The following is a 288358-nucleotide window of genomic DNA, read 5'->3' as shown; positions in this document are numbered from 1 at the left end:
CCTCAAACCTGTCTGTTTTTTAATAACCTGTGGTTATTTTTTGCAGTTATGACAATTGTACCAGTGAACTGTTAAGCTGAAAAGCTGAATATTTTAAAATTAAAAACAAGCTGTGTTTAAATCTTCTCTTACTCAGTATTTCTTGTATATGAGATATTTTCTGGTCACATTAAAAAGCTGTCTCTACTGACACAGAGGAAGAAATGGTCAACTAAGAACAAATAATAAGCCTTAGTTAAAAGGGTTATAGCAATAATAAAAAACTATAAAGGCTGTGCCAGTTTAGTGCTGGTGCTTACTTGGAAGAAAAGTGGTTTATTGATTGGAAATTTGCTGTAGGATTATTATTGTAGCTTTACTTTTATTGTTTTCTTGAAACATGGCTTTGCACACCCATGGTCATTTTATCGTCAATTAATTTAGGAAAAAGAAAAATGTTTGAAACAATGCTAAAGAAAAGAATTTCTATATAGTTCATTAATCCATAAAATGTTATAAATATGAGATAAGCTGGATAGACACCTGGAAACTAAAACGAAACTGGAATGCAGGGATGGTCTCAAGACATGGGCAGATTTAATTTTCTAGACCTGTATATAATATTAGTCTATGATTATAATTTCAAAGATTTCAAAGCAGTGCATGAAAACTCCATTTTCTGGCTAGCATGACAAGTCTTGGCTCATTAATAGAAACATGGAGAGTGAGAATTGAAGATGGGTATAAAAATGAGGATCCAGTAGTGCAGTCCATACTTACAGGGAGAATTATTGATTTCTTTGGCTTATCTGAGAGGTCCAGAAACAATTTTTTCAGATATATTATTTTTTATGACATATAAGGCCAGATTTACAGTAATTAAAATTTTAGGGATGTCTCTGAAATTTATAATGAGGGAAAATGTAAATAAGAAGTCTTAAGAAGTAAAACTTATGGAAGAACTAAAATGGGTTAATTTGAGTTTCTTTTTTAATCAGAGGAAAAAGGTGTTTCTTCTGTTCTGACAGGTGGGGAGAACTGCGCAAACAGAGTCTTTCTGCTGAAAACCTGAATTCTGGCCAGGTAGCTTAAACTGTACATTTTATATTGATTATTAGAGTTAGGAAAAATGAACATCACTGTTTCAGTACATGTGGTTTTGGTGATATGCTGAATTTAAAGTTAATTTAGGATGGGATTTTCTGCAAATTTTCTTTGTGAAAATATCTTGACTTCATCCTAGGAATGAATAAGATTAGTTTTTTAAACTGCGAAAATATATGAAGAACAAGTAAAACATAATTAGACCAATTTATAACAAATTTGAACATTATACATTTAAAACACTTTGTGTATATAGCTAGATTACATGCCATTTACAAGTAAAATTATATTTTATCAGTCATATTCTTTGTTTTGCAACAGCAGACTGCCAGTCACATTCATTTTCTGTTTATTCTCTTCGTCTAGTGTAATTTTGTTGTTTCCCATTTAGAATAATTCATTAGACAAATTGCTTTTAAGTTGGGAAGTCAAAGGCAGCTCTTTGTTCACGGCGGCGTAGCCGGTTGTCCTTCCTGTAAGTGGCCCTTCTGGAAACCACAGTGCTTGAACAGTTGCTGATAGCACTGCAAAAGCACCTCATGTAAAATGAAACTCGCTGTGTTCTTATTGATTTTACTACAAATGCCACTTATCCACAGGAGAGTCAAGCTCCACTTTGTTATGATGATGGTCTGTTCAGAGCAATTCACGCGTCACTACTCCAAAAGTTCAATTGTGATCTAGTGGAACCCGAGGCCTCACAGCTTCATTCACACCTGGCAGTAAAACTCGGCTGATTTTGCAAATTCAGGTTCGTGCCTTCCCAATAAAGTCCATCTTTGTTTCACTTCGACACTCAGAAGCTGAATCACAGAATTGCTGGGGTTGGAAAGGATCTCTGGAGATCATCCAGCCCAACCCTGTTGCCAAGACAGGGTCACCTCAAGCGAGAATGTGTCCAAGTGGGTTTGAATGTCTGCAGAGAGGGAGAACCCATGACTTCCCTGGGCAGCTGTTCCAGTGCTCTGTAACTCTCATTATAAAGAAGTTCTTCCTCATGTTGATGTGAAACATTTTGAGTTCTGTTTTATGTCTGTTGCCCCCTGTCCTGTCACTGGGCACCACTGAGAAGTCTCACTCCATCCTTTTGGCCCCTGCCATTGAGATATTCTTGTGCTTGGATGAGATTTCCTCTAAGGCTTCTCTTCTCCAGACTGAACAGGCCCAGCTCCCACAGTCTCTCCTCTTAAGAGAGGTGCTCCAGTCCTTTAATAATTTTTTGGCCTCTCCTGGACCCACTCCAGTAGCTCCTTGTCTTTCTTGAACTGTGAAAACTGGAATTGAACACAATATTTGAGGTGTGACCTCACTAGGGCTGAGTAGAGGGGGAGAATCAGCTCCCTGAATCTCCCTTCAGTACCACAATAAACATTTCTGCTTTCTCTGTGCATATCACTAAGAGATTTAATTGAAAAATAACCCAGCTATTTGGGAATCTCTAATTATATTATAGTAGAGAGTACATAACTTCTATATCATAAAATAAATACAATTGTATAGAAGAAGACTGTGTTTGTACAAATATACATATACTTATGCATGAAAGTGCAAATGAGTGTGATATTTTCATCTATTTGCATTTTCTTGTTTGGACTATTGCATATGTAAAAATTAGATATTAATAGATTTCTTAAAATGTTTTTAATGCGATTTAAGGGACTTCAGACATACATCTCAATGGAAGGGAAATAAATGCAACTAAATCTCCTCAGCAGCTATGAAAATCTTAATCATGACTGATAAATTGTGCAATATCTAATTCCTGAATCAGTGAAAGTATATGAGAAGCTAAACTGCAGGGTGTCAATATATTTCAATAGAAGAAAATGCTATTGTGTGTGAATCTAATTGCCCAACTGAATATATTTTTGTACTTCTATGAAATTACATACCTCTAGTAGATTTAACTTGTAAGGATAAAGAAAAAAACTTAGTTTGAAAATGTAATCTATCATGACAGCACTACCTAGTGTGTCTGAGACACTTGAGGGTTTACATTTTCATCCTGTGACTCCTTATGAAATTCAGCAAGACAATTTTCAAGTGAGACTGTAAACACAGAAAGAACAGTTGAAGTCTTCAGAGGTGCATCCAGGTTCCCTCTTTGTTAATTTCCTGCTATTGAATGACTGAAACTCTTTGCAAATAAATTTAAACTTTGCTTTGAAATAAAATATTCCCATTTGTGACTACTTTAACAGATAATGAATTGTTGCTAAATTAATTTTAATTTTCTTACTTTCTTTTTACCTTGGCATTGTCTCATTTCATCTATCTCCTGTAGTACATTGAACAAGTGAAAATGTTTAACTAGAAAGGAAAGTAATGGAAGGACTAGCATGTGCACCTGAAATTCAGGTTCCAAGTTTTATATCAACTATTTCTAAAACCATAACTAACAAAAGAAATAAAGTTTATATATGCTTTCAATAAAATGCCTCTACTGCATAGATAAAATACAATGTACTACTAAAATACATTTATATTTTGTAACTCAAGATACAGGGAATAAACATTGCACTGACAAAACAATATAAAACAAGCTATATTTCTGTGTAGTGATACATATAAATACTAAATAATATTAACGTGTTAATGAAGGGCTATAATGGCTGTTTATTGTGCTTACAGTTACAGGAAAGATAAGTCTAGTTGCTTCAAACAATTCAGTTTCTACTTTTCATCTTCTTGTTCCTAGAAATAGAGTACACCAAACTGTTTTGCTGATTGTTAAGTAAAGAATTTTAAACTAGATTTATTGTGACTGATGCCTACAGATACAGGGATAGGAACCACATCCATAACTTTTCTCATTAACTTTTACTTATTACTAACAGGCTTTCTCCAAGATCTACCCCTTATTAACTGCTAGTGATATCATTCACTCACAAGAGATTTAAATGTCATTGGTTACAAACTTATTAATCATAAATTCTAGCATGCAAAACTTTTCCTTTGCTGTTACTGAAGGCAAAAGTATCTTAGTCATTAAAGCACATTTGTTTCTAATGATTTTTTTAGACCTTTTAACACCCAACCAGCAACCACAAAAAAACCCTCTAAACTGAAAATTGCATTTTTAGCTCCCTTCAGTAAAACATGATCTCTTTTAACTAATGTTTGATTTGAACCAGAGTCCCAATTCAGTAAGATATTATGCAGATTCCATACTACAAATCTTCAATTGGATAGGAAATAGTACTCCACTGGAAGAAGTAATGAGGTCTGAAGTATAAAATTCTGAACTAGAATGGTTATGTTTGATTGTTCCTCCTCCCAGGCTATGGGAGATGTTTTCTATATCCTTCCTATGCCATCCCACACTTTTCTCACTTCTAGAAAGGCAATGATGTTCTGAACTCTGTGAGTGAAACCCAGGGCATATTCATTAGGTATTTCAGAATAATTTTTTTAAAACATCCAAATATTGAAAAGATTTACAAATTTGAATTCAGGAAATGCAAACATATGCTATTTGATGTTTCCTCAAAATTATTTCATCTGATTTAGAACTTGTAATTGGGTCCTTTGCAAGCAATTATTTCACTGTGATAGTCTTGCAAAGATGTGGAAAAGAAGCAAACCACATTATCAATATTTGATATGTTATTTATTAATTATAATTATTAAAAATAGTTGTTTATTAATCTGATACTAATTTAACAGCAATTAATGATTAATAAAGGAATTATAGTGCTAATATTTACAACCTACACTTTAGAAATGCAGGAGCTCTTAATGTCATTGTTGTAGAGATTGAATTTTTCCCAAGTTCTTTTCTCAGATGTTACTCATATATATATATGTATACGTATATGTTTTTCATATACAATTGTTTATACATTTATAAAACAGTTTAAAAAGAGAAAAAGAAAAAAAATGTGTAACTGTTTCATAATTATAAAGCCCCTCTAAAACTGATAGTTCTGCATCCTGATAACATAAGCAGTTGCATGAGGCTGTGTCAGGGGAGGTTTAGGTGGGATATCAGGAAAAGGCTCTTCATCCAGGGGGTGGCTGGGCACTGGAACAGCTCCCCAGGGCAGTGGTCACAGCAGCAGCCTGACAGAGTTCAAGAAGTGTTTGGACACTGCTCTCAGGCACATGGTGTGACTCCTGGGGTGTCCAGTGCAGGGCCAGCACCTGGAGTCAATGATCCTCAGCAGTTCCTTCCAACTCAGGATAATCTATTCATCAAATGTGTTGGTCAATCAAAGGCCACTGAAAAGGCAGCTTATATGTAACAGGCTGTTAATTTTACTGTTTGATTTAAATACAAGGACCCTCTGTAAAAAAATTGACTAATGCAAAACTGTTAAATGCAGTTTGTTGGCTAAATTTTTATTGAAAAGAAACAGTTTTCCTGTTTTTTTTTCCTAGACAGCCTTGTATGTGATCTGTTCCTGTTCTTCAATCTCCTCAAAAGCATCTTATGAGAGGATGACTTCTCTTAGCTTTAATTCTCCTAGCCTGAGGATTGCTTACAGAAATGGTATGAATTAATATGTTATGACCTCAAATGACATGGTGGAGGAAGTGTGTTGTTGTCAGAATATATTTAAACTCTTTAATGAGAGTAAGCAATGGTTTAACAATGATTCAGCAAGATAGTTATAAAAACTTAAGTTACTATATTTCTTGTAGTTTTAGAGCAGACTCTGTAAGGAGGATGATGTGGCTACATATTTTTATTGTTGCATAGTCTTTTTAATGAGATAAAATTATTTAATTTAATGTCTATGTTTTCACGAGAAATGAATCTGTGTTTGTGTTTAATATATCTGTCTTACAGAAATGTCTGTCAAGTTGTGATGAGCTCCAAGTTAGGTACATACTATTTGCTCCCTCTAATACTTTAATTTTTTGCTAGTCAATGTCTGTTGGTATGAAATTTGAGATTTTATTTTGAGATTATATTTTTTAAATTTTTTGCTAAATATAAGCCGGTGTTGATGATTCAGAAGATAATTATGATCAAAGGATATTTTTATGGGGTAAAAACTTGTGATACTGCTTCTTCACTGACTTCAATTTTGTAACCCTGTAGTGACTTTTGTATTATTTTTAACATTTGTGCTGCTTTTCAAGGGGGCCAGAAATGTTTCATTTTGACAAAATTTATAAATACAAATTACCAGACAGTAGTTAGCAGGTGTCTTTGGGATATTCTCACTACAGAAGAGTGAGACTTCCTCCTCATCTTGGATTATTTGACCTGTGTCTGCTTTCTCCACACCCCAGTATATTTCTTCCTAGGCTATCTCTTTTTCTTGGAGCTCTGGCATGTTGCCCCTAAAGGGCTGAAGAGCTTTTAGATGTAGAACTGTTTGCCCCCAGTGCTGTGGAACAAGCTGTGCTGCAAGCACACAGCACAGGCTGTACTGCTCTGAAATACTATTGTCTGTCTTTTCCCATCTGCTGCTAAAATCATCATCACTTCCCTTCAGCCACATTAGAAAGACCTACTATTTAAAATAAAAAAGGAACAATGTCTACCAGTATTCTTACATCTATAACAACTTTATTTTTTCATAGCTCCTTCCATTTGAAAATTTCAGAGTGTCATAAACATGAGTTAATTCTAGTTTTCCCATTTATGAGTAATTTTATTTTTTCCCACCTATAAGTACAAAGGGTTGGTCCTAAACCTAGACAGCTATCAGTGACAAAATAAAGGATTCTTACTCAGAAAATCTTGCTCTGTTGTGAGCACAAGCATCTTTTATAGCCTAATTACAGGTTACACAAGAATTAACTTTTGGACACTCTTCATGAAAGGAGTTGTCTATTTCAATAACTGCCTTCAAGTCAAACCAAGCTGATGGAATGAAGTGTTAAAGTTTAACAGATCTTTTTTGTTTTATTAGTTATGTCATTGCTTACAATCAAAAAATAATACCCTTCAAATGCCCAAAACCCAAAAGTTTTACTTTTTACATTTCTTTAGTGTATTATGTGTACATATAATGCTGGTACTGACATAAAGTAATTCACAGTGTATATTAAATAAAGTAAGAAAATGAATTAATGATATTGAAAATATCTCACTTTGAGAATTATAAAATTGAAGAATATTTTTCTTTCTGAATGCTACAAATTATTATGAATTAAATATTAATAATGAAGTGTTTCTACACTATATGCAGATCCTTTAACCTTATTAGATTTGAGAGTCAAATAGTAGCAAGCTGAGGAGAAAATCTGCAAGGACAACTGTGCTCAAAGAGGCTTAGTATTTTAAGGAAAAATATAGATAACTCAAATGGAATTTCACAGGTGTAACTATCTTACTACAGAGTAATTTTCAATCAAACCAGAAATCAAGTATCTGGACTAGAATTCTGCCATTTGGAAAATGTGTTTTCCATGTGATGCTAAGAAGGTAATATGAGAATAAAAAAAGTAAAAACCCCACTTGTTTTTTTAAAGATAAATTTCATAACTGCTATTTTAATTTAAGCAACATAACTCTTAGGTCAATGCCATAATATTTCTCATACATAGTAATTTTGTGCTTTGCAAATATATTTTGTGCAAAACGCAAATTTTGTGCATTTGAAATCATAATACGTTTGGTTGCAGACTTGTATTTTAAAAAAAAAAAACAACAAAAGAAATCTCAATAGTGCAATTTTGAGTATTGCTTTGTCTTATCGTTGGATAGTGCTGTGACCGATGTCATTTATTCCAGAATTATGTCTGAAGAGGTGTGTGTTTTCAGAATATGTTTTTGAGAATTATGGAAGATATTCTAGAATATTTGTGTCTATACAGTCATCTAAAACAGTCACTGACTACTTCAATGAAAAGTAAAGGATGCAGAGAACTGAATGCAGGATCCTAGAACAAAAAGGAATTGTGAAAACAAGCAGGACAAAGAGTTTTTTCAGTTTCCTCCACATGTATGAAAAAAGCCTGACTTTGTTAAATACAGTGAGTACAACATAGAAATAGTTTGCTTATTTTTGATGAGTTGAATAGGAAGGTTGACTGTCTGTCCAGTCTGAAGCTCTAGAAGAAAACCTTAAAGGAAACCTCTTCTGCTTTAGCTCAGTGTCACCCTTCTCTGACTGCAGCTTGTTTGCCACAAACCACATTCTGGGACAAAACACATCATGGATGAGCTGCAACCACTCCATCAGTCTTTAATTCCAAACTGTTAAAATCCTATGCAAGCCTTAGGCAATGTTTAGGAATTAATCCCTTGTCAGCCTCATGGTTTAACAGCTTGGGTTTTTGTAATGATATTCTCTATCCCCATGATTCGTAGTAGGCAGATTGTTTACTAAACAGATTAAAAACCAAGACAGGAAAAAAATGAGCCAAACCTCTAGTCTTTGAGATTACACATAATTTTCTAAAAGGTAATGCTAAATGTTTTCATGGATTCAAAAAGAACTTGGACAAATATGGGTGAAAAAAAAAAATCAAATTAAGCATGCTAAGTACAAAGGGACCACCTTAGCATTGGAAATCCTTTGTAGTGTAGGAGGTTGTAAAAGTACCCTGGAAAAATATCACTCTGGTTTTGGCCTTTTATTCTGGAGGAAAACACTGCTGTAGAGAGAAATCTGGGCAGGATGGTCTGTTTTCTTTTTATTCCTACAATTTCTCTAATATTTGTTCTCACACAAATTCTAAAATGATTCAGAGTAATCTCTCCAATTCCACATCACTGTCAGGTCAGAAACTTTGAGTCAATATATAGATTTTTAGTTGCTTTAATGTTGTGAGAATTCTGAACACTGGTTTCCAGTACTAATGTTGTTCTTAAAAGAAAATTACATTAATGCTGAATTGAAAGATCCTGTTCATTAAATAATCCCAATGTTCAAACTCATTAGTAGGCTTAGATTTTCAAATAATTTGAACCACAGTAAAAGACAATATATAAAATACATAAATATATTTTAAATTGTTGTGAAGAGGACATGTCCTGTATTAATAATGTTAAAAGTGTTTGATTAGTCTATGTTGATGATACCAGATAATGTTAATGTGAGAAAAATGAAGAATATACTAATTTGTTAAGATGCACCTGGTTTTAGCACATTTCAGTGAGAAGTTCAGACATAGGGGAAGAGTAATTGCCCATCTAAAAGTGAATTCCATTTGGTGGCTGAAGGCAGAATGAATCATTAAATACATTCTCAAAAATCACTGTGATGAACTTTCAAATCCAGTGTTGAGTATTTTTAAAGATGACTTCACAAAAGAATGTGATGCTACGAATATCTTTGGTAAAGAATAGCTTTGAGATTTGGAAACTCCCAAATTTGTATGACTCTAAAAGCCACCTGAACAATCTGGAAAAGTAAACAAAATCTTTAAAAAAGGCACTTTGCACACAGCACTGTGCAGGGTGGCACTCATGTATGAATCAAACAAATAATTTTTTTTAAGTTTTTTTTTTATGTAAACTGAAGAGAACACCTGTAAATGACATTATGTCTAGTTCTAGTTTTGCCCTTACATTGAAATTAAGCAGTTTTATGTTACAAAGCATGTCGTAAACCATATCAAAGTCAATAACGTGAACAGGTATATCTGGACACTTTTCTTTAAATGTCTTGGATCTAGAATTCCCATTTACACTTCACTGCATCCTATGCTCAGCCATTAGACCACCAAATTGCAGATGAGGAGTGTTGAGCATTGGTGTACAGCTGAGAAAAACCTGGGTAACTCAGAACAAGGTTTCTCAGCACAGGTGTTTGTGTAATTATGATGTATTGGAAAAGCCCTTTGTTCAATAGCCTTCCAGCTGCCTAGAGAGTCAATTCCAGAAGTTTTTTGCAGAGCTGAATACCACTGAGCAAGGCTGCAGCAATCACCTTTTAGAGGGAACATGGATAGCTTACTTTCACAGGTCAAGGCACCACTCCCTTGAAAATGGTACTTGCATGCCAAGTAATAGACACAATAACTTCTTTCTCCACCTCCTTCATTAGCAGGCAAGTTAAAAAGAACTCACCAGGGAGGTATTTGAGCAAATTCTGCAAAAAGAGGAAAAATGCTGCAGCTGAGTGTTTTAGGATCCCCCACCTCTGTGCTAAGGACAGGGCAAACAGGAGTCTGAAAAAAACTTGAATTAAAGTGTCCTGGGAATAGCAGAATAGCTTGCCATTTGTTTATACCAAAATGCAATCTAATTGTGATTTTATAGATTTCTGCATATGTAGGCAGAGGCTGGCCCAAAGAGAACATTAACAGCCCTCACCTCAATAAACACAAATGATGGAGTGTAGAATGAGCATGCCAATACAATTTCTGTTCAAAGTCATTTCTCCTTAGAAGTCACTATAACTAGTTGAAGCTGTCTCCAAGCTATTTAGAAGACGTTTAAAATCATTTAATCACAAGCAAATGTCAGAGTATTTTTGCAATCAAATAAAATCTACCACTTCTGTACCTTATGCACTTTAAAGGACATCACAGAAAATCTCAAACCTTAACATGCTTCCAAAGTAAGAGTAGTATGTATTTTTAGCCCCATTTCACAGACAGGAAGCAGACATGATGTAATTAGAAAGAAATCACCCAAGATAATAAAACCACTTTGATTGAAATTTTCATCTGGCCAATCTTCTTGCTTCTGATGGATGAGGAAGGACAGAGTGGGACCTCTCCAGATATTTCTTGTGCCTTTCCTCACCCTGCATTTGAGCTGGAGGCTGTAATTGTAAGAATAGCCTGCCAGGGCCCCTTTTCCATAATGCAGATTTTAAGCCCATTGCAGATCCAAAGCATTACAAAAAAATGGCAACTAACTCCACAATTATACTGAAAAAGTATTTTGGTATTAATGCTTCTGTCTAACTTTGGCTTTCTTAATTTTGACGTGAAAAAATATAAATAATCATTCTTTGTTCATGATTTTAAATATCTAAGAGCTCACTTTGCCAAACCGGTATGCCAATGTTTATTTAGTACTGAGAGCAATCCATACTTTTGGGTTTTTTTAGCCCTGCTTTTAGACATATATATATATACAAATATTCCGTTTATTTTATTTGAACTATATATTTTGCAGGAAAATGCATAGAAAAACAAGAAAACTGAAATCTTTAGCTTCTACTTCATTGACAGTCCTGGCTTTTAGCTGAGGAGACTGAAATGAATCTGTAATTCAGGATATGACTGTGCTATGACTGTACATGATGCCATAATGGTGGTCTCTTTTACTCTCTGCTCTTTCCCTTAGCTGATTTTTTTTCTTATTCTTCTTAGCCTTTGCCTGTCACTGAGTGTCAGGCTATTAATGTTTTCCTAGGATTATGGCCAATGACAATTAAATATCTCTTCAGAATGATAACGGCTTGGCTAGTGACCATCACTCTTATTTATAATAAAGAGATTTGCTTTCTTTCATGTACATTATCTTACTCCTATCCACAGTGATGCTCTTTGTCCCACAGTTGATTGATACCTTGAAATCCACTGCAACTCCTGACAGTCACTTTTCATCACTATTATCTTAAAGAATTTAATATCACCAGAACACTTAGTCACCTCATTATTACCTTTTTTTCTAGATCATTTCTGTTGAGCAGTAGATATCCCAGCAGAGCTCCCTGAGGGACTCTGCTGTTAAACCTCTACTTTTGTTGAAGCTGATCACTTAATCCTACTATTTAAGCTATTTATTAATTCATGAGAAGACTTCCCCTCTTGTCCCATGATAGCTGAATTTCCCATGAGTTAAGATATTATCCTAGGCCATAGTGTTTTTAAATTCTTTACAGCAACTCTGACAAAACAATTTAGTACTTATTTTCAAAATTCTCAGTCTATATATTGCAATATTAACGTAAAAATAAAAGCCAACCGCTTCCCTCCCCAAAACTCCAGCTGGTAACACCAGAAAAACATTTATAATGTAAATTTTGAAAGAGTTAGCATTTTAAATTATGTGGCAAAGGTTCAAAATGGAATTTAAGTTAGTTACCTGTATCATGAAGGGTGTTCTTGCATGTACTCCTTGGTTATTTTTAGTTTACCAATGGGATATTTTTCTGTAAATTAGAGATGAATTAAAGTAAGACAGGAAGTTACCAGGCTGCAATATTAATGGTTGGTTCTGTGGTACTGAGTTCATTTTGGAAAACACAATTTACAGATCATAAAAGCTAGTAATAAGATAATTGATGCAAAGCTGTAATATCATTTGGTCCCACTTGAGAGACAAAACTTAATATTAAAATATTTTTGACTGACAACATTGCCATTTATCTTCCTAGCAGGAGTCAAGTGAGAACAATAAAGTGAGAAAAGGTCTCTGTGCTCCATTCGTATCAGCTGCCATCATACTTAAAACAAATTATGTGAACAACCCCAATAAAAATCTGTTTCTCAGATTTTTTTGATTTCAATACCTGTCATGGAACTTCAATACACTGATAGGATTTGAGAAGTTCTGTGGGTATGACACTTTGTGGACTTTTAGAAAGAAAAACCCAATAGTTTAGCAATCCCAGGTGTCATCAATTCAGTCACCAAAATTAGATGGCTGTTATGTAAATTATGCAAATAGGAGACTCAACCTCTTCTTTCATATTTGAGAAACGAAATATTTAATGATGTTGACATTTTTAATTATCATCAGGCCTCTGAGTTAACTCCTAAGTGGGATCAATGTTATTACAGGATCTCGGCAGACTCTGGTGGACATTTCTGCATCACATCAGACTTTATTGAACAGGTATGTGCTAGCTGTGTTTGAAAATCTGAAACAATGGACAATAAAGAAATTCATTTTCAGAGTCACCAAACAGATAAATTAATAGTGAACTTTTAAAATGGTCTGTTCTTTGGTAGTAGTCAGAATCTGACCATATTATGATGAACGTTTTTCCTATATCCTTTCCCACACCCCAACATTACTTTAGATATAAGTTTAAAAAAAAAAAATTACAAAAGTGCACTCTTGGGATGGAAATTTTATGAGAAAAGAAATATCATAACTCTAAATTTTTAATTTAAATTTATTTATCTGTCTCACATCACTAAACTATATTGTTCCTTACATTTATTTAGCAGGCAGAAAATAAGAGTCAACTGGTAGGCCAATCCAAAAATTTAATTTCAGCTCTCTCATTGGCATGCCTCACAGAAATTTCCTGATAGCTAAACCTCAGCTTTTCCATCAGCAAGAGAGGGATAACAGTGCTTAACTGAATCACAATGCCAGTGATATTATTGCTGTTGTTTGTCCTATTTTGTAAGTAGATGTAATCATCTGTGTTACACAGAACTTTCTGAGAGGAATCTACCTATCTAAATAGAGATCTTAAAATCCTGAGGATTAATTAATTTATGTTTGCATAGTTCTTTGAAGCTGTGTAACACTATATAAATGTTAAATATTATCTATTCCTAGCCATTGACTATGACTTTTGATAGGTACTGCATATCTCAGTGCACATTATCACTACAGCCCAAGTCCTCTAAAACTCATAAAATTACTAGTTTTCCTATTAATATTCTTTCTGTCCTCTAACCTTCATACTCTTTTCCTAGCCTGCTGAAAGAACTAGGTAACCACTCATAAAATCATTTCAGCCATTTTAGTCTGTTGCTTTTACTGCATAGAAACTCTCCATCTCACTTCAAAGTTCAAAAAACCCCAAACCAGCACAGAAGGACCTGCATGCTGACTTGGTGGGCAAGGGACACAGTGTGTGGCAGTGAGCTCCTGTGGGGAACAAGAAGTGATTCATATGGGATAATAATGTGCTCCTGCATCTTTTAGGGAGAATCAACAGGGTGGCATTGGATTCTTGGAATTGAGAAGGATAATATTGTGATTTTAATATATACACTCTGGCTAGGTGTCAACTCTCTGTCCTACATTTCCTCATCAACAGAAAGAAGGAAGAGCTACCTTTGATACATATTCGTATATATATATATATATATATATATATATATATATATACATATACACAAATATTCAGTTTGTCTTATTCAAACTACATACTTTTGCAGGAAAGTGCATAGCAAAATAAGACCATTGAAATTTTTAGTTTCCTCTTCATTAGTAGCAATAGTTAATTTCACAAACTCTCCAATATATTTTTAAAACATTGTAATTTCCAGTTGTACTAAGCATGGAGAATTGACAGAAAGAACATTTATGATCTATTAATATATGACTATGAAAAGATCACATATTTATCCTATTTTTAAGGATTAAGTGATTTACAATGCTCAGGTCACTATCCTATCCTATATATTACACTATCCTATCCTATATCTTAGCTGTCCACTTTTACATTTTTGAGCCTCCAGGTCCAACCTCATGCCCTAACTAAATCCTGACTCCTTCATGAAGTGGATCTGCAAAAGCTTTAGCCTTTTCCTCTCCTGATCAGCAGTTCCTTTTCTGGAAGGAATTTTGGGCACAGTTGGAACTTGGGCACATTTCCAACAGTGCCAGTTGGCTGATTAGGAATGAGGGGGCTTTCTGTCACACACACCTGTAACTGGGGATGCATTTGGTAACACTTCCATGGTGTTACCTGCTTAAAAACAAGGGGTAAGAATGATTGCCCACTGCATGGCAGTGACAGAAGAAGCCAAGTGACCTAGTGACCTTGAAACAGAAATAATTCTGTTACCTGCCAGAAAGCTCAGGCTGGGATTGAATTTTTTTTTTTTGCAAGATTTCCAAGGAAAGTAGAATCCAAGAGTCCTTTTTATTTTCAGTGGAAAGAAGGTGCACACAAGTGTGGTTCCCTTTGCTGCAACTTGAGCAATTCACAGAAACTTTGCTGCTAATTGTGACATGAGTTTTTGACTCAGGTTTCTTCACAGGAGTATGAAATTGTCCTCTAGCAATTCTACTTGTATATATCTATGAAACTAAGAGCTCCTTTTTCTACTAATACTTTTCCCCCTTGGGATCACCCTCTGACACATTGCAAAGACAGATTTCTTGGTTCATCATTTTCTTCCTCTGACAGGGAAAAAATGTCTGTTTAAAGCTTTACTCTATATAAGTCTAAAATACCAGTGCCTCATACCCTGGTTGTACAGTGTGTTTCTATCACATCCTTTAAGAAATATCCTAAAGTGTGGTTTAATCTCATGAAAACAGGTAATTTGGCCATTGGTGATACAGTGTGAAGGGTATCCTGAAAATTTTGATTGCTCCCCTTTTTATTTATCTTGGTGGGGCAGATTAGAGGTTTCACAGATGGCAATCATTCCTCACATTAGTTGTCTAGCAAGGAAGGAATGAAATCTGCTCTATAAATTTGAAGGCTTCCTTATCTGTTGCTGTAACTCAACATTCTTTTCCTTCTACAAAGTTAAGGGGATCCTAGTGAAATTCCTGAAAGTGAAAGCCAAGTAAAAGAGGAAGGACCTTGTTGTGTTCTGTAATAATTCTCAGGGAAATACTTATCACATGTATTGCACAACTCCACTAATGTTTTCAGCACTAGGGATTAGTTTAACAACATAAAATTCTTGAATGAGCCTGTTTAAGTAGCTACTGATAAACACAGACTCAGACACAAAAAAAATAACCATTTTCTAAAATTTATTGCCTTTATTTAAAAGCAGCATTTTTCTTTTAATTAGGGATTGCATTACTTGCTAAATTTAGTAATTTAGTTAATGAATACATAAAGGAATATTAATGAACAATAACTATGAAAAAATATTAATGTCTTTTTCTAGTAAACTGGAGGGAGAGTGTGACAAATCAGTAAAAGGCAAGTAGATGTCTGTTCCTTCATTGATATTTGTCCTCTTATAGCCATAACTAGATAATCTATTTATTTATTGAAATTAAGGACAGATTTATTAGTATTAATTTATTTATTTACTAATTTATTTATTAGTGATTAGATCCTATTAGTATACCTTTTTCAAAATAAAGCACTGACATTTACCAAATCTACTGTCATTTTACATAAATCTAGCTAGTAAATCCTAGTGTAGTGGTAATGTCAACAAACACCAATGTAATAAAAAAAATGTGGTCCATAGATTACTTCTCTATTTAAATCCTTTTGACTCTTTCTTAGTTATATGGTTTTGCAAGTGAACATCTTATCTACCTTTCTTGTTTTCCTAATATCAATTGTTGTGAAAGCGAATACTTGCAGATTTCAGTTTTGAACAACAATTTTAACGCAGCTTTTATCTGTCCTTCTGAATTTTTTCCTTTCATTTCTTTTTGAATCTGTATTGCACTGTTAAAAAAAAAAAATCATCTTTTTCAGAAAGAACAGTACTGAGTTGATATATCTGCACTCTTATAACATTCATAGCTTATAAAATACTGGCCTTGTGATTCCTAACTCCTTGAATAACCACACTCAAGTCCAAGGCATTGGAAAGAAACATGAATCACATATATCTGACTATAGCATTTCAGTGAAAGGCTGACTGGTTTATGCCCTGAAGCCCATGGATTCAATAGATGTCTTTCATTTAAATGAGTTTTAGGTCAGATCTACTATGGCTGCACAAACACTGAAAAATCAACAGCATTTTTTTACTGGAGTGAGTAGCCTGCTTAACATGATGAATATCATATACTACGTAACTAAATCCGTAAGAAATGCCTGAGTCCTGTTGCCCATTTAAACAAAATCAAAGGTACTTTGACAGAACTCAAGTGGACAGAAAGCTGCCTCAAAATGAGTATGTTAACTAGAAAACTGAAAACATCAGTGTCACTTTTATCACTGAAGCAGAAATTGCCGGGTTTGGGAAGAGATTTTTAACACTTTATATCTGAAGAACATAAACATCATTGAAGGACTTTTCTGCTTGGTCACGGATATTCTTTATGAAAGATTCATGTGTATTTTGTTACCACGTTCTATTTTGTAGCATTAAAGAAAAGCATGGGTGGGAGGTGCAGGGATAAAATCTTTCCAAAAATATCCCTTCTTTTACTTCACCCCCTGCTTTATCTGCAGGCCTTGACTGTTTTGGACATAATTTTTTTTTCCCAGCAATTCCTTTCTCCTTGTTCCTTAGCAATGCCTCTGTCCTTGACTGCATTTTTGTCTTGGGATCTGTACTTTTTTATTTTTTGTGGACTAAATGTCCGCTTTGTTCATATTACTTGCAGGTTTAAAATTTTTCTGGGTCAGCAAACCTAGAAGAAATGATAAAACTTTGTCTTTGGGGACAGCTCTGAGTTCTTAGATCTGACCCTACAATGAGAATATCAAAGTCAGTGACAGACCAAAGGAGTAAAGAAGATATTGTGAGATTGACTTGCTTTGATGGTATAATATAAAAAAAGAAAATAGACACTGAACCAAGCACAAAACACTTGCCAAAAACTTAGAAAAATCCAGAACTCAATTCTATGGAACATTACTGAACTCATCTTTCATATTACTTTATACTTCTGTAAACTTTCCAATTTTTGCTGCCAATTTTCAAGAATGATGTGGTCTGGAATATTCCTCTGTGGTGCCTAACAGGATTAGGTATGACCCCATGGGAAATCAGTTTAATTTTATGACTGTTGGTGTTATTTTCTACACTTAAAATTTCTAAGTCTATGGACAACACTGAACAAAATCTGGAGATGAAAGGGACTCTAAAACCTTTTGAGTGCTCTAGAAAGATGATGTCAGAGACTACAGAATAGCCCAAAGAGCAATAGCTCACAGTTCTTTGCAAAAATTATCATGAAAAGCCCATCTCTGCAGGGTGAGAAATATAGGATAAATGCACCCAAGATAAAAAAGAAGACTAAAGAATAATCTGTCAGGAAGAGAAACCTGTTTTCCCAACAGAGTGGCCATCCTTACCCAAATCCTTCCAGAAGCAGCAGGGCCCTTTCTCTCCCCTCAGGCAGCAGCAGTGAGGCTCCAGGTCAGCTTGCAGAGGCAGAAATGAAGGAGAATAATGGTCAGATCATTAAAGAAATTAATTAAATGCCAGAAACCTGGCAGCATGGAAGTGAGACAATGGGGCTGCCCTTTCTGCAGTAGTGGATTCCAGCTCCCCAGACCAAATTACAACCTCAGATCCCAACATGACCCATGGAAACAGCAGCTGGGAAAAGCTCACTGAAGAAGCAAAGCACTTAGCAGCAAAAGGGAAGGATCAAGAGAAAATATGTTCAGATTAAAACCACACTTTTGCTGGAGCAAAGGCAACCAGGACTGACATGATCTCCCCATCAGTGATGGAAAAAAAGAAAAAAAACTGGCTGGGTTAGGGTTAGGGTTAGGGTTAGGGTTAGGGTTAGGGTTAGGGAAAAGAAGCACCTCCAAGCCCTGCTGTGAGAGAAAAGGAGCTTGTAAAGTCCTGCAGACAGAACTGCCAGCCAGATCAGGTGTGTTGCTCATAAATTGTTGAGTTATATTTTTTGAGGGAATTGTTGAAGGATTGGATAACAGATTGAGGAATTGTTTAAATATTGTAATTGCTAATGGGAAAACAGCACAGCTCAGTGTTTCAACTCATGGTGTGAGAAGTGAGAAAACTTCTCCAGGTTGACTCCAGCCTCTTCCAAAAATTTCTTGTATGCCCTATTTTAATCCTCCTTGCTATCTAGGAAATGGGGACAGGTAATAGCTTGACACATGTCCTTTAGGTATAATAAACTCTATAAACTCTATAAATAAACTTTAGGCATAATAAACTCTATAAACTCTATAAATAAAAAAAATGTCCTTTAGGTATAATAAACTCATCAGAAAATAGGGCAGAGATAAAAGTCATGAACTGCATTTTATGAGAGTTTTTGTAATATGGTGTAAGAAACATTCATATCCAAATCCTAAAGAGTGAACATCATGGTTTTTTTTCTGAAAAAAAGCAGATTTTCTTAACACAGGGATTTAAAATTTTCTCTCTAGTATATCTGGGATCATATACAGAATCTTTTAGGGAATGAACATCCAATAATGGGTATAAAAAGGCCCAAAAACATTATTCTGAGTCATCTCTCTATTTTTTTTTCTTCTCTTAAAGCTGTGAAAGGGAGATATACTTAGGACTGTGTGCCTTTTACATCCCATCTATATTTTTCCAATTAAAGGAAAGCAAATCTGCTTTAAAGCTATCACAGGGAAAATAATTTCCCTCCACAAGATGGCTCCCACAGTGAGAAACTCCAGGCTCTGAAGATTTCCTTTTTTAGTTCTTTAGAAACTAATCCCAAATCATATGATTTAATCTGTCTGCTTCTAGCTCCTGAGGATTGATGTTTATTAAATATTAAAAAAAAAAAAAGTTTTGTTTTCTTTTATGCTGCAATTATTCCATGATGCAGGATAGATAACTTTGTTATTACAATTGCTCACAATATGGGGAAAATTTCTTGATGCCTGTTTCGATTATTTTTGCTAACTGTGTATTTTTTTTCTAAAAAATCTAATACAAGTGGCCATTTCATGCCAGGGATGCCTAATAAGAACTCCCCACTGAAATCAGTGAGAAACTGTGACTAAAAATCAATGGTTACATATGATCCAAGTTGTTTTATTCTAAAATATTCTATGACAGTCTTTGGGGAAGCAGTAGCAAAAACCAAATCTGGGTATTAGCTTCACAGACACAGTGTTTTCATGATTTTTCAGTGACAGAGTTTCATGGAGCTTAGCAGATTAAAGGGAAAAGAGACATCTAAGAAAATATATATAACCAAATCTGTAGAATGAAAGAGTTTTATGACTGTAAGAGTGTTTACAAGCATCCTACCTGGAAAGTTAATACCCCTTGCTCCTGATGCTACAAAAGAGTTATGCACATACATTAAAACATATCTACAAGCTTGAAAGTGTGAGAGAAGATTGAGCCATGTGGTTTTGTCTTGTTTTGCTGTTGGTAAAGAGCACATACAAAGGAAACAGAAATGTACCTTGATACAAGTGAGCCCTGACATTCTGGTTTTGAGCCTTGAGCAGACAAACAGATACAACCAAGCTTTGTGTGCTTGTAGCTAATTAGGTTTTTTTTTTTGCATACCAGCAGTACCTGGGGCTTTCCATCACTGTACACAGAAATTGTACTTGCAATTGTGTCAACATCTGTCTCCAAAGGAGCTGAGAGGCTGAGGATGAAATGCTTGCTTTGTTTACCTGCATCTCACTAAGCTAAAAGTACATTGAAGTGCCCAGTGCTGCTGCATTTGCACATCAGCCAAGGAACTACGTGGTAAGCAGTTATTTTGTTTTTAATCTCAGGAGAGTGTTTTATTTTTCCCTCTCATACTTCATTAATGGTAACTGTGCAAAATAATTTCTTCCTTTGAGCTTATTGAGAGTTGATACACAGGATTCTGGAAAAGTCCCATGTAAAACAAAAAAAAATATTTATTTTTTTGCTTTGGTTTTGAAAAAAATGAATATACAGGTATTTGTACCTTTCAAGAGGCAGATATTGAAAAGGATGAAGGTCATTTATAAGCTCAGAAGGATTTATGGTAAAATGTGTGCCGATATTTCCTCTGACTCAAGTTACCTTCTATTTAAGTGGCATATAAATGAGCTTTAATTAACCTGTTTGAAAATGATAGAGAAATAGAGAAAGACCCAGTGCCAATTTAATAACTAATGTTCCTATTATGCATGCCTGCAGAAAAGCCTGTGGGAGAAAGAAAAAATCACTGGGCATTTTGTAATGTTCACCTTGCAAAGCTCTGTTCTCCCAAGCCTTATGTATTCAAAAATCTGTCATGCAAAAATGATGCAAATCTGTAGTTTACATAGGATGTATAACCATGGTGTTTGGTAGAGCTTGGGGAACTTCCAGCAAAACACAGTTTAATTGGAAAATGCCATTTCATTGAACCTACAATCTTTTGCTCCAGATTTCTACAGCTGAACAAATATCCAGTGCTCTTAACAATTAATCTGACAAGGACATTCGTTTTACTGAAAACTGGAAGGTTTTGGAAGGTTTGTGAAAAATAATCAACTTTTTTTGTTATTTTATTTTGTATTTTTATTTTTCTGTGAGTAGGAATTGTGCATTTTCTTAGTTTGGACATTGGCAGAGGGATCATGTATCACCTGCCTAGCATGGGCCCACATTTGTAAGTGTACTGTGTTTCCCACACAGTAGGGGAAAGTCACAAAAACCCAAATAACTGGAGTGATATATAATTAATGGGGGGCTGGATGGAGTGGAGGAAAAGACATATTCTATTCTTTCACTTTTGTATGTGTCAGAGACATATCAGTTTTTTAGTGTCCCAAAAGCTGAGGATGTACAGGGCAACAAAGAAATGGGCTCAATGTCCTGAATGAGACTCTGATTATCAGAAATATTGATTAGATGGAGCAGGTAAGGAAAGAAACTTTTAGTAAGATTTTGTTCAAGGAGTGTCACTGAAGAAAAACCCTTTCATAATTTTTTCCCTAGTATCTAATGATGCTGTCAATTAGAAGCCTTTACAAAGCTTAATCTGAAAGGTGTGAAAATTTACTTTCTGTACTAATGGATCTGTCCATCTATTGGATTCAAATCTAGAGGGAAATTATATTAGGGTTATACTCTGAGGTGAAAGTGCTATGGAGGAATGAGAGGAAAAAGCTATGGCAAGGAAAAAAAAAAAAGAAAGAAAAAAAAAAGAGGCAGCAAGAGTTAAAGTATAAAGTATATACCTATTATGTCATTATGTCATAAAGCACTGTATTATGTTAAGCAGTTTATATTTTTTTCCTGAATCTGTGATATTATTTCAAACTATAAAAACCTCAGGAAAAAAAACCCTTTTTTTAGTTATAAAACAGTTTGATATTAAAAAAGAATAATGGAAATTGTAATTCATACACAAATAAAGAAAACAGAGCATGACAGTTGAGAGAGATACAACTGAAAAATTAATTGTAGTTTATGTTTTTTGCCAACACCTTCTTGGACACCTCAGGCTTTATTACACTCAGACTCCAGGGAAAAGAATTTCCTGGGTATTCTAGAAAGCACTTAATGAAAAATAGAGGTCTGGTCCAAGTGTAAAGGCAGGGTTAAAAAAAAAACCATCAGTATCTCAGTGATCTGTGTTTTGCTAGGGAATATGAATCTGAGGTCTTCCAGCTCCTTTGAATCAGTCATCTCAAATATCTAATCCTCCCATAAAGGAAATCTACTGATATGTAGGAAGAGTTTACTGAACTGTAGTTGCATATATTTCTAAATGAAACAGTTTTGTTCACTCAGTTGGGATTATAGTTCTTCTACTAATATTTTTAGAGATGGATTAAACACTTATATGAGATATTGTGCTGGTTTTGGGTGAGGTAGAGCTAATTTTCTTCACAGTAGCTGATAACTGGCTGTATTTTGGATTTGTGCTGGAAACAATGTTGGTAATTCAGGGATGCTTTCATTGCTGCTGAGCAGCAATTGCACATTGCCAAGTCCTTTGCTTCCTTCCACTTCATCAGCAAGCGGGCTCAGGGAGGGGCACAAAGAGATGGGAGAGAACACAGCCAGGACAGGTGACCTCAGGGGATATCCCAGACCATGCTCAGCATACAAATCTGGGGGAAGAAGAAGGAGCAGGGTGACCTTCAGAGTGATTTGTGACTCGAAGTCACCACTAGGCACAAAGGAACCCTTCTCTCCTTGGGAGGGCTGAACCCCTGCCTGCCTGTGGGAAGTGGGGAGTGAATTCCTTGCTTTGCTTTGCTTGTGTGCAAAACTTTTGCTTTCCCTATTAAACTGTTTTTATCCCAAGCCATGATTTTTCCAGCTCTTTCCCTTCTGACTCTCCCCACCCTGCTGATGGGGCCAGGCTGAGCTGCTGACTGGGGTTAAACCACGAGAGCACTTTTGAGCTCCCAGTGTGGGACAAAAGGCTCAAGGCAATGACAGATCTGATTGGGATGTGCTGGATAGAATCCATAGCTGGTTTTGCTGCTCAGCTCTTAATGGACAGCTCCTGTGCCTGCCATGGGGCTCATTGCCTGACTGTGAGAATCTGTTGCTTGTGAGGGGCTGATTTTCCTTTCACTGCTTGCTGCAGTGCTGTGCTGCTGAGCATCCCACTCTGCTGGGACTGGGAATGTTTTGTGACAGCAGTGGGGGCACTGTGCTTGCTGTACTGGGCAGGCAGGAACTCCAGTGTGGGCTCCAAATGTGTGTCCTTTAACAGGAATTTTATAGACTAGCGTTGAGTTAGTAACCTATGCAGAGTACAGGAGATGCCAGCAGTATCTGCTGCAGATTGAGTTCATCAGTTAATTGAGACATGCTGTCTGTACAAACAGCTTCTGATGATGCCCTGAGAAGAGTGAGCAGTTGGAGAGATTCAAAGGTCCTTTTTCTGTGCTGGTGGCGCTTTGAGACAAGTAACCGAGTGTGAGAGAGGAAAAGTGTTTTCTCTCAATTTGTGCTCAATTAGAAGAAGTTGAAATATACAGGAAGTATAAAACAATTTACTCTGTATCCTCCTGAGATCAATTAGCTAGAAATCCTGAAAACTTTTATTAAAAATAAGTATAACAAATTATTCTTCTTTTATTAAAAAGAAGTATATCCTCTCACACCACTCTTTCCTTTTCATGTGTATCCTCTGTACCAAAGCTTTAATATGTCCATTATTCCTTCATGAGTCTAATGATCTTTTTCATCACAGAGAATGTTACCACATCATACATTGTTGTTATTGGCCCAGTGTGTGCAGCTTTATTTATATAGCTGTACACATATATGCATGTCTATTGCATTTATATAATTACACACAAATGTCTTCTTTCCTCAGAATACCTCCCACATTGCATTTTTTATAGCTGGATTTATGTGGAAGGAAAAATATTCACCATCAAATTAAAATACCTTCATTTTGACTTTTAAGTCTCAGCTAGATCTACAGAAAGACTTCTATTTACCTGAAAATATTCTGTTTACCGTGTGTTTAACATTGCCATTGTTCTTATGGAATGCATAAAAGAATTTGAGAGATATTAAGGTTAAAATTTTACAAGCCTCTTATTATAGTTGGTTGCTTCCATTTGAGAATAATTATTCAAAATATATCAAGCTTTGAAGACAAATAATTCAACACCCAAAATTAGAAAATAATTTAGAAGATTCATCAGTGGATCTGTGCAAAAATATCCAATTATTTTGTTGTTTGTTGTAAACTAGCACCCTTTTAGTCCAATGTAATAAACCTTCATAGTTAACAGGTGATTAAGATAATACTAACAATACACAGTTCCAATTTATAAATTTTTCTATTTCTTTATCTTTTATTCCATATTTATTCAGCATTAAAGTTTCAAAAATGGAAAACATTTCAAAAATAATTTCAGAAAAAAAACCCTGCAATTTCCCCTTGCCCAACTTCTTTATTTACAATTTTGATGTACAGCAGAAAAAGCTAATAGAAGACAATTGCTGGCAAAGCAAAGTCTAGGTAAATAGAGTTCAGAGTTGTAATAATTTGCCAAAGCCACCCCATATTGTATTGCCAACAAAGAAAAAAATTGTATCTGAAGACAACTGGGGAAAAAAATCAAAAATTTTGAAATTGATTTTGTTTTGTTTAGTTGTTTATTTACATATTAATTTACAGCAACCTAAGACATAAACACATATTTTCACAGAATAAAAGGACCTCAAGAATTTCTTGTCCAACCTTGTGCTTTGCATCCTTGTCCAACCCTGAGCAGCTTTGTGGTCATTTTATGCTGCTCAGGGTTTGATTCAAACATTTTCAGAATTTGAAAACCTCCAGTGAAGCTGCCTCCAGCATCTCAGGGCAGTTGCTCCAACATTTTATTATCCTTAGAGGGAGGAAGAAAAAAATTGTCCTCATATATGATTGGAAAAAAAATATTTTCAAATTTTATATAGTTTTCCATGTTTCAGAACACATTGCTATTTTCCACTGATTGATCACAAAAGCAATGAACATGCAAGCTGACTCTGTATCAGAACACTTATTTTGACTATATAAATTTTTAATTGTTTGTTTGTGGTTGTACCTGTGTACCCACCATTCTATGCTTAATTTCTTAATTTTTGAGAAAGCACATCTAGAAATGGCCATAAAATTGTATTTTTCTTACTCCATATCAATAACAATTGAAGAACAGAAGGAAATAGATAACTCCTGAGGACACCTTTTCTTGGAGTACAGCTTAAGACTATACAGCATCAGGAGTACAAAGTCATTATTATTTATTTATTTATCCTGAGAAATAGATTGCAGTAATTAAAAGCTACTCCAGTAACTTTAGAACTCCTAATGAAGGATGACAACCTGGGCAAGTTCAAGCAGTTTTTCTCTCAAGGAATTTGCTGTTAATAGGAAGAAAAACATTCAGAAGGCTGTTATTTATTACATTGGCTGTTTTTGAAGAATTTGAATTTTTCTTGAATTTGAAGAATTTTTCAGGGAAGCCAGGCAGAGATGATTGCTGATGAAATAGTTGCAAAGGAGCACTGGGAACTCTGAGTTGTGCTAAATTCCACATAGAGATGAAACATACAAGCAATTTGGCATTAATTGAAAATTTGGAAACTGAAAAACTTTCAATCCATCTCAGGAATCAAAGTCAGGGTTTGACAATTTTTGTGGGGAAGGTGACACGAGCAGCACCTCTGTTGGGTTATTGCAGACAAAGAGTTCATATGGCTTTGTCCAAGACCAACTACCAAGGGAAGTCTGTAGGAACAAGACACCCCTATAGCATTAAACCTAAGAACTTTTTCTCAGCCTCCTAAAATTTTTGACTCTGGAACTTTCTTAGCCAGTATCCTGGTTGGACCTTTCTTCTTTTCATTTGTTTTAACATCCTATGTTGAGTACTCAGCATTCAAGACATCAAATGCCAAGGGACATTTCTTCGCATATCATGGGAAAACCTGACATCTAGTTTGACTTTTAGTGGTCTATGGAAGGATCACTGTGGTTTTCCAAAGGCAATTGGGCCTTGGGTTTGAGAAAATCTCCTCCCAAAAGCCAAATGGAATTGCTGTACTTGAAGCAAACAGCACTGTGGGGTTTTTGTTACATTTTAATGATGCATTTTTAGCTTGGGGTATAGAATGTATATTTATCTTGCTCAAAAGTGCCATGTAACTGATTACTATGCTGTCATGATTTTGGCTTTAAAGATCAATTTGCTCTACCATCATCTTAGAAATTGGCCAAAAGACTTTCAATAGGATTTGTATGTGTCTTATTTCTATCTGTATCTGATCTTAACAAATTACAAATAAATCCTCGACTTGGAATATATTGTTGTAAAGAGGAGCTGAGATTACCCTGACGTGTTTTCTGTTCAGAAGTGTAAATCAAATCAGCTACTCAGCACTAGGAATTTCAGAAATTGACACACTGTCATCTCCAGGGAAATACATTTTATGGCAGGTTCTCTGACACATGTAAACGTTTTGGCTTAATGCCATTATCTAAATAAAGGCATCTTCTGCTGTATTAGATCCCCTGTGATATCTAAGAAATCCACAGGCAGCTGGCAAATATCCACATTGGAACTGCAGAGGCTCTTTAGGAGAGGAAAATCTTGAGCCCAGAGACCACACCAAAGGGCATCCCAAAGACACTAAGTCCCTATGCTTTGGCAAATAGGGATATTCATTAGGAGATCACAATAAACCACATTTTTGAGTATCTGTCCTTTAAGCAATGGCATTGAGATTCCTGTCCTAGGAGGATGTGGAGGCGGACAGCATCATCAAGTCAAAAAATGAATAATAGAAATTTGAAGGATTATACTGAACATTATTTTACCTCTAGAAACTTTGATTTACACATTTTTTAAGATCCAGATTTCCCCTTCTGTTTTTTTCCCCCATTCCACATCTTTTCTTCTGTGGGCTCTCTGAGCTGTTCCATACAATCTTTCATTTTAAAACAGATTACCTGCAGTCTTACAGCAAAAAAAATTTCTCCTGTTACTAAAGCTCCTCCCTGTTCAGTTAGCTCACATAGGATGTGGACATATTATTGGCATATAAGTGAAAAATCTGTTTAAAAAAAGTATATTCATTCCATGATGCTCAGTGGTTAAGTTAGCCAAATGATTCCAATTAATTTTCCCCTTAATTTGCAATGAAATTCTATAAATAAAGAGCTATGCACATAGACAGAAGAAATACTTCCCACTTTCATTCAATATGAAGAAGAAAAGTATTAAAAATATATGACAAAATTGATGTTAACTTAAGCATGGTTAAACAATTTGTGCTGGCCAAACCACAGCTTTAAAAGAAAGGAATTGCTGAGAACCACTAGGCAGCAGCATAATTGACTTTTGGTGGCTTCAAAAGACCATGAACACCCCTAATAGTTTTTGGCAGTTCCAAAGGCATTTATCATGATCAATGTGCAATATTAAATAAGTCTCCTTCAAAATGAATATAAATTCAAACTCTATTTCCATCTCAGCCTTCTGGTGACATGAGGAAACCACTTGAGTTTCGCTCTCATGGTTTATGACATCCCTGGAAGGCTTTGATGGAATTATAGCCTTATTAAGTACAGTTGGGGTACATTATTCCTTAAATTATTGCAACTACAAGTCATTATTCCCCCTAGAAATTAGAACTTGCTGTACTTTCATCAACCATGTAATCTTGAAGTAAGTTGGGGGGAATTTCAACGTGGGAGGACATCTGCTTTTTAATTTCTGTCACTACTATACGTTCACAGCTTGGAAGAGTTGTTAGCATCTAATATTAACAGCCCTCAAACTTTTTTGTTTTGCTTTAAGGAACACTATTCACAACAATTTATTTGAGCAATCACTGATGTTTATACATATTTTAATGGAGATTGAAAATCAATTTTTTAACCTTTTTTTAAAAATTTATATTTATATCAGTTTCAGGACTAGTGCATGTATTGCAAGTAGAATATTTCTGTCATGAGCAAGTCTGACTAGGAGGAAGAACAAGGAGCATGTACTATTTTCTAGTTAAAAGAAACGAACCCATCTGGAAAAAAAAATGCATGGTGTTTATAAAGCATGCTACTTTTCCTCTCTATTGATATTTTCAGTCATCACAGCCTTATCAGCTTAGTTAGCTTTGTGTATTTTCTTCTTTCAACAGTTTTCACACTGCTTAGGCTTTTAAATAGTGGAAAGTATTATTCAGTGCTGCATACTGAAAAGAAAACATGTTAAAGAAAACATTTTAAATAAAAGTCCTTAGCGTAGCACATATATCATTAAGCCTGACAGAGTTGAAGGCTTTTGTTGTCTCTCTCTTACTGTTTTTTTGGGGTTTTTTTTGTTATTTTATATGCAGCTTTGAGAACTATAGCAGGTAGGAAAAATTCTGCACCCTGTTCTCCCATAATGTTTTATACTGTAAAAAATATCTAATTATAACAAATAAAAAATAAAATTTGTCACTACATTGAATGACTAATATAAAATTTTGTGGGATTATGGAAGAGATGGAGTCCCTCTTTTAAGTGAGTTTTAGAGAAAGAAGAATCCTTGGTTACTCAGAAAAGCAAAAAAACATTTATTTGCATCTCCAGTAATGGGTTAGAGAGGGTACTAAAAAAACAGTTTGAAGGACATATTTAAATTCTAATATGCTATAAGTATTTTGGGAGAGGTTATATTTTTATCAGTATAGCAATCTTGTTACATCCATGTGAATAGTTCTGTCTTAAAAGCATATATGCTATATTTTATTAATCAATGCTACTATTTCCAATGATTTTGGTAATATATTTTAAATTAAAAAATTTACAAGATGGGCACAAATCTCTGAAGGATTATAGTAAAAATGATCATATTTATCAAAGATGAGATCTTAAAAATGTAGCATATTGGTTTAACTTAGCTAGATTAAATATTATTTAAAATTCAAGTGCTTACGAGTAATGCATAGTGTCAGTGGAGGGGGGGGTTGAGTTTGAATTCTTTTTTAAATGAAATAATATTTTAATTCACCTTGAGGGCTTGTTCTTAAATAAATGGTGGCATTAAATATTATGAAGCAATACACACAAATGGGCTGCTGTTTAAAATCCATGAATGGCTTGCTGATGTTTCCACACTGGAGATGGCTGGCTCAATAGAAATGATGTGTTGTGCCTGATATTAGAATCATATTGAAAGACAAATAAGTACAGTACAGAAATTAATGCATTGCTATGGTGATGTAAAACTTTGTCTTCTTCTATGAAGGTAAGACAAATGTGATGGAAAGAATTTTTCTAATACGTACAACTCAAACATACTTTACACCAAGAAGCACTGGGGTAATGTCCATAACCATAGCTAATGTATAAAATACAGAGAAATTAATGATCCATATTAAATTCCATGTGCCATCTACAAATATCAACAACAACACAGAAAGTCGATGTGTTTTTATCAGTTGCATTCTTTAAATCTAATTATGCACTACTTAGTGTTATGAATGCACATAAATTTGCCTTTCAAGACTTACACATTTTAGATCTAAAGCCCACTACAAAAGCATGCTGAGAGTCATGGGGAAAGATGAGAGATAACAGGAAGTATTTAAAAGGAACCTTTCTGGTTATGGTAGACTTTTTATTTTTAATGCAATTAATATGTTAGAAAAATTAGACATATAAATACCACCAGATGCTCATAACATATCTTCAATAACAACACATAAATTAATTATATGTGGCCAGGCAGAAAACATGCTGAAAGCAATACTTACAGGGCTGTCATGATGAGAGCTGTAATGGATAAAATTTTTGGGATAGAGTACTATGATTTTATGTTTTCCACAGCTCTATTTGTCAGTATAAGTTTAGCCTCTCTGAAATTCCATTGAACTAACTGGTAAGGTTGGGTAACATATATTTGCAATTTAAAAAAAAAAAAAAACAACCAAACAACCAAACAAAAAAAAACCAAAAAACCCAGCTAAAAGAGATTTCACTTTTTGAAGCTAATTGTGGAAAGTCAGCAAAAGAGGGAGACAAAGGTCACCATGACGTGAATATTACCAGAGATGTCAAGGTCCCAAGTCCAAGACCTTTTTTCCATAACTCAACACAAAAAATGAACCTTGGTCTTAAATATGTGACCAAACTATGATATTATCTGCTTTTCAAACTCTTTCTCTTACTCTCCCATGGTACTTGAGAGCATTTAATTAAAGGAGTCTTCATTAATAGGTTTCCTGCGCATGCCAGATGCTAAACATGGAATTTTTTGTAAGGTACAATCTCAGAGAAGTGTTTCCTTTGCTTATTGGGGAGCTGTAGTAAGACATCAGTAGTCTAGCAGAATTTATGAGATTTTTGCTAAGTAACTTGCTTAGGGAGGGGATTTAAAGGATGGATGGATGGTTGGATGGTGGGTTGGATGGATGGATGGATGGATGGATGGATGGATAGGTTTGAGTAACAGAAATTCTCCAGGGCTGCCGTGCCAACTTTCCCCGTTATCTAAATGTTCAGCTTTCACTAAAACCTCTCACTTTGTGATTCTGAAATACAGGTAACTTCTATCGTTGGCAATTTCCTTCTGCCAGGCACCAATGTGAAAGCTCTTGCAGGCTTTTTAGTTCCTGCCCATGCTCTTGAAGGCTTTTTACTTCCTTTTGTGCCATTAACAGTAAAGAGATTTGCTGGCTTTTAATTACTGAGAATTGCATATTTTGGCAATGCGGAGGAAGAGGTCCCTTGGTTTTATGTTCCTGGAGTGTTATAGGGTTCCTAAAGAGCTACAACTTTCCAGGAGTACTTATAATATGATTCATACATTTACAGGGAGAAATTACATCTTTCATCATTAAAGTTTCATCACAGTCCTGTATTCTCCAACTGAACTAATTTTGCAAAGTAAGCACACAAAAAAAATCCCACCTTTGATTTCAAGCTGTGGTTTGTTTGCATATGTGGGTAAGGCATTGCAGGATTTCTCCTATCGCTTTGTGCTAAGGTATGAATATGAAAATAATGTATTTAAACATTTCAGTGTTGATGTACCGGGTATGAGTTTAAACTCCTGCACATTAAAAAAGTGAATTTGAAACATTTGGTGAATTTCAGACATAGTGATGCAATTATACATTTTATTTCTTTTTTAGTTTAGCATATGGTTCCACTGTTAGTAGTTTTCAGCTTTCTTCACTAAATTAAAATAAAATAAACCCCATAGAAACTGCATCCGTAGAGTTTAAATTGCCTCTTGATCAAGGAAAAAACTATATTTTACAATAGTACAATTCTAAAAGCTTCTCTGGTGGTCTCCTGTTTCTGCCCTTGGCTGTGTGAGGGGTCCTCAGCACAGGAGCTGAACAGAAACCCAGCTCTTGTCCACTGTGACCAGGAATGTGCTCAGCCACACATGAGTTACCCTGTTTGAAGCAAAGAATCTGATTGCTCTGGAAATTGATTTCAAGTATTTTCCAGTCTAAGTACATATTGATATTCTTAAAAATGTGTGCTAATGATTAGTTTAGGCTACTATATCATTAATATCTATAGCATCAGTGGGCCTGCTGTAAGATATTATAAATGTAGTACACGTATATGTGGGTAAATACAGAAGTATCACTTCACTATTTAGAATTTAGTTTTCAGCTGCCAATTTTGAGCCATGTCTGTATCTATTCAGCAGGTTGTGACAATGCTAAAGAAAACTGTAGATTAGAAATTAAAAATATTTGTAGAAACCTACAATCTTTTAGAGTTTAGGAATTTTTCAAGGTGATGAACTAATGTCAATATTGATATGATGTTAACATTTTCATTTAATTATAATATTATTATTTTTATATCTATACTATTATTATATTTTTATTTATTTAATTTTGTAACTCAGTTCTGTTTAGCATTATCCTATATTAGACACATAATTGAAATAGGGTTCACAAAAATAACTCTCAACATTGGTGCATCACCATTTGCTTTAAGATGCATTTAGGCACTTAGACTATGTACATTTAAGCCATAGAATCCTCTGGATTTGTAAGCCAATTATGAGCATATGGTGAATAAAGGTTCACTTTATATGGGCTTTTTTGTTCTGTGCAGATCTACCTCTTATCTACCTTCTTACAGAAAACTGAGGGTAAAAACCAGGCACAGAAGTCTAGTGGGTTGAATGTAAGAAAAATTAAATACTTAAACAGTGGCTACCTACAAAACTCCTGACAGTTTTTATTTTTAAATTACCTGTTATATTTTTAAAACCTTATGATGCTGAAAAGAAAGAACAAAAGTGCTAAATCCAAGTTAGCAGAGAAAAAAATAAAAGATGCAACTAATACCATAGGTAAAGAGAGAATAAAATCTATGCAAAAACATCCATATTAATGAATTAATGTGAAGAACTAGCAGCATGGGAGAAATCTTTATGTGGTTATATGCCACAAAAAGATGTGGTTCCTTCCAAATCTGTAGATCTTGGCAAATTTTCATTGAAGTGAAACTACTGTAGATGGGCTGATCCATCTTCTGAAAATCTCTCCACAGTATCTTTTTGATTTAAAAAACATTACAAGGACTGTTCTACTTATGGCATCACTTTGGTGGCTGACATAATTAAATTAGGTTTTGCAGAGAAGAGGGTTTGCTTTTTGGTTGCTTGGGGTTTTTTTTTTTATGCGAGTTCTAGTTCTGACCTACTTCCCACAGGTGTTTGGAATCTGTCATCAAGTTTTGTGCTGAGTTGGCATTGTTGACTTCAGTGAAAATATAACTCCTAAAAGATCTGGAAATCACAGCTGTGCAGTGCTTTGGAAGGGCATCATGGGCCTCCTTGTGCATGAATAATGCAAAGTCTAGTCCTGGAAGTAGGATTGTTTTCCTAATGCCATAATAATGCATTAATTTCTTTTTTTATTTATGTAAAATCAGGGAGGGGGAGAAATAGAGTTTAAAAAAACAGAAAAATTGGTAATGGGTTAGAAGACTGCACCTTTCAGTAGTCTGTTTTTCCCCCCAATTGCAAATTTTCCTTTGCCAAATTAATGCTGAACTCTTTCTTCTCTTATTAGGCTGAAATTCCTACATTACAAAGAGAAAAATTAAGCTGAGAATTCCACTCAGTATATTTGAGAAAAGAGTTATGTGTGATTGTTTTGGAAATTAAAATAGGGAAAACTGTGAATTTTACATAATGGGAATGATTGAGCATGGCTATTTCCTGGCATAACATCATGTTACATATCTCATGTCTCAAACATCGAAAGTTCTATTTTATGGATCTGGTCAGCAGGGAATATAATGTTAAGCAATATGTTTTAATGGAGTTGCTGTTGTGCTTCTCTAATGGGGAGATTATGAAACTATAATTAGTGTAATCCTGCTTGTGTTACATAAAATGACAAAACTGCCATTTACTTCAGTAGGAACTATATTAATTATGCTGTTGTAATTAACCTTCTCCATCCCTCTTTTAAACTTGCTATTCTCAAATAACCATGGAACACTTTACAGCTGGCAACAGAGACTGGGGACAGATTAAACCAAGTACAAGAAGCAGACAAAGATGATATCAGTTAAGAGAGGAACTCTGGTAGAGGATCCTTGGGAAGGGAAGTAGGAAAAGAGGCTAAAGTGAAGGGAACATGAAGGGGGCGTGTCCCCTTTCTCACAGCCTTTGCAACATCTCCTAGGGACTGTTCTGATGAATTGTGCACAAATGTGCGTCTTGCTAGAGTCAGCAAACAGTTTTTGTGAAAAGTGTAATGGATGGGGAGTGACACTGCTGAATGATAATAAAAAAAAGGAATAAAAAGGAGAAACCATTATTGATCAATGTGGCAATGTTACTGACCCTGCTGCTAAAGTTAACTTGCTATTCAGAAATCGCTATTCTGACAAAAGTAAAAGCAAAGTTGTAGCTTTGTAGCTTGCTTTCTTTTTTTTTTTTCTGTATAGGGGGAAATGGTTTATAAAATTAACAAAAAGTTAGGAATATTTACTTCAATTTTTATTCACGTAAAACCAGATTTTTTTCTTGCAATTTGCAAAATGAACTCTGTACTATGGAAAATAGATGAAATGCAACATATACTTGGTGACTGTGAACATTCAGATTTGGTCTTCATCTCACTCACAGGAATATATTTTCTCTGATGTGCCTTCTTTTCCTTCATGTGGATCTCTCTTAAAATTTGATCCATACATTTAAATGCCCAAAGTACCCTATTTCCAACAGGGTATTGGAAATACAATATCCTTCTAGGATGGAATAGCTAAAGACATATTAAGGAAGAGGGTACATGTAAATCTGTGTGCATTTTCTCTTTTGACAAAGCCCAATTTAAATGAGCAGTGAACTGAAGAGTTGCCAAAGCACTGACCTGTCCCACCTCATCACCAGAGAAACCATGAGGTCAAATCAAACACTGACAGGAAAATCGAGCATGGCTTTCACCTGAGCATGAGAACACTCATCTGCAGGGAGAGAGAGTCTCAACCCTATGAATATTTATGCGTTTTGTACAATTATTGTTGAATATAGAACATGAACAGTCATTAGTGCAGGAACCCCACTTTTCCTCATCCTGAGTAACTGCACAAGTCATTAGACTCCAAGGTTACATCCAGCCCTCAGTGAAATATTTGTTTCACTATACCATCCTCATTTTGAATGGCATAGTGAAATGAATATTTTACTATACCATTCAAAATGTAACAACATCTGTAAGAGCAAAAAGGATCCTGCACTATTTTGAATCTAAAATCATTAAAATTCATGCATTTATTGGGGTTTTTTCAGTTTTTTTTTCAAAAACATTTGACCATATCTATTTTATGCTCTTAAATTGATTATTGTAAAACTTAAGTGCTTCAATTACCTGTAGATATTATATTTTCTTTAATTATCGGTGTCATTATTTAAATCTGAAAATGTACCACCACCCATCCGTATCAAGCATTTATCTATAATGTCTGATTTTATATATACATATATAAGCACAATATATAGTCTTATGCACAATATATATTCTTGGCAACACAACTCCATTAGGACTGCAAATTCATAAAAAAGTAAATTAGTTGACTCAGCAGCTGCATTCTTTCTGAATAAAAAGTTCAGGCCAAACAGACTTGATTACGGGACCATTGAAGTTGCACATTGAATCTTGTCTATTCACAAAAATTAGCTGTAACCTTATGCATATCACCACTACTTTTCATTAACCTTGGCTTCCTTTGAAATATTTTATGACTATATTTCAAGATGTGAACTTGATGTTACTCAAAATATTCCATATTTTGGGGGATTTGGTTAACATTTCAGCTTTAGTATATTTAAAAGAAGAAATAATCATGCAATACATCCCTTCCATTTAATAACCATGTGTTAACAATGGATTAAATATGCAAATAGAGACTAAATTTCTCTTATAACTTTGTCTGTTCCTTTTACAAACAGTTTAGGAATCCCTGTTTTTTATTGCTTCATTCTAAAATCAATTGTCCATATTATTTTTAGACATTGTAATGATACTTGAGAAAAAATAACCACCAAAAGTACATTTAAGAAAATATATACACACTGCTCCATTCATGTATATTTGAATCAATGCTTCTATTTAGAAATTAATTTAAAGTAGAATAAAGTTAGTGAATAGATTTCAGTTTCCCATCTGCAAGCATAAAACTTCATATTAATACTTCTTCTGAGTCACAGTTTGATAAAGGTTATATAGGGATGAAACCTTTTTGATACAAGAATAATTTGAGAAACTTCTAACCATGGTTCCTTCTCTCATTTGTAAGGAGCTTAGATAATTTAAAATGCCAAGTGTACATGCACCTTCTCTTTTACTACTATCTGAAATACAGTGAAAAGTTTTTGTTTCATTATTTCTAACCTAGGAGAACTGGAATTTTTTGTCTTTCATTAAATTAATCTCTCTTTTCTATTATAACCCAAAGGTTTGCTTTTCAGATCTGGCACCTAATATCATTTATTCCAAAACTGATGAGTGTTGTCCAATTACCTATTCTTCCACTTGAGCAGTAATTGAGTTCTGTAAGAACTCTTATGCATTGTTTGAATAAGCCTGATGGAGCTCTAAAACATTCCTCAAGGACAGTAACAAGGCCCTGTGTTTGTGAGACCAACGCACAGGTAAAAAGAGAATTATGAGCTACATTTTATCTAAGTACCAGGGACAGCTGGAAAGTAAGGATTTGATTCTCCTTAAACATATTTTGCATCAGTGGAGGTACTTGCAACTTATATATCTAAAGAGAATCAGGGCCTTTGTGTTTGGGAGAGAAAACTCTTCAGAAATTTTCAGGTGAAATCAAATCCCTTCACACCAAACCCATAGCAAGTGAGGTAAAGTGGGACAGGGTATGGTTCATTATGATACTGTGCTGCTAACATTTCTTCCTTTCCCTTCCAGATGGTCAATGTAAACTGCTCTGACAGCCACAGATTTTCTTCTTGCCTGTCAATAGCTACACTGAAAGCTGCAGGACTAAACTGTAGAGAAAGCAACCCTGTCCATTTTCTCTGAAAGGGTTATTGACACAGTTAATTACAAGGGGTTTATAAATAGGAGTTATAAATATGTGATTAAATGTTTCAGGGGCCGTTTTTCATGAAAGCTGGACACGACTTTACTTTGCTCTTGGCTCTAAAATCTAAAATAAAGCTAAAACTGCTTTACTGTCCACTGGTCTTCTGACACCATACACGATGTCCAACAGCATCTGTGCTGTCAGTCAGTCTTACACAGAAATTGTCATCTTTCTTCCACAGTGGATCACTGACCTTTCACTGCATGAAGGGGACTAACATGACAACATACCTTCTATAATTTCTCACAATATATACTTTCTTGCTGCTACAGACATATTGACCTTCTAATCACACAGGCTTGACACTGCTGGCAGTGTGACATAGTCACTACTTTTGTTTCCTATTGCTCCTTTTAAAAACACATTCCTTTCAGGCTTCACATATATATATTTAATCATCCAATTTTTTGATAGGTGGCTCTACATTTATTTCATAAAATAACATATAATCATTTAAACATTAATATTAATAACATTAATATTTATTAATTAATAAAATTGTGATTCTTTCCACCCTTCCCAGATTAGGGGGGGGGGGTGTCTCTGCAGCTGCCCACTGTTTTATGCTGAAAACTGGTGCTGGTGTTGAGATGATGGTTCTTCAGCCTAGGAAAAGGGCAACCTTAAAGGCAAGGTGCATGGAAGAAAAAGCAGTGCTCTCTGCACAAAGCTCTCTCCTGCAAATTTTTTATCTGTATCCCACAAAACATAAGAGAGGAAAAAAATGTATCTTCTGTAACATATAACAGGATGATTAAAAAGGAAAACTACAGAAAAGCTTTCTATCACTTTGAAATTGTATGGATTTTCAGAGTTCCTATTTTGTTCCTTTTTAAAATCTGCAGACTCTTACCAGAAGACTTTCTGAGAAAGGGAATGAGATCATTTGATCTATTTGGCAAAGACATATTATTAAATTATTATGCTCTAGCCATTTACATTATCTCATCTAATGTTTGTTGATTTCTTTCTAGTCCTATTTATTATCTTTAGTGAGACCCTGATTCAGGAGTTTTCATAAACAAATATCAAAATTCCAGCTGCCAGCTGGGCAGCTCATGACCATGACAACCACCGAGGTGCCCCAAAACTTTAACTGGATAATCCTGATACCTGTTTTTCACTTGCCTGAGGAATTTTTTTTTTTCATCTGAAGCCTTTGAAGCCATTCATATTTATGCCAAGTTTTGCTAGAGCCAGCAAAGTTTCCGGATGCCATTGTTTCCATCCAAGCTGCCGCATTCCGAGATAAACAGGAAATGCACGTACGTGTTCTCAAGGATCTGTCATATGTGAGATGTAAGCTGTGTCCTCTTTTCTGGTGTGTAAACATCCCTTATGAAATATAACACTTTATCAGGTTTTATTTTGTTTGAATGGGTTTTCAGAGAAGTTGGAGAGGAAAGCATCTTCCCTGCATTTTCTCAGTCATCAGCTTTTTCTTAAAAAGCTTTATCCTTATTAGAACTAAAGCTTCTTTATTCCTTCACAGCTCTACAGAGGTTTCTTAACATAAGAGACAGTCCTATTTTCAATTTATTATTGTTCCTCTGCTATCTGGGATTGATTTTTCTCTTTTTATAAAGTTTTTTTTCCCATGCAAAGTAATTTTTCAGCATCAGGGGAGCAGTATAGCCAAACATTTTGCTGGTGGGTAATTCCAAGCACAGCAGAAGGCCTTTTTGCTGAACTTGTACACACCATTTTAAAAATGTGCCTTTATTTCTTCCACAATCTTCTTATTGAGTTATTTCAGTACACCTTGTACTTCCTTTTAAGAATACTTATTTGGCTAATAATGACTTCTTTCTAGAGCTATTTATTATCCTTAATGAGACCCTGATTCAGGAGTTTTCATAAATGAATATCAAACTTAAACTAAAATATACTCTAAATTATTTTGAATTCACAGACTAGATATTTATGACTCAAGTCTGCAGTTTTATAATTTCTCATTTAGAAGCTGCCTTTGGTCATTTTATTTTTCACAATCTTCTACCCAGCTGCTAATGTGGATATCAAATTTTGTTGCCTTTTCTTTCCTCTATGCTTCTTTCCTTTGTGCTTTCTTTTACTCCCTCTTCCAACATTAAAAAAAAAAAAAATCTTGGATACATTTAAAAATGTTTTGGATTATTTTATTAGCACCATACCTAGTATTATGAATGTTCCAGTCCTATTGAATAATAATTCCACTTGCTGTTGAATAATAGCAAATACTTGCCTTTGTTCTATTTCCTTCAGCTGTGGATATTTGCACAATAAGATTATTCTGTATCTAACATACTCTGATTTTATTGTATTCTTTTTTTTCCCCTCTGTGTTTTAAAAGATGGAGTCTTTGAGGCATATATGATCTATCCACTTCTAGTTGTCTTTAATAGCATAATTATAGACCTATGATTCATCTAGTTTTGGCACATTAATGAAGTGAACTGCCACATTAAGAAGAGTAGATATTGTTGGGTTATGTTCATTGTAGGCATCCTCCTACTAGAAATAATCTCTATGAGTTTTGATTAGAATTAAAAGGTGGTTCGATTCAGAATTATTCATATTTTTTTGTAACTGTAGAAAAACTATAGCATTACTTCCAATAAATGTACAGAATATTCATAAATATTGATAGTATCTCAAAGTCTGTAAAATATATATGCATGTGTGTGAATGAAACACCTGAAATAAAAAAAGCTGAGTTTTGAATTGCTTGGTTGTTTAGCTCCAACATATTTCTTTACAGATGCAATATAAAATTTTCTAAATTTAGAAGTAAGCCTCACAAAGCTCCTCCTTCACATGTAAAATGCTCTATCATTTGGCTCAAAACCAGTAAGATGTTTTTTTTCAGTGCTGGGGTTTCAGCTCTACTTTCATTACAGACTTCTGAGAGGCAATCCTACATAATTGTCTATGAAGAGACTAAGTAGAAGCAATTAATTCACTAATAATGTCAGCAGTCAGGGTCTTTTAAAATAGATCCCAAACCACCAGAGGAATGAATGCCGAAATCTAATACCCCTTCATCCTAGACTCATAAATTTTCTGTAACAAAAAGTGGAGGACTATTGAATTACTCTGTGGGTCAAACCCAGACCAGCAAGCTAATGCAAATCTGTCATTAAGCACATGACTACCAGCTCTCAGGACTGGGACACTGTAATAGTTTCATTTGGGATGGTAGGTTTGAATAACTTTTTTCAGTTATAAGTTTTTTGTCATCCAATTCTGTGAATAATCTACTTTCTCCTGTAATAGGGCCTTGGTAACTTTCCCACTAAATGTGTGTAAAAACCCAAAAGTAAAAAGATTCATTTTTTGAATACTTCTTCTAAGCTCCACCGTGAAATAACACTATTTACACGTGTAAATTATTATCCAGTGACTAAAAAAACAGGGCTTTACTATGACCTGTATATAGCTTGGAAAGGTTAAAACCTTTCAGGCAGAGTTGTACTACAGTGTACAAATATCTGTTACTGCAAAAGTTATATACACTGCTTGTATATAAGTTTACAATAGAAATTAATTCCACAGAACAGAATTTTTAATAAAAGAGAAATGAGCAAAGAAATATTTTTATAGGACTTGAACGACTAATAAATTACTCTATTAGTATATTCAGAATATTTAGATTGGTTTAGGATTCTGTTAATTTATGGGGGAAAGGGAAAGGGAAAGGGAAAGGGAAAGGGAAAGGGAAAGGGAAAGGGAAAGGGAAAGGGAAAGTCCCGTGAGATAAAGACCAAGGTAAGAAATGAAACCATGGGGGTTTAGGGGTAAATATTATTATCTCAAAGGGAGAGCTAATGATTATTCAGGTAAAGAAGATTTCAAAATTAACAAAATCCTCTGGATGGGATGATAAGGAACCATATGATGGATTATTTAGTATCTAGGGAGACAATTAACCACTCTATCCTCCCTAAATGCACATATGAGGAATTGAGGCATAGAGGGTAAAAGGGTCTATTACCCTTCCTCACACATCAGCTGTCATTTTGGGCTGCCACTGCATCCATCTACCATATTTCACTTTAATGAGTGCACAAAGATGACTGGCACTAACAACTGAACTGAAGCTACAGTGTTCTTGGTAAACAATAAGTGTACTGGAACTGGGCAATATTTGTTTCTGTTTCTAAATAAATATATAGTACTAGCTCTGAGTGTGTTGGTTTTGGTCTGGGTTTTTTTTTCCTCCGTTTTCAGCTCAGTCACCATTTCCTCTGCAAAACAGGTGAAGAAACTCTACTTAATAGGTGGGGAAAGTGATTGACACTGGTGACTAAACCAGTGCAATATGATGTGAGCTGTATTGTAGCAAGAGACAACCTCAAATGCAATGCATCAGAAAGCTGCTTTGTTGGGTTTAGATGCTAAAAGGAATTTAAAAGCTACTAGGAAAAAGCAGCCTAGGGGGCTTTTGTGGCTTTTGCTGCTCCTTTTCCTGTTCATGTCTTTGAAGAGAATTTCACCACCACACACCTGAAGCCATTTCCAGTCTTGTTTCCCTGCTCCCAGAGCTGTGTGTGAGGCAGCTGGGCAGGCAGGGGAAGGGAGGAGCACTTCTCCCACCAGCAGCTCCCTGTCATCTGGAGCCTTGCTACACATCCCTTTTGTGCATCTCAGGAGCTGGATTATGGAAAGGTAAGAGTGATAAAGGGTTGCTTACTTTTGCAAAATATTGGCCATGAATGTTTATAAAGACTCATTTCTACATTCTAAGGTATTTCAGTTCTGAAATGATTGTATGTTTAGTGTTTCCCTCTATTGCTTCAGACCCAGAGCAGATTTATTATTTGAGGTTAAAGTAGCTTAGAAGCAGATAGGATTTGCAAAATGCCACTGGAACAGATTCCTTGGCCATTCAGTATTGAGAGGCTGAAGCACTGATGCTCCTATCTGTCTTCTGAGCGATGAGCTCTTCTTTCTATCCAATGTCTGTTAGAGCTTTTGTACCACCTCCTGCTGTAGTTTGGGATACAAAAGCTTCAGCTGAAACAAAATTAGTCTGAAAATAAAAAAGGAAGAACCGAAATAAAACAGGACAGAAGATTTTTATTCCGCTCTAGGTGGCATCAAATGTTTAAGCTTGAACAATGTACTTAAAGAAGGGTTCGTAGAGACTGGTTAGAAATATTTATTATTCTCATTAGAAATAAAATACTCAGATACTGAACAAGGACAACCACCAGCTACCTTGAATGGACTGCAAATACCTGCCTAAATAATTCTTCAAATCCAGCTAATATAAAAATACCCATTCTGTAGCAGGAGAAAATGCTTACACCTGCTTATTTGACACCTACAAGTGTCTGAGAATTTCATTTCTAGTTCTTGGTCTCTCTGGCTGCAAGTTAAAAACAGCCCAGCAAACAAGGACATGACAAAATAGGAGCATTCAGCCTGTGTGGTGTAGAATAATGAAAGTAATTTAGATACATCTGAGATAAGACTACATTAACTGCATTAGTGAAGCCTTTTCTCCCATAACATAATCTGCTAATGGGTGCTCTGTAACTGACAGAATAAAACTTCTTGTCAATTTTATTTTTGCACATACATATTTTCTCTAACAATATGTTCTTTTCTTTGTGAATTTATGTATTACATCACAGCCTGCACTCTTAATGCTCCCTTATGAAAATTCAGACTATTCACATGCATTTTATCTGTGCTCTTTTACCATGCATATTCAGAGAGCTCTTGCATACATAGTTCTACAACCTGCTTTGCGACAATCGGTGTTCCTCTGGCAGGAGAAAACCTGAGATTTGTAGATGTAAATTATGAGGATATCTGACTATTGGAAGGAGATGAAACAATGCCATAGCTTTGCCTGCCTTGGACCTAGGTTGGCTGAAAGGCCAGGAACCTATATCATGTCCAATGTGTTAAACCTCTGGCTACACTCTAAAGCAATGTCTGAAAAGAGTAATGGCTGTAAATCTGCTTGGAATCAGGGAGTCAAGATCCCCTGAGTTAAAGCAAGAAACTGTATTTGCAGCAAAGAAAGATGGGGAGAAGAGTCAATCTGGGAACAGGCTGAGGGGTGCTACCTCTTTACAATCACTGAAGATCTGCCCTCAAGCTCCTCAAATACTATGAATTCTTTGACAGAAATCATTGAAGACCAGCTCCTCACATTCCCCACTGTGCTTCATCTTAGGGCTTTGGAAAAGACTGGCAGATGATTATAAAAATAGCAGGCTGGATAATTCTTAAAAGTTCTTCTGCCTCTATCAATGATACTTCACTGTAAAGGCAGCATTGGCAATTCCAGTAAATCACTTTAACAGGAATTATCTGTAATACCCTTCTCATACCTCTTCTTGACCCTTAGGACATGTATGCCCATTGTAATAAAAAAGAGTGATGCAACCAGCAAAGTCTTAGAAATATTAGCCAAAATTGGGATGTGCCAATTAGCTCTTCCTATAACATGTTTGCAACACAACTGGTGTGAGGCATGCCCTAAAAAACAGCCTAAGATGCTGTGCATCAAGGAAATGCCTTTGGGAAAGATCTGCAGCTGTGAGCAGTAATTGGTAAAGTGCTATCATCAAAGCCCACATGGTCACATATGCAGAGGGAGATTCATGGCACATCAAGTGTAAAATGAAAGCTGTGATATAGCAAACATGAAGCCAAAGAAATATTGGTCAATATGCTGAGGCTGCTGGCTGAAGCAGTCCCCAAACTGTGTGTAACTTTGAAAATAACAGGAGAAAACTGGAAACACAACCCCCAAACAGTTGTTCTAGTTAGTGGAAAAAGCTGATGTACAGAAATATCCCACAGAAATGAGGTGCAGATGCTGGATCATTATCAGTGAGTAATATCACAGTGTCAGTGCTCTCACAAGCATGAAAGTGATATACATCATCACTAATCCCTATGGATTTAGTATGTCACATGGTCAGACTACATTCCTCCATCTCCATCAGGCAAAGGCTGTGGACACTAAACAATAAAACTGATGTCCTTCAGTCACAGTGAATGGATGAATGAGGAACACAGATCAGTACCATCATGGAGTATAATGGTGGATTAGTAGGCTAAGACACATGAAATATGTCCTGGTATAAAATATTAAACTAATTATGAAGAGTGGTTCTGCACAGCCAACACCAGATGCTTTGATTCTGGCTACTAATCTGTTTGAAACACAAGGCTATGTCACATATAAGTGTGGTCCTGCACACTGGCAAGGTGCCCAGAGACTGTGAACCTGTGATAGAGTGGCGAGAGTGAGAATTTCTCACTCTTTTTTTTTTATCTTGCTTTAAATGGTAGCAAGATAGCTCCCTCCCTCTTAATTTATTCTGCTACATGTTGAACAAAATTAAGGGTGTGTCCCTAAAAGAAAAGAGTTCTTTAGATTTTTGGAAAGAAAGAAAAATATAATCCAATCAGCCTGTCCACTGGCATTTCAAGCACCTTTCTCTCCATCAGCAGAGAGGGAGATAAATTGGGAACATGGGTGGAGATCCCAGAGTGGCTACAGGTAGGACACCTTTTTCCTTTGTAGTTCCTTTGCTAAGGTAAGGAATGAGGAATAACTGTCCTGAAAATTTCTGCTTCAGTGATACTGAGTGGAGTTTTCCAGCCTGTGTATTCTCTTGGTCAGGGAATGAATACTTGGTAATTTTTGTATTTAGGAATAAATCAGCATGATGTGACTTTTGGAAACAACCCAGAGAGAACAAAAGAATCCAGTTACTTCAAAGTTCAGAAGCTTTGATTCATAATGGTTACCCTTGGTGATATATGATATCATGCATATTTAAGGTTGCCTGGTCAAATCAGCAAATTTGCATGGTTTTGTAGGCAAAAGCTGGAATATCATTATTAATATCACTTAAATGATTTTAGATGCTCAGCTGTAGTGATAAGAGGTGAAAACTTCTCAAGTGATTTATTCTTTTCACCTCTTGTTCCAAGACTACACTCTGCAGGAAATCATCCACCACTGCCCAGAAATAAAGCAATAGTTTTATCTTCATAGATTCAAGTGAAAGCACAGTGAGAGCAATACTGGATCATATTCCAGGAAGGCTCATGCTTTGATAAGATCTAGCTTCCAGAATGATTAAAAAAATATTGCATTGGTATTAGAATGCATCATCTTTCTTTCTTTTTATCCCTTTTCCTTAGCTACTTCTCCAATTTTTATATTTTAGTTTTCTTGTCTCCTGGATTATATACAGATAGAACTAAGACAGAAGACTGAATTTCTGCCTGTGATATATTAACAGATGAAGTGGTGCATTTTAGTGCATTTAATGTGTTGGAATGCCTGGGGTTCACCCTTTTGCAGGTGACAGAACGGAGATTATACATTATGTTTTGATGATTTACTTGAAAAGCAGCTTGGCTTTGTATTTGGGTGAATGTCAACCTTTCTATGTCACCTTGATAGTTCTTTATGCTTGTGTGGTATGCAACCAGAGGAACAAAGAAATGGAGAGATTTGACCTATATCTCTGAAAAGTGACTGAACCTACAACCTTATGACTCTGTCCTAGAGGATTTCTTCCACTAACTAGCTTCAATCCAATTAAAAACAAAAACAAAAAAAAAAAAAAAAAAAAAAGAGGACTCTACAATTTGTTTGAATTAAGCTCATTGTCTGATTAGAAGCTCTGACTAAGCAGTTGTAGGAATACAGTGTGTATTTAAGTGAGAAAGCTCTCTCTGGTTGATTAATCAAGGGAAAGTTTCATGGTTCAACTACTCTGCACTGGTTTTGCTGTGATTTGCAAAGAGAGGAAATCACAGAAGAGTTGTTTTTTTCAGAAGGGTTGTGTTTTTTTTTTTTCATCTAAAGAACATGCCCACTACATTGTACTGCAATTTTATTTAATTTTTATTTGACCACCATTCATCACCTTTTACTCTCAGGTCACACCACGACAAGAGTTGTAATTCCAACAGCACATTTCCTGTTAAGTTTGCTGTGATGCATTGATGAGGCCTATCTTTCTTTTGGAGGAGTGCAACTGTATGGGATCTTCTCTATGTTATCTATCAGCACTTTGGTTTCATTTTAAGGTGTGAGGGGTATTAAAGTTTTCAGAGTAAATTTTGATAGAGGCTTCTAGTCTCCATTTTTCATTCCCTTTTTGTAATTTCATGACGCTCCAAATTTTTCTCCAGTGCTTTAATATAACTGTGTGATAGCCTCAACCATTTCTCTTGATATTCCCCAAACTACAAGGAAGGCTTCCCTACATTTGTTTCACTTCCACACATTTTATTTTTCTTCTCTTTGAATGCTATTATTTATTGCCAGCCATAACATTTAAAATGTGTAATCCCTTTAAAACTACTGTATTTTACACAACCTCTCTGGTGATCTGAGTGGTCTGGTACTCACCAGTTTTTTCAGGTTTAGGTTGCAGGGTTTGTTGGAAGAGCAGGAAGTCTGTGTGTGTCTGAGATGGAAAAGGCAAGACAGCAGGCCAGGTGAGTTGTTTTAGAGGAGCAGATTCTTGATTTATTCCTTGTGCCTAGGTATGACAACCCTGGCAAAAGTCAATGATCACATCCAGCTTTTTTCCTCAGGATCTCATCCCAGCCAGTGCTCAGGGTAGAACTGTTTTTCGGGTTAATCAGGGTGAGAAGGACATTTTGCATCCTGGGACCTGTGCTGAGATCTTACTGGGGAATTTTGTAATGAGGCAAGAGATTGCAGTGAAGGGAAGGACGATCTGACAATGAAAGCAGCTGGATCTTTTTGAGAAACTGGAGTTTATTCCTATCTATGACATGGAATGCTATTTTGTGCTATAAAATAATTCTGACCTGACTTTTCTCACTTGTAAACAAGGTTCTTTATTTCCCTGGTGTCTTATTTGCAAAAGTGTTGTCATATTTTAGAAACTGTATTCTCCAATTAAGTATTCCCACTAAAGCCATGAGCCACTCACCCCTCCTGGGCTGAGATGAGGACAGGTTGCTGAAAACAGCAGTGAGATAAGAAAATGAACATGAACAACAAGCAACTTTAGTAACAAAAGTGTACAAAATGGTGCACAGGCCAAAATGTTCACCATGGAGCCCATGACCCAGCTGCAGCCTCTCCAACAGCAAGAGAATTTCCTTTGGAAAGACTCCCTTCCCCACACCCCTGGCAGTGATGTGAGCTGGTATAGAATGACCTCCAGGTCCTACCTGGCCTGGGACAAGTGTTTATAAATCAGAATTAAAACTGTAGTCAATAAATCCATAAACATAAAAAGTGCTGTCTAACATTAGGAATGCTGAAAAATCCGTTTCTAACCACCTCTCAGACTTCACATGCAAAATCACTTGATGCTTTTGACCTTAAACTCCCTGTGATGCAGAAACCCTCTTTAAAATTTATATAATAATGAATACATCCCCATCATTTTAGAGGGGTGAAAGGTTGGGAAATAAATTGGTATTTGGGAAGCTGTCATATAGTAGAAATATGTGAATTAAGTTTCTGTTTTTAGAACAGTGTTTTAAGAGTGTTCCTCTAATAATATCTGGAACTGCACATAAAAAATCAAGAGGAATAACAAATGGAGAAGCTTTTCATAAATTAATTCCATCCAAGCTGTGCATTGCACGAGGAGTTAGGGGATTCATCAGCTTTTCATGCTTGTGATATTATGTATAAAGAGTACCATAAGCAGGAGGACTAAATTTCAATGGCTCACATGTGGTTGTCAAATAATTTGCAGTGTAAGCCAATAATACTTTTAACATTGTTCTATGGGTGTGTATATATGCATTCATGCCTATGTATATATATTGACAGATGCCGTTACAAATCATATTCATTGATCAGTTAATAAATTTTTTGGACTCTAAAACACTGTTACATGTTTCAGAGACATCTTGATATTTTCAAGCTTTCGCTTTTGCTGCATTTGGATCTTTCTTCCTATTTATTTTTGGCTTTAATCACATAGTTGATAGTAGAGTTTCATCTGTAATGTAATTTACATCAATTGTGCAAAATTGTTGTCAAATGACCTTGCTAATATGGCAAATCACATATAAGAGAGGGTATTTAAATGAGATCTAAATGTTTAAATAGCTTAAAATCTTCGGATTAATAACATTCAAAATGTTGACTGTGCTACTTGAGCCTTATAACCTTTCTCAAATGGATCCCTAGTTAATTATCTCCAAACCCAGCCTTTTAAAACATTATTCTGTGTCTAGAGATTGATATTTAACTTTTTTCTATTAATCATATTTAGTTTTAAGATTTGGAAAGGTAGTCCTCTAAGGTTCAGCTGACATTTAGACAATTATGTTGAGACTTAGCATTGATATATTTTGGTTGCTTAACCCTTCTTGTCAGCAGTTTTGTATTTTATGCAGACCTTGCTGGTGTGACACTGGCATTTATAGAAGAGTGAATTAATTTTAATAAAACAATTCCTGTCCATGTAGTTATAGCTGTTATGACTATTATCCAAAAACAAAGCAGTATGAAGCTATAATCAATCTATAGGAAACAGTTTCATATTAAGATATATTATTATCCCTGGTGAAAGCTGATGCTGATACTTTTTAAACTGTAGGCCTTTTTTTACAGGCCTTTTATTTTAACCATTATATGTGCTTCCCAATAAAAAAAAAAAAAAACAAAACAAAAAAGGAGAAAAAATCCAACACCACCAAAAGAAAACCATAAAAACCAACCCAATCCTAAGTCAAAACCTTATTTTTCAGTGGTTAAAACTTGATAGGTTTTTATGAAAACTGTATAGGTTACTCCATGATTCTGTCTGTTGAAGGCTACAGGGGAAAAAAATCTTCATGCTATGGATTAAGGAAACTAAGGGTGTTTAATCTATAGCAAGGTCTCTGTCTTTCTGCTGTTTATTACTTCTTCCAGAATTGAAGAGCTCTTATTCTAGCTGCATCCTAACTGACTGTTTCTCAAAGGAATACCTTTTAGGGATTGTGGGAAGATAATGTCAAATATGACCAGCAATATGGTATCTGGATTTTGGTATCCCTAATCAAGCTGGTATTTGATTGTAAGGCTGGAGTGTTGAGTCTGTCAATGTGTCACTGCCATTTAGACAGCAATCCATGTCCCTTCTCTATTTCTAGGCAGTAGAAGAAATATTTCATGGATGTGTCATGCACTACAACTAAACTGGCATAAAATAAAGTAGAAATAGTAAAATGAAAGTTGTCAATAACATGGTGATAGTGAATTACTTGCTTGGTGTAAACACAAATTTCAATTCATCAATTCTACTTTTTTTTTTTTAAGAGGTCAGAAATTAACTGAAAAATGCTTGTTTACATTTAAAGCTATTCTAAGATTACTTAACATTTTAATGCCTCTGAAGTTTTGAAAATAATAATCAGTAGATAACATACAGAACATGTTAATTATCTTCCTAAAGTTACTTACTTTTCCAAACATAGTCCTCTGAATTTTTGAATTATGGCATCTGAAGGTCATTTATGAACAATTCATATGACAATTCAGAGCTAGTAAATAGCCCAGTGTACTATGAATTACCACCTGCTCCCTTTTTGTAAGAAAGCATCTTTCAATATCCATCTCACACTACTGTTTATCCCATTTCAGACTGATGTCTACTTTGGGCAGGAAAACCTTAAAAAGAGGGTTTGATAATTAGTATCTAATTTGTGTTCTGCTCTCAGAAGTTTTTTCCTCAATGCTCTTGATGTCTAATCTGCTTTTTTCATAAACATTTCTGTAAGTACCATCCCCAGGTACCATCTTCGTCTAGGGCAGAGGGCAGAACAATCTATTTCAGTCATAGTATCCTGATTTTGGTGGGATAGAGTTAATTTTCTCCAGGGTAGCTGGTGAGTGCTGAGTTTTGGATTTAATATTAGACCAATGTTGGAAACACAGGGATCTTTTGGTGCTGAACAGTATTTACCTTCAGTCAAGGACTGTTCAGTGTTTCATGCTCCTCCTGTGAGAAGGGGCACAAGAACCTGGGAGGGAGCATGGCCAGGACAGCTGACCTGAACTGGCCAAAGGAAAATTCCATAAAATATCATGCCCAGTATGCAAACTGGATGGAGTTGGCTGGAAGGTGTGATTGCCCAGGGATGTAGCATCAGTCATTGGGTGGTGAAGAGGTTGAGCATCACTTCTCTCTTGAGTGTTATCTCTGATTCCCTTTATTTTTATTCCCTATTATTTTTATACCTTATTTTGTTTCAATTTTGAAACAGTTCTTATCTCAATGCAAAAGGTTTGCTTTTTTCCTTCAGTTCTCTTCCCGGCTGGTGGGGTGAGGGGGCTGTTTGAACAAGTGGCCATGTGGGGCTTAGCTAATGGCTAGGGTTAAACCATGACAGAAAGGAAGGACCAGATGAAATCCTGTCCTCCTCCTAGAGGACTTGTGTGAGAGCACAGGTTGATATAAAGCTCAGTGGGCCCAGAGGGAAACCCTACAATGCATCCAACAGAGTGAAATGTGTGCATGAATGTTGGAACTCAAAATGTCCCTCAAACATTTTTGGAGGTTCTGGGTCCAGGTCAGAAGCATTTGAGACCCTGGCAGGCAGCTGGAAACAGCTGTGATTTTGGATTTGAACCATGGAATGATTTACTAACCTTGCAGGAAGAACAAGAAGTCACAAAATTTTAGATATTATAGTAGAAGTAGTTACAAAGTAAAGGGAAGGATTTTTAAGTCCTGTAGAGGGGGGTTTTAGTTTTCTACATGGGGATCAGAAGTTTTAAGATGGAGGGATGTGGGCCTGTCCTGTCCTCCTTCTTTCTTCTTCCTTACCTCCATGTTCTTGGTGATGTTGGCACTCACAGATTGGTTTAGAGAAGAAAGGCGCCATTTAATATAGGTAGTAGGTATTGGGGAAAAACTGTAAACATGTAACATGTAATGTACCATATAAAAGACAGCAGCAGCCCTGGGTGGGGAGAAAAGAAGCAGTGGGGAGTCAGAGAGGATGTCAGGGTGTGTGTGTGCCTCTGCCTGATCTGAGAGCAAACCACAGCAGCCCCAGAAGAAAATCTTTTAGATAACTTGCAATAAACTACCTTGAGACTGCACAACAGAGACTGCTGAGCCTTTCTTTGGAAGCACGGGTTGGAGGAGAGACTTTTCCACCACACGGAGCCACCCCTGACCTAGGGTGGGCTCTGGCATATAAAGAGTGGGGGGTTTGCTGCAGCTGCTACTGCTGGTGGGAAGCCTGAGCTGGGCTGAGTAGGACATGCTCATCTCAGTGATAACGTTGTCTTTCACTCAGCCTAGAACCTTCCACTCCTGACAGAAGAACACTATTTATACTGCCAGTTCTTTTCCCTGCTGGTGCCCAGCACAGCAGCCAGACTCAGCTGTGCCTGTCCTCTCCTCCTTCACCTCTTCTCCAGGTGGGCAGGGAGAGGATAAAGTGAAAGGGTGGGTGGGTGTGTGAAGGGAGGCTGCTCCACGGATGGGACTGCTGCCCCCATGGAGAGAACACGTGTGTGTGTGCAGGCTGCAGCCTCCCACAAGGACAGGAGGGGGGATGCTGAAATCTTTATTCAGTTCCTACAGGCACTGCTCCCAGGCTGTCTTTTTTAGGGGAAATATTTAGAATAGCTGATGCTTCTGTGACTTAAAGTCTGATGTGAGTTGGGATTCAGAGTTGTGAGAGTACGCCGGGTTGTGTTCAGGGGCACCAGAGAAGAACCTGGCCTTTTGTTTATGTTGCTCACACAATTCAGTAGTTAGTATGTACTGTGCTATATATATTGTGTTGATATATACTTTTGAAAATAGTAAATTCCTGAATTTATGCAACAGCTAGTCAAACAATAAAGGATGTAGAGAGCTGAAATATAGAATAGGTGCCAGGATTACTCATCCTCCTCCCACTCTCTGTTGGTAATACTTTCCCTTAAAAGTAGAAGGCAATGGTAAATTTTAATGACTTTTTCCTTCCAAGTTTCTATTTTTAGATTTATAGGTAGAAGGGGCTAGCAAATATTTTTAAGTTTTATTGCTCACAGAAAGTTCCAAATGAACAGTCCTTGAGAATAAAACCTCTATCTCTGGCAGGACACAGGAAAGGCAGAGTGTGTATAAGCTTTAGGCCTCTGTGACATGCTTCGGCGCTGGAAGTGTTCCCGTTGTGTGACCTTTCAGCTGAGACTGCCCATCACAGTATCAATTAATGTTAACAGTTTTATGGTGTGGGTTCTTGCACTTTGAGAACTATGCTAAGACCATTTATTAACCTTATCTGATGTTCAGAATAGTCAAATGAACTGGTTTTTGTTGCTTTTAGTGCTCACTAATCCACTCAATCACTCAGTCCTTCAGCATCAAAAATGACCTTTATTTCTACAGACTGAGAACTAATTCTTGTGCTGTATTAATGCATTTTTATTCACCATATTCAAATAATATGTACAAGATTGATAGATGGTCATGTTTGTGAGATTCTACATTTCTAAATTTCCAGATTGTTTGATTCTCCCTTTCTGTACCACTCTGAACTGCATGACGCATGTACTTTGTTTGTACATGGTGAAATGCAAAGAAGGTTGGCTGCAGCTACTCAAACAATTCCATCTGAGCTTGTTTTAAGTCAGTGATTACTATTTTAATGGAAATTTGGTGAGGAAAAAAAAAATCTTCTGCTTTCACCTGAGCTGAGTGAATATTTTGTGAGAAAAGGTTTCTATCAAAATCTGATTTTATTTTTTTTAAGTTTTACTTTGATTTCTTTGTATGAATTTTCAGATGACCTTTACTGAGAATGGTTTTTGCTTTTACTTTCATTTCCTTCAACCTTTTGTGCTATGCAAACCAAATTTATAGGTAGTGACCCACCTGCCCAGTCAGCATTAGAAATTCCTCATGGGACATGCTGTACAATCATGTAGGGAAAACCTATTACAGCTAGCAAGGACTGGTACTCAAAGATAAAACAAGTCTACAAGTGTGACAAACTATGAGAGGGAAAGCATGGAAAGCCATAGTGAAAACGTAGTGTTACAAGCTCAGATTAATAGCTTTGAATAATTTAAATGTATTGGGTTTGTTCATGTGTCTGACTTTGTTGTGATTAATGCTCAGGTCTAGAGCTACAAATAACATTCCCCTGTGCTCCACAGGAGGCTTCTTCATCTTCAGTTTTGGAGGGCATGTGCTAACCACTGCATAATTTCTAAGGGGGTGCTGCTTGATCTAGTGACTTGGCCACACTTGTGGCATTGAGGTCCATCTGCTATGCAGGGAGCACAGGAAAGGAGGCAGGGGCCAGATGTCACCTGCTAAAGACCTTGTCTCACTGTGGATGGCAGCTCTGGAATGCAGAGCTGAGAACACTCTTTGCATCACTAAAGGGTAACAGGAGAACAGTGTGATCTTCCTATAGCTCATATTGCATCCTGACTTTTGGGAGGATGCTGAGCAGGTCACAGTGTTAACAGCTTTCCTTTCTTTTTCTTTTTTTTTTTTTTTTTCCCTTGGTTTTTTTTTTTTTCTTTTTTTCTCAAGTGGTTTATTTCAAAATCATAAAGGAAACAGTGAAAGTTACCAATTATGCATGTTGTTTAACAAGTATCTGAATCAGTTTCTAAGTCCTTGGCCTTGGAGATGATGTATACCTTTGTAAGTACATAATTTGAATAACAGGTATGAATTGCTTCTAGATTTGCTAGAAATAGAAATAATTTCCTCAGGTTCTGAGCTCCATATAATTTGTAATAATTAACCTTATAACCATAACATGTTAAGTAAGAGTACATTCATAACTGAGAAACTTTTCTTCATGGTGTCCAAGTTCTTTACACAATCTAGGCTAAACTTGTGACATGCTCAGATAAAAGGATGAAAAAAACTACCAGCCCCAAACAAAAACAACCCTCTTATCCTGATCAACAGCTCACAAGAACAGATGTCTTTCCTGTTACATTTTTCATGCTGTTTTGCCATAGCCAGAAACAGTGTCTCTGCCTTCTTTAGAGGTTTATATTTCTCCTGAGTCTGAGTTACTCAATCAGAAAGGTGAATATCCATTTTCTAAATCCTGTGAGCCAAAAACATGCTGTGCACCTTTATGCTTTGTGCTCTAGCCATAAGAATTTCCCAAAGGCAAGTCAAATGGTGGGAAAAATTAGAGAAGAGAATGGACAGCAGTTTTCTTCCCTAAGCTACAGCCTGTTGGATGTCTCACAGCCAGAAGCTTGGCACTACTGCAATGTATTGCTAACAGCTGGATTTTAGATTGTTATTTTGGAAATTATCTTCATAATTAATTTTCCATCCTAAACACATTTGGTTTAATCATTATGGGGCAGGTTCATTATTCAATAATCCAGATTGCTAGACCAAGAAGATGAGGCAACTATGCAAAGCTTTAGGCAGTAATATGGTATTTTTAAATAGTGTAAATCTTTGGAAATACTGTTCATGGTAGACAAAACTATTAAAGTCTTAAGCACAACTCTTCCTATAAACAGTTAAAAATTAAAAAAAGAATCTACATCCAAAAATCCAGCAGTCCTATGTGATTAATTTTATAGCACTTTTTAAAATTAGGTCTTCTAGCTAACCAAGCATTTTAGTGTAAGAGCTGAGTCTTTAAAAAAATAATATAATTTATATGACTTCACTTTCTGATTTTCAAACTCTATGTCAAAGTGCAACTAACTGTGCTTGTCCTTTGGTAACTGCTCCTATTTTGCTGGTACCATGATACATATAAATTTTTTTAATACCTGAGATGGCTTCTCCATTCTCTGAATATTTTTGGTCAAGTAATTATTCTATTTACTTTAGGAATGAGGGAAGGAGTAGAGAAAAGAGGATCAAGTTGCCAACTCTTTAGCTACTTTTGCTGCCACTCATATATTTTATATATATTTTAGGTAATTTAATACTTTGTTGATTGTTTGGTTGGTTGTTGGTTTTTTGTTTAATACTGCTGACATATACTGAGTGTTTTACTGTTCTATGCCAGCATGGTCCTTTCTTAAAATGATGGCAGGTTGATAAGAGATTTTGATAATTCTGCCTACTCCTAAATATCTATATCCCCTTCTTTTAGAATTGCACATATTTTATTTGGATTCAATGCTTTTAGGAAAGTTTCAAATTAGAAATAAATGATAAAAATGCTCTCTGTATAATTACCCAACCTTATTATAATTGCAAAACACAAAATAAGTGCAAGTTATTTAAAACCCTTGCTAGTTATAGACTATAAAATGTGGAGTTAGTCTGAAATTAAATGGAAAACTATGTTAGCTCTAGTAAAATGTTGTTCTGTGTGTTTTATGTGATACGCATTTCTATTGGGAAAACAGACTGCCCTTTACTCCTCTAGTGCTTATAGGACATGTGATTCCACACTATGGTGGATTATCTCTCCCTCTGCTTTGCTTGTTCTCATAGAAAAAGTATCATACAGCATTGGCATTAGAACAAAATTCATTATTACAAAAAAGAAAAATACTGAAGTTCTACATGCCTGAACTCTGTTGAAATTGGTGAAAATACCAAGGTATAAATTTAGCTTGGGTGATATGTAGAAGAAACATTAATTATGAGGAAACCAAGAGAAAAATGTCTTGATCACTGTTATTTTTTTCAAACGTGTTTAACAAATTAACATAGACTGGCTTTTGCAACCATTATTGCAAAGTACCAGATTTATGTCTATTATGGATGAGTCAACAATAGAAATAAATTGCTAATGGATTATGCTTCAGTTCTGTTTGTCATAATCTTTTAACCTTACTCAAAAATACTTGCACTCAGAATGGCTGTTCTTCATTTTAACATGATTTAATCAAAAAAGTAAATTGTAGTGAAAGGCTGAGAACGAGATAGTCATATTTGGGTGATCACACATAGCTCATTTGCATTTTCTAGTTATGCTACTTCAGTGCTACTCTTAGAATTTTTTTCTGTGTGATTATGGGAATATAAAAAAACCCCAATCATTTCTTCTTTGAACATTTTCATTGCTGTTAACAGTAATTAATCCTTTAGTGTCTTTAGATGTCACTAAACATCTGTATTTGGCAAGTCTTCTGTTTAAGTAGAACCACTCTATAAAATATATAATTCATCCACCATTTCAGCTACTGTTGACTTCCTAATCAAGTCACTCAAAATAATTATTTTCATTTGTCTCTTTCTCTAAAGTTCTGCTGTTTGACTTCTTGGTCAAAACTAGGTTTTAGCCTTGAAAATAGAAAAGGCTACACTGCTTTATATAGTTTTTTCTTGAATCCCTCCCTAGGAACACTCAAGGCAGATAAAGGTAGATGTTCATATTTCTTAATATCAGACCAGACGTGTTTCATCCAGTTTTGTTGATTAACATTTTCCCCAAAACAGTCCTTATGGAAAATGATGATTTAGCAAAAGTAAAAAAATTCAAAGAAATATACACATTTTGGAAGAGTTTTTGTCATATATTTTTAACAAAATTAAGGGCAAAACACTCAATTTTAACTTTTTCAGAATGGATTTTTTTTTTCATGAAAGAACACTTGTTTGTAATTACTTTCATTCTACAACAGTTTTAAAATGCTCTACAAATATCTGTGAAGTCTGTATCACAAAAAAAATGTGCTGTTGGTTTTATGAGAAGTATAACATCAGAATTAAGCACTGAACTAATCTTATTCTTACTTTTTAAATAAGATGGTTTTATTTTTCTTCTGAGTGGGTAGTAAACATCCCAAAGTCGAACATTTGTCAAACTGATAATTGGATTCCAAGACAGCATGGTAAAATTTACTTTTATGAAGATAGCTGACTTAGAGCAATTCCAAATTGGAGGATTCTGCCTGCAAAATTGATGGTATCTGTCAAGGGCAAGCATTTTGCCATTTGTGGAAAGCAGTTGTCCAGGTCACTTCATAGTTCAAGAGGGCAAAGCAAAAATGCAAGCCAGTGGGAGTAAAAGGATATTGAGGATCAGGAAAAATACTGTCCCAAGCATATTGAGTAATTTTCTAACAAGAATCTCCCCACACGTAAACATTTCAGTGAGGGACATGGCTTGTTTTATGTAGAGCTTAGCACTTGTTTGCTAAATGCCACTTGATTGCTAAATGCTGTGGACAAATTAGTAGCATGCTTGAGAGAAGAAAATAATTAGGATTCCCATTGCTGTGTTCATGGAGGTCTTAAAGTGAAGCATGCAAGTCCTTATAATCATAGCACACTTTTCTGCACTCATTTCTGCTTTGGCATTTTCTTGTATCCCAGTGTTCTACGCAATCATCTACACTTTCAGCTCATTCTTTTCAGGGATACAGCTTCCTCTTTTACATCTCTGATTTCCATATAAGTTAAGAGAACTTAGCATCTGTCAGGATGAAGACATGATAGTTTTCCTGCTTTTTATGCAGACAACAAATGCTGACATCCAGTGGGGTAATTCTGTGTTGTTCTTTCACTGAATGCTGGGATGGAGCCCTGTGGGATCCCCTTAATTTGGAGGTGAGATACTGACTAAGAGAAATTACATCTTCTGGAAGATTTTGGTTGCTAAGTTATTTTAAGCATAAAAGTTCCTTCTCCTTTTCCAGTAGGAAAAGTACATAATGGTTAATTAGGCCCTCAGGGATCAATTTTCAAAACAGTGTGCAGGAAGTGTGAGCACAAATCTTATTTGTTAATGGGCTTTGTGAACATACCTCCTGTGATTTTTCAAAATTTAGAATGACAAAACAGCAACCTCATTGGAGAAGCAGGTTTAAATATATAGCATATGATGTCTTTTTCTTGGGGGCATTAGGCAGATGACATACATTAAGGCCACAGAGTGTTTTTGTGGTCATTATGCTTTATTTCCTCAAACCTTCACACAGAACAAAATACTCAATCTCTGCAGGTCCATTGATGAAATCAATCCCAAAGTTCTTAGCTACCTCCTCTTTACTTAAAGGAGGAAAAGCAACAGAGGACTAATTTTGGTGAGGAAAAACAATATTAAAAAATAAAATAAACCTTATTAAACACTTAGTTGTAAAGATTATGCAGGAATGAAATAACAAGACAGCTTATGGAAAGACTCCATAGTAATATTGCATCTAATTCTCTATTTAAACTGTTGGGAAAAGGTTCCTTTCTCTTGCACAGGAAAATGTAATAAATGCATATTATTTTTTTAATAACATCAAACAGAAGGGGATAAATGTGATTCATGAAGTATGTGAATATTATGGTATGATAATGGAATTGATTATTATCATTTACAGTAATACTGAATGTTATGACTACAAGAAAGAATTTAGAGGTAGGTGGATGTGTTTGGAGACAGGGTGAAGTTGACTCAGGGGACACACAGCTGTAAACTGAACACATTTGTTCAGTTTGGGTAATTTGTTCGGGTGTGCTCAGGCAGTTTTCTGCTGTGGTACCTCATTTCTGGCCTGGTCCGTAGGCAGATCACCTCAGGTTTATTAGCACCTTCACATTTTATAAGGTTTTAAAAGTTAAGTGAGGATCTGGATCCATGTGACTGGATACTGACAACACACCTGTGCATCGAGATTAGACACATCAAAACCTGTAAGTGTTGCATATCCAGCCTATATCTTTATTAACTAAACACTATATACATATATCTGTCCTAACAAGTGTAGAAATCAAAAAGGTAAAAAGACTCAAAGTAAAAAATTACATTTAAAATACTTAAGATTGCATTGTGTCCAAAAGACAGTACATACACTAAAGTTCTTACAATTTAAATAGGGAATAGAAAGGGTGTGACATCCTCTTCTAGTTTTCTAAACAAAAATCAAACAGCAAATGTAAATGGAACTTGGACTTCAGTAGGTCAATCAATTTGCCATTGATTTCAGTGGTCAGGATTCTGCCCTAAATTTTTTTTTTTTTCATGAATGCAAAAGAAAATTGTAACAGAACACACAAGTTAAGCTTACCAAACACCAAGCTGGTGTCTTATCAGCATAAGTTCTTCATTCAGTTTTAGGCAGTTTTTCTGATTATAAGACAATCTAATGAAATCAGTTCCTTCTGTGTTTTTCCAACTCCAAATGTATAATTGTGAAATTCACAAATAATGAACAAGCACAAAATTCCAACCCACACTTGTTAATAAAAGTTTTTGATTTCAAATACTTGAAGCTTCTCTACATGGCAACAGTTTCTGTCCTGAGCAGAAAAGCATTTATCGTCTTAAATATTTCATTGCTGAAGTGGCATATTATCTAAAAAACATTAGATTTCCCAGAGAAAATAAAATATATTTTGAAATATGCGTGCACCAATCACAGATTGGTGATTTTATGTCTTAATTTTACTGGACAGTAGCCTAAAGTGGCAAGTTCTATTCCACTAGACATTGTTTTGACCTAAGTGTAATTTTTTCTTTCAGTGCACATTTCATGGAATAGTACAATAGTGTGAGAATATTTATGTTGTGGTACATGATTTAAAAGCTCAGAATGTGTATTTGTTACAGTTCCCCTTTTTTACTACTGAATATCTAAATTCTGCCTTTCAGAACAAAATTTTTAATGTTTTGTTATATATGTTTGCATTTGGCATAACAGACTACAAAAGTGAAAGGCTCATTAGAATGCAAACTAGAAATTATGTGGTTAAGTGTTTAAGTTTAAATCATTTGCTTTCAAAGACAAATCTGTACTTCACAGATCTCCTGTATTTCCAACAAAGGCTAGCTAGGATGTTAGTTATGATACTGACACACTCAAATCATCCTGTAAATCAGTACTCCAGTTTGAGGGAGATTCTAATATAAGGAATGATTACTGAAACTTTGAAATCATCTGGCATCTGATAAATACATTTAATTTTTAGCTATATGTTTTTATACTTCAACAAAATTAATATATAATTTTTAAATTAATCTTTTTTTAGGTCTTTTCTGCTTTGACATCTTGACTGCCAGGACTGAAAAACAATCGCCCCTCTTAGGTACTGCATGCACAGACTATAATTGTTGATCTATGTATAATTATGGAAACAGTCTACATGGAATAATTATTCAATAATATGTCTTCCATGTGGATATTCCTATTCCAGGATGGGAGTATTTTTTCCCTACCAGATTTGTAAGCATATTAAGTCTAGCTAGTCTCCTTCATGAAAATTCTTATGGAGTCACTGTTGCAGCAAAGGTACTGCAATTTATGAGTTTTTCATATCTTTTTTGGCAAGAGTTGCACCACAGATAAACTCTGAGAGTCCTTCCCCCTCCTACCTGGGTTTCTCTTAGACAGAGGTGCCACCAAAGTTTCTGTTTTTTTCACACAAATCATTATAGCCTGCAAATATATACTTACATTTAATAGAAACAAAAATATTTCAAGGTCTGGAGCACTTTGTCAGTAGATTATATGGTTTTAGTTTCCATCACTGCAAAATTGAGGTGATTGTTTTTTCTGCATGTCACCCATATTCTATGCATATTTTTTGCTCTCTTACCAACTGTTTACAGGGCCTAAAAATATCACCCCTTCATGTTCCTGGTGACTTGCAATAATCCTTTTCTGTAGTCTATAGATTTTTAAAATTTCATTTAGCCAAGAGCTGGATGGATAAAATATCTCAACTTTCCAAAATATCCCAGCTCGTTCCCTTATGAGTTCTTAAGACATTTTAAGCATCCTGTCATAGATCCACAGAATCGTTGAAGTTAGAAAAGGCCTCTTAAGATCCTGCAGTACAACCATTAAGCCAGCAGTGCCAAGTCCACCACTAAACCATGACCCTAAGCACCACATCTACATGAATTTCGAATACCTCTAGGGTTGGTGATTCAATCATTTACTTAGGCACCTGTTCCACTGCTTGACCACGCTTGGCATGGAGAATTGTTTCCTAATATTGAATCTGAGCCTTCCCTGGCACAACTTGAGGCCATTTCCTCTCATCCTATCACTTGCTCCCTGGGAGAAAAGGCTGACCTCCAGCTTGTTACAACCAGAGTTATTGAGAAGGATAAGGTCTCTCCCGAGTCTCATTTTTTCCAAACTCCAGCTTCCTCAGCAATTTGTGCTCCAGACCCTTCCCAGCTCCATTGCCCTCCTCTGGACACGCTCCAGCACCTCAATGTCTGTGTTGAAGTGTTGTACCAGTGCTGAGACAGGGGAACAATCCCTGCCCTGCTCCTGCTGGCCACAAAATTCCTGATCCAGGCCAGGTGCCACTGGCCTTCTTGGCCACCTGGGCACACTCTGGCTCTTGTTCAGCTGCTGCCCACCAGCACCACCAGGCTTTTTTCCACTGAGCATCTTTCCAGCCACTCTGGAGCACTGCATGGGGCTGTTGTCACTCAGGTGCAGGACCTGGCACTTCACTTTGTTGAACCTCATACAGTTGACCTTGACCCATCAATCCAGGCTGCCCACATCCCTCTGAAGAGCCTTCCTACCCTCCAGCAGATGAGCGCTCCCACCCAACTTGGTGTTATCTCCAAAGTGAGATAACATGCTTGCTCCCCTTGTTCAGAGCATTGGTAAAGCTATTGAACATGACTGACCCCTAAACTGAGCCCTGGGGGCATCACTTACATCCAGCAGCCAGCTGGATCTAAGTTGATTTTCCACAACTCTGCCCTGGCCATCCAGACAGTGTTTTAGACAAGGAGCAGTGCACTTATCCAAGTCATAAAAAGCCAGTTTCTTCAGAGAATGTTGTAGGAAATGGTGTCAAAAGCTTTACTGAAGTCCAGAGAGGTGACATCCACAGCTATTCTGCCATCTGCTAAGTGTGTTTTACTACATCTACCTTGTCACCTTGTTGGTCTTACTCTGCATGGGAGACATTGTCTGTATTTTTTGGTCTGTGTCTGACCATCCCACAAAATATCTTTCCAAGATAATGGTTATTTTCTTTTCTAACAATTAAAAACACAATTTGTGTTCTTCTTCATTGAGTCAGTACTACTTTACGTCTAAACTTCTGAAAGTTAGCTGCCAATTCTACTACTTTACTGAGACCTTCCACCACTGAGAGTTTTTTGCCCTCCTGCTGTTCCCCTGAGCATATTCTAGTTTTATAACACTTATCTCTGACAGTTTATCTGCTTTTTATCTTGCCTAAGGTGCCCAAATCTCCTCTACTACCTTTCCCAAAAGTTTTTTTCTACCTCACCCTGTATGCCAGAAAGGCCCTTCAGCAAAACTCTTTTCCTACCACCTTGCCATCTGCCAGAGCTGAGCTGGGTTTTGTACTGTGCTTGTTAAGAACTAACTGATTAGTATTAATGCAGGATAACCAGGTTTTTAAAGACATTTGCTAGCCTTGAAGAATTTCTTACTGCGTATTCTAAAGATATCATAATTTCCTAAAGTGACAATTGAGCTTCCTGTACCTCTTTGAAGCACCCTTTACAGTGATTCTTCAAGTTCCTACTTTGTCTTAAAAACATAAGTGCCTTAGGAAATGCTGATAAGTGCACTCAGGTATTTGCCTAAAGGCACCAGTGTATAAATGCTGTGACCCTGTGTGACAAGAACAGCTCCAGGGAGTGGCTTCCTGGGCTGTTGCTATCACTGGAACCTCACAATCTGTCAAGGGAATAACTGCAATAAAACTAACATTAGGACATAACAAATGCTAGTTGGGGCCATGAATTTTGACAGGGTGAACAGTTGAAAGTCAGATTCGAATTTATCCTCCTAAATAATGTTTGCTTATTATAAGCACATTGTAAGTTTGCCCTAATATTTATGCATTGATGAAGTTTGGGACAAATGGAACCCAGAAGCATTAATTTGTAATGTATTGTAGTGAATACAACACCTTGGTGCTGAAGTGTATTGATTATTTTGCCTTTCTAGGAAAATATCTTTGATCAATTAATTACCTTGCTTAGATATTACTCCATAAATTACAATTACATTTAAATGAAACCTGGTGCTTACCATAGATGAAAACTGATTTTTTTTTTCTTATGACTTTAGATATCCAATTTCTAGGAATAATACTAGTGAATTTCTCCCATTAGAGGCTTCTACAATATTTAAAACCAACAATAAATTCAAGAAAATATGAATAAAAAGAAGTGAAAATTAGATTAAAAACTTTCCTATGTCAATCTCGCAGGTTTATCAGACAACAGATTGTGGATTCTGAATCTCAGTCTTCTTTCTCCAATTACATTTACCAGAAATAAAATTATTACTTAGCTGATAAACTGGAGAGTGTACTTGGAAATAAATCTTAGGTTTTATATCTTTGGAAGTAGGGGCAGTATTGGGACTTGAATGTAGAAGTTTCTGGATCTTTCAGAATTTTTTAAACTATTCTTATGCAACCAGTGTATTTTTCTTTCAGTATATCTGCTAGTAGTTATATTTGACACTGAAACACTGTGTGATTCTTAAAGAGCCACTTACTATTAGAGATCAGTATATATAAAGAAAGAGTGGAGTAGAGATTACATTCTGATCTTTCAGGGAAATAAACTCCTAAAAATATTATCCTCTAAATTTATTTTAAAGCAGCCTCAAGGAAGAAAATGTATATTGCATTTGTCATATCACAAGATGTCTAAGGCATAGTTTGCACCCAAGCTGTGCAAAATGTGAAGTGGATCACCTTAGTCACTGCTCTTCTAAAGTTTAAGCTCTCTCTCTTAAGATAATATCAGGATATTTTAAATTACAAAACATAAACAATGCACAGACTTTTTAAGCAATTCTCTGTTTAAAATCCTATAAATATATCATTAAGTACATGGTAAGATATCTTTTACCAGCTGTTTTTAATGCAGTGGTTAAAACCTTACCATCCTGAAGAATTATTTTAAATAAGTAGTGAGTGCAACTGAAATTTGGGCCATTAGGGTTTATTGATTCAGCTCTTTCATATGTCAGCTTCTGTTAACATATCCCAAGGCACAAGAGTTCTGGTATCATCAACATCAGAGGAAAGATTTGAAGAAAGTTGTCTTCACAAAATATGCTGTCTCATTCTCCACTTATTTGATTTTGAGCAGGAGTGTCTGCTCCTCAGATTATTTTTGCCTCCTGGAGGCTGCCTTGAGGGAAATACAGCAAAAGAACAAAGGTGTTTTTCAGAGGAAGAAGTTCCATCTTCATTTGTGTACTCTTTAAGTAAAGGTGAAAGTGCTATGGAGCTGCATGACTTGGGCCAAATGTGCACAGATCAAAACTTAGGTCGTTCTGGCTCATGTCTAAAGCAAGTCATGGTATAAAAAGATTAGTCCATTTTCTAAAAGTTCATCTCTAAGAGGGCAAATTTTTCTTGATGCAGTACACCAGCTGCCATATTGGTTGCCAGAGGGGTGGGAAGTTTAATAGACATTTAAAATTTTAGATTGCACTGGCTCCACATAGAAGTTTGAGCTGTAAAATAGTGAAATGACAAAAATGGCATAAAGTCCTGATGTCTCCACCTGGAAGGATGCAGATAATTGAGTTGGACTGAGTTGCTGGAAGCTTATCATTTCAGTGCACTTTACAGCAAAATTAATATGCAGCCAGAAATCCTTGCATCCTAACAAAACTGTGCACTTTTATAATACAATGAATCTCAGCATTTCCAAGGAAGCTTTCAAGCAGGATGTAACTTTTATGTAAGAAAGACATTCTGTGGGCTGGAACGCCATACAACACTTTCCAGGTACACGCAAACACACACACACACACACACACATATATATATATATATATATATACACATACATTTGTTCAGAGATAAGAAGTGTGCAAATTATTATAAATTTTAAGCTGGTGTAAAATATTTCAGGAAGTCTGTGACTGAATAAAAGCTCTCGGTGTGGGAGCAGGAGTATGCCAATTGTGCTGAGGAGGTTCTCACCCCACAGTCAGATCCTGAAACAACACAGCATTACAGGTCCAAATGGATGCTTCACAATGTGGTTCACAACTGGCCACTGATCCCAAAAGATAAAGAGAGGCAGGCAACATAAAGTTACGGAGGTATGGAGTTGCTTAACCCGATAGGCAAGAATTAATTTATAAAATAGGAAAGACAAAGTGTCTTGGATTTAGTTTTAGAAAATTCATTTAAAACAAACATTCTGACTACTTTGGAATAAAATAAGCATGAGACCAGACTCAGATCTTGATACCAACTACCTTTTGTAGAAACTACTCCTTTGATTAATATGAGTACTTGAATTTTTTTTTTTTTTTGCTTTCTTGTAGGATAAAGCAAAACATACTTACAAGAGTGTTGTAGCTGTTTCTGTGGTTTCTGGGATGATTAATCTGTGGCTAAAGACTTGGAGAACACAGAGAAGTCTCTCTTTTCTCACATTTGGAAGAGCAAGGCATTGTCAAACGCCTTCAGACTGCGTAGGGGATAAAAGGCGCTGGTGGTTTGAAGCGATGTCATGCCCAGCAAACACCCACAGGATGGTGTATGAGAGATATCCTACACAGAGCTCTGGAACCTTGGGAAGATTTTAGCAGCTCCTGCAGCTCTGTATGTGACAAAATCAAAACCTGGGAACCTGTCTCAAGGTGTACCTACACTGCAGTGACTGAATACAGTGAGGAGTCACCTTTAAACCCTGTTCACCCTTAGAGGAAACAGTTTAGGACAGAGCAGCAAAAGGAAATTTTGCATTAAGCACTTTATCATGAATTTTAAGGCAGAGACACATCCTTGCTACAGCAATATTTTTAATAATTATATCAAATTATATAATTTAATTCAGATGTCTTTCATTGCACCAGGCATAACCAAGTGATATGCGTTTCTTAAAAAATAAACCCTTACCAGAAATAAGGACATTCCCATCAGCACCTAAGGAAGGGTTTGAAAGAAAGATTGACTTCCAGACACATGATGAAAAGCTCCATTGATTTTAGTGGAGTTCCTCTAAAACCTTCTATCTCAAACCACATTAGAATCCAGCCCTTTTTTCAGCTATACATTCAACAGAAAAATAGAGGCAAAAATTTCACAGCAGTGATTGAAGGTGGGATGTTGGTTACTGAGGAAAAAACTTATCTGGGAAAGCTACAAAAAAGGAAACTGTTTTCATACTGCCCATAGTTGAAAAATCATTCCTAAAAATTTAATATCTTGCAGTATTTTTACTAAGATTTGCCATGTAGGAAAAATCCTCTCTGAGGAATTCCTTATGACTTTGCAATCCACATCAGCATATAATTTCCTTTTCAATCTATTTAGTGATGCATTTATCAAAGATTTAGGTGTTGAGATTTTGTGCAGCCTGGAGAACTCTGAAAAAACTGTTGATATATATATATATATATATCATAATACATGTGGAGGAAGAGGTGTGGGGAAAAAGCATAAACCACTGTGTTTCAGCACAACAAAATTCTACTTAAGCAAGTATGAAAATATTGTCGTTTGAAAAAATATAGCAGAGAGAAAGTAATATCACATGATGGATTTGCATTTGATATGCAGCTTGCAATGCCAGATCATCCTTTGATTTTTCTATAAAAGAAAAATTTAGACACAATTAAGTATATGCATGGTGCCAGCATTAATTTAAGAATGAGTTAAATGGTTCTGGATCAGGAAATTAGATTATAATGAACTCAATGTGATTTCATTGAGGTAAGAGAAATTTAAACTTGATAACTATTTGAAAGAAGAATAGGTTACAAGTTAGCATTCTGTTTCCCTGGAGGCAAAAGAGCCTTGACAGGACTGTTTCTCTCATTAAAAGCTGACATGTATTTGTCCTAGATTATTTGCTGGCTTCACTAGAGAATTTGCGCTTATCTGACACACATGTTCTTCATATTCCTAATGGATGAGAAGTCTAATTAAGTATATACGTATGCAATTCAATCTCTCCATGCCTCCATTGGAGCAGAAGTTTACTAAACTGTTTTTAAACCAGATTTAATTCAGACCTTTTTGGCATAGGACCTTATAATTCAAGCTACCTATTTTGTAAAGGAAAGTGTCAAAATACCTCATCAGTTTGGAAAGGGACAAGCTATAGGATAATCACATGCTTTGGGCCAGATCTGAATTCAATATAATCCTAACAAGTCCCTTTTTTAATTTCAAGTTCTAAATTTTTTGATGAAGCTGTTGAAATTGGATGCTAGACTTGAAAGTTAAATACATTTCTAATTATTTAATTCATTTTTACTCATATTTTCAATGAAATAAGACCCATATTAACCTTAAAAACTGAGGTAGTAAAATATGGATTGGATTCGCACTTAGACCTGTGGACAACTATTACTGTATTGACAATTAATTAATTTGGAGTGCTGATCAGTAAGATGAATGTTGGAGTTTAAAATCAACTATCAGAACATTTGATTTTAGTTCGTCTCTATGCACAAAATTCTTTGGACCTTAAAGTATATGTTAAAAATCAATATTTGAGTAAATATAAAGTCCAGTAATTTCCTTACTAATTTATATTTCCCATAGATGACCTTTCCATGACTCAAAGCAATTTCTTGGGAGGATGTTGTCTGAAATTCACAACATGAAAAATGCTTTCTAGATTATTATCTATTCTAAACAAACAAGCAAGGAAAAAAAAGTTGCAAGCATTTTGACAGAAGATTTGAGGAACATTTGGAGACAATATATAATTAGAAGGATCTGACCTTCCACAAACTGTGAACACCTTCCAAGTATGGAACTGTTATGAAGTCTTATAAAGTCAGATTTATTTAGAATTTTCCACTATTATTAATCATCCATCAAAGCCCCAAGGGCATGATAGAAGAGTTGCTGAGTTTTTGGCTTGGAGGCTTTTCCAGGGCCTCTTCTTTGCACCCTTTTCCCTGTGTTCCCACACTCCTTGCTCTTGCTGTTTTTCTGGCCTGGGATTCCCAAGGAAATGCACCAAGCTGGCTGCAGGGGAAAGAGATGCAGGCATTTGTAAGGCACTACCCAATCTGACAGTACCATGAGCTGTCTTCAAATATAGATACAGCACAGGGTGAATTTTGTCTCTAGAACCTTACAGCCTGAACTGAACATAGACTTATCTTTTGATTTGATTCCACAAATACACAGTACAAGGAGCACTGCATATTTGCAGTTTACATAATTATATAACCAAGTCTCTGACAGATAGCTATAATCTTCCTAAACATTAATACTTATACAGTGCTCTCAGTTACCATAGAATTTGGATGAGGCAAACAATCCCAGAAGCTATAGGGGAGAACAGATTTTCTAAGTGTTGTTTAAGAATTGAATCTATTTTTGATTTATCCTCTCCTGCCTCTTCTCTTCTTAATGTTAATGTTATTTAGCACTTCTGTGGAAAACTGACTTCAAAGCACTAACTCCTGACCTTCTCACAGTTTCCTTTTCTTCATCTCTTCTTCTGTTTTTATTGTTTTTCTTCAATTCTGCCTTAATTAGAAAGACATTTTACTACCTGGGTGTACTTGCGTTAGCGGTGCTTATGACAATGTATTCTTTTGGACATCTCTAAGGAATAGCTCAAATGCTTTTCTCTAGTGATGGCTAAAGGTTCAGTCCAGTTCATGGAAGTAATTGGTTCTTTTTCTCATTACTATCAGTCCACTTAAGTCATTTGTCTCCCAGAAGATGATGTAGAACTTCAATTCAGGGAGAAAAGAACACAGGAAAGAAAATGGAATTTGCTGCTTTTGATTTTTTGAATCCTTTTCAGTGCTTCCCTGAATGTGGCAGAAAGCTTGTGTTTCCTCTGAGGAATCTTGAGGAACTACAAGATCACATTGCATTTTATAGTATGAAAATTCACCTGTTAGAGGAGATGCACTCCATGCTTTAAGGAAGGCAGAAGATAAATACATTATCCAGAAATTTAGGTCATTTTAGGTCATGCTTAGACCTAATCCATAACAAACTAATAATTTTATGTACTTTGCTTAGACTTAATTGATTATGTGGGTGTCCTTTGTTGGTTGACTTTTGCTTTTGTTTGGTTGGGGTATTTTTTATTTTGTTTTTTAGTCCAAGGGGCACTGGTATATAAATTCCCTCTAGAAAGCTATTCAGAAACTTCTAAGTAATTTATTAATTAACAGCTAGGTACTGTATTGCTCTAAACTTATGTAAGACATAAAACCTATTTTATTGTAGGTTGAAAGAAACTAAATTTTCTGTTTAAGATTAATATTTTCAGAAATATCATTTTGAGTATGCTTTCCAAACTGTCTTGACAAAAACACAACTAACAAAAGACAAGTTAAGTTTGCAATTAATGCTGAATACAATATTTGCAAGACCACTATACTTTGAAAGTTAATTTTATAATCCTTTGACATTTTTGAGCATGTTTCCTCCTAAGGGCAGCAAGAAAGCCAACTGCACTCGACCATATTTATCTGGGCAAATCCTTCCTGCCAAGAGAAACATTAGTCTACATACACTCATGCAATTCAAATTATAATTTAAATTATTCATTAATGAATTTGCTATTTTCAGGGCAACTACTACATTTATTTTTTTCCTTTATTAATAGAATTTTAGGCCTTTCACATGTACTTCAAGATAAATGAAGATTTTGTGCAGTAGCACGTAGGTCAAACTGGTGCTTAATCCATGACTATGTTTCCACTGGGGCTCTCATGTCAAACTTCAAACAAGTCTGAAGAAGAGAATCAATTAAAGGAAGGTAGAACACAATAATTTAGAAGCTAACCTCTCATTTTTTAATATTTCTTATGTAAAACTTACCCTTTTGATGTCTTTCCAAACTAGATCTGAGGCCTCTAATAAAAGAAGAAACATGTTCTCCTCATTAACATTCATTAAGCATGAGTTATTAAAAAAAAAACAAGCATTAGTTATTAAAAAAATAGCTTGATAATAATTCCTGGCAAGTGACAGTACTTGCGCAAAATCTTTCATTTATGGAGTTTCACTGTAGCAGACTCAGATTCTGTGGCCTGTATATTCTCTCAGTATCCTTGCAGAGACTTCTAGAGGAAGAGCATAAATTATTTCCTTACAGTCATTTTATATATCTTTTTTTTTTTTAGTAAGAAATGACAGAGCTATATCCTAAAGGATGCTTAAGTCCCTACTGGTTTTATTAGATACTCAGGGAGCTACACTGCTTCCAAGATGGAATATGTATGTACCCTACCTTCAAACCATGGGGTTCCTATCTTCCAGGATGATGAATGTAAGCCATAAAGTACACAAAAAAAAAAAAAAAAAAAAAACCACCAAAAAACCAAACCCAAAAAAAAGAAAAAAAAAACCCAACCCAAAAGGACAGTATCACAAATTAGAATTTGCAGCAGGTTCCTTGGAAGTGCCATGGAACTAAATGAATTATCAAGGAGTTTCTACTAAATTTGTGACCTCTTAGATGGCTAAGGACAAGGAACGTGGTGAACTCTAAAAGTATCAATGTCACTGTACCCTGGCACAGCACAAGGACTGGAGAATTCCTGACTTTTTCTCTTTTTTCCTTTTTTTTTTCTTTTTCTTTTTTTTTTTTTTTTTTTTTTTTGGCATATCTGTCCTGGATAGAATGGTCAATCCATCTTCACACTTTTGCCTGACAGCCTTGATGCTGCTGCATCTTTTGTGTGCCTGCTCTGATCTCCAAGCTTCTGCCTCCTAATGTCTCATGATAGGCCTGAGCCCTTGCATAAGGAAAGGGATTTTCTAGAGAAAAACGGGTTTAAAGCTGTCCCTCCTTATAAAACTGTACATGTCTGTACAGCCTGGAGGCTACTGCAGACCTGATTCAGCTCTCAAAGCCAGGAAAAGTCCTTGTTGTGACTTTAGCAGGAGTGGAGGAAGTATCTACAGATGATAAATGTATTATTGCATAATAACGGTGTCAGCTACTCTACTTTGACTTCCTTTGTACACAAACTGGTGGTGCACAGGTTGTGCCCTTCACAGCAGGAAAATGGGCAGTGGGATGCACCCAGGAGCTGGGCTTTGGGAGCATAGCAGAAAAAATTATATTGGGAACAAGCTGTTAGAGTACTTGCCACTAATAGGGTTCTTTGGCTGTGAAGTGGCAATTTTAATCATTTTGAAATTTGCACATAAATACACTTGTCTGTTAGAGGCAACATTTAAAATGTGGAAAAGAAATATCATTTCTAAAAATGCAGAAATGTAGGGGGGGAAAAAAAATATCTATTTCCAGAAATGTTTTCAGCATAATGGGCCTGTTGGAATCTTTCAACCATAACGTGTTATCCATTTAATAATCATGTCTGGTTATACCAACTTCCTGTATAATAGTGACTATGATTTTCAAACTATTAAAATTATGCATTTTATAGGTTTTTAGCTCACTGATTTTAAATTAAGTATATTCATATTGAGGACTTCTTGAATATCTGTCACTAAGGAAGTCATCAAAATAGATTGTCAGGTAAATTAAAGCAGCAGTAAAGCATCTCACCAAGGAGATATTTCTCTTTTATGACTGGATGCTTTTGAAGTATGTTGAGGGGAGAGTTCTGAGAGTGTCTTGTCTTATGTGTTCTTTAAATTAGAATATATTTGGAGTCAGCTGTCCTGGTGTTCTGCTAAGGAAGAGATGATGGCCATGTACAAAGACTTCAGGGCAGTCTGGGGCTGAGAGAAATGAGGAACTTCACCTCCTTCACTTTGTTCAGTCAACAAAAAACACTGCATATCACATTTTATATATATTGCTTGCTCTCATACACAAAGAAGGGATTCATACATGCAAAAAAAAAAGATATATATATATATATACACACACACACACACATATGTACATTCATATATAAACAAGGTGTGTGGGTGCCTATAGAAAAGGAGACCCCATGTGTGTACATATGCTTTCTGTACATTTTGAGTGCTATTTCTTTTAAGTGCAGGTCATGCATAGTTAAACATATGACAACTCTGAACATAGGAAACACCCTACATATATTATTTACAATTTGTGATATGAAAAATGCTGGTTTTCTATATTGCTGAGAGACAAACATTTTTGACATTAACAATTTGAAACAGGGAAAAAAAATCTAAATTTAGATTCTGCATACCTGTACATTTTTTTTAGAGGATGCGAGAACAGAAGATTTTTATGGAATTTAGTGTTTTTTCTGAAGAGTTGAAATATTTTAAATTAGAACTAGTCTTTCAATAATGATAAGTTGTTTGATTTTTATGCTGTGCTTCTTAACACAGAACTTTTCTGCAGCAAAAGGTTAATTAGTTGGGAAATGAAATACAGAAAACTATCATGAATGAGACATTGTTAAGTCTTCCTTTTTCTGCCTGTCTCCCAATCTTTTTCTAGAACAGACACTCAAAGAGGGTAAAGGCTCCTGTGTAATTGGACATTCCTTAGTGAACTGTATCATCTTGATTCATACACAAAGAGGGCAATAAATGAATTTCATTTTCCTATAGAATATTACTGGCTTAATTAGTCTTTAGTTTAGGTTTTGTTGTTTTGGGGTTTTTTTAAAGAGAAAAGTCCAGTTGCTCTCTTGGTAAACTTTCCTAAAGTTGTTTGGTAGGAAGGTGTGCCAACAAATAATGGAATTTTATATTATATATAAAGGTATATATATTTTTTCAGGAGATGTTTATATATATTCTCAAGTGGTATTACTGAGCAGGTACTTTCTCACTGCACAAACTCCATCACAGGAACTGGTGAAAGAGAAGCAGCTAATCCATGTGCCACTAACCTGGGACACATCTGTGTCAAGCAAAATCAAAATATGAGTGTTTAGAGCCTCAAAGCACTTATAAAACAGTAAAAAAAAATTACCTTAAAGACTACAGAGCTAATATTTGACCAAATTTATGTCTTCAGCTATGTGTTTTATGTAAAGATTTGTACAAACATAAATATGTAAAGCAGACAAACTTGCACACACACCACTCCATGTATTTGATTTTTGGTCTTTAAATCTCTCACCTCCACCTGCACTCCTTATGCAACTCTTTTCAGTTCTTTCCAAGTTTCTAAAGTTTTTGCCCTCTGCCAGTAATATTTCTTAGCTGTAAAAAGATGTTAAACAAGAAAGTGAACTTTAGGTAAATATTAGGCATTTTCACACTTTTTAAGTGTTAAACATGTATTTTTAATACTCTGAAATCACTCATTCCAAGTGTTATTTTCATCCAGCAAAGCAGAAATAGGACTACATTTAATCACAATTCAGCTTTAATTTTGAATATTAAATGTTCATAATTAAAGCTTCTAAACAATTTACAGAACTCGTAATAATTACAGGAATCAATTTGTAAATTAATTAAAAATAATTTTGGCAAATTATAACTTGCTCCTGAGGAGTTTAAGAATAGAATTTGAAGCAAGATTTCAAGGTTTTGTACAACTTTGTTCAGTGCCTCAAACCCTCCATTTTCTTTGGGGTATACATGACAGCTAAATTTTAATTGTAGTAAGATAATTTTTAGTTCAACACATGTCTATTTTGTACTTCATATATATTTAAATTTAAGGGGAGATGGGCAGAACTACTAAGACATGTCTTATAATCTCTTTGTGATGTGTTTGAAGCAAAGCAGTCTAATAGCAGCTTTGGAAAAGGGTTTTTTAATTTGCATGTTTGCTAGGCAGGAATACATATGCTGAAGGAAATGTTCAAACCATGGTATTTATGTGTTACATCTTGGACTAGCCAAGGCTCATGGCATTCTTGTTAGGAAGGAAATATAACCCCTAATTTGACATTATTTCCATCTATTTTGCAAGAAAAGACCTTTAAGTCTGGAACATAATGAATTTGAAAAATTAGCCCAAACCCATTTAAACCCTCTGCAGTGTAATTCTGATATGTATGTGTACAGGAAAGCAGGAACTGTTCTTGAGCTTGTTATCAAGTGAGACAAGGTTAATTAGTGACTAGAATAGCTTCAGCATTTATTTTGCTCCATTATATTTTACCACCTGTCCTTCTTACTTCCAGTACAAAATCTCCCAGTTTTAATATGAGAAAGGAGTCACTGTTGCTCTTCACATTTGAAGTAACTAATGAATGTATATTTAATATGCAGAGTGGTTGTTCTGTGGGTTTTGGTGTCTGTTTTTGGTTTTTTGGTTGGTTATTTTTTGGTTGGTGTTTAGATTATTTAGATCTATATTTCTGGAAAGGAACATGGATTGATTTTTCAGAGGTTCAGTACACAAAATTACAGCTGGATTTTCAAGGGTTCTGTGTTTCTGCTGAGCAGCCTTGCTGAGTATAGCAAGGATTTCCAAAGGTCTCAGAATACAGTGTGTCAATACTTTGAAAATAAACTTGTTTCTTTGATGAGAAGTATACAGTGCTGCTTGAACAAGAACTTGCTTGAAGGTGGAGTGTATAGAAACACTGCTGTCCATACAGGACAAAGGAAAAAACAGAATTGCTAATTAATATCCAGCTGAGAGCTAAATTTGAACATATCAGGTATACACAAGACTATGTGAGTTTCATATTCTTCATTATTGCTTTGTAGTCCAGAATAATGTAATTACATTTAATTTTTTTTTTTTTTTTTTTATAACCCAACTTTATGTGTAGGGAACTGAACTCCACTTGCCACTGGGGTTCCCACACAAGTTCAGATTCTCTCTTTGGCTTCTGTCACTATTACATATTCAGGAAATACTCTATTTATAGATTGTAAAGGACTATTTATGACTAAATCTTAAAGATTAAAGTCTTTAAAATTCAAGCTAAATTGCAGATTTCAGCTAAAAGCAGGAGTGCAAAATGCTTGAAGTGAGTTAATATTTCAATATTCCTTTCTATGTTTTCTACTTGGTATTTATATATAATACTGTTACTTCATGCTCTTCAAAATTATAAATGAACAATTTTTTTTTCAAAATTTCAAATTTTTTTCATAAAATACAGTACAGCTTGAATTACTTGACAAGGTCAAAAACATTAGGATGGATACACACAGATCAAAATGCTATCATATGACAAAAAATAGTATAAGAGACAAGCTTGTGAAAAATAGTGTGTGTTTTCCTTTTGCTTTTCTTCACTCTCCTTCTGCTCTGAAGAAGAGGGATTTCACATTGCTTTTGCAAGAAATTTGTTTTCTTTTGGTTTTGGACACTGAATCCTATGGATTGGTGTACACTGGAAACCATCAGAGCAGACTGTCCTGCCCAAACTGAACAGAAAACTCCCAGTTAGGGAGGGAAGGGGAGCTCAGCAGCAGAACAGAGGGAATGTTTGGTAGTCCAGTGAACATTGCTGTATTTTCAATTATCATGTCAACACAAAGAAACAACCTTAGCTCTCTAATGAGCTGCATTCCATCTTTGTTCATGTTCTATTGTCCTAAGGAAGATCTATTAATCTAAACTTCTGTGGTTACCTGCTGTCATTTAGCAAAATCCAACCTTCAGGGAGAAGTTTAGGGTATTTCATTTTTTGGTGACTCATTGGATAACCATGGACATCCTGTCTATTGGAGCAGAGGCAGGCTGATGTTTCCAGCAGTGCTGTTTCACACATTCTTTGTTCCTTCAAGGTTCTTGGCTGATGGACACTTCTTTACAAGGGAACACTCTTGCTCAGTTGGTCAATTAAGAGATGTGTAATGATTAAGAGATGTCTCCCTACCATCTTCTGTAGTTCAGTGAAAAATCAGTGAGATTTCGAGACTTCAACTCTCATTTTATTTTGATTTGGTTTGAGGGAAAGAAGACTCTAAATCTCATATGAGGAATGTATGGGATATGTAAATGTAAACTGTTCTCTTGAAGCCTTTTATCTTTGTCACAGTGGTCTGATATGAACTTATAGAGTTTTCTGTCCTTATTTTTCATAGGAAAGGAAAACTTAATCCCTCCCATATAATATTTGAGCAAATCCAGTTTTCTATACAAAATTTGGAGAAAATTTGGACTCCCAAATGCAGAATTTATTTTGAAATTAAAATCTCCCTCTGTATTGTAATTTGAATTTTCAGTATTTCAAAATCTAAAGCAAGTAACTGTATAATATTGTGTCTACATCTATGAGTACACTTTCCCAGGCTAGCTAGTGTTAAATATCTTATTTAATGCCTGAAGAATGTCTTATTTACTACTACTACTACTACTACTACTACTACTACTACTACTACTACTACTACTACTACTACTAATAATAATAATAAAGGTTGGAAGGGGTCTCAAGGTCATGTAATTGTCCAACTTCCAGCGTTACATGAATCCAGCTTCTTGTTTTGACTCAGAAGAATTCTTAGATTAATACTTGAGTTTATGGTTTGCTGCAATTGATAGTTGTCCTCCATCCACGCTGGAACAGATTTTCTAACCAAAATCCAGAAAAGGATTGCTTTATCTCAATTTAGAACTTGTTCTGTTCTACAATCTCTTAAAAAAAAATCAAATCTAAACCAAGATGTATATGAAGAAACCTCATTTAGATATTTTCAAATAAAAGCAACTTATTTGAGACTCCTGAGGTCATTAACTAACTTACATTGTATTTTGCAGCTCAGCTTCTCTGTTTTTTTCCAGTCTGATTTCCTTCTTCTGGTACATTCTTAGTAAATATTACATGTCCTATTCAACAATTCAGGTAAGTGCCTTTCCTTGTAAATAAAATAAATAAATAAAAACAAAACTGCAGTATTCAATCTTTCATAGGCTGTCCTTTCCAAGTTGGAATCAGCAACAGTTCTGTCCACACTTTCCTCACAGCCTGATCCACTAAGAACTGTTACCACAACATTCCTCAAAATTCAATCCAAAGTAGAAAATTGCAGTCAAACTCTGTTATGAAGATTTCCACACATTAAATTACTACAGAAAGGTCAGAGTATGCAACAGTTTATGTCACTCATTTCCTGTCTGTTGACAGTCATGAAGTGTCACCAAGAGAGAGATGCTGAACTGAGCCTGCAGAGTTGAGGCAGTGGATCCTGAGGTAGTGTTGATGCTTTGTTTATGCCTGGCATTTAAGCAGCTCTGTTACTCCTCATCAGTGAAAGGAGAGATCAGCTGCAGCCCTGGCACTGTCAGCTCATCTCATTGCTACGGATGACAACTGCAAATTACTAATACTCTTTTTCCATTTCATCTCCTACACAGTTCTGTCTTCCAACTAGTCTTTTCTTCTTCAGTCAATCAAAAGATAAACCCAAAGATCTTTTTGCAGCTTGGGGTCCCCTATGAGGTCTCACATGAGTTCTCACAAGGACAAGAAATACCCTAGGAGCATTCCCATTCATGTTTTGGATGCTGTAGCATGTGTGACAGTAACTAGAAACTGCCTGAAACAGTTCATGCAGCCACAGAGTCACATAATGGTATTATCTATTTCTATAATTGTTTTAACCTCCTCCCCAGACTTCAGTACCTGGTCAGGAATACCTATGGCAGATGATAAATTCATTAAGCTTAAAACACTGCCAGGTAAGGTTTGGAATATTCACCTCATACTGAAAGACTTCAGTAGTTTCTGCTTTGTGCAGAGAGGTTAAGGCAGGATTTGATCGTGGATTGTAGATATCCACCATGGAATAACATATTGACCAGTGGAAGCTACATAAACTGACAGAGTAAAAACACAGACACAGAGTTGAAAAACTTATGTTTCAAAACAATCAAATTTGAGATAATATTAAGGTACATAAAACGAGGGTTATATTCCACTGAAGCAACTTACTAAGGGAGTAATTAATCTGTTGGTTTACAATTAAAATCTCATACCTGTAAGTTACTGAAATTTGTGTCATCATTACATGGGGAGAAGAACCATTAGTTCTCAGAAAGATCTTTTGAAAAAGTCTGTGGCCTGCTTTATGGTCACTCTTGACTTTAAAATCATTGTGGTGCCAAGTAGCCAAGAGTAACTAAATATATATTAAAAAAAATTAGAAAATGCCTAAGCCACATTCATTTTGCCTGGACAATGCTTTAAGTTGTCATAGAATCATGGAAGAGTTTGGGTCAGATGAGTCCAACTCAGAATATTCCGTGCATCTGAGTTCTTAAATATCAGCTAATTCCATCCTCTCTGCCATGGGCAGGGACACCTTTCCACCTTCCACTAAAACAAGTTGCTCAGAGCCCCATCCAGTCTGGCCCTGAACACCTCCATATGTCATATGGCAGTGTCAGAATAATCCTTGTTCAGAAGAATTTTGAGCCACAGGCTTAGAGAGGGAGATGAAACCTACCATGAGAATAAAATGTATCCACCAGTTCATTGCTTCTTTGTTACTTGGTAATATCTTTATACATGGCATTATTTAATTTGCTTTCCTAAAATATATAGATTACAATGAAATATTTGAATGCTACCCACAACTTTAAAATGAGGTTCCAATTCTTGCATTTTGTATTGATTCTGTATTTCATTATTACAGGGTACTCATTTCATTACAATGAATTATCTTTGTGCTATAATGAAAACCATTAATTTTTAAAAATCAGTATGAGTATAAACAAAAAGAAAAAAAAAAAGTCATGCCACTCAAATTTGATTGCTTCTTTGATAGACTTACAAAATTAGTGGATGAAGGATAGGAAGCAGATATATTTGCATTTTAGTAAAATATAATCATGCCTTTGAAAATCCTACCAAAAAAATCCACATTCACGTGAATATGATTGCTATTACATGGAGGAAAATCTAGATGGATGACAATGAACAAAGTGAACTTTAATGTGGGGTGATGTGTAGATGGATACTCAAACCATAGGCATTAAAATTCAATTTATTCAATACATTCTGGCCTGATCTGGAAGATGGAGTAAATAGCATTAAAAAAATTTGAAAATCATGGTGTGCTGAAAAGCCAATTTTAATAAGCATGGGGTGGATCAATAGGGAAGTCTGCCTCTTGCCTCTTGTGTCTTCCCTTTACAGTGACATCCCAAACAAAATCCAGTAAATACGCTTTGGCTGAACAAGTATTAGAAAATTTGCTTGCTCACTTTTTCTTTTTTAAATGTCTAAATGATTCCATGTTTTCTCTCTTGAAATAAGTAGGTCTAATGTGTGTTTTCCTTCCCTTTTGGAGAAACTGCCAGTATGGACATGGTATTCCTTCTAGTAAGGACCTCTGGATGCTGCTGATACACTGTTCTGTGTCCCTGCCTTCCCAGTGTCATTGAGCAAGACTGAAGCTTTTCCAAAGAAAATCAGGTTTAGCACCAAAAAAAAAAAAAAAAAAAAAGGGTAAATATGAGGAAAATTCACATGCCAGTTTTATTACCAAAGAGGTTTTTTAAAAATATTACTTAATTATTTGGACCGTTAGACTGTTAAAATGTTAAATGGAATAACAATAAATCATTATTGACACATATGCTCTATCTTTTGTCCAAAAAAGATTTTGAGTAGAACCCTTTTTGCAATGTTTGGCAGTTATGAAAGGGAGTTTATTCATAGATTAAAAAAAAAAAAAAGTAATGTAATATGTTTTACTTAATGTTAAATTTATATTAATCACTTATGAAAGAATGTTTAAAGCATTATATAACTGATTCTTAGGCAAACTCATAAATTTAGAAACCAAATAATAGATACAGAACTATTTATTTTATGTCTAAATCCTTTCAGAAACACTTTTCTCTGTCAGTTTTAGCCTGGCATAATTTTGAAAGTATTACCTCAATTTCTTGGAAAAGTCTTATCACAAAAAAAAAAAAAAAAAGCCAACCAAAACCCCCAAAACAAATAAAACAAATAATCTAGCAATAGGAAATTGTTGGGGTTTCTTTTCCTCCAGTTTTTGGGTATTTATGCTTATAATCCTTTGAACTGTGAAGCTTTACATGTGACAATCTCTTAAGAAATGCAAAGATACTGACAATAAATAATACAGATATAGGCGTGCAGCTTGATAGTGGGATCTTGCCCCATTCCTTCAATATATTAGTGAAAAAATAAATCCAAATAAACCATATTTGTTATTATTTTCATCATCACTATCATGAGTAACCCAATGAAAATTATACAACTTTTCTCAAAGTATGATACTCTCTGATTAGAAATGTTTGATAAACATATCTACATATCTGATATTGTGATTTTCCTTCTGATATGTTTAAGAGATGTATTCAGTTTCAGGATTGTGTTAAGGTAAGATTCACTGCTCTGATTCCCACTGAGTGTCTTATTCCCTAGGTTATTCACAGATAACTGCATTTTCTCAGTATGATTACACGACATGGGCTCTACCCTCCTTTACTTTTTCTTTATCCAGAAATTCCTGAGAAAAGGCTGTGCTGGTGTTTCCGCAGGGCTGAAGAGTGTGCGGAAATGAATCACTCAGTCTGAGTGACTCAGCTTGAAATGCTATCTCTTTCCCAAACTCCAGTTTTGCCTCTTGCTTGCTATTGCCTACATGCTCCAAGTGCTCCAAGGCATTCAGTTTTGGTTTTCTCCACCTAAGAACTTCCAGCCTAGACTCACTAATGACTGTCAGGCAGCAGGCTCTCTCAGCTATCTCAAGTTAAGTGGAGCCCATTAATTTTGCCATCTTGCAGTGACTTGCATTTTCCATCTAAAGATAGTTAAAAATTTACTTCCCATCTTTATTTTTCCCTGCTACCCCCTAATGCATATTGCTATTTTTATTGCAACATGCAGTTGTTTTAGAAACACGCATTTTCCTAAGTGATTTACATTGTCACAGGAAAATTCACAAAGTACTGAACTTTATGGCAAAAGAAAAAGGATAACCTACTGACAAGTACTCCTTTCATTTTCACTTTATTTCTAAATTGTAGGACTAATGGACCAAAAACATTTTTCATGTTTTTTATGCCCTCAAGTTTTGTCTGCATAGGAAAAGGGAAATATATGCTAACTTTGTGTGACCTATAGAATCTTTCTGACTGCAGTGACCTGGTGGGGCCACCTCCTACTACTCTGCTAACGAGACCTACTGATTCCAAACATCTCAAAGTCTTCACAAATAATTTCTGCCTGTGAAATATAAGACAAAAGTTCACCAGCCATATTAGTGCAACCCTGACAAAGCTTTCACTCAGTTAATGCTATGGCAAAATTAAAAAGCCAGGAGGGGCGGGGGAGAAGACCTGCCATACGGAGAGAGAAAATAATTGCAGCACTGTTCACTAAGGAATAATAGATCACCTTTTTACACTACTAATTTGCCTTGCTGCCTGTACTAACAGCCTCTGGATCCCACCTAATTGTACCCCTCTGTTCCTCTGCCAGAGCACATTGTCACGTCTGCCGCTTTGGCTGTCTTCTGCTCTCTCCTCATTGTGTTCATTGACAAATGATGAGACACTGAAGTATGAAGAAATGCAAACTACATTATAGGAACTCTTCAGATCACTTGAATTAGGCAATTGGCTGTGGAAACCTTTCATTCTAAGTGTTTTTTTCATCACTGAGAAAAAAAAGGGCCTGTACAGAGCAGGTCAAACTTTGAATTTTTGACTAATATTTTTTGCCTCCATTAGTTTTTACACGTGGAAACACTGATTTTTTTTTTTTTTTTCCCTAAGTCTGTTATTTCAAAATCTCTTTTTCAAGCAAGAAAAAATGAATTATAGGTATGAAATTCTTTGGGTACATAATTTTGGATACATAATTCCTTTTCCAGATTTTAATTTATCAAGCACTGTGTACTTTCTTTGTTTGGACCCTTAGATATGAACTTTGGGGAGGTAAAATTCTCCCTCTAGATAAAGTTCTCAGTTCTTAAGATCCAGTCACTTATATTATTTTGTACATTAACTTGTCCTCTGCAGCCTGGATATCTGGGAATGACCAAAACCTAGGGGTAGCATTTACTCTGGTGTTTTCAGCAGATTATTAATGGAGTTATTTCCCATTGTCTTTCTTACACTATGAAAAAAAAAATCAATGTAATAGAAAAGTTTAATAATGACAGAACAGGAAAACTATTTTCCTTCCACCTCTGCCTTTTGGGAGCCTTGTGTATACCCTATGCATGATGTTTTTTAGTATTAATAACTGATCTGTTCATCATGCTATCAGCATTTTCAACAAACAATTCTTTATTTGCTTATTGTCTTCCAACACAGTCTGTATTTCAGCATATTAGCAGATCCAAGCTATAAGAGATAACAAACATTCACACAGGATTTTCTCAGATCTATATTTTGTGATAACTACTTATCAGGTATCTGAATCAAGGTTATCACACATTTTTATACAACTTGATCTATATAGTAGGAATAAAATAAATATTCTCTGCACAAATTATTCTGTACTCTGAAACAAGAATCTGCATATAATTCAGTAAGCCTAGAATGTAGCTTATTTTCCATTGGTATGTACATAAATATTTATGTTGATTCTCTGCCCAAAAGTTTTCAGTTTGCTTGTTGTGAATTGCCTATCATTTATTTGTCATCAATATAATGTTTGAGGGATTGATTTCCAATTCCTTAGCTGAAGCTGGATGGTAATTTGGAGTTAAAGTGTAGCACAAAGGAAGTACTTTTATGCTGAAATGAGCATGGACAAAAACCAATATGATAAAAATAGAGTGGCAAAATTATTTTATAATTTTTCATAGTAGCAGGAAACTGTCTAATTTGATGACATTCAACTACTCTATTAAAAACCTGAAAGTTAAGGCTCAGAGTGCTGTGTATTCAAGGACTGTAGATTGAAATGCTTTCTGTGCCTCAAACACACAGGGCTCCAGAGCCACTCCAGGGCACAGCTGAGTCCTGCAGCCACAACAGTGGGGCAAAGTCACCCAGGCAGGGCAAATGGTGAGGAAGGACAGAGTGCTGCCATCAGTGAGAACTGAGGGGAAAGTGAGAAACAGCTCTGAGCTCTGTGGTGAGAGAATGAGCAGGGCCAGGAGGTGCTGCAGGTGTCCATGCAGCCTTTGAGAAACTCATGACAGAGCAGTTACTCCCTGCAACCAGTGGACAGTAGATGAGAGCCCATGGAGGACCAGCAAATTCCTGACAGAAGAGGAGCCCCCAGAGGATCTGGTTTCCTGGCAGGAACTGCAGCCTGTGGAGGAGCCATGCTGGAGGTGTCTCTGCAGGAAGGACTTTACCCCTTGGAGAGGATCCGTGCTGAAGCAGCTCTTGAAGAGCTGCAGCCTGCGGGAAGGACTCACCTTGGAGCAGGCTGTGAAAGTCTGGTTCTGGGAGGGACCCAATGCTGGAGCATGGGAACTGTATGAGGAAAAAGGAGCAGTAGAGTCAAAATGTTATGAACTAACCACAGGTCCCCTTGTCCCATCTCCCTGCATCACTCAGGGAGAGGAGGAGAAGATAGACGATTCCACAAAGGAATGAAGCTGAGCCAAGGAAGAAGGAAGGGAGATCGGTAAGGTGATGTGGTTTTGAGTTTATTTCTGCTACTTCATTTGTAATCCCATAAGTGATACGTTAAATCTATTTCCTCCAAATGAAGTCTGTTTTGCTCATGGTGATAACTCATAAGCAATATCCCTGTTTTTATCTTCACCTATGAGCTTTTCCATATTTTCTCCTCCTGTGCTGTTGAGGAATGGGAGTGAGAGAGTGGCTGAGTGGGCATCTGCCAGCCAGACAAGGTCAGCTCACCACACTCTCCAAGTCAAAATTTACTGTTACTGAGAATCTGCTCTCTCCTTCTGAGGCCATAAACTCAATGTTGTTTTCATGAAATTAACATAAAGTACACCTTCACTTTCCAAAACTGGCAATATTATTGAAGTTGGATTTGAATCTTCTCTGTGCATACTAAATGTTTATATGTGCAGCTAAATGTTTATATGCATGACAACATTGGATTTTGAGGAGTGTTTACAACACTTGGATATCAGAATATTCATGACTGATTTATGTAGAAGCTTTATTTCAGGTGTAAGAATAAGATTACAATATTTTACCAAATTTTTCTAACAATGAAGCCAGAAGAGTAACTAAACTTAATTTTGTTAAAAGTTGAGTTTTAAATTTGTTTCTTCCTTAAGGAAGATGTTTATGAACTATCCTGCTCATTTTAATTCAGTGGTTTTTAAGTATATTTTTTGTGGTTAGGAATACAAGTTCCTACATTTTCAGATATATTATTAAGATGGTGAGTTAGAAATAAGCTTTAAAGAAGTTATATTTTTTATAAAAGATATTAGTTAAAAAATTTAAAAGTAATGGCAGGTTATGCTCAAATTAGTAGTGCTATAAACTTCAAGGTTTTTCACATTATTATTAAAAGAACTGACAACGATGACTCAGTATTTTTGTATTTTATTTATTACACACTACAACACTTTGTGATTAAAGTTTAAATGAAGAAAATGTTTTTGATTGATTTACAGTAAATTTAATATTTGATTAACATTTCAGAAGGGGGAAAAACAAATGAACATGCTATAAAACACGCTAATGATGATCATGATAATTGAGAATGTTCTTAGAATAGATAGTGCCTTAATGAAGACATCAAGATTTCATGTAGATATTTCCCCCTGCAGGTTTTATAACAGGCAGAAGAATCTTTGAAAGAATCAACAATTTTTGAAAAACTGTATTGAATTTAAACCCTTTCTGCCATAAAAAAAAAAAAGAAAAATATTTTATTGCCATGTTTTAATTATTATGCTCACCTCTTTCTATATGTATTCTTTCATTTCCTGTCTACTAGGTTTTGCATTTACTAATATTAAATTTCCCCTGTTAGCTGAAAATGTTGCAGACCAAACCATTCTTTTTCATTTTACTTTGGCCTCTGTTATTTTATTTCTTACTGCTTTGTAAGTTGTGGTCAAAGCTGAATAATCACTCTAAAGTTACCAGCAACAGATGTGGAGCTGCTATTCTAAGCACAGGAAAAAAAAATAAAAAACTGTACAGGGATTTCAGATTAATTGGTCATGAAATCACCTAAAAACTTCTAAAAGTCATTATGAAGTATGACTCCTAAAAAACCTCACTATGTACAGAACAATGATTTCCTTAAAAAAACAAAGAACTACTCTCTGTGCCTCCAGTGATCTGCGAATGAAAGCTTGAGAACTACATCCTAAAGGAAATGGACAGGATGTAGATAAACCTTTCATTTCTAGATCATTGATAGGAATATGAGAATATAAAATGGTGAGTAATGGTTCATTATGAGATGAATATCAGACATAATAAAGTAATTCCAATTCAGATTGTTCATCTGGGCCCAATCACAATTTGGCCAGAAGATCTGTTCTGAGGTAGGAAAGGAAAAAAAAGGACATAAGGGAGTTAGGCACTTAACATCAGGATTTTAAGAGTATTTAGCTTCTGTCAGTCATGACAGTTTGTATGACTGAGCCATCTAGCAACCCATGAAAAAACCCAATTTCCACTGTATTTCACAGAGCCATCACTTCTTTCTTCAAAAGCTGAAACCTACTCTCATTTTTTTTTTCTCTTGGATCACCTGCCACATACCAAAGTCTATTCGCTATCAGCTATTCTTTATCAGCACCCACTGTTCTTGTTCTGAAACTTCAAATGTAACAACCCCCCCTAAATTCATCCTTGAGCACCTACTGTTTTGTTTAATGTTCAGGTCTATGTATCCTAGAGGCCTTACCAGGTTTCCACATGTAAAGTCTTTTTTTTTTTTAACTTACCACGTCCCCTCTTTTCTTAACATCCCTGCATGAGCCTTCCCTGCTTGCAGTTTGAGTTTCTTATGTTCAATTAATTTTAACTCATTTAGCCTTGAAAGGGCAGCTGCTCCCCACTAGGCCATGTAGTCCTCAGCTTCTGGTACAGTTGTATTAATCAGAGTGTGAATTAAAACTCAGGGGAAGGGTGGAGCACTTTCACAGGCAGCTTTCTCCAGAAAAGTCTCTGTCTCCATCTCGCTGGGATTGGTTAATGGGCATGTGCTATAGAGCAAAGGCTGGAGGTTGAGCTTTATCTCTCTTTACTTGGTGTTCTTGCTGGGATTAAAGCATGTAGAGTTCTGCTGCTAGTGGCTTGCAGCACTGCTTCCTCCTGATGTAAGTGTTTATGTCCTTTCTAACTGCATAGAATCTCTGGCTTGCTGACAGAATAGGATTCTCTTCTTGCTTTCAGAACAGTTTTTAAAGGAGTGTTGCTGTGGGTTCTTTTTATCTGCAGGTTTCTTATGTGAAACACTTCATCCAAGAGATGGGATAACTAGCCTCAAGCTTGGAGTGTGATTTGGGTTTATGGCTCTCACTGTGTAGGTGCCTATGTTAAGCATAAAACTGTACACTCACTTGAGGGAAAAGAGAACAGTTATTCCTTTTATATGTTTTCTTTCTCTTATCCTCTTCCAATGCCTTAAGAAGTTCTATGAGGTTTGGATTTGCAGGTGGTGAGGATGGACTGTATGTCCTTTGAAGTGAGAAAAGTAATGAGTTTTCACCTTTCATTTTGGGAGTATTTGTGCTTTTGACTAATGACTGAGGACTGGCCTTTAGGGGTGGTCACAATAGCTTTTAAGGTGAGGCAGTGACTTCACTCCTGTAAGTGTTTAATATTTAGCATCACCCTGTCCTAGCTGAATTGCACTTCCTGTCCTTGCAGTTTTTGTCCATCTCTCTGTGTATCTGTACCTTTTATACTTGATATAAAGTGACAACTGATATCAAGTGATATTGACAAGCTTTTATTGAACTTAATTACTCTTCAGAGACTGGCATGAATCAATCCTCATAAAAGTCACCTGTCAGTTTGTGATGTGCCAGCTTTAACATGGAGGAGATGAAGGGAAAACTCTCTGAGAAAGGAGCCTATTTTAACAGCAAGTTACTTCTTCTTTAATTATTGATGAACTCTGTTCAAGTGAAAATTGTCATGAACATTTATCATTTAACATAGTGAAAATAAAGATGAGAAAATTCAGCTGTGACATTCACTTTGGTTGTTTTCTGCAGTGTAGTAAATACCATGAACTTCCATTAAAATTAGTAAATTCCTTGAAAATGCACTTACCACTATGGCAGACAAATATTTTTTTTACCAGTATGACGTTCAGCACTTAGTGATCTATCTTATACTATTTTGTGTGGCTTTCCTTGTTGCTTTGTGTGTTTTGTTTTGTTGTAGCTGTTTGTTTACTACAAAGCTATGGTACACAAAGCTATGGGATTATACTTTTATATCAGAAATATCATGTTTGAATCTGAAAATGTTAAGTTATGAGCTTCACTGAAAAAAAAGTTAACATGTTCTATGCTAATGACAAACTAACCATTTTTAAGAGGTGTCTGGTTTGTAATGTTTCTTACAAATGCAACCAAAAATTTTCCCGTACCTTAGGGAAAACAGTATGGTTATAAGCCATTGGTAACTTCAGCCATAGTTAGAATAGTTAGAATCTATTCAGATTGCTTAGTATAAATCAGTGTTTCTCAAGCTGAGGATGTTAATTGAAGGCAGATTCTTATTTTTCTTCTTAGTTTAATGTAATGTTATCTCCATCTGGAGTGGTGATATTTCTCAAAACTTTCTTTTCCCATCTTTATCACCACATCTTTCTGTAATAGAGGAGTTAAACCACTGGTTCTCAATATGAAGGGAGGTAGGAGTAAGACTGGAATTAAAAGTTATTTGTTTAAGCCAATCTGTTTTATTTTTCTGATACTAAAATAATGGGAGTTCTATACAGATCTTAGGGAGTGTGGCCACTCCAGTTTCAATTACCCTGCAGGGCTTTCAGCCTATGTTTTCTATGAAGTAGGTGGAAGGTTGCTCAAAATTGCATCTAAGAATTCAAGGAATAGTCAAGAAAAAAATAATCATTTTTTTGAATCATTACTGCTTGGCCTAGCCAAGTAAAGGTGTCTGCTGGTATGTAGTCAGCATTAAACCTATTATTTTGGAGTAGTCCTCTAAAATGACTAATGTTTTTGTCTGCTCCCCTCCATTCTTACTGAAAGACTGTTCTAATTTTCATTCCAGTCTTCTAAATACAGTTAAACTTGTGACTTTTTCACAGGCAATGTGCTCTCAGGTTTTCCTTTTGTCTGTCCTCTTCTTTTGTCTTCTGTAAGGTGGTTGTGTTGGTGGGGTTTTTTTTGCAATTAGTCCTCCTACAACTTCCATGCTAAAGAGAAATATCCTCTCTTGTTTGCTGTTGCTAGGCTACATGACTCATGTTCATTTAAGACACATTTCTTGTACCATGTAGAAATGCCCAGGTTTGATTGCTGTGAGGTATTTTGGGGTATTGGAAGCACTGTTTGCCACAACACTGTAATGTTTTATCCATGCTGAATTACCCCGAGTAACAATTTCTTTTGGCTAATGTAACTACCTTTATGAGTCATAACGGTTCATATCTTAAGATATCCTTGTTGGTCTGTATCAGTAGATACTCTGCACGTCTTTGAGTTGACCGTCTTGTAACTTGTTCTAATTTGGTAGCTTTTTTTCTTGAACTTAATTAACAACTTTCAGTATACTGGGAGCTACTTCTTAGTCTATTACCCTGCTAGAGATTAAAGCTCCAGACATTCTTTCAACCAGAGGTCGAAGCACTTAAACTTTTTATGTGTTTGGCTTCCTCGAGGTGAGGCTCCTTTTCAGAGTTAGTCCTTTTTATGAAAATACTAGTGCAATTTCCTCTAATGTGCCAGCAGCTCTCTGGCTACAGACAGTAGGCACAACTTCCCCAGGCATTGTGAGAAGATCAGGGAAAAGAATTATAAACAATTCTCATCTTCACTTGCTGCACCTGTTGTTGTGAACATGTCGGATGTGTTATGGAGATTTGTTTACCAGAGGGTGATTTCTTAATTGGACACTGGTGATGGTGTTTAGATGGAAGGACCAATTGGGTTCACTTGTATCATGACTGTTGGTAAAGGCGATAGGTTTCTTAATAAGTATAATATAATAAAATGATTGATTCTGAGAATCATGGAGTCAATGCTAATTATTACCCGGCTGGGGGCCTGTGGTGACACTCCAAGATTTCTTTTTTTCAGAAATCTTGAGTATACGTGGATGGATTAGTCCCTTTTGAGTCTTTTCATGATTAGTAATGCATCCAATAGAATTCAAAATTGTAGCCAGGATCTTAAAAAATTGTTTACGTTCCCCAGCCTGATTAGCTACTATCTATTACTGCTTTTTCAAGCAATGAATTAAGCAGCACAAGTATTTGGAGTTGTGTAATTTGGCCATTCACTTCACAGCTGGAAAAGATGAAAAGTGTCTCTTCAGTACTATTTTAGGTTATTACTTTTTAAAATGTATTAATACTGATTTATGTACTTAATTACAAAGTGAGGAGATGAAGTTTGCACTTGAAGAACAGTGGGATTTGTGACGTTCTGTTTTCAAATTTGCTCCTGAGAAAATTGTCTACTAGTTCAGGCAATGAAGAACTATGAAAATAAAAACAGGTTTTGAAATAATTCTAGATTTTCTGTGCATAATACCTATGAGAAGATAATAATAGTAGTAAGGAATGTTACGCAAGCCATAACTGAGCTCTGTTTGTGATCCAGTGTGGCACAATGTTACTTTCATATGTGATGCAATTACTTCCATCTATATGATTACAAACAAACAAAATCCCATCCAGCTGAGTATATGGAACATATATTACTAATATAAAGTTGATTTGAGTTAAATTGCTATGTAAATGAGGATTAGTGGCCTGAAATGGGCCTTATGTGCTTTGACAAAAAAAAAGCACATTCAAGTGCTGTAAACACAGCAAGTCCACATCTACAATTGGACAATGCTGTCCATAAATTCAAGCTTTTAAATCTTGTACTACTGCAGAACTCTCAAAGGATTTTTCCACTAATAGTGCTGACTTGCCAGCAAACCTCTGGAATCTCAGCATGGCAGGACCTGAGTCAATTGCTAGTTTCTCATCTGGATAACAGCAAAAACCTGTCGTGCATTCAAGCAGGGAGCTTGCTGGGGTCTGAGAAGGCCAGATAGCAAATAATCTTAGCAGAAATCCTGTAAAATAAGCTTGGAAGAAATTTTGAAGAGGTCATTTTTCACTTTCAGCCCCAAGGTGGAATTGGATCTTCCTATGTTATTCCTGATGCATATTTATCTAGTTTGTTCTAAATATAATAATGGAAATTTGGCTGCCTCCCTAGGCACTCTCTTCCAGTACTTAGCCATCTGTAGTGCTATGCACTTCACCTGAAAGTCTCTTGCTGCTATTAAACCCACTACTGCTTTCCTTATCTTCATCAGATGTGAAGAAATGCTTATCCTCCACTAATTAATAATTTAAAGTGTAAAAGATAAAAAAGTTGTTACACACATCTTCCTTTAGTCTTTGTTAGACCAAGTAATATAATTTCTTTTCAACCTTGATCATGCTTGTTACTCATCTTAAAATTCTTTCCCACTCCAATCCCAACTGTTTTGTATTTTCCTTGGCTAATGGTGCCCAAAACCAGAATGGTGATTGCTTTGGAGCTTTACCAGCAAGTAATGCCACTAAAAAAATTTTTTCATGTATCTTACAGCCTATAACTGTACTTTGTATTTTGCAGCATAACAATTGAAAAGAGGAGAGAGAGACTTAATTACCTTGGACTACTAAGTAGTAAAGTTTCCCCTTTGTTTTTTGGGACATCATTCAGACAATATTAAAGGGAAGATTTTACTTCCAATTAACTTGGGGCAATGCTTTCTGAAAAACAGGTTATTCCAGATTGTGGCTAAATTTAGACTAAATTTTTGGACACTTGTGGTGGACAGAATGTATCTGTTTAATTTATGACCCTGCTGATATGATGCTTGATTCATCTTGAGCACAAGTACTTTAAAAGAAATCCCGGACCACAATCTTAGATTTTTTTTTTTTTTTCCTTAAGGGGTTTTCAGGTTAGTCTAATTTGCTGTATCTCTGAAAGGCACAGATGATGTTTGGAAAAATGGGTTCCCCTATAACTACTTCGGTAGTACAGATGGCCTATAAAAATTCCCAAAGCAGTGTCATATTAGCTTCATGATTAGCTTCACCACATGATAAGTTATACTGTGCGTTATCATAATGAAATAGCTAAATTCCACAGAACCTGCAGTATTCCAGGTTGAAAAACTGAGGCACTTCACAAACTGACAGCTTGACTGAGCCCTTCATGTGCCCTCTTTCTCGTTGCATTAGTCTTTTGAGTTGGTCATTAACAAGATGTAGGGAGGAAAAAACCCAATAGTATGAAGGTAGCAAAAACTCCATGGTAATTCACTTTCAAGATGCTTTGTGCTGGAAACAAAATTCTGCTTCTGTAAACAGTGTCTCAAAGTAAAAGCCTACATTACTCTCCCCTTCCCTTTAGCCCTCCTCACCCCTTCCAGTGGAATAACAGAAATAATGACTTGATGTTTGGCTTTGGTGAATCATGGCCTTGGTAGCAGAAGTGCTATAATTATCTCATTGCTACTATCACAGCATTGTAAATATTAAATGCAAAAAACAATGTTTCAATAGCTTTGAGGTTTTGACACTTATTGAGAAAAGCCATGGAGTTCACAGCTAATATTGCCTCTCTTTCAGTTAATCTCTTGAGTATTTTTAGTACAGTCCTGCTTTACAAGCCACAGATCGTCATTATTAGTAGAACAAGCTTCTTGAAGTCCATCTCTGTGCTGCTGATTTCACTCTATTGTCAACCATGAGGCAGGATTCACTTAGCAGAAAGGATCCTCTGATTAGCTTTCCCTGCATGACACCTTTGTAATCAGGCTTCCAAGAACTGGAATAAGCCTCCCCATCTGCTTGGGTAATGAGATAAGGTACACATACCCCTCAGCTTGAGCAGCAATGGGAGGAGAGATGACATTTTGGTTGAGCCCCTATTATCTGTTTCTTGGAAACGTGGATCTCCATGGCTGTATTAATACAAGGAAATTAGAAAATGAAATGAGAAGTCAAGAAAAGAGGAAACTTTCAGACTTATCTGAATTTATTCTATGGATGTTTGGAAAGAAAGGTTATATTCATAATCATCTTAGAAGAGCTTTGTGGTAGCACTAATTTGATGCTTGGCTTTTGTTCTGTGCTTACTTAAGAAACCTTTTTTCTTGCCTACTCTGAAAAAACCCTACCTTATCTGTGACACTTTAATCACTTTTTCCTCCCAATTTAAGTGGCTTCAGAACTTGTTCCCTCTAAACATGATTATTTTCATTCAGAAATATTCATTGTGATGACTAAAGTCATGGAGACATCTGTGGTGGTATATTAGGAACAACTTTTGGCACCTAGGGTTTTTAGGGCACACATCTCTGCTTCCTCTGTTTTTAAGATGAAGAATGGGGGCTACTCCCTGGTATGTTTTTAGCAAAAACAGCTTGGAATAGGATGCGTCTTTGAGTCTAAACTAAATTTTTACAAACCTGCTAAATAATACCCTAAGGCAAGGAAAATGAGCTGACAAAGAGCTACTCCTTTTTTACTGAGTACTTGTATTTGATCTGAAGGTTAATTCTGAAGGATTATGTTGTCTTTGTGTGTTTATTTAGAATAAGATTAGGACAAATGTTTAGTATATTATTAAAATGTTCTACACAGAATTTTCCAAAGAACACTTCATACTTGACCTCCTAAATATTTGTAAACCAAGTGCTGCTTCTGACTGAGGCAAAATTGCTAAAATTAACCACAGCATAAGGTCCTAAATGTGTTTATTGGTCTATCAAAATGTTTTCATTTGTGGTGTTCTGACATTTGCAGTTAGTCTTAGTCCTAAACTACATTTTCTATTCAAGACTAACCAGATGATTCATATTTTGCCGTTCAGCATAGTGGAAGTAAGCTGAGGTTTTTTATGAATGTTCCTCCTTCCTTTTATATTGTGCATATTTATTTAGTTTTTGCTATTACTCTGGTCTTTAAAATTCAGCAGGAACATAATCAGACATTCCCCCTTTAATACATGCAGCAGAATGGGAGTTTGATTGAAGAATCTAGCTGACAAAATGACAGTGATGTATCATGTTGCCTACCCATATCTGCAGGACATCTTTTAAAACATTAATTAAAAAGGAGATGTATATTTGTGAAAGCTTTTTACAAACATCCCCGCCAAAAATTATTTAGTAATGACTTTATAGAATCCAAAAATTCACAGGTCTCAGAGGAAAAATATCTTTATTCCTCTTTTCATGGCCTGTTCAGTAATCTGTATTAAAGATTTTTTTTCCCCCTATATTTCCTTAGTTGCAGCTTAATAGACTTGCTTTCGCTCTGTAGCCTAAGAAAAGGACAAATGTCAGAGCACGGGCAGAGGGAGTGCAGGGAAACACCAAACTGAACACATCAAACACTTATTTAGCACTTAATGACAGAGCTGTGGTTTCAGAGGGGCTCAGGCTATTAAAGAGCTGAAAGCAGCAGGCAGGTAAGAATATCAAAGTTCTAACAATATTTGAAATGTATGAAACTTCTGTTTAGAGCTAAGTTAAGGATGGTTGTTCATGAAAAAGCTAGGAATAAATCTGTTAGGCTTGTAGAATCAAGAGGTAGCATATTTTGAAAATCAATGTTCATAACATACGGATTAATTTCTTAGTTCTTTCAGAATAATTCTGCAAAATAACAGAGGAATAAGCCATTAAATATAAAGAAGAGGACAAATGTGGAAGCCATTTCAGGTTGCTGGGTTTGGGAATGTCTAATTTGAAGTGGGGCTTCTATACATCTTGAAAAATTAAGGAGTACCATACTATTCCTGTTTGGTGTGAATCTGTATGGCTGTATTATTTATTAAAAAAAATGTAATTGACATTCAAAATTAATGCATAATATTTAACAAAAAAAAAAAAAATCTTTAACTGACTGCTAAAGAATATCAGAACTGACCAGGTGGGATTTAAGGGAATCTTCCTTCCAGTGCCTTTAGTGTGGCAGTAGCAGGTAGTGGAGGAAAACTCCTTGCCAGGCTGAGAACTGCATGGATGAGGCTGCAGCACGGAGCTCTAGCAGCTGCCAGGGTTGGATTTCCTTGGCAATAGTCACATAAGAACTTCAGAGAATTGTAAATGTTGTGCTCAGAGACATGGTTCAATGGTGGGCATGGCACTGTTAGGTTAATGGCTGGTCTCAATGACCTTATAGGTCTTTTCCAACATTAATGATTTTTTGATTCCTGACCTGGAAGTGTGAATGTGGGTGTGTTACTTCTCTGCAGTTAAGAGGTAAATCAAGTGGGAGCTCATAATTTGGAGAGTGGGCCTGCAAGACTCATGCACCTCAATGGCCAAAAAGTTCCTGCCTAAATTTCCCTGCCCTGCTGCTCCCTGCTTCCCCATTCTCCACCAGCTGCTTCTTCAAAGGACTTGGATAGAATTGCTAATGTGGAAACTTCATTTTTTCTGGCCTTGGATACAACCTATTTCTGTCACGACTGAGGAATTGCCCAAAGTTATATAACATGATGTTTGAAGGGGAAACAACAGAAAAATTATGGGAGATGCCAGAGAAGAAGTGCATGTTCCTCTTTATTCTCCACAGGTTCAATGTAAGAGAAATCGTCATCTAACCTGCATTATCAGTTTAGTTTCTCTAAAAATGGAATCTTGTTTCATATTTGGTCTGTTTTTTCTCTTTGGCAAATCAATATGCTTAAGTCCATTTGTGTTTTCCTCCCACTTACTTCCTTTGCATACACACTACAAAAATAGCATGCAGAAATCATCCTTCTGTTGCTTTAGTAGCCCATGAAGATTGTAATTCTGCTTTAGAAGACCCTCCATGGCCAGAACTGCTACACTACTGACTTAAAAAGATTTGTGAGAGCTTCTCTTGTGCATGCAATTTATAAAAATCATGCCTAGTTTGATATTCATTTTCTACTTTGTTTAGATATGACACTACAAAGGTACATGATAGATTTAATAGGATTTTGCAAGAAAAAGATCATTTGGATAAAGCGCTCCTAGCTCCTCTTAGACTTACACAGCTGTAATTCCTAGTTACTGCTATTTAAATTTACACAAATTATCCTTTGCTTTGTAGCATAGGATATCCTAGTCTCAGATTCTTTACTGGAATAAAGACTCTACCTCTAGAATCTAATCCTCTAGAATTTTATTTATGTGAGTGTTTATTCAATGAGTCCAAGAAGATCAGAATACACGAAAATTCTATTTAAACTAAAGTCCTCTAGAACTGAATGAGATAATTTTTTTTTGCAATACCCTTATAGCTACTTTGTAGAGTTCTTAGCTTAATTTTAGTATTCTAAAATAAGTATTAACAACCCATCTGATTAAAAATAATTCTTATTTATTCCTTCCTATTTTTATCTGCTCTGATGAAGCTCAGTACTTTACCTCATTTCCAAGAGAAAAACTGGATCATTTCAGAGCTAGGTTTTTTTAACTCTATTGCTATAAAACAAATAATTTTCTACAAGATGATAGCAGTCTGTCCTGCAATCCCTTATGTCTCACTCTGATTTACTGCAGGTAGTAAAGGGGGGAATTTAGAGATACACCAAGAGCCTGGACAGGTGGTGTGGTTTAACCCCAGCCAGCAGCCAAGTCCCAGGCAGCAGCTCACTCATTCCCACACCAATAGGAACAAGGAGAAAATTGAAAGGCTAAAAACTGCAAAACTGGTGATTTGAGATAGCTGAATAGGGAAAGCAAAAGTCATGCACACAAGCACAGCAGGGAGTGAATTCTCTGCTTCCCATGGGCATCTCCAGGAGAGCAGGGCCCTATCACATGTAATGGTTACTTGGGAAGGCAAATGCCATCGCTCAAACCTCCCCCTATTCCCCCCCTCTTTATATTCTGTCCATGATATCATATGGTCTGGAATATCCCTTTGGTCAGTTTGGGTCATCTGTCCTGGCTTTGTCTCCTCCCAGGCATCCCAAGGCGCCTCCCAAAGTGGCAGTGTGGAAAACAGAAAAGGGCTCTGTGCAAGCCCTGCTCAGAAATAACATAAACATCTCTATATTATCAAACCTGTGTTCAGCACAAATCCAAAATACAGCCCCATGGCAGACACCCTGAAGAAAATTAACTCAACCTCAGCCCAAACCAGCAAAACAGGTGTCAAGTCAATAACAGAGAAAGTGAGATTACTATATTGGATGCTGAAAACAGCTTCCAAAATCAAAGCAAATATGTATTACTTATGCCACAGTGATTTCCTAATTTTCACATTGATATCCTTGGCCTAATTCTATCAGTAAATGGCCTATTTACAACTAGTTTTATTTTCCATTTGCAAGTTTGACTTTGGCAGCCCTACCATGGTTTCTTTGCTCTGTGGTTTTATTCTCTGTCCCTAAGACAGTGGCACCCTTCTGGCATGAGCTGGTAGAGTGCTTGAGGCAGGAGCTGGTGTGCCCTGGTCTTTCAAATTCACTTTCACACAATGGAGCCACTGGGAGCAGAGAGAGTGAGCCAGGAGCTACAACAAGCTATAGGTTCTAAGTGAGGCACTTATCAACTCAGCCAGAGTTAATCAAACCATCATTTTCTGCAGTAAAAGGTCAATTTTAGGTGAATTGGATGCTTCTCTCTGCTTGCAGGAAAATGTGAGATGACTGTAGGAAATTGAGGCTTGTGGTTAAATGTGCAAAATTTTTGGCTTTGATGTTTCACTCTGTAGCTATGTTTTTTTGCTGATTTTATTGTTTTGTGGAAACTTGTCCCTGAGTCATGTTTTTTTCTGTTACTCAGCACTAGCTTATTTATGTTGCTTATCCTTTCTGTTGCAGAAGATTTCTTGCAAGTTATAAAAAAATGGGGCAGGGAAAAGTCTCTGCACAAATGTAACATATTGCTTTCCATTCTCTCTAGTTCCTCTGCAGTAGTGCACAATAAAACTCATATCTGAAGTATGTTTTTGTAAGCTGAGGGTGATTTAGTCTTCATGTTTAAAAAATAAAAAAATCAATAAATCTCCTTAGTAGGAGAGCAAGAAAAATTAATAGAGAAGCAAGAATTATATACTGAAAGAACGTGGGACAACTGATGGCTTTCAAGCAAAGGCAGATGACAAAGACCCTATAGGACTAAAATAGGGCTCTGATCACTCACCCATCTAATATTAAAAAAAATTTGTAGGTACTCATCTGAAGAGTTTAGATTGGACATATAACAATGTTAAAAATACTCCATTCACTGACTAACAAGCAGAGAGCCTTGACATTTACATTAATTTAAAAATTACAGCTCAGGATTTATCTTGTGTATACTTTAAACATTAGCAAACCAAATTTATCCAGACCTGGTAAAGAAATTGGGAAACTGGGGAAAGGGTTTTCACATTTTATATTTGATTAATTGTGCATCTGACAATGTAAGGCAAATCCATCTTTAAGAATAAAATTAAATATGTACCAGAAGTCATTTTCTGACAATCAGAAAATCAGATTTTATGTCATCACAACTAATATTAGCAAAATGTCCTTTAATATGATAGTATTCAGAGAATGTTTCACCTCTTACATTTCATACCATCTAAAATCATTCCCTTACCCATTGCACCTTTTAATCTTTTTTTCTTTATTTTACCTACAAAAGCATCTTTATTAATAGTACTATAGAAGTTGAGCCAGCAGGATTTCTTAGATCTTTTAATAACCCTCTGAATTTAAGCTTTCCTTACCTTCCTTTTATGATGTACCAAGTCTAAAAACTTTAAGGTTGGTCCAACTTTTCTAAAGGCCTTCCTTTTTTACTTTGACCACCACATAGGAATGAATATTTCATAAGAAGAAAAGGTGTTTCTTACCTACCTGATGAAGCTGTGCTCAAAATCTGTATTTGTCACTAGCAATAATGTCCAAATGAGATAGACCTGCTGACCAGCAGGCTTGTTCCTCTTTTGCTCTCAGAAGTTTATAAAAAAAAAAAAAAATGAGGATCTTATTTTTAGCTGAAAAATCTAGCACCTGCTCCAATGTGATATTTCTCTAGAATTAGACTGAACAGTCAAAAAAAAAGTAAAAATCATCAACAAATATTGGAAGGAAACAAATATATTTTCAAATAAAAAGTATGCCTTCATTTCAGAATGCACAAAGAAACACTGAAGTAAAATATTTTGTAGTCATGTTTTATTTGGTTTAACAACTGAAAATGAATTATACACCTTGTCTATAACATTCCCTATAAATGACTTGTCTAATCAAACGGATGCAAGGGCAATAATAGCCTTGGAGGAGAAAAATTAATCATTGAATGGGATTGAATTCATGCCATTTTATGAACAGCTAAAAGAGATAGGTCTATTCTGCTCTAGGTTGCCTGCCCCACTTGCCCCACACAATAACCCCTGCTGCCTTACCCATGGCATCAGTGTCTCAGGGGCATTTTGGGCTTGTTAGTTCTGTCCTGTCAGCTTCAGCTAGATCAACAGTCTAGCAGGGCTGAAGGGAATGCCTTGACCCTGATTTTATTACCGATCTGTCCTCTCATGTAGTCAAAGGATTTCTTTGATTTCTGGAGGTGCAGCAGTGCCCCTGGATGCCCTGCTGGGCGTGGGGCTCTCCCATGCCTCGGTATAGCTCACCTGCTGTTCCCAAAGCCCTGCCACTCAGCAGCTCTGCCTCTCTGCTGCTTGCTGTCCTGCAGCTCCTCACCTGCACCAGGTTCAGGAGGTAGGGCCAGGACAGTGCTCCATCTGTCACATTCACAGGTGGCTCCACAGGCCCGCAAGTCTGCCGTGTCTTTCGCTGTGAAAGCTCCAGAGCGACTCTGGAAGAGGCATAAATTTGTTCTGCTATGCTGTAATTCCACTTTTGGGGTCCTAGGGATAAGTCTGACCTTTAGCTCGTTCTAAAGGCAGCATGTTTTCACATGGGGCTGATTGCCCTCACTGGTCTCTGTTGTTCAGTCAGACTTCTACATATGAAGCACCAGCATGGGAAGTGAAGGTTTAAAGTACTGGTGAGGTCAAAATTGTCTACAGCTATATTGGAAAAAGCTGGAGATGGAAGAGATGAGGCTGCAGCTGAACTGAGAATAGTATTTATCAAGTTGTTCTCTTATCTTGCATGAGTTTTGAAGTCTGTAAAATGGCTATTAAGGACCCATGGCAGGAACAGTGGGATAATAATCCTCTTTACAGATTGCAATTTAACTTAAATCATAGTGTGCTAAATAGTATTGTAAGTCTCAACAACAGAAGATCAGAAATTCTTTTTCTCAAACTCCATACTGAGTATGTTACTCTGATTTTTATTTTTCTTTTCTTGTTATTGAGAAATAGGATTTGGACTCTTTGAGTGCTTGGAGTTATCCAAAGAGATGAACTGGTTTCTTGAAATTGATATATTTAATACCTTGACTTGATAATGTCATCCGTGATAACATTAGCTTATTACTTCTCTTAAGAACAAGTAACATTAATATTTTTTTAATTTTTTACTTCTACCTGCATAGCTAATATTTAATCAAACTGATATAAATCCATAGGAATATGTGCATATTTTTATTATCTCATAAAAACAAAATACAGCTTTTCCTTTAAATACTGAAATCACTAGAACTGTTCCAACTATGCCAGAAAAAGAGGTCATCTACTGGTATGTCTGCAGTGAAATGGCTATGGATAATGGCTTCTAAAAATTGTCTCACTACGTGCAGAGATATTTTTCAGGCTTCCTGGTACACAGCAATTTACAAAAGGAAATACTATCACATACACTGTATTTGCTGGGTATGACATAACAACAATAAGAAAATAAGCAAGGTTTGGATCCAAACTAGCAAGATTTGAGATATTTCAACTGCTAGGAGCTATGGGGTGAGCTAACAAAATACCAAGCAGGCTTTTCCTTTCAGTTATAAAATATTTATACTGTGGCTGCAGTCAAAAAAATCTGCTGTGCATAGTCTCTTCCAACACTTCATTCAGCTCACAGAAGTTAAAACTACTTTTCTTTGTTAGACAGTGAAAAATACTTTTTTTTTTTTTTTTTTTTCTCCTCAGACTTAAGTAAGGGAAATTACTGAGTTTTGCTTGGGGTGTTTGTGCCAAGCATCGTGAGTGGAGAAGCTTCAGTGAGATGGGGTGGGCAAATTAAATAATGTAAAAATTCTCAAGCTGAGGCAATTTTGCCCACAATGGATACTAATGGTTAAACATTTTGATTTCTCTTTGATTCCTTTATGTATTCAACAGAGTTAGAGACTTGGTCAGTAGATTAAATGTTTTGTCTTGCAGTTTGACTCTTACCTCCGGTCACTTAAGAAACAAAAATGCCTTCTAGTTACAGAAGTATTCAGAAGACTGGATGTTAAATTGAAAACTGCAATTAATAGATTCTTGTTTCATTTTGAAAATGGATGGGCTACTTCTACCTATTATTTGTTATAACTGAAAAAGTATATCAGTACTGATGGAGGAAGTTCATTTTTCTTGATCAGATAAAATCTTCATGAGTTCTGTCATATTTTTTCTGCTTTTGTGATTTTTATGTTAAGCTACATAGAAAAGTTAAGTGAAAATGTTTCCCTTTTATAGTGTTTGAGACAGGCTTGGTTCTTTGCAAATTTTGGTATAAAATTATTTGTGAGGATCAAAACTAAATTGTCAAAACTTTTAATACAGGAAGAAAAAAAAAGGGAGGGGATTATACCACTATACATCATAAGCTTAAAAGCAAATTTCTGGTATCTTTAAGCTTATGACATGAACCTGCTGCTTCTCAGCAGACTTAAGCAAGTTTAATCTACCACTTCTGTTTTTGTTTCTTGCCTCCCCCTAGGTGCACTCATCACTACACACACACCTTTAATATCCAGCAGATCTTTAAAGTTGGGAATGAAAGATGAGAAGTGCACTCAGTTGTCGTTGGGCAATACTGAGCTGCTTTCAGTTTAGACAGGCAGTGATGTTAAATTAAACTGTCCTATGACTTAGTGGAGAATCCACTCTGAAGTCCTAATACATGGTTTCAAAACTACAGAAAGTTGACTGTAGGGATGGAAATCCTAAATACTATCTACCAATGCTATTTAATATGAAATGCCATTTTTCTTGAAATATTGCCTAGAGATTGTGGCCCAGTTTTAAAACCTCCACAGTAAAATGCCCCAGAAGAAAGATCTTCTCAAGTTTATCAGATTTGCCCTGCTTTAATATGACTATGTTGCTCTTCATGGAATCACAAATAGTAATAGACTACAGAAATGACATTTCTTCACTTGTATCATTAAGAAAGAAAAGTAGTCAAATGAGACAGTAAGCTTGGGTTGCATTCCTTGAGACAAAAATTTTGCACAATTTCTATACCAATTTGAGACAGAGACGTTTTTTGCCTGCCTATCTGTGATGATTTCAGCTGTACAAAGTGCTTTTACCTAAAACTTAATTTCTATTAAGGAATAGGCATTTTAGAAAACTTAACCTTGCTCCTTAAGTAAATTTCAGTTTAATAATGAACCAAATGAAAAAATTATTTTTTGTCTTGTCTGCTTCACCTCCTGATTTTGTCTTTTAAAAGACTGGGGGCTATATTAAAGTGGAAAATATTTCTGTGGTATATTTACAGTAAAAGGTAAATAACTTCACTTTCTGAAATAGTGATGTTGACTGAAATACTTGTTATTTTCTTATCTCTCTTCTGCATTTAGGTGAGTTCATGTCTGTTTTATTTGCATAAATTATGCAAGCTTATGGCTGTTTTGGGTTGACTTTGTACATCTTTCTTTTGGAACTCGGGGAGAAGTAAGTTAATCAAGCTACATGCTGGGATAAATGGGAATATCAGAAAAGAGTGATATGGCAGCAGTGACTAAGTAGACTGCATTATTTTGCTTATGGGATAGTTATAGAGGTAATTCAGAGGAAAAAATATCTAGACATTAAAAATTGTTATGATTAGGCGTAAAGCTCTCTAACTGAAAATTTTTGACCCAAAAAACAATTTTTTTATATGCTCTTCAAAGCTCCAAAGTCAGTACAAAGCTCTTACTGGAAAGTTACTATGAGTAAAAAAAAAAAAAAAAAAACAGGTTTAAAACAGGCCTTAGAAACTAAAGTATCTGTCTTGAAAAAGGCAAGGCAATAATCCAGAAGGCTTTGCCTGGTAGTGGAAAGCTCAGAAGCTATCATGACATGAAAACATTAGTGGTGGTTTTTGAGAAGTAATTGTTTAGCACACAGTGGGTGATCCTAAAAACTTACGGTAAGAAGCAGCAGCAGCGGTTTAGAAAACGTATTATGTGTTTCTGAGTAGAATTCTGAGACATCTGAGATTACTTCAAGGGGGGTGTTTGTTTGTTTTTTTTCCCCTTCCTCACTTGACAACCCCCTTACAATTACCATATTTTAAAGAGGATTGTCAAAATGCCTCTCATCCTCTAGTCTAACGAAATACTTATATGAGCTCAGGTACCAAATAAACCATTAAAGAGAACTTAAACATTCACTTAAGTGAAAGAAGACATAAACCAAGCTTTATCATAGCCTCAGTACAACACCACAAAATAAATATGCATAATGAGCATCCTTCATATTAGTAACACTAACTATGAGAATTAGTAAAACGTAATGGAGCAAGACAGATTTTTTTTTTTTTTTTTTTTTTTTTGCCACTACTTTCCAGGAATTGGGAGAAATTTTTGAAGTGGGAGAAATTTTATGTGACTGTTGGCATCTGTTTTTGAGGCCTGTGAGAGTACAGGGTGTAGTAGGGAAAGGTGAGAGACTGAGCAGATAAATTATGAGTAGTAGGTAGTAATTTGTAAGTTCCCTTGATTTAAGATCTTACAAATATACTCCAAACACACTCATAATCTAAAATTTTTTGTATTCATAATAATAAAATAAATAAAATGCATTAAAATTTTCTTATTAAAAGAGAGAACAAATTTAGTCTAGCATTTGGTTTTGATGTTTTAATTAATGGAGCTGGGGCTGGTGGTAGTAAAACTGAGATGGTCTGAAACCCTAAAATGTTTCTTTGCTGAAATTTTGAGAAAGTTATAGTGCACACATGCTGCTACCCACACACAGACAGAGTGAAAATGCTTTGCCAGTAATGGCAGCATATTTTTGAATTTGAGGAGGCACTTGCAAAGGTGGGTTTTTTGTCTCCTCTTGCCAACCTAACTGCAAGTCTTTCATTTTGAGAGGGATCATCTTTTATGTATAACGTAGCAGGGAAATGTATTGTTCTAAAGGAATTGCATAAACTACTGTTGTATCACCATATCTCCCCATCCCCCATGTACTGAATTGGTCCTTTTTGATGATGAAAAGCATTCTCCACTGAGCAGTTTATTAATTTTTATCCTTTTTAACACTAGCAGCTTAAACAGAACTCTGCGTCCAAGGAAGCAGGTGGAGGTCAGTGTGGTTCTTGGGGGTTTTGTGCTGAATGCTGAAGTGGAGGCAGGCTGCTTTGTTATGTACTGTTGGTTCTATTAGGCTAAAATGTGCTCCTCACTGCGGGGAATTTTGTGGTTTGAGGAGAGGATCATCTGTTTCAATAATGAATAGTTTTTAATACCTTACTTAGGTATGCTTACTTCTATAACTTATGTTTGCCTTTTGAATCTTTTATAAAAAGATGGAAAGCACTTAGCAGTAGGAATTCCTTGTGGTATGTTGTCCAGTGCATTACACAGAGATTACCTGATCCGTAAGTAAAACTTTCAGTGGTTGCTACAGTATAAATAATACTGTGGTGATGTGTAAAACCCCCATGTATTGGTTAAATCTGGCTTGTCAGATATGGTGGGGTCTGTATATAACTTCAAACTTTTCCCCACTTTCCTTGAACTGTTTAAGATACCACTCTTCCCTAATCTTCTCTGATAACTGAGGTAGTGAAAAACAAAAAGGAATTCGCTCAAAAATTGAAATGTGTTTTAATTAAAACACGTCCCTGTAAAAGGGAGGGCCAGCCTCTGAGGTTAAAATACTCTCTATGTGTCAGGCAAGAAGTCTTTTCAGTTGTGTGTTCTGGCCTGATGAACTGGTCTGTGTGCCTTCCATGTCACCCTTTTCTATCAACAGTGTATCCCTGTTGCCTGAAGTACAATTAGACACTCAAAGGAGCTCTTAATCTACGAAAGAAGGACTTGTATTTGTCCCTGTATTCTGTTTGTACTTCAGTAATCTGCCATTTAGCATCTTCAAGCATTTGTGATGCTGGTGGAAACTACTAATTTTCCCACTCTGGCTAGAAGAATGCACTCCCTCATCCAGTGTTCATTATTGGGTCACAGCATCCTTGCTATCCTGTGACTCGCCCTTCTCCCTCCTGCTTCCCTATTCAGGAATAGTAGTTAATGTTCATTAATCAGAAAAAAAAGAGCCTGCATTTTCAGTGTAATGTACAGTTGTCTGAAAGCCAAAGAAGAAAAATAAGCCTCTTTAACAGCCAAGAATATAATGGGAAGCAACAAACGAATCTGTACAGAACTGCTCTGCAATGTAGCAATATAGTATCTGAATTTAAGAATATTTGAATTGATTCCAACAAGCAATAACATAACAAACCTATCTTATCCTATTGCCTAATCAAGTTTAGTCCACACTATTTTATTCTTTGCCCCTGCAGTTTTCCAGTGATTTTGTTGGTTTTAAACTCTGAAAGCTGCTGGAAAGAGCCAAAAGAGTATATGACTTTCTGTGCTTGTTTGTATCTACAATCAGTAAGACATTTGGAGACTATTAGATGTGTTGAAATCAAAATAGCAACCAAAATTATGTTTATAAACCACTAAAAAGACTTTTTACCAACCAAGGTCCAAATGTTACAATGATTAAGTGGTAAAAGAACTTTGTCAGAGATGTGAAGAGGAGGGAAGGTTTTCTTGTGTTATTATTCATATTGGATCAATCAATTAATGCAGCTCAAACGAGAAAAAGGATGCATTTTGTCCATGGTGACTGAAAAGTATTAAGTGGAGGATAGAGAGGCTACATTTATTTGGGTCTGCAGCTCTTCCCGCCAGAATTGTATTCCAGTGTGTATGTTAATTGAATTTTGCATTCCCTTAAGACCTCTATTATCCTATTAAAGTGAAAAATGCTATCAAAATTTTCAGACCATTATTCTAATATGTAACCTTCAAAAAATTTTATTTTCACTTCTGCTGTGCCTCAGCTAAAAGTGACAGGATTTTCTTATGCAGACCACTGTCTTCTTGGTGTGCTACTCTCAGGAAAATAGACTATTAATATCAATACTTACCTCTACTTGCAAGGGTGCTTCTCTCTTGAATAACAGCAACCACAAAATCTAATTATTTTTACGTTGTGTGAATTTGCACATTTAGTTTATGAAATGCACATTAAAAAAAAAAAATGAAGAAAGCGTAATACCAAAATATTTAATATAAACAGATATTATTTTGTTTTTTTTTCCTGACAGTTTAAATACCACTGTTAGTGTAACATAATTTTCACTTTAAACCTATTAAGTTATTTGTTTTGTTTGTTGGTTTTGTTTGTTTGTTTGTTTGTTTTTAATCTTACTACCTCTGAATACCAGACTATTACCATTTGGTTCAATTTTAAGGAATGGTTGTGCACTGTTTTCAGGTACATAGTGGAATTCATGTGATGGTTACACTGGGATGCTATGTGGAGCCTTTTCAGGATTGGAATGTCATGTTTTCCATGGGCATGCAGCTGGCCTGCTGGCCCTTTTCACACAAATAAACCCAGGTGAACTGTTCCATACAAGTTCCTTGCTACAGCAAGGTGTGACTAGGCCTTAGGATAAAAAAAAAAAAAAAAAAAAAAAAAAAAAGAAGAAATTTCCTCAAGTATTTGAACCTGTCTTTAGTTTGGGTATAAATATGTAGGAAGCACATGTATGCATCTAAAGCTGATTCTGGCTCTAAGAATGTCATTCAGGTGTCTTTAATGGGGGATGTTTATATGCAAAAGTTGTTGACTTCAAGAATAAAAAATTGTACTTCAAGAATGGCCTACTTTGAGTATAAATATGTGGAATTGCACAGGAATACTTAGCTGAAATTATTGTATTAATACACCTTTTTTGTAAGTATTTTAGTGCTTCTTTGGCTTCAAAATATATTCGTGTAGCCTGATTTATAATCAGAAATGGGAGGTAAAAATAAAAGGGCAGCACAAAAGTTGGATGGTGAAAGTCAGAAAAGCTTGACTATGATCTTCTTTCACCTTTCTAACAGAAATTGAAGGGATTGATGTAATGAACTTTAATTGTTCTATCTGATCTTTCACTGATAGTTTCAAACTTGTATCTGCTTTGTTCTGAACTGAAGAATGGCTCCTCCTCCCTCAACAGTTTTCCTACTGTTCAGTCAACAGAAAACTGAAAACCAAACCATATTTAGCTGAGAAGATCTAGGTACATCAGGCAAGCATCTTGAAAAATACTGCAGAGCTTCTTTTTGGGCCTGCTCTTAGGAATATTCATTTAGAGAAACTCTGGAGCATCTGACAGATGCTACACATTCTCATCACACACACATTCTGTGAAGGTTGCCTACTATCATGGGCACAAATGTGGGAGTAGAGATGCAGAGACATATGCATCATATTTAGATTTCTACATGTGCAAATCTAATTATAATCAGAGAAGCACAGTACATTTTAAACTGTTTTTTTTTTCCCCTTTGCTATTGCATTCCCATCAGATACATCTGTTAGAAGGAAATGTCTGTGGGCAGTGACATAACCACAGCACAGAGAGCAAGAGAATTGGAAGTCAAGCAAAACTTCTGACTCTGGAAATATGGCAAGCTCCTAAATGTTGGTCTACCTCATGGTGCCTCAGCAGAATATTTCTCACGAGATGGCTAAATAGAGCAGAGAATTAGATGGCTAAACAGGTATTTTAAAGGCCTTTAAAATCTGAGGCAAGTGTAAGTGGGGAAAAAAAATATTTTGTTATCTAAAAATTAAAAATTATTCACTTGTAGCTTAGTACTACAAAGTTAGAAAGAAGGAAGAGGAGACAGGTTTCAATGTATATTTAATAGAATAACAATGATGAGCAAAAGGTGATTATTTAAGAAACAATATGCTGACATATTTTGCTTTTATATCATGATACCTTATTTTCCTGCTTTTACTATTTTTGCTTGCTCTATGCAATGTATTTCTATTTTGTTCATGCTCATTTCTGTAATATTTATTGCCAAACTTAAAATATTTTTCTTCCTTCTCCTCCTCCTGCCACCAGTATGGCTGAATGGTCTCAATTTTTGTTTCTACTTTGATTTTTTTCCTTATTTCTTGAAACAGTGATTTGCTGTAGATGTCAGGACTACATTCATTTTTGTGATGAGGTTATATCATGTAACTTAAACAGTTTGTCCACTTTTTCTACTAACTTTAGAACTTCAAATTTGACTCCTTATTCTGTTAATAGTGTTAAAAAACCCAGCAAAACAACAAAAAAATACCCTAGAAAACAATTCAAAACCCCCTATGATTGGCAAGCCTCCTACTTCATATTTGGTAAACATATTCAGATTGAAGTTTCATATATTTGTGTTTGTATTCCTGATATTCATTTGAATTCTCACATTTTATTCCAGTTTCTTAAGCAGAGTCTAGTCTGTAAATAGCTATATATTTTAATCAAGTCTCTCAGAATCTTTTAAAACTCTTCAGTTCAGAATTTCATATGACTTTATCCCCTGTAGGACTCACCTCATCTCTTTGAAAAAGCATTTCTGTATTTAAACCGTGACAAATTTGCTATGCTTGCATTTCCAGAGCACCTGAAGTCATGGAAATATCTTTCTTAATAGTTTTTTTTTTTTTCCTTTTCTTCATCCTCTATTTTAAAAGGAAAAAAGGGGAATGACCTTGTAGTGTAACAAGTGGCTGTCCTGAAGTAGCACTGTGTCCTTAGCCTGGCTGTGCTGTGTGCTTTGCAGTATGTGCTCTGAAGCCCGCAGACAAAAAAGCAGCAGCTGCCTGGTGCTCTGCTCTGCTCCCAGTGAATGGGCTCCCTTGAGAGCCTGCAGTACATCACGTACCCCATGGCTTCCTCAGGCCCACTGTTCTCCAGGACACTCTGTACAGAATCCATAGTGTCTCTGTGCTGGAGGTGACAGCATCTGGGTGTGGGAAAATCCTTCAGCAAAGCTGAGCGTGTTCCTGCCCCTGCAGGAAAGTTCTGGAATGATGAAAGCTTAATAAATTTAGTTTTGTATTGCAGAACACTGTGAAACAAAATTGGAATTTGATCAGATATATTCTGAGTGTAATAAGATAGAAATTGGCTTGAAACTCATCCACCAAAGCTGTTAATGTAATTAATCAAGTAATTGAACAGTTTAAGATGAAAGTAATAATTTTTTTTTTTTGTGCTGCCTATTATTATCACACTGGAAAAAGTGTTACTCTTCACCTTTCTCAACAAAAGAATACTCTGTGATGGGTAGACTGAATTTGTTTTCATGAAGCAATGACAAAACATTGCAGGTCTGGTTAAACAGAGAGAAAAGCCTTCTATCAATGCTTATTCCTCAGTTTTTTCAGTACTTCTAGTAACACTTTCAGATGAAGTATGAAAGGGAAGTGTGGCATCTCTTATTGCCAACTCGTTGCTGAAGACAATACAAGAAGTGGATTTCAAAGGGGGTGCTCAGCATACCTGAGTTGATAGGAGGAAATGGAGACAAAATTCAAAAGCTGCTTCAGAAACATACCACAGACATTGTGCCTTTCCCAGAAGTTAAACTTTGATCTGAGTACCCCAGCTGGAAAAAATAAGAAGTGTATTGATACGTAAAATGAAAAAAACATTGCCTGCTGCTTACAAATTTCATTTTAATATACTGTTGAATGTTTTGTGGCCAACTCTTAGCTAAATTAGTAAGAACTGGGTTGGCATACTGGGTTATGTACAAATTGCTAAACTTGTCATCAAACTGGTTAATAGGTCTGACCCATATCAGCATGAATGAGAAATGCCTGCCCTGCCTTAGGAAATTGTAGTCTTTTTTCTGTAAACCTGCTTTAGCTGCTACATTTCATTAGGTAAACTGAATAGTAATGAAAATTGTGACAAACCAGCTGGGCTTCCATAATTTTTGTCTGTTGCGGGTTGGTTTTCTTTCAGTTTAAGTCTTGACTCCATGCAGTGCTGAGCCTTTTAATCTCATTACTTAGATCAGGAAAAGACTTTGGCCCGTTTCTCTGCTAGTGTCTCTGAGTCAACACAGGTACCCAGAACACCCACAACCCCATAGCAAGAACACAAACAGTATATTTATTTCTGTTACCTTGCTAGCAGGGGTATCCCTGAGGCAACACCTGGGCAGAAGCACATCAGCAGAGACACAGGCACTGTTGCACTCAGCCCATGCTAGAAGTCCCTGTCCTGCTGTTCCCACAGGTTTATCAATGGTTATTCCCATCTGCAAGGTCACTTAAGCCATTTACAATCCTCCTGACCAGACTTCTGCTTTTTAATCCTTTCCTCCCAACAATGTCTAATAGCACAGCCAGTGGTGTTACACAAAGAAAATTAATATAGAATGAAGGGGGAAACTTTTTCCACCACACCTTTAAAGATGACTGCAGAGATGGAGTAGCCCATAAAAAGTACCAGCAGAACTGGAGAAGCCTGATCAATTTTATCATGAGATAAAATGTAATGTTGATATGTTTGAGATGTTTAGAATAATGTAGCACTGAGATAAAGTAGCAGTACGTTTCTGAGGTTCCACTTGCAGGTTTCCATTAATGCATTTGGGTCAGCAGTTGCTTCTAGTTTGAGCTAATGTCTATTATTACTGGAACAAGCTAGCTCCCTTGGAGAATGAACAGGCACCCCCTGGGCTTCCTTTCTACAGCACAGTGCTAGCTTTTGGAAAGGGCAGAAAGGAGTTTTCCTCTGCTATCCCAAGCAGGGCTGCCTGGTCACACCCTTGCGCTACTGTGAAACTTCACTTATTTTTTCAATGATAACCTATCTTACAAACATGATGCTTTGTCTGAGCTGACTTAGTGATGTTTTCTCTATTTTTCGATGCATACACCTGGTTTTTTTTTCTCCTTTTCCCTTTTTCAGCCTTTTTTAGTAGACTGAGTTCTTCCCATCCCCTGCTGTAGCATTCAGAGAGTTTGCTTAGCAATTAATAAAGGCAGGATAATGATCAAGCTAGAAAACTTTGATTATTCTTCACTGTTCTGAGTATGAGCTGAAGATTTTCTATGATACTGTATGGGAATTTGGGAATTTCCATTCCCTGTCTGGGAATTGGACTACTAAACACTTTCTTCCCACTTTTCCATACTTGGGTACACAAGCTGCCTGTAGGGGTGGTATATTGCACTTAACGGTTTATTTAGCTGTTGTTGTTTTGCACTGGGCGTTCGGTATTTTGCACTGAATATTATGTCTGCATATCACAAGGTCTGTGCCATGCTCCCCTGACACAGTGTCCACCAAGAGCCTTGGTGGTGCTTCCCTGCTAGCTCAGACACAGCAGCTGCAGGGGCCACACTTCCGTGCCCAGGAGTGCGGAAGAGCGGCCGAGGGTTATGAGCCCTTTCCTCGGAAGGCACTGTTGGCAATGGTGAGGGAACCAGAAGAAAACAATCCAGGTTGTATAAATCCAAAGTTTATTGGTAGCTCTGGGGAGCCCCTGGCCTCGGCACATACAACGCTGGAGCATCCCCTTTACTTAGGGGGTGGAAACAAGGGAGGGGTTTGGCTATCCACCAACAGGGAGACATATGGGAGTGGGACATGAAATAATTGACAAGCAGGACAACATAACCGGGAGCTGAGGAGGGGGACCCCTGGCCCATCACCCAAAACTCTTTGTGGAAGCTTCTAGAGAGGGGGGCTGGAGTGACAGACAAGGCGTGAGGGAGGGGATATGGGGATTGACAAGGAAATTTCTAGGGATTTGGGAAGAGTGGGGATGGGATTGACAATTAGGGAAGGGGAGACAACTTGGGATGAAACCATAAATGAGGGAAAAATGGGACAAACCAAATAACACAATACAACACTCCCCTCTCCCCTCGACCCTGAGCCTTGTGGTGGTGGTATCTTCCTTGTTGACTCCTCTCCTTTCCCTCCCCTCCCCTCACTTTTTGTGACTTTTTTTAGATCTTTCAGGTGATTTGGAATGACTCCTGTGTCTGTGACTACGATGATGCCCTGGAGATTTAGATCTCAGTATGTGGTGCCTCTCCCAAGATCTGCTCCAGTGCTGTCTCGGGCTCTTGCTGCGATACCGCTTGCAGTGCAGTGATGAGCTTCTTCTCTTCGGAGAGCAGCTGCGCCTCCTTGGGGACCTGCTCTGGCTCCATCGGTACTGCACCGCCGGAGATCTGTGGAGCTTGTCCAGGTCCCTGTAGCCCCTTCTGCGGTGGTCAGGAGACGGGATCCGTTCCAGCTCTTCTTCTTCCTCCCCCTCACTAGATTCTACACCATCCATGTCTTCTTCCAGAGCACTAACACGAGGCTCAAGTTGCTCAGCTTCTTCCAGAACATACCGTTTCTGCAGTCGAGGCAGGATGATATCACAAACACGTTCCTCACGGAGTAGCTCATCAATAAATTCATCCACGTGCATCAGCTCAAATCCCCCATTTCTGTTCTGACTTTTAATTTTCCGATAGTCATTGTACAGCGGTTCCAGGTACTTGTAGCAGTCGGTGTCAGTGCCTGTCAGTCTCATGTACAGTGCTCCAAGCATTCGGACATACCTGAAGTCTTCGTTTTTTATGAACTCCACAATGATGTCCTTCTCGGGCTGGATCTGCAGCATCTTCAGCGTCAGGCACAAGAACGGCGTGGGTTTAATGTTCCCCCCATAGACGCCCCCCACGCACTTCAGCTCCATTGCCTTGTCCGCCACCAGCTCGGCCGTGAGGCCGAAACACTCCTCCTTCCAGTACTTGGACTCGTAGATCCGCGTGCGGATGATCTTCTCCACCAGGCCCTGCGGGTTGGTGCCGCGGATGCTGTGTGCACCCCTCACCGCCCGGTTGGCCGCGGCTCCGCTCGCCGCTCCGAGCTCAGCCCCGCTCCTGTGAGGGCCAAAGCACAAACCGCGGCTTCTCTGGCGTCGCCTGTGGTCCCGCCACGCCGCAGAGCACCGACCCCTGGGCTTGGCTGGAACGCTCCAAGGATGTCCCTTGGAGGCACCGACCCGTCTCGGGCTGGAAGGGCTGCAGGTCCGATCCTCACGGCTCTGCGCTGCCCGAGGAGCAGCCACGAAGTCCGGGGTGGCCGACTTTCCCAAGAGCTTGTGAATCCACACGTGGGTGGATTTCCAGAGCTATCCGTGGCGGCGGGATGCGAAAGCCATGTGGGTACCAGCTGTGGGATGGACCGAGGGCGCTGCTCAGGTCCAGTGCGGCCAGCTACGGACCTTAGCTCTCACCATCTTGCACGAACAAAGGTAAAAACCGAACGGCGCTCTTATGATGGAGGAAAGGAGAAGAAACTGCTAGGTGGGATGGCATCCAGGAAGCAAAAGTGACCAAGGCCTCGTCCCGCGTGCTCTTAAGCTCAGGGCAGGGGGCGGAGCCGAGGGGCGTGGAACACAGTATGTGATATACTGAAATATTCAGTGCAAAGTACCAAACACTCGTGCAAAACAACTACATAAACTGCTTAGCGCAATGCAACATAGGAGGGTTCTGCCACAATAATATGGGCTAATTTAGGACTAAAGTTGAAACACATCCCGTGTATTGAGTCAGGATCTAGATGTAGGTATTTTTAATAGATGTCTTATGATTCACATTTGAATTTTACATTTCTGATTTCATTATCTCGTACTTAAACAGTCATAAGTATAATGTTTGCTCCTCAGAGTACTGTTAAATCATCTTCAGTGTGCTCTAAAGTCTTATTTCATTTCAATGTCCCATTTTTGAAATCTTAAACTATTATCTAGGACACAATGTAAGCATTCCCTGTATGAAGACAGCAATCTTTTGAAAAAGAACTTTTTCTCTCTGAGGCTGATAATTATTGATTCTAATGCCAAAGCTTTGAATCATGAGGCTAACACTGGGTTTACTCTTAGCCTATATTTCAGAAGATCCCCATTACTTTTGTTTCTGTACGTGCAGAGGAGGAAGAGGAGGAAAGAAGGGGAATGTGTTATTGTAATCAGGAATTGCAAGTAATTTTAAAATGCTAATCTTGTTGTTATCTTTGGATTTATTGATGTTTTTGCTTTCTTGCTGTAAGGGACAGCAATGTATTTTCTTTTGCACACCTTCTACTATATATTAATTTCATTCTGTGTGATGGTGGAAGTGGCCATACTCTGTATATAAGCTAATAACTTTCAGGCTGCAAGATTGATTCTGCCTGAGAATCCAAATCTGTGCCATTGCCTGACTGAGTAGTAAGTCCCAAGTCACAAAACACATGTTTATACCTGCTAGAGGCTGGCAGTACAATTATCAAAAAGACAGAATGTTACTAGCAAATTTATAAAAGCACATATCTGTGTATTAACACATAGAATGATTTCTTACCTTAAATAAAAATTGGCTAGGAATGGAGAAAATTATGAACAGCTAAAATGGGTTAATTATATTTCACATTCATTATGTATAAATGAAAAGCACAGCATTATTCAAAAGCTTCACTCAATTAAATCTTCATGAACTTAAAATTCTTATTGGTCCCTAATTAAATTAGGGGAATTACTGGCAAACTGAATTGGAGTTGATCTGTATTTAGGGACCTCTTGAACAAGGTCCCTCATCAATATAGTATCTTGCATATCTCTGCCTTAAATCTACCCCTGTGATGCTTCCATCTCAGTTGATCTAATTCATGGTTTTAATTTTGTTTCCTTCTCATGAATTCTGTATCTGTGGGTCCCAAAGAAGGAATGATTGTTAGCTGCTAAAGTAAATCTTTCATTTATGTGGCACTGTTAGGGTCTTAATGTAGGACCCTCTGGACTTCTTGATTGTTGAGTGAAAATTTAATGTTTTCTAAGCTAGGCAAACCCTTAGAAGGCATAAATAAGCAAGCCAAGAGAAAACTATTCAAAGGTGATTCAATAGGAATTTGGCAGCTATATCTAACAGTGGAATGCCAGGTTTTTCTAAAGTAATTGTCTCCTAAATTCTGAATACACATTCACTGATAAAAGTATATACTCCCATAACAAGACATTAACACTTATTATTGCCTTTAGGCCAATCTGTAGAATAAGAAGTTAAGAGTTCTGCTAAATGAGGTAATTCATACTCCTCCCTGGATTTAATAGCAGCTCTTCAGTATTTCCTATATGGATTTATTATTTCTTTCATAAGAAAAAATAACATGGAGTCATAGTCCACAATCAGAAAATATATAACCTAATGCTAAATAGTCATAACTTAAATTATAAGGGAATTTAGTTTAAATGTTTATGAGATCCCTAAGCAGTCATGATTGCCACCATTGGGTGTCTGTTAGAAAGAGGAAACAAAGACTCCAGAAATATCCTTTCATTCCAACATCCAAGTTTTTCTTTTTATGTACCTGCTGCTGTAATATCAGAGGTGCAAGCCTGCATTTGAAAAGCTGACACATGGCTCTCTTCCAACATTTCCTGCCAATATAAATTAATGCTTACCATAAGACATACTTGGATAGTACAAAAGGATGGTCCTTTGAGAAATGCTTGAGGAACAACTTAGTAGTTCTGGCTCTTATACATCAAATCTAAGGGTATATATTAATTACAAAACAATCCATTATTGTTTCTTGCCAGACCTAGTGTTTTGTATGTCCTCAGTGACAGCATCATATTTGTTTAGGACCGAATATCTGTTTCACAGGACCTGATATCTAGAGGAAAATTAATCACTCTGCTAGTTAATTGAAATAATGACACTTAATGCTGTATAGTTTATTTCGTTTGTAAAGTTAAATGGATATTATTGCTCACATTTTATCCCCTACCATTTTAAAACCACAAAAGAGACATACTATCATTGATTTAGTTATTTAATATTTCTTTTCTTTGACTAGGAAGATATTAGGATTTACCAATGTAAAAGTATGGGATTTACAGAGCTTAACTGGATATTACTCCATCTCTTGAGTGCCTGGTTCTTAAACATCAGCTCCTTCATGTCAAACAGAAAATGAATAAAGAGCTGATGCCAAAACCTGTTCTTCAACAAGTTTTTCTTGGTAAATTAGATGATTGTACTAAGAAGAAGACTGTCTGTGAGTAGAAGGTAGGTGTCAAAATCAGGTACCTAATAATTACAGCTCTCCTGTTTATAATTTGCTTGCTGGTGTCAGCTGAGGGAAATAAAAAAAAAAATCCTTTCATAAGATGAGGTGCAGAAGCTGTTGCTGAAACTATGAAGCAGAGGAGACTCCATAAGTTGGTGAGGTGAAAAATGGGGAGTTATACTGCAGTCTGCAGTCGGGTACTCAGCAATAAAAAGGCCCTAGGTTTTAATTTCACTAAAATTAGGTAATAATTGTGATTATTTAATTGATAAAAATTTATTATTATCAAAAATAGTTTTGATTATAAAATTAGAAAATTTTTGATGCTGGACTTCTTGCAGATGTTAGACTGTGCTGTGTCCCTACGATCAGTGGTGTAACATTTGTGTAAAACTGATTCAATAATACTTTTGGACACAAAGACCTTTTAAATGTGCATAATATTGACTTAATTCTTAACAGTGATAAACATTTCTGAAAGGAAAACAGTAAGCATTTGTTTAATTCACCTGTCAGTTGTTATGGAGACCTCAGTCTATGATAGTTGTCTCTCTACAGGAAACAGGAAAAAACTGTGCTCTGGGATATTTTAGGTCTCATGGCTATGAATTTATTTTCTTAATATTCTAGGATTACTATTATTTTGATGGTGAATATTTTTTCCTCCTTCCTTGGGATATGGTTGTTTCAATTTTTTTTACATTTAGTAACACACTACACCTTTTTCTCCCATGAAATATTCATATAGTCATAGTAAAAATATTATCAGTGTCAGCAATTTGCAGGAAGTATGACTTTGTGCTCTTCTTATGAGCAGAGACATCCAGCTATAGAACAGAACTGATACTCTAGGGATCAGTCATATGTGTGAATGAAAACACTTAAAGGAAATTGTAGAGTTGAAATCCATCCATGTTCAGAAGGCCAATATGTAATTTTTCCTCCATTTCAACTTCTGTCATTTTAAGCGTTCTCTGTGATATAATGCTTTATTCTCAGAAAAGAAGGGAAGCAATCGTGATACACTTTCAGAGTACTATTTTTTTTCCATAGCATTCTTCTAGACTTGAATTAGTATCACAGTGTGCTAATAATAAAAGCCCAACCAAATAAAAAAAAAGCTACTTCTATCTACAGATGAGTGAGAGAGAAGATATTTGGCCAGTTTTAACTTCTGAATCAGTGTCCCAGATTGAAAAGCAAGATGTATTCTAGTTGCCATCTGTCTTCTGTTAAGCAGGCACTTTTCCTTATCTCTGCCACAATCAACCCTCCTTCCAGGGAGACATCTGCTGATAATGGGCTATTAAATGTCACTGCATGACTGATAAGAACTCTAACATTCCATTGTGAGATGCTCCACCAGAAGAAAGAGCCAAGCATTCCTACCTGCACATAATCTCATTCTGGAACACCAGCACATTTCTCCACTAAGTCTACCAGAAGGATAGCTGCCCCTTCCACTAGATCTTCAGAAGAAGACTACACCCTTTCTACAGAATCACCACACCTAACACTCCAAGAAGACTGCAGCCACAAGTCCAATTAGACTGCTGCCAACACCCTGTCCAATAGGCTCTCAGGTTGTATTCTGACTTTGACAGTGTCGTTTTTGATTTACTGTATTTTTTATTTTATCTTTTTTATTTTCTTCCCTAATAAAGAACTGTTATTCCTGCTTCCATATTTTGCCTGAGAGCCTCCCTTAATTTCAAATTTATAACAATTCGGAGGGAGGGGGTTTATATTTTTTCCATTTCAGAGGAGCCTCCTGCCTTCCTTAATAGACACCTGTCTTTCCAAACCAAGACAATCAGCAAAAAGTTAAAATCTTTCTCTTTTTCCCCATGTCAACAAAGTCTTTGGGCCCTTGTCAGAAATTTGTGTTGGTACAAAATTTTGACTTGCACATATGGGTCTGTTGGCATGACTTCTTTCTGCTATCTGTATAGCTTATCTGCTGTATTAGTTCTGAAAACAAATGTCAGGAGCTGGGATATTGAACATGGAATTAACTTGTCCATTTGGAAAATCTTGCTGGTCTTTGTCAGTACTTCCTGTCATACCCAATGCTGCAGCAGCCTGCGTGTTTTTTGGATGCTGACACCAAGATTTGGAACACAAAACAGGCAAGTATGTATTAAAATCAGAAGGATTTGGACCTTTTGGGTTTAAACATGCTTTATAAAAAAAAAAATTATATATATATATATATATATATATATATATATATATATATATATAAACAATTTATTACAGTGATACTAAATAATCAGTATAGAATTGGTAGAGGAATAGGATTGAACATGATTTCAAGATTTCAATACCCAATTATTCAAATGAGTGCTGACAGCCTTGGGACTTACTTGCTGTCTTTGTTTGGAAAGACAGGTCTCTGCTAAGGAAGGCAGGAGTCTCCCCTAAAATGAAAAAATGTAGACTTCTTCCTTCTGAATTGTTATATATTTGAATTTAAGGGGGGCTCTCAGGCAAAAATATGGGAGCAGGAATAACAGTTCTTTATTAGGGAAGAAAATTTTAAATATATATATAAAATAAACAAGGCAGTGAACTAAAACAACATTGACAGAGTCAGAATACAACCTGACACCCTGTAAGTCAGGGGGTTGGCTGCAGTCTAATTGGGAATTATGGCTGCAGTCCCCCTGGAGTGGCAGGTGTGGTTTCATTGGAGAATTGATCTTGTAAAAAAGGGTGTAATCTTCCTGCAGTGGAAGAGGCAGCTGCTTTTTTCTGGGAAATCCAGTGCAGAAAAAGCTGTGCTGGTGTTCTAGAAACTCAAGATTATATCCAGGTAGAAATGCTTGGTTCTTCCTTCTGGGCAGAGCATCTCACAATGGGATGTTGTAGCTCTTGTTAGTCATGCAGTGACATTCAATAGCCCATTATCAGCAGATGTCTCCCCTGACAGAGGACTGGTTATGGAAGAGATAAGGAAAACTGCTCACTTAACAGAAGACAACTGCTATACAGATGGCAAATGAATACATCTTGTTTCTTTATCTGGGACACTTGCCCTTGTTGAGCAAAGGTGACAATGGCTCTCCAGATGTCATCACCACATAATCAAAAGATGGAATGAAACTGATCCTTGGATGCCTTTGTAATCAGTCTTGTCTGACCTTTCTGGGTGACTTGGTCAGGCCACTGCACTGGTGAATTGCCAATCCAAGCATGGCTCTTCTGCTGGTTATGTGGTGGGTGACCAGCTTAGAAAATTATTCAAATTACTAAATTACATCTGTCTCTTGAGCAAAAGGTTGGCAGATATAGACCACCTAATTAGAACTGTAAAATGCTCTTAACAAACTTGGAATTGTTTTAATATGGAGAACAACCATGCTTTGATGTGCCCAGAAGGTATGTGTTAAGTCAGTGGGCATGATTTTGCAAACAAATTTTATATAGAAACATTAATGAGGAGGGGTTATTTTTTAGGCGTCGGTGACAATGCTCTGTGCTACCTGTTGGCATGTGGTAAATAACAGGTAATGGATGACAATATTTCCACTATGAAGAATTCCAGAAGGAATTGGCTCATCTATTAGTGCTTGTCTTGTAGTTGAGACTTGTCAAAAATGCTGTAGAAAAGGCACTAATTTCTGCAGTATCATTGCTCGTTACTGGGATTACTGCCTCACTGAGCAGGGCCATCACTCTCCTCAGGCTTCCTTTTGCTGGCAGTGTACATGCAGAAGCTCTTCTTCCTGCCCATCTTCTCTTTTGCTAGTTTGAACTCCAGCTATGCATTGCTGATTCTACTCCCACCTACGCAGCCAGTGTCTGTATTTCTCCCAAGCAGCTGTCCCTGCTTTTGGATTCTGTGTCCTTTTGTTTTGTGCCTGAACTCAGCCAGGAGCTCTCATTTTATCTGTGCTGGCCTTGCTGGGTGTCTGCCAAGTGGGATGAACTGTTTTTGTGCTCTGATAAGGCTGACTTTGAACTTTAGCCAGTTGTGTCCCTTTGCCCTGGCAGGCAGCTTCCCATGGGATCCTTCCAAGCAGGTTCCTGCAGAGGCTGAAATCTTTGCTTTGCATTCCGACTGCAATACCGTTGATTCTACTCATTCCTTGGTATCTTGAGCATCTGGATTTCCTCTGACCCTCTGTATTGACCAGCAGATACCAGAGGCTCATGAGACACAGCTCCTGTGACAGTGAGACTTTTCCCAGCTGTCACAGGAAGGTTTTATCTGCCCCTCCTTCTTTATGATCAGTCTGGTATTTACCTGGAGTACTGAATGACTGCTTTTGCTCAACAACAGGGTTGAGAAATGGACCACCAGGTCCTCATCCTTCACCCTTGCCAACAGGGTGTTCTGCTTTTTAGTATCGTGCACATGGGCCTTGTCTACTTATTTGATTCTGGGGTAAGGAATAGGGATGGGAGTGAATTTACAATTTCATAGTTCATTTCTGTGGGGCAGGCTTGATATTGGTACTTGGTGTGGTGGTGTTTTTCTGTCTTTTTTCTCTGCCTTGAGATTGCTTCTCCTGTGCGCTGTATGGCAGGAGTTCGTGTACCTGTATGTCTCAGAGTATTCTTAGATAAGTGCTTGGGGGCGAGGGAGAGAAGCAGCAGGTAATCTTGGAGTCTTTCATCACAGAAGCCCTAGAGGATCCTTTTAACATAAAACTGCTTGTACTTAACATAAAGCATACAGTAAATGAAATGTTCCTTTAGGTAAAAGTGTGACCATTTGGGAAACTTACCTCATTCTATCACTTAGCCAGTTGCTCTACTGAAGAGGAAGGAATTGAAGGGGGAGTTGGTGTGATTAGCACATTAGCTTGAAATCTTGAACAGTAAAATCCTAATTTTCTCAGTCTTGTCTTTTCTTGTCTTACTTGACAAGTCTATATGAGATTGTCTTTATAACATTTTAAATAGTAGTAATCTTCCTTGGTTCTGAATATTTGCTTCAGCTGCAGAATGTACAAATAAGCTCTGCCTTAATGTGCTTGAATAGACTTCTTTAGCTTAATGTTCCCTTCAGGGATTCAGATTCACAACTTTCAATCTTTTCTTCTTCCTACTTCTGTCTCTGAAAACATCAGCATCTCTTTAAGTATCTCCACTTCCTCCTCAGGAAGTTTGTCATGAGGTATTTCTTCTGGTCTTTGAATTCCCTTTAAGCTGACTTTTTAATTTCTTTGCTTCTTTTAGTTTTCTTTTTTTTTGTAGTGGTGGGGAGAGGTGGAGTTTTCTTTTACATTATTTTATTCTTGGTTCCACATCAGCTCCCTTGCTACAGCATTGACCCCTTTGTAATGCTCCTGTTTGGAAAAAAAAATAGCACCAAAATGAACTTTTTTACTGTTCCTAACAATTGTCTCTTCTCTTCTGTCAGTTGGGAAAGTGAGCCTGTAAGAAGGAACAAACTTTTTAGAGACCGAGGCTCTGCTTTGCAGATATCTCTTTCTAGTCTATAATTTAAACCATGATAGTGGTATCACTGACATGATGATGTTGGGCATATGTACAGTGCTTGTAGGCTCAGGAGCCTCCAAGTTTTCTTGAAAGTACTTGTCAGACTTTTTCTAATCACTCATAATCATAAAAAACAGTGTCCCAGACTGAGAAACAAGATCTGTATAGCAGTTGTCTTCTGTTCAGTGAGCAGTTTTCCTTATCTCTTCCATAACCAGTCCTCTGTCAGAGGAGACATCTGCTGATAATGGGCTATTGAATGTCACTGCATGACTGATAAGAGCTACAACATCCCATTGTGAGATGCTCTGCCCAGAAGGAAGAACCAAGCATTTCTACCTGGATATAATTTTGAGTTTCTAGAACACCAGCACAGCTTTTTTTGCACTGGATTTCCCAGAAAAACAGCGGCCTCTTCCACTGCACCCTTTTTTAGGAAGACTACACCCTTTTTTACAAGATCAATTCTCCAATGAAACCACACCTGCCACTCCAGGGGGACTGCAGCCATAATCCCAATTAGACTGAAGCCAACCCCCTGACTCAGGTTGTATTCTGACTCTGTCAGTGTTGTTTTAGTTCACTGCATTGTTTATTTTATCTTTTTTTTTCCTTCCCTAATAAAGAACTGTTATTCCTGCTCCCATATTTTTGCCTGAGAACTTCCCTTAATTTCAAATATATAACAATTCAGAAGGAAGAAGTCTACATTTTTTCCATTTTAGGGGAGGCTCCTGCCTTCCTTAGCAGAGAGACCTGTATTTCCAAACCAAGACAACAGATACAGAAGAAAGGTCATTCAGATTGTCCTGGTGTCATTTTAGATGTCCTTCAGGACATTTTCTTTGGTTTGGGAAGGATTTCTCTGTCTGTACACTGGTACATTGTACAACTGGAAATAAAGGGCACTATTCTAGTGTTCCATGAGCATTTATCTGTGTGCTCATTTATTTTAGTAATAAAGAGTATAAAACTACCTTCTTCATATGACTAATATAAATGACAAAGTAATAAATGGTAATGATTAGTGTTTTTAGAACACCTACTTTTCTTTCCAGATCACCTTTGTTTATCACTCCTTAGAGTCTTTGTTCCATTCCCTCTGTCTTATACCAGCATCAGAAAATATTGCCAACAGTTTGGAACTTTTTTTCTTTTTTTCTAGTTTCAAGAGCATTTCATTACAGTTCTTTTCCATCGCTAAACATGATAAAATGCTGTAGTAATACCAAACTTACTGGTTTATATTTGCATTGTCTTATTTACACTTCTGTCATGCATGTCAGGCTACTGTTTTGGTTTGAAAAGACAGGTGTCCGCTAAAGAAGGCAGGAGTATCTCTTGAAATGGAAAATGTAAACTCCCTCCATCTGAATTATAATTTTGAAATTAAGGGGGCTCTCAGGCAAAGATATGGAAGTAGGAATAACAGCTCTTTATTATGAAAAATAAAAAATGCAGTAATTCAAAACAACACTGTCAGAGTCGGAATATGACCTGACACCCTGTTGTTCAGGGTGGTGGCAGCAGTCCTATGAAATGGTGGCTGCATCCCTCCTGCAGTGGCAGCTGTGGTTCTGTGGGAGCAGTGATCCTGTAGAAGGGTGGAGTTTTCCTCTGAAGGTCCAGCGGTGGTGTAGATGGGCCTGGTCTTCCTCTGGGAGTAGAGTGGAGAAGACAGCTGCTCCTCTGGGAATCCAGTGGGAAAAGGCTGTTGTGGCATTCCAAATGCCAGATTCTCTCCAGGTAGAAATGCTTGGTTCCTCCCCCAGGGTGGAGCATCTCCCAGTGGGATGATGGAATTTTACCAGCCACACAGTGATACTCAATGGCCCATTAACAGAAGATAGTGCCTGGAGGGAGGATTGGTTGTGGAAGCAATAAAGAAAAACTGCCCCACCTGGTTTTAGCAGCTGGTTAAATTAACATGATTGATAACTGCCCCACCTCTAACAGACCCCTGGCCACATCTTGCATCTGCAACCTAAGGCACATCCTCTTCTTGGAAATTAAGTCAGCAAACATTGTTATCCAAAACAGTTGGTGAGTAAGTATTTTGGAAGGGTTTTTTTAAGTATCAAATACCAAACTGATGTATTTTAGGGAATGTTGAGGAGCAGAAAACTATTGGTGATCTTTACTTAAGAGCTGGTTGTTTGCTTTTACTCCAAAACCACCTGCTTCCTGACTTCTTCTATCAGGTATTAAAAAGTTCATTATGATCAGATAAAGTGATTTTGACTGTCACAAGTGGCATATTAGAAGGAGCTGGGTATCATAACACTGGTTTAACAGTATAATAAAAGTACTGAGGTGGTTTTTTTTGTGGTGGTAGTAGAGAATTGTATGCTTCTGACTTGGCTTATCAATGTTTCCGTAAGAAGTGCTGTTTGCCATTTGTTGTTTTTCTGCTTGGTCAAGGATAGCTGTCAGCTTAGTTGGTGAAGCTCTTCTCTCCATCCTCTTTTCCTTGAGCTAGTGTCTAGTTTTTCAGAATTGTGTTTTTGGCAATGCAGGACACCCTCTTTGTGAAATATAAACTACATCACTGTTGTGAAGTAAACATTCAGTATCTGCAAATTTGCCTCTAGCCTAAAGACATAGCCATGGAAATTCAGAAACTTGAGGGGACTGGGTATAGGACCGGAATGTTACATGAACCAGGTACAAGGCATGCTCAGCCAAAGAAGAGGAGGTGGTTCTTCAGGCAAAAGGTTTGGTAGCAAGTAGCACAGAAATTGCTCTGAATGCTAAAGTTAGTAATGAGTCAGGCAGGAGAAACAGGGAACTTCTGGGATGAGAGAATCCATGAAAGGCTCTGAATACAGATGTGCCACCTTCAGCTGAGGAAGTCTCTCTGTTGCAAGCTCAGGGAATACTTGAGAAAATGATTTTCTTATAGGTGTTGTTTCTTTTTTTGCTTCCCCAGCTAGTCTCTACAGTTTACCATGAGAAACAGCATACTGTGCTGAGTGAGATTTTGAACTGACCCTTATGGCTATTCTTGTGTGTATTTATTTCCTTATTTGCATTTTAGTGATCTCATTCTGAGACAGTTAGTTTCCACCAGGTTCTCCTGTTGCCACTGAAAGGAGATGCTACAGCTCTGGTGAAGTTTGGTGTTATTTCCAGAGTGGGAAGGAAATTGAAACCATTTCTACCTTTTCACTGACTGCAGGGGAAACATAGAGGGTTTAGTTTCCTTATGTTAATGTACTCTGTGAATATACACTGTGGTACTTCCCCAAATTGCTTACAATTTAATTTAAAGCAACGCATAACAATCGACTGTAACCAACAAATAAGAAGAATGATGAGAAATGCAAGAACAGAAGTGCCTATAATACAATCATTACATGGTTCCAAGTGACTTCTGTCATTGGATTTGGGAGCAGAATGAGGCATTAAAAACTAAGCAGTATGAAATCTAACATTCTAGCAAATTTGAAAGCACTGTGGGAATACTGACTCATTCAAATGTGGACTTTATGAAGGGTGGCTATTTCTGTGCTGAAACTCAAAACAAAATGTTTTAAAATATTTGTCTGTTTTAGTCTTTTTATATTGCAAGGTCAATGTGGTGGTCTAAAATGTTAAGAAAATAGCCATTTAGCTCTGAAATCTCCTTTTTACTAGAACAATTCACAGTTCTATTGTGTGGTGTTGCTCTCTGTGCTGCAGCCAGCCCTCCAAGGACAAAAAAATATCACGAAAAGAGAAACTCCTTGAATAAAGGAATCTTCTCATGCATTTCCAGACTGAGTCACTCAGTACATTAAAAAAATAGTTCACTAAATTGATAGAGCAGAGTGCCACCCTATGTATATTTTTTTTTCTGTTTGTGCATATATACATACTCAAAGGTTCTTCAAATTGTTTGGGCTACTCTTTCCAACATGGAAATGAGAATATTCTTTCTTTATAGCCTCGGTGTGAAAGTAATTACTTCCAAATCTTCAAATTGCATCTAATTCACCCAAAGGAACTACACCAAGATGTCCCCTTAGGTTATTTTTAGGTTGTTTGGATGTTGTGCAAACTGAGTGTGGTTCTTAACTGTCCATTTAGGTTGAACTTTAGGAAATGATAGGTTGAAATGTGTTCCTTCTCCATCACTGTGGAGAAAAAAAGCCCAACATATTTAAATGAAATGGATTCTAATACTCCAATTGTAGACAAAATATTGTATATGCAGATCTATATGTATGCAATATATGTACAAGAAATCTGGAGTGAATTTCATAGATCTTGGGAATAAGGGGAAACAGCTGAGGCTTTATTGCTTCAGTTCAGCTTTGCTGAGCATTGCAAATATAGAATGTTGAAAGAAAAGCTAGTAAGAGGATAGCTGTTGGCAGAAGAATCTCACATTTATCAGCAGTTTCAATTAGAATTAGGTACTGCACTAACAAAAGCCATAGCAAATGTGAGGATCAAAGTGACTTGATTTACAATTACCTCTGTGCCACTGCAATGTTTTTTAAACAATTCAGATAAAGTAATGAGTAAAAATACTAATGTGAAAGGAGAAGCCTGACCAAATCTATCTCCCAAGTGTGTTGTACAAATATTGAATGAGAGAGAGAAGAAATAATAAGGGGGAAGAATGGAAAAATTGTGGAAGCTGAAGCCACATGTCATAATTTAACATGAGTGTTAAGATTCACAATGCAGGAGATGATGGAAAAAGTGTCTTAGTTAAGTGACATAAGGTCTTTACTTTTAGAAGTTCATCATAACCAGATCTCTGTTCTTAAACAGTAATCTAAGTAGAGAAAAAATTGCTGGTACCAGTAAGAAATACTGGAACAGTATGCAGTGTAATTCCAACCCCTGATTCTATGAAAATCAGAGAAACTTTGACAGGGAATAACTTAGAGCATTTGTGCCCATTTTGTTCAGAATATGAAAGATCATTCATCCATCTCTGTTGAGAATGTCATTAGAGTGTATGGCAGGTGGCAGAGAAATCTGAATGTCAGTGAAATAAAGCATAAGAGATTTTCTTGGTGAGGCATGAAGGTTGTCATTTGTAAGTCCTGTTTCTTCAAGCTTCTGCCTTTATCTTTGGAAGAGAGGGGAGGATAAAAAAGAAAATCTAATGTAATAAAAGATACTGGGTTATTTCCAAAGATCTTATGTGAATGTTACACTATTGATACTTGAAAAAAATAATTGCTTCTGTAGATCTTTTTATGATTTTTGCAAGAGTCAAGGAGGTCTGATAGGAGAGACTGATCTACAACTCTGATGTTTCAACAGGCTTCCTGGCAACTCCCCTTTGCTACAGAATGTGTGTTATTATCTGTTTATTACCTTGTTTGGATGATACTTTCAACTGGCTTCCCCTCAGCATGTCTTTAATGCCAAAACACTTCTGAAAGAGATTTTCAGACTGTGACAGGCTTGCCTGGGTTTCTTGGCCATGCCTATGGTATGATGGTTTCCAACACAGCTAAAAATGAATGCAGTAACTACCTGGTGTTTGAGATGTTCACATTAAGTTGGACTGGCTGCAGGAGAGGAAATTTGTGAATTTTAATTAAGCCAGAGAAACCTTTAAGGTTGCAAAATTCACAATGGCACTCATCTAAAATTGAACAAGTCTTAAGAGTTGGTTTGGGGGCAAAAAAATATTAACAAATTATATGAGGTAGAACTTTTTGTGACTAAAAGCAAATCAAATAGTTAAACTCTGTTGTGCAGTGTCAGTCTGGAAACTCCAGGGTAACTGGCTAAGTCCAAACTCCGTGCCTCAAAAAGGAGTAGTTGTGCTATAGCTTCTTTGCCACCTGCAACTGCTCTGTGAGGCTTGAATAAAATGTCATTATTAGTCCCAGCCAATGACAACAGAATGTAAGAGTGAACATAGAATCAGGAATACAAGAGAACTTTGTACATAGTTATGGTTCAGTGGTGTGGGTTTTTCTTTTTTTCTTTTTTAAAGTGAAGGACTTTCATAAATCTGTTTTAGAAATTTGACGCAAGTGCTTGTCTTGCAGGCTGCTTTGTAAGTTTTGTTTTTCCATCAGGATGTTAGCACACAAACCCACTTTTATCTGTTTTCTGAGATTTTGCCTCTGCCTAAGCAAGTTATTTGTGATTACCCTGCATTCAGGGAAGATTCTGATTAAATTGTTAAATATTATTTCTCTTGTCTGTAAAAGGAAATAATCATTTTAACCAAGCCAATAGTTCCTTGGAGTTTGTGTACCTTAGTCACTTACGTGCTCTTGTAATCTTTTAACAACTGAAAAAGAAAAAAATATCAACTCTCATAAGAAAATATTAAGAAAAGATAACAAACTTATTTTTTTATTCATGTGAAAATATTTGAAGTTTATAAGTGGAAAAAAAAATCTAGATTTTTAAAGTTCCTTCCAACTTGATCCCATTTAAGGCACCTTCAGTATTCTGTGTGCTTTGTTTATTTTGATTCATCAATACATTAGTAAGCTCTTCTTTCTTCTCCCCTTGATGAATTTTTAGTCTGCTCATTTAAAGCAGACTATTTTATTTATTTGTTTTCAGAGTTCTCAGCAGTGAATGGTGAAAAACTTATTTAATTCCTGCCCATGGCTGGGACATTAGAACTATATGACTTTTAATGTCCCTTTGAACATAAACCAATCTGGGATTCTATGTCTCATGTCAGCTGAAGTATTTTATGCTGTTGGCTGTTTCCTGTCAAAGACTGAGGTACTCACTACAAGAATGACAATTTTTTTTCAGGAATATTTGATATGTGCTCTATAGAATCAGTTTTATAACAGTACTTCTTATGAAGATTCTTTATCATTGTTCCTGAGATGAAAGAGAATTTGGGGAGGCAAATTAAATTTGGGGAGGTAAACTAAGCAAAATATTTTAGTGAAACAGAGTAAATCCACTATTCCCTTTTGTTGGCCTGGAATATTTTTCTGTTTTGTTTTATTCTCTGATATATGCTACCATTTATCTGTTTTGTTTTCCTCTGAGATATCCTCTACAGAGATGGAGTACTAACCTATACTTCCTATTTTGAATTCTAGAAGTGTTCTGTAGTATTTCAACCTTCCACAATTCTCCTGTTTAACTGATAGACTCTTTCCCTCATGATTATTAGAAAATTATTCTAGTTTCCCAATTACATTTGTTATAGTAATATTTTGGCATGGCCAAAAGTTTAAAATATACTGGTGTTTGGATTCAAAATATCTACTGGATTTACATCCTGATACCTCAAGCTTGCAGTACAGGTTATAATAGAATTGGAAAATAATATAATGCTTGGTTTTGTTTTTTTTTTTGTGGTTTGTTGTTTTTTTCTTTGTTGTTTTATTTGGGTTTTTTTGGGAGGGGGGTTTGTTTGGTTTGTTCTTTGATATTTTTTTTTTAAGTTTGAAGAGCCAGCTGCAAAGGGAAGTGGAGGGAATACTTTGAAAAATAAGAGCAGGATCTCTTATGGCAGCTTTCTTGCATGGTACTATTTGTTGCTGCAGAAATGAGGTAAGAAGACAGCTGTTTATGCAAATAAAATGTCTCACAAATCCACATGAGAAGGTGTGCACAACACTTATAAGAAAGAAATGTTCCCTCATGCTCATACGGCGTCTGTTTCCTGAATAAATCCCACACCAGCCTAAATTCCTGTCTGCCAACTTGTGTTAATGAATATGGAACTTGCTGAAGAGCCAAAGCATAATGAAAAAAAAAAAAAAAAAGAGCATAAACATTGTTTTTAGTTTGGAATAGATGCATGACTAATCCAAATTAGATGTACAGCACTGTCCGTTTCAAAGGGCAGGCTCTCTGGCTGGCTGTGCTTGTTCTCTTGCTCTAAAGATAACAAATACGCTGCAAAGGGAAAGAGAAAAGGATAGAATTGAATTATAAAAATTGAGGGGAAAAAAACCCTACTACAGAAGTGCAGTGTATGTTGTGTTGATGTCCAACAGAAGGTTTTTTTCCTCCTGGCAGAAGAAGTATGCCATTTGGTGAGGTTTGGTGGTTTTTTTTTTTTGGTTGTTTGTTATTTTTTTTTTTCAAGAACTGGTCATAATGTCTAACCATTTTATTTGTGAGGGGTACAACACAACTATTTCTGTCTACTTAACTTCAAGCACTGTTAAATATAAATTATTAAATAGCAAGTTGAATTTTTTATATTGGCTTCCATATAAACATTTCTGTGAGAAAAGGGCCCAAATGATTGGACATTTATGATGTTAGAGCATATGGAATTTTTCAGTGTTGCCATGGTTGCACTGCTTGTTGTGCTTATGAAGTACCCTGATTTATGAAAGTCAGACTAATTTGTTGGACTTGGGAAGATCTTCTGGATCTTTATAGTTTTGTTTTAAGTACTACATTTTACCATGCTGCCTTCCAGATGTGAAAGAAATAGATGGTTACTTTATAGTGCTTTGGTAGTGTCCGTCTTCTTTATTTTAGGAAACAGCTAAGGAATCTGATGACATTTTATAATTTATTGTTAATCTGTCGACAAGCTGAGCTGTATGGCAAATTAGACTGCAATCTAGAAATAAAAAATTATTTGTAAAATTTCATTATGATTTTATATGATTGAATACATGGACTTGGCCAGTAATACCTCTTGTAGCAGAACTTCTTACAGGTAGGAATATAAAAAAGGATGTTACTAATCCTACATAGTATTGAAACTTTCTGTAAGTTGCCTTTAGTTTTTCCCAGTTTCGTAACTGTGGCTAAAAAAAAGCAAAACGTATCCATCCTGACAGACAAGTACACATATAGGAGAAAAAATAGCTTTGAGCTCCAAGTGCAAGACTTTCTTTGTACACTCAAATATGTGTTATTTCATTGCTTAGGAAAGCAAACTAATCCCTGCTAGAAATTCTATTATGTGGAACCATATTGCTACTGATACAAGTCAACAGCAATTTTGTAACTGTGGAAACCAATCATATTTACTGCTGTCACCTACAGTATGTTCCAATTGACTGGTGATAGTAGTACTGGGTCCTTTGCGAGGACTAGCTGCTGTGATAAGGGTGAAAGATAAACCTCTGAAACCTATTGACAAAATATTTGTAACGAGAAGATGATAAAACTCAAGAATTTGGGTTTCATTGCAACTTGCTTTGGGAATGTGCTCTTGTGACCCACACTCTACATCTTCCTTTCAGGTGACTGTCTCAAAAGATGTGGTGGTGATTATTCCTTTTTCACTGCAGTGCAATGAGGGGAAAAGCACATGTGAAGAATAACAGAGTTGGCTTTCTTGTTAAGTTCCAGTGCAGGTGTTGCAGAAGTGACAGCATCAGTCTCTTTTAATTTGAGAAGTAGTCTTACTGAGATCCTACAGATCTGGGATAGAATAGATAGAAAATTTGAAAGGATTTAAAATGACTTGCATTTTTTTTTCTGCTAAGTTCAGTAAATGTCATTTCCTTAGCATGTGAAAATTGAATTTTTTTTTAGTCTTCATCAACTGTGGTTAACAAATCTATGATGAATTTAGAAAGTGATCCAATCTTTAATATTAAAGAAAATTATGCTAAAATACTTCCAAACTTATTACAACTATAAAATGAATTTTAAAAATTCAGTATTTTTATGTTGTTATGACTTTTGGAAGTCATAAGAACTTTGATCCACAAAGATAAGGGCTAAATAAAAAAATCACAAAGTTAAGAGGGGAGGGAAAACAAACAATAAAACAACAAAAAACTCCAACAAAAGCAACCCCAACAACCCTGCAGCTTTAATTTCTATTGCTAACTTATTGGTGAAATGGCACACTCGTGAAATAAATCAGTCCCCTCTGACAGCTGCCAAACTTCTACCCATGATGTGCTGTTAAAGATACTACTTTTAGGAGACTTTCTGGTCACCTGCTCCTAGAAGGCCTTTTAAATATAGCTTCAGGAAATCTTTTGTTGTACAGAATACATAAGAGAGTGACTAAGAAGAATGTATGTGGTAGGACTTACTACCTGGAGGACTGGAAGATTTATTAGATTACAGTTGCTGCTAATTTCTGCTTCAGAAGGAAGTCTAAATTAAAAAAAAAACAAAACAAAAACACCAAAACAACAAAACCAACCAAAAAGCCTGACTTTGTTATATAAAAGAAGCTTGTGAAAAGGCTACACCAGTTATTAGCTAAGGATAATAAAAGATTAGTGTTGCCAGGTGTTTTTATTTCTTCCTTTCTCCCACTTTGAGATCAAAACCTGTTATTCCTTTACTTGTTTACTTGGGAAAATGATTATTTGCTGCTGCTTCTCTATAAGGAGAACTGAGTTTAGCACTGTCAGGAAAATCACAAAGTATTTGTGAACTGATGAAAAGGCTCCCCTCCCCGCTCCAAGGACACTCATTTGACATCCAATCAGTAGCAAAATATTCATTCAGAAACCAAATTAATTTGGCAGCAGAGGTTTATCCCAGCGTAAGAACCTTGACAAAGAATCCCAATGAACTAGAGTTGATCAACACCTCACATCAGATGGTGACTTGTACAGCTTGAACCAGGGTCTTAGGAAGGGTTATTTTGTAGGACTTTGTTCAGTTAGGAATAACTTTGCAGCAATATTGATCAACAGGCATTTTTTCCCCCTTTTTTCTCTAAACCCATCTGGTAGCAGTTCATATATTTCAGTTCCCTCAGTAATGCTGCTAAGGACTTGTGTACACTGTCCTCAGAATCATGGATTAGTAGTGAGATTCAATCAAGTCCTCATATTAATGATTTTCTGCTCTGGAACAGCTGCTGCCACTCATGGAAACCCTATGGATTTTTTTCCCTGATTTTTTTTTGTGTAAAGCCTCCTGCCTTCTCCTGGAAAAGAAAAAAAAAAAAGACACAGATGGCATGGTGACCACTGATATTTTAGGACCTGCCTTGTACTTGTGACTGTCTAAATCCCTAAGTGTGGACTGTAACTCACTAAATCAACCCCTACAATGGAGCTCTGGGAATCAGGGGTACAGACCCAAATCTGACTCCAACATGGCTTTCGAGCTGAACGTATTTTATATTCTATCATTATATAACTTACATATTAATTATTAAACTTATATTGTTCTATTTTATACATTGACTTTATTCAAGCAAGAGTTTCTCGTGATCTTTCTTAGGCCTCTGACCACAGTTTCTCATTATTATTTTTATGATTAAACAGTAATTATATTTAATTACTAAACAATCATCACATCTAACAATATAATTTATCATGTACTAGCTACACAGGTGCAGTTCTAGCAAGGTACAAGGCCTTCATGTACCTAGGGTATTTATTTTTTTTCAGGACCTACTAAGCTTAATTTTCCTTTTAACCCTAAATCCCTATGATTTAAAAACCCTTTTACTATCAATTGAATCCCTCTTATGCTGAGTGTTTTGCCACCTGGACTTATAAAGTGCCTCAGCAACTTCTCAGAGTTATGGAGAAAGGTTTCTCTGGCTTGGAAGTGACTGTAGACACCTGATTTGTCACCTGGTTCTGCACACTGGCAGCTCTACAGTGTGCTGTGATGAAGGAAAGCAGCATTCCTGTCACTCAGTGAGACATTACCTGAAGCATTGAAAAGTGCAGTATAGAGTATATAGTAATATAGGTATTTAGATGACACAAATATCAACTTTACTGGGGGGACTCAATTTGTGCTGCTGCCTGGCAATGTATCAAACCTCTCTCATAAGAATCACCATGAGGTTTCTTGGCCATGCTGCCCTTCTGTGTATAATCATCTTGACACCTTTATTGAATTATTGAATAACAAAATTCTTCTGAAAATGATAAAGAGATAAGACAGGGAACTGTGGTGGTTTTTTTTTCCTTCTTTTTTTTTTTCTTTTTTTTTGTTTTGTTGTTTTTTTCTTTTTTTGAAAGAAGGATCTCTCCAAAGAAATAGCTCTCTCTCGCTTCAACCTATCAAATGGCTCAATTCAGACATGCATAACTAAGATGCTGAGCTATAAGTATGTTGTTCTTGAAGAGGTGTATAGGAAAAAAGGGAAGTAAGCTTTGTCTTTTTTAATATAGTAGTCCTGAGAAATAGAATACTTTGAACCATTAAGAAAAGAATTTAGCAGTGAAACACCTGAATATAAATTACTAGATATTAGAACACTTACTTGTGGTTATCCAGGCATATTCAATAATTAATCCATTTCCAAAGAAGGGTATTTGAACTTATGTTGGATACTGTGTTCTCAGATGATTTGATTGACTGGTCAGACCTAATTCCTTACACACCAGAGCTGATCTATTGATTTCTATTCCAATACCTATTTTCTTGAATAGCTTTCAACTCTGTCCAGGAATGGCACATATAAATATATGTAGTGATTTAGGCATTGTATTGCAACTCTTTGCAGACTTTTGTAAGGAAATTAATGTAATAGACTGAACTAGACAGGTGCTGCTATGACCAATTAAAATCTGTGATTTTCTACAACAGCTGTGGCAGGTATTTCATTCACCTCTCTCTCCCTTATTATATTTACTTGATGGTTAGGGAAGGATTTGTCCTTGGAATATTGGATAGTGATGCATTTTTATCTCAGAAGAAGTCCTTTAATGAGAATAAGCTTTTAACAGAAAATCATTACTTAAACAATTTTGGAGCCTTTTGCTATCTGTAGGAACTGAAATCGATATGTCAGGACATAGATACTGAAATTAAGTGCAAACTTGAGTATCATATTAGTTTCCAGACTAACACTTCAGAGCTATTTAGCTAACAAACTATTTTAACTAAGTGTTTTTCATTGATATGTTCATAATGTGTTTTCCATGTATTTTCATTACATTTCTACATTGCCTTCACTCAGAAAACTTGTATTTTGCAAACATATAGCAAGATTAAACTGAAATGCTGCCTGCCAGAAAAAAAAAAGACCTTCAACAAGGTCTTTTTCTTAACTCTATTATGGGCAAAAATTAAAGAAGCACAAAATAAGCACTTAATAAGAACTAAACACGTCATATGGGCTACTGTGATGACTCAAAAGTCTAATTCACTTGTATATTCTGAGTGTTAGGCAGATATTTTATGAAGAATTTAGTTCTAAGCTTTTATGTGACATTTTAAAGGTGGCTTAGTCCTCTGTTTGTCACATCTTTGCACAATGTAATTGTGAAGATAAGTTTTTCAGTTCTCTCTTAAATAGGTTCAAATTTCCTTGTTCTGTGTTTTTAGCATGCAGTGCTCTTGCATTATTAAAAAGTAATGTAATTATATTAAATATGATTATAAACCACAATGAACAAACTCCAAGACTTCATCCTGCTCAATGAAATCATGTCCTGATTTTTCCTTCTCATCACTTAAGGCAACTTGAAATGGTTCCAATGTGAACAACCTCCAACAAAGTGGTTCTCAAAAGTCAGGAAGGTGAGGTTAAGGCAGGCAAAGCTAATGGACGGACATATCCCGCAAAACGAGACTCAGGAGGGAAAGTAACTTAATGGATGCATGGTTTTGATTTCTTTTTCCAGAAAAAAAGATAAAGTCTTAGACTTTAGTGTACTATTTCAGAAATAGCACTGCTCTATATTTTATTATTTTTTTTTCCCCAAAATACTATTCATGTTGTAACTTTCTTAAATTACAGCTCTAAAAGAGATTATTTGTTGTGCCTAGATTGTTTTTGGCATCAATTTTAGTAAGTTGCTCATAGATAAGGTGGAAATTGCATTTTTAGTACTTTTTTTTTTTTTTGATAACTGAACAAAAAGTAGTTCTGTATTTCCTGAAAGTAATAATGGAAATCTTGACCAATAATATTTGATATCAATATTTTACCCAGAGACAAAATGAGAACCCTTGAGAACCCTCTTTTTAAATTAATTTTTGATTATTATTTATAAAATAATTTTTAATTTTAGTGGCAAAAAGTAGATGCAGAAAAATTTATTTAAATTTAGTATTTGCAAATTCATAGACTCTATGACTGTTACAATGCTGCTTTTTGGTTGGGGTTTTTGGGGTTTTTTTTCAGACAAAAATCCTGGAAAAAAGATTTAGGTTCTTTAGAAAGAATTAATTTTAGTAAGAGCTAAAAAATAAAATATTCAAAATTATGATGAGGCATCTTTTATTTTAACATATCCTTCTTACACTCATGTTTGTTAATTCTGTGTTGGGAGTTCTAGAAAAATTTTATTTAATCTAGCTTATACTTAAATGTTAGCTTATATCTCATATGGCTGGTGTTTGCATTTCATAAATGCTTATTCCAGGACACAGTTTAGTGCCTTGGCTGTTATTTTTATTGTAAATAACTTCAGTCAATTATCCACAGAATAACTCAAGTTAATGTAGGAACAAGCATTTAAGTTCATGAATAATCTTGTTCTTCAAGTGAGTACATGTTTAATATTTCAGAACACTGTTATAACATTTGTTACAAGCAATTCAAGCCAGGCTATGAAATCTGCTCCTGATAAGCACTTCATGCTAGAGAACTAATTTTAGAGGATGTCCTCTCTTGCAAAGCACTCTGTGCATCTTTCCCAGTGTTTACTTTGCACCCAACTGCTAATGGCAATGTTCTGGTGGATGTGTGGGCTGCCCTTTCTCTGCTCCATTGCCACTGTGAATGGACCAGACCGGCTTCTAAATTCTCAGAGATAATGAGGTTATAATTGCACTACAATTGTGCTTTCAAGGACGACTCGGAGCTCCTTGCAGTTGCCCATCCAACCTGCCCAGAAGCTGATGGGGCACTGCAGTGTGGTGTGCCTGTCCCAGCCTGCCTGGAAAGCTCCCCAGGAGGCTCTCCCGAGCTCACTGCTGCATGGCTGCTCTTATCTTTCCAGCCATCTCTCTTCAGATGGAGGAAATGTCACTTGGTACTGGCAGAAGCAGGAACTTTCACCTCTGATGTTTATGTTTTGTGCCTGTGGGTTGCACTTCTGTCACTCCTACAGAGTTGAAATGCTGCCTTCCCCTTGTGCTTGCTAGTAGAACACCACATGTGATGCTTCTCACTGTAAGACTGGTGCTACTGGTTTGCTTCTTCAGGTTTATTTCTGTTAGATTTTTGATATGGTTTGCTTGGTCTGGTTAAGCCCTGTCCTCCACCTACCTCCATGCCCCAGAGCTTGTCTGATCAGCTGTGCATCATAGCTGGACGTATTTAAAATGCCCACCTGAACGGACTTGGAAACCTTGTGTAACTCTGTGATGGAGAAGTCTAAAATGCAGTTCTATTTTTAGTTGATAAATTGTATCTTAATTATAATAGCACCAGCATTTAATCTGTATATTTTGAAAGCTGAATTTTTCTTTTTTTTTTTCCTTTCTTTTTTTTTTTTTTTTTTGCTAAAGTTGATGATCATGTAGAAATCAGTTATTCACAGTTCACACTGAGTAAAATTTAACTAGGTAATAGAACTCTAGCTGACAGAATATGAAAGAGCCTGGGTTTGGTAATAGCACCAAGACAGTCATCAATTGAAAAATGGTTATTTTTTTTCCCCTTAAGAAAATTTAATCTTGGTGCATTTATGACATTAGACTTTTGGTTTAGTCCTATCTGCCTGTATGGTTTTGATGTGCCTTGGGCTCAGTACAGCACATTGGAATTGACTAGTTGATGGGATTTCTAAAGCCTTCAGAAACTTAGCTGATTTATTGGTAAGGATCCTTCAGTTTGTCTTTGCACTGTCATATCACACACAGGCCACTGGAAGAGCCCTTCACTTTGTTTAGATAGTGTTATTTTCAGTGAGCATAAGATTTTCATAAGGTATGATGGTGCAAATTTTTTTTTATTACAAATCTTATTTGCCACAAGCACAACTTCTCTTCTAGTTATATATTTACAGCAAATATATTTAATTAAATTATTATAATTTATCTTATTATAAAACAAAATAGAGACCACATTTCAGAAAGCATCTGCATTTTAAATTCAAGCCAGTTACCCTTAATTGTGAAAGGCACTAGCCTAGATTTAGATCTATTGTGTACAGATTGAAGCTACCACTGATTTTAATGCCTTTTTGTCTTTATAGCTTGCAGTAAATTCTGATAGATCTACTAACATGTATTTCCCCAGAAGGATACTCAGTGTGAGTAATAATGTCTCATTTTCTTCTGGACATGTTGTATACTTAAATGCATGATTCATAAATAGCCTATAAAATGAGATACATTTATTAATGTCTAAGTAATCATAGAAAGAATTGTTATATTGCATCAAATTAAAAACATAGCATCAATGTTTCTACTGAGTTGCCAATTTTCTTTTTCTTACCAGAAAGAACAAATCATTCCTTCAAATATAACTCTCCTGCCAGTTATAAATGCTAGCAATTTTAGCTATTTTCAAAGCTAAAACTCTGACTTGTGCCTCTTCCAGAGCTCTGCTGCCTTTTCCAAATGTTGTAGAATGTTTTATCTTTTTTCTTGTTTTACCTTTTATTTTTTACACAAAACTAAATTAAGCCTGTTTTTCCACTTTAGTAAGTACCTTTTATCCTAACAGAAATACACTGCACCCTTTCCTTTTGTGAATCAGAATTCATTATTATTATTGCTGTTTCTTTTTTTACTTTAGGCAAAGCATAAGGTGTTCAGAATTGCCATGCATGCACACCAGGGTGGGTGGGAACAGACAGGGAAGCACACAATTTGCAGACAAACTCATGAGTCAAATTATTATGGTAATGAAATTGCCAGTGGGGAAGGGGACATCATGCCCTGTCTTTATGCAGATAAATACCTTTATGTATTACTCTGATGTTGAGATGCTTGATCCAGTGATCTATTTTCTCTTTAATTGCTGCTGGGCTGGTGGAGTGAGGGATTTGAAGCCTTTGTGTGATGCTGCCCATCCAGCAGACTCTCTTGTGATGATGTTCATCCAGCCAAATTTCTCTGTCAGGTGTCTGTAAGCCTTTTGGCCCACTACACTGTAGGTCTCAAGCTAGGTGTTGATGGATATTGCTTTCATTGAAATTAAAAGATTGTAGGAAAAAGAAAAAAGGCCTATTATATTGATTTTTCCTTTTCAAACATTTTTATATTATTAAAGTAACTTTCAGATTTTAATTTTAAAGTTTTGGTGTATTAAAATAACCTAAAAATGTGAATTGAAATAAAATGTTTTTCCTTATTAAGTCAATAACATTTTATTGATCAAAAACATTTTTGTTTCTGAGAATATTGATTTAATATTATGCTGAAATTCAATGCTTGATAAGGATTAGAAATATGTCTGTACTTTTGATAGAATTAACCACAAAAAAGAGATGACAACTCTCACTGACTCCTGAAACAACTCCAGTTGATCTGAACAGGCTGGTTTATAACCCTTCCTCCATTCCATACATTTACCTTGCTCCAACTTCCATTTCTAAAAACCTTTGTTTTTCTTTGTGCACTTGTTCCTTTTCCTAGAAAATTAGGACTGTTCTCACCAAGAAAGGGTGAAGAGTTTGCTTATAAGGGGGCAAGGGTGTTAATGTATAGTACACATAAGTATATATGTAAATTTACAACACACTGCTAATTTCATGCTAATTTTCCATATGGAAACTTTTTTGACTTAATATAATTTTGACTGGCCACATCTTTCTGTTGCCTAGTGCTATGCTATAAATTCAAACTCTACACTGTCCCTTGATATCTTTCCCAGGCCCCCTTAAAATCACTCACTCACTAGAGAGGAGAAGTCACCAGAAAGTAAGAGGTTGCTACCCTGCAGTCCCCAAGAGGTCAAGAATATAAATACCTTGGTGGATATAATCTGTGGGATTTAACTCTGTAAAGGTATATTAATAATGTCTTTAAAAGGCATATAGGTTTGCAAGAAACCACCACTTTGGCTGTGTTTAGCTCCAGGAATCTTTAGTGAGGTTATTTACTCAATGGCTAAAAGTCCTTTTCATGTATCTAATCAACATAATGAGCATTTTGTGATGTGCAATTAACTCTGCAGTTGCCCGAACATCTGGGGACAAATCTTTTGTCAGCTCTGTGTTTACATGTGCATGATTCTGTGTGTACAAACACTGAAGGATGTTGTGCTTGTTAAACAGTACTTTTAGGTGGTTTCTATTTATTGTTGCAGTACTTGTGCTCACCAAAGTTTTGACTGCAGTCAAGTTTTGTAATCTTTAAGGAAAAGTATATGGGCACTTGCCAGTAAACGTGGTCTTTGAGAAGAGAGCTTTGAGGCAGGCCAGCTAGACTTATCCCCATTGTCACAACAGATGGCACACAGTAAATCTTCATTTTTCTGTTTTTGTGAAAAACTGTAATTCTTCAGATGTAGCTTGTAATCATCGTATATGTGGGCGTTGGTTTCATATATTAATTCTTGTGTGCATATCTTGGAAATAGTTACTTGATGTACAACTATCAGAAAAATTTTGGACTCCAGAGGCTTAGGAATGCAAGGTTTTCTCTCACTGTCACAAAGTCAAATTATTTTTATGCAACATCAGGAATCCTGGGTTAAGGCTCATTGTTTCACTTTGAGGATGCTAGGGAAACAGAACTTTTTTAGTTTTTCTTTCTGGCTTTCTCATCCTAGGATGTGTGAGGCCCGCACTCTTGACAATCAGTAGGAGTATTTGTTGTCCTTGTCTACCTTGGATCTCCAACAACCCCTTAAGAGGCCTCCTATGCAAGCCTATGAACACAAAATTGTGAAGATGAACATTTCAAACAAATATATTCCCTTTGTTTTTGATCCAAACATCCATTGTTAGGGTGCATTATGCTGCAGCTCGTGGAGCGCTGCGAGAGCTGTGGGCAGAGCAGGCCCTGATTAGATCACTGACAGAGCAGCAGTGATTTAAACAAAATTGGCTGGGCAATGGCTGCTGAGGGAATAATTTTTTTAAAGGTCACAGAAGCGTGGTCAAGTGGTCGGAGTGTGAGTGTGGAAATGAAGTGTTTTCTATTCTGTTCCTGCTTATAGAGACATCTGATTTGTTACCTCCATCAAGTAAGTTTTCCTCATCTGAAAAATGGGGGTAAATCACTTATTTCTCATGATCCTAAGGTGGCTAAGTGCTATTTGGAGCAAATTTTGGTTGGATTTTTTTGTTTACCGGAATGAGTAATTTCTCCGGCATCTCCCAGATGGTTTCAGTTCTTTATTGTTCTTTTCTATTGTTACCTCAGTTTGAAACCTGCAAGTGGAGAAGTGGAGAAAAGGCCATGGAAATAAATGGACTTGCGTATTACAACTAATAAGAAAACCTCCTGTTGCTTTCATGCATCAAGATACGCTAGTTAATAGTAAAACTGGACTACTCAACCTGCTGCAGCCTATCTGTTTTATCAATTTAATTTCTTGTTATGGAAATCATTTAGCAATGGAGATTACTCGTTTTCTTAAAGATGCCTAGATGGTAGGATTAATCCTTAACAAGATGGTTGCAAAATTATTGGCAGTGTGCTTATGAAATACTATTATTTCAAGTTTGAGTTTTTTTAATGAGATGCCTATGAAAAAGCATTCTTCTCTAACAGCATCCAGGGTCTTGTAACAGGCTTTTTTCTTAATTGTATTAACCTTTAAAGTATGGAATTTCCATCTGAAATTTGATTTTCAATTGACACAAAGGTAGCATGTTTTACATTTGGAACTGTGTTAGAAAGCAAGAACAGGATTGATGTTATCTCTTTCTTGAAGTGTAAAATCTACTTTTATGTGAATGTAGTACAGCCAGAAATACTTTTTGGAAAGGTACATTTGCTCTCTGCTTTTAAAAAATTAATATTTGGGCAATGTTTGATCTTAGGGCTGTGTTCTGTTTTTGGATGCCATATTTGATCCTCCTGGATTTGTGCTTACAATCTCAGCAAATTCTCAATTAAATTGAGAGAGCTGCATTAAAAAAAAATAATAAATAAATCCTTAATTCACACTCTAAGCCTGAAAAATAAATTTCTACCTATAGCTTCTATCAACAGTTAAATTCTATGTTGGTTCAGATCACTATTTACACATATAGTCATTTTTATATAAATTATGACATTCTAGAAATTACTTTTTGTTGAACCACTGGGCTCTTACTATTTTTAAGCCCTTTTCTTTTTCTTGTTAGGTTGAGGTAATAGAAGATAGAACTGAAGTGCAAAATTTTTTTTGGAACTCCAGATGAATATTTTCTTGCCTAAGGGAGCAATGAGTATTTCTGCCTCAAAACTGAAACACGTCCTTCTTCCAATCTTGAAGCAAAACATTAGGTGCCATCTCCTTTGTTCCTTCTATAGAATTTTTCTGTACTATTGCTGTCCAAGATTGGATGCAACTGCTTTGCCTTAAAGGTTTGCTATATTTTTGATAAACTTTGTTTTGTACTTAGCTCTGGCATACCTGACCCCTCCATCAGTGTGCTTTCAGCTCAGGAGCTTAAAAATTTAAGGGGCACCTAGGAGTCATTATGTCATCCTAACTAAGACATTTTATGCTTAGGAAACAAACCAGTTGCTAACATGAACTAAGACCCCAGGTGCCATGCAGCACATGATTTTTGTTGCAAGGCTTAAAAGAATCCTGCCAAAAACAGATGGGGGAAAATAGCTCTTCAATAGCTGTTGGCTTAAATCCTCTGATTCCTCTGTAATGTGTTGTGTTGTAGCACCTTCCTTGCTTTAATAACTATCTGTCACATCTGAAATAGAGTATGTGTTTTGAGGGCTGATTTTAATATAGGCAGAGTAAGGGAAGAGGATTGAGAGGTGTTTCTGCAAGCCTGCTAATATTATAATCCCATGCTGAAGAACAATGAAAATAGAGAAAAAAGGATTGTTTTTTTCCTCCAATAGGTGCACAAAATAAAGCAGCCAGGAGTAGGATTGGTTTTTGCTATCGTATAGGATTTTAAGCATAGCTTCACTGCTCTAAATCTGTAAGCATAAACCTTTCCAAACAAACGTTTATGTATACAAACACTCACACAAACACTCTCAAAATAGGTAAATTATCTTTACAATTGTCACAAAATTTTGTTCTCGTAAAGCAGAGTATTTCATTAGAGCCAAACTCCTCTAAAAGTGAAAATAACTTGTCTTGTGAACAGCCTCTGGGCAGTGACATTATTTTAGTGGGTGCATTATTTTAAATGTGGTCTTCACCATCTACTCCACCTTCTTCACAATCAGTGAAGAACATAATGCATGACTGGATCATGAAATGAAAGGTAAAAGTGATAAATTATCATTATTCAATAAAGCTTTAATCTCTTATTATCTTTTTTTTTTCTTGCAAATTGTGGGAGGACTGGAGGATTGCTGAACCTGGAACGCTTTCTTTTTAGTCTTAAGGCAAATTTGAATTGAGTCATATTTTCTGGGTAAATTCATATCTGTTGGCAAAATAGAGAGGATTCTATATCTAAAACCAAAAAAGTAGTAAAACAAAAGGACTGTGCTACAGAAATGGCTGAAGAATTCAAGTTGTGTGAATACAACAGGAGAGATGAGGAAGATGACTGTGGTCTGTGAGAACCAAATTCTGCTCAAGCATTTTAACAGTGCTGTGTTTCTCTGCTGGCTCTGGTACAGTCTATCTGTGGGACTTCTTTTGGAAAGAGTAGTTACTGATAAATATCAGCTTTGCCTTGGTCTGGTGGGCTTTTAGTTTGATTTTTTTTCCTCCCAGAACCCAGTCGAGTCCAGATCAGTCAAGTCTGGTTCATGTCCAGGTAAGTTCAGATCTGTCAGGTCCAGGTCTAGGTCTGACCCTGTGTCCAGGTAAGGCAGATCAGGTCAAGTGAAGGCAATTTCATGTCAGGTCCAGCTCTGTTCCTGTCAAGTCCAGGTCTAAATTTCTCCCTGGGTCTGGATCAGGTCAAGTAGAGTCAGATTCAACTCCAGGCCTCCAAGCCTTGCTGTCCCTGCCCAGTGCCAGCTGCTCAGGGAGAGAAGATAAGCTGGTAAACAGCTCTAGGCTAAGATAAGGCAATCTACTGAAAAAAAAAAAAAACACCCTAAGTTTACTCATGCACCAGCAAGAGAAGAGATAAATTTTATTCTCCACTTCCCATCAGCAAGCAATATGCAGCCACTTCCTGGGAAACATGACTGTAGAAGGGAATTATGTACATTAAAAATCTTCTCCCTTCCTCTTCCTTTTCCTTGTTTTATATCTGAGCTGACATCATATAGTAGGTAATATCTCTTAGCTTTTCTCTTGGTGAAGAGGTTCTATATACTCCTTTCAGTCTGCTGGATCATATGGAGCTTGTTAAAAGTACCACTTTAATAATTTCACTGGAGATTATGCTACAAATCCTGAAGAGATCCTGAATAAAGATGTAAATTAGGCATTCCTTACCCATGGAATACTCTAAGGATTGTGTCCAGAGCAGCATCAACATGCTTGGCATTGAAGTTTGAGAGTTTATGTCTAAGCTTCTGTGGTAAATGTGTGCTGGGAATGTAAATATAAAAAGGTGAAGAAATTCACTTTTGCAGTAAAAAAAAATGAATGCATTTGTTTGGGTACCTGACTCTTTGTAAACATCCACACAGTCTGTCTGTGTGCACATGGGCTCTGGGACTCAAAATATTTCTCCAACAAGCTGAGTTTCTCACTTGTGAAAGCACTGCAGAATTGAGTTGTAGAAACACATGACCATTGTTTGCACAAAGGTTCAAGACTACAAAGAGATTAGGTTGAAGTCCAGGACAGTATGATTGTTTACTTTGAAAAGAAAAATGAAGTATAAAAGAACTATGGAAATAGGAGATGTAACCTGTATAATTCCAACTGCTTATCTCTGCTTTAATAGAAACATGGGTTTTGGATAGAAGCATGAGTATCAAATATATGCTTTAAAAAAATATTGCTTGAAATAAACTATTACTGTATTTGTTGAGGTTGTTTGTTTGTTTCTTTGGGTTTTCTTAACTCTCCTGTGTTTGGTTAATGTATTGACATAAAATAACTCCCTTTAAATACTTTTATTTTTAAATTGTGAGTGGCCAGAGGATGATAACAGTGCTGGGGAAGGGTCTGGAGCACAAGTCCATCAAGGAGCAGCTGAGGGGGCTGGGAATGTTAAGTCTGAAGAAAAGTGGGGTCACTAGAAACCTTATTGTCCTTTATGATGACCTGAAAGGAGGTTGTAGCTGGGCAGGTGTTAGCCTCTCTTCCCATGCAGTCCGATAGGATGAGAGGAAATGGCCTCAAGTTGTGCCTGGGGAGGTTTAGGATGGACCTTGGAAGGGGAAGGATTGTCTCCATGAAAAGGGCTGTTAAATGTCAGAATGGGTGGCCAGTTGTGCAAAGAAAGGAAAACAGCCTGGAGATGAGGCTGCCAAGCCCTTTTTAGAGGACAATATCAAAATATATGTTTCCAATAGATAGAAATGATCAATAGACAGGCAATTTCCAAAAACTAATTTATGATTCATTCTGACTTGAGACTTTTGTGGGGAAGAGTGTTAAAAGTGTCATAAAAACAGTGTTGTTGTTTTTTTTTAAAGATCACTGTGAAAAGGAAGGATGGAATGAAGAAGCCCACCGAAGGGACAGAGAAACAATAGATTCATACTGAGGAACTTTTAAGTGTTTCATTGTGCAGCCTAACAGTTCTTATTTATGTATGACTTTTGACTCATTAAATATATTGATGTAGGTCCTCAAATATATATTTAGCCAGTTTTATTAAATACGCCCTCAGTAAAGTCACAAGATTATTTCATCTGACTTGATAAGGCCATGTATGATGCAAGGATAATGCATATATTGAGTTAATTGAAGTGGTTTATCTGTTTTTGAATTAATTTAGTTAAGTTGTCTTTAATTATCTCTAGAATTTAAAGTTCTGAGTAATTCTCCCCTCTTATATAAAACTATGTAAATAAGTAGTCAAAAACTGCGCATCAATAGAATCTCCTGTGAACTGCATTAGCAAAAACTTGTCACAAATCTGACTCCACACTTGAAGGGGTGGAAATAGCACCATGGATGGATTTACAGGATACCAATAAAATCCTTTTATATAAGAACATCCCCAGAGACAAATCTTTTATATACTCTCAGAGATGCATAAGTCACTGACAAATCTGTCTGGCAAGCTTGTTTACTAATTTCACTTATTAAATGAAGCAATTTAACAGTTTATAGATTTGTTCATTGAAACTTGTTAGAGACATTCTCTGTATGTTTTAAACACCACTAACTATGTGTGTGTGCCACTAAATTATAACTAAGGATATCATCAGTTTCCACTCCTCCCATTCTCTCACTCTTTATGTAGTACGCTGAAAATGGTAATTGTGTGCTATAGCAACTTCCCTGAGCATTTTATTTTGGATATGATTCTTTAAAAATATCTTAGGGATTACCACAGCCTTAGAAACATGTCTTTATTTCCAAGCAAGAAGGGTTTATTCTTTAAGGGTTATATTTATATTGTTTCATTCTTTCTCTGAAATTGCTCCCTATGCCTTCTGATATACAGAAAAGCAGGTTAGAATTGCAATTTACAGATGAATATATGTGGTCCTTTCTGTCATGTAGCCTTTTCCCATTTTAATAAATCACCCCAATTTAATGAGGATTGCCTCTCTGCACTTAGGTTGGCACAAAAAAAAACCCTTGCCATCCCTTTTCTGAAAGGAGGTAGCCTGCTCTTTTAAATGTGGCATTAGTAGTCATGTCCACCAACAGAACATTTCTGTCTAAATGAGATTCTATTAAAGAGGGAGGGGAAAGTGCTCTCAGTTATGACAGAGTGAGACTCCAGCAGTTGGATGTTATTAAAGGGGGAAGGGAAAAGATGAAGAAAGCTGAGCTCTAGAAGTAGACTGGGCATTAACAGGCTCTGTCAGCTGAACTTTTTTGTGGGATAGGTGACTGTAGGCATTGTAATAGAATGAATGCACATTAACATTCTTATTACCCACGTTTGCAGTTGCCATAATTAGGAAGGCAGGTGGAGAAGGGGGCGCATGTCTATCATCACATACTTACACTTAGATCTTGAAGTTTATCTGTGTAAACTAAGCATGCAAATAGGAATTCTTGCTCTCAAATTATCAGTCTCTAAGCATGCTCTTCTATGGTTGTTACTTAGAATTCTCTTTGAAAATATGAGATAATATGCTGGGCTGATTTTTTATGCTATTAAAATGTATAGGTCTTAATTACTGTTTGTCTTTTAAATTATAATCAATGTATTAGTACTCCAGGTAGAAATGGTTATTAACATCTCTATTACCATAGAATTGTTACCCTGCCAGGCTGAGGCCTTCCCTAGACAAAAATATCTTGATGATGCAGAGAATTCAGTAAAATTGATTACAAAGTTAAAGCTGACACAAGAACAACAAGAAATTAGAAATATGAAAGTAAAAATAATTCTGAAGCATGTTTTATGTCTTGGGCAAAGAAACATACACAACTATTGATATGGTTTGCAGTTTTGGTCTCTTTGTTTTCCACAAAGCTATTGTTATTGTGTGACCATGATGGTAAAGTTGACTTTAGTGGGCTTTGTTTCACAGCTTGCTTCTTTCTCTTAATAAAGGAGTTAGTGCAGAACTGGGATAAAATGTGTACCGTTTTGTGGCCTCATAAGAACTGAGTGACAATTTGTGAGAAAGAGCTGCATCTAATAAATCTTCTATAAATTAATCATAGGCATGAATTAATAGGTGGCAAAGTATATAGTGTCTCATTAATGAGTAAGAAAAATGTCTTATAATATCATGCACTCAGGATAATAAGGATCAAGTCAATGATGTTAACAGAAGGCTTTTTCCTCTGCCATGAATTTGGGAAATCCTCTCCTTATTTTGCCACCCACTCCCTAGAAGTGCTGTGACTGCGGCTGGCAGAAGGAAAGCAAACACTGCCGCGCCAGCTATTCACAGCTGTATCTGTGTCTCAGCTGTGCCCATCCATCTGCACTCGTTGCCATCTGCCAATTGCTGTAGTTGGGGAGCATCTGGAAGGCGAGCGATTTTAAAGATAATCTGCTGCCCAGCAAAAAAATGATTTCCTACTTTTTCTTTTTAATCTTACTTGCTTCTCTTTCCTCTCTCATGACTTGTGCGCGTGGCAGGAAATGTACACCACTAAGCTTCTGAGAAACAGAGTACTCCCTCCAATATCCCACAGAAAAAACAGTCTAGTCAGAGTATCCATGATGAGGACAGCACAATGAAATGCTCTTGTCTTCTGCATTTTAATCTATGAGTAGATTCCTTGTAGGAGTTCTGTGTTATATGAAGTTCTGCAGGAGAGGATAAGTCCATGTGTGTGCACTTATATTTCTGAAGAATTAAACTGATTTAGATAAAATAATTATTTAGAAAAATTAGGTACATTAGGTAGAATTAGATGATTCAGATAATGAATCATCTTTATAAGTTTGGCGTCTGGGGCCTTAGTTTTAACAATATGGCTCTTCTGTTTTATTTTCAGTTAAAAAGACAGACACAGAAAAATGTCTTGTGCTCTGGTCATCTCTTACAGTTGTACATAGAATAATGCAGAAAGATTTACTATAGATAAAAAAGAATGCTCATTGCTTCATAAGTTTCTTTGAAGAACTCCAAAGAGTCGTGCATAAAGAATAAACTGAAGTAGAGCTGGAAACCTGAGAACTCTGCAATTCATCATAATCCAGCTGCCTTTTCTTGCTTATGTTGATATTGTTTCTCTCCATGGTGGAATGTTGAAGCTACATTTTTCTGGATATTTTGGATATTTTTTAGTGCTGTTGCTTTGGAGATTTTTAATTTTTTGGTGAATTGAGAAGAAATTGAAACTGGGACTCCTGGCTTAGTGTGAATTTTACCTTGTGCAAGACATTTTTTACTCTTTTAATACCAAAAACCTCAGATAACAAAATTATCTATGCCCATGGAAAATCTGACATGGTTTTTTTATTTTTTTTTTTAACCCATATACCACCCCCCCTTCCTTTAAAACTACTGTCCTGCAGAAACAAACTGATAAGCAAAAAATCTATTCTTCCCTCCCTAGTGATAATCTCTTATTGGAATCAAAGTTTAACAGTGAAACAGGCAAGAGAGCTGTTTAGATTTGTGCAAGCAACAGGAAACAAATGCACTAAAATGACTGTTTACTTCTTTGCATCCAGATCTTACCCAGGCTCTGTTTGAGGCAATGCTAGAGTGTCACTTTCACAAGACATCTACATCAGCCACTTCAAGCCGGAGAAAGGGTTTTGTCAGAATAAAAGAAAAATATTGGGAACCTCTATCAACTTTATTTTCTGCCTCTGTGGGTTTCAGTCAGTTGGAATCCAAACTATTTTCTTTTTTAAAGAGCCCTGTAAAATTCTTCTTGCTTGTGCATTAGTGTCTTATTTACTATTGCTTTGGAGCAGGAGGTTGTCATTCCTACTTTTTCTGTATTTCTATTTTTTTGGTTTTCTTCTATATTTTCTGGTTTGGTTTTCTTCTATTTTTTTCTGGGTTTTTTTTCTATTTTGTCTTTTTTTTTTTCTTCTTTTTTTTTCTTCTGTTTTTTCTTTTTTTTCTTCTGGTTTTTTTTTCTTTTCTTCTATTTTTTTCTTTTTTGGTTTTGTTGTTATTTTGTTGTTTTGGTTTGGGATTTTTTGTTGGGTTTTTTTATTTTTAGTCCTCCAGTCATGTGCTTTGAAAACGAACTACTTCTTTTCTATTCCCTTTGTGTTGGTACAATAATAATTTATTTCTGGCAACTGGTTCTGTAGGACTCTGGTCCTTGGCTGTGAATCTTGGATACTTACCAATTGTTCCTGTTCTGGGCCTGGTAGCTTTAGCTCATTAATCTAGTGTTCTATAACTTCCTGCTGCTAATCCTGGTTGTTGGGCCCCGTGTTCATTAGGCTTACTCCTGACTCCCATGTATGACATGGGGTGTGAAATAATCTGTAATGACAAGACACATGGAAGGGCAGCCTTGCTCCCCAGGCAGCCCTCCTGGCTTCTGCAGCATCTCTGGTGCTCCAAGGACTGATCAGCGAGGGTAAAACCTGTCCTGTGCAAATGCTAAAACTTGTTAGTGTGCATGGAATGAGTGCTCCAAACTTCTTCATTTTTTTTTATTTTCCCTCTTGCTGAATAAAAGCACTGAGCCAACGTCAGTATTTGATGGGCTGCCAGCATGAGGCTTGGCCCACTATTAAGTGGAAAAGAACAGGTCAAGTTGCAGACAGCCTCCTTTTCTCTACCTAAGATCAAGGCATTTTTGTTGTGCTTGTGATTTGAATGCAGAGTGCCTCATGGCTAACGACTCTGAGGCTTAAAACACCTTAAAATGGGAAAGAATTCCCAAGTATTTTTCCATCTTTTATAAGCTAAAATATCAGTCATCTTTCTGCAACACAAATGCTCCAGGATGCAATTAAGGGTATTATTTTTACTACTTAAAGCCCTGGGAGCTGGGTGGGAGCTTAAATCCTTTGTCCAAGTTGATAAACTCACCCTGTCGTTGTGACTTATAAATTAAATTTAAGGAGCTCTAGACTACTTTTTCATGTTGTCTCAGCTCCTTGGTGAATATGGGACTGTTTCATGGGTGTCTGGCTGTGTGACAAGGGGAACAGCAACCCTAATGTTCTAGATCTGGGAAGAGCTGGGGTGGTTGGCTGTGTAATGCTCCTTTTCATGGAGCACCCAGACCTCCAGCAGTTATGCAAAACTAGGAAGCAGTCAGGAGCAGCAAATTTTGTGTACGCACCCTTTATATTTCACACCAAATTTGTCTGCTTGTCAAGTTGGTTTTTGTGATTTTTTTTTTTAAATAAGATATCTTTTCCTCATAAAAGCCAGTAAGTTAGTTCCTGGGATAAATGTTCTAAATTTTGAGATTAGTAATTATCTTTAACTTAATGTAACCTCGGTTTGTGTGGTGGTTCACTACTCTCAAGAGGGAAAACTTCTGACTGATGGCTCTGCAAAAGATTGCAGCAACTCATTATGGCAACTCTTTTAGAAAGACCATTTGCTGACATTAATTCTAGCAGTGATTAAAAAGCTTGGCTGTGTCACCAAAAGTGTAGGAAAACCAAAAAAAAACTCTCCAACAACATTTTTAGTGTTTGAGAACCAAGGCATCATTACTTTATTCTGGCCAGTATGTGCAACAGAAATAATTTCATCCACACACTGCCTGGGCTGTGCAGTGAAAATGTGTTCATCACACATAAATTTTACTTGATTTTTCACATTTTATACAGTCAAAACCCATGGAAATTCATTGGTTCAATGTTAATTTGTCCCAAGTTGCAGAGTTCTAAGTATTTGGGTTCTTACTGGTTGGGGGTTCATTGGCCTCTGATGGTATTTAGGTCCTTATTCTTATCCCCTTTTTCCAGACCAGGTGTCTCTAACCATTCTAGGAGTGATGCTTGGAGTTGTTGTTCCTTCATGGTCATTAATGGTTGTTTGTGTGTCTTTCTGTGCTACTCCCAGTCTGTTGGCATGTTAATCTCATTAGACCTGCCTGGTGGAACAGTTCCCCTGAAAAGAAACTTCAATCCCCTTCCCCTGGGGCAAAAACAAAGAAAACTAACTAAAATTAGATTTAAAAAAAATTTAAATTTTGTGTCATTTCCATCAGCTTCAGCCTTACCTTGAGAAAGAATGTGGCAACATATGTAGGTGTAATACGACCTCTGGTAATTCTTAGGGGAAACCTCTGAACTATGCCAGTTTACTGCACAGTGAGAGCCAAAACTGGTTAGAATATTGTGGCCAAGTCTTTACCTGCACCAAGATGAATAGCAAGATTACTTCATAACTCTTGTTGTAAAAAGGTTGTTTTCTGGTGGGTGTTTTGTTTTGTTTTTTTTTTTTGTTTGTTTGTTTTTTAATTCTGTGTGCATGTTAGGGGGCCAAAGAAGTCTAGGTTTAAATTACAATAAAGATTGAACACTATGAGAAAAATAAGTCATGGAAAGGGGACTGGCACTTTGCACAAGTTTCCTGACAAATTGCAGTGTCTTTGGTATGAGATGGTTTTTAAGTGAGGTTTACATAAAATCAGGCTGCATAGGACAAAGCTAGCTGAAATTGCCTTGCTACAGAGGAAGGGGCTGAAGGTGTTTTCTAGGTCCATCTAGTCTTATAACTCTTATCCAGAAAATACTTAGGAAATTAAATCACACTCCTTCACCTCTGCCCTGGGTTGGTGCCATTTTCCTTCTCCTGTAAAGGTGAGCTGCAACCTGAGCCATGTATCATCTCAAATGCATCTCTGGGCGCTGCTATTAAAGAATGCTTAGTAGGAAAACTCTTCTTACCCCTCAGTGAGATTCTAATATCCTTGCCTCAAAATACATATAAAATAACGAGTACACTGAGTTTTGTCCAGTTTTCCCTATCCTGGCTACAAAATGCTTGAGGCAAGTTTGTGCTGCAAGCTCAAATCATTAAGGGCTTTGCTGGAATAAAAATAATGATGATAATAACAAAGCAATACTCTAGTACAGGGAATCATTCCCATTCTGAGCAGTGTGTTGGCAATCAGGGTGTTTTGTAACTGCAGTTCATAGCGAGTTTCATATTTTTATATGTCATTCTTGGCATGAATCCTTGGAATGGTTATAGAGGATAATGTGATGTGCACATTGACATGAATAGGTATAACACTTCATCTTAGTGACACCTCATACCTACAAAATTCAGAAGGATTGCTGTACTAGAAACAGCTGAAAGCAGTGTTTAAAACAACAAATATAATGCTTTAGATTGCAGAATTCATTGAGTCTTGTAAGCATGAGTGAAATATTGATGTTTTTGAGAAGTGAGTTTAAATATCTTCAGCTCTATATATGAGTTACTGTGAAGACAGCTCCTTCCCGAAGCTAGAAGTAGAAATTAATTAAAAATTCTGCAAATGCCAAACATCTTATTTCTTATGATAGAGAGGCTCAATAATTTTCATTGAAAAGCAATCTACAAACAGATCTGCAGGCATTTTCAGCCATGTATGCATAGATCAGGTAAAAACAGAACAAAGTAAATGAAGATACAAGTCTATACTGTAGCAAGATTTAATTATTTGCTTTTTGTATTTAATTATTTGCTGTTTTGTTTAATTTTTCTCACTGCATTCCCTAGCTTTTTTAAACACTTCTTTACCAAGAGGGTGGTCAGACTTTGGAACAGACTTCCTGGAGAGGTAGTAGATGGTGGCCCCATCCCTGTAAGTGTTTCTGAGAATTTGGACTATGCCCTTAATAATGGGCTTTAACTTCTAGTCCCTTGACTTGTACCATTGTAGGTAATCATTGTAGGCCCCTTACAACTGAAATAGTTTAGTTTATTCTAATTTGTCAGAGACTAAATGAGTATCTCTTTTAGATGGCATTCAACTGAAAAATCAATCCAGCTTGCTTTAACAGGAAAGGTGACTGGTGCTTCAAATAGGACCAGATTTTGAGCTCATGTTTGTGCAAGTTTGTGGGAAATTCTGCTTGGAGATTATAAACTAATCTCACGAGGTAAAAATTGAGCTGAGAAAGCTCATCTTATTAAAACAAACCAAAAAGAGCTATTTCTGTGTTCCCTGCTCAGTTATGTGGAATAGACCTGACATGCACATCTTACGGGAGCCTGAAGAGACTGTTTTCCATCTCCCCAGCTACTTTTTCAAAGTTATTAGCATATCACATATTTCCTAATAAACTATGAATTTTCTGCTGCTGATTTGGCACTTTAGTATGTGCTTTGAGAAAAGGAACTGATTCAGTATAAAACCATATTTATTTACCCTGGCCTTTTATCTTTCCTGAAGTCTCTGCAAGACCAGAGGCAGGAATGCAAGTGTCCTGTTCCCCACAGATGTGCCCTGTCTGCCTGAGCACTTGAGCCTACTCATCTGCTGACATCTGTTCAATGTGGCCCTGAGCTCACGACCCTCCTCTTGAGATCTCAAAAAAAGATGGCCACAATTTAAAAGGAAACCCAACCAAATTAACAATGCACCTCTCCCTTATTTTCTTAGTTTTCTCAGGTAAGATTTGTTCAGGAGCAAACAGGGTTGCTCAGAAACAGAGGATTTATTCCAGTTTCAGCAGTTTAAAACCAAGATAATTAGTGGTTCATAACCCTATTTTGGTTTTGTTCAGAAAATATGGGAAAATTAGGAAGGCTTTTAGCTGGCCAGGCTAAACAATGAGGTGTAAAGTGGCAATCCTGTGCCCTACAGTACAGGAGGGCTGTATATTGTGCTAATTGCCCACTTGCTTGAAAATTTAATGCACTCTGATTGGTTTAGAGAGTCTGTGACAATTCTAACAGACATCTTGTCCAATTAATGCGAGTCCTTACCTTTTCCCCCTTCTGAAAAACAAACACACACTGCTTTACCACATCTGTGTGCCCTTTGCACATGAGCTTTCTCCACTTCTTTGTGCCCTTCCATGTGATGGGGGTGGGATGGGATGGGGAGGAGAAGCAGAAGTAGTAACTTAATTTGTGCAGAAGTGATCTGTGTGGAGGTCATTGCAGATTGTAACAAAGAATGACAGAGGTAAATCTACTCTCTGTGAACCAAAATATAAGTGCTAAGTCATAAGTTCAGTCATTCAGTCTGAGCTTGGATAATTTATATAGGCAAAAAATAGGTTTGTCCTTAGCAGATTTTGAAGAGTAAGATAGAATACAAGATTGTAAAAATAAAACCCAAATCTGACAGGTAAAATTTTGAATGGGGACTTGGCTTTTATCTTAACTTGAATCAATATTTAATACTCTTTTCATTTGGATTACTGCCATAGGATGGATTTTAGAAATGGGGCCCAAAGTGATGTATATACGTAGGCATATTGAATAGTTTATATAAGAAATCATTCTTAGACATCAGGTAATCTTTTATTTTATTATGGTTCTTTGATACTAAATTCAAACTCTGGAGTGCAGTTCTTTTTAAATTTAAAGTTTCATAACTTAAAAATATATTTTTTATATTTTGTACTAAAACTTTTCTAAATTTCCATTATGTGATTCATGTAAGGGAAGATGGTTAACAGTAAAGAAAACACTGTTCTGGAAACAGCTGTGTTTTATGTAGGTGTTAATATTGGTAGGGATTTGTAACACTTACAAAAAATGTTGACAAAGTATTAAACTCTGAGTGTCTTTTAATTTGCATTTTATAACTTTTAAATTGCATTAGCTGGGCTTTTAGGATAAGGAGCTGCAATTTTCTTTACACCATTCTTATTGCTGTCTCTCTTAATATACTGCATTTGTAGAAACAACAAGTATTTCTGTGTCTGCATTTATATAGTGGTATAGCTTTAGGAGAGCCATCACATTCTGTAAGACTGAATTTACTAAGTTCACAAGACTAAACTAAAAATTTTAAATTTATGGAGAGGAAAATGAAAATAAAACTTTTTCTTCTCTAGACACTAAGCTCTAAGTTTGTACTCACAAACCGTATAATCAGTTGCTAGAAGATATGCAGGTCTAAATCGGGTCAATATCTGTTTGGGAGATCTCATCATCTCAAGTTATATAGCATAACATGACTGAATAAGCTGTATGTTCATGGTAGAGATTAATGTCTATGTACAACTCTATTAAGGAGAACTTAACAATATCTGCAGAAGTGTGGATGGTAGACTAATTTCTGTTTCCTCTCTCTTTGGGGCACTGTCAATCTGTCTACTTAAATTGGCTCCACCATTTTTGTGGTGGAACTTTCTTCACATTAATTTTTAAGCTGTTTTGCCAGTGGCTTTGCAGCATAAATACCACTGCCATATTTAATCACAGATGTGCCTCTCACAGTACCTGAGTCATTCTTTCCTTCAGCAGTGGAGCAGAGCACTCAGAGATGCCATATATTAATGCGAAGCATTAGGCTGAAATTGCATTTGAAAGCTTCAATACAATAGAGCTCAGTGGCCTCTTTTTGCCTTAGAGGCAACAGTAGGGAAACCAGCACGTAATAAGAATTTTAACTACAGTTCCACTTTGTATTATCTACTGCCTTGAAGCATGATGCCGAGTGAGACAGACATACCTCTGGGAATCAAACCCCTGGACTGACTAGTAGATAAAATATAGGTGATGATAAACATAAGTTCTTCCAGTCAACGCTAATAATCTTCTCATCCTTCATCAGTTCTCTCTCTTTTTAAAATTTTATTCTTCATGATTGTTTATATTTGTTTCTCTCTTGCAGTATATTTTCTGGTACTTTTATTTTTTTAACATCTACTAAGCATCCTCAGGAAAGTTCTAAGTCTACAGCTGTAAATTAATTGTTATCAGTTACCTTGTAAAAAAAAAAAAAAGAAACCAAGATTTCTTTTTCAATCTTCTGAATTCATTAGCTTTTCACAGTAGAATAACATTGGAAAATTATACAGTTCAGTATTTTACATATTATATAGGGGATTAGAAGTGAGACAGGTTTGGAGTTGTACTGAAATATGTGATATACATGATGGGGTTTGTGTCATTTTTTCTTACACTTAAACCTACAGTGTTTTAAAAAAAAGGAGAAAATTCTTGACACTGTTTAAAAAAGGTTTAGCCACTAACTGTGTTTTTATTGCATTGATGGGAAACCTGTGCATTCCTTAACTTGCAGAAGGGAAGACATCTATGTGTGTTTGGAACACTTTATTGATATACATAGAATTGATTTTACTGATTTTATTGATAGGCATAGAATTTTTATATTTGTATACATAGAATTGATTATATTTCACTTTCATAGCCTAAGCAGTACACTGGGAGCAAAGCCAAATACTGTTTAAACAAAACCCCCAAATAACCAAACATTCCTCTCCTTGCCCCACAACAACAAAACCTTTAAGGAAGAAATGTTTTGGAAAATAATATGTTTATATTTTGTTTTAAGTGGTGTGGCCAATTTAAATTTACTTTGTAAGTGAAATAATACCTTTTTTTTTTTTTTATGAGAAGGGTGAAAAGTTAATAGAAAAAGTACCCTTAGTTTTTCCTTTTAAGTTTCACTTTACTGATCCTATGGCTTCTTTTGAGTAATCCCTTGAACTGAAGAAAACCTTTTAAAAATTGTCCTGGATGTATGAATTTTAGGTGTTTGGCACTCATTTTGTTCTGTAAGGACAGCTACATATTGCAGTGTATTCTTATGATAATTTGGCAACTCTTGATAGCAAAGAAATAGCGGTTTTTTTGCGTCACTATTGCAAGGAACAATAGCAAATGGAGCACAGTACGTGTTCTAGGATTCAAAGAAAATTAAAATGTGGTTTTAGTTCTTTTGTCCTGTGCATCCAGTAAGACTTGGAAATCCAATGTGTATTTGTGTGCTGTTCTCCCATGCACACGTTCACACTTCTTTCAAGAAAGATAAAGTGCCACCTTTTTCATTGTGCTTGCAAGAACACAGTGAGCTCTGTTGCTGAGTGAGATGCCCATCTTCCAATATCTAAGAGCAGATGCTGTTCATGGGCAACACCTCTGTGTCAGTGTGCTACCAATTCATGTGATTGCCAGCTAGAAAATTATATATAGAGAGTGCCAAGTAAGGGCATGTTCACCTGTGCTCATCAGAAGTACAGCCCCAGCAAGTTACATCCTGAATTATTCTGATGCTCAGTGATATTAACATCCACTTGGAGGAGTCAGGTTTTGGCTCAGACATTAAACCTATTATGGATGAGGATAATTTTGACTTCTTTCAATGGTTGTGGGCAATAGCATCTCAGCAAAACAACTGTGAGGAAATCCATGAAAGATCTGGCAAACTGGGTCCTGGAGAAATACAAAATTAAGCTTTTTCTTTTGGTTTTCTTTTTTTTTAATTAAACTCCATCTGTTTTGTCGGTGCCTATCTATCTGCCAAAAAGTACATGCTGAGTTTCAGTTCATGAATGAATGAGGGTCTGTTTGGTTTCTTTGAAAGGACATTTGAATCTAGTCAAATTATCTATGGAAAGGCTAAGCATAATTTACTAGAGCCTTAAAGAAGGGCCACTCTTTTAGATAAATCAAGAAATGTATGACTAGGAGCTGTGAAGTACAGCTCATGAAATGAATTTCTGTGACTGAAAAAGTGGTGGTTCTGAAGTACCATTGTGAAGAAGCATCACTGATAGAGCTGAGAGGGCTATGAGTTTTAGAAAGGGATTAGTTCCTTATTAAATTTTTACAAGACAGTCAGCTAACTAGCTAGACACTTCCAGAGAGACAAAAAGCACTCCACAGAAATGTTGGTTTTTCATGTGGCTTCGTGTTTATATGTAGGCCTTTTTGGTTTGTTTAAAAAAAACCCAAAATTTAACTAGTTATTTGAATTTTAAGCAGAAGGATGTTCTGTTTGGGTTTTTTCCCCCCATAAGGATAATGCAGTGATAACAAGTATTCTCCACTTTGGTAGGATTCAATATGAACCTGGAGTTTTTATAAGCTAAAATCTAAGTCAGGTATATGTCCAAAAGGAATTAGCTTGCAAAACAAGGATATAAAGTTATGTTTGTATAAAGAAGAAGTGGATCATCAAAAAGGTTTTGTGTTTAGCTGTTCAGGAGCTTGCTCTGATGGGAGTGTTTGACCTGCTTGGTATAGGATGTTCATAAAGCTGAAAACACAGGGATTGCAAAGGCAGATATGCATGTCTAGGGGGATGGACACAAAAAAATTAAAACAAAACTTTAAACTTTAGCATTTAAGTGTGAGGATAATGTAAATTGTTATAAAATAGTAATGGTTTGATAGTTTATCCCCAAATGAAACACAATTGATGAGAACACTTTGTACTAAAAAGCTAAAACTCAGGGAACAAAGGAAGGTTGGTTTGGCCTTTTAGATATTATAATTCCTCTCAGGAATTATGACAAATCTGAGAATAATAAACACGAGTGCATCAAGGACAACTGAGTTCCTGTTCTCTTCAGTGCAAAACCTTCCTAACACGTAATAAGATAGGTAGCTAATATAGCTAGCTAATAATAGTTTTCAAGTTAATCAAGGGGGAATAAATCACTAAGTAGACTTGATAAGACATGGAATTAATAATCACAAATACATTATTTTTAAATCCTTGTCTTTGACAGAGGAATGCAACAATAATCAGCATCAAGGTCATCAGGTGTGCTGAGAAAAATGTACATGGGGAGACCCAAATTCAACACATGCTTTATAATAGCATGTTTTGCAGTTATTAGCCATAAGTAAGTGAATGAAATTGGGAAAAATTACTGTAGTTTGAAAGACCTCTGTGAATTAGTTGTTACAGTCCATATTACTTCTGCTAGTAAGTGGAGTTGAATTAAGTTTTGCATGCTAATGAGCATAATGGTACTTAATTTTTATTTGATGCAGGAACTGATGTGTATGTGGTGATGTTTTTTAACCAAAGAAGCTCTTTAATTGCATGTGACTTCAATCTTAATCCAAATCTGCAAGTTTCCATTTTCATCATTCCACCTCTATCTGTAGCATGGCTTCTTTATAGAGTGATGCCCAGAGGATTCATTAGCCTTCAAATTGGCTCAAGGGACTAAATATTAATCAGAATATAGTGTAACTGAAATGGCCAGGGTGAAAACCCTATGTGTAGTTGGTCTCATGAGGAGAAATGTTGGAATGAAGGAGTAAAGATAGACTCCTGGGACAGTGAATAAAGATCTGGAATATGATTCTTTCAAGAATGAATAGTGATGCTGGAGTCAAGTGGAGGAAACTGTGTATGACCAGGGGCAGAGCAGAGTCATGGGAGACAGTGCCATGCTGGCAGCTGCAGTGAGGCTGGTGGAATTGTTATGTATGACAAGGTTGCCATCATGAGCTGATCCAAACTGAGCAGAAGCAAGTTGACTACAGCCAGCTGAACGATTAAATATACAGCAAAATAGAAGTTTAATCTGTTTGACATAGACAAAAGAGAAGAAAATTTACATGTTGATTGAAATGTAATTGAGAGATATGCTTTTTTGAGTTAAGGATAGGTACAGGTTGTATGCAGCATGCCATGTGGGAGATGCAGTTCTATAAACTACAGTTTATTTTACTATATTTGCATTTATCTCCCTGTCCTAGCCTTCACCCTTCTCCTGGGTCACTGAGAGGTAAACTAGCTGAATGGTCACAGTTCTGTCACTATTTTTTAGCCTGAAACTGTAAAAGCATATTGGAATTATGAAAGCAAACTGTGAAGAACCCTGTCAAGTTCTACAAAGAAATTTTCAGCCCTAAACAGTAGGGTGAAATAGAAGAGTCCTCACCCAACTGCATTACCTTAGTTTTTCTCAGCTGCTTTCCAGATAGTAGCAGTTTTTTCTGATTGGTTCTACTCTCTGTCAGAAATTGCTGCCTTTCACCTTTACCCTTCAGTTTTTTTCTAATTAGTTTAGTTTCTTAAGTTTTATTTAACTCTCCAAGCTTGTCTGCTTGGAAGGATTCTTGCTAACCTTACCACAATAAATAGACAAGAGGAAGAATCAAGGCTGTGCCGTACTGAATCATCATCTAGAGATTTGAATTGCAGAATTTTTATGACTGCTTTGCAGCTGCTGCTATTTGTGTTTGGTGTCAACCTGCAGAATGGAGGGAAGATTAGTTGAGCAAGTTGGCAGAGACATAAATGGCATTGGTGAGACCGATAACAGAAGTGCTCATCTGCTCACCTATTCTTTCATCTTTGCTTGTGTTCAACTTGAACCCGTTGCACAAATTTTGCCCATTTTTACCCTTTTGATCTGTCCCTCTTCTACTCTGTTTGGCATTAACTTTTCCATAGGAAGCAGATCATTGTGCCACATGAGAGAGTCAGTAGCAGCTTCAGCAGATGTTGCTCAGCATGCAGGAGCTGCAAAAGCATTCTCTGTTACAAGAAAATAGCAAAGTTGATACCTGGTACTTTGTCAGTACTGAGGGGGGTCAGGGATGCTCTGGGACTGCCTGCCTATACCAAGAAATGTAAAACTTGGCACTTCTCTAAAATGGGACTTGGAAAAAGTTGGTCTGGGTGATCTCAGGGAAAGAGTGCTTCTGTCATACATTGGTTGAAGCTCAATTAAGATTAAATGAAAGTTTGATGATGCAGCTCTTCCAGCTCCAGAAGATTTAAAAAGGGAGAGGGGCAGTTGTACAGAGAACTAGTTTACACTGAGTGCTACTTTGTACATCAGATGAAGTGTAGAGTAGTTCTTAAATGTGTGGTTGGGAGCAACCAAACAAAATAGTTGGGAGATTAATGAGTCTTGTGCTGCAAGACATTCTTCCAAGAGAAGAAGGTATTTTGCTATTTTATCTTTTAGCCACAGGTGTATATTTGGTGCTAATAGTGCTCTTGAGATCATCAAGAGGAAAGTGCCAGAGGCACGGCGGGATTTGGAATGGCTCGTCATTTATTATCCTTGTGTACAGTCACTGTGAGAGAAACATGTTAAATCGTCTAGCATATAGTGAGGGTGGGGAAGAGCATCTAAAGCTTGCTGAGAACTGCCTGCTGTGACAGAAACAACTCGATTTCCTTACAAAGGAATGGGCATGTGTCCAGCTCCAGGAGGAGTACAGTTAATAAAGAATTCCGCAAGACTGCTACTCTCAGAATGATTCAGTGACTATCATCTAAACTTCTTATAAGTAGTACGGCTTTTGAACAATCTCAGAAAGTGAGAAAGCCTGTTCCTGGAACCAGTACAAGCAGCTTAGAACAGAGGGAAACCACTTGTTTTTTTAAATCATCATGCCTATCTGAAATGATAGCTGCTAATAGGTGCTGTTATTAGAAGGTGAGGATTATGGGATGCCCTGCTGGAACAACATGTCTGGCAGCTGCAGCCATCTGTGGATGACTTAGGATCAGTTTACTCCATCCAGAGAGTGCCTTTTTGCAGTAAAGGTGAAAATTGAACGCAAGAATTATCATTGTGGTCTTCTCTTTACTACAAAGAGTACCTGGTTCATCAAAAAAGGCTTTGAGAAACTCAGGCAGTAGGGCAAGGGAGAAATTAATCAGTTCAGCTTTATGGCACAGTGTTGAGGCACGTGTTTTCCAGACTTCTTTTTGTTCAGCGTCTCTGAACACGTTGTGAGTGCATGTAGATATGAATTTCTGTGACACAGATCAGATCTTGATCTTAGCTTTGTGATTGTTGTGTAGGAAACAGGATCAATGCAGGCAGCATTGCTCATTGTTGATGAAGTAGAGTCTAATAAAAGAGCTCTGCATGGCTTGAAACTAATACCACGGCAGATCCAAGGGGAGCGACCGATCCGTGGTTTTCTTATACTCACCTGGGAGGGAGAGGATTAAGACCTTGTTCTCTAATTACTATTGTTAAAAACAAGGTAAAAACAACAAATGAAACCCCTATAAGTTAATAATTGGGACACTGGTGAGAAGAGAGAGTTGAGCATGCATGGTGTAGAGGCGATCGGGTTTTGCCACTGGGTCTTTTGGGGAAAAAGGAGGGCAACAAGGCTGGGAAAGGCTTGGAACACAAGCCCTGTGTGGAACAGCTGAGGGAGCTGTGGTTGTTTCACTTGGAGAAAAGGACACTCAGAGGTGACTTGATCACTCTCTACAACTTCCTGAAGGTGGCTGTGATCAGGTGGGGTTGGTCTCTTTCTCCAGGCAGCAACTGACAGAACCAGAGGACACAGTCTCAAGCTGCACCAAGGGAAATATAGATTGGATGTTAGGGGAAAGTTTTTTATGGAAAGAGTGATAAAGTATTGGAATGGTCTGCCCAGGGAGGTGGTGGAGTCACCATCCCTGATGTTTAAACAAAGACTGGATGTGGCACTCAGTGCCAGGGTTTAGTTGAGGTGTTAGGGTTGGGTTGGACTCGATGATCTTAAAGGTCTCTTCCAACCTTGTGGTTCTGTGGCATAGGCTTGTAGGTGGTTCTGTGGACCTTTCTCTAGCCTGTCACAGTTTTGAATATTTTATTAATCATACAGAAGCTGGCAAAGCCTGAGGACATGATGTATGTGAAATAAAAGGAATTAAATATCTAGCTACAGTTGTCAACAGCTTCAGGTACTTAAGAGATAGCTTTACCACATTTCATTAGTCTAAAGGCCCAGTACCATAAAAACCAGGAAAGCTCTTGGAACAAACCTATCAAAGAGTGATATCTACTATGCTCTTCTACTTTTTGTCACAAGAGAATATGACTTTCCATGGGTTTTTTCCTGTATTATGATTTCTTCTATGTACAGGTCTGCACTCAAAAGAATCCAGTTCTAATTCTATTAAACTCTTCAATCATTAATATACTTGAGAATAACTGGTAGACCATTGCCAAATAATATAGATTAGAGCAATTTAAATTAACTCAATCTATTTTCAAATTTATTTATTAATAAGTTTATATATAAATACACTGAATGGATCACAAATATATGCAAAGGTGTTAACATTTTGTTTGATAAAATATAAGCATCTCATTGAAAAGCAACAAGATAGAAAATATGTTGCAGAAATTCTTGCAGCATTTTTATAAAGCAGAAAGCTTTTCAATGTCACTGCATTTTTCATAATAGAATGCACAGTGTATAGCAGGTTCTGTCTCTTAATTCTGTTCAGAGGTATACAAAAATCACCAGTGCTGCTGGAATGACAGTAAAAAAGACCAATATCTAATCTCTCATTTAAAAGCACTAAAAGCTATTATGTAGGACTTGCTAAATGTTAAAAGCTACGTTATATAAAACTGTTATATAAGCTACAGAGCCAGGAAAGAATAACTATTTTTCTTTTTTTTTTTTAGCTATGGGAGCAAAATAAAAACAACAAAAAAAGACTGCTTTTTAAAAAGGTTTCTGCTATTCTCAAGTGACAAAAAGTGTGTTGTAGAAGTTGTTCCCATAGCAGAAGCAGAAGTACTGGAGGTACTGAAGTTTTTTCTTTCCCATAAAGTAACAAAAGAAAGTAGTTTTCTCCTTTTGTGTCTTATAAAATTGTTAAGGCTCAATTGAATCCAATTCTTGGGAAAATTAGAGGCTGTGAAATGTTTAACTTTTTTTTTAATGTTTCCTTAGATATTGTATTGAAAAAATGCTTTTAAAGTGAAAGATCTTTCAGTGTATGTCAAAGTCAGAATATAAACCGTCAGAACTTCTTTATAGATTACAATCTCCAAACACTAACCAAAGTGCTTTCCACAGCAGGATTGCTGTTATGAAGGGTGTTTTCAAATGCTAAATTTATGACAGAAAACATCTTGGGGGTGGGATAGGTTCAGTTGGCTGGTATTTTGTTCAGCACGACTTTGTGTCCAGACTAATACAGTGTTTTATTTTTGTGGGTAGTACTACTAATGCATTTCTAGTGATGAAGGCCAAAGTGTCTGCACTGGGAAGAAGGCAGTAGATGGTGTAGAGTGAACCTGTTTTGTTAAATTCATAAAAATTATGAACAAAAGTCAAGCAATTTATGCCATTATAGTAACTTGGTAGCCTCTGAACTATTCCTTTAGTTTATGAAACTCGTTCACTCTAGGTACCTTTCTTCCCTCTCTTCCCTTCTTCTCCACTTGAGAAGGAAGGCTGGAGTGAATAGTTGAAAAATGCAGATGGAGTGCTAGTTTATTTGTATTATTGAAAATCTAGCAACAAGGAGGAATTTTCATTGGCCTTCATCTAAGAAGTTTAAAAATTATGATTTATTTGTCTTGTTGAGGGGGATTTATTACATTGAGATGAGAACATTCAAAGTGATATTTTCTGCCATATCAAGGAAATGTATTTCTTTCCTTGGTTTAGATTATGAAATTCAGCTCTGATGAGATGTAAGGTCCAATGTTCCTGTCTCAAAATGAGATGGGAGAGAAGGAACTGGGTCACACAGATGATGTGAGATGAGCAGATATAGCAGATGTTGTACATCTATCACATTTACACTCATGCAGTACATGTTCCATGACCCTAAGGCTTTTTTTTTTTTACTTGCTCTCTTCAAAGAACTTAGTAAGATTTATAAAACAATAGAATAAAGTGATAATATCGTGCAATGTGAGGTAATTATGTCTTCAAAATAAAAGCTTGAAAAAATAGGTGAATTCGTTATGTCTCATAGTCAGAGAATGGGAAAGGAATAATTTCAAGAGATTTTTTTAAATGTTATACTGCCTGTAAAATGATGATTTCTTTTAACAGTAATGTTCTCTGTAGACATTTTATACAAAATCTATACCCGCTACAGTGAACCAAACTTTAGGCCTATTTTGCCGTAATCTAGATAGATTGAACATAGCAGACACAATTTGAAGAGGAAGTTTCTCAGCCTTCCTGTAGAAGTTCACTGAAGACTAGAAATTGCATTGATTTCCCATGAAACTTCAGTTTCTAGTTGTTCAGTTACTTACAAGAAAAATCTGTTTCTTCCCTCATACTTTTCTTGTGTGCCATCTTAATGGAAATTAAAATACTCTCCATAAACTGGATAAATCCAATTGTCAGGACTTCCATTAGGTAAACACCTGAAATGAAAAGGATATGACACACGTTGTTCAGATGTCTTGCTGTGGTTTGCCTTCTCTGCCTTCTCAACTGCAGTGTAATCTCACTTAGGCAGAGAGTGTCTGAAATGAAGGACAAGAGTCAAGGGCTTCTGAGCATAGTAGCAATTTTTGATTTTGCTAGAAAATATCACTGAAAGTGTCTCAAAGTATTGTGGTTGTGTTTCTTTTCTTTTTCTCGTTGTCAGTCTGTTGTCTTCAGCTGAAATTCCTGATATTCCCAGGTAGAGAATTCCTAATATTTATAATTTATAAAATTAGCCTTTTTTTTTTTAAATGGTAGGCTGTCTGTGCTAAGGTTAACCAGTACATGGATTCTGACTTTTCTGTATTATGCAACCCATCTCTGCAAACATTATTTTCTGTGATTCTGTGGGTTGCTCACAGTTTTTGGTAGAGTTTTCGTTGATGTCACAGATACAGGACTGAGTGAATCATTCAGAAATGGTCTCTCTGTTTTGGTTTGTTGTTGGTTTTTTTTGTATGTGTGTGTTTGTTTGTTTTTGTGTTGTTGTGGGTTTTTTTTGGTTCCTCTACTGATATTTCTTTGGAATGGATCACATTGATTTTTTTATTCTTGAATTCTTACTCCGGATGCTTTAGTTAGGGTGGTTGTTCCTGTTTAGTTAGAAAGAAAAAAATATGGAAGTCTTAAAAAGTGAACAAAAATAAATTGCAGTGCAGTTTTTTGGCGGTGCAAAATATGCTTGTATTTCTAATACTGTCAGAAATGTGAGCTCAAAGATTCCAAAACCACCCCAAGAGTTAATATAGAAAAAGGAAAACAAAGTGACTAATGAGTTTCAGCAACGAATGATCCTCATGTAATGTTCATTTGAACTGAAAAATGTGCCTGTTGTGCCTCTAGAATTTGATGGGATAGCCATGGAAACAATAATAACTTTATGACTGTTGGCTAATCATATGGAAGTTCTACCAAAAAAGGTTATACATAGCCTAAGGTATTAAAGACTTAATGAAACTGTCATCACTGTAGTGATAAATATCTGTTCCAGCATGTCTTCTCAGACAGTACTCTAAGCATATCAGAATAAATAGTTGACCATAATTCTGTAATGCCACCATATTTTTAAAGAAATTATAGGCCTTCAAGTAAAATATATGTAAAAAATAGCCATTTGTAGCAAAAGTAGTTGGAACCAGTTGCCATAAGTAATAACGACATCATTGAATCCTGGAGTTCAAAGCACTGATAATGGAATAGGTGGAAATTCCCTTGAAAGCCTCCAAGTCAAAATCAGTCATTATATAAAAGATGGCTTAAACTGATCATAAAAGTGGGCACATATAGAAATGCAGCTTATATTTGTTCAGCATTCAGAAGGTCTGAGAAATAGAATAGCAAAGGCAGACATCAGGAAAGAGTGATGATAAATCAGAAACTTTCCTGTTTAGTGCCTATATCTGCCGTTCCTAACAGCATCTCAAATCAGTGGCAGTTGCTATATATTCAGTTTAAAGTGTCTACTGTATGCTGAATTGGTGTAATTTCACGTGCACTTGTTACATGACTGGTTTTCCCTTAAAGACATTGCATATTTAGCAAGCAAAGAATAAGAACTAATTTCAGTGATGTATGTTGATTAGGCTCTTGTTAGTCATAAATAAGGGTTATCTTGTGCTATAGAGTACATTACATCTGAAAGCACATAGATTTCTCTGTCTTCTTCCACTTCCACCCACAGACGCTTAGACAAAGAGCAGAAGCTGAAGTGTGAATCTCTTAGCTCTGAGCAAAGCCTGATACAAGAAACAGCAATGTTTATTGATTACTTTCAGCTTTTTGACACTGAGAAACCAGGAGAAAACAAGGGTATAAAAATGTCAAAACTAGAGTTAAAACTACCTCTTCAGAGCAAACACATGAATTTTGCACTAAAATATGGACAATATACGTGAAGATATATAGTTGGTATCTTAAAACTATGAAAGAAGGTAACTCATCTGGATTTATCAAAGTTTTGTAAGAAGAAAAGAACATGTTGATTTATTGTATTAGATTTGTTGCTGGTAAATTTAGCAACTAAGGGCAAAAAGAAAAGCAGTATTAGAAGGCAGATTACCAATGAAAGAACATTTGTGAGTAGGACTTCTGTTGTTGACACAGTTTTCAAAGTGAATGAGATTATATGTTGGAAAAAAAAAAGAGGATGAGAACAGTTAGAGGGAAGGAGAAGAAATTTAACCATTTTAAAGAACACCCAGGAAGGTGTTCAAGGAAGATAAAAAGTTGGAGAATGAAACTTTCCACTCTGTCAAATGGGCTAGATAAAATGAGAGGGTAGGAACAGAGGAGTAAAATTGGGAGTTCAGGAATTAATGTGTGCATAGTTACTCGTGCAAATAAAAAAGCTGCTCAAGTACAGAGGAAAGAGAAATTGGAAGCCATCTGGAGAAGGAGCAGTGGCTAGAAAAATACTTTTTTCCGGGATCAGTGAAAATTGGATATTTCAAAGAAATAGACTGAATGCAGTCATACTTTCAATCCAAGAAAACCAAATCCTTTCATCAAGACCTCTAACCTAGGGAACAATTAATAACCTACCACTAAGTTGCTATTGAAGAATTAAAATTCCCCTGGTTCACTCAATAAACCTTTATCTGTGATATTTAAGATTATCTTCATGTCTTGAAGACATTGTAAACATGTCTGGAAATGACACACTCCCACAGTTTCTATACAGCAGAATATGATGAAATCAGTCACCAAAAAATATTACATTTTCCACTTGCATTCATATCAGCTAACAGAATAATATCCATGTGATTTAGAACTAGACTTTTCAAAAGACTTTAAAGGATCTGAAAATCAAGTTATAAACTATGGTGCTTCCTAAAGTTCTCTAATAAATATATTATTTCCATGTGAAGTGCAAAGGAAGGGAAAGAGACGTGGTGGCATAGAGTATTTTGTTCTTTTATTTTTCACTGTTCATGCATATTTTGTACATTGTTTTTTGAGAATAACGTAAGTTAAGAAATAGTATTTCATGTCCAAAATTTGAATGCAGAGAGTCAATGAAGAGATTGCTGAGGTGTGATTATTTTTTATTAAGCAAATTCTAGGTTTCTGACTCAGTTCTGTGAATTGAATATTATCATTTGGAGACGGGGTCAATGGTATCAGCAGTGTTTATTTTCATATTTAAGTTATTCTTATTGTAGTAGCACTTAAAAAAATTAATTGTGCCTTTCACAAATCTCCTCATGGTGTTGACTGCCATGTGATTATCAGTATGGTAATTTTTTGTGAGGCTGGGTTCAGGTAGCTAATACCTAAATGCTGTTGAATTCCGCTAAAAGCAAATAAGTAAATGAATAAAAACAAGATGATATAACTCAATTTTTAGGATGACTTATTTAGCTTTTTTCCAAACTACACCACAAAATGATGAATGATAGTTTGGGTATGTTCTTCTGATGGACCTGATAGGTGGAAAAAGTTTAATTCCTGTAGACCTACACCTTTATGATTTTATACTTCTTGAACTTAGTTGCAAAGGTGTTGCAGGAAAACACCTGATCATTTCTGACATCTAATGTGAATCATTGCACATACATTAACAGTATGCATATAAAAACTTCTAAAGTGTAATTTTTGATGTGCTGGGTGTACCTGGCCACTCTGACACTACTGAAAATGCTGACATCTCAAAACCTCTCTGAATCAGGAAAACAAATTCCATCAAGTTTGGTAAACAATAAACACCTTGTTCAAGATTGAAGGAGAATTTTAAGGCTGAAGATTAAAGAATCTTGATAAATAAAACTAACATTTAAGAGGTATGAAATTAAACCTAAGCTAAGCATAGGGCACATTATGCAAGAGACAAGCAGGGACATTCTGGTGAAGGATAGTCTAAGCCTATATATTATATATTTAGTGCTATACATTCAGTATCAGTGTAAAGCAAGAAATAGCCAACTGCTTTAAATACAGGCCTTGGGAGGACTGGACCAAAAAAAAAAAAAAAAACAAATTGAAAAAAAAAAAGCCAAAAGATTTCTTCATCTTGTTTCCAGTTAGAACAGAAAGAAATATTCTTAGCAAATCTCCAAACCACTCAAACTGTAGTTTAGTGATTCACTGCAATAGAACTGAATTTAAAAAGTTTGCTTTGAAAAAGAAATAAGAACCTCTCTCACTACTTTAAATGAGCACAAATATCTGAAACACATGGTAGCATTATGAAACAACTAAGGATGTATTAATGAGAAATCTATAACATGGACTTCAGCTACAGGAGTGTATGCCATGTCTTTGAGAAGGAAGTAAGGAGTAGTGAATTCCTGTACTCTAGACTACTCCATAAATACAAAAACAAATAAATATTTATAATAAGAATAGATAGAAGTAATTTTTTAAGTAGAAATAACACTAGGGGATTTTTTTCCAAGAAATCAAGGTGTGCTGAGAATACAGATTCCATTGATTTTTCTCTCTTAATCATGGATCTTTGAAATCTCTTCTAATATGATTAACAAAAACTATTTATTTCTCAAGTGCAAGACAGATTTGAATAATCATTTTACCAGTTAAAGAATGCCTGGTAGGTCAAGTGCCGTAAACGTGTTTGCACACCAGGATTCTGGGCTGAGGAAGTGCCATTCAATGACATGCATAAATGAGATAAAATCAAGAACACAGAGTGAGGAGGAAGTGTTAGGCAGACAATGAGGAAAATTAACTCAGTTCCAATTACTTGGGTTAAGTTTGTATTACAGCTGCAACTTATATTTGCAAAGAGAAACAAGAAAGATAAGTGTGATGATGCTTGACATCTAAGGCCAAGTGATACTTTGAGGGTTTAGCATAAAACTTACATTAAATCATTCAGTTTTAGCAGTGGTTTATAATAATACAAGGTGAGGAAAAACTGGTAAATGGTTCATCTGCACAGGGTGTTTGTTTAGCTGCTACCTAATACTGTATTTTCCTAAAAAGAATAATTTCTATTTCCAGAGCTGCCTGTTTCATAAAGCTTCACATGACCATTGCTGAACTCCAAGCATTGGAAAATCACATGGTTTTTCAAACCCTCATGATTTGCTCTGATGGTTTTGTCTTTGGCACATTAGGGAAAGTGGGAAATCACATAAATCTCTGACCCTCATCTTAGAGGAAAACCACTGTTTACTCTTGCAGCTTTTATAAAACCATGGAAGTTGGCTGAAGTATGTATATAATTTTGTTTTCTAGCTAGTTAGGCTAGAGAATTTGATTTAGTTTCTGCCTCAGACAAAATTTTAAATGATCATGACACTAAAAGCAGAAAAGCCATTTCCTTGAAAAATAAAAGTACACAAACATAACCATGCAAACTTGCTGTACTTCTGGGCTTTAATCTGTGCAATTAATGTGAAGACCAAAGGTAATTCCCATTTTTCTTTAGGTAAGAATCCTTTTATTTGCAAAGCTGCATTCAAATCTGAGAAAGCTGTGAAGGACAGCTTAATAATTTATTAAAAATAAAAAGCCAGCATTGTTTTTAACTCAACTGCACTGTCTTAAAAGTGATTTGCACAAGCTCTCATGGATGTTTCAATTGCCACAACTTTAAGTGATTTCCTACTTTTTTACTTAGATTATTAAAAAGTTCATTTCTTTATAAAGTTGTCACAACAGAAGGACTGTGTTTTAACAAGGTTAAGACTTTGCTTAGTAAATTACAAAGCTTGGGGGAGCAAAGAAATAGAGGTATGAAGGTAGAGCTCGTGTGACCATTTCAGTTTATGGGGTTTTTTTCTAAAATCAGAGAGATATTGCACTGTGGCCTTTCTTATCTGCTGACAATTTTTTGAAATTTTGCTTATCTAGAGGAGCGATGTGCCCTGTATAGAAAAATCAATTTATGCTAAGAGTTACTTAAAGAAAAACTTTCTTGTACAAGCAAAGTATGGCCCTTTTAAATCCAATTTCAGCACTTTGTTGGTGGTTCTTATTGTATTTCAGGAAGGGAAATAAGTTCAGCTCTTCTGTAGGTGAAAATAATGTGAATTCAAAAGGATAACTGAGACTACAGTGGGGAAGGTGGGGTGAGATTTTTTTGTTTGGTTGGTTTTTTATTAATATGTAGGGGTTTTTTTTAACTTTAATGGAGAAGGATTCACCTCCAAAGATTTAGATTTCTCATAACAGAAAGTAGCACATAGTCAGAAGTTATAAGTTTCATAGTAGTAAAGGCATCTATTTTATTTGCCATTTTCAGGCACTAACATTCAACAGGTTACTCTTTAGCTGAATTAATATTTAGTAGTTTGCCAAACAGATATGAGAAAGGTTCTTGTTTTACTTATTTGCTTATTCAATGTGTCCATTACTGATATTTGATCAGGTTTTTTATAGAGTTTAGAGTAGCTTTATTTTTATTTTTATGTCTAATGCCAGTTCAGAGTTGCTTTGAACAGAATCACGAAGAATTGAGAATCTGTCAGGATTTAATTCTGTATTTCAGTTACTTTACATTTTACAATTTTCATGAACACTTGTTGTGCCTTGACAGGTAGTAGAACTGTATAATCTGTTTTGTTAAGTATTCTTGAACAGTTTTTTTATTGGAGTGAGGGCCATATTGGTTTGCTCTTTTATATTTTGTCTTTTAAAAAAGCTTGTTTATATATGTGTATATTTCCAGTTTTCTTTCATAATGCCTTTTCATATTTCCTTTGCGTATTTAGAGTTTTTTATCAAAAAATTTCATTTTGGTTAGGAACAATATTAAAGTACTCTGAGGCATGGAAATAAGTGTACAAACTATTTGAATTTATTTTGTTGCATTCCACTCATTTCAATGAATGTGTTCTCCTTTGTTAGCTTTATTAAACTAGTATGTCTGAAGCTGTTTGGAAGATATTTATTTACTTACTTTTGAGGTATGGAAAGTTCTTGGCAAATGTGAATACAAATATACAAATCTAAGAAGAGGATTTCTGCCTTGCAGTGTTTATAAGTTGTCTTCTAGATCCTCTCATATAGTGAAGTAAACTTTCTGCTATTAAAAGTGTGCAATTATACTACGTAGAAAACATATTAAAAATTCTGTTTTGTTTTAAAGCATAGCAATAGCAAGATTTTTTTAAAAAAATTAAACGTTTATTGTCTCTAATCTCAAAAGAAACCTTGATCATAACGCATAAAAATGTGTTTCAGGACAATTCACTACAGTGAAGTACTATTGTTTTGTCTTAGTAAGGTAATTAGTGCCGTGGAACAATACATTTTGGCCCCCAGCTTGTGCTACCTTGACATATGAAGTTATGTAAAATAGCTTCAAGTTTCACGTGGTGAAGATGAACTGAAAACTTTGTATGCTTGTCAGTGAAAGTACAGCTGTGAGTTTTATTTCAGAAAAACTGAACATTTGTGTCAGTTGTAAAATGCAAACTTGATTTAATACCAGCTAGCAGTAGGCCTTTAGTAGTGTACAGCTCGTGTTACTGTTGATAAGCCAATTTAAGCATATAAGGAAGAAATTTATTTGGCAAGCCTTAAAGGATGATGACCAAATTATTTTTAAGAATATGAGCTAACTTAGAAGATCATAATTTTATTTTTCTTTTCAGAAGGAAAAAGAGCATTATGGTTGTAAAGACTAGAAATGCAACATTGTCTATTTAAACAAGAGATAGATGAACAAATGCCTAACATGGATTTTGATATTTTTTTTTCCCTGCCTATGCATCAAATATCCTTGCTTTTCTGGAACTGTCAGTACTAGAAATTCAATCCTAACAAAACCATCATCTTCTGGTAAAAATGAAAGGCAAAATTAGTAAGAAGGTGGTGTAGGAATTATTACACTTAAAATGAACAGAATGGGGTTGCAAGAAATAAGTTGCAAAGGAAGTAATCTCTAAGATAAACATCTCTTCATGTTAGCTCCAAGTAATAACAGTGAAAGTGGCTGACAGACCTCATGTGATCAACTCCCTCAGCTGATGTTTGACATGTCTTGAATCAGACAGCTAAAGCATGTACAGGTGGTCTAGCTCAGAGGAAGCTGGTGCACAATGCACTTGACTAATGTGGATGACTAATTTATTTATTCATCCCCGTGAAGGTGATCAGTTTCCAATTTAAAATTTATAAAGAGATTTTTATTCTGATTCCACATTCAACATTCTTTGTGAAAATCAAAATCTATTTGATTTGACATGTTTGTGGTACAAAGTCACCTCTTTGTGACTATTTTCTATTGCCAGTTGTTGTTTTCTAAACTCAATTAGTACCTGGCCATTTTTGGCCATTTTTTTGAGCTGTTATAGATGTACATGGCAACTGTGTTTGTACATGTACATGTTATAGATGTACATGGCAAACTGATGTGTTTGGGGTGTGTGCATTACTTTGGCACAGAGAGGACCAGAGCTTCTTAGAGTTACTGGATATTGGTGGCAAGAACTTTCCTTAGCAATGGATCTGTCCAAGAGTAAAATCAATATTGCCATTAATAATAATGTAATAAATGCACCTTCAGCTGAGTGGAGCATATAATAAATCAGTTTAGGTACAAGTGGAATTTAGTGCTTCAGTTCAGGGAATGCGCTGTTAAGAGAAATATCTGTAGTTGTCCTAATGCCTTATATTAGTACATACAATATTTTTCTCTTTCTGAACACTTGAACTCTTTTTTTATGTGAGCTACTGAAGTTTTGAATACTTTCCCAACTGAGGAACTGGAAATGTATTTGTAATAGCAGACCAAGCTTAATATAGTGATAATTCTGGTAACAATGTTGAAACAAGGTCTTGTGACGGGGGAAGAGTGAGAAAAAGCATTTTAGAAGAGGCCTTAGGAAATATATGTATAAGCTCTTTGCAGCAGCAACCCCAATGAGATCAATGTGGTATGCTGTATTTATATTACTTCCAGTACAACATTGATATTCTGGTAAAAGATGGTAGGGAAAAACAGAGCAAATAGCTTTTTAGTGATTATTCTGTATCCTGAGTATGCTGGGTCATATGTTGTATCCAAAAGCAATTTGTCTGCATTAGAAACATATAATTTTTTACCTCCCTGAAAGCAAATAGTACCAGTAGCAGGATTACATTTATTATGCTGCAGTTAATGAGATTTGGAAGTGCTTAATGTAAAAGTGTGGCATCATATATATTTCACTTAATTTGAAAAATGTGTAAGAAAAAGGGGTGAGACTATTTACTGATGAAAACCAAAACCATCCCCTTTACCACCGGAATGAGGACACCAACCAAGAGAAAAGCAATTCAGTTACCTACTGTGCGAAACATTGCTGAAAATTATCATGGCAAAACTTAAGCCACAGAAATCTGGAGACTTTTGAACTCAGAGATTGGCAAGAGCAAGTACTAAACATCCACCCTGTAAAGTCTGTTGGATTTATATTGCTGTCTAGAAGATGATTTATGCCTTTGCACTTCCCTTCGTGTTGTGCAGCATGAGCAGAATTTTTTTCTTTGTCTGATAGTGCTTAAGGCATTTGGGCAATGCTCAAAAGCATGCTTTAACTTCTGGTTACCCCGAAGTTGTCAGGCAATTGGATAGATGGTTAGGGGTATCTTCCAAGCATTCTGTTCCATTCTAAATACACTGCCAAGTACTATACATTACAATGATCTTTAGAAACAGTTTTATCAGTTAGACTGGGGCCTCAGCATCCACACCAACCACTCTTACATTTATATACTTGCTTGCTTGTTTCATTTTAATTTTGTTTGTGGTTTGTTTGTTTCTTATTTGTGAGCCCTATTAAGGCTTCATGGACTGAATTAAGTGTATTAGGGATGCTTCCAGAGTGCATCTTCCACTTTTTTTTTTTTTTTTAATATGGAAGGTTCCCATATCACGTGCTTTGAAAACATTTCATAGAGAATACCAAAGTACAGAAAACTGAGATGATCAAGTTGTGTTTTTCAAAAGCACCCTTCAACCAACCTAGAGAAACTGTAGTACAACCCATCTAACTTGGCTTACTTTTAGAATTAATGCAGTGTTTCTTGTTTTTACTCTTTTCCCCTTATTAATAGATTTGAGACTTTTAATCAAAAGTTAATCCCTTACTAACCCCCACAAATTGTTACAAAAACATTTGTTTGTTTCCTTGAGATAGGGAAAAGTAATATATGGCTTTAATACATGGTCATTTTCAATTCTGTTAATCTTTTTATTTAGAATGAGGTCAAAGTTAAGATAAAATGACTCCACTTTTCAGTAGGTATTCAGCTTTCCCCAGTTTTATCTCTTCTCAAATTATTTTCTTCTTTTCCCCCTTTCTTTCTGGTCCCCTTATAGAAAACTAATATAATTTTACTATAATACACCTTTCCTAAGAGATGTCTTTTTGTATGCATACAATCCCCTAAATCTTCCTTTTTTTAATCCCCCTAATCTGTTGCAAGTCTGCCTTATTTAGTGGAACTCAGAAGTGTTTCCAAGGGAGGCGTGCATGCTAGAATATTACCTTTATATGATAATTAATTGAATATGATAATGAGGACATGATTACAAAGTCAAAGCAGAAGCAGAAAACAAGTAATCTGTCTATTTCTTAACAAGCAAACTAGCTTAGTAGAGGCTAGCCTGGTTGCCTGCAAATTTAGTTTGCTTCATGTGAGTTGAGTTTTAAAGTTCAAGTCCCATGGGAAAATCCTAGGAGATAACACTGTGTGGCTGCTTTTCTGTAATAAAGCTGGTACTCCTGCCTGTAGGAAGGATATTTTTTATGGAGGAGTTTTCAGGACAGGTTCTGCTGTGTAGGACTTTGTTCTGTGAGCTCTAGACTGAGATCCCACGTTGCCAAGAGTTAGAGGATTTGTACCACTCAAGCTGAAGTGCTCAGAAAGTTCCCAGCACTGCCAGGGGTATGTTCCTCAGTCACCTCTTTTTTTCCTCCTCCTGAATACAGAAATGTGGGTTATTGTTGAACATGCCCAAAGGACAATCTAGGTAGATATCATATAGCCCAGCCCAGGGAAGGAAGCAGTAATGAAATGCTCACAAGGCATTTAAAAGGTTTGTAAGAGCTGTAGATTGGAAAATACTCATATAATACTACTAACTCATGTAATTTTGTGAAAGTAAATCCAATTTTCGCACCATTGAGACACTATTGCTTTCCTGAACTATTTTATGTTTTGGAAAGTTTGGAACTGGAAAGTCTTCCCAGACAGGAAAGTTCTACAAAAAGAAGAGCACAAAGATAAATTTTATTCCCCCTTGTAATTTCTATGTTTACATCTTACTCTGTGTTAATCCTATTCTCCCAGCTGCTTACCAGCATGTTTAGGTTGATAAGAAAATGTCCTGCTTTCTGATTCAATTTTCTCCTCCACTTGCTCTTGTGTACCATTTTACTTTTATTTTCCTTTTTTCTTCTAGATCCAGTCCAGAAGTATTTCCTTTACACTGATAACTCATAGGCATTGAAACACTTTGGGATGAAAGGTGTCAGCATCACATATTTGTAAAGGATATTTTTATGCCTGTAGACTGCATGTACTGCCTGGAACAGGCACATGGAGCTGTCATTGCCTTGATTTAATTTCTTCTTATACTTCAATTTTTCAGTAGGAATACTAACTGTATATTTTAAGTAGTCTCAATTGTGCAATTTAATAAACAAAAGGTTTAGTGTCGAAGATTTAAACCCAACAAAACTCTTAATCAGGCTACATATTTTATTCCTTTTTCATATATGCTAAATTTAAAAAAAAGTAGTTCCTAATTTAGACTATACCTCACACTATTCTTTGGTACATATGAGCTTTATAGACCCCTCTTTATGCATATAAATACTATTTATATCTCAGGCTATTTACTGTGAGGAAAATGGATGTTGTCTCACCTTGTGGAATTTGTATGAGATAAAAAAAAGTAACATTTTTAGGATGCTGGCTTTTTCTTAGCAAATAACCTCAACAGGGTTTTGTGGTACCAATGACCCTTAAAATGTAACATTTTTGAAATGAGAAAATTACCACTTAGCAATAATGTGACATGACTCAGGCAGCTTGATGTTGTCTGTCAAAGTCTACCATCAGCAGAAAGATGTGAAAGAACTGTAGAGGATAGGAAGAAAAAAGCCACTTGCCTTATTTTCTTCCACTCATAATTCTATGTGGGTAAGCAATTAAAAAATGAAGGGAATTGTATACTGACATAGTTTTAAAATTTAGGCATTTTTTATACTCTCATATGAACGCTTCTAATTTCATTGAAGATAGCCAAATTACAGTCATGTAAGTTGAGAATACTCTTGCCTTGTGCTATAAACATTAATTTGGTAAATAAAGCATGAAACTATGTGCAGTCAGAAATAGAGCATGTAAAAATTTTGCAGTTAAGAAATTTATTTTCAGCAAATGAAATTTGGCAGGAGTTCTCTTAAACTGTTTCTCTTAAACTGAAGATTTCTTGATGTTATTCCTGGCTTTTATACACTTTATCTAAAATATCTGCAAGCTGTTCCATCTTTTTTTATTTTTTTGTGATAATGGATACTGAGTTGTATTCATTAATGCCTCATCTTTGGACTCCTAGAAGGGTCATCCCAAGAGTTTTTTGCAGAATGGACAGAAACAGAAAGGGGAGAGCATGTGTAGGTGTGTATGGCTGATAGAGGGGCTAGAGTAACATTTAGAGAAATTCATGTGAGAAGCAGACCAATAAATAAAGGAGAAAAATTGAGAGTAACATTTGAGAGGTGTGGAGCTGAAGAATGGAAAGGAAAATGAGCAAGCAGGAAGCAGATACAATGAGCATTGCTGTATGGAAACTACTCTTTTTGTATGGAGTTGGATACTTGAAGCTGGTGCAGAACACTTTAGATTCCAATAACTGTAAATATCATTACAACTAATGTTCTAATTAAAAATTCCAGCATCCACTTGTAGCAAGCACTTCTCAGAGCTAAGCAGTATCAGTGAAGTGGACTGTCTTTAGAGTTCTGGTATTAAGCATTTCCAAATAGCTATCTGGTATCAAGTCTAAATAAATAACTATATGAACACCCCCCTCCAAGCTTAGGAAGAATTTAATTAAATTTTTTTTTCAGAACTTTCTTTATAGTTGGAAAAGACTCTAGAGTATTCTCCTAGGGCTACATTCATTTGCTTTCTTCATGTTTGAGGAGCCAGCCATCACAAACCAAAAAATCTACACCCACCTCACAAAATCAATCTTGTTTGTAACACATCAGGTCGGAGGAAGCATGTTTCACTGGGAGCAGAATCTCATGTTAAATATAATAATTTTTTCCGACTCTGTCTTCTTCACTGGCTTCTGTGTACAACTAGAAATCTAACCCCATTTGCATGCTAGGAAGTACTGACTTCTCTGATGCCTTGAGAAGGCTGACTTGGAACAGAGACTAGACAGAACTAAAGAATAAAGTAGGGATTTATTAGAAGGTCTCAGTGGATGCACCTTGAGCAGCACAAGAGCCCAGCCAGGGCTGCGCCCAAGATGAACCAAAATGGTCACAAAATGGGTAACCAGTCATGGGGTCTCACACTTTTATAAGTTCTGGTTCATTAGCATATTGGAGTTAATTGCCCAGTTATAGCTTTCTGTTATGAAGTCCCATCCTTCTTGTTTTTCTCTCTTCAGAAGAGAAGAGCTGTTTATGCTCTTGGGCCTGAAATTTGGATCATTTTCCTTGGTCCCCAGCTAGAGAAGGAATTATTTTGTCTCCCTACTCTGTGAAGAGAGCTTACCAACACTTAATATGAAGCTCAGAACTACACACAAAGGCAGCACAGAATCTGAAAAATATAAAAGCTAAAACTTAAGGTATAATTTCCCTGTTCTTTTTCTTCTTGCCATCTTCCTGCCAAGCAGCTGGCAGTCCCCTGATGGGACACATGCTCAGTTTGGGCTCCTCAGTTCACTCCAGGATGTGACTGTCCACTTGTATTAAGCTCTAAAAAGTTTTCTCTATTGCTTGCTGATTTTAAAAAGCTACTGAAGCAAGTTGACTATGGCCAGCTGCCAGACACCCACCTGGCTGCTGTTAGTCCTCTTCCTCAAGGACATAGGGACAGAAAATAAGATGTCAAAGCTCAAGGGTCAAAGGCTCAAGGGCTGCTTCTCAAACTGTTCCCTTCAACACCAGACTGCCCTTCCTTACTTTGACAAGGTTTTGATACTGGCATGCACTTTATGGCCTCAAGAGAAGGATTTCAGTAAGACAATTATAATTCTTAAATATACTCTATTTTATGGAGTAGCAGCATTGTGTGAATTGCTTTAAAAGGATTACCAGGACTTTGTAGAGGTAAGATTATAAACTGTTCTTTCCCCTTCAAAAGTCAGGGAGTGATTTGCAAATATGAAGCCCATTCAGAATAAATAGACATGGAAGTAAAAATAACTTTTAACTACAAGAAAAAAGCATACAGTCCCAGCCATTTTATCACTGATGATTTGCAAGGAATGCCACAGTCCTGAGCCTTTCATTAAAGGGCCAGTTTAATCTGCTTGGACATAGGTGATATCTGTAATAACCTGCACAAGACACTCAAGTACATTCATTCTAGGAAGTTGTGCATTTTCTGAGGTCAAAATAAAGCAAATCTAGGTGAACAGAAATGATAGCTGTACTTTTTCGGGGAAACAGTAAAAGTATTTTCTTTTATTCAATCTCCTTAGTTTACTAGAGAGAAAAGACTTCTGTACACCAGAACAATTTCTTGGGTTTTGGATGCCTGAAAAAGGCTGAGTAGTGTGCAGACGACTTGGTGCCCGCTTCCTGTAAGCCACACTGCAGAAATCTCTCTGTATTAATTGATAGTGGGTTTTCACCAGCATGCAGGGTTTTATTAATAATTTGTTAATAACCACATCTCTCCTCCTTTTTCCCTTTAAATGGCAACTTTCTCCAGGACTCTGCCTGAACTTTTTAATATCATAGCCTCTCTGTCTGAACCCTGATCTCATTTTATGACTCTACCCAAATCCAAAGCTCAGGTATGATTTAATTCTGAAAAGAATGGTAGTTCTTTGAGAGAAGGAAGTATGACTGAACACTTACTATCTCATCTAATCTTGTTATGCATGCAGCACTGGTATCTGGGATACTTTCTCAGGAGGCTGGAGGGAAGACAGATATGGCCCAGATGCTTAGGACAAGGGGACAGAGGTAAGAACATCATAGAGGCAATCACAACCTGATGTGCTGTATTTTATGCCCGTAGATGGATAGGAGTTTCTGAGGTCAACATCAACATCAAAATTCACTGTTGTACAGATAGCTCACATTTGTCTTTTCTCTACTTCCATGCTCAAAGTTCAGCTGTAAGTGGGGCACAGCCATGAGACTCTAATAAGCTGGCTATCATTTGAAGTGCTTTGAACTTTGAAGATGCTTGGGAGTCTGCAACTGCAAGAAACTCTGGCACCATATTTTAGTGTGTTTCGTATTTCACAGTATTTTTCTCTCTTCTCATAAGCAGTCTTCTTAAAATAAGAGGATTTTTTTATTTAATAGGAAAAAAGAAAATGTATTTATAAACAAAAAGTAAACAAATAATCTGTAAAACATTTGACAAACTATATAGGCATATGTTACATTTAGCTTTTTTCCTTCTTTTTTTTTAGAGTAAGCTAAGCTTCAACAAGTTATGTGGGGCATGTATTTTAAGAACAAAATCAACTGTAAGGTGAAGCTGAATAATCTTGCAACCACAGTTTGGCTGTCAACACAAGTTTGATTCTCAAATGTTTCTGTGCAAAGAACTTTCAAAAACAGCTTTAGGTTGGCCCCTAAACTACTGAGCTCTATAGGCAAATGAGAAAAAAAAAAAAGTAAAGCATATGGAAGCTGTGTAAGTCTGTCTGTTTTGGCATGTAATGCTGTCCCTGGATTGTGGTAGCTTCCTTATCATTCAAGGTGTGTGTTTAGGTTCCTGGCCAAAATTTTAGTCTCTTTCATTTCACGACTGAATTCCATCCATCCTTACCAACCTCTGTTAATGAAATTAATTTTGGCTGTTCTTGCTGTGATCTCTTTTGTTTTTTTCTACACTTTGTTAGCTGCATCTTACCTTCCAACACACTCTAATCTTTTTTAGAAGTTATGTGATTCAAGAATTAAACATAAAACTACCTCTGCTAATATATAGGAAAGGAGGAGGAAAGCACTGCAATTGCAATAATATTTTTTTCCACACTATTAAAGTGGAGGAGAAAGACAGCTTCTCTGGGAAGGCAATTCCACTTGCTCACATCATCAGTATGAAACTACACAGATCAGCATTGGCTCCAGGGGTATCTTGCTGAAATTTCAAATTTTGCAGCATAAACTAAAGACAGTGGTCTGGTTTATACATAGTAGAATAGATACTGGGTTTGAAGTTGTTTGGAGGCAGTAGAAATGCTGTGAAAACCAACATGTGGCAGAAGTAGCCTGGGAGAAGAGATGACAACTTTATGTGCAACAGCTTTTGTCTCTCTCCTCGTTTCCACGTGCCAGGCACAGCTGCCATCCAGAGCTGCATATGCCAGGTGCCAAGGAATGTGTTCCCCTCTCCCATGGGAGCTTTGCCCCCTTGCATCCCCTTGTGTTTTCTGACCTGTTGCAGATGAGTTCCCATCATGTGGCATTGCTGAAGGGGATGGTTTCACAGCAGTCAGACAATCCTATTGCTTCTGAGTGATACCATCCCTGCTGCAACAGGTGTTGTAGAGTTTGTGGGAGGAAAAAAAAACACATAAAAACCCCAAATACAAAAGGGCAATTCAAATAAATGAAGTTCATATTTTCCGTACTATAGGAGGTATATTTGTTGGCACTCAGCTTGTTTATAGAAAGGTTGGGGTTTTTAGCATTAGCAGTGGTGCTAATTGAAGCTGTTATGTTTAGGTGATTTAGCTCCCTAATTTCCATATGGTATTTCTACATTTCTATTTTATTGGTGAATGAAGGGTGTGAAAATGGGAATAAAACTTTTCTGCCCTGAACTTAAAAAGCTAAAATAAAACCAAATCAAGACCAAAACAGTATTTTCAATATAGCTATGAATTTTCAATGTCATTGAGAATTATCCTGCCCCAATTAATATGATGCAGCAGCTTTTTTGCAGGCAAGTCACTTCACAAATTATAATGGTGCTCAAAATTGCATATCTAGTGACTGTTTAGATGCCCAAGGATATCCCATACCTCCACCTGCTGCTGCAGAAGAGCAGGAAATCAGGCTCTGTGTTGTACTGTCTTGTATCCACTTGGGCATTTAAAACAGCACCTGATGCTTGTGTTTAGTACATGAATCACTCCCTTGGTGTAAGACTCTGTGTTGTGTTTCTAGTTCCAAACCAATAATACAAGAGTTTATTTACCATGTTTTGCCCTCAGCTCTTCTTTTTCAGCTGGGGAATCTTTTATGATTCTTATTGTCTTTACAAATTGTATGTAATAATTGTAAAAAGGAGAAGGTGATATAGTTCCCTCTTATATTTTTACTTTTATTGGGGGAAAAAAAGGTAAATTAAATGATATCTGATGGAAAGAACAGGTAGTTGGACAATGCTACTCATTAAACAGACCTGTTAAATTTCTGAGGCAGATGTTCAATGAATCTCTTTCATTGGGTTTATGCATCTGATGGTGAACATTTACATATAAATGAATCTCCAACATAATTAAAATGAAATTTATTGTTGGTAGCAGCATGGCATAGTAGATTTTGGTAGATGATTTAAATAAAGAAGGCTAAGTTAAACAGCAAACCTCAAAGCTGAATGAATTTTTATAACCTTTTTCCCAGTGACTCCTGCCCTTTCTAACAAATTTTTTGGGGTTTTTAAAATGAACCTATTGTTCCCCACTCTGTTTTTCCTTTTGCTTCTTCCCCAGATGTGCACTTTCACTGGTACTTCTGGGCTGAAATATTTCTGAGTTCTGTAACAGTTTGTTTAGGGTCTCTAATGATGATAAGAGGATCATGAACTTTATTTCCTATGGCCAGTGTTATCTAGTTGTGCTCCTTACAAATACCGTGTTAAGTGTAACTTATATCTTTCAGAGAGTCCTTTATAATATGACTTACTGAGATTTTATAGTGGAATCATTCATTGCCATAGACAATTAGATAGATTGTTTGAAGAAAAATATTTTTCTTCAAATTTCTTTAGCCTTAAAAACAGCACAGTGCATTCTAGCCCTTGGTGACTGTTTCTAGCATATAAGGACTATGACAATTTTTTTTGCCTCTTTACATATTTCTCTCATTCTTGCAATGGGATTAACATTTCTTTAAACATATCCTGGAAATTTATCATTGGCTTTGAAAATGCTGATAAATTTCTGGTTTGAAATTAGTATTTGGATTTCCTTGAGTCTTAAGTACACTAAGCCTCTACAGCCTGAGATCTGCCTGCAAGATTTGTAAAGAATAAGTGAGTTGAGTTCCTCACAGGTCCTGCATCCAGAATATTTAATGTGGCACAATGCTTTAAATATATATATGGATATTTAAAAAGAAAACATCAAATATGCACCTGGCAGAGTTTCTTTCCTCAAAAAAGAAAAGAAGATGGAAACGGAGCATCTTTTAATCCTGCAAATGCATGTACAACTAGACACTAATTTTGCTGGAGAACACTCACTTTCCTGTGGAAGCATAGATGCAAGAAGGGTACTTTAATGTAGTGGTGTTCAGGAAATATGAAATCTTAATAAGCATACTACAACCCTGTCTCAATTATATTCATTATGTTCTTGAACATTCTTTAATATATTTAAATGTATGTTTACTTAATGTGTTTGTTTAATTTTTGTCTGTCATGGGAAAAGTATTTTAATAACTGGTTTTCTAAGGAATAAGTAATATATTTGTTAATCCTGGCTATTACCTGTTATAATTTTTTATTATTCTAATCTCTGTACTTCATATTTCTCTGGTTTACTTGCAAGTATTTTGGACCAAGGTGCAGTGAAGTTCCCATGTGCACCTTCTGTTGGGCTTCACAGTCTCTACTTTTGGAAAAATCTACTTACCTTGCCCTGGCAAATATTTGCTAATAAGGTAACTGTGACCAAACAGGTTACAATTTGTTTCTGTCATCTGGCAGGGGAACTGTTTGAGGAAAAGTAATTAAAACATCCCTGCCCACTAACTGCTTATAAATGTAAACAGTATCACAGTGGAATGCTTCTACCTCTATTAAGAAGCAACTTTAAATTATTACTAATATGAACAGAACTACAAAACATCACTAGATATTTACTGATACATACAAAACTGGGCTGCACCTCTGTTATATTGAACAAGACACAACTAGACTTAAAATTACTTGGAGAGACTTATACTTTGATTCTCATTTCAGTCTTACACTGAAAAATGAAAAAAAGAGTATATATTGACTGAGTAACTGATTTTCAGGAAGTATTACTGGGAGGTATAGTCCATGCAGTTTTATTGATCCCCTTGTCTGACCCCCTCTCCTGATTCCATTTTGTAGGCTTGTAATTCATACACAAGTAAAGAGGATAGTTTTCAATTAAAACTCCTGTCTTGAACACCAAGAAAAAAGTGTTTAAAAATATTTATGCAGAAGAGATTGATGAGAGAAGAAGGAAAGGGAGGAGAAGAAATTGACTTAGAGTTTCTACATTAGGGAGTCTTTTTGCAGAATACAATTAATGATTGTTAGTAGTGCTAGTATTTATTACTGATATAGGGGTCTTTGCTTTAGAATATATATTCTATAAATACCAAAAGAAGATGTTGTAAGTAGAGAAGACAGTAAGAAAGCGGGAGAGAAAAGAGGGTGAGGGACCTAAGGTAACCTAACAATAAATGAGCATTTAAAATGTAAAGGCAGAACTCAAGTCATGTCAGAGAATGGGTCAGGCTGGCAGGGACTGCAGTGGATCATCTGGTTCTGGAAAACCTCATTGAGGGCTGCACACTCTGGGCAACCTGTTCAGCACTTGGTCAATGCACAGGAAAGAAGTTCTTCCTCATGTTCATTGTGAACTTTCTGGGCTTTCTTCTCTTGCCCTACTGCTTGGCACCACTAAGCAGAGCCTGGCTGCATCCTCTTGACAACTTCCATTGAGATGCTGACAGACATCGATGAGGTTCCCTCTCATGTGTCTCTTCTTCGGGCTGAACAGCTCAGCTCCCTCAGCCTTTCATCATACAAGAGATACTCCAGCCCCTTAATCAGCTTTGTTGCCCTGCACTGGATCTGCTCCAGGAGCTCCATGTCTCTCTTTGACTGAGAAACCCAGAATTGGACACAGCACTTCAGATATGGCCACACCAGGACTGAGCAGAGGGGCAGGATCATCTCCCTTGTCCTGTTGGCATTTCTCTCCCTGATGCATCTCAGGATACTTTTGGTCCTTCTTTGTCCCCAGGGCTCTGCTGTCTATGGACAGCTTGGTGCATTTTCCTTTGAGTTTCAGAAGGTTCCTCTCTGTGCCTATGACTCCAACGTGTCAAGGCCCTCCTGACAGACTGCACAGACCTCTGGGGTATCAGCCACTCCTCCCAGATTTGTGTCTCCCAACTCCCTATATCCTCTATCAGAGCTGCTCAAATCCTTGTTTTAACTCCTTATGAGTTCTCACTATTGGAAGGAAAAAAAAAAAAACAACATAGAGGGAAGGAAGCTCATTAATAAAAAATAAGGAGATTAAATCAGCTGTTTTTTACAAAATTGCTCAGTTACCAAATCTTGATCTTCTAACTAGATATGTGAAGAAAAAAAAAAAGTTGACAGAAGTATAAATAGTTAACTAGAGAGTGTCTCTGATGGAAAAATACAATAAACTGTCTGATTTTTTTTTTTAACATACAGTGTATAGATCAAGCACCTTTTTCACAAGTAGGCAGTAGAGATATAGGTAATGCACTTAATGAAGCAATAGGGAGTAACTGTTAAAAATAAGAAAAATTAATATGAAACTGTGAGGGCTTCTCCTTCCCAAGAGAAACATGCTGAAAAATTAAGGAAATTCTCATTTACCACTTCCCACATTTAATCTCTGTGGAAATGGAGATACAATAATCCTGCAATAACTAAAAGAAGCATTAAAAAATATTTTAAGTAACATAATAAGTTAACAGTTATGAGAAAAAAATACAGTCTATATCAACATAGAATAACCTAATTAAAAATGTCCTTAAAACTCACAGGCAAACTTACTAATGATGAATCCAGCAAAGCTTTTCCAGGCCAGTGTGGCAGTGGGTCTGGGTTCCTGGAAAGCAAGTTACTCACAACTGACAAAGGTATTTTATCTGTAATGCTTAGCCCCGGAGGCTTCAAAGTGTGGAAGATGCAGCTTATTGTCCCCTTGCAATATCAGGAATATCAAAACAAAAATAGTAAGAGGTTTTCATTGTCGTGTTTGATGAAATAGGCTTTGACATAGCATGCTACTTCAGCATTTATTATTTATGTGATTTTTATCGTGTCAGGCTTAATCTGCAGTATGGCTAATCTTTAATGGATTTAATGCTGCCTGTGAGATGTTGAGAATGCTCTATAAAAAGAAGAAAATACATTGCTGCTGTTACTTCCCTCAAGAATGACGTATCCATAGGATAGCATTTAAATATTCCAATAAAGGATATACAGCACAAGGAGTATGTTAAAAACAGGTTGAGAATGGTTGCTCATATTGTCACTTGGATGCCCTGGACATGAATTAATTAAAAAAAAATTTATTTACCTTCTCTATCAGACCACACTACAACTCATCTTGCAGAGAAAAGGCACTGTTACAGTCCACTGCAGGTTGTGTGCAGAGATTTGTTCAATTGTTGTTCTGTAAATGATCTCAGAGGAGGAAGAAAGAAGCAGATTTATCTATAGGTTTTCCACTGTCTGCTGAAAGTTTTGGGAAGCGGAGGCTGGGCTGGAAATTATTTGTCTTTTAGCAGTGGGCCCCCTTTAGGTCCTAGAAGATTTCCCTGTTGGCTTCTTCAGGCTGAACAGCCCCAGCCTGTGTCTGTGGGAGAGATGCTCCAAAACCCTGATTTTCTCCATGGTTCTCCTCTGGACTCAGTCCAAAAGGTCCACAGCCCTATACTGGATGCCCCAGAGCTGAATGCAGGTCTCTAAAACTTTTAATTTGCTTGTAGTTTGGAATATGTTCTGGCAGTATATATTTTGCTCACGGGCAAGAGTTAAAACTAGCTATTGAAAGTTCATTATATAAGTGTGCTTAGAAGAAAGGAAAGTGAGTGTTTTATTTCTCTGTTTGGAAAATATCAGTACTTGTGCTAAGTAACAATTGCTAACCTACCTTCTGTAGATAACTATGTAGGATTTCCTTTTGATAAATCCCCATTTTTACATGGCCATTAACTGCAATGACTGTAATGGAGGTTTTTCCAGAAACACTTGATTTTGCTAAAGCCAGATTTTGACATATTTGCCTCAGCTGCATAATTTTAACCACCAAGCTAACAATGCCAGCCTTTACTAAGCCTCTACTCAAATAACCAGTAAATTTGCTTGGATAATTTTGTTTGCTTTATTTTTCCTTTTTTTTAACTGAATACCTAATGCTGAAATCCAGGCTATGAATGTCCTGAGGCTGTGCACAGCAGTCTTTGTCTACAATTGGACTCATAGGCTCACAATTCAGGTTGATTTTGTTGGTGGTTTTGTTTGTTTGTTTTTTGTAGGTTTTTTTTTTTTTTCTGTTTGCTTTTTTCATGTTCTACTTTGCATTATACTTTAAGCTCCAGGAAGAATGATTGACTGTAACTTGTTCTCAATAGCTGTATATCCATTGTGAGCCTGAACTCCGTGAGGAAAAACTCAACCCCCCAACAAACAAGCAAAATATTTTTCATGCATTAAATTGGTATTTTTAAATAAGAAATAAACAAAATCTCTGAATTCTAATGAAATGATAAGAAATTTCCATTATTTTAGAAGTGAGAGAAGGTATATATAAAAAGAGGAGAATAGCTACCTGCCTGATGCTTTTTCTGCCTTGAGGGCAAAGGGATACTGCGTTTAATGTCCATAAGAGCACAAGCATAACTTACAGAGTTTGTGTACCATCTTTGTTCTGCATTTTTCATAAAGATAAATACCTTTATACTTTAGACTTGAAGCAAGGGAGAAGGAGAGAGGAATGATTGAAGATGATTATGAACAGCAAACTATCATTTAGAGAGCCATTATTCTAAGCCTTAGCTCTCAAGTGCCTCACTGGAAAGTGCAACTTATATAAAATTTGTCTGAATGACTTGTTTATTCCTATGACCCATTCTAAGACCACCAAGTAAACATCCATATATCTATAATATTGCTTTCTTGTTGTCATTTTGTTTTAAATCTGCTGCTTGTTAGATCGAGTATGGTATTGCTACTAAAAAAGTTATTTTTTAGGTGAAAAAATATGTAGAAACTAGACAGTCAAAGCCATATTTGTTTCTGTGTATTTAACAAATCTCAGTGGCTTTTTCTTCCAACATGTTCCTTATCCTTTGAACCCATACAAACTTGAGTAGCCACAATATCCATTGGGGGAGGAAAAAAGTTCTGCAGCTCTGGAACATTTCAAACAGTGGAAAAAACCCAGCAACAACTTAATCCAATATTTTCTTGCTGGTTTTTGGATTTTAACGTGTCTTTTATTAGCTTCTTTTGTTTTTTAGCTCTTCCTTTTCTGACTCTTCTCACTGGAGACACAGTGAGCATTTAGTCCTCAGCCAGGCTATGCTGTATACAGCTCTTAGAGGTGTTACGGAGCAACCACATTTAATATCTCCAACATCTGTTTCTGGGTGGTGAATTGATATATTATGCAAAAATCAACTTATGCTTTAAGTAACTTTTGCTTAAGTGTTTGGTGGATTTTATCCAGAAATGCAAACTTCAGAAATTTTGGAGCTACTGAAATCAGAGCAGAAATATTCTTCTCATTAGAACATTAGATTCCTTAGAGAACTAGGGCTGTTCCTTAAAAGTGTAGAGAAAAGTATGAAAGTATAACAGGCCTTCCTTCAACACTTTTCAGAGCTAGGGCAAGGAGAACCTAAACACAATATTTTCTATCTCTTTTTGCATTTAGAAAGTAGCAAAAACAACCTCTGCCTTCCACTCTCATGGCCATATTAATGTAATGTAGGTGATTTAGCCAAAGTGATTGGTATAAGGAAATGCTATACAACACATCCAAGAACTCTACTCTGCCTAATGAAGTGTCAATATTTCTCAAATGGTCCCTCAAATGATTTAAAGGAATTGTCAGATTTAGTCAAAGAAGCCTCCAGTGATTTATGGTATTGTATAATGCTCTTAATCATTTGACTATAGGAGTGCTTCAAATCACTCATCATTTTTTCAGCTACTTATCCTGATGCATATACTAATGTCTAATTTGCCAATTAAAGGAGGGAGATTGCAATGCTTTGACAGACAAGGCCAAAATTTGATTCTGCCCATAAAAGAAGTCACAAAGGTAACAAAGACAATTTGCAAAGGAGGAAATAAGGCATAAATAAAGCAATCAGTTGCAAGGCTGGAAATCTAGAGTTAGATAATTTACTATAAAAGATTAAAATTAATGCAGAATCATGGTAAATGCATACAAAGCCAGAGGAAAATTCTAATAGGCTTCAAAAAAAATCTTCATACAAGTTCCTTTCCACAGCAGTTTTAATAGGTTCTCTTGTTAAACAATCTTCAAAAAAATGTTCTCATTAGATAATCTGTTTTAAGAGGAAATACTAGGGATTCCTTACTCATTACTTCAGAGTGATGTTAAAACAAAGGACAAGACATCATGAAAGACTGCCAGAAGGACTGTTATTAAAGCAGGAATATAAAGAAAGAGCAAAAAGTGATGAAACATTTGAACACCCTCAAGGAATCTGACAAATCAGAGATACAATTCATTGAATGGAGATCATGTGATGTTAATTTTGCAAGAGTTCACAGGCTCTGACAGACATGCTTCTATAATTGCAGAAGCAACCATAGCTTTGCATTTCTAATTTTATTTTGTCACGTGTCATATTATCAAACATAAACTTTGTGGTGTTAACAGCCCAGTAGAGATCACTGCAGAGGAATTATGTGAAAATCAGAATGTAAAATTTGGGGTAGTAACATTAGTATTTATCCTATGAGATTAGCTTCAAAATTAATTCAAATACCATAGTGTAAGAAAACTTAAGTTACAACAAATTACAATATAGATAGTATAGCACAATAATTTTAATATGTTGAAATTCCAATCAGAAATAATTGGACTTTCAGGAGAAAAGTAAATGAAGTTGCTGAAGCAAAAGGAAATTAGCATTGATTGCAAGTGGAATAAACTGTGCAGATTTAGAAGGTTCTGATTTATTGAGGTGAGAACTACTTCTAAGGCCATTAACAGAAAGATTTAATTAATGTGTCATTATTTTTCCTAGATAGTGCAAAGAGTTAGAAGCCATTAAAAAATATAATTTCATTTTGATAGGGAAAATCAATATGAAAATTGCAGGAGAAGCATTACCAGGCTGGACATTAATAAACTTAGCTATTGAAAACAATTAAGAAACAACAAAAGTTTCTAACAAGCATCAGAATTTCAAGCATGAAAAGCTGTTTTTCACATTCTAATGAAATCTTTGTCTCTTGGAGAAAGTAACATGTCTAGGAAATATGTTCCTTATCTTATTTGTTTCTGAGCTTCTCAGTCCCTCATACTCTCAAATAGCTGCCCTTTGAGCAGTATTCAAACTGCTGTAACACTGCTACTTACATGTTTCATCCTCTTTCTGCCTAGTTTGTAACATGGTTCAGAGAACATTAAATAAACTTAAAACATCCCTGCGTAAAATGATACTGCCCTAAAAGCAACCCACTGCTTTTGTAAAAATGACCATAGGTGGATGATATATTGGGATAATTCTGTGCTATTTTGCTACACCAGTACAGATTAATATTTCTGTGAACTAGACAAGGATGCAAAATGTCTTACTGGATAAGGACTCTCAAATATAGGTTAATTCCTGACTTGAAAAACTATTCTGTTTATGACTCAGTGAAAGGGGAATACTTCCTATGCTGATTGAAGACCTCAAGTATAAAATCCACTCATGATTTTGTAGCTCTCAAACTGTTTCTGAGGACCCTGTAAGATAAATAGGGAGAGATTGATTTTTCTTTATTTATATTCTGTAGACGCAAACATAAAAAAGTTATTACCCTCTCTGTTTTTCCATTAACTTGAAAATACCAGAGATTTTGTAAACTACACTCTTGCTTGCCTTGAGTGGAGAATTTTGTGTTACAAGGCTCCCATCCCCCAGTGAATTCTGAATGATTCTTTTATCACATACGAATCCTTTAGAAGATAAACCAATCGTTCTCTTTCTATTATCTAACCCTTTGTAGAGTAAGTGGTGTCTTTTAATTCACTCAGTACTGAAAGAGAATGTGCAATATATGGTACTGAAGCATTTTGAGACTCAGTTTGTAAATGAGATGTGAAGGGCCTCCTCCTCACTCCTGATGTCTGTGTTCTGAGCACATTAGCAGTAGAACAGTGCAGCCTCTTTTCTTTCACCACTAGAAAGGGAGTAGCCCTTTCCTGTGGGGCTTCCTGGGTAAGAATTCAGAAATTGAAGCAGTCTGTCATGTTGTCCACTGGATTCCCCAGCTACCTAAACGAGACATATTTGAAAACAAATTTCTTTGTCAGATGAAAAGAAATCCTGTCTTGAAGTGCTGCCACTGTTGAAGGGAACTCTAAACTTCTAGAAGCTGTCATTTTGCAGTGTTCATTATCAGCCTCATTGCCATTCAACAGACAGTTTGGGACAGCAAAAGGAAAGCTGAGGCTCTGTAGCAGTAGGCAAGTCACTGCATTGTGCATAGATCCTCTTTTCTGTGTATAACATTATCAGTACTGTAAGAAAAGCTGCTGAATATAACCATGTCACTGCAAATGCTGAGGCCTTTCAAGTGTATTTTATCAGATGGTCTCTGTCTCAGGGCACAAAGAGCATATGTTAGGATTACTGAAGATATTTCTTTTCATCCAAACAGTAAAAACAAACAAACAAACAAAAACCCAAAAAAAGACCCCCAAAAAAGTAAAGCCACCAAATGAATAAAAGATATTCCTAACGTGACAGCCAGAAAAAAGCATTTTAGTTCCTTCTTCTCCATTCAGTTTTTGTGTCTGTTTACTGCAATGCTTAAGTTACCTAAACCTAGATAGCGCCTGTTTTCTTTCACTTTATTATTGTAGCTAAAAACAATATATATATAGAAACAAGTAGTTCAGGTATAAACTCTGCAACTGGAATGAATCTAAATAGTATTAAAAATCTTCTGAGTTGCAGTTTTTATTTATTATGAAGTTGCATCCTTTCTTTCTGCATTGTTAAGCTGTGATTTCCCTATTTCCTTCCTTTAGTATCATAAAATCAGTGGTGAAAGGGAAGGGTAATGGATTAAGACTTAATAAACCACTTGGTATTTATAGAATATATATTTTAAAATTTCATAATTTAACCTTAATTATTGGATTATTGCACTAGTTCTGTTGAGTTTTATTGAAAAAAGCACTTTAGGTTCTATATTAGGTTCAAGATGGTAATAATCCACTGTTGAGGTTCTTCTTTAAGAGTTTCATTAACACATGCAGCTTAGAAGTTGCAATTGGCTTCTACTTCACAGTTAGAGCCAAGAAACAAAGGATTCTCAGATGGCCAGGGAACTGTAAGAATAACTTCACCTGGCTTTTGTACTGGTGAAGTTCAGGATGTGTCCAGTGTAGCAGAATGGCAACTGTCTGAGGTGGCCCTTTACTGGCTGCTTTTACAGTGGAGCCAAGTGGGTTATGGGGATATTTCAGGTGGAATTCATGCCCTTACCCCAGAGTACAGCTGAGGTGGAGACACCAATATCTGAAGGTAATTGCTCAGCTACAGCAGCCAAATGCCACCGACATACAAAATTGTTGATTTATGTCACACAAAGGCGGCATGGAAAGCAAGCACCTGGGTCAAGTGTGTTTTTCAATTTTTTTCCTTTACTTTCTTCCGGCGTTCAGTCACAAGAAATGATACAGAGCAAGCCTGAAGAGTGGAACTGAATGTGTGTGGGAAGATTGTCAATTTTAAAGCAGACTCAGGTGTAGATGTAATGGCCATATCAGAAAAGAAGCTTCACTCTCCTCACAGCTGAACCAACTGTGGCTACTTCAAATAGTCCTAGAGGCAGCATAAACACAGGGAGGAAAGGCTGTGTCTCTAATACTTGGGGTCAAGAGACTTTAGACTTATATTTTTCTTCATCAGGACACTTACTACTCTCTTGATGAAAAGAATGAAAGAAAAATTTTTTTAAAAATTTAAAAAAAATTGGGCTCATCTGTTATGTATACACTGTCAGGGTTTATAACATTGAAACTAAACTTCACAAAATTTCCTTTCTCACACTTTTCAAATAGCTTCCAGTGTAACACAGTGTTGGACCAGCTACACTTAACATCTTGTATGATTAGACCCTGATGTGTCAGGAAACTTGAAATGTGTAACAGAGTTGTTCTGTGTTAGAAGCACAGTATCATCTGCTGTCACACTGTGAGGAAGAATGCAAAAACTCAGACATGTGAGAACCTCAAAAAAACATTGAGAAGGTGAAAAAAAAAAAATTTATAAGTTTTCTAACTGTGGAATAAAAGATATTCTCTTGAAGCAGAGGTAAGGATAGTCTAGCTACCCTCTAACAAATCAGCACTCTTGTCATTCTCTAGTAAGGCTGAGGCATGGCCATTGAGATACTCCTCAGTGTGTCCCAAGGATTTAATTGATTACCAAAGAAGTACTACAGTGACTTGGTGTTAGGCTGTTCTGCTCATCAGACCTGTCAGGACAGGTTTTGAAAGGTAAAGGTAGATAAAATTCTCAGTTGTTATCAGTTATGAGTAATGCGTTCATTTAACAAAATTAATATTTTAAAGTTTACCTAAGTTTCTTCATTTTGTAAAAAATCTGTCTACAAGTTAAAGTAAAAGCTATGAAGCCACAGTAGATTCTCTGTATTTGTCTTACGCAAAAGTTACACCTTCATGTTCTCCATGTGGCAAAAATTTGTTTTAACTCTGAAGCTTTTTCATATCCAGAGGATAGAATGAGCATCTGATTAATGCCTTAACATCATATGACATGAATGCATGTTCCAGAACTTCAGACAGTGTTGTTTATTTTTATTTTTTCCTGTGTGGAATATTAAATACTCAACTTCTTCCTAATGTTCCTTCAAGTATAAACAATGCGACTTTTAATTAAAACAGCATATTAAGGATAAAAGTGAGGGTGTAGGGATCAGATATGATTTCCCTTCTATAGTTATCTTCCAGGCATTATTGCTAGGATTTTGTAAGGAAAGAATTAAATAGAAAGTAGGGTTTAGTTTTATTATAAATGTGAATCACATGATTAGGAGATAATACTATATTATTTTTCTGAATTGACAATGAATATGATAACCTTAACAGGCTCCTTTTGATGCAGTATTTAAAACAGTAAGTGGAGATGTGGTAGGAATAGAATAGAGCCACAGGTGTTGTTTTGGTTTCCCTGTCCCACACTTCAAATACTGAGAATAAATTAATGGATAAAATATTCTACCTGAAATTTGGAAAGACTTTATTAATTGCTAAAATTTAATTTCCTGGTTTGAGTCTGAATTAGAGACTTCAAGTCATAACTCAAATATTTCAAAACAGCAAGGTTTTAAGTTAAATGTTAACCATTGTTTAATCATGAGTTTGCTTCAAAGTGGCGATAATACTGAGACAGGCTGCGAAATCTTTCAAATTCCAGCATAAATTAATAGACTTAATGAACGTTTTTCTCTGGTTTATTGAGGACATGGTTTCATTCTCAGGCTCAGGGCTCACTCTATTGTTGACACGTACACGGCTGTATCACTTGGAGAGCCAAGTGGGTGCGTGTCGCTCGCGCAGCCGCGGCCTCGCCGCGGTGGGGAAGGTCTCGGCCCCAGCAGGGTTCTGCTTGTTTGACAAAGCCACCTCTGTGGGCTTCTCGGGAAAGGCTGGAGCTGATTTTAAAAGTCAGACAAATGACAGGCAGTGGAAAGTGCTGTCCTCCCCGCTGTGCCAGCCTGGCACTGATTCATGAGGAGAACAGGTGACTTTGCTGAGGCTGGAAAGAAAATATGTGACAGAGCTGATCCCTGGCATGAGAGAGGTGCAATGCATCAGCTGCAAAAGCATCAGTGCTGTGTTTCTGTGGCCTTTGCCTTTGACTGTAAACTATCTGCCTGTCTCCTGTTAGGGCTAAAAGATGGGGATTCCTGCCTTCTGCTGGAATTAGTGACAGCTGAGCTCAGAGCAGTGGCTGGCATTGCCTTCCACGTGAACCGTCAGTGCAGGCAGGGGAGATCTAACTGATCACCTCCTTAAAAAAACATGGTGATCAAAAAGCCTGTACAGCCAAAGTCCTGATTCAGAATTCCTTCTTTAGGAACTAAAGAGTTGACACTATGCCAGTAGTTTGACAATACTAGGTCTCATTAAAGTGATTATTGTCATGTAATGATTAGGGTCAATTACATTTGCAAGCACTCTGAGATGTCTAGCTGCTGCTTGAATATGGAAAAACTTGTATAAAGCTAAGCCTTGCTTAATGAAAAAGCAGAGTTCAAAGTAGCATATAGAGGAATAAAAAGGGATTTTTTGTAAGAGGCAATAAATTAAAAGAGCTGAAAAGATGTGAAAATAGATGAAAATAAGTATGTGAATTGCTTCTGAAAAAACATTAAGCTATGCTAGCATCTATATCAATTGTAACAATATAATTTATGTTTTCAAAATTCCATTCATATTTATTTTCATCTAGTTGTATTTATTTTTCTAGTATGAAATATTGAATGTTTTTTTACCAACTGTTCCCTGTAATAAGACATTTGCCATGGTATTACAAGATAATAATATCTTTCTCTGACAATGCATCTCTCTCACTCTCCATGTTTTCTGTGTGTTTTATTTGCCCTTTAATACTTTTGGCAGGTGGGTTGAGATCAGAATAGCAAGTATGCATAATTCAAATGAGAAGGTCATGAACTGCTTCCCCAGAGGGGAATCCCCAGAGGAATTGTCCAGCTTGAACTGCATAGAGATTTGAAAACCAGTCCCATTGAGTTGGTGGAAGGACTAAAGGACTTGAACAATGCATAGTCATTTCTTTTTCACCTGTTGTGTAAGGAAAACTTTAAAATATACAGTAACCTAATGGTGTGTTGCACTTATGTATTTGTGTATAGGTGGTGAATTAGCAGGGGAGGTGCCTGAGCTCACCCTTACATCGGGGGTGGCTCTGTGTGGTGGAAAAGTCTCTCCTCCAACCCATGCTTTCAAAGAAGGACTCAGTAGTCTTTTGTTGTCTGGTCTCAAGGCAGTTTATTGCAAGTTATCTAAAATATTTTCTTCTGGAGCTGCTGTGGTTTGCTCAGCAGCTCAGGCAGAGGCACACACACACCTTGACTCCTGTCTTCTTCTTCTCTCCCCCCACCCAGGGCTGCTGCTGTCTTTTATATGGTACATTACGTATTACATGTTTATAGTTTTTCCTCAATGCCTACTACCTATATTAAATGGTGCTTTTCTATTCTAAACCAATCTGTGAGTGCCAACATCACCAAGAACATGGAGGTAAGGAAGAAGAAAGAAGGAGAACAGGGCAGGCCCAAATCCCTCTATCTTAAAGTTTCTGAGCCCCTTGTACAAAACCAAAATCCCCCTGTACAGGACTTAAAACCCCCCTGTACAGCACTCAAAGATTTTTCCCTCTGCTTTGTGACTACTTCTACTCTAATATCTAAACTTTTGTGACTTCTTGTTCTTCCTGCAAGGTTGGTAAATCATTCCATGGTTCAAATCCAAAATCACAGCTGTTTCCAGCTGCCTGCCAGGGTCTCAAATGCTTCTGACCTGGACCCAGAACATCCAAAAACGGCTGAGGGACTTTTTGAGTTCCAACAGGGAGGGAGAAAGTCAAGGCTTTGATCCTGAAGAAATGGGAAGAATTTTGAAACAAAATGTTCTTGACTATTTAAATATGTGCTATTACCAGGGTAAAAAAAAAATAAAAATCCTTAATTTTGTCAAGAAGGAGGAGCTGATGACAAGCTGTGGAGTCAGCACAGTTGGCTGGGCCAAATACAACAGCGGCATCTGTCAGATACATCTACACTGTACACAAGTTCACTTCTGAAAAACTTCTTTATAATTCACCCATAATAACCAACATCTGGGTTAAACCAGCTGGTGAACACCTCTTGGTGTTCACCATAGGTGCTGCTGGATGGCAAAAGCAAACATATAATGTGGGTGGATTAAAAAAGCAGGTTTTACCTTTTCCTTAAATGAAGCAGTATCAGCTGTATGCTTCATCTTTTGTGCTCCAAGTCAAGCAGGGATTTCCACAATTATTCCAGTAATTTGAGGTAATTCCAAGATATTTCAAATCAGTGTTTGAAAGCACTGGTGAATGTGCTGATTGCATTTTCCATTATTTTAATGAGTCAATTCATTTGCTACTTGGTTACTTATAGAGATTTCTGTTGTACCAACGAGGTAAGATGTTGGTGATTTCTCAATTCAGTCAAAAATATGTTTTGATACTTGGTTTTGTTAAAAGTCTATTCTTCACTATATCTGGGGCTATACATGCTTTTGTCTTTATTGTTTCTTTGAATATGAGAATAAATAATAAATTATCATTAATAAATTAGCAGGAGTTGACAAAAGAGTAAGAGCAAATTATGGATTTCTATGTAACCCATAGAGTATAATTCTGGATCCATTGAAATAAATGCCAGAAGTCTGAATCTTTAAATGGAAGTTGTTTTATAAAAATATTTCATTATCTTAACTAGACATTAAACTAACATTGACTTAAGCCTTCCGTCACTGAGCTGAATTGAAATTAATGTGAGTGAGAATAGAAAAATCTACTATTGAGGAAAAAGATTCCTTCAGTTGAAATTATTGATGTGGTCTCATGCATTTTATGGGTTATGTTTATGTAACACATTACCAGTAGAAATAGAGGTGATGGAATGGCCTTCAAAGTTATTAGGGTGCTGTTTGTTTTATTGCTCTGAGTAGATTGCTTGATTTCAGAATAACCCAAGTTAATGGAGCTGCTAGTGTAAGTACAGTGAGCATGATTTAGTCCTTGACACATACATATTTATGTATTGTTATGTTGTGGGACACTTCTTCAAGCCATGATTATTCTATTAAGCCCTTGTATTCACTTGAATTTTTCACATGCTGCTTCTTATTTACAAAATGCTGTCCAGGCCTTGCAAGACCTAATGAATTTTTAATTGTGAGCCAATGATAAAGGTTTCTGCAAACACTCTGAAGTCATCCATGAGTAAATAAGTTTTATAAAACAATTTTCTTTTGCTTACTTGAATCTTACCACCCTATTTCCATCTTATTATTTGACTTCATTAAAATATAAGACATAAGTTACTCAGCTTTTGAATGCCCTCTGTATTATCAAAATTCTGACTGAATGCTCATTTACATACAGTCAAATCTCAAGCTGATTGCCATCTCTTAATGTGTCTGGAAAAACTTTAACCCATAAGAATTTTGCTGTTTTGACTCATTTATGTTCTTAATATTTCCTTGAAAAATGCATATGTTATGTGAACAAAAAATGTGCTTCTTTCTTTACATTGTTTAATTTATAGTGATAATCCAATCTTCTATACTGGATTCACCATTCTATTAAAAATTTTTTCTGCTCTATCGAAAATACCTTTAATATGAAAAAATATTTTTGGTGCGCAGTTGTGTTAGAAAACCTGCACTTTTTTTAATTAATGTTCTTCTTTTGCTATTACTCAAGTAAGGTGTATTTATATTGCATTTTATACCTCAGATGCTGGACAGTGCATGTGAGCATTAAAAGCTTCTTCCTTTGTTTTGAAAGATCTTAAACCTGCCAAATTTAGACTTTAAGATCAGCATGTGCATTCATGGTTAGAATTATAAAAGCAGTTTATGAGAGATGAGACTTTGGCAAAATGTAAATTAAAGAAAAATAAGTGATTTTTTTAGCCATGTTACATAGTCCAGTGAAAAGTGATAGTGTTAGGATGCAAGGAAGATTTACCAGTGGAAAATTATAGCTTTTCCCTAAAATTAATTGATTTTTAATTTTTTTTATAGAACCCCTGCTCCAATGTCTCTTATATTTCTTAAGCCTTTTTCAAATAGACAAGTGTGAGAATACAATTTCACTAGGTTAATCGGCTTTTCCAAATGTGAGTTATTGGCATTGACAGAAAACATAATAATTTTGTTCTTTTAAGATTTTCAGAAAATTTCATAACTAAAACAGAGATTGGATTAGAAATTGTTTAGCGTTTGAGAAAATACTTGGTACTGCCCATTATTTAATGAAGGCTATAATTCATAGTTGCTTAAGAGTAAAGGAATGTAGTCAGTTATTTGGGGTTTTTTTGTGTGAATTATGTTGTTTCTGATTTGTTGGAATGATGGTACAAAATCCTCTTTGCTGCTCAAAGTACATGATGCTCATACTTGTGATATTGACTAACATAGACTAGATAAAGGTGCCTGTAAAACACATCAGCAGTTTGGCTTTCCTGAGTTCTTATAAAAATTGTGTGAAATTAATGATCTGTTTGTATTTTGGGGCTAACTTGTTGAGTAACATGATGGGGTATAGAAACTTTTGGTTGAAGGCTTTTTTTGTGGCCCATATTCCCCTTTCAGGGCTGTCTGATGCCTAAGTGCAGCAAGCAGGTGCAATTCCATGGTATAATATATAATGAGGATATGGAATGAAAAGATCCTGCATTGGAACACATTTGAGAAAACAGCTAAGAATGTTCAGCAGAGGACCTCAATGCCTGAAGGGACATTCCTGTGGGTACCCACCCAGAAGGATGGCTGTAATCTAAGGCTTTGTCAAGATTTCAAGGGAGAATCCTCATATGTTCTCAGCTGGGTAGAATCTTTGACAGAAAATAAGGGGATAATATGGATTTATACATAAATATATGTATCTATTTATGCAAGACAGAGGAATACTTTCAGATATTAATTATAACAGTTTATTTAAACATTATCCTTCTTAGACTAACTGCAAGGTCTTCCAAATTTCAGCCTGAACCCATGATTCAGTTGGGTTTCAAGCTCTAGAGGTTCACTGAGGTCTATCTCCTCTTTGTGGGCAGCTGTTATATCCTTGGTAGTCTGAAAATCTTGCCATATATCACAAGACAGATTCAAAATGGTTTTTTTCTTCTACATTCATGAGTACATGCAGAAAAAGGCTTTTTAATGTGCTGTTCAAAATAATTTAAAAGTAAGATCTCTCCAATTTACAATGCTGTCTGAATCTTCTTTTGAAGATAGAAGCCCTTGAAAAATAAAATTCTCTCTTCACAAAACTGGTAACTCACAAAACCCAACCAACCAATGGAAATCCTAAATGACACAAAAATCCTTTGTGATCAAAGGGACTTGCCCATAGAATAGTATTGATTTCATCCCCTTTGTTTCTCACTGGAGATTACCTTTTATTAGCATGTGCTATAGATATTTTGGTGGAAATCCACTGAATTAAGTGGGTTTTTGACCTTTAAATTAGTGTTGGAAATATCCACTGTGTACCTGGAAATTTCACTATGGAAATGGCCAGTGGGTTCTTGTTTAGTTAAGTTAAGAAGCAGAAACAGGGCTAATTTATAAAACCTCTTAACTATTCTCTTTCTCTTGAGAAAATACCTTAGACCATGCCCTTGTGAGTGTACAGTAGTGAGAGCTACAATACTACATTGAGAATGCCCTCTACTACTTTATATAATATTTAAAGCCAGTTTTTCTAGATATAAAGGTATAGCTGAAATTCAGTTAAGATTGAAATATACTGTCCTTTGAAATGTGTCTTCAGCATGTTTGTCTAGCTGTAACATTTAATTTTTTTTTTTTGAAATATGAAAGGATGGTATTTTTCAAATGCCTGAAGTATAGGGAAAAAATTTAAATGGTTGCCTTTTCAGAAAGCTTTCTTCAGCCTTTTCATTTAGCCTTTTAGAAAGGGCAGGGTTATGCAAACTCAAGATACAAATAACCAAGAACTGTAGAAATTATTTTCCAGAAGGTAAGGAGACGGGTATACTCAATTCCACACTCTTTACTTAATGAGGCAATTATTTGTTGTTCCCTAAATAGGAAAATATATTCCTGAGAAAAAGCTACATTTTAATATATTAGGTAAAAATTTGACTGACACTGTAAAATTTGGGGAACGGTAACTATAAATTATACATTTTTGCCCTGGACAGATTTACTACTAGATTACTACAAAATTTGATGCTTATATTGGAGCTTTAAAAATATTTATATAAGTTTTTTGGGTAAGGGGTCTGAAATGAAGGGGAACAAAAAAAAGCTCTGAAGTGAACAGTTGATTGCATAATGGTCTGAGTAAGTATCTCAGTATTATGCAAATAAGGTTTGCTGCAGGTAACTATAGAATAATTATTCTAGTGCTAAAATTGGTGATGACAACTGTATTTTTCAGGAATCTGACTGCAAACCTTGGCTTTTGGGGCTGACCTTGTGTAAGTGGTATCTAGTGACACAAAAAACTTCACAATTAGGTAAATGTTCTGCTATGGAGGGACTCTAAAGCAATAAATTGTGCCAACACACATCCATTTCAGGCATTCTGTAAATTAATAGACTGCTTGAGTAATTTAACAACATGGATAAATGTCCATCTGTGGAAAGTTCTTGAAAAATGATGGCAACATGAATAAAATCTAAAGAACAAGAAGTGTAGCACAAATAACTTGTGATAGGATCCAGTGTGAATTTGAAAGAAGTAGAACTATTTTATTGCAGGAAAGTCTGGGATGCAGATTCTAATAGCAAGAGAAATGAAGCTACAGTAGTAGACACATGAAGATTTAGCAGGTGGAAACCATAATATGCCAAGGGATATTTTTTTGTTTCCAGAACACCTACACTCCTAGTAACTGATATTAATGCTACATTTCTGTATACAGAAAAATTCTCTTTGAAAGGATTTCACTGAAAATTTGTTGCCTTTCTTCTGTCTTTTCTGATATTACTTACATGCTCTATTTTGAAAATAAATAGTCTGTGTGACAGAATCTGTATTTTTCAATGTACTAGTAATATGAACCAATGTCACAATGAAAGTAATGGTTTGTTTCCATGTTATTAAACTTCAATTTAGTTCTTCAAAGTTATAAAATACTAAAATTCTCCACATATTTAAAGCTTGAACACTTAGAAAATACCTTATTGATGAGCAGTATCGGTGTATTAAATCTTTAATCAAAATATGGAGAACTTTGAGTAATTAATTTTCTTGCATTTTTAATTGCTCATAACATTTTTATTATTAATATTTTGTGGTTTCAGAAATTATATTTTATAATGTAGCAATATGAAGAGATTTCTTAACCTAGACTAAATGAATGTCCATACCATTTAGCAAAAGTCTAAAATCTCAGAACTTTTTCAGAACTTTTTTTATTTTTTGGATAGTCTGAAATATTTTTGTAATATATTCTAGCTTGGATTTATATGGTTTAGTGAACACTCACTTTTCTCAACAGGTTTGCAGCTTTTTAAGGTTGCACTCCTGCCATGCAGTTCCCCTTGAGCTTCAATTTGTGACATTTGGAGATAACTACAGAGATACTCTTTAGGGATGGATTTCCAGATGCATATTTTCCTTTGTTATTTTATTTATATTATATTATCTAGGTATGTGTAACCAGTCCTGTGAAATGCTGTGTGTTTCTTAATTTCAGTGGGAATTGACAGTGCAGTGCAGAGTCCAAGCAGACTCAGAAAAACCACCTAAAACATTGGATGGAGAAGAAAACATCAGATTAATCCAGAGTTCCCGTGATTTATGAGAATGACTCAGGTGTTCTAAAAGTTAAAAAAAAAGAAAAATGCACAGCTTTACAGGTAAAACCAGGTTTTCCCCAGCTGCCTGAATTATCAAGGCTCCTTTTATCCAAGCGTAATGTTTCTATTCACCTCACTATGTGGGTACAGCTAAATTACACTTTTCCTTATTTATAGCAGGACTCACTATTTTGCCAGTCTTCACTTAAAATGTCTCAAGTGCACTACACCTTATAAAAATATTTTTGAATGTTTAATTTTATCTTATTCCATATTAAATTAAAGCAAACATTTGGAAAAAAAGTAACAACAATAACTTAAAATACTAAAAGATTTACTTTAGTGACAATTGGAGAGTCACAAGGACCTTCATGAATCTACTTAGCTTCCTCAGGGGGATTTACCTTGTTGTTTTCTTGTATGTGTTGCATTTAAAAGGTGCATGCTATGTGCCAGAGAATGACCATATTTCTTCCACTTAATTTTAAAATCCTGAGAAGGTTTTTGTTGTTTTATTTTCCAGGTTCCTGAAAAACTTTGTTAGTCAGTCTAGGTATAAGACTAGGTGCAGTCATAGGACTGAAAATGAGTTTTGATTTTGTACTCAAAATAATGTCATGACATGGGGCTGGTGATTGTTTAGTATTTGTTATGGTATAAAAAAAGATCACCCTCATCTGTGAACTGATGAACAGGATAATTCAAGGAAGAAATGACATTGCTTGAGGCCAAAATGGTGAAATGTTCTTCAATAGAGTTATAACCAGATGAGAGAATTTTGGAGAATGAATAAAGGTCATTTGGTCCATCAAGACATATTCTTTCTAGTAGACTGTTTCCCCAAGGATCATATCTAATTGTTTCCTGAATGACACTGGTGCTTTTTGCCTCTACAACTTTGCCTGCAGGCTATTCTAAGTATTTATTACTCTCTGCACAAAAAGTTGCTTTCTGATCTATATATGCTGAATTTATTTTTCAATTTCCAGTTAAGTTCTCTTGTCCTATAATCTGTGTTGGAATGAAAATAATAACCTGAATTAACTCTATCTGTGGCAGATAAGAATTTATATGCTTCAAAAGAGACAGTTCTACCCTGTTCTTAAAATTAGATGCCCAGATTTATAATCTAAGTGACCAAAGTGGATATCAAATGGTGGGAGAGCTCTCCCTTGGAAGATTTCACATCAGAATTACTAATTTCCCTGAATGCACTTTACTGATGTTGTTGATGCTTCGTTCCCCCCTTGACCAAAAACCTGTCCAGTACAGAACATCTGATGACACTTGATGTCTCTTTTAACATCAGCTAAAGGGAAGACAAATGCAAGATGTACTTTAAACTTATTTCAACAGGCAGAAAAATGAGAGGCAATAGCCGGGGACATGACAGTAAGAGCTCACTAACTCCTCCTTTGCTCTTTTTTAAAAATAACTCAGTCTTACTTTAGTTTTAGAAGATTTAAAAGATAAATCAGACTGTCTGACTTCTAATGGTATCAAACCTGGGTTACTGGCCTTAAAGAAAGGGTACCTAATCTTCTTGAATCTTTACAGTTTTTGCCCAGTACTGGCCAGAGGAGACAAGCATCTGATTCTAGGCAATTCAGTCACAGTCCTATTCATGTGGGGATTTTTATTGTGTCAGGCTTCAGAAAAGCAGCCAAGACAGTGTTTAGTTAGTGTAGCATAAACTACTGTAGCAGCAGCAGCATGATGGTCTCCATGCCACATTTATTTTTTGTCTGGAGACAGAAAAATCAAAGTTTCTTCCTCTCTTACCATTCCCCATTCAACCACCCTGACCTAGTTCCATCCATAACTATTCTTCATTTGCAGACTCCTTACTGGGCTTCAGATGGCCCAAGTCTACAACTCCTCAGCAAAACCAAGAAAAATTAATTTTTCCCCCTTTTCTAAGAAATTTCTTGAACCATCATACTGAAAATAGACACCATATCATCTTCTGTGGCAGACCCTGATGGAATTCTTCTTCTATCAGCCTGGGTTTCAGATTAGTTGAGGGTCTGTCATATTAATACCTCCAAAGATGTAAGAGCCAGGTTTCATAGCTGATGAGCTGCATGTGTTTTAGGAAAGAAAAACTGACTGCCAGAACTTAAGCACTGAGATATTGCTGTGTACAAATTATGTGGAAAACTTTATGGAAATGAAACAAGTGCCTTCATGCTGGCTCTGAGCCATAGACACTGACCCTCTGTGGAAGGTCCATAAATCAAATCCTACTACTCATGCACAGAGTTGTGTAAAGGGGGCAAACAAGTGTCACATTAGCCATAAAACATGTTTATTTAGAGACTTTAAAAAATACCAGGCATTATGGAGGACTTTGACATTTCTGGGTTTAATTCTTTAGAACAGAATGAACATTATACACCCTTGCTTTCTGCTGGATAAACAGCACTCAAAGCATGGTCTTCAATTTGTAAAAAAACAAGCAAGAAAAAATGATGACCAGTTTCCCATACTGAAGGAGAATTCCTTCCCTGTCTATAAATGCTTGTATTAACTAGTTTTACAACGTGCATTTGAAATAAGACAGCTTTAAGCTAATTCTGAATAACCATTTTATTGACGTGATTTCAGACACACACAGTCTCTACTGAGACTCTCTTATCCCCCATTGAATAACAAGAACAATCATGATAATTACTTCAAATCACAGTTACATGGGAAGAACAAAGACCCATGAATGCATCCATGGCAGAATTTATGCTGTCTTCAGTACTTTAATCATCCATTTAGCCTAGAAGGTTCTGTAATATTGCAAGCACCCTTGTAAATGTACTGGTCACAAAATATTCATCTAAGCAGTGTGAGTCTTGCATACCAGTGCCTGTTTCTGATCATGAGAAGCTGGCCCTAATTCATTGCCAATAATGAGTGCGAACATGGGTTAGAGTTTGTGTCAGAGCACATCTGTAGAAGAAACTAATTACAAATTATAATGGTATTGACTTTAATTTATGCTGTCATCATAGTAGGCCTATGCTTGATGGGAAGATCCCTTCTAGCTGAAAACTGAGGGGGATGATGGACAATCTTAACCAGTGTCTTAAGGCTAACACAGAATTTGAGTTGCACAACACAAACTGCTTTCCCCACCCATACTAAGATGTAGGGAGGCCTAGGGGCAAGGTAGTGTACAGATACCTTGCCAGAGCTTTCTCAGTGAAACCATTTTCACTAGGTGTGCAACACGACTGCTGTACAAAGAAAGAAAAATTGAACATAATAGAAAATTGTTCCCTTGTTTAAAATTGGAAAATAATGTGAGATAACAAGAATAATTATTTTATTCCAGGTAGTAAAATTCAGTGAAATTAAATTTACACAAATTTCTTTACTGCTGCAAGAAAGAAAAAAAATAGAAATGAATTATGAAAAATACAGAGTGGATAAAAATATGTAGTGCATTCCAGCAGATATGAAATACTCAATGTGATTTTTAAACTTTGTTTTATTAGGCTTCAGGTTACCAGAGACTCTTTTATTAAAAAAACCTAAATGAAACTGTTTTTGTTTAAGCTCTAAATTAGTATCATAGCATGAGACACATGGTTTTAGCTTATAACTGTATTTTCAAGATATCTCTATATTTGCCTAGGAGAGGGTACCTGAATTTCAGTGCATCAGTATTTCACATATATCTAGAGGCCATGTTTTAACTGAATATGCATTCTGTTTAGCCATATTAACAAGGTTTGCTTTCACAGGTGTAAAGCAGGGTCAGTTATGCTAATAAACCCAGAGATTATTCCCCTGTGAAGAGCAAAACACTGCCAGAAGCAAAGAAATTGATAAGATTTAGCCAGAAATTGAATATGACATGTTTTTTGCATCCTGAAGTGATGCTTTGACCTTACTTGTTCTTCAAGTCTAAATATTTAGTTTTTTCATTTACTTAAATGCAATTCCTTATTTTCTTAAATTTTACTTTGTTTTGAGATAAAGTTAGAAAGCAGATGCTATTTCAAAATAAGATTCTTTTTAGTTTATTCAAGAGAATTTCGCTTTTACTGTTTTTAATGTCTGCTTTGTTATATAAAATACATTTATGCTCACACATTACAAGGATTTAGAACAAGTTACCTCACTTAACAATAATGTTTAACTTTGTATCCTATTACCTTCAGGTAGAGTAGAACAACTAGTGCAGATTTCAGTCTGCCTAAAATAATTTTCTCTGCTGGATGAAGCAGATTATTACAAGGTAATTTAAAATATATATAGAAAGTGGGGAAAAGTTGTTTACAGCAAATGAATTTGTTAACCCTCTGATAATTGCCTACAGTGTTTTGAAGATGTAAACACAAATATGCCACATGAATTTATGCATTAATTTCATCTAAGGATATCTCAGACTTGTCCTAATAACTAGAAATACATTTTCTAAAGCAAATTGTTATCTGGAAATAAATTACATGTTGGCTTCATCCTTCCTCCCACAGTCCCACAGTCACTTGCATATCTCCAGTTGCTCACTCTTTCTGCTTTTCCCCCTTTTTTTTTCTTTTATTTTTTCTTTTTTTTCTTTTTTTTTTTTTTTTTGAGCAAACACATTTAACAGCTGTGGAAACAAACAGGGCATACTTGGCAAAAGTAGGGACCAGATGCCAAACTCTGCAATGCTTGTTCTCACGGCATCAGGCGGGGCTGCTGCTAACTCCTTGGTGTCACCTCTGCTGGCTCCTTTTCCAGTTTGGCTGCTGGCAGGCAGCAGAAGGTGCATCTGGAGATGGTGTCAAGGTCCTGCAGCTGTGGGGCTGTCTTGGCTCCTGTGTCCGTATTTCTCTTTTATAGTTAAATGCTATTTTTGCATGAAATAACATTAATTGCTCGAACATAACTAGTATTTCTCTCAGCGTTCACGGAGATGGGGGAGAAAATAACTTTTTTTGTAGGAGTAGATGTTTTTCTATGATTAATTATTGTCTTGAATTTGGGAGGAGATTGGGGTCCTCTTTAATGGGGTGCAGAATTATCAGTTTTTAAAATTATCTATATAATCCTGGCTGGCACTGCTGATGTGCTCTGAGAACACATTAGATGTATGTCTAATTAGATGTATGGATGTGATATGGGGTCACATCAGTGTGTGGGGAAGGAGAAGGTGAGTGGTGTATGAGTTCTGCTGTGGTCTTGTTCACTGTTGGTTTTGCTTTAAATTGCAAGTCATCCTGGAGAGGTCTGGAGAGCAACTAATTTCAAATGCTATTAATAGCCTGTAAAATAAATCTGGCACCCCAGACAGAGAGAGGGAAGAAAAGAGGAAGCTGAAGGCAGAATACATTATCCTTCTCAACCAGTGATAGGACACGAGGAAATGAAGTGAACTTGCTTCAGGGGAATTTCGGATGGGACATCAGGAAAAGGTTCTTCACTGAGAGGGTGGTCAGTCATTCCAACAGGCTCCCTGGGAAAGTGGGCATGGTACCAAGCCTGCCTGAGCTCAAGAAGTGTCTGGACAACTCATTTAGTCAAATTATTTTGTTCTAGTTAGCCCTGTGAGGAGCAGGGAGTTGGGCTTTGTGACCCCTGTGTGTCCCTTCCAACTTCAAATATTGAATGATTCCATGCCAGCAAGGGTATTGGGGAGCATATCCTTGACAAAGACTGGACCCCAAACTCAGGTAATGCTGATGTATGCTTCCTCACTTAAATAAATAGAAGTTTAGACCTTTATGGCTTCAGTACCATGCTATAATTTGCTATTGTTGTGTGACTAACACTGGGTCTTATTTGGGTGCTAATAATCCTTCTCTACCCAGTGTTTATTCTGACTGGAAGTCTCTTCTTGCTCCAGAAGTTACTTTCTGTTTTTCTGCGGCTTCAGTGTTCATGGGGCATTGCTCTATTATTCACCAATTAGCTTTTTCTAGTTAATCCATGCTGCCCTGTGGCTGTTTATCTTCCTGCTCACACCATCAGCACCAGTCCAGGCTTCACCAAAGCTTTAGGCTCCCACACTCTCATATCAATTACTGATACATGAATAGATACGAATTTTGTGCCTCCCCTGAGTTGTGAAGGTGGTGGTAGGTTCTGTCTACCACCAGGTGAAGCCCAAAATCTTGCCTTCCCTTCTGGTTTAGGAAAAATTTGGAACAATTCAGGGGAAGAATGTGAACATACAGGATGTGTTCTTCAGGTGGGTAAGGAGACAAGTAGATGTGCTAGGCTTTGAGGTGGTCAGTGAAGGAATCCAGCAGAAAAAAATGGATGTAGTGCTGCTTTTGAGGAGACTGAATGGGCAGTGGCAAGATTGGGATTCCATGGCAGGAGGAATTTAAGGACCCCTGTCCTTGACTTGCCCTTCTCACAACAGCTAATAAACAGAAATTGCTGTGATTACTGGTCCATACCTGTCACAAGGCTTTGCATATTTGTTTTCACTGCCAATTTTCATTGTTGCAGCATTTCTTACATGATCTTACATTTCTTTTTGCAGTGAGAATGTGATTATTTTTTTCCATATGCAATTGTTTGAATTGTCAATTTTACTTAAATGCAGCACTGCTTAAAATCAGAAATGGAAAAATACTATTGCTTCATAGTTAACTTTGATGTATATTAATGTTCTATCTTTTCCCAATAAAGCAGCCAAAGTTAACATTGTTCTTTTCAGCAGATATTTCTAGTAATTTCAATGACTTATTTTGCCCAGCATCTTTTCTTATAGCCAGATAGTATAATGTGAATTTACTTAGGCAGCACAATTTTGTAATGCGTTGTTGAAGGTTTTAGACCATTCTGCATATTTTTTCCTGTAAAAGGGAAAACACCTTGTTCTCATATAGTTTTATGACATGCATCAGCACGCTACTACAAAGATTGAGATGCTGTACAACTTAATGTGTCCATTTGCTGTCATTTTAGTAGTTTTAAGGTGTTGATTTACAGTGCATTTGGAACCAGGTTAGATCTATAAACTTTTTCCTAGACTGGAGTAATGAATAGAGAGACCTAGTCACCTGGGAGGTACAAACTTATTCAGGAGTGGGTGATTAAGGAGCAAACTAACAAAATACCACCTTACTATTTCTCTAAACTCCAAAGCTGTAATCAATAATGAAAATTGTATTTTAAGTATATTCATTTATAACTTTTCCTTGAGATATTTTCCATTTTAAAGTCTTCACAACAGACAAGAAGATTGCCTATAATCAAATAAGCCCTCTGCCTAAAATCTGAGGATATAGCTGGTACAGATCTCAGGTGATCCTGCCATCCATTCCCTGCTCCTAGCCCATGATCAGCTTCACATGGATAACTAAGGATAACAGGAACTTGTGCATGCAGCATCTGTTTTCCTTATGGCCTTGCCTCATTCAACCAAATAAGTTTTGTTTTTACTCATGCATCAAATATGATAAAATTTTCATGAGATGAGGCAAAAAATTTTAAAATCTATCTTTGCCTGCTGTCTGTGTGCCAGCTAAAGAGACATACTTGTTGACAGGCCATTTTCCGGCATGCTTTTTTGGTGATTTCTTTTTTTTAAAACAGCTTTAGTTATATTTAGGCACAGGGACTGATCAGGTATAGGTAGTATCTGTGCTGGAAATTTTACAATAGAAACAGAGATAGCACATGTACCGTATTGCAGTACACTTCACGTAGTGGAGGAATTTATAGAGAGGAAAAACAAGAAAATAAATGGGAAATTTACGTAATTTAAAATCTGGAGGCACACAGATTTTAATTTGTCTTTTAAATGTCTTTTCATTCTTTAAGAGTTCAAGGCTTGCATTCATCTTTTTATAGTTGGAATTGTTACAATTCAGCGTTTGTACATCAGAATTTTTAATTGTGATTCAAAAAGTTACAAAATGAATGAATGATAAACACATATTTACACATGAGGAAGAAAATATACAAGCATTTTAGGAATTCTGTTTCAAATGTGAAATATGGTGATACTGCAGTCCAGTGGTGTTCCTTGTGCACAAATGGATAATTTGTATAACAATATATTAATTCTTGTGTAGCTACTGAATGGTGCATGGTAACAGAAGTTTCTAAGATAGAGGGGGGAAAATAAGAAGCTGTTGTAAACTTCTCAATATCTGTCCTTGTCATGACAGAAAACATCTACACCATGGAAAACAGTCATGTTCCAATTTGAAAACAGGAATTGAGAATATCAAATTATTAAGAATTGAATGCTGAGGAATGTAAGCAGGAAGAGCAGATGTATTGGATGTGAAGCCAGTCATATTTGAGAATTGAAAACAATTAAGAAAATACCCCAGAAATTGCCCAAAACCAATAGAGCAAAACTCTGATAGTGTATGTGGATATGAACAGAAAGAAACAAAACTGTGCAGTGTAACCTTATTAAGCTTTTTCTTAGTAGGTTACTGCAATAAAATTCCAGATTTTGAAATCAGGATTCATACCTGGATGTAATGGACATCAGTTGGACAAAATCTTTCATTTTATATGAATGCTGTGTGTTTGGCATCTTCTTTACATAAAAATGTCAACAGATTAAGACAGAAAATTATTCCTTAAATCACTGTGATTATTTTCTGTAAATGGAACATCATCTGAAGAAAGCATGCTGTGTAGTGGCTATACAGTCTGTCCTGTGTAATTTTTAGATAAATTGCTGCAGCACTCTGTATCCTGGTCACAGACCTGCTATGGTCTATCACAGCAGCCTTGCCTTAGCCAAATTAACAAAGTGAGACCAGCACATCACACTCCAGTGACAGTTCTTCCAGCTACTCATCCTCTTGTGCTACATCTTGGCCCACTGAGTAAGAATATGTCAAGTTCTTCTTCCTCTGTCATCTGTCTACTGGCCTTTCTTCCATGGGATTGCCATGGAGCAAAATATCATGCAGTTGACTATGTATATGCATACAAATATTGTTTTCAAATTTCAGACCAGATTTTTTTTATGTCATTGTGAAGGTTATCTGTGTAAAGGAGAGTGAGAAAAATATTTATTCACTTACATCACATATCAGTTTGGCAATAATATACTTTTTTTTTTTTTTACAGAAACCCTATTTGTGATCTTCTAGTATTATCCACAGGTAACAAATAAAATTAATTGCATTAATGACTTCCTACATTTTCTGTGTCTTGCTTGGATTGTATTCTGCCTGGAAATGTAAGAATTCCAACTGGGTTTTGGTTTTTGTAAGGGAAAAGGCATTCTTAATATTTCATTTGGATGTTGATTCTTTATACCAGGACAAAGCCAAATATATTCTGCAGTATTTCACTTATGGAGAGGCACTAATTAGGTCTTTTTTCTTCACTGTTTTAGTGGAAACAGCTGATCTGTGAGGTCTATTCTAGTGTCTCAAAATTAAAGTTAGCCAAGAAGCTCAAAGTTCAGAGTGAGGAATCAATGAATTACCAGACTTTTGTGTCACCCAGAGGTGAGTAAAACAACCAAAACAAGCAAAAATCCCAAAAAAAACCCACCAAAAAAATCAAAGCAAAGAAACCCCAACCCAACAATAACCCATCTTCATTAAATATATCTGGTTCTCTAGAAAATCAAGCTAAAAAGAAATTAATTCAATTGTTTAAGTTTCTGTTCATCTCCAGAGACTTCCAAAATGTCATTTTTATCAGTGTGAAGTGTATCTTGGTCCACAGTTTTTCATTTCTATGAGGAGAGGACAATGAACCAGTGAAGAGATGGGTGTGACTTCTGGTTGTTGTTACTGTATTGACTAAACAATACAGCCAATTAAAAGAGAGACTTCTTTCAGAAAATGTTATCAATATTATGAAGTACAGGTTCATGATGACAGTAGTGGTAAACAGCTGGCTGTAAAGCATCTTTCTTATCATTTACTGCCACTTTTTCTCTTGAGGGTTTGATCTGATACAGGTAATGTTCTTAAATGCCATTTCTTTTGCATCATCCTCCAGTGAAAGCCCAGGTGGGAGTGATGTGGTAGAAAATGACAAGGGAAATTTTAGTCATTGCAATAGTGCCCAGTGTCAGAATATTAAACTAATACATCTTGAATATATTCTATGAGATAGTGTTTCATTTTCAGTTCTCCATATTTCTGTTTGGTATTCACCATGGCAAAGGCAACTGAGTTAAAAAATACAGGTTCTAATATTTATGATCCTTGAGTAATGTGGTCCATAATTCCATGCTTGTCTTCTGCCCTAAATTCATTAAAATTATTTGTATTAATTACCAACTTGAATTTCAGGTGAGTGCAACCACTGCAAAAGAGAACTGGCATTTCAATAACTTTTGGGCAGTATAAATTACTGAAAGTGCTTGGTGGAAATGAAGAGATTTCTAGGGTCTCCATAAAGTAAGGGAGAGAATTTTTTAGGACAGTATCATATTTTGCTCAAGAACACTGAGTGAAGATGTCCATTAGAAGCCAAGAATTTTTGACTTTTCTATTAGTTTTAAAAGTAGTTATTGCTGATGTTTCAAATTAATATCTAAAGGCAGGTCTATGCGGCAATCAATAATGAACCAATGATTACTGTAGTGAGATAAACACAGCAGTTGAAACATGGAGAAAATTGTGATTGATTTGAAACAAATAGGGAAGAAAAGCAACTGTTAAGTCTTCCTTAAAGACTCTACAGAAGTATACATGTTATTTTGGATACATGTAAATTACTGACTAAAATTCTGTCACTGGGTTGATGGAGAAAACAGAAAATTTAGGTGTTTGCAATTTACTATCATATTAAACATTTCTACACAGAAAATTATCTGGCCCATTGGTTTCTATTATTTTTCAGAGGGTATAAGTGTATACATTTTTTGGGCACACCGTGTTACAGTTGTATTTCTCCAAAGAAAATTAACACTGAAAAAAAAACAATGGAAAATATGTAACTCATTAAAACTTAACTGTTCTGGAGCATGCAAAATCAGACATTGATACAGACATTTACAGAAATGGGTCTTGCTTTAGTTTCATATTTCTAAGCCACCTGCTAAAGACTGCAAGTGCATTGAGAACTTTTTCAATTACGAATTTGGGCTGAGATCCTTATTGTTATTATATTCATACATAGAAAATGCTGCTAGAACTAGTGAGATATTTTCAGTTTTGTTTTGTTGGGGTTTTTTAATGTGGTGTTTGGTTTGCAAAATCATTTGAATTGATTTTTTTTACTGCATTACTTCTACAGCCTCTTGAAGTAGGTGACTGTACACAACTTTTTCTTATACAGTATAAAAGGCAAATGAAAATAAAAGACATTAAGATGCAAGCTGAATTCAGGTAGCAAGTTTGTTTAAAAACAAAACAAAACCAAACCCAACTACTTCCATGTCTTTTCACCATTTACCAAGGTTTTTTGCTCTTTCTGTTTCAACAGACATAGAAGCACCAAAAGTTTGGAGATGCAGTTTATATTTTTGAAAGGAATGAACTGGTTTCAGCTCTTGCATCTTTCAATGTCTTTTGCCTTTTGAAATGTTTCTGTCTGAGTTTAATTTTTAGACTTTCAAGCTGCAAAACCCAGCAAACTGAAGGGGCTGGAGGATATGGATAATGGTCCCAGAGTATTTTACATTTTCTTTTGGAGGCATAACTCAGAAACCAGAGCTTAACCTTTCTCTTTGTGGTGAGCATCTCCAGAACCCTGTGAATGGTTTGAATCTGGAGCAGTTTTACTAGATGATAGTGTCACATGGCAAAGTTTTACACAGAGAAAATTCAGTGATGCGAACCTGTTTGGAGCCATTGCATTTTTATCTTTGCCTGCCCTCTGTGTCCCTGTAGGACTGAGAGTTTTTACTCTCAGACCAGCAGTAATTTTCAACATCGCAGAGCTAAGGTATCCTTCTCCAGGCCCTTCAGAGAAAGTTTTTTCTTCCCTCAGCTTTGATGTCTCTCTCATGGGTGTAGTCCCAGCTCCTCTCTGTAGACCACTACTCTCCCTCTCTGCCACCGTCTGCTTTGAAAGTTTTCTTGGGCTCTCCAGAAGTTTTTCCCACTTCTGCACGATCAGCTGGCTCCAGGTAAGGGGAGAAATCCTGCTCCTCCAAGGGCTTTCACCTCCTTCTAACAATTTACCTCCATGCTTTCAGCCTCTCATTTTTATCCAAACAACAAAGTAACATTATGCTGGAAACAAAAACTCTGGCCTGCTTGTTGTGGGAACAAAGAGTGAAAGCAAAGGATTGCCTCCTATGTTACACAGAATATCCAGGCACTAGCCAGCTCTCAAATAAAACATTTTCCTTTAAATTTTGAGCTGCAAAATAGAAAATAAGGAAGCCTTGTAGAACTGTAAAAAATGAAAATACTGATAGGTGATTGCTATAAGAAATCATTTTTCCTTTATGTCTTAATAACTTTCAAGTTAATTTTATATGTAAATAAGGAAAAAATATGCCGAGGTCTGGACAACTGACTCAATGTTCAAAATCACCTGTTGTTTCCTTTCTCAAACTTTATTAGAAATGTTTTTTATTTGCATTCGGATAAAACACGATCAAGGTACTGGCAACTGATGGCTGCAAATTGTTGCCATCTCAAAAGATGAAAAATCGCAACTTTGTATTTTGTTTGTAGTTTTTTTAGATTATGCAAATTCATTCACGTTATTTACTTTTGAGGATACAGATATTGCAGAGTTTTATGAACTGTAGACAGGAACTGGAAATTAACTGCATAGGTTGAGAAGTTGTGGAACTGTACCACTATGAAAACCTTGCATATGATGGGTTGTTCTTGGTTTTTCCTTTTTGTTTGTATATGTGTGCTAATTATTGTCTGAAGGTAATATCAGAGAAATTGAAAATATTTATATAAGAAAGGTCAAGTTTGTCTAGGTTCCATTTTCAAAAGCAACTTACAAGACGTATTCATGCAACTTTATGCATTTTAATGGTAGATGTTGAGAAAGACAAAAATTTTTCCGTCTTGGTTTTTTGTCTGATATTTGTCTCTGTTCTCCCAGTTTCTTCTTGGAGCTTCTTATTACAGTTGACTGTTTTTGGAATGGATTGAGGAAGTACTTTTATTTTTATGGATTACTTAATATCTCAGTTTTGTCTACTTTACATAATGATAAAGTGGTTTAGAAATTCATAGACATCAGTAAATCAAAGCAAGCAAATAATGCTGTATAAGAAATGGGGAAAATGTTAGGAATTTTAAATAGTTGTTTTTACAGACAGAAAATGAGGGTGAAAAGTTGTGACATGTTTCTTCTGCAGTGATAAAGAACTCTATGATGAATGCTTTCTTCTCAAGATTCTGGTCTAGAGCTCTGAGGCTTGCATGTTTAGCAAAACTGGAGTTAAATAGATGCCAAGGAATCAGGAAATGTGTCTACATCTAGATCACAAATGTTTCTAGGGCAAAACATGCAGTGTATCTTCAGAAATGAAATGTCATGTATTAAGAGTCCTTTGCAATCCCTTAAAAGGCTGTAGGCCTTCAAAGGGTTTGTATCCTTAGATACTTCCCACTTCCTTTTCATTTACTATACGATGTTCTTCTGAACACCTCAAAGTACCTTATAAATAATGAATTAAGCCTTACAGAAAGTTCTATTCTGTAGAGGCAGTATTGCAGTCCATTTGCTAGGAAGCAAAGTGAAACAGGGAGAGAACACTGGAGCTACTGCGTAAAAAGGTAGAAAGAAAAGAAAAAAATAGTAATGTGATGACCATTTGCCATGATTGTTTGCCATGACCACAAGGCAACAACTGGTTTTCTTTAACTTTAATTTAACTTTTCTTTAATAAGTAACATTACCTCCCCTCCCTTAAAAAAAAAAAAAAAAAAAAACCAAAAAAACAAAAAACCACTTAGTAACACTTGCTATGTACACATTCACAAGCCAAAACATTTTGATCTGCAAATGTATGTGGAAAATAATATTTGAGCATTCTTTTAAATTCTTAAATTCTCTGCTTGTCTGTCCTATTCATGTTGATCATTAGCTACTGAAACCTGTGTGTCTCTGTATCAGGTATGTGCTTAGGAGAGAACAAATATTTTATTTATTCCTTTTATGTTCCTAATCTTGATCTTCTGAAGAAAGACCTAAAAATGTAGCATATTATTTGGGTGAAAACAGTCAATCTATTTTTTTTAAAAGATTAAATCCCACAAGTTTTCTTTCTAATCTTTTATTAAATGGAACATATCTTATATTTGAATGTTCAAGAATTTTTAAATAACTGGACTATTTGTTTCCATTTTTTTTTTTAATGCTCTGGGGTTTCATTAACTGCTAGTTAATTATGAAAATATTTGAAATGTTTATGGACAGTTCTGTGATTTTATGAATACAATAACTATTCATAGATGATGACAATTTTTGTTGTTCCTATTTTTGATGAAATAACCCTCCTTAGTGATGATTGTTTGTTTGTTTGGGTTTTTTTAATTTCTGTTGGAGGGACTTATCTAAAACTGTTGGATTTTTTCCTTTAAATTATTGCAAGAGTCTTTGGAAAAGGACTCTTGAAAAAAAATCAGTATGGTGAATTCTGCCCATTCAATGAGCACTACATTAGTCCCTAGATTTTTCTGAAACAGGAGATTCTGATAATTCAGGCACCATCTTTGTAACTCTGTTCTGAGACGTTGGTATTGCAAAAGGAGTAGGAGGAAGCACTTTCAAAGTATTTTATTTGCATTTCAATCAAAAACAAAGTTCTTTCTCCGTGCCATTAGCAACTTTTTCTGATGTAAAAGTGGTGAAAAGATAAAATTTGTCTTCATTGCAGTGAATGGCCAAACAAAACAAGCATGGGAGTAGATGCAAACACTGCAAACACTCCATGGATCACTTCACATTCAGGGCTTCTAAGCCCTGCTTTTATTCCTTTATTTGCACACTTATAACGTGTGCTTTTCCTCAGAGTCCCTCTTGGAATTTAGCGTTGTGTTTGTGGTGTAAACACTTAGCAAAGAGCCAAATCCTTGTGTGAGCTGCATGTGCCATCACAATAGGAGCCAACAAACCCTTTGCCATACCTTACCGTGGCCCATTTGTGAGAGATAATTAAATAACAAAACTCCTCTCCAGTTAGTGTAGCAGCACTGTAGGGTCTAATCTGGCAGTGAATGAGTTTATGCCATTAAGTTTCAAAAGTTTAACCCTAGGCCCTAGAAACTTTTGATGTTATGGGGTGTTTTTTTAATCCCTCTGTTTGTAGACTTGTTCCCAACCAGGATGTGCAAGCCACCAAGAAATAGGTTGTAATGGTATTAAAAAAAACTCTTTAAAACTATAAGATCCTGTTCTCATAGTGGGTATTTTTGTACTATTAAAAGTTACTATTTTGAACAGAGGAAATGGGCTGATTTCTATTAGAAAAGTCTTGGTCTTCCTTTTCTATCTTCCATTTCTATCCTAACAGGTCAAAAGATATTAGTTTTTGACTTGTCACAGGTGCAGGATTGCATATTGCCATTTATGAGCTTCAGACCAGTGTAAACTTTAAAGTAGAGGGTAAGGGGAATGTTTTTCAGGCATTCTGGCCATTAGGGTTGCTCTTTTGTTTGTTTTCTAATTTTATTAATTCCTGCCTGTCTCAGCTATTTGCATTCCAGTTATTGGTTGAGAAAACTTTGAAAGACTTAAGGTAAAGCAGCAAAGTGTATGTAATAAAATTAATTTTATTCTTTGGCACTGATTTATAAATCAATACCAGGACCACAAAGTTCATAAATTAATATCTGTATGCATGGAACTGACAAAAATGCAGTTTTGTTGTTCAATTTTATTTAGTTCCTGCATTTCTGACCTATACTAAAGGTCCTTATAAATGTACATTTATTTCCTCTGCATGACTTAAAGGAGAGGATGCTAATATTTTCTCTTCTTCTCCTACCACTTATATTACTCAATCTGTTTCCTATTTGTTCTTAGCTACATGGTGATTGTTATTTTTTGCTAAATATGACTGCATCAAATAATTTATATGATTAAATCAAAAATTTAAAAGAAATAATATTTATTTTTGTGTGAGTTTGCATGTATGAGCAATTTTTGGGGTTGTTTTACTTTTATCCATTCTTCTCAGTTTTACAGAGTTTGTGAAACATAGTAAGGTGAAGTTCTATTAAATTTCTGTCTAGAATTATCTTTAAGAAAATAGCTGGCTTTCAACCCTAATATTTCCCAGTTAGAAAACAAAAATCACTGGTGGCACACATATTTGCAGGGTGTTCAGGAGGGGAGGAAGTGGGGCTTGTGCCAACTAGGAGAACAGTACATATCAGAAAGCTGGAATTCCACATCAGCCTAGTCCAATTTGCTCTTGTTTTAGGGGAATCTGGTATTGACTAGACAATTAGCATTGTTTGAAATGCTCATCTGTATCATGCATTGAATACATTATCCCATGAAATGTTATTGTTCCTTCTGAATATTCTTTCTCTAGAGTCTATTTGTGTTTAGCCACAATTTGCAACAGATTTTGTCTCTTTTGTGTAAGAGATTAATGAGCTGGGTCAAGTGTAATGTAATAAAGGCTGTTGTCTTTACACTTTTAGTCAAGCCCATAGCAAACTATCTAGGACTAAATTTTCACAAATATGCCTTGACAAATTTTGTCATGTTTTTGCCATTAGATCACTTTTTTTCAGTCCCTTAAGTTGCCTTTTATTTTTTCCCCCTCTAAGATAGAAAGTAATGGTCCCAGGTGGCAAGCTCTATTTAAAATACTTGTATGTATATTTAAATTATTTTTACGACTCTGCTTCTAAAACATGTTAGAATTGCTTTGATGTATTCTTTTCCTTTGAACAAGGCATAGCATTTTATGATCACATATATTTTTATCATCAGTTTTAAATTGGTGCAGGAACAAGATATTTATTCCCTTTCTGTATAGGGTGAAGCAATGTTAGTCAGAAATTACTATATTAGTATGGTTTTTAACTGTTTTTGACCTAGAACAAAATACATGCTAAGCAAGTTCTGAGTTTTGAAATTGTAATGTCTTGAAATCCAAAACAAAGTTTTCTGCTTCTCATAAGTCAAAATATTCCTGATTATCTCTTAACTTCAACTTTATGGAAGAAAAAAGTTTCAGGGAAGCTATTATGTGAAATTATTTAAAAGAATTGGTAATTATCATCTGTTCATTATATATTTCCTTCTCAGAACCTCTTGATTATTTGTCACATACATATTTGTATGACATAAGAAAAATATTCCTGTATCTTTTTTAACAAACATACTAATTGCTCAATAGGATTGCAACTTGCCAGGGAAGAGTGGAATGATGGTCCTCCCCTGTAACTACCTTTAAGTGTGAATTATTCTCATTTCACACATCACTATCAGGAAATAGCTATTTTTCTCTGATAGAGAAAAATCTTGTTGGATTGCAGTCAGCCTGGTCTGGTGCAGAATAGAGATGTTCATAGACATGTTCTCTCCATTTCTCTTTCAAAACAGAAGTAATTCACATGAGTAGAAGGACAATGTGCCTGAGGGTCACAAAAAGAAACATTTGAAACATAACTTAAAATTTACAGCTGCATTCATATTGTGTCCCTCTATTACTATGATTCAGCCATGTAGCCTGAATTTATCTTGCTTAATATTAGCATAGGCTAAATTTAATTTAGCGTACATATTGCCAAACTACAAAGGGGATATCCCTCTGATTCCCCTGTGAGATCAAAATTTAGCCAAGCCTTTGATTTGGACATCATCTGGTAACTTTGGAGAGTTCCACATTCTCCCTTGGGGTCATTTGAGGTAAATTGAGTCACTGCAGAAGATGAATAGCATTTAACTTGCATTTCTAAATTATGTTTCCAATAATACCTTGAGGCTTTATTCACTTCTTAAACTTCTGGCTCCTCCTCTTAGAATATTGTATTTTATTTTAGGAACTGGGCTGGTTTCCCCTGGTACACAGTAGATACTGGGGTGTGCTCAAGGTTTGTGCTGCTGCAAGGGCAGCAGAAATATTCTAGTTCTCTGATATACCCATAGTGTAAGGGAAACCCCTGAGTGACATGAAAAGCACTGAAGCTTTTCTCAGCTTATTTAAGGCAGGTGAAAAAGTTCATGGCAGTAAGACCATGGTGTGCTGGTGGCTCCTAATTAGCACATTTGCAGTGAGACCACAGTGCATCAACTAGACAGGGCTGGTGAGTGGCTAAAAGCTCACTGTAGCTTTGTTCTCCTCATTCACCTACCAGAACTATGCATTCACTTGAGCACTTGAGTTCCTCCTTTTCTCCTTTTTTTTTTTTTTTTTTTTTTTTTTTTTCTTCAGTTTATTTATATGAGACGTAAAGCCCTGCACCCCTGAGCCATAATTTCTCCTGATGTCACTGGTGGTTAGAGCCTGTCATCAGGCATTTTAGCCTGACTACACATCAAGATTTGCTGTCTGGGAAAGAGCACTTCTCAAACAGTAAGATTAATGCTTGATTGGTCTCTTGTCCATTTAAAAGCCTTAAAGACAGAAATAAACCAGAAGAAATCAGAGAGAAATAGTGTGGTTTATGTGTGGTTTTAAGTTTATAGAATTCCACATTCCTTTTTTTATGTGTGTTTTCACACATACCTTCACAGGTGGGCACAAGCATGCATCAGTATTTCTGCCCACAGGAAAACCTCTCATTGCCACTGTGCTCAGTATTAGTGGGAGAACCTGATGAGCTGAACCTCCTGACCAGTCAGGTGTTCCCACCTCTTAGCTAAGAGCTGTCCAGTCCATTATTTGACTTGTCATGAATGCTTTGTTTTACCACTTGACCTACTTTGGCTAAAAAGGTAATCTTGCCCAGAATCCATCTCCCAGAGACTGGTCATTACACATGGAGTCATTCCCTACCTCATATAATAAAATACAGTTTGCCATTAATACTGTTTTTTGCTTTTTCTTTTTCAAGCAATAACAATTGCTGAGAGAACACCTGATCTGGAGCTTTCAGCAGTTACTGCTTATCAAGTACAAGCCTGGCTGTGTGAAGGATTCACCTCTGAGTCCTTGTATCAGAAGGAACCTCAAACTCTTTTATTCCTTACATTACCATAATTGTGTGTCTTGTAGTTGCAGTATTTTCATGCTAATGTTGTATTTTTCTCCTTTCTTTTTAGGTTGGTTTGTTGAATTGGTTTCAATGCCCTTTGAAGTGTTTCCTGTTAAATAAGCTGGGAGTGGTTTTGTTGTGGGTTTTTTCCTCATTTGGTTGCTGTTTTATTTTTCACTCCAGGGGCTAATATCAGATGACAGCTGAACCAGCTTTGGTGATAAATCTTTGCTTCTGTGCCATACTCAATGGGTTGTTAGGTGAAGCCTGGTGCTTCAATGACTGTTAAGTGATAAAAATGTAGAGGAAAAACTTTACAGCTTATAAGATTTAGACAAGTCTGTTTCTGCTTACCTTCCAAAATTAGCACATACATACCTTTCAGTTTTATTAACTTTTTTTCAGTTGGTTTATTTAGAGGACTTGACTGAAAATGTATAAGATTTAGCCCCATGTTTGAATACTTAGCTAATAAAAATATGTAATGATGTTAAATTAATCTGTCTTAAAAAACAAAAACACTATGCTCTTTAAAGACTTGGCCCAGGTACAGCAGAAATATTTTCTTTTACAATCCAACTGCTTAGAGGGATTATTTAATTCAAATTCACCGGTGCTGAAATCTCTCATAATAATTCATTACATAATAGGATTACCTTAAAAGAGAGCTAGATGGCACAGTTAGTCAATACACTACGATATATTTTTGAAGGGTTAGGCACAAATCTGACCCTGGGACACAAATGCATCATGTTTGCTGGTCTGACTAAGCCCAAGTAGATGTTTGTTTATGTTGCATACAATCTGGCATAACTTCATGTAGCTGGCAGACTGCTCAGTAAAGACCTGAGACTTGACGAGCAGTTTTGGACAGAGGAACATTGGCACAGCTGTTTGGAGAACCTGATTTAGCACATCTGAACTGTTCTTGGCTTTAGCCAATAGAGGTAGTTTTTCATTTCAATGACTGCTAAAATTTATAAAGTTCACCTAATAATTTACTAGAAAATTAAGGACAACAGTGCCACTGGAACTCGTCTTTAGATACTGTGTCTATTTGTTATTCCTAATTATAATCAGGATAGAAAAACTGGCTTACATAAAAATTTTGTAATAAGACCCTTTGTTGCAATATTCAAGTAGCTTAGGTATTTCTCAACATTAGGAAATATCAAAGAATAGACTTCCAATAACAAGAACCATTTCTGAGTTTTTAGGACATAATCCATAATTTCAATAATAAGTTGGTAAAATCTGTGTCACTTTGTGCTGGATATAGTCTAATTATATTTTACTTCTCTGTTAGTAGCTCAGTTAGTAGGTATTCCTGAATTAGGTTGTATGTATATTAAAATAAGGTACATTATCTAGGATAAAAATATCACATAAATAAAAAAAATAATTGTGAGGAATAATAAATATGTCAACTTTTCTTCTGTTGAAATACAAAAGGTTTTCATTTTTCCCTGTTGCCATACAAAGGAAAAATTTGTATGTAGCAGATTTCACACACACAAAAATCAGTGCTTTATTCTGACATTTTGCTGCATCTTCTATATGCTAATGTGGGAACACTTTTTCAGCACGTGCAGGTTTCATGTCAAACTGTCTAAAAAATTTTGTGCCATATAAGTTTATTATTCTTTATTTCTAATACAAAGGTTGTATTATTGTTTCCTAGAAGAAATTCTAGGGGAGGAAGTACCATAAATGAGGTAAGACTCAATCTGTGGCTCTTCCTCAAGCAAAATAAATATATATTATTTTGTGGTAAAACAAGGTCTGAGCTTCTAGTTTTGCTTTTAGAGTTCCAGAAGTCAGATAATCTATTTTAGTTTTTGTCTCCATTCTCTTTATCAATTTTATTTGAAAACAGCAAAATGATGGTGGATCTGATGTGTTACTAATGGGACAGTTCTGATAATTTATTTCCTATATATTGAGAAATTGAGCTTCCTCTGTAACTTCAGTTTTCTTTGCCCTCCATATGCTGGCTTTGATAGAAGTGTAACATTAATATGTTTACCATTTTCACCATGGACATCTTTGTAAAGTCTTCGTGTGAGCTAAGACAGGAGGTTTTAACAAAACTTTTGGGGCAAGATTCTTTTGTTTGTAACATATAGGTAAGAAGATAGAGCTCTCTATTTTAAAAGAAAAAAAAAATAAAGGAATACAAATATTTTAATACAGTGCCTTATGATAGATATGTCACATGTATGGCACATGTATTGGAAAATGTAAAGAATGCAGCTTTACAGAAATTTAAAATTTCTAGTGATAATATCTAGAGTGTCATTACACTTACATATTCCACCACAACTTCAGCCACTCTTTAATTGAATATGTAGTGCAATTCACAAATGAAATGCTATTACATATAAAAGGTGAGAAAACCTCAGGTATCTTTGAGCTAAAATCAAGAATGCCATACACTGTATCTGATCATACTTTTACTCTCTAACCTAATGAAATGTATTTTGTAGTGGCTTTAATTGCTATGAATATAGAACTTGCTATCTCTGCATGGGAATCATTGAAACTGATGACCATGAAAATCTTGACATTCTTTAATATTGTTAAAGTAAACTTAATAAAGGAGCATTTTGTCTGAACAGAACAAGAAGAAGTAATAGAAGTAATTTGAAATTAAACAATTTTTAAAAAGGAAACACTGTAAAACTGGGCAGATTGAATGGTTCCTTATTACAGGAATTGTTCCTTGTTCTTCAATATTTCCTATAATGTTTTGGATATCTTACTAGGGTTTGATTTCACCATTTAAAAGCAGTGCAACTGGATAAAATCACTCATTCAGATCTATTCTTCATCAAAACCAGACCCAGAAGAGTCCCCTGTATCATTTTGTGTTAACATTATCTGTGTTATGTGTTTACATTATCTGTAAAGAAAAGCATGTGTCTGATTTCATGTTTTTTACTGACCCTTTGAGAACTTTTGAGAGATGGTTAATTAAAAAATATTTTTCTTTACCTCTTTACAGTACTTCCTATATGTGAATCCTTCACCTGATGGGTGCTCCTGACCACTGCTGAATTGAAAACATAAAAGCAAAATCCTTAGGCTGGCCATCATGGAAAATGCTACATATAAGGTACAAAACTCCAAATCATAAAGCGCTATTGATATTCTAAATTTTCACTGTCAGAAGTCTCAAATTACAGTTTGAAGAACAACTTGCAATATTAGGTTGTACCAGGAGGCAGTGAAGTTAAACAGGTCTGTATTATTTTCTTTACCTGAATGCTTCATGGTGTAGGCAGTGTCACAGCTTTTGGCAGCCACAGAAATCCAGTGATTTTCTGCAGCATGGAAGTTCTCTTGGGGTGTCTGAAAAAGTACAAACATGTGAAAAAAAGAGTATCCTCAAAATTCCATGTGTTTGATCTCTGATGAATAGTAGAGAAACAGAAAAAATCACAGTACCTCTCCCTTCATATTAATATATGAAATCTATGAACATATGGACTTTATGACTTATAGCAATCATACTTCTATCTATGTTTGAGCTTTTGCTGGAATATATATTTATTTATTATTGCCCAAGTGTTTTTTCTTCATGTGTTCCACTGAAATGCCTGTGACTGCATATGCAACAAAAAATATGGGAAATCCAACTCCAGGTTTGGTGGTTTGGGTGTTTTTTGGTTTTCTGTGTTTTTTTTGGTTATTTTTTTTTTCCATTTAAAAGTATGATTTAATGTTTGTTTTAGCTGTCATATGTTATCATCTTGGAGATCCAGTCATAAATCCTGTTATGACATGTTATTGCTATGTTCTATTGACCCTATACAGTTTATAATGCATAATAGGTGGTGTAAAATATCAATGATTAAAAACAGTTCAAATACCAGACTGTTTGCAGTAACAGTAGTTGTGCAGATTTTTAGAAAGTGTTGTCCATAATTATTACAAATTTACTTTTGCTGATTCTGAATTTTGAACCCTTGCTATGTTTTTCCAAGATAACCCATAGTTATTAACTGCTCAGTGGCTTGGTAGGTTCCTCATTTATTGGGAACATGATGAAATAAGGATATGGCATTGATCAGAGACTGCATGTCTGTGAAGCATCTTCATGTGGCAGAGAGCACGCATTGCCCTAGAAAATGCTAATAGACAGAGAATGGCATTCCCCCATCCCATTAAGCCTGAGGGAGTGTCAAGGTTTACCATATGGCTCTCCATGTGCACCACTTTTGTCAAATTCACTCTTCTCACTCAGTTTTTTTTTCTTTTAATTTTTTTTCTTTTCTTTTCTGTCTTGCCCTGCCACCACCAGTCCTTTCATCCTTCCTCCTCTTCAAGTAGAAATTTTCATTTTAACTAGGGATGCTTTCCTCCCTTCTGTTTCTGCCTGCCCACAGTTGCTAATAACAGCTCCTTCTTTAGTCTCTATAGCAATCAGGCAGCAGAAGCACTCAGCACTGAAAAACAGGCAAATCTTGGTAGCAGCCTCCCATTTTTTCTTTTCTTTGCAGCAGTTGCCACCAGCCTTCACCTCTGCAGAAATCTGTGGATGTGCTGATATTCGTCCAAGGGAATGGACCATGAAGAAGGAAACAGCAGCCTATGGATCAGTTTCCTAAAGTAATAAACTGGATTAAAAATTAGTATATTTTACCACACTTTATGAAACTAATGAAGCATCTCAAATGTACATAAATATTCTGCTTCTGTTCAGTATAGTTAAAATATCTGGCAAAAGTTATATAAGCAAGAAGGTTGACCTCTTTTCATATTAAACATAGAATAGTGGAAGAGTTAATAAAGTATTACCCTGTGTATTTTGAGTGAAAATACAATAAGTATTCTAATTCATAAGAGAAAAAATTCTCAGACTGAAAGAAGATAAAAATATTTAATTTTCTATGTATGAATGTCTATGTAATATTCCAGAGAAAAGGTGAATTAAGTAAAGTTTGCTTTTATTGCAAAGACAAGGTTTGAGTACTGTATGCTGTGCAGGAAAATCAAATAAGACGTTCTGTCAGGAAGGCAAAAAATAAATAGCATTAGTTCTCTAGGCTGATTCTGAGCTATCAAAAATATGTCCAGTCTAACATAGATGGCATTTAGTTATAGTGCAGATGAATATTTATTAATATTCTTCAGAGACTGAATGGATGGCTTTTGTTTTACTAGACACTTGAAGACATGATATTCAAAATGTTTCCTTTGTTTGGCATCAAAAAGTATTATGATCATTTTGGCAAACTGTACAAACGAAGCTATCAGGCAATGTACTGTACTGACAGGCTTTGAGTTAGAAGATTAGTGTTGAATGAACAAAACTTCAAGTAATTTGCAAGGCCTTTCAGTCAAATGCAGGACAGATGTTTTATAAATAGTGTAATACATAACATAATACGTGGCTTCAAAGATTTTCAATAAGGTCAGAGAAAAACCTATTTTGGGGTCAATTGGCAGTTGACAACAAGTAAAATATAAATTAAATCTCAAAGCTGTTTTTCAAGACAAAAACAAGTGAGATTTTGATTTGGTAATGAATGGGCAGTGTCAGTAAGGCAGTTGAATTAAAAAGCAGTAGGAATTGTGCATTTTCAAAAGCAAGAGAGGGTGCAACTTTAATTGTTCCTTCACAATGTCTTTGTTGAATTTATTGATGCCAGAATAGGAGAGATTGTCCTTTATAAATCATACCCACACTTTATAAATCATGACCCACTTGTGGGAACATGGGGAACCATCTGTATCAAGGCACCAGAATATTTTGTATCCTCTTTTATAGGAATGACTTATCACGTAGAGATGATCCTGTTTGCATCTGCACCTGGAGAGTCATTTGCTTTACAGAAACTCATGTTCAACACAGTACTTCAGGTGCAACAGAGGCAATGAGTGAAGTAGATTTCTGTCAGAATTCTAGGTGTGAGAGAATAGCAAACAGTGCATGTGATGCTGTGCTGAGTGCACCAGCCTGGTTTAAGTGAGGTGTCTTTCTAGCAGAGAGGAGGGCTCAGAGTACTCTGCCTGTGCAGTTAATAGTGCAAGGATGGCTCCCTTCCACCTGCTTTGTTCCACTGTGCCTTCCCAGCACTGACTAAGGGTCAGCACAGGATAAACAAACTGTCTGTACTCTTCAGTTCAAAAGCATAGGGCTGTAGTCTCTGTTGAACCACCGGCTGACTGGTGCCAATGTGGAAAATTAACTGGCTTTGCTTGCAAATGCAGAGGAGAGGTGTTATACCAGCAATGTTAAAAGCAAAATTGACAAAATAGTGGAATAAAAGCTCTTGAAAAGTTCCAGCAGGGCATAAACAGGATGGAATATACACTAGGTAGGAAAAAATTATTTCTTTAAGTCAGATGATTTGTGCACCAGAGTCTCAGCATTCGTTTAATAGGAAAGTAACTTTCTGTGTGATAAAAATGCAAAGAATAACTTGAAAGCATGAACCAGCTGGTGAGTGATGTACTTTGTTAGGCTTCAGCAGTAAAGCCTGAAAACTGCAACCTTTGTGTATTCTAATAACCCGTTCGCTTCCATGATGAATTCTTCTGGCTACCAAACAATGACACCTGAAAATGTGTGCCACTGCTGGGTTCTAATTCAGCAGCAGCTAGAAGCAAAAAAAATGGCTGATTATATACAGAAGGAGAATACCTACAGGGAGTGACTTCGTGGTTGTCACAGAGGAGAGGACAGAAAACTTGGCAGCTGAAAAGAATGACCACTGATTTTCTTTGTTATTTCAGGAGAAACAAAGGCCAAAATTCTCAGTAGAGTGAAGCTTGTTGTTTGGTTCCAATAAGAACGCAAGGAAACGCACTAGCAAAGAGGTAACATTCCAATATATTAAGTATGTAAGAACATATTAATTTTAACATACATATATATATATATATTTATATGTAAGTTGTAGTGATTATGGCTACATCTTGGCATTCAGAGTCAGCAGGTCTGGAACAGCATCCTAAATATTTGTCTCATGCATACTTCATGATTAATATTCAGTAGTATTTCTTGTGGAATCTACTTAACTCTTTTCACCCTTTATAACATCCCTTGTTTACAAACTATTAGAAGATCTATTAAGAGCTACTCTTTTGTGTCTGTGATCCCAAGTTCTCTGTGTGTATAGATTGTTTCTCTAGATGTGCACTTGCAGAGCCAGTACAGAATACAGAGTGAGATGGGCAGGTGGTTGATTAATCTCTAAATTTATTGCAAAATCATGTGGCTTCACACTTTGATCTTCTTGACTGTGAGGATCTGATTATTAAAAGATGCCTCTGTCCAAATTAAGGTGGATGTCAGACCATATGCCAAAGTCAATAGCACAGATTTTATTTAACAGTAAATGAGACAGAGAGATTAAGTAGAAAGACAGTCACCACCACATAAATCCCTGTGGTGTCTTCCTGGCCTTCTTCTTCTGGTCTTCTTGGTGCTGGGGGTCTTAAAGTGGTCTTCTGGAGGTACCACTTTTCTCTAGGCCTTTTTTATATATCCTGTTCTTATCACAGTTCCCTCAGTGGAATTTTGTCCAGTGTGCTCATTCCAAACCTTCACCTTCATTTAGCCCCGGAAATAATGCCTTCCTCTTTGCCATCTGTGCCTGTTGTGGTGGCTTAACTTATGGGATCTTCCTTCTTTGACAGTGGTTTGAGACATTCTTTAAGTTCTCATAATGGTTAAATAGTCTGTCTCTGGATATAACAATCTTTAGAAGTGTCAAAGAAGAACCAGAGAATTTATAATACTCAGCACTTACTTTTCCACTATAAGCTTCATTGATCTTCAGTTATTATTACATTTAATAGTATTTGTTTTAGGCTGTGGCTTCCAAGCTTTTTTATTGTGGTCCTTTCTTTCACTGTATTTCTATTTGCAACTAGAAATACAAATCAGTGAACAAGGAGCAGAATTGGGGATCTAATGTTTTAGGCTCTCAAATTGAATTTGTAGGACTTCTAGAATAGTTTGTTGTCATTAATTTTTGCTGTTCAATTTACAGTGTTGTCAAATAATCAAAATTCTCCTGTTCTAATATCCTTCAGCAATATGTTCTATCTGGGGGAAAAAAAAACCCCAACAAACCAACAAAAATGCCCACCCTTGATTACAAGTTTGAAACTGATGTTCTTTCTCTCAGTATGCATTCCTGAATTGTAAATCAGGGAGAACAGACACTCCCAGTCTTCTCACTTTGTTCTAGTCAATATTAATACTTGTTTTTATTATGCATTCCTGTATTTTTCCTTTCTTGGAGGGAATGAAGTACATTGCTGTATATTTTAAGGAGTCTTTAGTGTCTCTTCATATTCCTCTCACTCCTCTTTGACTTTCTGTGCTTTTTCTTCTCACGTTCTTGTTAATACTCAAAGTTTTTGACTGCTGAGTTGGACAACTTGATATTTCTGTCTTAGGGATTAACATATGGTTTTACATATGGTTTATCGGGGTATAGCAAATAGTATTTTCTTTTTTTTAGAAGCTCACCTGAAAATAAATTGATTTGAGTCAGTCTGAAGCAAATAATTTTCCAGATTTTTAAAGAAATCTACATTTTTTCCCGGATATTTTTGTACAAGCATGAAATTATATAAGTAAAGGGTGTTAGATGCCTCTCACAAAATCCATCAAGTATTAGGAGTAATTGTAGTAATTGTAATTGTAGTAATCTACAATCTAATTGCATAGTTCCATACCTGTTCCTTCTGGTTTTCACTCTAGTATATTTTCAACAATTTTTTAGAAAATAGGATTTCTTCAAAGGGACACCTGCTCTCTTGAATGTTTGGGACAACCTTTGAACAAAAGATTACCTTAGCTTGGTTAAAGATTACATTCTTTGCCAAGGCCAAAGAAGATCAAGACTGTGATTCATGTGAATATCCTAGCCACAGGACTTCCATAAAGTGAGGGGCAGAAAAAGGAACAGGAAAGAAATGTAAGCTAGAAAAGGCTGTCACCTGAATATTTCTTCAGTACTTGCTATAAAATTTAAATTTTTTTTTGAAACAAAATTAAATAATGCATTATAACCCTTCCCAATGTTTGGTCTCAGTTGAAAATGCTTGGATTTGACATAACTCCCAACTAATTTTCCAGAAAGTTACTACAAATAAGTATGTTTTATCAGTCTGTTCGAGGTTAATGTAAAATGCCTAATGTGTGTGTATTCATGTGTAAATAGGCTTATGAGAAACATCTACAAACTTTTCAGAAGCTTAACACAACTTGCATGTTTTATCATTAATTCTTTATGAAATTAATCAAATGTTCATGTAGATATAAATGGGAGATACCTGCATATATCCTTTTGCTATATCACACTCATGTGTCAGATTGGGTACACCACAAAAATTGTTCTGATCAGTCTGCAACATTTTCTTTATAACAAGAAAACAAATGAATGGTTTTGAGTACAGTTGAAAGAACAAGCTTGGTGTTGTGTTGCTTTATGATCTGTGATCAGAGTCTGTGTAATACATTCCTGACCTTTCAAGGAACGGTGTTTTTCTTTTTTTCTTTCAAATATAGTTTCTTTTTTTTTTAAGTCTACGTATCTTTGGGTCGAGGAGGACAGCAATGGAGCACTCTGGTAAATTGACCAGCACACAATGCCACTGCTACTGCAATTGAATCTAAGTTGTTCAACATATTCCTTGTGCTAAAATAGCTGAAGAGTGTGTTTTGCTTCATGTGGTAGAAAGTTGGATTTCTATGGGGAAACGTTTGTTATATCTGTTCTTTCTCCAAGTGTATGTCATGATTTTAGTGAATATTAAAGCAATTTTTTTGGCCAACTTGTTCTGTTTATAAAACAGACTCCCATAAAAACCAAAAAGGAAATTATCTAAATACAAGATTATATTGCAATGGTTTTGCATATGGAAATACAAGACAGTGGAATGATGATAATGAAATTTAGGAAATAACTGACAGACTTCAGAGAGGAATAAGAGAGCATCACAGCTTTGGTTGCTGCTGCCTTGGCATCTGTAGCTCATCAGCAAACGAGTATTAATGTTCACAGTGCTTAGGTGTTTGCTTGTCAGTCTGTAAGGGTATGCCAAATGACAATTTGGGGGAAAAACCTTCAGAGTAGTTCCTTGGATGTAGAAGTTAAGAATTTGAGGGAGCTTTTGAATAAGAACTGGAGGAAAAAGTTATTCTGGTGGGTAAAGTTGAAGCTCCTGAAGTTGAAAGAACATTTTCTTTTCCCTTATTCACCAAAACTGGAAGATTTTTGTTTCTAAATTTAAATTACTTTAAGTGATGGGAGGTAACTTCCTGTAGGCAAACATTAGAAAAGTTGATCAGATGAGCTTTTGTTATTTGATTTCAGTGCAAAGCATGATTTATATAAGGATGGCTGGTGAGGGTTTAAAGTATGTGTGATGACTTGTTCTCCTTAAATACCCATGAAGTTGCAAGTGAGGATATTGATTGTGATATTGATCAGCTCAGTGATGGTGATGAGACATCACTGTATTAATTATAAGGTTCTACATTTACTGAATAACTGTTCAGTCTTCTCTCTTTCTCTCCTCTTACTCCTTTCTCATAGCTATGCAATGTAGATGACTAAGAGTATGTTTTATTTTGTGATGTTCTTGTCCATGTGTAATCATAGCACTAAGAACAAATGAGAAATTGTGAATTTTCATCCAGTAACCATTTCAAAGGGGAGTTGTGGTTTTCTTTCCCTCCTGTAAATCTGAAATGCACTTTGCTTCCTAGCCAATAGGAGGCAATGAAACAGAGAGCAAGAAATGAAAGTCATGTTTCCCTTATTTTCTATGTCCCTCTGTGTGCCATAGGGTAGTTTAACAGCCTGGCCTACAGAAGAAAAGGGACAAAACCCCTTGATATCATGAAAATGGAGGAAGTGGCTGAATTAAAACTAGGAGCTGTCAGAGGGGAAGAAAGATAACTTCTGAAACATTTTAAAGTCTTATGTATAAATACACTATGGTTGGAATGCCACTTTCATTTTGGCTGTTTCAATGGCTCCAGTACTTGAAAAAAATCAGAATTCCTATCATGTCATAGGACTGTTTCTCATTGTTCACTTTTGAGTTCACTATGTCCAGTGGAATCATTCAAATTTGTGTTGAAGTCTAGTGGACAAGTGACAGGAAGTTTATGAGCCTAGGGGAGACTTGTACTAGAAATAACATGGGCAGTGTGAGCAGCTCACTGTCTCTTCGGATCACATTATTTATTGATTTTATTTTAAATGTTGTTCCATAGAAAGAACTTTACAAGGTTCACAAATTATTTTCTTAGGGCTTGAATAGACATCAGTATGATACAAACAAAACCATACCATAGCAGTGCATCATCATTCAAAGATATCACTACCAACAAACCTTTAAAAAAAAAAAACTTAAGTGTTTCAGTCTTTGAAAACCAGACAGGGGATAAATTGCTTCTTTTATTCCTACTTAGGAGAAAGACAGGGTACCATCAAACAGTGAAAAGCAGCTGAGGACATGGAAGGCTTGAATTTACTTTGTTACTGTTAGACAAACTAGTTAGACTTTGTCACTGCATCTCTTTTTTAAAATGTTTTTCCGCTTTTTAAACTTGTAAGTGCTTTGTTAATGGTATGGAGACACTGAGCATGGGTGTTATCTTCAGAGGGACTGAAATTTCTGAGGGGTAGTTGCTGGTGAGTCTTCTTGGAATTAATGTCATCTCCAACCTTTCATCCTTGCCATTTATGGAAGTTACCTACTCTGTAGTAAAGCTGACAGAAGTGGATGTTTGCTGCTTTTTCATGTGGCTCATGAAGACACTGGGCTTTGAACTGGAATGACTGAAGAATGAATGAAGAATGGACTCTGGCATGTCAAAAAAACAGATAAAAATTGAGAAGCTGGAGAACAACTAGTTTTTGAATGTGCATGGTTGTGGACTTCAGGGTTAAGAATCAATGCCTCTGAGTGTCATAAATGATACAATTCATAAATTGTCTGATTTGAAGCTGGAAGCGTCACTGGGTCCTCTTCTGATGTGATGTGAGGCAGGCTAGAAGGCAGAGTCATCTCCCCCAGTCATGGATTTGATTTGGTAGGAAAAATATAGCCACTGATACAAGGCCAATAAATAAAAAAAGCTTCCTGATCTGCTTTCTTGATAGTCAGCTCTAGAAATGCACGCAGTGGAGTTGTGCCATCTTATGTTTGGAACAGTGATAAACTAATAAAAAGATTAAATTTCCCTTCCCAACAGTCCAGAAAGGAGTAATCTGAATCAGGACTTTTCACACCCAAATCTGCATCAACCTTGTGTGCAAATGAGTACCATAACAATAGGCTTAAGCATTGATATGACAGTGGTATGCCTTGCTATAAATTATTTCTTCTTATGTGGCTATTCAATGTGTATATATATATATATATATATATATATATATATATATATATATCACGATATGAATTGTGAAATGTTCTTTTGTTCTTTTTGGGGCCTGGGGGAAAATGGATTTGCTTCATTTTGCTTTTTGTTTAGTTGGTTTTGACTTTTTGTAATTTTCTTGTATTGGGAAAAAAAACAAAAAAACAGCCAAATAAATATTTCCTGCTTACCAGCTGAAAAAGCATAGAGCTGAAAAAGATACAGCATATTGCTGTCCAAACTGAGATCAGAAATAGAGAGTTGGAGTGATAGTCTTAGAACTGAGGAAAATTCTAATTTAAATGTGTCCTTAGCAAGCTGCATACATTATACATTCAATTATATGTATATACATGAACATATAATTGAGATGGATGTACAGGTGGTATGCTCCAAGAAAGAGTCAGAAAAAGAGATTAAGGTTAAATGTGTATTTAAAAGTAAAGTTTTAAAAATGCTTGCTTTTCTCAAATTCAGATGTTTTGAAAAGTTAAATAGGATTCAGTTGTTTGAGGATTACTTTGTGTATGACTTGGATTTAAATCACAGGGCATTTCAGATCAGCTACTCTGTTCAAAGCAGCTGCTGTTAGAGGATTTATACATGATATTCCTTCCAGGGTATTAGTATAGCAGGTCTTCTTCTAGCTGATTTTGAAGTGAAATGTAGATTTTACATTGTCCTTGTCTAATGTGTACCTTTTTTGAGCAATCTTGATCTGCTGTTTAAAGGTATTAACTGCTTCAAAATCGTTGGCATTGTTTAGAGGATTTTAAATAGAGGAATACAAAGTTAAGCTATGTGAAACCATGCTTTCCATTTAACTCTAAAAATGTAAACATAAATTCTCTAGAGTGAAAAAGTTCTTAGAATCATGCATTCAGTGATTCAGATCCTAAAGAAACACACAGATGATACTTCAGTAAGGGTAATATGAATATCTTGGATTATCATTATATAGCATTTCCCCAACAGGCTGAAAAGAACATAGAGTATTTATGAGGGGGAAAAAAATAGATAAGATTTTGGTAAGCTTTTTAAGCAAAGTCAAAAGAAAATGAAATATGCCTACAGTATTTCACCCACAAACAGATGGCCAAACATAACAAACCAATAGTATGTAAATATCAGTGTTAAGAAGATCTGTTGCAATGCATGAAAAATTACTCGTTTCTTGGCTGCTACCTGCATACAGACTAAACCTACACACAGAAGAGTAGGAGATATGTTATTTTTTTCACTGAGACAGATGTAGTTGCTCAAAGTTGTCACTTTCATTTAAAAGTCCATTTTTTTAAAATGTGCAATGCAGAATCAACAGATGCCCTTTAGAACTTGTAAAGGTCTGAAGATGCAGGCAGTGAAAGGAAATGTGCTGTTTTCACAAGGCTGGGGAGTCCCTTGCACCCACATAAGTCTGTGAGAGAGAACTTGTGAGGAAAATTGAAAATTTGAGTGGAGTTGTTGCAGCAGGCAGGCTGTGAAATAGTGAACTTCTGGTTCTGTGTCACACAGTCATCAGAACACTGGCACCAAAGTGTCTCTTCCTGTTTAAATTCCCAAGAAAAGCAATGATCCAGATGGCATCTTAGTGTGCTGCTCCTGGAAGCACAATTTATTAACTGCTATAATGACCTACAGTCTTTTTCCAGGTGTGTTGCATATAGCATCTCTAGTATTTGAAGATACATTTTGCAACTCAAGTATGCTAAGGGTGTTTGCTCATTCAAATTGCAATTATGGGGATTTTTGTTTTAATTTAAAAAAAGAGCTGCACAAGTGACTTGACTTGTGACCTCAGGCAATTGATTTAAAATCAATATTCCTCTGACAATGGAGGAATGTTTCTGGAAAATCTTCTGGGATTCTTCTCTGGAATGTGAATGATGCTGCTTTACTCCCCTGCCCTAGTAAAGCCTCTTGAGTTCCTTGGATTAGGAACTTTTGTCTGGCCTTGGTTCTTTATAGCATTGTGAAAAGTAGAAGTCAAACATTACAAAATATGGAATGAGCAGAGATTCTTCTTATTATTTTAGAAGAATGAGAAAAATGTATTACAGTTTTCTGAAAATAATTAGATATGATTGAGTATTGATCATTTATAGTCTAAATGATGTCCTTAATTGAAAGTGCTTAAACAAGCTATTTCTTTAAGAAAACTACCAGTTTCAAAAGATTACTTTTTGTGCAGTTGATCAGAATATGTTTTTGAATATCCTCTAAAATAAAATTACAAAAATATCATATATATTTTTGAGATAAAAGTTTTTTACCTATTGTTCTCTGTTACTAACAGAATAAGATTTTCTGGACCCCTTTAATTATTATTCCTGTTTTTATCAGGATCAGGGAAAGAATTCTCTGGTTTAAGATTTTCATGAAGTACTACTTGTACTTGTGACATATTTGTCCTTTTCCAAAGCAGACTAACAAAGCCCAATATCCGTGCATCTCATAATTTTCAAAATTTATTTTCCTGATATTATACATCTTGAAATCATTAGAAATAATGTGTAGCAACATGATTTTGGGAATTTTCTGTTGCCTTTGTAAAAAGCAAGTTTAGAGATTTGTTGACAGTTACGACTTTATATCAGTGACATGGATTATTTCAGGAATATTGTGACCAAACCGAATTCAAGAACTTGAAGGTTTAGGCAACATTTGTGAAAATTATGTGTTAAGATGTTTAGACATTCTTTATCTTACTGTATTGCCATGTCATGGTTTTTAGGAAAGATGGGTCCTGTCCCTGGTCACCAGAGCGCAGAGATCAGTGCCTGCCCCTCCTCTTCCCCTCACCAACATGCTGTAACTGCAGTGAGGTCTCTCTTCCATTGCCTCCAGGCTGAGCAGAACAAGGGACCTCAGCTGCCCCTTCTTTAGATGCTGTCTAACAAAAAATTAAGCTTGTTTAGGTGCTGCATATTTAAGAATCAGGAACCATATATAAAAAGACACTGGGGAAGAGAACAGGCACTTCTGGACAGGTCATAGAAAGGATTATCTCCAAGCATGCAAAAGTGGCTGTTTTCCAAAGACAATGCTGGTTCCTGAATTTTGATGACAAGTTCTTCATGTTTCCTTCCACCTCTCCCCAAATAATCTCATGTCTTTTATAGAGGTAATGCATCCTGTAATTCCTGTTGTGTCAGTACTCCTTCTTTTGATCCTAAACCATTTTATTTAGTATGGAAGGATGTGTGTCAGTAGCCACTAAAAGGTCTAACTGGGTTTCTGAGGTAAAAAGAAGAGGAATACAAGGAATAAAAATACTGTTCTGAAATAGATACTGAAGTACTCTTTCAAATCTGCTAGCATTACTATGTCAGAGTAAAGCATCAAGTTGTATAAAATGCATTTATAATTTTGTCTCAGTTTTGATACCATATATCTTCATTGTTAAACTTGATTCATTTCTTTAGTTCCCTCATCTCTGTTCTCACTCTGAGTAAGATGTTCCCTTGCCTCCATTCTCTTTTCATACTTTGCCAACTCTCCTTGTAGAGAGCTGAAAATGTGTCATGGATCATTAACATGACTAATCTCAACATACTTTTACAATAAACATTGCTAGCTCTAGCAAGATAGGCCATTTCTCTCTCTGTGTTCTGAAATTAGAGAAGTAAACTTCGAATTCTGTTGCTCTCAAATGTTCTCCTATTGCTGCCTCTCCGAGATCTGACTTTCCTGTGTGAAATTCATGTTAACTCTAATATAACCACAGCCTGGTAGCAGAGATTGTTTTGTCTGTCAGAGTGTTATCACCTGGGTTACATGAGAAAGAGCAAAGCTGGTGGTGGGAAAATTGAATTAACAACACAAATGTCAGTTTTGTAATGAAAAGAATTGATAATGTTTACATTTAAAGTGCAAAGTATAGCAAATACAATGCCAATTGCAATTGGTTACATTAATATTGATGTAGAATGTATTTGGTTACATTAATATGAAGAGAAACGGAGAAATATTATTATAATAACAATTTATTACTTGTACAATTTAATAAGGAACATTTTCTGGTGACAAGCTGGTTAATAAGAGCAGGCAGTCGGAACTGAATATGCTTAGGGAGCAGATGATAGTTTTTATTCCTATGGGTTTAGTTTCAAATTCTCCAGGTTTTCTGCAAATGGGAAAATGAGAAATCATCCAGTTGTAATTGTGAAAAATTTCCCTCTCCTGTTTTTTTTAACCACTTATCAGTTTCTTATTGTGGATTTATTTACAACTTTCTCAATTTTAAATTAGATGAGAAATAATTTAGTGTTTTTCTTAACAGACTTGGGTTTCTGGATTTTTTTTCTTGTAATTCTGACACTCTGTATTAATCTTTTTCCATTCCCCCCCTTTTTTTTAGTTTTTTGAAAGTCAAAAATCTGTCTGTGTTGCATGATATGCACAATTATAAATTTCCCACTTACATCTACTCACCTTTTTGGTGTCCCAGCACAGGATGAATATCTTCTGTCATATGTAAATACCCATACTAACTGACAACTGATCCAGGAAAACACAGATTGACATCAAACCATGCATATTAATGGAAAGGAATTTATGGTGTTCTCTTACCAATGAATACTGTGATGGAGAAAATGCCATAGGACAATCTCAGTGGTGAACTTGCTCGAAATTGTTGCCAGAGTAGTCTATAAGATGTTTAATTTTTCAAATGAGTTGCTATTTGGACTCTTTACTTAGAAGCTGGTTTCATGTTTTCCTGGAAGGACTCAGTTTTCAGCTGTTAGCAGTTTTTATCCGGCTGAATTACAATAACAGACAAAATGTGAATGGTGCATTCCAACCATAAAATGATACATCTTTTGCTCAGAGGGTTTGTGTTCCATATCACTGAATCAGTGGAGCTATGCCAGGTTATGCCATCTGAAGGTTTGGCCCACAATATTCTATTTCCAAGGACCATTACTCAAATAGAATAACCCAATCACCCTACAGGCCAAATGTCTGCTGTGCCAAACATTAGGACAGGAATTTTCCTTCTTTAATTGTTGTTATAGAAAATGAAAGCACAGGTAGGTAAGTAGCATGAAATTTATATTTCCTTTTCTCTCTTCTAGAAGTAATTTGAAGTCCTCTGGAAGTAATATGTGACTTTCAAAATGGAGAATGATTTTGTTTATTTGGACTACCTCTGTTAAAATTTCTAATTTTATTGATGGCTGTTAGGATGTTGGTTTTAAATGCATTGGCTAGACTTGGCCAGAACTTACACTGACATGTAACCAGCCAGAAACCTCTGGCTCTCTATTGCCTGAACTGTGATAGCTGCATAGGTCAGATTGTATAGCAGAATTATTTCCAAAATTGCATAATTTCTGTTAGTAGTAATACTAGAAAATTATATGTAAACGAGGAAATGGAAAAGTACTTATAGCAAAGTTGAAATAGAGGTTTTAGGAACGGTATTTGGCTTTGACAAGTCAAAATAAAGCAGAAAGATTTCCTCAGTTTCAATTTATATTTCATTAGCACACCCATAACAGCAATAAAAATGATAACAAGGTATGATTCTGATGATTTAGCATTCATGCAGAAGTCATTAAGAAAATATTTTGTTGATATAAAAGATTTTCTGGGGCTTTACAGTGAAAGAAATGTGTTACCCTTGATAGTGAGGAAGGTTGGCTGAAACTATAGTGTAAGTAAATTCTACTCCATTGTGTCTGTGGGTAAAAATAGATTGGAATATACAGGATTGTTGCATATAAAGAGGTTATTGTTACTAATATACATTCAAAAGATGAGGGATGACCTAAAATCCTAGTTTCAGGGATGATCCAAGTCCCTGATGTTTCTGAAATGGAGGATTACTGATGGCAGTGGTTTCTGCTCACAGGGGGAGCTCAGGTGGCCGCCTGTGCTCGGAGCCTCCCTTTTCCATCTCCTCGGACAGTAGCGATGCCTTGCTCAAGGAAATCCTTGTTGCAGGTGTTCAGCCTGTGAGCCCAAGCAATTCATTGCCTCATGCCAGGCCACGCTGCTGCAACTGCAACTTCGAAATTTAATTAGAGCTAATCCACAGAGTTGCAATCTGCCTGGCTTTGAGCATTTTTGGAAAAGCAACCAAATGTGTCGAACCCAGGAGAAAATACCTTTCTTTGACTGTATGCAAGAGAGAGTATTTTCCCTGTGAATTATTATAGTGGGAGATGGTTTTTAAGATCATTAGAATAATATGAAATTGATGAGATGTCAACAAATAGTTTTTTTCTCTATGTATTTAAGATGAAATAATGGAAGATATCCAAGATTAATTTCATTCTAATGTAGCCTTTGTTTTACTTGAAGTGTGTAGAGGATGTTTTTTAGCTGTGTTACCTAAATGAGTGGTTAAGAATGTGCTGAATGTTGTAATCTCACTTTAAATCCAACTGACACTCTGATAACTTAGAAAGCTTTTGGTGTCTCAGGATGGTAAGAAGTGAGAAAATAAAAATGGCATTTTTTAGGGGAATTTAGCCGAAGTGGCAATATACTGGGATGGAGTGAGTTGTCCATGTGTATCTCCTATCTTGCTTACTCTCTTCCCGAGCTGTCAGCTGGTTAAAGCACAAAATGAGAATATAGTTCCCTGATACCACAATGACAGTTTAAGTAGTACCTTTCCCTGACCGTATCTTCTATCGCCAAGCCCCTGAAAATTACTTGCGAGGGTGTGAAGTGCATCAAATCAGATCAGGGAACCGATTTAGATTAAAAATAAAGCCTCCTTCTCCTCACCTTTATTCTTTTATCCCATTTCATTCCCTGGCCCGGGCTGACAGCTGTGCCGGCAGCTGAGTTAGCACAGCACAGAGCGGAGGAGGGAGGCAGCAGTGACAAGGGGCAGGAGGTGGCTGCTGCTGGCCAGAATGAGTATTGAACACCTCTTCTTATTGAACTGCAGCCTGTTTGCTGGCAGTCTGAATGTCTAAGGTCAGGGTTGCCAGCAGAGGAGGGAGGAAAGTTTCTGGACACTTTCATATCTGTGCCGGTGCAATTAGTAAGGAATTGGGACTGGTCATACCAAGTACCTTGGGAAAGTGTCTGAAACCTGTTGTATGAAACTATTTTAAACTAACCCTCTTAGGAAATTTAAAATTTGTTGGGAGTAGATGCAGGAAGTAGCACTGAATTAGGACTGAATTTTCCAATCTTGTGTTTCCCGATTAATTGGGAGGTATAAAGTACCTTCTCTTGTTGCAAGAGCCCCTCAAGCACACACAAAGTAGATGTCCAGGGAGTTAAAAGTTCCTCTGCTTTTCAAGTGACTCTTTTCCTGCAGCAGGGAACTGCACGGATGCTGTGCTCCAGGGCAGTTTGGATGGATGGAGACGAGAGATCTCTGAAGGCTGCTCTTAGAATATTTGGTTTATTACAGAGGGTGAAAGGTCCTGCTTGGAGCTGCCAGACGCAGCACGTGGCAAGGACTGAGGGGATGGGGAAGGGGAGAGACAAGGGGTAGAGGGAGACAAGAGGATGCTCCAGGAGAGGGTGGAAATTCCAAGAGGGCATCTGGCTCCTCAGGGACCCAGTATCAAGGGGCTTCAAGGTGGGCTGGAACAAGACTTGGGCCAATGGGGTCACAGACACTTGATGTTTCAGGGGAGGGTTACAGGTGTGGGATTAACCATACATTTTGGGGATGGAACAGTCCATTTGACGTTTGGGCTTATCTGTAGGTAAGGGCATTGTCCATCCAGTAGTGGGGATTGTTTTCATCCTGGCTGTACTATTGTAAATCTTTTACCAGGCAATCAATTTATTCATCCTCCCCAACAGGGACCTGCCCTCTTTGATTTGATCAAGTTGGCCAAATCGTTTGCAATTTTGCATCATTACGAATATGTTTTGACAATACCTTGTGTTGTTGTATAATTTACTTCTAATAAATATATGTGGGCCTCTCAACTTAGGAATCATCCATAATCTTATTATTGGCAACTTCAGAAGTACTAAAAGTTATCCAATAGCTCAGGTAGGATATTTTAAGAGCAATTCAGATAGTGTGCTATGAATTATTTCATTATTATAACTTCTTATAAGTGTCTGTTAGAAATTAGTACGAATACGGATTTTTGTTTCCCTGGTAGTTCACCACTGTTGCAATATGTGGTCCAAATTACTTGTAAAAAATCATTTATCTGTAAGTTGGGATACTTACAAGTGTCCATGTGTTTATAAATGCACATATATGCAATCTATATATATATATATATATTCATGCACACACATATATTTAATTATTATACTATTATCTGTGAGTGTAAAAGGCCTTTGGAATGCACAATTCAGATTAATTTTTAAACTGCATAAGTCTGAAAATTTTGAAAGAAACTGTACTGTATTTTTAGCTTGTATCTGTTGCACAGTATTCAATTAAACTCTTTACTTGCCTACTCATTGATCCCATGTATTTATGCAGAGCTGTGCTCACTTTATATTCGATTTCCTCAGGGAGAATACAAATATTTTTAATTTTGTTTTGTGAGCCATATGTTCAAGAGCCGCTACTCGTTTGCTGTTTCAACTTTCTTTGCCTTTTTCTGCCTTTACAACATTCCAGACATTCATTAGTACAGTCTAAATAGAGCACTGTAAACATGCCACTAAAAAAAGTTTCTTGTGCAATGTAATTTTATTATGAACTCAACATTTATTTAGTTTTATCCTAATATCCCCTCAGTTGCTCAGATCTTCTCTGAAAAGCCATCTCTCTTTCTGTTTATTTTGTCAGTCAGCTTTTATAAATTTATTGCTCCTCATTCCTTTTATCTTAGCTCCAGCATTGTGGGTTTTCTACAGGACTACTTTAGGGTGGTTTTTATTTGTATTTTTAATGTGTTTCTGACCACCAGACCATAATAAATGTGTCTTCATTGTATGATGGCTATGTTTTTTTCTTTATGCAATATTAAATTTGTCTACTACCCATTTTCATGACTCATCCCTTTACTTCTGTTTGGTCTTGACAAAGAGGTAGAGCCTCCAGGGATCAGAGGAAGAGCAAGAAGGCCCCAGGAGCAAATGGGCAGGAGAGGGCAGGAGCTGAAATGCTGCAGTCAGACTGGATGTCAGATTATGCCTGCTGGCAGTGGGGGAAGGTTGGAAGGAAAACAGCAAAGAGGCAAAAGTGGCCTCGTTTCATAAAAGCAAGAAAAGGTGTAACTAAACCTGTGCAAGAAGAAAGGAGAAGAGACAGAATCTGGCTTTGTCTTGAGTGTAGTTGTCCTGAGAGCTATGTGTGTTAAAGTTTAGTTTGGGAAATAACCAAAATTACTTAATTACAACATTAAATTTTGCCATCTGCAAATTTTAATTGATGGTTGATTATAAGAGTGAGATGTCCTCTGAACATTTTGAGTAGTAAATTGAAAACTTGAAGAACAGTTGCTATTCCAGTGACATGGATCCTTTGCAGGATCAATTTATAACATATTTGGATGCCATCTAAAAACTGTATTCCCTTCTTTGCTACTTAATTATGTTTCCGAAACCAATGGATTTCCCCTATCAGATTTTGAGGATTCTACTCTGAAACACTTGTGTAGATCACATTTCCTTTCTGTTGGTAAGTGCTTTCTTGGCCTATAAACTTGACATACAGGATAAATGGTCCTCATTTCTTATGAACATTAAAGATCTAGTTTCCATCTTTCAGGAATTTTTTATCAGGTTCTAGCTCTGACAACATATTTTTATTCCAAATAATGCTCTACTCTGCCTTATCACTAGGTCATGGCATCTTGCTCACTGTAATCTCCCTCTCTTCCCCCACTCCCTATTACTTGGTATTTTAAATCTTCTAAGTGTTTCATGTATGTTATTCTCAAGATTCTACTCAAACTTCCATGATATGCTACTTATCTGTAAAGGTCGAAACTGATTTGATATATCTTGGCAAGCATTTTTTGCAGCATGAGGTAGGGGAAAGGGATATCAAAATTCTCTGTCTTTGCATTACAGAGTCCCCATGGAGCAGCTGCATCAAATTGTTCACATTATTTATGACTGAAGCGAAAGGAACTTTCTGATTGTCCTCATTTTTGTGGTTTCTCCCCTACTCAATGTCAGGTCAGCTTCCCTCTGGAAGAAACATTTTGGGATCATTAGTCAGATGGAAGATCACATACCTTTGTGTAATTATTTGAGATGGTTAGATAGCATCTAACCATCTAGGTAATTCAGTACACTTTGAGCTAATTTAAATATAAAGTACACTAAAAATCACTACCCACTTCTGCACCAAAAAATAAAATCACCACCTACATTTTAGCTGCTGCTATTGTGAACTCCTGGGATCACTTTGTGTTAAATTTAACTTTGAAATTGCTAACTTCTTTATACTCTTTCTACTGCAGAGTCTTTTCTCATTTGATTATGACTTTTTTTCTTTCTAAAATAAGGTTTTATCGAGGCGGGGGTTTGTCTCTTTTTGCAAGTAACAGATGATAGCACAAGAGAAAATGGCCTCAAGGTGTACCAGGGGAGGTTTAGACTGGCTGTAAGGTAAATTTTTTTTTCACCAAAAGGGTTTTTAAGCATTGGAACAGGCTGTGCAGGGAAGTGGTTGAGTCACCATCCCTGGAGGTATTTAAAAGGGGTGTAGGTGTGGTACTTACAGACAGGTTTTAGTGATGAACTTGACAGTGATGGGTTTTACTGGACAACCTGAAAAGTCTTTTCCAACCTAAATGATTCCATGATTCTCTAAATGATTTTCTCTGCAGTGTAAGACAGTGACAGACTTTGTAGCTGCTGGTCAGTGGGGGGTAAATTCCATGTCTGAATAATATTGAGATAGCTGAGGAATATGTCCCTTTGTCTAGAAAAAATACTTAATTCCTAAGCTTTGTCTGAAGAAAAAAATAAAGCAGTCCATGAAGAATTTAATGTCTGTTCCTCTCAATGTTAAAGGAGGAAAAAAAACCAAAACAGGGCAGTGTGCAACCCCTATAATCAAGCCTTTTTTAAGAATGCAGGCATACAACCAAATAAGCAAATTATTAAGTATCCATAATAAAGAATTGCAGCTGATGTGAATTTTTTCTTCCCCTTGAGTTGTTCCTCTGTTTCCTGTATGGTTTGGTTCTTTACTTTTTGTTGGTGTCAGGTCAGTGTCTTAATGTTTTTTCTTCCTAGGTTCATAGTTATTTTGAGCATCTTTCTACTTTTAGGAATTGGAAAATAATGATTTTGTTAAACTGCCTTTTAAGAGGATCCATTATTACTGTCCCAAGTTGTGCTCTATTACCAAGTTTTCTAAGCACTTACTGGCTCTGTACTAACACTTTGGAGGCTTAGTAAACACAGAAATAATAATTGTATTAAAGCTGAAATTACAGCTGGGGCCATGAACAGGAAATCCATGCCTAAGTGCATTTTCATCCTTGTTTAAAGAAAATGAGTTTTGGGGAATTGGTTCTTAACATACTATTGTAGCATGAAAGTAAGTTATTTGGTGAAATATTTTCAGGTAATTGTTATGCCCACTTAAAACATACTGAAGACATGAGATCAGTTCTCTCTTAAACAACTAGGGCTGTGGGATAAAATCCATTTTTTGTTGAAGAAATCTGGAAGCTGAGTAGGAACATTTTAAAAAAAGACAAAAGTGAGAGTGAGACTAAGAGTGGTGTAGAAAACTATTTGTTTTAAATCACATAGTCAAATAACTACATAATTGAAGTGAAAAATGGAAAATTCATTAAAATAATTAGTGGCATTCATTTAAATTTTTAGAGGTGATATTAAAAGATAATAAATTCAGACCAAATGTGGAGAATATCAGAGACTGATCAGTGTTGTTGCCACTCAAATGAACAAGCACTCTGTGCTGGCCTAATGCACCACAGCCCTTGTACCTGCTCCATTTGGCTATTTTCATGCATCCTTATTGATTTTGGTTTTTTAATGGTCATATATTCACCTCTTACATATCCAGACTGCATGGCTGTAGGATTGGTTATGCATAGGATAAAGTTTTAGAACCCGATTTTACTTTTTCAAAGGTACAGAGTAATTTCAAAGCAACAGGCTGTATAGACTCCCAGCCCCTCAGCAATCAAAATCTTAGTGATCCTCCACTCCTCTGTGAACTAAACTGTGTTTAAAAATAGAATTAGAGTGCTGATGTCAATAGAAAACAATGCATGATGCATAAACACAAAGTGTTAAATATAAGAATGTGCACTTGCTAAATTTTAATGTATGTTTCTCTATATAGCTTTATTTTTTGTTATTCTTTTAAAGTTTTATTTGGCTTTCATAGTTCAAATAATAGCTACTGTTAACTACATTTGCAAAATCAAATTTTAAAGAGAGAAATCTCCTTTGTAAACAGTGAAAAAGGGACTGCTGAATTTTTCCATTTTATACCTAAAAACAGGTATTCAAGAAGCTATTGTATGTATAATTTGTGCCCAAACAGTTTTATTGTTTTAAAATCTTATCTTTATTTATAGATGATTATATATCACTTTAGACACCTTCTCAGCTACTGTGTTCCTGAAATTTCAGGGTTGTATTTAATTTGCTGAGTTTGTAGCATGTATGATGTAATGACTTGAAATGTCTCTTGTGTGCAAAGGTAATGCCAGATAATTGACTTTATGCTCCTGAACCTAATTTTCTTGAAGGAAAATTATTTATATTAATTCAATAAAGACTAATGGGCCTGTTAAAATTAGTTGCTTTCAAAACAGTGCATTTATTGCTATAAATATCCCTGCTTTCTCCAGAAGCAGAGGAAAGCTCAAGGTTTTAGTTTTCTCCACAGAAAGAGACTTGGCTGGAAAATTGTTCACACTACACACACAACACCCTAGACATGTTTTGTAGAACTATATAAAACCATTCTCATTATTTCAATTTATGGTTTAACTGGGTGCCAAAGCCTTTGAGCTCTGGCTCAGTGTGAGCACAATGCAGGTTATGAAAGGACAGTATAAATGAAAAATACCTGACCATTACACAAAGGATACTGACACTATTGTGCTCTATCCAGTTGTTTACTGTGCAATAGTATGGAAAGTCTATTATACTAGTTTTATAGTTACAGATGCTGTTTTGGGACATTCATCACATGGTCTTGAACAAACATGGGGAAATAACCAGTTTCCTGTTATATACTGTATTCTCAAGACAACAGCCCTTTTCCCATCTAGGGGAATGCATTTTCAAGGAATATTGATTTTTCTTTCATTCTTCTCTGCTCTCCTCTCTCCTTAAGAAGCCAGTTTTAGAATTATCTTTGGTCCTTAAACTTGTTTGTTTCTTGCCTCTACATGGATTTGTTTAGCCTTTTTTTTTTTTTATTTTTTTATTTTTTTTTTTTTTTAAACAGCCTTGTATTGATTGAAGTTATATGCTGGACTGTGATCACCAAAATACAATACTTTGGGGGGTCAGCCCCCTGCAGGACATGTGTCACCTTTGGCTTCTGCCATCATACAGTTGGAGGGATCTGTAAAAAGTGGTGATTTGTTCCAAATGTTACTTAAAAGCTGTTAATCGGGCAAAAGACTTGTCAATTAAAAGTTCTCTCCATGTTTTGATTTGTTGTCACAGATGTACCTCAGATCGCAGTAAAAACAAATTCAATTGGCTGCCATAATGAAATTACCAATTAACAATTGTGACTTTAAGACAAGGAGTAAGAAACCTGGGTTTTTAAAGCCTCTTTTCTGTGCTTTGGTGAAAACTCACATGGATGGGTTCCCCATGCACAAAAAAGCAACAAGCTTAAAAATTCAAGAGAAGCTAGCAACATGCCCTTACCTGCCTTCTGTGCAAAGAGACCTTTGACCAAAGTATTGAAGCTCAGTCCCCTTGAAAATGTTTTGATATAACTCTGGCCTTTTCCAGGTAAATGTAGAAGTCTTTTGAACAGCATTTCTGTAAATGTGATTTGTGAGAAGAGCAAACAGAGTTTTGAGCAACCTGTTTGACAGATAGTGATTCATTTGAGGTCTGCTATTTATGTATTTGAAACATCTTCCTTTATCCCACCCTTTTTCATATCTTTCTCACTTTAAATTTGGAAGAAATCATGCTCACATATATCAATGGGAAAAAAAATCTTTCTTTTTCTACAATGCGTATTCACATAAATTTAACTTTTCTATGAGAACAATCTGCGTAGATGAAGGCAAGTGTATGTCAAAATAGAACGGAGAAAATGTTTCCTCTATGTCTTTGTTTCATGTTTGTTGTTCCTTTCATGGTTGTTATAAATCCTATCTTTATGATTTGAAGTTTTCCTTTCCAAAGGGGCTTATGAAATAAATACATAGTATCTTAATAGAGTTAATTAACATGTTCATGATGGACTTAATTTTAAAAATGTATCTTATCTGAGGTTTTATTTAGCTGTAGACCTGGCATTTCTTATTTTTAGATGCTAGTTTCAATAGCATGTGTTTTGAGAGAATGCTCTGACCCCTACAGCAAAAGCATAGCAAAAAGAAATGTTGTAGGAACTTCAAATGGTTATTCATAGGACAACCTATAATTTACGACTTATGTTTGATCGTAACCTTTTTAATTAGAAACATATTGCATCTGTTTAACATTGCTACTGTTTTGTTGCAAAAGATTTTCTGTATCAATTAATCTAGTAATATCCCTGAGCAATCTGAAATTGTTGAAGAAGATGGAAATTGGCTGATGAATGTATTGGTCACTTCAAAGGCATGTTCAAATCTATCTTCTTGCTGTCCTAATGAATATGGAAGTCTGCCCAGTGTGTGATTGGATTTTAATGACTTCAAGGTCAGGGACTTTGTAAGGTGTGAATCTGCTTGCAAGGTCACTAGTGGCAAACAGTGCACGGATCTGAAAATAAACAAGGAGCTGTCAGGGATATTAACTTTTTGTAGAAAAACCCTTGGGATGAAAAGGTTAATAGGTGATTGCATTGTAACTTGTTTTGAAACTCAAAACGAGCTGTAAAGCTACGTGCATTATCCTACATTATACCTTGCATAAGAAACAGTGGTAATTTAAAATGTGGACAGTGTTTGATTGTAATAGTACCCTAGATTATCAAAAGCCTGCATTTGTCACTATATAAACTGGTCCACATAATCAACATATGCTCTAAATGCAGACCTTTTGGAGAAAAAAGTGAAATTACCTAGTCTAAACTACCCATGGATGTATACATATGTTTTTTCCAATAGATAACTGAGACTAGAAATTGCTCATAGAAATTCAGGTTGCATGTGCAGCAGTTATACCCTGTATTAATTTGCTATTCTGTAGGGATTGTTCAAGATGGAGGAAAAAAATAGGGAACAAGCCTGACGATGCCAGGAAAGTTTATAAATGACTTCTCATAAAATACTTGACTTCTGATAGAACAGCACAGAAATTACTCCTGCATGAGGAAAATAATAAAAAAAACCTGCAGAGGGGGAGAAATTTGGAGGGATGGTGACATTTTTTTTGTAGGATAAAAAAATGAATTTACTAAGAACAAAGAGCTGCTGGGCAACTTACCCTGCTGGTTTGGGGCAGGGAGTAGTTTGTGGCGTGGATACCACAGCTGCAGTTTCTCTCAAGCTGTTTGAGAGGGAGGTTTCATCTGATAGACCTGTTCAGATCACAGCTTAACATAATGTAGAATGGAGTTCTACGTAAACTATTTCCTGTCACTGGAAAATCTACAGTCTTAGTGACCAAAGAGACAGGAAAAAAAAAAATACCACAAGTACCCCACAGCTATGGGGCAAAAATCACTTTTACTTAATCCCAAAAGTTCTGTAATTTTCCTTTTTTTTTCTTTTTCACAAAAAGTATATGTATATATATGTGCATATAGATTTTTGTACGTTTTCTACTCCACATCTGTGGATTTTATGTCTATGTGGAAGCTGCTAACAGTGTTTTGGCCTGTGTGATTCATGTTTTCATGATTAAACTAATCAGTATATCAGGAGTAAATAGCCCAAATTTAGCTGCAAATTCAGTTGCCACAGAAGTTTTGCATTTAGAATGAGGACTTGAAGTTTTTTGCTGTAAATGAAAAAAATATTATATCCTTCTCAGAATAATGCTTAGTCTTTGCATTCTTTATGGTGTAACATAGCCAGCAGTCATATAAAAAAAAAGGCAGAATTTTGCCAAGATGGAAATTTCCTTAGTTTTGAATTCATCCTACATGCATTCACCATAGTCTTTTATGGTTGTGCCACTGTTTCATTGATTCACTCTCCTGAATACGTAAGCTCAGGTTTCTATTTCCATCTGGTTTTGGAGTATGAGGGATGAGAAGAAAGATGTTTTGTTTTCACTTGCTCACATATTGATTATCAATAAACTCTTTTTCTTTCTACATCCTGCCTGGCTACAAGAAGGAGAGGGCATCAGCTGTGTTTTCTCCAAGTGTTGCTTTGGGCTGATAATGGTTTGAAAATAAAAATTAAATTTTCTATCTTTAAGATAAATTGAAAATGTCAGCATTGACATTACAGGATTTTAGAAAAGGATAAACTTGAAAGTAATAGCCTTCTGCAATCTTATAGTAAAACCAGTGAAACCTGTTCATAAGATGAATATTAGCTTTGGGAATGCTTTTGTTTCATGACTATTTCTAATGATTAGAGTAACTCTGTTTATTCTTAGTAACTCTTTTTATTCTTATTCTTTGTATAATCTGTAATGAAATGTAGGAATATGGACCGAATCTACATTTTTGCAGCCACTGGATGCAGAGCTGCTGAATGCATGGCTATTTAAAGCATTCCTTTAGGGCAAAACCTTAATCTATTAATCTCTATTATTGTGATTCTATAATATCAATTTTTAACTCATATGTCACACATACTTATATCATTGTATATATGAATTTATTAGCATCCTGTTCTTTCTATGTTGTATCTGGTTTTAATTTTTGAGGTTCAAATCTGCAGGCAAATTTGTCAGCCTCTTCCATATTGGCAGTTTCTGCTTTTGACCTCTGCATTGCCTCTTACATAGACACATTAAGTTTGGTTCCAAGGCCTCTTCTGTTCTTCTATTCTTGCACTCTCACTAAATTTTCTCATATTCTAGATATAGGTCACTCTAGCTTTAATTTTAACTGATTTTAACAACTAATCTGTCAAAACTGTTTCTTTTCACTGATTGTCTATGTATTTGGTGATAAAGTGATATTTCTGAAATTCCAGCTGTTTAGTCATCTTTGAGAAAGCAAAATCTTGAGATTGGATAAAAAAATCTGTTATACTTTTGGATAATTTTCTGTTTCAGCTTGTCTGATATTGAATTATGCAGTCATTCTTATTTAAATTCTGTGTTTTAGAGACACACATCAGAGCTCCATGAGTGGTTTAATTGAAGTGCTGAGTTATATTTTGGAATTCTATACCACCAAATCTGCGGCATGTAAAATGAAAATCCTAGAAACAAATGACTTTTCTCATTAAAAATATCTGCTAATTTTCTGCAAATTGCACTAATTGCTCATTCAACAGTAGTAATGCACACAGCTTGGTATAAGAGGAAGATCTCATCTTCAGTGGATTTCTGTTCTCTGTACAAACTCCAGTCACACACAGCAGAGCTGGAAACAGTGCCAATGAATAAAAGAAATCACTGGCCTCTTTTATCCTATTTTTAGTGCCCTCCCCGTTGCTAGTAGAGCCTTTGCTGTGAAAACATGCTGTTGTATTTTTCTGAAAATATGATGAGTAATTATTTTTTAAAGCATAGCCAAAAAGGAGAATAATCTAAGGCCATCCAATCCAGAGCCTGTTGGAGTGGGTAATTAGCAAGCCACCATGAGACAGTTCTGCTTGCATGAGTATTAAACATTTATGCCACTGACAAGTGATTGAGCTCTCTCCATCACAGCATGAGAATAAGAGGCCACCAGGTCCCTCCATCAAGTCAAGGCCCAAAATGTTACTCTATCCCTGAGGAAACAAAGCAGGAAGGAAAAATGAAGAGAGCTTGGTTTTAGAAAGGACTCCTGCTTCTTTTCTAATTTTCCCTTGATAGCTGAGCCTACTTAAAAGCACTGATTGGTGAAGATGTGACAAAGACACTGTTGGGGAAAGAAGGGAGATTATTTGGGGAAATTAAATCAGAATGCAGATGCAAGGAAGATTGACACATTAAACACTGTGGAAAGCAGAATGTGCTGCTGCTAAACTGTGACAGGAGAGGCTGTAAAACCTAAAATCAGCTGTGAGGAGAATAGAGGAATGTGATCAGACCTGACTTAGTTCGTGACTGAAACATTCAGAGCTTTCCCAAACACCCTTTAATCTCTCTGCAGTTGTCAAGCTCTCCTCACCTCTCACTCTTGAGGTGGCCTTACCTGGTGTTATACTGTATGGTCTCAGCTGATTCCTGGTTTGTTGCAGAAAATGGAACTTTATTTTTCATTATGTCTGTAATGAGAGAGTTGTATGTAGCAGTCACTGCCTTTATGGTTGTATGAAAATCAAAGGAATCAAAGGGCTGCTTTGTATATACAAGTGGCAAAACAGCAATATTAGGAAAATATTGAAGAGAGCTATGTAAAAAGTCTCTTCATGTTGAATGTTCAGCTGTTGTATGCTTGACCTGCTCATTTAAGTTTGTAAACTCTGGAGAAAAAATACTGTGTTACCTACTTGTTTGGATCCCTGTTTTGTAAACCTTCAAACTATTTTTTTTTTTTTTTGGTGTTTGAGTACATTCGGAACACAAACTCAAAATATAAATCAAAGGACATCCAATCTTGTAAAGAGAATACCTTGGGTGAAAAGACAAGTCTTCTCTGGTGGTGCTTCTGAGGGATAGACAACCTTTGCCTGCAACACTGGTCATTTGGTGGCTGAATTAGCACTGCCGTATGGGAGGTCTGGGCTTCACTTGCAGCCAATGCAACAATCATCTACTTGGCTTCTGAAATTCCCAGTGGCAGGTGGATGTTGCTGGAGATTTTTATGGAACATTGCTTTTCTACTTTATAACCAGAAAAGGCTTTTATTTTCCTTTACATCCCCACAATCCCCACAAGGTTTTCACTAGAAATGAATCACAGTCTCATGGGGGATGAGTGTGTTCTGACTTTCTTCTGAAAGGTTCAGCAGCCAAGGATTGTATGATTTGTCTTTGATAAGGGAAAAAAAAAAAGAGAACGAAACATTTCAAAGATTTTAGGAGATACAAGAGTGAGCTTTCTCTCTGAACTGACTGTCCCATCAATTTCATAATGAAGAAAACAGGGCTCTCCATTTCACTGGACAAATTTATGCTTTTAGAGATGTGTTCAACTTTTCTTCCATTCCCCACTGAACAAAGAAGTTTCAGATTCTGAATAATGAGGGACATTAATATATATTTTTAAATTTACCAGTTTCTCCTAATGATTAGTGCCACTGATGCTTCCAAAGCTCAGACAATGTAGAAAGATTTATGAAAACAACTCTCTCTATCAAACATGCTTCACTATTTAAATAAATGCTCAGCAGCTTAATGTCAAGGGTCAAAAATATGGGAATTCTGGTCTGGGTCCATCCACTTAATTTAGGATGCTTATTTGTGAGTTTTGATATTTTGATTCCTTTTCTTGCTGATGGAAATAATTTTCAGACACGAATTATGCCAATCTCAGCTCTAACTTTGGGTCAGTTCCCTGACCTCTAGATGCCTGTTTTCTTTCTCTGTAGTCTTCTCTAGCTCAGATGTACTTAAGTGGAAAGAAACTCATCCTGCATCATAATTGGATTAGGAATGCTGATAGCTTAGAATTTTCTTCAAACATGAGAGCATCTCCAATATGTAAAATACATATCTTGTCATCAAGCTAACACCCCAAATTAGATTTCTTTAATGTTATATTTATATATGACTCAGTTTCCCATCTGTGAAATATTCACAGAGAGCTTCCTCACTTCAAAGTCATGCTGTAGATTTTTAGAAAATAGTAAGAGAAGCCTTTAAAGGTGATAAAATATTCTATATAGAGATATAAAGTGCTGTTGAAACCAGGCTTCAATAAAATGGGGTTTATAAGGAAGTAGGCCACACCGTACTTAACAGAGAAATTAAAAAAAAAAAAATAGAAGAAAAAGAAAAGAGAAGAAATTAAAGAAGCAGAAGAACATAAACTGAATAAAAATACCATTCACTGAATATCACTCATGTCTCTGCATAAATATAATAAAAGTTCTGTAGATATCAGAATATGATATCATATTGCCAAACTGGTCACAAGGTTAGAAATCAGATTACATGAGCAATTTGTGTGTAGAGGTTTAGTCATGTTGTAGTCCTTGAATTTGTTGCTTTCATGCTATTTTTAGAGGAGCATTTCGTTTGTGGTTTGATCAAATAATTGGCAAATACTTCAGAACACAATTTCAAAATTTAATTACTCATTAGATTTATGCATAAGTATGTCTCTTAATGTTTTTTTTTAATGAGCATTTGAACAATCTTTTTTTTGAATTTGGAAGAATACTGGTGCTCATACATATCTTCATTTTCTTGGGCAAACAAGTGCATTTATCAGCCAAAAAAGAATGCTTGTTGTTTGCTATTCAATTAATTAATATTTGCTAAACATTTGACTCGTTTTTTCTTATTAACAATATTATGTTGCCCTAGCATACAAAAATAGCTGCTGTGGTAACACTCTTACAAACTTTAAATGATAAATTACTTCAAATAAACTTTTATAAACTTTAAAGGATAAATTACTTTGGCTCGCACTCTGTCTAGGTATTGCAATTCCTAATCCCCTTAAAGCTGATTTAGAGTAGTTTTGTCATCCCTCTTTTGCAGATTGGGGTCTGAGAGGTTCACAGACAAAGCAGAGGAAGGAGGTGAGAAAAAAGCAGAGCCAGCCACTGAAATTTTACAGCCACCTGAAAGGAGGTTGTAGCCAGGTGAGGGAGAGCCAATTCTCCTTGGCAGCCAGCGACAGGACAAGAGGACATAGCCTCAAATTGTGCAAGTGATGGTTCAGGTTTGATATCAGGAGGAATTGCTTCACTGAAATGGCTGTTAAATGTTGGAATGGGCTGGAGGTGTTTAAGGAAAGACTGGGCATGGCATGTGGTCTGGTCAACAAGGTGGTGATTGCTCAAAGGTTGGACTTGATAATCTCAGAGGTTTTTTCCAACCTAATTGATTCTCTGTGTGAGTGCGTGTAAGGTATGTAACACAATGATCTACAAACTCGGTGCAAAGGCAGCTTTAAGCAGCCTCAAGCCAGGTAAACTGAGGTAGCTGAGGTTAAGATGGAGCAGTTCCCATATTTGTTGTGCCAGCAGCACTGTGGATCTGGCAGAGAACAGCTGGGTGATTTCCTCAATTGGGTTTTTACTGACTGGTGCACACATGCACTCACATGCACTACTGCTCTGGATTGAGTTTGTGTTGATCTAAAACTCTGCTTTGTGGAAACAAATGTTTTCATTAATGTTGTAATAAAAAGAAACAACACAAATTTTTCCTGACTTGCAGATAAGGGAATCATATGTGGTAAACAGCTGGAGTAGAATGAACCAAGTATTACTCACACTTAAACGGGTTATTTGTAATTTTCTGCCCAGGGTAGAATTGATTCCAGTTGGAAAGTAGGAGTCATTATTATTATCTTTTTCTTCATAAGAATACAGGGTATAAGCCAAGGATGTCTTGGGCTGTCAGTCCGAGATCTATCATGTCATATTTTAATCATGTAAGAATGATTTTTTTTTTCCTTTGTTTTTACAGTTTTCTAATAGAAACAAGTTTTAAAGTGTTCCTTCCCTGATAGTGTGAAACCTTTATTAAATATCCAGCCTGGATTTATTCTCGGCCAGTTCACATGCATTTGTTTTAATGTCAGAGTTGCTAATAGCATGGCCAGGGTGAAATAGCTCATTTTCTTCTTTCATATTTCAGGATAGCAGCTGCATGTCTTCTGGCTTTTTATTTTGTTTAGGTAAATACTTCAAGCCTTTTTGTGGTCCTTTTGTAAAATAAGTTTTTCACTATTCAGTTTATGCAAGACTAGCAAAAAAAGCACTGACTACATAACTTGAGGCAAAACTAGTATGCCAATATTGTACATTCCTGCTTGCAGAAATTTCTGTAGCTATTACATCAGGTTGCAGACTGCCATGAGGTGAATGCATTTGGGGTTAGAGGGAATATGGCTACTTAAGTCTCTGAAACACATCATCTTCATCTCTGAATCTGGAGAAGATTGCTCTGAGCAGCTTCTATAGAGCAGAGCTGATAGTCATCTCACTGAGTCAATACAAGTTCACCAGTTTAGAGAAGCTGAAGAGCAATCTGATACATTTATTTTTCTAAGTTTATCTGTGTTTACCCTCACACTTCTTGCATACCATATGAATGTCCCAAGTGACAGAAATCGTTGTAACAGAAAATGGAAAAAAAGCTATGGGCAAAATATATGTTGAACTCTTTCAAACAGATTTAGGTATACTGTATTGTTGAATACAGCCACAGTATATTTTAAACCCAAAATATGGCATCTTCGCTGAGAAAAAACCTAAGAAAATTTTTCTGTCACTCTTCATATTTTATTTTCAGGAAATAAATATGATAGCCTTCTAATATGCAAGATTGTTATGTAATATGACTATAACTTCACATTGTACCCGTATTAGTTGTAGGTGGGCTGCTTTCTATCGGCTTCCAGGGTAAAGTGATTTTAGGTGATTTTTTATTTTCCCCATTAGGATTTCCTAAATTACAGTCATCTAATTCTTGCTAATTGATATCTAATTTGAAGATTTTTTTTCTGTAATACACAGCAGCTCCAGGACTCCTAAAGGTTACATTATAAAATATTTTCTGAAACCAAGTTTTCAAAGTTTTTTTGTCTAATCTTTTTTTTTTTTTTTTTCTGTGTGTGTGTGTGTTTGGTATCATGATTATGAAAACACAAAGAATAATTTCTAAGCACTTAGTTTTTTCTCATCTCTACTGGGACTTTTGTTTGTCCAGGGAACTTCTGCACAGGACAAGGTTACATTAAGAGGGCAATCCAAATTGTGTGTCTTTCATCTTACACATAAGTTTATAAACTCAAATTTGGAGACTATGTTTTAAATCAAAGCTTTTTAAGTTTCTTTACCTTTCTTGAGAAGATTAATGTTTGAGATTGTAATGCATAATATTTGAATTATTCATTTTAATTAAAATTGATCATGAGAACTAATTAAAAGACATGCAACTGGTTACTGGAAGCATAGTTGGACTGCTTCTCAAAAATACCATTTGGTGTTCAACATTAGGCTCATGTTGATTTTAGAAATTATATTCTATAAATAATAAGGGGCTATAATTAATTCTGCATAAGAGTTTGGAAATCTAGTCTTTCATAAAAAGATATTGAACAGTGCTTTCTGGTTTTGGAAAATCATGGGTTCTTTTTTCACATAAAGCTTTATGCAGCACTCAAAAATGTCAACTGAATATAGGTTTAAAATGGCCTCTTATTAATTTCTTTTTCTCTATATTCTACAGTGGTATTCAGCAGCCTTCCCATTACTCTTGCTGGAATTTTGAGGGAAGATACATAGAATCATAACAAATAAATCATCTTGTAGAAAAATAAATATTGAGAGTAATCCACTGGATCACCAAATCCAGGCAATCAATACTTGCTATTATCGCCAATCTGATTACAAAAATTAGGTTTTATCTCAGCAATAAGTAGATTGTTGACTTCACTGTTATTGCTCAGGAAATTCTCACCATTCTTATAATTAGGAACTCTCATATTTCCAGTCTGAATATATTAATTGTCAGTCCATGCTCATTTTCTTTGAAAAGCTCTTTACTTGACCTCAGATTGTGACTTGATGACTAATTTTGAGAGCTATGATGGGAATCCATTATCACCTACTCAGAGAGATGTTCTTAATGCATTGCCTAATTTCCACTACATGAAATACAGTTTCACCATTTCTGTTCTGTGTCTGACTGAGGTTGTTGAAAGGAATAGAACCAAAAGAAATATTTAAAAAGAGTTTTTTGCCACTTTAGCCTAAGACTTGTGCAGTGATTTCAACAGAATGGAGAAATGCCAGGGACTGTAAAAGTCGAATTTAATAGCTGAAGGTGAACTTATATGTACTTATTTCTATTTGTGGTGAAAATATTACACTGAAAGGAAACAGATTGTGCAGAGAGAAAGAAATGAGGTATTCTCTAGAAAACTTTCCATCCTCTGTTCTAATTTCTTTGAAAATTTTCGTTTAAATATATTATTCAGAGAAAATTTTGAGCTTTGACTATGTAATTTTTCTTTTTTTCTGAAGTGTCATGTATTTCCTGGAACTCTTACATACCTGTTTTTCCTTTGAAATAAATTCTACTGGTGTCAGACAAAAGCCACATTATTCTACATCCTGAGAATCAATTTCTCAAAAAAAAGCCTTTCAAAACACAGAAAGGTTTTAGGGCTGAGTTGGACATATTTGTGTTACTCACCTAGGCTGAAAATGCTTGAAGAACAGTGACAGGGAAGAGTCCTGTGGGCTGGTACTTGGGAAGTACTAGTGGGATTTTGGGGTTTTTACATAAAATTGAATTTAAAAAATTTTGACATTGATTGTGATGTTCATGTTCATCACTTTTTTGAAGAACAGATCTGTTTCAGTAGAACAGCTTACACAGACTTCAGAAATTTTATGTCACCTATGGGGCTCATATATTTTTTTGTCCCTCTCTATTGAATGAACTAGATTGGAAACATTTCCAAAGCAGTGAAGAGGTCTGACCCACATTTTCATGATCAAAATATTCTTTCTCTGACAGCATGGCAAGGTGCTGCCCTCCAAAGGATGAGCAACATTCTGAAGACTTGTCTCAGGACACTTTCTGCTGGGATCCAGGGGGAGCTGGATTAGCAGGGTCAAATGCCAAGGATATTTGTAGAGGGAAGAAAACATCAGTTAATATCAGCTGTGTGCTTTCTGACCAGGAAAAGGAAGGGCAGAAGGGAAAAAATAGGTTTTTAGATTTAGGCAGTTCTGAGTAAAAGCTCTAAGAGATGAATTAAAGGTGTACCATCTTTTTATTGAAAGAGGAAAGATCCATAAACAACTGTGGTGGTACCAAATATTGTGTTGAACTGTGAAGATAAAAAAGCCCCAAACAGGACTCCAAAACAATTTTGGAATTGTTGAGTGAAGTCACAAGATCCACAGATTGCAAGATGGATACACTGTTCTGACTCTGAAGAAGCTGGACGTGGAGGATGTTTTGCTCCTATGCTTCTGCTATATGGTAAAAAGAATAGTGGATAGGTTTACCTTCAGCAGTGGCAAATGGATTTGAATCAGAAACATTCTCTCTGAAAGGACAGTAACAAAGTAAGAAGCCCAGAAGACTTTATATTAAAAAAGAAGGGTAAATTTTGATGTACCCTAAAGTCTCTAAATTGTCTTTGTGATTTAAATTTCTTACACACAGAGATTCCATTAGTAACAGTTATATTGCCACAGATTAAAAGTATGTGTGAACAATTGGAATCTCTCAAGGCATCAGTTACTCTTCAATAACAAATATTTTCACTGACGTGGAGACAGTTATAGCAGATTTTCATTTCTAATGTTTCTACAGTAATTATCCCTGTTCTGCTGATGGTTATTTATTATTGAATTAAAACGTATTTGGGGGATAAAAGCCCATTAGGATAAAGCATTGTGTCAAACCCAAAAAGTTGCAATGAATTTTGAGTATGGAAATTCCTACTCCTGGCTCCTGTATATTTATGGCCAGGTAGCAAACTTTAGAGAAAAAGAATATTGTATTAATCTAACTACCTGCTTCTATAAAGTTAGAAAAAAATTGTATTGTGTATCTAGGAAGCCTAACCAGGGCAAAGCCCTTTGGTGGACTAGTATGCTATGACATTAGGTATCACACCCTTCTTAGGGAGGAGTTTTCTTTCCAGCTTTGATTCAATATTAGGGGGGAAGAACTGATTAAAAAGAAAAGGTTCTACTACTTAAAAATAGCAATAAGTTTTTCAGGAATCAATTGATAAATATGCCTAATAAATTAACTCATCTTTATAAAAAAACCCTTCAAATATATTTTATTCAAAGGTATATTGCTTGTTTTGAATCTTAAATTCATTAATCTCTGTGAATTTTTACACTTGTCTGATGCGGTTTGAAACACTTGTTTTGATGTATCAGCTGAGGGTAATAATCTATTTGAATTTATGGGGAATAGTGAGATGTGGCAATCTTCATGTATAACTTGAGAAACAAGTAAATTCCTGTGCTCTGGGATATGTGAGTGAAAACATTCTTTTTCTTTAATAAATTATTGTTGTTTTAATTATAGGTGACTTAGCTAAATTCACTTATGTGATGCACCTCATGATTTCTGATTTTTTTCTTATCTTTCCAGTATAACAAATCCATTCTTATTATTTGTCTTTGGAAGGTGCAAAAATTTCTCAGAGGCAAAATCCTTTTACCTACCAATTCCTTCTCCTGGCTGTATTTCAAATCAGTGATTTTTACATCACCCTACACTATATCTTTTCCAGAAAGAATTACATATGGGAAGACTGACTTCAGGAGAGTTGCCCCTTTTTTTTTTTTTTTTTTTTTTTGGCGGTTTTGTGTTCGGTTTTTGTTGTGGGTTTTTTTTTTGTTTTTTTTTTTTTTTACTGTGGTAATCCCTGGATGAAGGTTCCTGGATAAGTTATGACAGCTCAATCACATCTCTAAATTGTGCTAAACTGTGGTGAAGGCGAGGGGGACACTCTGCAGCCAAGAGTTATTGGAGAGCAGCATGCCCTGATTAGGCCCAGTTTGTCCCTTGGCAAAGCTTGTGTGTTGGTGTTATGTATGTGTATGTCCTTTCTGTCAGCTGGTGCTAGGCTTTCTGCCGCGCTCCCGCCCCAGATCCCTTTCTCTCAGCCCCAGCTAGCTCTTGTGGGGCGAGGGCGGGCGATGGAGGCACCCTCCGCCGCTCCCAGCTGGGGTTTGGAGAGTGCCTTTGTGGGTTCCGGGCAGCGCTAGCAAGCCTCGCGGTGGTAAATGAAGAGCGGATCCTGCTGGGGGCTAAGTCCGAGTTTATTGTAGCCCAACGGGGCTAAATATCCTAGAACGGTGCCAGCCAACAAGAACAAGCACAAGGTGCTTGCACTGGCTTATAAACTGTAAGGGAGGGGTATCCAACGACCAATGGGGATAGGGATAGGGGGTGGCTCCGGGATGGGGGGATATGGTGGGGTCCAATGGGGGAAGGATATGGGGGGAGCCCCAGGTCCTCGCCCAATCACCCGGTGCCCTGAGTAGAAGCTTCTGGATGGATGGGAAGGGGCACCGAGTGATAGACAAGGCACCCGGGGGGGGTAAAATGCCTCTTTCAGGGTGATGGATAGATACTGGGAAGGCGGGAAGGGAGGACAAGGCGGGAAAACTGGGGATAAACCAAGTTGCACACGGGGGTACAAAGGAATAAACCAATACATAATACAGGGATAATAAAACATATACATAACGCAACTCCACATCTCCTCCTTTTTTTGTTTAAAAAGAAAGAAAGGTGAAGAGGATAAAGTAAGTCTTTAAACGGGGTCTTCACAGTCACTGGGCTCATTTTGAAACTAGATGTTTCCTTTTTCTGGAAATTCTTCTTTTTGAAACCCTTCTTTGTTCAAGGGTTTCAGTTCACCACTATGTTAAAGCTTGTAATAAACACAATGAGTCCCAGCAGCAGCAAAAGTCCTGTTTCTTTAGAAAGCAACTGAAATTAATAGTCGAGGTAGGGGAGGTCTAACTCAAAGGGGAACAGAGAATTTCCGGAGCCAGGGAGGGAAGAGGGGGGACCAGGTGAGGGGGACCTTTTCCGCCGTCGGAGGGCGGCGTACCCAACTTGAGGACTGTCCGGTTTTCTCTTCTGGGTCTTAGGGACATATGGTCTGACGAATTTGGAAGGGACCCATCTCAGGCCTGAGGGCGTGGATACGCAAGCGTACCCCCGTCCCCAGGTGACCAAGTCATAGGGTCCTTCCTGCCGCCAGGTCTCAGGGTTTTTAATGAGAACTGGCGGCTTTTCCCTGACCTTGCTCTGCTCGTAGGAATTAAAGTGCCTCGCGATGGGGGGGTTGAGGCACTCGAAGGAACAGTTTAAGAAATTGATGGTAAAAAGGGCCCGCGCTAACTGAACCTGGGGGGACTCATTTTTAGCTGACGACTGTTGTTGTTTAAGCATCCTTTTGATGCTTTGATGAGTCCTCTCTACCACGGCTTGACCTGTCGGGGAATAGGCGATGCCAGTTTTATGTTCTATTCCCCATTGCTGCAGGAAGCCTGCGAATTCCTTGGATGTGTACCCGGGGGCATTGTCTGTTTTTATCTGTTTTGGGACGCCTAGCATGGAGAAGGCTTGTATCAGGTGTTTCTCTACTTCCTTGGCCTTCTCCCCTGTGTGGGCAGAGGCGAAAACTGCTCCAGAGAAGGTGTCTACGGAGACATGGACGTACTTCATCCTCCCGAAGGAGGGGATATGAGTAACGTCCATCTGCCACACCTCACAGGACTTCAGACCCCTAGGGTTAGCCCCTGCGCTCACTGATGGTAGTGGGAGCGACTTACAGGATGGGCATGTGGCCACAATGGCCTTGGCCTGGTCCCGGGTTAGATGGAACTGCCTCACCAGGCCGGGCGCATTCTGATGGTAAAGCTGGTGGCTGATCTTTGCTTGTTGGAACTTGTCCGGGAGCGGCGCCAGCTGTGCGGGGGCGGCAGCGAGGGAATCGGCACGGCGATTGCCCTCGGCCAAGAACCCCGGCAGGTCGGTGTGTGACCTGATATGCATCACATAAAACGGTTGCTCTCGGTGGGAGACTAGCCTTATCAGCTTAGAGAGCAACCTGTTAAGGGCATCGTTGGAGACACCTTGCAGGATTGCATCCTGTGCTCTAGACACTACACCTGCTACATAGGCCGAATCAGTTACCAAATTAAAAGGTTCAGAGAACCGCTCAAAAGCTCTAACGACTGCGGCCAACTCAGCTACTTGAGGGGATCCTTCTACTTCAACAACATCTGCCTCCCACTGCTGAGTTTGAGGATCTTTCCAAGTCACTACTGACTTGTGGGACCCTCCGGACGCGTCCGTAAAAACTGTTAGAGCCTTTAAGGGTTTTTTGCTCTGAATTTGTTTTGTTGACAGAGTGAATTGGATTTCGGAATTGAAAATTTTGTGGGCCGGTCTCAAAACAGAAATTTTTCCGGTGTAGCTGTCCAGTGCAAACTGCAATGATTCATTCTCTTGCAGCAGGTGTTCTAACATTGCCTTTGTGAATTGGCCCGATTCTAATTTTAAAGGAATGTGGATGTGATCAAAGTCACACCCCGCCAGCTCCCGAATCCGCGTTCTCGCTTTGCGGATTAGCTCTGCCACCAGCTCTTGTGGCCGTGTCAACCTTTTGGATCGTGAATGACTCAGGAATACCCACTCTATGATGGAGAGTGGGTCCCTTTTGTCCTTATCCTTGCCCTTTCCTAGGGTGTCTGCCCATTGGAAGATGACACCGTGGAGGTGTGGCAGTCTGCCCAATATGATGAATCTGAAGGGCAGGCCCGGATTGTACCTGTGGGCCTGCCTGGCAGACATTGCCTCCTGAACCTTCTGCAAAGCAGCTTTGGCCTCTGGAGTGAGTTCCCTGGGAGAACTAGGCTCTTCCCCCCCTTTCAATAAATTGAAAAGAGGGGCTAGGTCTTCGTTGTTAATACCTAACCAGGGTCTCACCCAGTTTAAAGACCCACACAGCTGCTGCACGTCGGCTAGAGTCCGAATTGAATTTTTTATGGCCAATTTCTGCGGAACAATGGTCCGCTTGTTTATCTCCAAACCTAGGTACTTCCAAGGTGGCATTTTTTGAATCTTATCCTCTCGCAGCTCGAACCCTACAGCAACCAACGCACTGGTTGTCAGTTCAAGCGCGTGTGTAAGTAGATCGCTGTTGGGGGCACAAATAAGAATATCATCCATATAGTGCTGGATGATCACGCCCTCGGTGGCTGCACGCACAGGGGACAGCAATGAAGAGACGTACCACTGGCAAATGTTTGGGCTGACTTTCATGCCTTGGGGAAGAACTTTCCAGTGGTATCTCTCCATTGGGGCTTCTCGGTTGATGGAAGGAACTGAGAAGGCGAACCGTGGTGCGTCATCAGGGTGTAGGGGAATTTGGAAAAAACAATTTTTGATGTCAATGACAGCTAATTCCCAATTTTCTGGTAACATCGTGGGGGACGGCATCCCTGGCTGGAGAGGACCCATGTCTTTTATTACATTGTTGATGGCGCGAAGGTCATGAAGGAGGCGCCACTCGTCTTTGCCAGGTTTTTTCAGGACAAAGACAGGGGAATTCCAGGGGGATGTTGTTTCCTGGATATTCCCTTTGGCAAGTTGCTCGTTCACGAGCTCCCGAAGCGCTTTTAATTTCTGTTTATTGAGCGGCCACTGCTCTACCCACACTGGTGTATCTGTGAGCCAATTAAGTTTTCGGGTAGGACGCTCCTCAGTGACTGTTGCCCGAAAAACCTGGGGGGTCGGGATGTTAATTGTGACCCCCCACTGGGCCATCAGGTCTCTCCCCCATAAGGGTTCTGTGTAATCTAATACGAACGGGCGTAAATAGGCCGATTGTCCGTTCGGCCCCTCAAATTTTACGATGTTTTTTGATTGCTTTGCCAATTGAGAACCCCCTACACCTTGAATTTTCCCTGCCACGTTTTGTAATTCCCAGCGTGACGGCCAATCCCGTTCGGGAATGACTGTTACGTCTGCTCCTGTATCTAGGAGACCGCTTAGGTGTTTGTACTCCCCATCCTTCCGCATATAGCAGGAGAGCTTTGGTCTTTCCTTCCCTATGACCTGGGCCTGGCACACCTGGTAGCTCTTCTTCGCTGACTTCTTCCATAGATCCTCAGGGTGTGCCGGAGGCCCAGATGCTGGAATGGCTTGGGCGATGATTTGGCCCTTGGGAAGGAAGACTGGAGGATGGGGGCAGTGCAGCCACACCACTAATCGCTCGGTGTTCCTAGATGTCAGGGATGGTGCAATAGTGACTTCGAGAGGCGTGAATTTTGTGTCCCCAAGAACGATGTACTTACTGTGGAGGTTCCTCCAGGTTCCTGGGTCTTCTGTGTCGACAGCGATGGAGTGCCAGTCGCTGTCCCTTAGGTGCAGAGCTTCAGTCAGGGCTAACCTATATGGGGAGAAACCAGATACGATGTTAAGTATCGGCTTGGGCTGGTTCGGGCCTCGACCCAGCCAAGCAGTGGGAATGAAATCCACATCTTCTCTCATATAGGCTGGTTTGTCAGCCATAATCTGGTGTGTCAAGTCCAGTGAAATGTCCTCAGGTGGGCATTGCAGGTAGTCGTCCCTCCCCTCCTCTGATGTTATAGAACCCACCATATTTATGTCCTCGCGCAGGGAGGGACTGCGCTGATGACTCAGTTTTTTTGTTTTCCCCCCGAGTTGGGGGCACTCTTTTCTTGTCGCTGTTGTTTAAACCTAAAAAACTCGTCCCTCAGCGGGCATTGGGAAGCCCAATGTCCCTTCTGCCTACATAGATTGCAGGCCTGATGGTGCTGTTGTCCCCTCGGGGGTGCTTCTGTAGGGCGGCGATCTGGAGAAGGGGTGGCTGGCGGTGTCACGGCTTTAACGAAGGCTACTCTCTTTGTTGGTGGTTTAGGAGTTTCTGGAATGTCTTTAGCAGGAACTGTCACCTTCCTCGCACAGACCTGCAGCATGCTTTGAAGGGTAGGCTCAGGGTCCAGGGGCAGACTGAGGATTGCTTGCCGGCACGCATCGTTAGCGTTCTGCCTCGCAACTGTGGCAAGCATCCCCTCTCGCAGCCTCTCGTCCGGGACCTGAGCCTCCATCGCGTGATGCAAGCGATCCACGAACGCGACAAAAGGTTCTAGGGATTCCTGCTTTAGGGACAAGAAGTTAATAACCGTACCGCTGGGTCTTAACTTAAAAAACGCCTTTTCTGCTGCCCTAGTGCTGACTTGCAGCGCCTCTCTGGGGATTTTTTCCGCCTGCTTGGTCCCCATTTTCCAATCCCCCTCCCCGCACAAGTGGTCTAGCGATATTACAGCCCCATCCTCATCCCTAGAGCTATCTGCATTGGCCCAGAGGTCAGGTAACACCTCTCTGATCTCCCGCTTCCACTCGGACTCCCAGATGAGGAATTCTCCGTGGGTAATTAAACAGGAGAAGAGAGTTCGCATGTCTGCTGGGACATATTCTTTGGAGGAGAGGGTTGCTTTTAATAAGCTTCGGAAGTATTCGCTTTCCATTCCGAACCCCTTCTTGGCCTTGCAGAGCTCTTTGATGGTCTGCTGGGGGATGGGGGACCACTGTGCAAGGGGCCTACCCCCCCGCCGCGGGGTACAGGTGACGGGTGCGGCCGAGAAGGCAGGTAGGGACTGGGGTGGATCGGGGTTCCCACGCTCCCCCCCCCCGGAACCGAAAGCGTGGGAACTGGAAGTGGGGTCGTGGGAACCAGGGGACGAGGCGTGGTCTGGAGCAGGGGGAGTGGTATGGTGGGGACTCCCCTCCCCGGGGGTGGAGCTGAGGGGTGGGGTGTTGAATAATTCAATGGAGGGGGAGTTGACGGGGGGTGGAGGAGGGAGGTGGGCGGAGAAATCTGGGGAGCAGAAGGGGTTGGTCTGCCGGAAGCGATTATGGGAGGGGGGAGGACAGGGATCATGGGAAGAAGGAGCACGAGTGGCGGGAAAACCCACGCGGTCACCTCCATCTTGTGTCCTGGGGAAGGGGGAAGAAGGGGAGCTATTTCGTGGGGTTTGGGGATGGAGGATGGGGGATGAGGGATATTCGGGGGTCTGGGATAACTGAAAACGAACGGAGTCTCTACGGGACGGGGCTGTACAGCGCGGGGAAGAAGGGGAACGGGTAGAAGCAGAGACAGTGCTTGCACCGCTCTGCGGGGTGTCTAGGGTATTCTCAGAGGGGCCAGAATCTGCCTGCGGGCAATGCCGGGATGCCTGTCTGATAATACCCGACTTCGGGAGAGAGGGAGAGTTTTGCCGCAGTTTTCCCGCAGCGCCCGCCGCAGCCGCAGCCTCGGGAGCAGCGACAGCAGCCGCCCCGTGCCCTGCCGCAGCGGCGGCTGCCGCATCGTACTGCAGCGACCGGGCTGAGGGACAGGGAAGCGGAGTAGGGTTATATGAACTACTCGCCGAACTGGGGATCGGTTTGTTTGCAGCTGGCTGTAGCAGACTTTCGTAGCGATATTTAATTATATCGCGAATTTGGAGAGCCAAATGGGTGAATATGGAGAGAGAGAGATCTGACTGTCGCAGGATCTTTCCCGCTACCTGTTCCCAAAAAGGAGCTTGGTATAATTTAGCTGGCGAAATGTCAGGGAAAGTTTGCGACAACCACTGAACGAACCGTTTTACTTCAGATTTTTTAACCTTAATTCCCCTCACTAAAAGGATACCCACAACTTGGGAATAAATGCTCTTCTGCGGCACGGACAGCCTTGCACCCATGGCTGTTAGATGTTAAATCGTGCCGCAGCGCCTACGATTGGGAAAACACGAACGAAAAACAAAAGACCACACTTCCGGCTTTGTCTCGGTCCTTAAGCTTCCCGCCCGGAAAGGGAAGCACCAAAAACAGGAATTTTTTCCCCGAACCCCGGGGAAAAAGAAACCCACCAAAAAGGGATCCTTCCCCTAAAACCTAGGGGAAAGGAACCAACCAAAAAAAGGACCGGGAAAGCCCCAGGGGCCCCTATACTCACAAACCACAGGGGTCCGAGAGGGAAGGGTGGAAAAGAAAAACCAATCGCAGGGCTTCTCCGCGAGAGAATCGACTCCGGAGGTGCGTTCCAGAGCTGCCGATCCTGTCCCCAAGAGTGCCACCCACTAAAACGTGGGTCTGCTCTCGCCGGGGTAGCTGACGGCCAGGAGGACGATTCTTCAGGTCTGCGCGACCCTAAAATCCTCAAACGAGGGTCCAACGCCGCGAAAACGGGGCCGCTCGTTGGGCGCCAGCTGCCGCGCTCCCGCCCCAGATCCCTTTCTCTCAGCCCCAGCTAGCTCTTGTGGGGCGAGGGCGGGCGATGGAGGCACCCTCCGCCGCTCCCAGCTGGGGTTTGGAGAGTGCCTTTGTGGGTTCCGGGCAGCGCTAGCAAGCCTCGCGGTGGTAAATGAAGAGCGGATCCTGCTGGGGGCTAAGTCCGAGTTTATTGTAGCCCAACGGGGCTAAATATCCTAGAACGGTGCCAGCCAACAAGAACAAGCACAAGGTGCTTGCACTGGCTTATAAACTGTAAGGGAGGGGTATCCAACGACCAATGGGGATAGGGATAGGGGGTGGCTCCGGGATGGGGGGATATGGTGGGGTCCAATGGGGGAAGGATATGGGGGGAGCCCCAGGTCCTCGCCCAATCACCCGGTGCCCTGAGTAGAAGCTTCTGGATGGATGGGAAGGGGCACCGAGTGATAGACAAGGCACCCGGGGGGGGTAAAATGCCTCTTTCAGGGTGATGGATAGATACTGGGAAGGCGGGAAGGGAGGACAAGGCGGGAAAACTGGGGATAAACCAAGTTGCACACGGGGGTACAAAGGAATAAACCAATACATAATACAGGGATAATAAAACATATACATAACGCAACTCCACAGCTTTCCATGCCAGAAATATTTCTGTTAGGTATCCAGGTCTTCCTGCTGTTGAAGTGGCACAGAGGGAGTAGATTCTGACAGGGCAATTTTCTGGACAGCTATTAGAAATTTTTTGGAGGCTCTATCCAGGAGGACACTGCAGGCTGGATGCTGCTTTATTCCAAAGCAAGTATTTTTCTGTACTGCAATAGATTGTTTTGTTTTGTTTTATTTTTAATTCATTACCTGTTTGTAAATGCTATGATACATCTAGAACAGTGGTCACATTCATATTACCTTAGCAGAGTTGCCTAATTCAGGAGTTGGGTTTTATCTGTTGCATAAGGTTGGTGGGGATGGAGGCAAGGAAAGGCTGTGCTCCTCAGTAGCATGAGTGCTTAGGGTCTTCTGGAAGTTTTATGCAAAAAAATCCCCAATTAGTGAGAGGAGCGTGTTTTCTGGCAGTGCAGTTGACTTTTGCTGCCCTTTTATAACAAATTGTAGTTGTGAACTTGTGACCTTTATTCAAATTTTAAAGCCTGTGTCAAGGTCTCAGAAGCTGTTAAGTTGCTCACAATCATGCTAATCATAAGTAACTCACACTGAATTGAGTAGGTGCTTTGTGGAGTCTTTAAAATAAATATTGCATTGCATTGCTGTCCTCAGCCATGAGAGACTGAGCTCAATGAGCTCCCCTGATCGTTTGTACCTCTCTACTGTCACTTCTACAGTGGCTGGAGAGAGAAACAGCTGTATTCAACCACTCATGTAATAAATTGCCTCTGAAATTTTCTCCACTGACTGTGCAGCAGGAGTGGGGTTCAAATTTGTGTGTTAGAGCCTAAAACCAGGTGGACTTGGGCATTCAAGTTTCATTTTCTTTCCTGAACATTGGACATTCAGCTAAATTAAGGTAATGAAATCTTGAATTCTTGGTTTGAAACATCTGAAGTTGAATGACAGTCTTGCACACCTAATGTTAACCTTTTACATCTATCTTTCTGTTTCTGAGTCCACAATGGTGGTCTGCATGATGTACCTAGTTATGTATGCTGCTAAAATTGATGCTGAGAAGAATCATGTACCCCATGTCTCTGAAGTGACATAACCATATCCTTTGATAACCCCGTTCTATTCCTTTGGATAAAATGCTTTTTCTGTGGTTTCAGATTTCATTGAAAATCCTGAGGGATTCAAACTAGCTGCTGCATGGTACTTGTTTGTAATGGAGCATCCTGAAGTTGGTGTCACAAGTAAGTAATACCCAGTGACCAATCTCTCAAGTAAACCTGTTGTTTTTCAATTTTTAATTCAGAAAGCTAGATTGTCATGTTCCTCTTACCAAATTATAGAAATAGGTGTTTGAAAAAGAACCAACATTCAAAGGAAGGCATCTGTTCAATTTCCTTTGTACTTCCCCACACTGGATAATGTTGAAAACTAATGTTATTTTCCTCCCTTGTTTGTCATCAGACATGATAAAACACATGTTCCTTTCACTGTTGTTTCCCTGTAATCCAAAGGGAAACAATGTTTAAATTAAGAACTTCAGTATTCCCATCCTGACACAAAAAGTTCTACAAAGCTGGTATTTTGCTGACTAGATGTTTTCAAGGAATCACCAGGCTTACCCATGCATAACTGCTGCTTAGGAAATGAGGTTTCCTAGTATGTAACTACTAGTGAAAATAATGATTGTCTTTCAGGTTGGTTGGTTTGGGGTTTTTCTTTTATTTCAGTGACAATTCTGTACAGGTGGCCAGGCAATTGTGAATAACTGTATATTTGCATGTGCTGATATTCCTCTAGAATCACAGAGCAATAGAATATTTTGGGCCAGAAAGGATCTTCAGAGATCATCTATTTTAACCTCCTCCCACAGGCAGGGGCAACTAAACTGGGTTGCTCAAAGCCTCACCCAACCTCCTTTGATGGAACATCTTCATCTTTGTGTAACCCATTCCAGTGTCATGCCACCCTTATCACAAAATAATTCATTTTTATGCCTTACGTACATCTGCCCTCTTTGGGTTTAAAATTGTTGCTCTTTGTTCTGTCACTACAGACAGTGGTAAAAAATCAGCTTCTGTATTTCTAAGAAATTCCTTTGTATACTGAAAAGCTGCACTAAAATATCCCTGGAGACTTCTTAAGGTTGAACAACCCAACTCTAAACCTGTTTTCATAGGAAAGGTGTTCCAGTTTGATACCTTTACTTTTGATATTTAAGCAAGGCAAATGTTCTGGACCATCACCCGCCTTGTAATGAGCTACCAAATACCACCTACCCAACTGCCTTCCACCATGACTTCATTGCTCCCGTGCCCAGCCATTAAACCTCTTTTGATTGAATCCCCAGCAATATAGGTCATCCAGAAGATCACATTTCTACAGGGACTGTGAAGCACAAGATGCTACTGAGTGCTTTTTGTCTGCATTTCATCTTTTATCCTAAAAGTGGATTGAAATAATTTTTCCTCCACCAGTCCTCTACTTCATCTGTCGAAGGGCTCTGCAATCCCAGGCTTTGGACTGATTGAATAGTGTTACAGATTTGTGCAAGATGTGATAGGGAAGGCTGGTGTTTAACGGGAAAAATTCAGCTTCCTTTTTTGTCTTATTTTTTTCCCCTAAAAAGTTCTCTCCTAACAAATATATTAGGAGAAAACTCCACAGCCATATCAGTGTTGCCCCACTTAGTTTACAACGTACTGTGAGATTTTTACCTCCCTTGTAAATTACTTTGAAGAAAAACAGAGATTAATCTCTCTTTATTTATTTATTTTAATGTAAAGCTGTGCCATTTGTACCTGAGGTTTACCTGACATCATGCCTTCTGCCTGACTGTGACCAGTACTGGATGCTTAGGAATGAACGTTATGTTATATGCAAATTTAGGAAACAGCAGAGGAACAGAGATCACACTTGGGGAGGCAGGTTTTTCTCTGACTGTTTTAACTCTATCTTATTTCCATTTAGTCCTTGAAGGGCTAAAGTCCATTTATGTTTACTGTCATTAAGAGGCCATTAAGCACTTCTACCATTTTAAGATTTATATCTGTTAAATTATTTATGTGTTTTATTTTTCTGTATCCTTTTTGAGGTGGGCTGACTAAACTAACATTTAACACTCAAAAGAGTGAATGCACACTGTGTTTATAAAACACTGAAGTTGCATCCGCTGTGTTTGCATGTTCCTAGTATTCCTAAAATCCTGCCTGGCCACAGATGAGTGTCAAGTTGGTGGTGTTAGAAAAGTACATATAGTGACTCCTGGGGCACCTCTCCAAATGTTTTCTAGAGACTTTCTACAGGTCTGTCTCTGCTATTCCTAACTGTATATTTTGTTTATTTGGTTGTTACAGTGATTTGACCAACTGAGCTTTAAGTAACAGATTTGTGGGTTATTGAAGGGTGAAGAAGAACTCTGAGGAAATGCATCTGTGTGCTTGTCCACATGTCCACATGCTTTTCCTCTGACTTTTCCTCTTACATTCTCCCATGTTTACCTCTGGGGCATCCATTGTTGGGTACTGGGAGTAGGGTGAGGTTCCGGGTGGATGGGTTCAAGGTCCAGCACTTCAGATTTCTGTGCTTAAAATGTCACACAATCAGTATCACATAGGGAAATCTACTTGTTGCTGCAAATAATCCTTTCATGAATGATTATGTGGATTTCTAATATGCATTGATACTATTGTTTTACATTGATACTATTTCATTTTCCTTTATTTTAGTTACAGTTTTATTATTCTCTGTAATTAGGTAATTATTATCTTATAATTTATTTATTATTCTCATCCATTATTGGGTACCTGGGAGTAGGGTGAGGCTCAGGGTGGATGGGTTCAAGGTCCAGCACTTCAGACTTGTGTGCTTGATACTGCTTTAAAAGCAGTATCACGTGGGGAAATCTACTTGTTGCTGCAAAGAATCTTTTCATGAATGATTATGTGCATTTCTAATATGCATTGGTACTATTGTTTGTGGACAGAAAATTTCATTTTCCTTCATTTTGGTTACAGTTTTATTATTCTCTGCTCTTGTAGAGGGATCTTCATTCACTTCACTGACTCAATTACATAGTGATACTTTCTTTTCTCCTTAACTACATCATATTTCAAGGTGGATGGATACTAAATATATTCCAATTTATGTGTTGGGAAAGAAATTATTTACATCCAGACTAACAAGAAAGTTGATCATTGTTAGACTAAACACAGCAATGCAAGGACCCAGAACTATAAATTTACCAAGCCAGACCAGGCAGCTCCTACGCAGATACAGTGAATAAGGGAAATTAGATGTCTGTGGCTGAGCCACAGTAGCTATCACACTGATGGTTCACACTTCAAGAAGCAATGCTGTGCTGAGGAGAGTGTTTGAAATCCTACCTGTGTCTTGGTCCAGAACAGCCAGATTAATGTAGATGCTGAACTCAGAACAGGTGTTTGTTTGTTTTTGTTTTTGGGTTTTTTTTGGTTTTTTTTTTGTTTTGTTTTGTTTTTTTTGTTTGTTTTTTTTTGTTTGTTTGTTTGGTATATATCTAGGCAGAGCAGTTTGTCTTTGACTAGGTTACTTCATAGTGTTGTGTTATGGGAAATGAATTTTGAAAAAGAATGTCAGCATTTCCATACATCACCAAAAAGATAACTTTACTTGACAAGGAAGAAAAGTTAAGAATATATGTACCCGTAACCTGATAACAGTTTGTGTAGACAGATCTGACATAATATTCAGCAGATTGCTGTCAAGTTTGGGTGCTGAGAGATTATTTCTAGGCTCTGTATTTCTGTAGAGCATGTAGGACTGGCTAGCCATGCTTCAGAGGAATTCTTTTGCAAGGGTGTAATATAAGCATTCTTTGTGAGCAGCAAAGGCAAATACTGGTCATAGGTCAAAGCCTTAGAAATCAAGGTGATAACCTTCAAAAGAAGCTGCTTCTGCAGCAAATGAACCGGCTCTTTATGCTCTATCTAATTAATAAGCTTGCAATGTTCTTTCAGCCCTGATGTTGCAGAGAGATGGCCATTAGCCATACAAATCAGCAATGTGGTGATCAGGGTGAAAAGGCAGGTCACCCTCTTGCACTGTGGTGGAAAATGCATTTTCTCCCAACCCTCTCATCAAGCACTGGAAATTCCCCAGTGGATCCAGTCCATGGCCAGTTTATCTCATTAATGGGAGATCCCATGACTTTTTGTACCTCATTATAGATGCCATATCTATATGGTGTGCTGTGCTGGATTTTTTTGGGGTAGAGTTAATTTTCTTCACAGTGGCTTGTAAGGGTATGACTGTGTTTTGGATTTGTGCTGGAAATAGGGTTGATCACACAGAGATCTTTTCTGTTATTTTTGAACAGGGCTTATATAGAGCCAAGGCTTTTTCTGCTTCTAGTAGAGACCCACCAATGGAGTTTGGTTACTGTTTGGATTTAAACCATGACACAGAGGTAGAGTATTTCAGTAGTTTTATTATTATACATGTTTTTATTAACATTCTTTGTCCTTCATCATCCCTGTGGCAAAATCCCCATTGGGCTATTACCAGTAATATGGGAACAGACTCAGCTCCATTAGATTTATAGAAAAACAAAGCTGTGATCATTCCAACTTCCATCAGCATTCTGAGATATAAGTTATTAATTGTTTTGTACATACAAGGTAATTTCACTGAATCCTTGTTATAATTTCTTAACCTTGCTGCAACTTTTCTGATGCCCAAGAGAAGAAGAGTATGCAACCAGTGCTGTATTTGAGATTCTTATAGGCACTCAAAGCCTTGAAATACAGCTCCAAAATAGTGTAAATTCCAAAGTAGGAAGGTCAGCTTAATTTTAATCTTTATTTTGCATCTCTTGATAATGTCAACATTTTCTAAATATTGCTCCTGCTGAAGCAGTTGAGTATTTTAAAAAATATTTCATGGAAAAAAAACTCTAGTTTAAATTTGGACTAACTCTTACCAATACATATATGCATGTATATATGTTGAGAAAATTTGCCTGGCTATAATAATCTAAGTCTTTGTCAAGATCATCTTCACTGACTTTTTAAGTTCCTAAAGAGGTGTATTTATAGCTTATTATTGCCTTATGTCGTTCCTCAGTAAGTTTAGTAATGAAGAAATGGCCTCCCTTCCCCACCAAAAGCATCAGTTGGCAACTGTATGAACAAATGAGACAAATTCACCTTCCTGTTGTGCCCCTACACTCTGAAACACTGCAGTTTAAATTCTGCTGTCACTTTATTTTCTGTCTCACTGTTGCTGTTCCCCTCTTGTTCTTGCTTTCAGTCTCTTTCTTTGGTTCCCCTACTTCTCTATTCTGTCAGGTTGTGAAAGTGATGATTTTGTATTTGGGAATATTTTTTTCTGCATAAAATGTTCTAAAACATAACAATTCAACATGCTGGACAAACACCAGGATTTATCTTTCTCAGTCAGCTGGATCCAAAGCTCATTGTAATCAATGGAAATAACACAGTATTATCCAGTAGGATTAACTCCAATATGAGTAGAAGCTAAGGAACATAATTAAAAAGTGTGGCCATCCCATTAAAGACATTCAAAGTCTGTCTCCCTCCTTACTTGGGAGCAGTGGAAGTAAATTGCAAAAATAGGCTTACTTATTTATCTTCTCTGAAAGGTAACACTTGTGATGACTTAAAGTGAAGTCCAAGGTTGCCTCTTTGTGTATGAAATCAAGGTTTGAGGAGCAAATGCCAATGGAGTTTCAAATAATTCAAAGAGCAAATACTGAAGGAGTTTTTTTGTATCTTTTTTTATCTTATTTTAGCTTAAAAGGTAGCGTGACTACTTCTGCCTACCTGAAAATTTCTAGCAAAAGGAAGGATAAGCAATTTTAATCAGAAAAATTTGGTGGAGTCCTACTGAGAGATTTTAGCACAAAAGATTCTGTATGACTCAAGAAAGAAGGATAATGAAGAAATTACTGGGCATCATTAAGTATTAAATTGCTGTTTTACTTTCTAATAGAGGACTGTAACTCATTCTGGAGCCTGATTTTTGTAAACGAAATGAGCATCAAAAACTATTATCTACAAAAGTAACTGATATGTAGAGGTACCTGTATGCTATTCCTTTCAATTCTGGGTAAGCAGGCAAAAATGTTTGAAATTAATCCCTAAACTATTTGACTTTTTGATCCAGAAGTATGACTGATAACTAAGATTGAAATCTAAACTGAGATGTTAGGAATTCTTAAAATGGTTAATGGTTAAAATTGTTAAAATTCTTAAAATTGTTTTAACCTATTCATGTCTCTTTTCATCTTCTTCACTCTGAAAAAAGCAGCATACCTGTGAAATGATTTGTGGGTGGCTGTAAGCAATGACTTCTTTTGCCAGTGTTGAATCTGTCAGTAATTTGGTTATGTGCTTCTAGAAAACAAGACCTTTGACCCCTCCCCGGGCTTTTACTTTTTATTTGGGTGTGTGTTCTACATCATATAATTTTCCTAGTTTGGGAAAAAATGTGAAGGAGAGAAGGTAAATGTAAGGCTGATGTAAGCATTTTAGAGAAATCATCCTTTGAACAAGTGGATCAAGAAAAGCTAACAGCATCTCATTATCCCATTCATATGTTCCATTGATTTGAGTGTTTAAAAGGCATTTAGCTTTCTGAGTTGGATTTAGATTTGCTATGACAGGAATGGCATTGCTTTTTATTTTGATACTTGAAGACTTCAGTCAAATGGGAAAATGTTATATCCATGCTTTCCCCAAATTCCTGACCCTATAGCTTGGGCCATTAGCCATTGAAGGTCATTGTTATTATTATATTGTCTTAGTGCTAGAACTGGAGATTTTATTTTCCTTATTAATATCATTTCAGTGCTGTCATTCCCAGATATTCCTCATGATTTTGTTAGATAACACATGCTCAGCAGAGAGAGGAAAGGACAAAGCATCAATTCCCTTCAGCAGTGTAAGTGAGGAAGGGACAAAACCCAGGTGCCCCTGTCACCAGCTGTTAAAAATCTGGAGAGGGAGATTGCTAACAAAGCATAGAGTAGTGGGTATTAAACTGTGTTGCAACATTTGGCTCTTTTTACTGTGGATGTTTTGGCAACATGTCCTCTGAAGCAAATTCTCAGCAGGATCTTCTCTTTAAGAGCAGTTTCCTTTAATTGGGCTCTTACTTTCTGTTTTGTTAATACTGTCCTAAGAGTCTTGTTTCTTCTTTAGCTATATGATACATATTTAATATGTGGATGAATTTGGAGCAATAACTTCTGCCAAAAGCATAAGTTGTCAGTATTTGCCAGGTTTCAGTTTTTTAACATCATCCCAACAGCAGGCCAATATATTCTTTGATGGTCAACAGTATATAAGGAAAAACAATTTCTGGAAGCTCTTTAATGAGAATGACTGATGTTTTCACTGAGGTTTGCAGACAACACTGACACTTCAATGTGTTTTCTGAGAAAAGATCCCAGTGACAATTGACTAAAAACATCTGACAGAAAAACATCTGCAATACTGAGAAGTAATATATTTATCTACTTCTGATATTTCTGTGAGCCTTACAGCTCGGTCTCAAGGTCATAAAGTCCAAGCTCTATTTTGGCAAATACAGAACTGACTCTCAGAGTTTAGAGCACTGCAAAAAACTCAAGGTATTCTCCTGTTTGAACAATGCTTTCCAAACTTAGAAGGCACGGGTTCTTCTCTTGATAGCAGTCTTCAGGTGTCACACAGAGGAGGTATCTTACTTCAATCCCTTCTTTTCCCTTTCCCAAGAGCAATGCCTGGATCCTGAAAGCTTAGAGTGCTCCATAATTCATCCCAGCAGGCTACAGCCACTTAGTTCATTTGGGATCTGCTGCTTTCCCAATACTGCTATGGAGTCTGCATAAATACCATCTTCTGCAATTTACCTTCCAACTTTTCATCTCTTCTGCTGCACAGTCATAAGTTTGGATCACAAAACATTTATTTTTCCTGTTTTCTATCCACACATTCCTATTCCTGTAAATCTGGGCTACAGCACTGTGACTACCAACAGAGGCTTCCTCTCCATGTGGACACACTTTTTATTTCCCAACACCTGGGGCTTGATCCTGCAGATCAGCTGGATTATGGGGGAAAAGGTGAAGCCTCCAGCTCTAGGCTCCCTTAGTGGCAGAACAGGAACCAACATGTGAGTAGTTTCACCCTGGCTTTGTGGCTTTGTTCCTGTGCTTTGGAATAAACTGAATAACAGCTCCTGTTTTTATACTCCTCACCAACCAAGCTGGAGCAATCAGCCGTGTGTGTAATGCTTATGGCTAAAATTAAGCATCATTTGGAGGTAAATAATAATAATTTGTCCTGAATCTGTTCCAATGTTCAGTCTTAAAAACTGATTTATGTTTTTGGGGTTTTTTTTTCTGTAGGAATTGGAGAATTTTGTTTCATCATTCTCAGATGAAATGTTTTGATGTTTAGTTTTGAAACAACAAAGACATGTATCTTCTGATTCATGTTTATAATTGGCATAAATGATTTCTTTGTGAGAGAACACTGAGATCTTGACTATATTATTTTCTCTGAGGATAAGCCTTCATTCATTGCTAAGTCTGTTAGGAATCTCCTTGAGTTGCACGTGTCTGCTGTGATACAACATGAAGCCTCTGTTATTCTGATCTACCATATGCTTATTTATTCTGAAAAAAATCTGTTACTAACTTCACGTTCAGAGACATCCTTTGTCTCCATGCTAATTCACTTTTTGGCTATTTAACTGGCCCACTGTGACTGAGTTGCAAAAGATTTTACATAGACTGGAAATAAGACTGAGACCCACATTTCCTTTTGCGTAGACCACAGGAAGGGAAGTGGAGGTCTAATGGTGAATACAGTTTTGGAGGGATGAAAGTTTTTCTCATCTCCAAGTAATTTTAACAGAAGGAAAATAAAACTTTGTCCCTAAAAACTATCTACACATAGAAGTGTGAAGAAATAAATTAGAAATATTAATATCCCACTGTCAGTGGTAATTAAGTTAATTCTTTTGTCAGATGCACACATCACACTCCATCTCATGGTGATCCCACATTGCACTTAAGGAATCTTTTTGTTAAGTATTTGTCCTGACAATTATGTCAGAGAAGTATTAAACTCTTTATTAAATTATCTCTTTTGGCCCAACAAAGCAACAGAGTTAGGTCTAGGGCTAATAATATTTGCAGAAGTAACCTTCAGACATTGGACTGTACTACTTTTTGTCTTGCCAGTGTGCTGAAATATCTTTTGCTTGGAAGATATAATTTTAATATACTTCCATATATGCCAGAGATAGAGAAGGCAAGCCAAAAACCAGTTTATCTTGCCTGAAATTTTATTTCAGTATAATTATTTATTCTAATAGAAAATTGATCCTAAAGGGGAGATCATTTCTCAGGAAGTCAGAAGTGGGGTATTGCTTTACCTGTTTCAAAAAGTGGTACTTACCACCTCCCAAGCAACACTTATTCCCAGCCCACTCCCAATAAATCTAACAAAGTGCAGTAGCTAGCAGCCTGTTTCCCCCATAAGTGCTGCATGTGATCGTGTACTGAAAGGTCTTGTTAAAAAGTATGTGCATAGGGAACAGAGTTAAGGCTTCTGTGGGATCTATAAATTTAAACATCTTTCCTTTGCAATATTTAAGAAGCCAAGGTACACTTCTTTCACATAGATTTGTCTTAAAAAGTGATAAATACGAGCCATATTGAAGATAGATTTAAATTAACTTTAATATAGCAACTCCATATTTTTCAACATGTGCAAATGCTGAACTTATTTGCCACAAGGCTAAATGATTGTGCCACTTCATTTCATTTTAAATTTTAGATCTAAGAACTAATTTTAAAATAACGCAGACTGAGTTTGGGAAACAATGTCACAAAGTAAGAATTGCACCAAAATCACGTGTGAATAAAGGTGACACCAAGGTGTCTTTTCTTTGTATCACTCTACTCAAATGGTTGTCTGGGCACTAACCCTGCTTCTTTAATTACCAAGGCAAATCTCAGTGCTGACAAAGGATGCAGATGAGGATGAAGTAAATCAGTCCAAGAAAGATTTAGTCCTAAGTTAGTATAGCTACTGGGAAGTAGTAAAGACACAAATACCCAGTTAATCTATTTAAAACTTCCAGCTTGAGAACACACTTTTAAAGCACTCTCTTAAAAAAATGAATGCTTTATAAGCAGCAAGGAGGAACCAGCTCCCAGTGCTACTCCAATAGAACTGAGCAAGAACTGTGTCAGTCTCCTCAGGTCTTAAAATTTCCAACTGAATTTAAACTTGTGTTTAAATTCAGAATTTTAGATGCTTCTGGGAGGAACTATCATTAACAAAATGTAAACGAGATTAAGCATGGCAGGGAGCAATTGATCTCTTTATACAGCCTCGATTATATTCTTGTTAGGCACTTCTTCATGCTGAAGATTTTTCATGCAGAAATGCCTACTACCACAACAGAATGTTCCAACTGATATGCCTCTGAATGTTGCAATAGGAAAAAGCAATTCAATAGTGTGGGTAAGCTTTGAAGATTTGTAAGGACTCCTGTGAGTTTATAAATACCTGTCTAGATATATTTCTACAGAAGTAGCACAAAATTGTGTTCTTATGTGCATTGTTGATTTAAAACCCAAGACATTTCAAAGTCACCTCATAGTCACTAGTGCAATTCTGTGTTCAGGGAGAAAAAAAAAAAAATTATGTGAATGATAGGCCAAAATCCAGGAGGATATATGACAAATATATTAAAATAATTTCTGACTGAATTTTTTTACCCTGTGGAGATTCACTTTATATGGCTGGAATTGGTCGATTGTTTGGTTACAGCTATGTGTTTTTGCAGGGCAGGGTTGGGTTTTGGTTTGGGGTTTGTTGTTGTTTTTCTGTTGAGTGGGATTTTTTTTTTTAGGAATAAGTGAGGCCATGTTGTAAAAATGTGAGCTGTTGTGTGAGAGGTAAGCCTGTGCTATTGTCTTTCATCTGAAAGGCAGAGGTGCTCTGATAATGCAGTTATTTCCAACTGAATTCCACTAGGTCAAATGAAATTGGAGCTAGTGGAGAAGATGGACTGTTGTCCCTTCCCCAGGCATGTGGCTGGTCCTAGCTCATGATGCACAGGAGTTCTGCAAGGCAGCTCTGAGCTCCCTCTTGGTGCAGTTGCAGTTGGGATACTGAGCATCAGAGTCATCTACAATATCAACCAGGAAAAATGATATGTTTGAACAGAAGGCAACATCTCCTTCCATCCAAAGTAGAAGGTTATAGACAAAAAAAATTATTACATGTCTCATCACTCTTCATTTCCCTCTATTCTCTCTCCTGCTCATATACACTTTCTTGTTCATTTTCAGAGCTTTCCCTGCTCTCAAATTCTTTGAACTTAAGAAAATTGCCTTTGATTCCAACATGGAAAATGAAATACGGACTTTCTTAGAACTTTCATCTGCAGCTTCTGGGTTTGTCTGGTATTATTCTGTCTAACTGTGCTGAACTACATTATTTTCTCTAGGAGTTATAACATGATCACATCTCTAGAGCCATTTTGAATAGATTTCAAATGGTCTTCAAAGGGCTTGTTTGCTAATACATGGAGCCACCTGCACCTGTGAATGTTCTCCTCCCATTATGACCAGAGAACAGAATTAATTTCTCTGGAATTACTCTTTGCTAGTGGTAGGTTCCTTTGACTGTGTCTAGGACAAGCATTTCTCCTTTCTGTTAATAGCACACCTGGACACCTACTGCAAACAACATTCAGCCAATCCTTCATTAAGTCTTTAGACATCCATCCTTGTTTTGACACCTAGCAATTATTCCAGTAGGCAGCTGTTCCTTCAGCATTGTTTTTATGCATTGGAATCACATATGGTGGCAATTTCATGCCATCTGCTAGCACTGCCAACAGGACTGTAATGTACAGTTTTTCATCCCCCAAAGTTTTTTTATGATGAAAAATTCTGTTCCTGTTTCTTCAGAGGTGTAACTGGGTGGTGTGTCAAAACAAACTGGAGTCTCACTGGCATTCCCCATTTGGCTCAGCAAGTGCTGAAAGGCATTGATTTTCCTAGGGAAGTTGGAAAGTAGGTGTGGGTATAACAAAGTTCTTCACTGTAGGCAGAATCCATTGTGCCACATCATTTGTACACATTGACTATTATTTGCCTTGAATTCCCTCCATGCAGCGTTTTGTGCTTGTGCTATTTCTTGATCTTTCAATTTAATGATTTCCTATTTTAAAGGGGTTTCTGTCTTTTCTTGGAGCATGCAACAATTCTACAACTTCTTCTTCCACTTTTCTACTTTGTGAGTGTTCTATTTTGGGTGCACTTACATATAAATATATATAGTGTGTCCTCCCAGCACCACATTTTTTTTTTTTTAGTAAGGGGTACCACCAAACTTAAAATATGCATTGTATACCTATTGGTTCCTCCCTGTTGCACTTCTTTTTCTCAACTCCACATGATCTGCTATTTCACACATAACTTACAAGATTTGGGGAGACTCAAAACTGTGAAAGATCTCTGTGGAGCCTTCTGAGTTACAGTACAACATGCAGCTCACAAGTCGGTAAGAAAAAGAGTTAACATGCTAACACCATGTTTTATTTAAACTTAGAGTTGCTTTGGGGCATATTCATGCTCCTTCACTAGGAGACCTCCCACAGTGCACACTCACTTTGTCTTCATTAATCCTAAAGGAAGAGAAATGAATTTTTTTCAATTGAACTAATTGTGGGGGGAAAAGTTATCCTTTTTTGCTGAGGTCTACTATGCCACTGAAACATACATGAGTCTATGGTGCAAGATGGGATCCACCCAAGAGTGCCAAGGAAACTGCCAGAACAGGTCATCAAGCAAAATTCAATTGTTTACCAGCAGCCCTACTCAAATGGGGTTACCAGTTGATTGGAGGTTTGCAAAAGTAACAAACTTTTGTTACAAACATCCAAAAGAATGGTTGGATGGGGAATCTTCAGAACTGCAGGCCTCTTAGCATCACCTTGGTGCCAGGGAAGGTCATGGAGCAGATCATCTCTAGTGCCATCACATCTTGACTGTACAGGATAATCAGAGCATCATGCCCAGCCAGCTTGGAATTGTGACCAGCACTGCTGAGGCCACACCTAAAATTGTGTGTTCAGTTTTGGGCTCCTCACTACAGGAAAGACACTGAGATGCTGGAGTGAGTCCAGAGAATGAAACGGAGCTGGCAAAGGGTCTGAAGCACAAATTTTATTAGACTGAGGGACCTGGGAGGGTTTAACCTGGAGAAAAAGAGGCTCAGTGGAAATTTTATCACTCTCTACAACTCTCTTGAAAGGAGGGTTTAGGCATATGTGGGTTGGTCTCTTCTCCCAGGTAATCAGCAATAGGACAAGAAGAAATGGCCATAATTTGTACCTAGGAGAGATTTAGATTGGATATTAGGAAAAAATTTCTTCACCAAAATGATTGTGAAGTATTGGCAGAGGGAGAGTCACCTATTCTGGATGTATTTAAAAAACAGTAGATGTGGAAGTGAGGAACATGGTTTAGTGGCGGACTTAGCAGTGCTGGGTTAATGGTCAGACTCAATGACTTAAAAGTCTTATCCAACATAAATAATTCTGTAATTATAGTGAGGTGAGGATCAGTCTTCTGGGCAGTAAGTGACAGGATGAGAGAAAATGGCCCCAAGTTCCACCAGGGAAGGCTTAGATTGGATATTGGGGAAAATTTCCTCACTGAAAGGGTGGTCAGGCATTGGAGCAAGGTGCCCATGGAAGAGGTGGAATCACCATCCTGAAAATGTTCAAAAGGTGTGTGGATGTGGCACTTGGTTTACTGGTGAACACTGTGATTCTGGGTTAATTGTTGGTCTCAGTGAACTTAGTAGTTTTTTTCAGCCTTCACAATTTTCTGCCTTTGCTTCTGCCTTTCTAAAAGGAATAGAGTTTTGGGTTAGAGATCTGGAAATATAGGAAATAAGTGAGAAGATAATGGAATCATGATTCAAGGGAAATTTTAGGGAGTAATTAAGTATTGAAATGTTTGGATCTCTCCGCCCTTTTCCTCCACTCAAACCTTTGGTCTTTTTCTGTTCCCTGAGTAAACTAATTCAAATGCAAGCCAGGATTTTGTGTCTATAAATATATGCTAGAGTGTTTATTGTTTTGTTGCCAGTAGGTTTGCCCACTGAGGCCTCCCAGCCCCTGTATTTATACACTTTTCACACTGTAAAGGGATCATAGCTCCTTGGGAGACACAGTGCTAACATTTCTGTGGTGCAGAAAATAGAGAAATAGTGGTAGGCCAGCACTGATGTATTGTTAAAATTCCTAACTTCATTATGTGGGAGCCTAGTAAATCTTTATTTTGCAGTCTGAATTCAGAAAGAGGAAAAGTGATGCTGAATTACTTTCTTTCTCACCAGGAGCAGTCTCACGCTTGCTGCCTGTGCTTTGTAAGGGCTGCATACATAGTTAAACACCTTTTGCGTTTACAGATGCCTTTACATTTACAAATGCCTTTATCTTCAGAAGCATATTTGACACACTAGGCTGGCTTACAGTCTAAAAAGCCAGTGAATCATTCCGTGAATAGCTGAATACAGAACATTTGAAACAATCACTGACAACTTGCCAGGGCTTGGGCAGAATGTTCCCTATTGTAAAAAAGAGCTGTAGAGCAGTCTGTGAAACTCAAGTGGTCATCTGATAGGAAAAAAGAATGCAACCAATCTCCAAGGAGCTAAGCAGATTTTAGCATCACCAATTGCCTGTAGTCATAATGTAAGTTATCTCCCTGCATTTCACTTAGCTTTCATGTTCTTCTTAGAAATGAAAGGATTGCTACTTTTGCTAGTCTTCATATATTTAGCAAAATATGGGTTTTTTTTTTTTTGTTAGTTAGATTTTTTAATATTTGATCTGTTTATACAAATGTATTTTTTTCCTGAATTTTTGAAAAGCTACAAATACAGATAATTCCTGAATCATGAGGCATTATGGAGGCTTGAATGTGAAATCCTATTATATGAATGTTTGCACACTTATATTGTCACTTTTAGACTCTTAATACCCCACAGCCACTAGAAGAAAACAAAATTAGAAGCTAGTAAATTGACTTCCTCTTTCTTCTTTTTTCTCTACATCCAGTTACAAAAGGGTGACATCTGTGTGGGAGGTGTAAAGAGAGAGTATAGATGCATGTGGGGATGGGGTGTAAATATTTTAGCACTGCTAGACAACCTAGTTTATTCAATTTACTGTGAATTGCACTGTTACATTGCTTCACATTCAGTTGTTCATATCTCAAAATCTCAAGTTTCTGGCCTTCCAGACATATCTACAAGATTTGTGTGGGAGAAAATTATTTTCCCTAATCTATTGAATATATATTTTGACTTGCAACCTTGCTGAAATCCAGTGTAAGCTATTGCTTTGACTGCAATGCATTTTAGATGAATGCCATAAAGAATTAAACCTAAACAAGCTTTCAGATGAAAGATGTATCATCATCACTCACTACTGAAATGGAACTGCTTCTCCAGTAAAACAAAGAAAATCAACAGTAATCCAAGTTACTGCTGTAATTATTACAACACCCAAAGAAAATGACCACGGTGAACTCTCTTACACTTTTGAACTTAAAAGCAGAGTAATGGAATTTTGCATACATGGTATTTGTTATTACCACATATTTTTCTCTTTATTTTTATTGTGCACATAATTGTATACGTGGTATATTTAACAAGTCTTACTGTGCTACAGCGCAATTCAAGAGAGTGCTCAGAGATTCAAAACACAATGTCAAAAAAATTAGATACCACTGCCTAGGAGTTCTTCTGTATTTTATTTCTTTGTGGTTTGTGTGAGTATAATTCTGTGAATACATAGAAAATTATGGCAAATCACAACAAAAGACATATACTGTGCCAATGGTGACTGTATTTTTCTTTTATCAGAATGTCTAAAAATGAGTAGTTATGTATTCTTCATCTTGCTCTTCATCATTGTTTGAATTATAGACATTTGGGGGATATTCTCCTTCTGTGGAAATTGGTCTAAGTCATTGTAGTAGAGGGGGAAGAACTAAATGGATATCATTTTTTTCTGTTATGGTCCCTTTCCACCAGAGGTCTTGGAATTCTTTCATGGAACCTGTCTAAATTGGCAGTAAATTATGTGCTTTTCTACCAGGTGGATGTTGAATTGATTCGAAGGTGATCAGGTGCTGCATCATCTTTATTTTCACACATCAAAGGTAGGCATATTGCAAGCAATTAATCATGTGCTTGTTTATTGTTTTGGAGTAAATGCATTTTACACACCTTTTATTGCTGATTTTAATTTAATTACAAATCATCCCTAAGTGTATCTGTCATTACTGTAGTGAACACAAAAGTGAAAGGATGAGAGTGAAAAAAGAAGTTTTTGCATCTGTGATGCTGGTTATTGTTGAAACAGGAGACATAAAACAAGTTACTCATCACTAGTATTTTTAAAACAAATTAACTATTAAAAGTATTTGAAAACACATTTTGCTACTAACAGTAAAACACTTGTGCTTTACATAAAACCCTTGCCTGTTTTCAGAAACCAAGTAATTTTTTTCTGAGGGCCCAGTTTCTTGGGGTGAAGTTTATCCAGGATAGGCTAGGGTGATTAGTTGTCATTGGAAACATCAGGTACAAAAAGAAGGTACAATAAAATGAATCTTAAAAAATGGAATTTTGCCCTTTTTGTCTTTTCTACATACTAATGTAGGCATCGGTTCTTACTAGTATAAATGTTTCTTTTCACAATCATTCCCCCAAGGCTTTTTGTTAATGACTGTGGCAATAGGAATTGTAGGATTTTTTTAACCTCTGAGGTTGCTATTTGGTGTATGGATATGGTTTGCAACACAATGTGTTTAATATAAATATGTTAAAAAATATGTAGGTGTTCATCTGTGAGATCTTTTCAGTTACCCATTGTCATTTTATTGAAAATAAGGATTGATGCACTTGGGCTTTCAACTTTTTAAATTGTAATAGATAGGAATTCTTTACAAAAAACCCACAGGCAGCTGTTCAGTTTTCATCTGTTTAAAACTAAAGCAAGGTTTTTATTTAAAGTCTGTAGACCCTTGTCTCTATGGAGCAACCAAACTTGAAGCTCCTGTGCCATCCTGTCTTCCTAAAAAGTAGAAATTTACAGACAAGGGAAATTTGGAAACATTGAAAGTAATGATTGTAGGATATACCTCATAGGCGTGTCTGTAATTGCAATTAAAAAGTAGTAAAGTGCCTTTCGGGAAGAACATTAACAAATTGGGCAAACATAATTCCTCCATTTCTCTTTTTCTTCACTTCCCATCCCTTCCCAAAATGGCCCTGTTGGTCATGTGCTGTAGGAAGTATTAATTATTTACATTTCCTGGTGGATTTAAGACTGTGGTTTTATTTTGTCATAATTGTGATAGTGCAATCCTTTAAGAAAAAAAGAATGGCTAGGTGTTTATGGATAATTCCTGGTTTTGAGTGCAGAGATAGGAGAATATAGTGGTGTGACATCAGCATTCACATTTGCATCTCCCAGTATAGAGTATTAATCACTTAATGTATAAGTCCACTTAGCTTTTTATTCTTTTTAATTAATTATTTTTTAATTTTTCCCTAAATCCTCTCCTCTATCTTTTGTGTATTATACACATTCTTTGAACCCCTTTGTATAAGTCTAACTTATTTTTAGTTTTAGGTGGGTTATAAACAATCTCTGACTTAAACTGGGGAAAACTGATATAATTGAATGTGGAAGCTGATCCTTGGAGTCTAACATTAATTTTCCCCTTATAAGCCAAGATTAAATTGTTAAATATTCATAAAGCTCTTAATCAGTAGACACTTTTTTGGGGCAAGGGTTAAAAAGGGAAGAAAAACATACAAACCCTAAAAAGACTCTTTTCATCATGTTTTTTCCACAATAGTTCAATTTCCATGACACTTTTGTAGTTTCAGACACTCAAGACTTAAAGCCCAAGTTCCTTACAAAAATAAAATGGATGAGACCTTCATTAATACTTTTGCTCTTTGATTAAAATCACAAAGATTTTCAGCTCTTAAAAGTTGTTAGACAAAAGGACAAATTCTGCTCTTGTTCTAATTCTATATCAGTGAGTCCTTGAAACTGGATTCTCTTAGAGAGTAAAATGGAGATTCTTTACCTCAAAACACTCATGTTTAGACTGTTGTTTGTAACTGAGAAATCTTACATTAAATTTGTGCAGCATACAAAGAGGAGAATACAAATCTAACATGGATTCTTGAAGCTGAAAAGATTCATGGAATCTTGAAGCTGAAATGTTGGATAACTCTGAGGACTAATTCAATGAATTAAGTATTTGGATAACATTGTGTACATAAGCCTAGTAAGTACTTAATGGGTCCTTTGCTCTTCATAATGCTAGAATATATTATTACACCACAGACTAAACAAAAATTGAAAAAAGATTGATTTTATTAGTGGTAAAATTCTGCACTCTGGATAAAAAATTTAACAGCTGTTTTCATGTCATGAAAATAACTGTGAATTGCTGGCCTGAGCAGGCAAAATAAAAAATCCATTAAAATTTCAACAAAATAACTTCAGTTTTTCTACAACAATGAAATATTTAACAATGTAACAACAAATATTTCAGAGCAATGAAACTGTTTTATAGACAAAGGAAGTTATTTTGTAACCCTGCACACCCCCAGGGCAAGGTGAAGCTCTGTCAAATATAAGCCATTCATCCCGGAGCAAGGATTTGATTGCACCAGACCCTGAGCCTCTGAATCTGGGTTTTAGACATTAAAATATTTCCCCCTGTTTACTCAGTGTTCTTGTTAGCACAAGAAGGCACCAGAATGAGGTGAGACTGGTGCATCACATGGATGAGGAGAACAGCACAGCAGGGAAGGGAAGGGTGCACTAAGGTTTAGTTTGGTGATATCTTCACATAATTTCAAATGTACACCAAGGCTCCAGCTTTTATGGCAAGGCACCATATCTTGCTCAGAACTTACAGCATATACATTTTCACAATTATCAGCTGATGAATGAGAACTCAAACAGTTGGTCATTCTGCAGGGATAAAAACAGCTGATACCAACTAAATCTTAGCTCACATCCTTGCAAATCTAGGTGTCAGCCAGAAGCCGTATCACTGGGCATCACCACATCATCATCTCATGTAAGTCAGACACAAGAAGATGTAACATGTGAAAATTGATTTTTCTGTGGTTTAGAAGCTAAGGTTTCCAAAAGGTTACTAAAAGGTTTCCAAAATCCCAACCTTCAAGTCCTTGTTTAAAACATGATCCGACTATACAGGATTTTTTTCCTCAGCTCCAGTTTAATGACTGGGAATGTATTTCAGAATTAGTTGGATTTAAGAATGGCTACAGAGTTAGCTTAGGATGGAAACTGCAGGCTTCATCCACTAAGGGATGAACACCAAAATTGTAAGTTGTGAAGTGTTCTTGAAAAGTGACTATAGAGGAAACAGATTTTTTCTCCTGGCTACTTCACAGAGTAAAACAGGGGTAATATTGAGCAACTAAATTAGTAGAAAATGGAGGAACATTGTTGAGCCAGTTCCCTTACCTAGAATAAGAAATAAATTTACTTTTTTCTTTTAAGATTGATGCAGGGCATCTCTGCATAAAAATTTTACCTTATAGCTGGGAAGCCCAAGAGACTTCATAAATCCTGTAAAGATGTTATCTGATTCCCGAAATCTGTTGTGGTGTGAATGCTAATCCCACCCCCTTATAACACTTCCAAAAATGTGTAGCACATGAGGGCTAAAAGAATTCCAGCCTTATCATCACTACCCTTCTTCTACCACCTTTCCTCACCACCAAAACCTACAAAATAGTAAGTTGAGTGTAATGTTAGTACATAGTTTTGGAAGGGATTTTAGGAACACAAAAGAAGGTCTTTGTGCATTCCAGCCACAGTAATAACAATATCTGGTTACCTTCATTAAAATCT

General features: G+C 36.6%; 2 long non-coding RNA genes and 1 pseudogene across 3 annotated transcripts; 2 read left to right on the top strand and 1 right to left on the bottom strand.

Moving 5' to 3' along the window:
- Nucleotides 1-18315: 18315 nt before the first annotated feature.
- LOC116184080 (uncharacterized) lies at nt 18316-50423 on the top strand. Its single transcript, XR_004148814.2, has 3 exons — nt 18316-20226; nt 36370-46015; nt 46115-50423. It is a non-coding gene; the product is annotated as an uncharacterized LOC116184080 (long non-coding RNA).
- Nucleotides 50424-103025: 52602 nt separating this feature from the next.
- Nucleotides 103026-111682, bottom strand: LOC110476560 (pre-mRNA-splicing factor 38A pseudogene; annotated as a pseudogene).
- Nucleotides 111683-121908: 10226 nt separating this feature from the next.
- Nucleotides 121909-271040, top strand: LOC110476594 (uncharacterized). Of its 2 annotated transcripts, XR_014949669.1 has the most exons (9): nt 121913-121988; nt 201187-201349; nt 210323-210357; nt 210594-210708; nt 213152-213290; nt 223301-223411; nt 224799-224907; nt 227038-227121; nt 268513-271040. It is a non-coding gene; the product is annotated as an uncharacterized LOC110476594 (long non-coding RNA). The 2 variants fall into 2 exon arrangements; XR_002466449.2 differs by lacking the exon at nt 201187-201349 and having other exon boundaries at nt 121909-121988.
- The last annotated feature ends 17318 nt before the right edge of the window (nt 271041-288358 follow it).

This window comes from Lonchura striata, chromosome 1, assembly GCF_050655825.1.
Source record: "Lonchura striata isolate lonStrDom1 chromosome 1, ASM5065582v1, whole genome shotgun sequence".
In the NCBI taxonomy this organism is placed as follows: Eukaryota; Metazoa; Chordata; class Aves; order Passeriformes; family Estrildidae; genus Lonchura; species Lonchura striata.
This window is presented reverse-complemented; position numbering and strand designations above follow the sequence as displayed.